This window comes from Neofelis nebulosa, chromosome 11 (genome assembly GCF_028018385.1).
Source record: "Neofelis nebulosa isolate mNeoNeb1 chromosome 11, mNeoNeb1.pri, whole genome shotgun sequence".
NCBI classification, from domain to species: Eukaryota; Metazoa; Chordata; class Mammalia; order Carnivora; family Felidae; genus Neofelis; species Neofelis nebulosa.
In genome coordinates, this window is record NC_080792.1 from 239,578 (window position 1) to 499,706 (window position 260,129).

General features: G+C 53.3%; 6 protein-coding genes, 2 long non-coding RNA genes, 1 other non-coding gene and 1 pseudogene across 29 annotated transcripts; 3 read left to right on the top strand and 7 right to left on the bottom strand.

Moving 5' to 3' along the window:
* Positions 1–22,867: 22,867 nt before the first annotated feature.
* On the bottom strand, positions 22,868–38,242 carry RBFA (ribosome binding factor A). Of its 2 annotated transcripts, none has more exons than XM_058691733.1 (7): positions 38,044–38,242; positions 35,072–35,114; positions 34,285–34,461; positions 33,593–33,705; positions 30,971–31,055; positions 26,823–26,896; positions 22,868–25,766 (listed from the first exon to the last, which is right to left on the bottom strand). In XM_058691733.1, the coding sequence occupies exons 1-7, from the start codon at positions 38,202–38,204 to the stop codon at positions 25,430–25,432; spliced, it is 990 nt and encodes a 329-aa protein (XP_058547716.1). In that variant the 5' UTR covers positions 38,205–38,242; the 3' UTR covers positions 22,868–25,429. The 2 variants fall into 2 exon arrangements, with proteins under 2 accessions (XP_058547716.1, XP_058547717.1); XM_058691734.1 differs by having other exon boundaries at positions 38,024–38,123.
* Positions 38,243–39,109: 867 nt separating this feature from the next.
* On the bottom strand, positions 39,110–64,109 carry LOC131489850 (probable 2-ketogluconate reductase). 10 transcript variants are annotated; one of them, XM_058691730.1, is made up of 8 exons: positions 50,823–50,936; positions 49,982–50,056; positions 48,779–48,882; positions 47,590–47,974; positions 46,563–46,734; positions 44,962–45,140; positions 42,165–42,261; positions 39,110–39,482 (listed from the first exon to the last, which is right to left on the bottom strand). In XM_058691730.1, the coding sequence occupies exons 4-8, from the start codon at positions 47,969–47,971 to the stop codon at positions 39,308–39,310; spliced, it is 1,005 nt and encodes a 334-aa protein (XP_058547713.1). In that variant the 5' UTR covers positions 47,972–47,974; positions 48,779–48,882; positions 49,982–50,056; positions 50,823–50,936; the 3' UTR covers positions 39,110–39,307. The 10 variants fall into 10 exon arrangements, with proteins under 10 accessions (XP_058547713.1, XP_058547711.1, XP_058547709.1 ...); XM_058691728.1 differs by having other exon boundaries at positions 50,446–50,823; XM_058691726.1 differs by lacking the exons at positions 48,779–48,882; positions 50,823–50,936 and adding an exon at positions 64,016–64,109.
* Positions 64,093–77,013, top strand: TXNL4A (thioredoxin like 4A). 2 transcript variants are annotated; one of them, XM_058691735.1, is made up of 4 exons: positions 64,093–64,195; positions 64,466–64,638; positions 73,561–73,664; positions 76,629–77,013. In XM_058691735.1, the coding sequence occupies exons 2-4, from the start codon at positions 64,486–64,488 to the stop codon at positions 76,798–76,800; spliced, it is 429 nt and encodes a 142-aa protein (XP_058547718.1). In that variant the 5' UTR covers positions 64,093–64,195; positions 64,466–64,485; the 3' UTR covers positions 76,801–77,013. The 2 variants fall into 2 exon arrangements, with proteins under 2 accessions (XP_058547718.1, XP_058547719.1); XM_058691736.1 differs by lacking the exon at positions 64,093–64,195 and adding an exon at positions 67,067–67,136 and having other exon boundaries at positions 64,502–64,638.
* Positions 77,014–77,991: 978 nt separating this feature from the next.
* On the bottom strand, positions 77,992–89,201 carry HSBP1L1 (heat shock factor binding protein 1 like 1). Its single transcript, XM_058691737.1, has 4 exons — positions 89,069–89,201; positions 88,012–88,071; positions 86,916–87,017; positions 77,992–78,537 (listed from the first exon to the last, which is right to left on the bottom strand). The coding sequence occupies exons 1-4, from the start codon at positions 89,117–89,119 to the stop codon at positions 78,517–78,519; spliced, it is 234 nt and encodes a 77-aa protein (XP_058547720.1). The 5' UTR covers positions 89,120–89,201; the 3' UTR covers positions 77,992–78,516.
* A 14,609-nt stretch (positions 89,202–103,810) lies between these two features.
* On the bottom strand, positions 103,811–105,228 carry LOC131489860 (uncharacterized). The gene is made up of 2 exons (XR_009250777.1): positions 105,078–105,228; positions 103,811–104,467 (listed from the first exon to the last, which is right to left on the bottom strand). It is a non-coding gene; the product is annotated as an uncharacterized LOC131489860 (long non-coding RNA).
* A 653-nt stretch (positions 105,229–105,881) lies between these two features.
* On the top strand, positions 105,882–158,755 carry SLC66A2 (solute carrier family 66 member 2). Of its 9 annotated transcripts, none has more exons than XM_058691738.1 (6): positions 105,882–105,964; positions 106,633–106,950; positions 114,672–114,805; positions 122,665–122,718; positions 148,910–149,126; positions 157,130–158,755. In XM_058691738.1, the coding sequence occupies exons 2-6, from the start codon at positions 106,748–106,750 to the stop codon at positions 157,335–157,337; spliced, it is 816 nt and encodes a 271-aa protein (XP_058547721.1). In that variant the 5' UTR covers positions 105,882–105,964; positions 106,633–106,747; the 3' UTR covers positions 157,338–158,755. The 9 variants fall into 9 exon arrangements, with proteins under 9 accessions (XP_058547721.1, XP_058547723.1, XP_058547722.1 ...); XM_058691740.1 differs by having other exon boundaries at positions 105,890–105,908; XM_058691739.1 differs by lacking the exon at positions 105,882–105,964 and adding an exon at positions 106,208–106,533.
* Positions 141,810–143,458, bottom strand: LOC131489859 (probable mitochondrial glutathione transporter SLC25A40; annotated as a pseudogene).
* A 2,098-nt stretch (positions 158,756–160,853) lies between the features above and the next one.
* LOC131489862 (uncharacterized) lies at positions 160,854–174,612 on the top strand. The gene is made up of 2 exons (XR_009250778.1): positions 160,854–161,773; positions 172,210–174,612. It is a non-coding gene; the product is annotated as an uncharacterized LOC131489862 (long non-coding RNA).
* KCNG2 (potassium voltage-gated channel modifier subfamily G member 2) lies at positions 162,272–234,904 on the bottom strand. Of its 2 annotated transcripts, none has more exons than XM_058691748.1 (4): positions 234,704–234,904; positions 206,892–206,984; positions 190,741–191,331; positions 162,272–164,119 (listed from the first exon to the last, which is right to left on the bottom strand). In XM_058691748.1, exons 3-4 carry the CDS (start codon positions 191,293–191,295, stop codon positions 163,310–163,312), a joined length of 1,365 nt encoding a protein of 454 aa, XP_058547731.1. In that variant the 5' UTR covers positions 191,296–191,331; positions 206,892–206,984; positions 234,704–234,904; the 3' UTR covers positions 162,272–163,309. The 2 variants fall into 2 exon arrangements, with proteins under 2 accessions (XP_058547731.1, XP_058547730.1); XM_058691747.1 differs by lacking the exon at positions 234,704–234,904 and adding an exon at positions 232,129–232,407.
* On the bottom strand, positions 174,040–174,124 carry TRNAP-UGG (transfer RNA proline (anticodon UGG)). The gene has a single exon. It is a non-coding gene; the product is annotated as a tRNA-Pro (tRNA).
* Positions 234,905–260,129: the final 25,225 nt, after the last annotated feature.

The following is a 260,129-nucleotide window of genomic DNA, read 5'->3' on the forward strand; positions in this document are numbered from 1 at the left end:
GTATGTATTTAACTTAACTTAAAACAACAATACAATACCCAAGGCCAAGCACCCATATCCCATTGGCTTTTTAATCCCTCAAAGGGAACTCTTTTACATCATAAAAACTTTCTTGAAAACTTTAATCTCTCAGCATCCAGAACTTGAACCTCCCCTGCCCCACACCCTCCACGACCTCCTCCTCCAGAAACAGGCCCCCGGGGCTTCCTGTGTCTCCCTCCGGACCACGGGACCCCGTGTCTCTAGGGGAAAGAGCTGGGGCTCAGTGGGCCTGTCTGAGGCAGCCCCTCCCTCTGACCTTCCTGCAGCCCCGCGAGCAGACACCCACTTTCCAGGCCAACGGCGCCGACTGACTGCAGAGAAGCCGCTCCTGCACCTCCCGCTGCGGAAGGAAACACACAGGCCGCTGTGCTTGCTCTGCGGCAAACCTAGGTTTCTCATTCCCAGATCCTAGGCTACACAACGACAAAATAGGTTTCAAATAAACAATAAAAGAGAAGGAAAAAGGAACTATTTCCCATCTTAAGAGGATTATGTAAAAAATCAGTCTTTAAAATGTTGACTTTCAGAACTTCAGCCACAGCAAAACTGGAAACCAAACACATCCTGTTTCCACACAGTCCCCAAGCCTGACGGTGCCACCTGCAAGAGAGGGGCTGCCTGACTCCACGGGTCAGAAGCCGCGGAGGTCCCTGGGTGTGCGCCTGCGGGGGGAGGGGGGGGGCCGCCACCCCCACCCGCCCCACCCCCACCCCTCTAGTTGGCCCCGACCGCCCAGAATTCCAGGTCTTCCCCCTGCCCAACACCTGGGAAACCCTTCAGGTTCCGCATGGCCTTCAGGGCCCGGCACTCGGCGCTGGCATCCTGGTCAGGGCGGCCTCGGCTGGGCTGACCCCCGCCTGCACCCCCGAGGCCCCGTGGGCCTGTGTCCTCGGGGGCAGGAGCGCAGGTCGGTCTCACAGTTCGTCCTTCCTGCCCAGCCCCCCGGGGCACCCCCTTCACGGCCCAGTCCTCACGGCCTACCCTCCACCACTTTCTCCCCTTTCCAAAGTAATGGAGAATCATCACCGAAGACAGAAAAACAAGAGAAAACAGAATCGCCTGAGCCTACCTCCCAACCCTGCGGTGTGTGATTTGTACTCCTGCCCGTGAGTTCTGCACGGACCGGAACTTTCTGTGGCTCCCACGTGCCTGCGCGAGCGTCTGCCCTCGGGATTCCGGCTGGTGAAGTTCGTCCCTTCAAAGCCGTGCCCGTCCAGGTTCCAACTTTGACCAGTTCTTGGGAGCTGCAGACACCGGTGAATTCATGAACAGCGAGGCCCATGTGGCTGCTGGCCTGCTGTCCCCGCACAAAAGGCACAAACGCCCTTCTGCCTCTTGTCTCATGGGCCCTCACCATGTCTGAGGCATTTTAAAATCCAGTTCTATCATCAGAGTGATTCAGTACACCCACACTACAGAAGGCACTAACTCGGCAGGCAGCCTTGGCCACGGGGGGGGGGGGGGGGGGGGGCCCTCCCGGCTTGGGGTCGGTCAGAGCTGATGGAGGCCCCGGGTCAGGGCCCAGCTGAATGAGAGGCACTGAGCAGATCATGTTCACAGACCCGCAGCAACTCAAGGTGTGGGGACAGGAAGGACTGCAGAGAAACACGGCCTTTTCTGACCCACAGAGGCCAGCTGGCCGGGAGATCACCTGCAGACGGGCCTCCAAAGTCACCAGTTACAAGAACGAAGCTCGTAGGTGATCATCAGGGATGGGGGCTAGAGGGACCCCTGAGAGACTCACGGGTCCGGAAGACACTGCCAGGCTGCCATGTCCCTTGGAAAAACACGTCCCCCCACGCTGGCCAGGACCGCCACAGGGAAGCTGTGTGAGCCGGGGGTGGGGAGACTCTGGCTCCTGGGAAGACCTGGTGAGGCTGATAGCTGCAAAAGCACACCGACCCTCGCCTCACACAGGAGCCAGGCATAGAGAAGGAGCACCCCGGCAGCACATGCCCCGGCCCCCCCTCAGCAACACGGCTCCCCCGGGCCCAGAGCAGTGTCCTGCCCCCGCTTGGCAGCCAGGGTGTCCCCTTAGTTTAGTCACCTCTCCAATAACTTTCTGCACAAAGTCCCACACTGTCAATGCTTCACTGAAGATTTAGATAATTGTATTTTTTAGTTTTATTTATTTATTTTTTTTTTGAGAAAGAGAGAGAGAACAAGGAGGGGAGGGGCAGAGAGAGAAAGAGAAAGAGAGAGAGAGAGAGAGAGAAAGAACCCCAAGCAGGTTCCGCACTGTCCGCGCAGAGCCCGATGCGGGCTCCATCCGAGGAACCATGAGATCATGACCTGAGCCAAAATCAAGAGTCAGGCACTCAACCGACCTAGCCACCCAGGCGTCCCTAAGATTTAGATAATTCTAAAAGCATCACATACTAGAAGCATCATCCTGGGTAAAGGACAAATGTAAAACGTCACTCCCAAAGTGCAATAACCTCCCTCAAAATCAGCATCCCCTGGAGAGGATTCCCGACGAGTGTAACTCAGGTCTGAGGCTCCCTGTCTGCTCTGTGGCCGAAGGGCTGGAGGTCACGGTGGTGGCGCTCCTGGTGCTAGGGGAAGGGGGGAGGGGGCTCACCGCACCCGGGGGCCCGCTCTGACAGCATGAACGCAGGCAATAGGGACAGCCCCTCCGCAGCTGGGGCCACCCAGGCGCCCCGTGCACACTCACACCCAAGCTCCCCGTGCACACTCACACCTGTCTGCACTCTGCCGGGGATGCGCCAGCTCCAGCGGCCAACGTGTCTGGAACCCACCACCTCCACACCAGGCGGCTGCCGGTTGGCCAGGCGGCTCTTGCACTTCCGATAACCTATTCTCCACGGGGCAACGAAACTGCCACGTCAACCACCACCAGGGAGCCACGGCTCCCACCACCAGGGCCCGGGTCCTGGCAAGGCCGACAAGACCCCGCCCGCACCACGACTGCCTTGAACAGAGGCTCTTCTCCCAGCAGGTGCACCGTGGGCAGCCGGGCAGGAACACGATGCAGGGGTGAAGTCCCGGGTCTGAGCTCGCCACAAGGGGGCAGGGGATCCGTGGGGGAGGAGTGTCCCGTGGGGACCCCCACGCTGCAACCCTACGGGGTTAGGAACCTGAGAGCCTGGGACTAAGGGCCTTGTGCACCTGCTGCGCAGACCCACCCACGGCTTCCCGAAGCTGCTCTCCCTCCCTGGATGTTCTGCAGTGGGGAAGAGGGAGAAAAAGCCGACTGAGTTCTAAGAGCTGGGTGGCCAAGGGAGGGCTAGGGAGGGGCCGCGGGGACACGCACATGACCTACAAGTGGGGGTCCCGGTGTCAGCGCAATGTGGGCTGGCCAGACACAGGAAGAAACAGCTTTGGGAAGATGACTTCTTGCAAGCCCCCACCCCCCTCTGCCTTCTGCATTCCTCCTGCCGGGCTTGGACTCCTGCAACCCCAGAACGACCCACCTGGCTTCACCCTAGCCCCTTGGCCTGGTGCTCTGGGTCCAGGAACCCTGAAGCTGGGTGTTTATGGGTCTTTTGGGAGAAGCGGACCCCAGCTCACAAGGCATTCCCAAGGGCCTGACCAAAGACAGACTCAGAACTCTGCAGCTGTACCCAGCCTGGCTCTGGCAGACGCCGTGGTCCAGAACCCTCGGGTGGGGCACCTCCTCCCACAAGTCTGCCCCCAACTTCAAACCATCCCCTTCCTCCTCCTTTACACAATGGACCCCGCCTGGCCCTAGCCCAGAGCTTCGGCTTCTTTTTTTTTGTTTTTTTTTTTTTAATTTTTTTTTTTTAACGTTTATTTATTTTTGAGACAGAGAGAGACAGAGCATGAATGGGGGAGGGGCAGAGAGAGGGAGACACAGAATCTGAAACAGGCTCCAGGCTCTGAGCTGTCAGCACAGAGCCCGATGCGGGGCTCGAACTCACGAACCGTGAGATCATGACCTGAGCCGAAGTCAGATGCTTAACCGATTGAGCCACCCAGGCACCCCAAGCTTCGGCTTCTTTATGGGGCTGGTCACCAGAGCCCAGCCAGAGCAGACGCCTGGGGCCTGCAGCCCCACACTCGTCCTCAGGGAGGGGAGGGGGCTGGAGACTGAGTTCATGACCCATCACGCCTCCTCCACAAAGATCCCCAAAGTGCAGGGTGCGGGGAGCTCCTGGGTTGGCGAACGCACCCATGTCCCGGCAGGGTGGCCCGCTCCCAACTCCACGGGGACAGAAGATCCTACGCTCAGGACCCGCTGGGACCTCACCCCGTATGGCTCTTCATCTGGCCGTTCCCCTGTGTCCTGTCACATCCTGTATGACACGGTAAGCCACTCAACGTAAGCAAGAGTGTCCCTGCCCTAGCAAATGATGGAACCCCAATTCGCAGCCGGTCGGTCACAAGTACGGGGGACAACCTGGGACCCCCCCCTTGTGCCTGAGGGTCTGTGTGTGGGGTCTGCACAAATCCCAAATGGTCAGTGTGAGTTCCGAAGTGAACTGAAAGACTCCCGGCTGGTCAGAGAGCTGCAGGATTGGTTGGTGGGGTGCGTCCCACACATCTGATGTCGGCAGAGCTGTGAGTGGCTTTTGCTTTAAGTGCTGGGGTCCACAACTCTGCCCTCCGTCACTGCCGCCCCTGAGTGCATGGGGCTGGTCCCGTGTCTACTTCTCCTCAGCTCAGGCTGGGAGCCTTACCACCCTCCTGCCCTCCTGCACCCCTCTGTGTCCCCCGCAAGGCCGGGGGCCTGCATCCACCAACACCACCTGCCGCACCCGAGGCCAGAGCTGACCGCATCACCTGCACTGCCCAGCAGGTGGCTGTCCCAGCTCAGCTCCAGGCTTCAGGGGGCTCCAGGGCCCCTACCTCCCAAGCCCCTCAGACTCAGAACTGGAGCCTCCGCGGCACTTGCAGGAGGCCTTGCGCCTCCCCACCGGGTCCTGGGCAGACAGATGCCTAGTGGGGCCCCTCCCTGGCCTCCCCGGTCTCAACCAAGGGCCCCTCTGCCCTCCCAGGCACAGGAAACCTGCTGTGTCATCTGTTCTGTCACACCCGGCACCCAATCTAGCCACAGGTCCTGCTTCAAAGTTCATCCTGGATGGCCAGCTGCAGAATCTAGGGCACGAGAACCCCCAGAGTTGCGCTGTCCGATGAGGCAGGCTGCTTTACCAGTGCTGTTTGAGTTCCAGTTAACTCAATAGGATACAACTTAAAGTTCAGTTCCTCAGGGACAGTAGCCATATTCCAAGTGTCCAGAGACAACATACAGCCAGGGGCTGCCTGGCTGGACACAGAACATTCCTGTGGTGCAGAAAGTCTACAATGGACGGGGTGTTCCAGAAGTCACATCTCCAGCCTTTTCAAAGTAAATTTCAATTCAAAAAATAGGGAACCTAGGGGCACCTGGAGGGCTCAGTTGGCTAAGCATCAGACTCTTGATTTTGGCTCAGATCATGATCTCATGGTTCATGGATCTGGCCCAACGTCATTCTCTGTGCTGACAGTGTGGAGCCTGCTTGGGATTGTCTCTCTCTCCCTCTGCCCCTCCCCTGCTCTCTCTCAAAATTTAAAAAAAAAAAAAAAAAAAAAAAGCATTAAAAAAAATAGGAACCGGGGTGCCTGGGTGGCTCAGTCGGTTGAGCATCCGACTTCAGCTCAGGTCATGATTTCGTGGTTTGTGGGTTCCAGCCCCGCGTCGGGCTCTGTGCTGACAGCTCAGAGCCTGGAGCCTGCTTCAGATTCTGTGTCTCCTTCTCTCTCTGCCCATCCCCCACTTGTGCTCTGTCTCTCTCTGCCTCTCAAAAATAAATAAATGTAAAAAAAAAAAATTAAAAAAAATAGGAACCTGGGAACTAACAGATTTAAGAAGCATCAACTAATTGCAATATCTGAACCTTTTTTGGATCTCATTCTGGTAAACAAACTTCTTAAAAAGCCTCATGGGCATCCCTGTTCATGTTCCTGACCTTATGGGGTAAGCTCTTGGGTTTTCCTGAGAAATGGATGAGGTCAGCTGGGGGTCTTTCAGATATGACCTTTATGACGTTGAGGTATGTCCCATCTATCCCTGCTTTGTTGAGGGTTTTTATCAAGAAAGGATGATGTATTTTGCCAAATGCTTTTTTCTGCATCTATTGACAGGATCAGATGGTTCTTACCCTTTCTTTTTTTTTTTTTTTTTTTAATTTTTTTTTTCAACGTTTTTTATTTATTTTTTGGGACAGAGAGAGACAGAGCATGAACGGGGGAGGGGCAGAGAGAGAGGGAGACACAGAATCGGAAACAGGCTCCAGGCTCCGAGCCATCAGCCCAGAGCCTGACGCGGGGCTCGAACTCACGGACCGTGAGATCGTGACCTGGCTGAAGTCGGACGCTCAACCGACTGCGCCATCCAGGCGCCCCTACCCTTTCTTGTATTAATGTGGTGTATCACATTGATTGATTTGTGAATAGTGAACCAGCCCTGAAGCCCAGGAATAAATCCCACTTAACATGGAGAATTGTTATTTTAATGTGTTCAATTCGATTTGCTCCAATCTCGTTGAGAAATTTTGCATCCATGTCCAGGGGTATTGGCCTACAGTTCTCCTTTTGAGTGGGGTATTTGTCTGGTTTTGGAATCACGATAATGCTGGCCTCATAGAATGAGTTTGGAAGTTTTCCTTCCATTTCTTTTTTTGGGACAGTTTGAGAAGAATAGGTATTAACTCTTCTTTAAATGTTTGGTAGAATTCCCCTGGGAAGCGGTCTGGCCCAGGACTCCTGTTTTTTGGGAGATTTTTGATAACTGATTCCATTTCTTTGCTGTTTACGGGCCTGTTCAAATTTTCTATTTCTTCCTGCTTCAATTCTGGTTGTTTATATGTTTCTAGGAATTTGTCCATTTCTTCCAGATTGCCCAGTTTGTTGGCACATAATTTTTCATAGTATTCTCTTATACTACTATGAATATAATACTATGAATAGGGAATTGGAGTATTTCTGTGGTGTTGGTTGTGATCTCTCCTCTTTAATTTGTAATTTTATCTATTGTGGTCCTCTGTCTTTTCTCTTTGTTAAGTCTAGCCAGCAAATCTAGAATTTTCTTTATTCTTTCAAAGAGCCAGCATTAGTTTAGTTGACTTGTTATGTTTTTTGTTGTTGTTGTTTCTGTATCATTTGTTTCTGCTCTAATCTTTATTATTTCCCTTCTTCTGCTGGCTTAGGCTTTCTTTGCTGCTCCTTTTCTAGTTCCTTTAGGTAGGAACTAGAAAGGGTAGTTGTGTATTTGGGATCTTTCTTGCTTCTTGAGATCGGCCGGCATTGCAATGTATTTTCCTCTTAGGGCTGCCTTTGCTGCATCCAAAGTGTTTGCACTGTCATGTTCTCACTTTCATTTGTTTCCATGTATTCTTTTATTTCTTCTTTAATTTCCTGGTTAACCTATTCATTCTTTAGTAGGATGTTCTTTAACCTCCATGTATTTGAGGGCTTTCCAGTAATATATAATGAAACCTTATTCAGCAATCTAAAGGAATGACATCGTGCCATTTACAACAATGTGGATGGAACTGGAGTGTATTATGCTAAGCAAAATTAGTCAGAGAAAGACAAGTATCATGATTTCACTCATATGTGGAATTTGAGAAACACAACAGATGAACATAGGGGAAGGGAAGGAAAAATAAGATAAAAAAGAGAGGGAGGAAAACCACAAGAGACTCTTAACCACAGAGAACGAACGGAGGGTGGCTGGCGGGGAGGCGGGTGCGGGAGGGGCCGGATGGGCGACGGGCACTGAGGAGGGCGAGGCTGGGATGAGCGCCGGGTGTGGCACGTAAGTGACGAATCACCGGAGTCTACTCCTGAGACCAATACCGCACTGTGTGTTTACTGACTTGAATTTAAATAAATAACGCAGTCTTAAAAAAAAAAAGCCTCCTAGGAAGTAACCACGTGTGGAGATTTCACATTAATTAGCTTGACTGCGGTAATCATTTCACTGTGAAAGTCGCAGGCGAAATGTTATGATGTCTGGGGTTCGCTTCAGAGCAGGTCAGGGTGAGGGAGGGACACGGGAGTGGGGAGGTGGTGGGTACCAGTGACCAGGAGTCGTTAACAGTTAAAGCTGCTGGCGGGAAGGTGCGGACCCACTGAACTATTCTACTTATCCGAGTGTCAGATGACAAACAGCAATGGACGGTAAAATATACAGAGCTAAGTAAACACAGCGGGAACCCTGTGCAACCGCTTCTCGTTCCCTCCATGCCCCACCCCTCCCCACCTGGGTCCCTGTAACAAGCGCATCACCCACCTCTGCACCCCTTGGCCCTCCCCATTTTCCAATTACAAAGAAAGATTGTTCCAAATAAAAATGTGCATCGACACAGTGCTGTCCTTCTGAGAGTTCTACGAACACCTCCCTTCTGTCAGAGCCAGTGCAGAAACTCCTCCACACCCCAGCCGGTGGCTTCTAGACATGGCCTTTGGAGGGCCCCTCTGGGGGGCCAGAAGCTTTAAGTACTTCACCGGTGAGGGAAGGGAAAGGACAGTCCCTGCCGGGAGTTAGCATCCCTACAATGCTGGAAGAGGACACATTGGGGGGAGCCCTTCCTGCCAGGCGTGTCTGGTCTTATGTAGGTCCCTACACCTGCTGTGGGTGACCCTGAGCCTCAAGCCCAGGAAGGGACCACAGAAATCGCAGGGCTGTGCAGAAGGTACGGATCTCGAACAGAAAGGCTGCACTTGGGGAAGCTGAGGAGACGCACTCCAGGGCGTCCCCGCAAACCTTTTTATATAGCTGCAAGAGGCACTGAAGGGGCAAAACAGAGGGGCCACGGGCTCTTGAGGCCAGACTCGAGGTGCGTCCCAAGCCCTAGAGCTGATTCGGATCCAGCAGGACGGGGGGCCCCACCTCACCAGTGCCACGGAGCAGAGCAGGACGCCTCGCTTTGAGACCCACTGGTTGGATGGGCTCTCTTGGGACGGAGAGACCGGATGAGGAAAAGGAAGGCAGACTCTTAGAAGGGCGGCGAGTTGACAGTGTTACCCAGGCCCAACGAGAAAACCTGGGGAGTTTTAAAAAGGATGCACTGGGGAGAAACCGTTCAAGTTGAGAACTGTGTCACCCCCCACTTTGTCATTTCATTAGGGGATGGTTTCATGGGGACTTTAATGGACTTTAATGGACTTCCCAACACAGCAGTGGCCACCAGTGGAGCTGGTGCCCTGTCAGCTCCGGACGACCAGGGTCCCAAGGCCTGGAAGAGAGCTGCCCAGGGTGGGGGCCAAGTTCACTCTTCTTGGCCCGAAGGGTGTTCATCTGATGCGCTTACCTTGGTGTCTGTGGGTGGAGACACAATTATATGTTAAAATGTTGCCGAGCTAACATGGTTTCCCTTCAAGGGAAACAGCTGATGAGTCCCAGCTGCCTCTCAGACTCCATGTTCCTAAAACAAGGTGCGCAATTCTCATCCCCTCATCCCATTAGAAAACCACAAAACTAAAACATACACAGATGCCAATACCATGATTTTCCCAACTAAAAAAATAAGGATTGAGTTTAGGAAGCTTGGAGCCCTCTCATGTATGCGTCCCTCCCATGCCAGTTCAAGTGCAACAGGGTCCACGGAACCCAGATCATGCCTGCGGTCTGTGCTGACCAGCAGGGAGAAGAAAGGACCGCACCGCGTGCAAGGTGACGCCTATGAGGACAGTGGCCGGCTTGCTCCCGTCAGCGTCACAGTGCTGATGATGGACACGGACGAGCTGGCTCCGGCTTGCTCCCACACAGGGATCGCAGCCAGTTTACTCAAAGACTTGGTGCTGTTGGTAGAATGCTAACAGGCAAGCTCGGGGAGGGGAGGGGGGGGTCTCCATTTTCTCCAACAGGCTGTCAGAACTGCAGACCAGCAACCAGTTCTGTGCCAATTCACCAGAACCCCAGGGCCTGGAGGCCCCACACAGGAATCACCAAAGGTGACCAAGGTCCAGAGGGTGTTGAGGAAGAACGGTTAGCAGGAGAGGGCCAGGAAGAGGTTTGACTGCCTGCCAGTACTGAGGAGTTGGCAGAAAGACATGAAACTGAAGGAGAAGTTCCAGAACACAGGGACGGCCACCATCTTTTCCAAGGATCAGAAATACGGATGTGAGTGAGGCTCATGTTCGGGACCTACTTGTCCAAGGCAAATCTGGAAACTAGAAATGGAAGCATTCAGCAAACACTTGAAGCTCCTCTATTTAAGGGAATGCACTGATGCGTTCAGGGTCTCTAATCCACAAATCCAAACTGCAGAAAGCTCTGGAAACCGCAAGTCCTTAACTGACAGCAAGACACGCCCCAGCGAGAAAACAGTGTTATTATTTATACGTTCAAGAGTCTTGTATCACGTTTGATAACGGGTTCGCCTGGAGCCTGCTACATAATGTCCAGTCTATGTGCACATCCCTGTTTTAAAGTCCAAAACATTCCAAAGTCTAAAATGCACCTGGGTCTGGGCTCCAGGCAAGGGAGGATGGGTCTTCATGATATCTAGGGGGTGAGAATTGCACAAATCCACTAATGCATCAGGAGGCCATGAAAGTTGGTGGTAAGGGAGTATGTGACCACTATTTCCCTCCTAATCCCAACAAGCACCCAGACATAAACACGGCCTGAGGAATCCCCTTAAAACATCCCGGAAGCACTCATGAGGGGCTAAGATCAGGGGGCCCGCCCACCTTTAGGGCTCACACACAGCCGCGTGATGCATGACGTTTTCCCCAAGAAAGGAACTGCCACTTACCCCGGGGGAGGAGCTGTGAGGTAATCTGGGGTACGCTGGTGTTGAGGTGCCTATTCCTACCCTGGGGAGAGGTCCTCCTGGAGCATTAGGGAAGCATCTTTCAACCATCGGCTAAAATTTTAATAAAAGCTACAGTGAGATCATTGTGTAGTTGGAAGAGGCTTTATGTTGAGTTAGTGAAACCAATTATTTATTATCCTTGATGGTGTTTTTTTTTTGTTTTTTTTTAGTTTTAGTTTTCTTAGTTTTTTAGTTTTTTTAATGTTTATTTATTTTTTTTTAGGTTTTTTAATGTTTATTTATTATTGAGAGACTGAGAGAGAGCACGAGCAGGGGAAAGGCAGACACAGAATCTGAAGGAGGCTCCAGGCACAGAGCCCGACGCGGGGCTCGAACTCACAAACCACGAGATCACGCCCCAGCCGAAGTCGGACGCTCAACCGACTGAGCCACCCAGATGAAGACATTTTTCTATAAAAGTGTCTTCTATATAATTTAGAAGATATTTTCTGGAAGTTTCTATCTCAATTTAAATTCCTAACCGGGAATTCTCCAGGTGGATTTTAATCCCCAATGCAGGGTGGGAGGGCGCATAGCAGAAGGAAGAAGGAAAAAGCCTTAGTCTACTCGGTCCCGCCCTGGCCTGGGGGGGTGGGGGGGGGGTGGCCTCACCGGGAGTCCAGGCACCGGCATCAGGGAGCTGGAAGGTGAGGCCCTCTGAGGAATGGCCCCCACACCGCGGGGTAAGAACCCTGAGACCCAACAGAGATCAGCCACCCACGCACAAAGCTGGCGCGAGCAGAGGTACCGCCCCCCCCACCCCTCGCAGGGTCCAGCGTGGACGCGCGCACGGTGGGCGACCCAGACGCCCCCGCAGGGCCTCTGCCAAGGGACCGAGCGGCACCCGCGATCTGGACAGGTAGGCTCAGGGCTCGCTGACCTGACCTGGGGCGAGCCCCTTACCCTATGGAACCTCCAGCTCTGGCTGGTGTCGCGGGGACTAGTCCGGGCCCGCACGGACCCGCACGGCCGAGGCTGCGGGACCGCGGGAACCCCTCAGCGTCTTCCAGGACTCGCGGTGTGGCCGGAACAACCAGCCACGGGAGAGCGCTGCCCTGCGCCCAAGCCTGCACCTCCGCCTCTCCGGCCACCGCCACTGACCCCGGCCCTTCCCCCGCTTCCCAAGCCTCTGCCCCGCATCCCCCGCCCCTCAGGTCCCCCCACCGACCACGCCTGTTCCCCGCCCCTTCCGCGCCCTGGGCCCGCATCCCACCCCCCCCCCCCACGCCCCTCGGCCACCCCCAGCGACCCCGCCCCTTCCTGGCCCTGTCCGCGCCCACACCCGCACCACCCCCCTCCGTCCGCCCCCTCACGACCCCACCCCTTTCGCGCCCCGGGCCCTCATCCCCCGCCCCCCCCCGCCCCTCCGGCCACCCCCAGCCCCCACCGACCCCGCCCCTTCCCCGCCCCTCTCGCGCCCCGGGCCCGCATTTCACCCCTCCGCCCCTCGGCTACCCCCAGCGACCCCGCCCCTTCCCCGCCCCGTCCACGCCCACACCCCTACCCCCCCCCCTCCGTCCGCCCCCTTTCACGACCCCGCCCCTTTCACGTCCCGGGCCCGCACCCCCGCCCCTCGGGCCGCCCCCACCGACCCTGCCCCTTCCCCGCCCTTTTCGCGCCCCGGGCCCGCATTTCCCCCTCCCCCGCCCCTCCGGCCACCCCCCACCGACCCCGCCCCTCCCCCGCCCCGTCCGTGTCCCGGGCTCACATCTCCCGCCCCTCCGGCCGCCCCAGCTACCGACCCCGGCTCACCTCCCCCTCCCGCGCCCCGGGCTGGGGTCGCTCTGCAATTTTGAAACAAACGGCTGGAACCCCAAAGCCACACCTGCTCCCGAGTGGACTGGGGGGTCCCAAGCAGCCGAGCCGAGCGGACGACCTTCACCTCAGCCCCTGGGCGCCCGCAGCGCCCGCCCGAAGCTCAAGCGGGCCGGGGCGGCGTGGGAGGGGGGCGTTGCCCCGAGGTTCCAGCTTTTCGCAGCCGGTGCGCGGACTTGAGTGCCTGGGGTCGGATGGAGTCTTCTCGGACCCGAGGGCAGCGAGGGCGGCCGGAGAGGACCCTGGTCCGGAATGTCCCGACCCCGGGGTTGCAGGCGCCGCGCACGCACGCCCGGCTCCGGGGGCTCCAGGTACGAAAACGTCAGTAAACGTCCTTCTGCAGCTCGTGGGGCACAACGTGGGCGTGAGGGTGATGGAAACACAGGAGTTTCTTGCTACTGAATCGTTTTCTCCTGCCTTTTGTAAACGTCAGCAAAGGGGGTGGGACTGGAAGCCGCTGCGGGACAACCTCGTTCTGGGGGCGCCTGGGTGGCTCAGGTCGTGATCTCAAGATTCCTGAGCTGAAGCCTTGCATCGGGCTCTGCGCTGACAGCTCGGAGCCTGCTAGGGTTCTCCGTCTCAGAATAAAATAAATATTAGGAAGGAAAGGAGGGAGGAGGGAAGGGGAGGAAGAGAGGCAGGAGGGGAGGAGAGGGAAGAGGGGAGGAGAGAGAGGGAGGGAGGAGAGGGAGGGAGGGAGGAAGGACGGGAGGGAGGGTGGGAACTTCGTTTTGGTTCTCTGACCTGATTCCTGAAGAAGCCCTTTAAAGGGGCTGGTATCACAAGCAAGGAAGGCAGGCCTCAGAGGACCAGCCAGGGTGGGCTTTTCTGAACTGGCGATTGTGAATCCAAACCATCCACTGTATCCTCTGGTCTGAGCTGTAAAAGTCAGGAGCCCTTTGCTTGGCTTTACTCCCATATCCCTTGAAACGGTGAGGCCGCGTATCCAGGTGAAAACTGTGTGTTGCGAGGAATGCCTCATGTGGATCTTTGCCGTGAGCTGAAGCCCGGTGAGAGTAACATCCGATGGGTGTAGACATCAGTCCTCACAGGCTCGAGTTTTGCCTGACGCCAGGGGCTGCGATCTGGGGCTGGGAAGGGTCAGGGCGCCCTTCCTTTTAGGTTGGGTCTGAAGGGGAGGGGAGGGTGGGTGAGCCCACCCACAACAAGAACCCTGAAGAAGGCAGGAGAGAGAAAGGGGCTGTCTTCCACACTCTCGAGGAAAACAGATATGGAACCAGATTACAAGACTCTCAGGACTTTACAGTTTTCTAATTCCTCACATTTACAAGTATTAATTCCTTGTTTTCCCATAATAATTAGCAGTAAACCCCTTATACTGGAGGATCTTGGGAGGAGGAGGGACCTGTTTTGTGTCTCAGGAGCTAAATCCCCAGAGGGCAGGCTGTGCGGGAGATGGTCCAGCCCCAGGCCCCCAGGACCACAGCTGAGAAACAGTGAGTTACCAGATCCAGAAAAATCCACGAGAAACTGGCATCTGTGGTCTGGATGCCATTTTAACAGGCCATGAACAGGGGGAAAGGGGTTTGTGGATGCAAAATGAACAAGCCCCTTTTAAAATTAAAAAAAAAAGTTTTATTGGAGCCCAGGTGAGGACAGCTCCCGGGGACACACAATCTCCACAGAGAAGCCAGTGAGTGCTCCAGGGAAGGAACGTTTGCTGCAGGGTCATATGTGTGTGTTACATAAAGAGTTCCAAATCATCAGGAAGAAGGACATTCCAGAAAGTTACAGACAGGTTTTTAACTATGTGCACTATGTGCGGGGCTGTGTGATTGTAATCTCAAGGGAACCAAGGAGGTTTTTTTTTTTCCTCTTACTTACTTTATGTCAGATTCTATTTTGATAACGAAGCACGCGTGCAGTGTGTGCCCAGGGCAGAAATACAGCCACAAATCTGAGGTTTTGCCAAGTCTTTCTGACCTTGGTAAATGTTACAGTGTAGCTTTTCTGGGAGCCCAGGAGCAGGTCCCACAAATAGGAAAACTTGGAAACTTCCTTGATCAGGTCTGAGGTGGGAGTGCCACGGGCAGGGCCGCAGGATCTCAAGGCCCCCTCATGCTTTGAACCAGCCCTGGGAGGCCTCTGCTCCCTTACCTGGACCTGTGTGGGCATCTGTGCCTTCCTCCTCAAACCCCTCCTCCTGATCCTGTATTTCTGTCCCTTCTTCTTACCCCTTGTCCCAGGTAAGTGCCCCTCATTCATCGATGTAAATACACCTGTGCCCCCTCCCTTTCAAGGCAGCGGACAGCTTTAAAAGGACCTGTGATTTTTTTTTTTTTTTTTTTTTTTTTTGTCTTTGAGAGAGAGAGCACACACGTAGGGGAGGGGAAGAGAGAGAGGGAGACCCAGAATCCGAAGCAGGCTCCAGGCTCTGCGCTGTCAGCATAGAGCCCGACCCCGGGGCTTGAACCCATGAACCGGGAGATCATGACCTGAGCCGAAGTTGGACACTTAACTGACTGAGCCACCCAGGCGCCCAAGGACCTGTGATTTCTCATCTAACACCTAGACTTTCCTTCCTGGACATGAGAGTAAGCTACAAAGCTAGACTTCTGTTCCTTCGAGGGGGTCCGGGTCCTTGGAGGAGCCAGCGACTGTACCACACGGGACACTGGAAGACTTGGCCAAGGGAAGTCACCCACAGAGCAGGGACTCTCCACGCCAGCCTCTCACTCGAGCCACTAGGACCCTTGCCCAGGCAGGACCTGGCCCCACCCTGCAGATGCACTGGTGTGGGAGGGGCCCGGGACAGGGGTCTTCGGCAAGCACCCTGGGGGCTTGGGTGTGCGGCTGAGGTTGAAAGTCGCTGTTGGCCGTGGCTTCCCTTCTTGTGGGCGCGTCCCGAGGACAGCGAAGCTCCCCTCCTCTCCCTCGAGGTGCCCTCGTGGTTTGCACAGCGTGCTTCCTGAGCTGGCAGCGTGGGCACCACCAGGTCAACGGAAAGGCAGCCGCGCAGCTCGCGGCCGCTGAATCGGGAAGGCCGGGGCGGGCCAGGGTCTGGTTTAGAAGCCCCCCCAGAGACGTGCACTGAAGCTGGACAACCTGCCCTGCCCCAACAAAGTCACGGGGGCGAGACAGGCGAGTCCGTCGGATTGCAGTGAGCAAAGCGAGCGCCCACAGAGCGGCAGCCTCACACCCAAAGGCAGCTGTAGGAAGTCAGAATGCGGACGGGCTCATTAGCCTGCTCACGAGGCTGGTGTGAGGGTTTCGCTGGGTCCGTGCTTCCCAGCCTCCTCGTGCGGGACGTGCGCGTGAGGCATCTGTGGAGCCTGGAAGACCCCCGGGTGTGGACTCGCCCTGGGAATGGGGCTCTAGCTCCCGCGCTTCTACTGGGGCCACCCTGTGAGCAGCGAGGGTCTAGGGAAACTTTCTCTGAAACGTGCCCGTGCGTTGTCTTTTTGGAGGCACCGGCATCCACTGTTACGGGCACGGGCTCTGACCTGGGCGCCCGGCGAGCTCACCTCTGCCTGGGCCTCAGTTTCCGTGTTCGTAAGACGAGCACTGGTCTTGCAAGCCCACACCCCGGCATGGCGAGTGGCCTGGGGCTCGCCGGCCAGGGCGCCTTTCTGCCTCCCCCCATCTCCCCCCCCCCCCTTTTATCTTTTCCCCGATTTTCTCTGGTGTCCCCACTACCCCAGACACACTGAGCTTGTCACATACTGGAGGGGACCTCCAAGAAAACACGAGGGCGATGACCTCTTTCGGCAACCAGAAAATTGCCAGAATGTAGTAACCGGCTGGCCTGTGGGCTAAGTGCATATCGGATGCAAGGTTGCACAGTTCCGGCCACGGCCTGGGCTCGTCCCCTTGCCGGGAGCCCTCGCCCCATCCCAGTGGGGCTGGCCCGGTGGCCAAGCTCTCTCTACCCTGGCAGGAGGCGGGTGTGGGAGCCGCGGCCTCTCGCGCTGAGGGGCTCCCCTGCCCACAAATAAGGGGGGCAGCAGAGAAGCGCAGCTGCAGGCTGACTCTGGCTCTGTGATGGGTTACGTCGCCTCTGCCTCCCAGAATCAAATGAATACAAAGGGCTTCCAGTCATGCCAGAAGAACACAGGGAACGTTAGACTTTGTCGTTGCCAATCCTCTGGCGCCATAGGCTCATCTTTGCTCTTCAAGATGGCAGGTGGTTGCCCAAGTGACTCATTAGCACTGAGGTGTTAATGGCTAATAATAGGCTGGCCCACACTCCTTCCCCCCCCCCCGCCCCCCCCCCCCCCCCGCCATTTCAGTTGGGGAATCAGGATGCTTTTAAGCGCAATTAACAGGACTAAGTGAATTTGTTTTAACAACGCAGATACTTCTTCTCATTTTGCCCAAGAGGAGGACAGAGACAGGACAGTGAAGAAGTCCATCTGTGGCTCAGACAAGCCCAGGCCATGGTTTCCTATGCTGTCACGTCTGCCCGGCACATCTCCGATCAGGTGTCCAGAGGCAGGCAAAGGGGCCTTTCCTCTTGCCCCCTCGCCTCTCACTGGCCAAGTGCCCATTTCTAAACCTGGTGCTGGCGAGGACGGGGCCGCCTCGATGCCTTGGCTTTGAGGAGGTCCACGTGTTGCCTCAGCCGGATTCTGGCTGCCTGGACAGAAGGTAGGGGACCCCATCATCGCCTTGCTGTAATGCCTCAACCCCAAGGAAGGCATCGGGACCAGTGGAGCCTCAGTTGAGCTGGAGGACGATCCCAGAGCCGCTCGGAACCTCCGCATCTTCATCTGTACCACGGGCTGCCGGCACCCGCAGGCGGCTGTGAGGGGTACGCGGCTGTGTCCACACAAAGCACAGTTTGCACCATTCGAGCCTTCAGTCAGCGTGTGGTGAATGTCAACTATCACGATCATCATTACCTCCTTTTTCCCCAAAGTCCTTCCTCCGGTGAAGCTACTCAATGTGAACGTTTAAACGTTTAACAATGTTTTTGATACAATGTGCTGCTTCAGACCCTAAGGATTTCAGGTAAGGGTTTGCAGACCTGTGTATGTTTTTCAGAAGTATTACAAATGTAAATAAGATAAAACTTTACCTCTTTCTTGAATCTTTGAGCGATATTTGTACTTTTTTTCCCATTTCATTTTCTTCTGATTTTTTAATCGTGGTAAAATACACACAACAGAAACTTCACTGTCTAAACCATGGAAACATACATTTCAGTGTAACGGACTGACGTGCAGCTGTGACCACCATCCATCCGCCCCTGTAATCGCTTCCGTCTTGGAAAACTGAACCTCTCTGCCCACTGACACTAGCTCCCGGCTCCCCCAGCCCCTGGCACCACCACAGGTATGACGGCGACTGCTCTAAACACCCAGTGTTAAGTGGAATTCTCTAGGATATGTGTTTTTGTGACTGGCTTATTTCACTTAACATGGCCGTATCCTTGCCAATACTTGGATTTATTTTCTAATTAAAAAAAAAAAAAACCTGTATTTTATCACATTTAGCAGAAACAATGGTTCCAAATGACCTGGTGCCATTTTAAAAAGTTTTTTTTATTACATTTATTTATTTTTGAGAGACAGAGTGAGACAGAGCACAAGCAGGGGAGAGGCGGAGAGCTTTGGGTTTTTTCTGCACGTCCTTAAATTGTAAAGTTAGGTGGTTGATTTTCTGCAATCTTGACTTTTTTAACGTCAGCATTTATACCTATAACCTTTAGCACTGCTTTTGCCGCATCCCGTAAGTTTTGATGTGTTGTTTTCATTTTCATTCATCTCAAAGTATTTTTTAATCTCCCTGTGATGACTTCTCTGTTGGTTAAGACTGTGTTGGTGTAATTTCCAATTTTATTTGTTACTGATTTTGAACTTCATCCCATTATGGTGATAGATTGCAGGACAGCCTTGTTTTTAAATTCTTGAAACTTAATCTGTGGCCTGACATACGGAAAATGTCCCATGTGCACCCGAGAGCAACGCACGTGCTCTTGTTGGCTGGTGTCTGGTACGTGTTCACTCTAGTTGGCTTATCGTGTTAAGTCCTCGATTTCCCTACTTCTGTCTGGTTTATGTGCCCACGGTTATGAGAGGAGTATGAAGGTCTCCGACTACTATTGTAGAACTGTTTCTCCATTCAGTTGTGTCAAGTTTTGCTTCACGCATTTCAGTGGCCTATCATTAGATGTGTAAATGTTTGTAATTGTTATGTATCGTTTCATTGAAATTTGTATTTATAGTGCCCTCCCTTATCTCTTGTAATTTTTGAAAATTTAAACACATTTTTATCTGATATTAGTGTAGCCACTCCTGCTATCATTGGTTATTATTTGCATGGAACATCTTTTCACATCCTCTCACTTTTTATTTATAGCTTTGCATCTAGAGTCTCTTGGAGACAGCATGTTATTTGGATGATGGCTTTTTATCCATTCTGGCAATCTCTGTCTTTACATTGAAGAGTTTAATTCACTTGTAATCCACATGTAAGATAACTACAGAGAAGGACTTTTGTCATTTTTCTATTTGTTATGTGCCTTCAGCTTCTTTTTGTCCCTCATTCCCTCCATTACTGTCTTCTTTTGTGTTGTTTGTTATTGCCGTTGTTTAGTAGTGAAACATTTAAATTCCTTTCCCATTTCCTTTTGTATATATACACTACAGCTGTCTCCTTTGTGGTTACCGTGAGGATTACATTTGACACCCTGTATTTATGCCAGCTTAATTTCGGTAACACACACACACTCTCCTTTAACGTCTCTGGCCCCAGCCCTCTCAGTTGTTGTCACAAAACATAAATTAACAAGTATTCTGAACGCACTAGTCTCTTAAATTACATAGAAATCAAAATGTGGAGTTACAAACTGTCCTAAAAATACTAGTTTTTATAATTGGCCATGAATTTTTCTTTACTGAGATCTTTATTTCTCCATACAGCTTTAAGTTACACTCCACTGTCTTTCATTTCACATGCAGGACTTAAGCATCGCTTCAAGGGCAGGTCTAATAGTAATGGCACTCCCTCAGCTTTTATTTACCTAAAAATGTCTTAATTTCTCCCTCACCTTTGAAAGACATTTGCTGAATATAGAATTCCTGGTTGAAAGTTTTTCTTTTCAGGGGCACCTGGGTGGCGCAGTCGGTTGAGCGTCCGACTTCAGCTCAGGTCACGATCTCACGTTCCGTGAGTTCGAGCCCCGCGTCGGGCTCTGGGCTGATGCCTCAGAGCCTGGAGCCTGCTTCCAATTCTGTGTCTCCCTCTCTCTCTGCCCCTCCCCCGTTCATGCTCTGTCTCTCTCTGTCTCAAAAATAAATAAACGTTAAAAAAAAAAAAAAAAAGTTTTTCTTTTCAGCATTCTGCGTATATCAACCCACTGCCTCCTGACCTCTGGTTTCTGATGGAAATCTGTTAATCTTATCTGGGATTCCGTTATATGTATTGATTTACTTCTCTCTTGCTGCTTCAAGATGTTTTGTTTGGCTTTTCGCATGTTTATGTATCTGGGGCGCCTGGGGGACTCAGTCGGTTAAGTATCTGACTCTTGATTTCTGCTCAGGTCGTGATCTCACGGTTCGCATGAGTTCCGCACCGGGCTCTGGGCTGGCAGCACAGCACCTGCTTGGGACTCTCTCTCCCCTTCTCTGACTGCCCCTTCCCCACTAATGCTGTCTGCCTCTCTCAAATAAACTTAAAAAAAAGGCGGGGGGGAACTCCTGGGTGGCTCAGTCGGTTAAGCATCCGACTTCAGCTCAGGTCATGATCTCACAGTCTGTGGGTTTGAGCCCCACGTCAGGCTCTGTGCTGACAGCTCGGAGCCTGCTTCGGATTGTGTCTCCCTCTCTCTCTCTGCCCCTCCCTCACTCACACTCTGTCTCTCTCCAAAATAAACATTTTAAAAAAATTAAAAAACAAAAAGTCTATGTGTTTTAGTGTGGACCTCTGAGTTCATCTTGAGAGTTCACTGAGCTTCCTGGGTGTTTCCTCAAACTTGGGAAACGTTCAGCCATTGTTTCTTCCAATACTTGCTTTCTCGCTCTCTCTCTCTCTCTCTCTCTCGCCTCCTTCTGGGACGCCCACAATGCATACGTTGGTCTGCTTGGTGGGATCCCACAGGTCCCTTAGGTCCCATTAACTTTAACTTTTTTTTTCTTTCTGTTCCTCAAACTCAAATTTCTAGAGCTGTACAGTATTCAAATTAATGCTAACAAGTCGCACAGGCGCGTGCTCACATTCTTCAAGATAAACCTGAGGCCGGAACGCTGAGCCTCTGTTCTCATAACAGGATTTTAGGGTCCTAGAGGGACATCTTCACCTATGAAGCTCTGTGTTTGTTGCTGGCAGACACGTGTGACTTCCAATAGGACACTTTGCTCTCCTATCATCTTGGCGTGTCACCAAGACGTGAAAACCTAGCCATGTCTGTGGGGCCACACTGCAGAGGGCTGCCGGGCCTCCAGTGCGAGCACGTGTACACGGTGCTCCGCGCGTCCTCGTGACGTAGGCCGTGCACACCCTCCACCAGACACTGAATGAACGCTTCCCCTCGATCCCTTTGCTCATCAATAAAACCAAGATCCTAAGCAGAAGGGGAATACAAAGCACGTGCCAGCCTCCGCTAAGTCGGCGTTCACGCGTTTCAGTATACCCTCGCTGACCTTTGAAGCGGATGCCGTTCTCCCCACGGACACCGAGGGTGCTGAGCACGGAGGTCGCTGCTGGTGGATCCGAGGTGTTGAGCACGGAGGTCGCTGCTGGCGGACTGGGTACTGAGCCCAGAGCGGAGGCTTCAGAGCCAAGCGGACGGAAAGTCCTTCCCTGCAGCACGAGGCCAGCACCTGTGTTCTCCCTGAATATACAAAAGCTGCACCTTGCCTTCTTCGTTTCTTTTAACCCGAAGCCCTGGTTTTCTGCTGCAATCTGGTCACAGGTGGCTCTTTCTCAGTCTTCCTTTTGGCCGTATGTTCTGCTTTGCCTCAGCTTTTCTCAGGCCCAGGGTGAAAAAGGGCCTCAGGCCACGCCTGCATCTACTGCCCACGTTCTCCTCTGAGCCAGCGCTAACACCTACCCCTGACTCGGAGCAGACCCCGCCGGCCCATTAGTCGATCAACACGTACTATACTCTGGCCTGGGAAACCTCATGCAAGAGGCAGACAAGACGCTGACTTGCACAGCAATCAGTGCAGTGAGGTCGTGGCTATGGGAATTTAGGGCACCGCAACCAAAATTGGGCGTTCACAGAAGGCTCCCCAAAGGTGGCCCGCTCCCCAAGGTGAGGCAGAAAGGGGGGAAGAGCACGTGCAAACATGACATCACAGGAAGGGGGGCAGGTGACGGGTGGCGCCAAGTGAGGCTCTGTTACAAGTGATGCCACCAGGGTCCTGAGAGAAGTGAGCCCAGAGGCTGGTGTGGGTGGGGGCTGCACCCCCTCATGACTGCAGGGGAAAAGGGCTTAAGTGTGAAAGTGGAAGGATGCTTGGCAAGAACCTCTGACTCCCAAGGCAAACCTACAGACGCAAGGCCCACTCTGACTTGGGGGGGGGCGGGGGGGGCGCGGGTGGTGTCCAGGCTGGGAGTTCAGGGTTGAGGGCACTTTGAATCTGCCTCGTACTTAGTGTCTGCTGTCGGGTCCCGGCCAGGGTGCCCCGCTGCTACGGGATCACCGCACCACTTCTGGAGGCTGCCTCCCCCTCCCCCTCCCCCCTGGCCCTTCCCACTATGGAAGTCCTAGGTTCCAGGAACTGAACGTTAGGCGACAGCTGTGTAGACAAGTACAAGGCAGGGCTACCCTCCCTCCATGGCCTCCTGCCACCACCTCGCCCCTGCCTCCACAGCCACACCGGCCACAGACTGGTTAGGACACATGCTGCAACCACCAGACTGCTTTCACTGACGGTACAATGCTGCGGTTGAATAATTAAGATTTTAAATCTTAATCACAAGAATTTACATATAGCCTATCAAGCTTCACTTGATTAACTTTGGTTCTACATCTCAACCTATCGAAAGGCAATTTTGAGTTCTATTTTGTCACGTGACACATTCTTCCCAGTTCTGCACTTTATGTAATTTCGATAGCCTTTAAGTAAGAACTGAGCGGATCCTGGGACACGGGATTTCAGAAACAGGTCTCCACACCTCAACAGGAGGGCGCGGAACACAAGGGAAGTAAGGGCCGGAGTAGCACAGGCTTTTCTCCCTCCCACGGGGTGATAGGGAGCAAATGGATCATTTATTTCACTCTAGAGCTTACATGTGTCATAGATTTAACTCGGGCGCGTTGAATATGCTTTATTCTAAGCACTTTTCAGTTTCAAAAAATGCACGTATCAGAAACTCTTGAACAGAAAAGGTGCCGTAAAAAAGTTGGAGATATCCTTGGGGAGCCTGGGTGGCTCAGTCGGTTGAGCATCTGACTTCAGCTCAGGTCATGATCTTGCCATTCGTGGGTTCAAGCGCCACGTCGGGCTCTGTGCTGACGGCTCGGAGCCTGGAGCCTGCTTCCAATTCTGCGTCTCCCTCTCTCTCTGCCCCTCCCCTGCTCATGCTCATGCTCTGTCTCTCTCAAAAGTAAATAAACATTAAAAAAATTTTTTTAAAAAAGTTGGAGATATCCTGAACTTTACTGATAGGACCTAAAAGGCCAAGATGTCAGAGGGAAGACTCGAGGGAGGAACCCCTTCTGAACATGAAGTGAGCGTTCAAAGACTGAAAACGATGGTCTTCCGGGCAGTCTTCCCATGGAAGCCTGTCAAATTTTCTGTCCTGTTCGGTGTTTCAGCTGCTTGATATGTGGTTATTTTCAGTTCTGTTCTCAGGCTACTCAGTCCTTTCCAGGGTGGGACTGCTGGCTGCCAGCTGAAGCTCCCCCGTAGACGCCCGGCTTGTACGAGAGGGAGTGGCCTGGGACGAGGCAGAAGAAGGCGCCAGGAAGGCACAGAGCTGCCAGGCCCACCCGCAAACCTCCACACACACAACCCAGAAGCTCCGTGAACACGCTGTACCTGAAGTTCCAAGTCCTTCTAACAAACGCTAAGGTGAAGTAGGAAGCACTCTCTGCACTCAGAGGTCCTGTGCTTAGTGAGGGTTCTTTCCACCCCAAAGAGAAGACGAACCCTTACAAAGGTGCAGAGTACCAAATGCCAGCAGCTAACAGAGATGCTGTTAGAGTGACCTTTAACTCTGTAAAACCAGTCCACACCACCAGGCAGCCCCTCGGTCTCCGCTCTAGTCTTGGCCCCGTTTCTGGTCTCCAACTGTACTTACAGGGAGAACCTAAGACAATCGGTAGGAGTACGGAGCACAGAATTTCCCGGTCTAAAAACACATCTTTTTCCTGCCATTTGTTGACTTTTGGAAGCACAGGTGGAAAAGAGGAAAGAAAAGAGCAGGCCAGCACCCTGCACCGGCCTCTCCCAGTGCCCGTTACTTGACACACAACACAGACGGGCACGTCCCCGTCCACGGCACACTGAGCTCACAATCCAGGAATCCAGGCTTGTTCCCGCTGCTCCGCACGGACGTCTGGACACCTTCGGCAGTGGAGACCAGATCTACGGTCAGCAGAACGGGCTGCCTGGTGCTGCAGGGTCCTGTATCAGTCAGGGTTTTTATACCGTGTATTTGTGATGTTATAACATCTTGGGGGCCTTGCTGGCTGCGGAGACACTGCCCCTCCCAGGGCTGATTCCTAAAGACAGTGAACCATTCCCCTGTAAACTCACATTTTATGTACAGACCCACAGATCCAGAGCACACACTCCCAACCACCTCCTTTATCTCGCTCTTGCACACCAGCCAGTATTTCCTCTGCCACACATCCCCCAGGGCCAGGACTCAACACGCAGAAAGCACTCCTATAGCCCAGAGCCTGCTGAAACTACTCACACTATCCAGCCTCGGCCATTCATTCCTGCAGAAGCCACACCTTGTCCTCTCCCTCAGCCTCCTGACCGACCCTGGAGCTTCCCCGAGTGGCCCTGCACGGCATGTCCCCACCTCCCGGGAATGTGGTGAATGAACTCCCCTTTCCGGACAGCAGGCTCAAGGTGTGTCTTCCCGCTCCTGGTTAGAGCAAAGCATGTACATTTTCACAAGCTGACAGTGTGCACGCCAGCAACCGCACTCCCGGGTGAAATGCTCCACACGCGCGGCTACGAGCACCTTCCAGGGCAGACGGGATCACCCGAGTGCCACCTGGGCAGCTACGTGCCTAGAGCTTCCCAGTGGTCCGCCCGCGTCCCGTGACAGGTCCCTTCAACAGGGGCTGCTGTGCCCACAAAGGCAGCGTTGCCGGTGCCGCCTGCCTACTGGGCACCGGCCCTGTTACCAGACGCCAGAAGGTGCCCAGGGGACAGCAGTGCTTCCTTCCTGACACTGTTTACAAAAGCAAGTCCCGAGCCTCCTTGCTCCACCTCACTAGCGCCCGTCTCATCATCCAAGCCGCGCTGATGCCGTCCTCAGCATCTCGACACCGATGGCACTCGGGAAACGGAGGTGCCCCTCGCCCGGGAGCAGCTGCTCTAGGTCACACGTGGAGCAGGGTTTCTTTCACTTCCTTCCAACAGTGCTGTGACGCCCCTGACCCACACTCCCTGCATGGCAGCTGTCCTGCCCGGGGGAAAACTAGACGTGGGGCCATTCCAAGTCCACCAGGAGGACAGAGCTTAGGGAATGAGCGGGATCACACACAAGGCGACGCTCTGCCTTGCTTGCTGGGAGCGCGCGAGGGGTGAAAAGCGGGACAAAGAGGCCTGACTGTCCCCACAGGCCCCCTTCCTTCTCAGGCTAAGTCACAAGGCTGCCCGGGCGGTGGGACCGTGGTTCCGCCCAGCAGAGCCTCACACCCCACCCCCTCTCCGCCCCTCAGTCACCTCCGCCCTTCCTGCCGCCCCTCGCGAGCCATCCAGGTCAGGGTCCGGGTAGCCACTCGCTGCCCTCGACAGGTGGTTCTCGCGGGAGAGGTCGCCATCTGCGCAGGGTGTGGCTGCCACGTTTCCCTCTCGTGTGTGTGTCAGTGGAGACTCTGCGGGGCTCTCGCTCCTGCATCCTTGCTCTTTTCTCCTCTTATATTCCGTGATCTGTTTGTTGAGCGCCTCGTGATCAATCCCACACAGACTTGAGCAGGCGGCAGGGCCCTGGGTGCTGCGTGAAGGGGCGTCCAGGGCCCCACAGCCCCTGGAGGGGAGAAGAGACGTCAGGTGAAGTGTGGGTGAAGCCGGGCGGTGTGGGGGCTCCTGGCCACCTCCTGGTGGACCCACTGACGTCCGAGGGAGGCTGGGGGATACGGCACGAGGAAGGGGCTCCGCTCCCGTGTATGGTGAGGCCCAGGACAGCTTGGACACAGCCCTCCTGTCAGATGCCCTCTCAGTTGCTTTTCCCCAAATACAGCCAGCGTGCTAGGCCCGTCAGGCAGAATTATGGGTACGGTCCTTTACATGTGCCACTCAGGGTACTTGTCAAAACCCAAACATGGCCGTGTCCTGCCTCTGACCCCCCTCCTGCTCAGCTCCGGAAGGCTCAACTCCCTGCTGGTCCGGGATGCGGGCACTCACTGCTGCCTGGGGCCCTCGGGGCGCAGCGTCCCCTCCCCTGGGAAGCAGGTCGCTGGGGGCCCCACCCAAGTCCTGACAGTGCTGCCCCTGACGCGCCCGCTCTGAGAACACAGGCTCAGGACCTGCTGAAGCTCTTCCGGAACCCGGAACGGGGCCCCTCCACATACAGCTCACGTCTCTTTCTCAGCTGCAGCACCGCCCCCACCTCCTGACCCCTCCCCAACGGAAGGGGTGTCCTACATGCCCTTCTTGACACACAATCATCTGTGGATTCACTGCTCCCTGTGGGTCTCCGCCAGCAAAATGCAAGCTCCAAAGACCCCAATGTCTGTTCTATTCACATACGTATTGTACATGCTAGAACAGAGCCACAGGACATGCTCAGTAAAAATGTGCCGAGTGGAAAAACAGGACGAGGGAGAGACACCTGTCCCCTCTCCAGGAGTCACCATAGCGATGGCAGATGCCACGGGCTCCAGCACTGTCGGGTAGACCACCGAGGCACTCCGAGCAGCCTTGCTGAGTACTAAGAACCACTGCAGACTGCCCCCGGGACCCGCCACAGGTCACTGCCAGGCTGCCGGGGCAGAGCACGGCCAGGGGTGCAGAACTGGGCAGCTGCCGTGGGAATCGCACCAGGGCGTTTGCCCAGGACAATCAAAACCATGTCCACGTGTACCTGGCATCACTTTGCACACGGTCTTCTCTTTCCTCTGGGGGCCCAAAATCAGCATTTGCCAGTAACCAATCAACCTGGAAAGGGGCATAGAGAGCAATTCAGTAAGCCACACCTCTGTGCCACCTGCACCACGGCCCAGCTCAGACACAGGCCTTCCAACTGTCCTCCGTGCCCCTCCGGTGACATCCCCCGGGATGAGGCCATTCACCAGTCTGTGCTTTCAAACACCTGTTACTTAGCAATCACATTTTCTCTAATAACGAACCGAGGCTTTCCTAAAACTACACTTAAAACTTGTAAACTTCAGTCAAATTTATGAAGAAACCAGTTAACTATTAGCTCAATTAAGTAACGTTTCCTGATTCCGAATGAAGTTGTATAAAACACTTAAACTGAACTTTGCCACAGAACTTGTGTGTTTGGGAAAAGAAAGCCTCCTGGCATAGCAACAAAGCCACAGTCAGGGGCGCGGCATGCGAATCCAGCTCCAAGGTGTCTGAGGGGCCCAATCTGGAAACAAGAGCTCCCCTCGGTGGGGGCACGCACACCACTGCTGAGCCCAGGGCGCTACACAGGCCCCTGCTCCCTGGATACCGCGGGTGGCTCCCACCTCTACCTGCGTGCCCAGGACACACACCTGGACCCTACCTGGCCACAGTGCCGGCCCGGGATGGCCCAGATCTGGGACCAGGGCCCGGCGTTCTGCAGCAACAGACTGCATCATCACAAACCAACGGCAGAACCGAGGGAAAAGTCTGTCCACAGAAAATGCCAGAAACAGCACTAACGATGCCACAACACGAGGACCAAGCGTGGGTCTCCCAAGCTGGCTGGGAGAACGTGTGCTCGCACCCGACAAGGACAGGACGTGTGGCCATCTTGCGAAGGTCCACCCTGAGCGCACCTCACACGACTGGGCAAAAGACCTGGTGAGACCTGACAAAACAAGGAAAGGCCACCAGGCACAGGGGAAGGTGCTCGACTAGTCATCGAGAAGACACACGTGAGCCACGCCACGGCGCCCCGCTCACCTGCAACCGGCGGCTTCCTCACAATTACAGACACTTGCCACTCCTACGTGCTGCCCTAAGAGACACAGAAACGTCCATCCACACAAAAACGTGTACACACACGTTCACAACAGCTTCACTCAGAGCAACCGAGAATTAGAAAGACAGACAAACGTCCATGAGAAGGTGAACAAATGAAACGTAGCGTGTTCATATAATGACCCCACTTACCAAGAAAAAAGGAACCACTCACACCGAAACAACGTGAATCTCGAAAACAGTGCTGAGCAAAAGCAGCCAGGTGCCAAGACAACGTCCTAGGTGTGAAATTGCAGAAATCTAACAAGGAAAACTTGGGGCACCCGGTAGGCTGGGTCGGAAGAGCATCTGACTCCTGACCTCAGGGTCACGATTTCAAGTCCCACGTTGGGTGTAGAGATATAGAACTTAAAAAAAAAAAAGATGGGTGGTGGGAAGGGTGAGGACGGGGCGGGCCTCTGGGTAAATCCTGCCGCAGCAAAGCTTTCGTTAAAAGTCTTAACAAAGAACCAACGCAGACACCACCAAACCCTAACACGTCACCACAGGCTGCAGGGCTGAGTCCCAGCTGAACTCCGCATGCACAGAACCTCGGGAGAGGACGGAAGCGGCTCAGTGCCCACCCCAAGGAGAAGTCCAGGCTCTAGCATGAGGCCCGTGGGGCGAGGTGAGCACGGCCCACCCACGCCTGCTCTCAGAAGCGGGGAGACCAGCAAATGTGTAATAAATCCCAACGCTGGGAACACAGTTTATGTATTTTCTTTAAAAATCTACTTTTCGTCCTTTCTAATTATGACAAAATCGACATTGTACAAACCCTTTGACTGAAATGTAATACACGGGAAAAGCGCAAGGACATCAAGGCATACGGCTCAATGACATGTCACAAAGGGACTGTGCCTGTGGACATCCCCCTGACGTTTAAGGAGACAAACCCCAGGAAACTTCGAGCCCCTCCTGCCCACTCCCTGCCCAAAGACAGGCACTAGTTTGACTTCCGTCACCACAGACCGGTCGCACGTGTCCCTGCACGTCCCACAGACAGAATCACAGGGACCACGGCCTCGCCTGGGGCTCCACGTTCACCCCTCCACGGCTGAACCAGAGCTAGGCACCTACAAGAAAGCCCAACACCAGCACCCGCACACCTCTGGCGGACACGCGTTTCCGTGGGCCCCCCCGCGGGAGCTCTGGGTCACAGGATATGCGTGCGCAGCTTCCACGCGGCTTCCACGGGACCACAGGGTGGCGGGGCCGCAGCCCCGTGATTCCTCCACGCGCGATGTGGTCACCGTTTAGTGTCATCCGCTGCGGGGGAAGGGCACGCGCTGCACCTCCCTGTGGTTTCCGTTCCCGCTTTCTTCCCGACACCAGGGACATCGGGGCCTACCGGCAGTGACGGCAGCGAAGCCAAGTGCCCCTCGGGGCTCGGCCTGGACGGAGCTGGTGCCGCTCTGCTTCCTGACACCGCGAAGTACGCGCTGCGACCACCGCCGGCCGCTACCACTTCCCACCACCCGCGACGCCTCCACGTGTGCAGCCCACACGACACACACGTGCGCTGAGGGTACGAGACTCCAAGTTTCACCCACAAACCCCAACTTCAAATCTGCGTGTCTATCCAGATTACTTTGCCACTGGCTGACTTCAACTCTCTCACAAACGGACACAAGGGTCTCAAAACCACCGCACTGACTTCTGCAAGAGCCAGCCAACAATGACCGTGATGACTGTGCACTCGGCTAGCCACCTGCCCCCATCAGAGACCCCTCGGTCGGGTCCCTGCTTGCTTCTGACTACAGTGACAGCGAGCCAGGCAGAAGCCTAACTCTGCCCCCGGCACAGGAAGGGCACAGAGGACAGACGCGGGGCCTCCACCGCGAATACCCAGCAGCAGCATCTCTGGAGAAAGAACCGCTCCAGGATGCTTTGAGCACTGTCTGCGCCTCCCTCCTTCCAATCACTTTTTCTAGAAAGGAGCCCACGGAGCCAGGCAGGACCTCGCTGGCGAGAGAGGGACAAGCCTGGGATGGTGAGAGCAGAGGTACTTCCTTCCACCAACTCAACCGGACATGCACGCGTGAGCTCCCTGCTGCACTCTCCCCGGCACACGCCTAACCTATGCTCTCCTGGGTTCTCTAAAGCTGGCACTGGTCACTTCACTCCTCCGTCTCCTTTTGTCGCTAGGAAAAGCCCCTACCTGTCAAGGTTATTGTTTGTATAAGGTTTTCAGTGTTGCTTGTATAATGAATAACAAAGATAAAAATGTGCGATTAGACTTGTTTTCCTCTGTGCCTCTAAAAACTACCTAGTCCTGGGGCGCCTGGGTGGCGCAGTCGGTTAATCGTCCAACTTCAGCCAGGTCACGATCTCGCAGTCCGTGAGTTCGAGCCCCGCGTCAGGCTCTGGGCTGATGGCTCGGAGCCTGGAGCCTGTTTCTGATTCTGTGTCTCCCTCTCTCTCTCTGCCCCTCCCCCGTTCATGCTCTGTCTCTCTCTGTCCCAAAAATAAATAAAAAACGTTGAAAAAAAAATTAAAAAAAATAAAAATAAAAATAAAAACTACCTAGTCCTGCAGTGGATAACAGCTACCTAACTATAATCATAAGTGCTACTTACTGGGGGTTTTGTAAACTTTTTAAAAGTGTGACGTATCTTAATGACCACCAGGTAACACCACACAGATACAAATATATACACACATATATTTACACACAGGTTTTAGACCTCATAATTAACAGTATTTAAAGTAAGGGAAATTATACAAAACGGTTACAGAAGTAACCTCTGGTGTGAAGTAACTGTAGACGGTCAGATCCAGGGAGGGAGGCGGCTTTGCCTGCATCAACTTTGTAAGACAAGAAACAGAGACTTGGTGTCCTGGTGAGAGATACAGTGGTAAGCAGTTAAAATTTAAAGCCTGAAGAGTGGTTCCTTCTGGGGAGTCTGGCCGGGACAGAGGCATGGGAGCCTCACTTTTCATTTGTACCCACCAAGGGTTGCTTCCTTTAACTGTACACATCATCATCTGAATCTCTCAAAATTAAATATAAAATCTTACTCATATAAAAGCTCATTATGGAAGGTCCCTTAGCCTTACCTCAGCTAGAGCCGCGTTTCCTTTGTCCTGAAGAAACACTATCGGCGGCACGTTCCTCAGGATCTGCTGGGACATCAAAATGTGCCTGGAGAGAGACAAAGCACACTGTGCGCTGCAGGTGACACTTAGCGGACAGAAAAATATACAGTAACCTCACGGAGAGGTAAGACAGAAGATCTGCTTATCACATTACTCAAAACACCAACACGTCAGCCCAGGAAAGTCTTCCGCAGGCAACCGCCACATCACAAAAGGGATACAAAACACATCATCACAACTATTTTTAGCTGCCTAAATGCAACTCTTGAGATCCTAACGAATAACCTGATCTTTGCTTAGACGCCTCCCGGGCAGCACCGTGGCAGTGGGCTGCGTGGTCTGGGCACCGACAACCCGCCTCAGCTTCGTTCCAGTGGACATCCACTGGCACCAAGGCCACACAAGTGCACCGAGGTCCTCAGCCATTCTCAGGCACATGTCATTCTCTGCATCGGTCACTGATACAAGCAGACTAAGGTGAACTGGCTGTAGCCAGTCCACGGCGAAAACACTGGTGAGCACAGCCTCTGCACACAGCGACGGCAGGTCCTGGCCCGTGATTACAGGAGAGCCTCTACACCAAACCTCAGGTGAGCAGAAGAGCTGGGGAAAGGGACGGTCTGTTCGGTTGGATTTTCTGATTACCCAAAAACTCATCAGAAAGCAATGCTGTTAGTACAACACTTGTCAGAAATCTTTTTCTTGTTTCTGTTAACAAGAGAAAAATGAAATTAACTGAGTACTCCTTGATACACAATTAATCCTCTCCTCTAAAGAGACTCCTAGGGCCTCCTGGGAATGATGTCAGCTGAGCTGAAGCAGACAGTATGTGCAAACCGTAGTTCCACATAGGATTCCATCCCCCTCTCCTGAAAGTGAAGTGTGAGGTACAAGGGAGAGGCGAGAGGAACAGAGAGAGGAAGGAAGCGGGAAGGAGGGAATCCAGTTCTGAGTGCTGCTTGGTTAGGTTTCTGCATTTCTTAAGACTGGGGAGAAAACACAGTAACTCCTTTCCTAGCACCCACCTCGGTAGTTCTCAACTTTTTAGTCTCAAGACCTCTTTATACTCTTAAAACTTACTGAGGACACCCAAGAGCTTTCGTTGATGAGTGTTGTATCTGTCTGTATCTACCACACTATAAATAAAAGTGAGAATTTGAAAAACAGACATTCGTTCATTCAAGATAACAAACCTATTAAATGTTTACGTGGGATTTTTAATGAAAATAACTAAACCACTGGAGATAATTATTCCCAAAAAAATGACTGAGAAACGTGGCCTTGTTTACATAGTCACAAATCTCTCTAATGCCCAGCTTAATGGGAGACGTTCTCCCCGCTGCACCCAAGCTGCTTTGTTATTCTGGCTGGACTAGAAGAAGATCCGGCCTCACACTGCCCTGTAACTGGAAAAGGAGCAAATGAACACCACTCCAGAAAAGAATGGATCTTCTCCGACACTCCACAAAAACTCAACAAAGGATACTGTTAGAGTTAGTTGCAGCGTGGAATCTGAAACCAGATCAATGAGTGTCACTGTCATATTAAAATCCACTGGTGTATCTTGACCTCGAATGGCTCTTTCCCTATGCTTGAGTTTGTAACTTCAGGCGTTAGTCATTTGGAAAACACTGGCTCACCAAATTACCCAGATTTGCAGAATGTTGACACACTGACCAGTATGACACTGCATTTGTCAACATGACCAACGTTCTCATCGAGAGTCTTTAAGTATCAGAAAGCTACCAAAATCACGATGGTGGATACAGGTTTTCTAAAATCAATTTTCACTTGAAAGCTTGAATTTTATCACTGGCAACAAGTATAGTCAGTTGTTTTCCCTGAAGGGACAGGTTCACTTTGCTCATTTTAGAGAAAATGTGTCAAATACCCAAATCTGAAAAAACCACAGCTTGTGGTTCACTTGTCATTTCCAGTGAACAGTGTCTATTTCAGCTCACGATCAACTGTGTGTTTCCCAGACAACCACATCAGCACGGGTTATTTTAGGCTTCCTTCCCACCACACAGAACATTACAACGACAGGTACCCAAGAGTTAGGATTTAATACAATTAGTAACTTTTGCTTATTCATCATGGATAGTCTTTTTTTTTTTTTTTTAATGTTTATCTATTTTTCAGACAGAGAGAGACAGAGCATGAACAGGGAAGGGAGAGAGAGAGGGAGACACAGAATCCGAAGCAGGCTCCAGGCTGTCAGCACAGAGCCTGACGCTCACAGACCGTGAGATCATGACCTGAGCCGAAGTCAGAGGCTCAACCGAACGAGCCACCCAGGCGCCCCATCACAGGTATCCTTAAACCGAAGTGGCATTGTGTTTTACTGGGAGCACATGGCATGAAGCTACAATGACCACAGGGACACCTGGGTGTCAGCAGTCCCCAGAAGTCTGGGGCCACACTGAGAACCGCTGTCCAAGATGACGTCTCACGTGCAGATGTAAACTACATCTTGAAATTTAAGAAAATGCGTCCAAAATTTTCCTTCAAAGCAAAAAAACCTAATGCAACAAGAGGGAAACACAAGGTGCGTGCGGAAGCAGACACGAAGAGTGCGGTCACCTCATGTGCGCGGCGCTCCTCCGCAGGACGGCCTCTGTGTGCGCGTTCTGTTCGGCCGAGACGGTTGTCCTCCAGTACACACGGCAGGCCGAGAAATCTGAAGTCAGAGACACCTGAGTCCCACCCACCCCAGCCTCAAGTCACTGTCCGCTTCCGTGGGCTTCTGCGGACCACAGGCCGCGGCTGAAGACCAGCTCATCGGCAATCTTCAGCTCCAGGCACCCACCACCCAGAAGCAGGCGCTCCCGCAGGCACCGCGACAGGCCACCATCTCCGGCCACACACTCACAAGGGGTGAAGCTGCGCCCGGAATCCAAACCCTCATCGTCCCTGACCCCAAGCCCACAGCGCACATCAGAACCGCTGGAACTACCACTTATTTTCCCATTTCCCTCCAGCTCAGCTCGCTCTAGGGACAGGGAGACTGCAGCGAGGCACCTCCTGTCTTCTCACCAAGACAAACGCACACGCGTCCACCCATGATGCTTCCTGGGCATCTGACAACGCCCTCAGTGCTTGCACACCACACACACATGTGCACACGTACCCTCCGTCTTCACAACTCGAATGGTCCCACTTAGCATCACTAGTGAACTTCAAAGACCCTGAGTCTAGCATGGCGCCTTCTTTCTAACCACTAGACGCAGGCCTGCGGGCCTCACCCCGATTCCTCCCACCCGGGCCCAGTCTACCTTGGAGAGCTGCACATTCAGGTCACAGATCTCCTGGCTCACTTCAGGGGTGCACAGCAGATCAGTCAGCGCTTTGTAGAGGAGGCCGTTCAGGGCTCTCAGGCGCACCTGGTCGTCCTTCCTGGTTTTCTTTGAGGTGGTCTTCGTTAGGAATCCCAACTGGGACGGCTTGTACATCTCCATCAAGAAGGACAGACAGAAAGGCCAACGTTACAACTGTACGTTAAACTTGTCCTAATCTACAAAAAGGGAGCTGGGAAGGACTTAGCACCTTGAAAAACAAAAACCAACGTTACCCTCAACCATCTCAGCTTGATTCATTAAGATACAATTTACAGACCTGGATCCTTCCTAGATTTTACCTAGCGCCCCTCCAAAATTAAAAGTACTGTCAGTATGTATTTTTTCCTCCCCAAAATCTCACTGAAACATAATCCACATACCATAAAATTCTCCCTTTCTAAAGATACACAATTCAGTGGTTTTTAACACACAATGTAATTTTTCTAACAAGAACCATTTATTATATAAACTTTTACAGCACATCTACACGTGTCATGCACACAAAAAACCACTGTTAGTATTTGATAACAGAGACAACATTCCAGAAAACTTTAGTATGACTTTTTTTTTTAAGTCAAAATTCACTCTACCAGTGTATCTAGTCCCAGCCTGCAGACCTTGTGCATTCAAACTTGGAAATGGAAGGACGGCCAGGCTGGAGTTTTGCCGACTTCTGGAACCTCACGCCCACCAGAGTCTACAGCAGCTGCTACTCTGGACTTACCAAGTGAGAGCCCAAGGAAGGACCTTCATACCAAAACTTCTTTCTGTGGGGAGAAAGTAAGAACTATAACACTGAAGGCAAATGAAAGAAAAAAATATTATAGACACCAACTCAATACTATAATACAAAAATTCTTTTTTTATATTTTTTTAATGTTTATATATTTTTGAGAGAGAGAAAGAGACAGAGCATGAGCGGAGGAGGGGCAGAGAAAGAGGGAGACACAGAATCAGAAGCAGCTCCAGGCTCTGAGCTGTCAGCACAGCACCCGACGTGGGGCTCAAACCCACGAACCGTGAGATCATGACCTGAGCTGAAGTCAGATGCTTAATCGACCGAGCCACCCAGGTGCCCCAATACCAAAGTTCTTTTTAAGGGGCTAAACTTGGGCACAGAAATTATGTCACTGGGATGCTAAGGAATTTAGAATCTAATCAACAAGGGTCGTAGGGGAGACAAGACAGTTTTCATTCAACCTTCTGATGTTTACTTAAGGTCTACTTCCAATCCCGAAGGTGCAGAAAGAGAATCTTAAAAGAACGCCTACCAAGCTGCACCGAGCCCCGTACCACACCTGGGAAAGCAGTTTCCCAGGGCTGCGCGGCCATGCACGTGCTGGGGTTGGATGAGTAACAGGGTGGTGGCGGGGAGGCCGGCCACCTGCTGCAGGGGGAGGTTACAGATAAGCGAGGAAAGGGCGCCGGATGAGCCACGTGGACATCAGTATGGGGCTCGTCTCTCTGTGTACCAACACGGCGGTCCGTATAGAAACGTTTACAGGCAAGCGTATATGCAGAGTTAAAGTTAACGTACGTTCTCCTTTGTCAGCTGAAAAGGCCTAACAGACAGGCCAGCTCTCAAACCATCGTTTCTGATGGCGTTCTGCAATAACAGCAACCAGAGCCCCTTGGAGCAACGGCCGATTCTTGGGCCCAGAAAGGATGTGCCAGGAAAAAAGTGCACAAAAGAAAACTATTTTTTTTTTTTTAATTTTTTTTTCAACATTTTTTATTTATTTTTGGGACAGAGAGAGACAGAGCATGAACGGGGGAGGGGCAGAGAGAGAGGGAGACACAGAATCGGAAACAGGCTCCAGGCTCCGAGCCATCGGCCCAGAGCCCGACGCGGGGCTCGAACTCACGGGCCGCGAGATCGTGACCTGGCTGAAGTCGGACGCCTAACCGACTGCGCCACCCAGGCGCCCCGAAAACTATTTTTTTTAAACCCACCACAAAACCCACAATGATGAGTGTGTCTAAATGAAAGAGCTAAAACAATCTGAGCAAAATAAAGTAGTATTAGTTAACACCTGTTAAGTCCACACTGACATAAATTAGTAAATGCAGGACAAGAAACGCATCTCTCACAGAATTCCAAACAATTCAAGAGCATGACTCCCCCTCCTGAGGTGTGGGTTGCACACGGTGAGGTCCCCCTAAAGAAAATAATATGGGGGGGACACCTGGGTGACTCGGTTGAATGACTTCAGCTCAGGTCATGATCTCACGGTTTGTGAGTTCGAGCCCCATGTCGGGTTCTGCTCTCAGCCTGGAGCCTGCTTTGGATCCTCTGCCTGGCCCCCTCAGAAATGAACAAACACTGAAAAAAACAATAGTATGGAATGGGGAGTAGGTAACTTATAAACTTGACAGACGTGACCTCAAATCGTAATCAAGGTCAATGCCAACAGAGACAAGCCATATTGATGGTATGTACCTAGACATGATGGAAACAGCACTTTCCTTCTACGGTCTTCCGCCCAAGAACCCACAATGCCAACATAATCGTTAGAAGAAAAAAAATCACACAAATCCAAAGAGAGGAGCAGAAAATATCTAGAAATATCTAGAAAATATCTAACCGTAACTCCTTGAACCCATCAAGGTCACCAAACAGTCAAGAGCAGTGGCTAAATGTAATGGGGTCCTTGGATAGGGTCCTGGGACAGAAAAAGGGTGTTTTTACTAAGGAAACTGAGGGGCACCCAGGTGGCTCAGTCGGTTCAGCACCCAACTTTGGCTCAGGTCACGATCTCGCGGTTCGTGGGTTCGAGCCCCGCGTCGGGCTCTGCGCTGACGGCTCGGAGCCTGGAGCCTGCTTCCGATTCTGTGTCTCCCCCTCTCTCTGACCCTCCCCCGCTCATGCTCTCTCTCTCTCTCAAACATAAATAAACATTACAAAATTAAAAAAAAAAAAGGAAACTGGAACAAGGCATATGCTTCAGTTAATAATCACGTATCAGTACTGGCTCCTTAAGGTGACAAATGTGCCCCGCTAACATGTTAACGTAAGAGACGTGGGGTGTGGTTACGCGGGAACTAACTGTACTCTGCCAAGTTTTCTGCAAATGTTTTTAAAAATTAATCTATTAAAATAAAACAAGCACACAACCCTATCTACCATAGTCAGAACTGAAAGTGTGCGACGAAAACCAACACACTGTATTCTACTTCTGTCACGGTAAGAAAACTATCCTCAAATTAGGCCAACAAAGGAAGCAGTAACATGGGAAGAAAACGCGCGCGCTTTCTTCCTTCCCTCTGATGAATCTACAAGAACCACCAGAAATGTCCGCACCACTTTGCTTCGTACGTTCCTGACGTACCGTCAGGTTATGACCTCCACTACGGAAGCGGGCTGAGTGGGGACACGAGCAAATGCTAACCAGTGAGTGCGACTGCCTGCGAAGTTTTCCGTAAGCATCGGTCTAACGGGCAGACCGCAGCGAGGGCCCCAGGGCAAGGCCTGTGCGTGAAGCTCCGCCCCGTGGACCCAGCTCCGTGGCACCGCCCCCGCCCCACTGACCCGTCCCCGTGGGCACCGACTCCGCCCCGTCGGACCCCCCCCCCGCCCCCTACCCACCCCAGGGACTCCCCCCCGTAGACACTGCCCCCTGCCTCGAGAGCGTCGCCTCCGCTGCATGGGCACCGCCCCCACCCCGGAGGCCCTCACCCAGACTCGGTGCGCATTACTTGGTTTTCGAAGCAAACTTCTTGAGTAGGTTCTTGCCACATGGGACTGGCGAGCTGTGCACGCCTCGGGCACCGCCCGGAAGGAGAGCCACTTGCCGTCCGCCGAGCGGCATCCGAAACCTCTCGCGAAGCCCCCACACTCGAACGGCCGAAGCCCACATGGCTGCCGGGAGAGCGCCGGGGCGGAGCGACGTGGGGCGGGGCGACGTGGGGCGGGGCGACGTGGGGCGGGGCGACGCGGGGCGGGGCGACGCGGGGCGAGGTGTGGCGCGCTTGGGTCTGAGCGGAAGCGAGCGGAGTGTGGCGAGTTTGGGAACGCGGTGTCACCTGGAGGGGGCGACCCGCTTGTAGAGCGACATTGGGCGGGGCGACGCGCCTCCGGGGACACTAGGGGAGCGTGGTCTGCGTGCATAGCGGGGCGGGGTCTAGAGGCCGGGGAGAGGCGCTGCGAGGCGACGCCCTGCCCCCCAGCGCGGCTGGCGGCGTTAGTGGTGGTGAGCGCCGGGGCGGGCCGGGAGCGCGGTTCTCGCTCCCTCACGGAGCTGGGGAGGGCGCATCGCCAGGCCTGTGTCCCTTCCCCGCCCCATCGCGTGAGGAAGGCGGGGGGGCGGCTTGAGCGGCCTCGGGCGCCGGCAGTGGAGCCCCTGCCGCCTCGCCGGTCTCCCCTCCGCTCCAGAAAGGAGGCGCGCCCATCCCGGGGCCTGTCCGCAGACCCCGGCTCGGTGCCCCGCGCTCCTGTCGCCCCCCCCCCCCCAGCGGACCAGCCCCCCATTACGGGACGCCGTTCCCGCGGAAGCCCCGGAGCTTCGAACAGCACGCGCGCGCGGCACGCAGACGGTGCTCAAAAACCGCCGGTGGAATAACGGAAAGAAACGAGTGGTTCGGGCTCCAAGTGTCACGGGTACTGGGGTCCGAGGAGCTACGAGAGTTTAACGGGACGGAAGGCAGCGTGGCCCACTGGGAAACGCGCAGACCGGGCCCAGGGTTTTCATCCAAGACCGAGTATTTGCAGGCTGCCGGGACCTCAGACAGGGAATTCTCTGTGCTTCATTATGAAAACGGGGGGGGGGGGGGGGGGGGGACTTCGCTCAGAGAGGCCTGGAGGCTGCGGCGGGAATGGAAGAGAAGCGCCTGCCAAGTTCTCAACAAATGTTACCGCTGTTCTTAAGGCTTTTCGCCCAAAAGAGTATTAATCTGCATGATGGGCTTTAATGTAGATACACAAAACAAGATTTTTTTTTTTTTTCATTTAATCTGCCACGTGTCATGCCACGGAATTATCCCAGTTAAGTCGCACTTCATTAGGAATGGGAAGGCCATGGAGAGAAGCCAGGATGCTTGCAACCAAATTTTCCATCATCTGTCGCCTGGCTTGATGAGTAGCACTCCCAGCGTGAGGTGTCAAAGTGACGTTCTCCAACTTCAATAAAGGATGATCTCTGAAATGCAGATTAATTGATGAAAACTATTCCACATTGTCTGCTCTAATTCCATACTCTGGGTTTCTAGCCCCACGCTGAGAAGGGGAAGACTATGAGTGGCCTTATGGCATATTCTAAATTATACCTAGGTATGACCACCACTCATCTAACCCCACTATGGGGGGCCCAGCATTTTTTGGGTGCAAAACATGTATCCTAATGGCACCCCGGCCATTAGCACACAATAGCACAACATACGTGGTGGTTTAGACAACACTGGTCCACAAAAATGAAAAGGCTCCTGGGGATATGGGTGCTAGTCTAGGCATCATGCGATAAGCTGAATGTGCCTTTAGTGAGTGGTGGCATTCAGAGGGAAAATATTTATGACCTAGAATTAGATGAGAGGGAGTTCTCTCCCAGGAAGAAGGGAGAGGATGGGAGTCAGCCTGGGAAAATAAGGAAGTGTTAGTGAAGTGATCCAGCAGACTGAAACGGTGGAAAACGCTAGAAACCAGCATGATGAAAAGGCAGTCACCTGCCCAAACAGGACCTCTTGACTTTTAATACAAAGGCCAAAGCAGACAGGCAGCAGTAACCCTTAATCCTACCTGAGGCTCAAGGAGCACACCTCTGGGACTTACCCCCAAACCTGTGGAAGTTCTTTGGGGCACTTGTAATTTATACCAACACTCTGTCCTTGCCCCCGGAATTGATTGAAATTAAGATACAGCCTATAACACAGCAAGGAGAGGAGCTCTTCTGAAAAAAAAAAAAAACACTTCTGTCCTCCTAATAGGAAGGAGGTGGGCCCTACTATAACAGCACATATTGGAAACCAGTCTCAGTATGACAGTGAATTGAGACAGGTGACTGGTTTTGTCTCTCCACTGACTTGGAACTCAGAAATAACTGAATCATGGCCAATTGTAGCAACACCTGTCCATAATATGAGGTGTCTAGGCAAGAGCCAACTCTGTTGAGAAGGCGTAGCAAATACCTCTGTAACTGTCACTGGTTTGTTATATAATAAAACTGAAAACTAGTGAATGAAGCTAATAAAAATCTCATCTTGGCAGACTAGCCAACAGGTGAGCATTAGACTTCTAGGTTTCTAAGTTGACAACTGTCTAAAATGCTCGTTTCTTAATTTACATTGAAAAAATTTTCTATTCTACGCTAGTGGTTCCCAAACATTTGGTCTTAGGACCTCTTTACACTCTTAAAATTGAGAACCACAAAGAACATTTGTTTATGTGGGTTGTATCTATCAATATTCACTATGTTAGAGATTAAAACTAAAAAAATTTTAATACAATAACCTTGAAGCACACATTTCATTAGTTGTCATAGTGATAATCACATGTCATTAGTCTCTGGAAAACTCCACTGTACGATGTACCGAAACATGAGTGAAAAGGTAAATAACATCTTACAATATTGTGAAAATAATTTTGACTTCACATAATAATAATTTTGACCCCTTGAAAGGGTCTCCAGACCATGTTTTGAGAAAGGCTGTTCTAGATAAACTATTGTTTTTCTCAGAAATGTAAGTTCTACCGTCAATCTCGATAAACTTAGATACTAAATTTGGTTGTAATGGCAAACATTCAGACAGTAATTTGTTTACCAGACAAATCAAAGCTGGAGGAATCAAACCTGGGAATCGCTAGCTTAACGAATGACAGAATCAAGACTGTAGTCCTAATGGGCTGGATCAATGGGTCAAAACACACAAGCAAATGGCATTAAATGCACAGAAGTGTAAAGCTCCACACATGTACTTAAAGAACAATTGCAAGAATAATTTAAGTTCTTGCTGACTAAAAACGTAATGAACTAAGGGTGCAATGAGGCTGCTGATACAACTTCTGAGCAAGGTTTCTGCGTGGTCAGGCCACAATGTGGACACTATGCTCCATCCCTGAGAGCACATTTTCAAAGGCCCTTTAAAACAGCAGTGCCAGAAGGCAACAATAATGACCAGGTGTCTGGTCATTACTTACTTAAGTAAGTCTTACTTACATAAAAGTAAGAAGAAACAGGGGCGCCAGGGTGGCTCAGTCAGTTAGCCATCTGACTTCAGCTCAGCTCATGATCTCACGATTCATGGGTATGAGCCCCGTGCTGGGCTCTGTGCTGACAGCCTGGAGTCTGCTGCATATTTTGGGTCTCCCTCTCTCTCTGCCCCTTCCCTGCTCACAGTCTGTTTCTCTCTCTCAAAAATAAAGAAACGTTAAAAAAAATTGTTTTTAAAGTAAGATGAAACACAGTGGTTGTCTTAAAACATAAGGTTTGTAAGAGGAGAATGATCAGGGGCAAACTGGAGTCAGTGGGTAAGGGAAGGACTATTTTGGTTTGATCTGAGCAAGAATATTCTGTACAGTCTCCATCCGTAGGGACTGCTGCCTGCGGGCCTGGAGCTCCCTGTCCATGGAGGTGTTGAAACAGACATCCGATGATCTGTAGGACTGGACAGGCCACCAGAGGCCTTCTCAGGCCCCTGCATGGCCAAGACTCGACTACAGGTCTGTGACAACACATCTGAAAAAGCCCAAAGCAGTGACTATTTGAGGACACCCTACGTGGACCAGGAGGAATGACCGTTGGGGACTGCCCTGCGTGGACCAGGAGGAATGACCACTGAGGACAGCGCTACATGGACCAGAGGATGTAGATTCTGTCCAGCTTTCTTACCTGGGCAGGGGCTCCGGGTGCGTCACGTCCAGTGCTGCTCCTTTAATAACCCCAGTCTGAAGAGCCTGCACCAGGGCGTCCTGGTCGACTAACAGACCTGCGTCAACAAGACAGTTCCTCTGCAGTCGCTACCATTAAGAGTACATGGGATAGATGCTTTGGTCACATTAGCCGCTATTCCAAACACATCCTGGTCTTGTCAAAGGTCTGACAAAGAGCACGTGAGTGTCATTCTGCCAGTTCATCATCAGACATTGTGAGCCCACCACATACTAGGCAGCGCACTCAGGCCTTCACCGAATCCTCCACTAACCTGGCAAAGTCAATATTCATTTTATACTTGAGGAAACTGAGGCCCTTAGGTTACAAACACCCAAAGTCACACAGCTTCTAACATATAGACTCAGATCTGAGCCCAGGTTTGTTTGACCTCAAGCCGGGGCCCGTCTCATTTTATTACACCACCTCCCAGCACCACCTAGGAGTTCAGGCTGAGGACACAGCCCCCAGATAGCTGTATATGCACACGAAAAAACTAAGCCACAAGCTTAGTAACTGTAACTGTCATTTCAAATACAGAAAAGCAGGGCATGTTTGAGTAGAAGCTGAGAAGAAAGCCCTTTCCTTCCAGCAGAGCCCTGCAAGGGGCCCAAAGACTGAGGGTGCCTCCTCTCTGCTGACGGGCTGGGAGCGGCCGGCCCGCTGGTTGGGACACAGCCCTGGTATGCTGGTGCTGCTGGGGGAGAAGCCCAGTCCCAGAGGCTTTCCTGGGGCGTTTGCTTCTCCAGAATCTTTAGTGTGCTCGCCAGCCTCTGACATTCCTGAAGGTACCTAATACGCACTGATCCTTCCTGCTCACCTAGACGGTCCGAATTTTCAGAGAACTCTGAAGCATATTATCTCGGTCCCATGAGGGTTTTTGGTCTTTCAACAATTGTTTCAGAGTTCTTGGACCCGGTTCCAACGTGGGCTAGGGAGGGTCCCACACACACAAGCCCAGGCAGTTCTCGGGACACCTGCAGGGTGCCTGTGGATTCTGACACTGTCCACCCGGAGGCAGCATCAGATCCTGCGCAGTAAGGGCTCAGTCCTGTAAGATGTCCCCACCCCGACTTCGGACACCGGTCGGAAGTCCCAGGCTGTTTGTTACTCGTGCTTCTGACCAACTGGCAATTTGCTGCCACGGCTCACAGAACTCAGGGGAACACTGCCGCTCACCTGGTGGCTCAAGGAGGTGACAAAGGCTAAGAATCAACCACCAGAGGAAGAGAACATAGGGACAGGTCTGGGGAAAGGCTGTGGGGCTTCCATCCCTCCCCGCACAGCACTCTTCCCAATCTCCAGAAGCTTCTGAACCCGGTCCTTTGGCATTTTTATCGAGGCTTCTTTGTATAGCCACAGTTGATTAGATCTTTGGCCATTGGCTGATTCAGCCTCCAGCCCCTCCCCTCTCCACAGAGGTCGGGGGTGGGGCCGGAAGTTCCCATTGGCTGATTCAGGTTCCAGCCCCTCCCTCCCCGGGGGTGTGACCGGAAGTTTCCATTGGCTGATTCAGCCTCCAGCCCCTCCCCTCTCCACTGAGGTCGGGGGTGGGGCTGGAAGGGCCAACCTTCTGATCACATGGTTGGTCGTCCTGGCAACAGCCCCGCCCTTGAGTGGGGTACAGCCGTCTCCATTAACAAAAGACACCTTTATCACTCTCAACACTTAGTCAATTTGGTGAGGAAAGAGCTAGCAATTATGGATGAAAACCACAACTGAATGACCAAGTATGTATTTCTTACAAATTACACTATCTCATGTGGCAAGCATTGTCTTCCTTGTTTTACAGATGATACACGGGTGGCTGTTGTCATATGTACTCTGGCCCCCCACCCCACAAAGGTGAGTGGCCCGAATGTCTGATGTCAGCACTGATCCTCTACTCTTTATAAATGTCACACCAGCCCACAATATTTGGTATCAGCACAGGGCCAACTCCCTGTTGTCTGTAAACACAAGGCACTACATAAATGCCAAATAACCAAACTAACACTGTTATTTATTTTTTAAAGTAAAGTATCAGAGGGGCGCCTGAGTGAATCAGTTGGTTAAGCGTCCAACTCTTGATTTCAGCTCAGGTCATGATTTCTCAGTTCCTGAGTTCCAGCCCCAAGTTGGGCTCTGTGCTTGTGCTAACAGTGTGGAGCCATTTGGGTTTCTCTCTCTCCCTCTCTCTCTCTCCCTGTCCCTCCACTGCTTATGTGTTCTCGCTCTCTCTCTCTCTCTCTCTCTCTCAATAAATAAACTTAAAAACAAAAGTGAAGGGGTACCTGGGTGACTCAGTTGGTTAAGCATCTGACTATTGGTTTTGGCTCAGGCCACACTGGGCTTCACGCTGACAGTGCAAAGCCTGCTTGGGGTTTTCTCTCTCCCTCTTTCTGCCCCTCCCCGCCTCGTTCTCACACTTAAAAGAAATTTTTTTTAAAGTGAAGGCTCAGAAAATGTATCCCCATAAATTTTGCTTAATCACACCTAGGAGACCAAACTGTGATGCCCCAAAGTAGATGCCCTAATTGGGATGTGAAAACCCCATATTGTACTATTCTCATCCTTTTTGTTACTAATTTGAGGCTCGAAATGATGTGAAAACAAAAATCAGAAATATTTCTAAATAGAAACTCCCTTGAGCTCATCACCCGCCAGTGCGCACGGACTCTCTGGACCCACAGCTGTCCAGGAGAAAGTCGAGCTGGGCCGACTTTGCAGACTTTGCAGCCCCGCGGGCCTCCACACAGACCGTGGCGCAGGCAAGTACCTCTGCCGATGTTGACGAGAATGGCAGTGGGCTTCATCATATTCAGCTCCCTCTTCCCAATCAGCCTCTGGGTCTGGGGTGTCAGGCTCACGGCCAACAGCACAAAGTCCGATCGCTGAAGCAGGTCATCCAGACTCTCACAGTAAGTGGCTCCAACAGCCTCCTCCTCCTCTAGTTTCCTATGAAGGGGACAAGGAAGAAACACCATGTTCTCCAGTCAGGAATTCATCACGGCACCTCAGGAAGGAGTTTCTGAGGGGAGCCAAAGACTGGGCCTGTTGCTGCTGGGTCCAGGATCCTCCCCCACCATGGAAACACTGGGGGCCCCTCGGGACCTCTGAGGCGAGGCCTCTGGGTCTGCAGAATTGCACCCCACATTGAAGCTCCTTGCAGCCAGGAGCTTCTTCTCATTTGAGCCCCCAGAGACAGGTGTGAGCCTGACTGTGCATCGGACATGCACTCAGCAATGACAGAACATTACTGGCAGGAAGTGGGTCCCACTCCCAAGTAAGAGCAGGAGTGTGTACTTCTGTGACCACACAGCATTGCTGAATGCAGCAAACACATCACAGCCTCTAGAAAACAAACAAAACAGGAGAGGGCCTTGGAACGTTGCCTATGAAACGGAAAGCAAAGACCCAAGGGTCCGATGCAGGCAGGATTTGTTTAACTCCTGCTCTGGCCATCCCAAACAACTGATTATTCAACAGAAATTCCAAGATCCCGGAGGCCACAGCATGCCGGGTAACCTCCACTGCTATGCAAATATGGAATACATATATGGAATACAAAACACATGTTTGGGTCAGGGGACAGCCCAAAGGAAAGATGAATACATTGCCCACACCACACACCTTGTCCTGGGAGAACTCTGGCCTCTGTGCCTGCGTGTTCATCACAAGGAAAGTCGTCACATCTACCTAAGTCCCTCCACTGCCCATGGTGCAAACAGTGACTGAAAAACGGGCACAGTTCTAATGCACAATCTCTCAGCTCCCCATACATCCACAAACTGCTCACCAGCCGGAAATGTGTTCCATGTGCAGTGGGAAGCCAGTAAAGGTTGTAAACAATGGCCATCATCTGGCTGGTTTGCAAGGAGAGTGGGAGGTTCAAGAGCAGATGTGAGCAGACTGTTAGGAGAATATGTATTTCAGGTGAGAAAGGACGGGGCCTGAGCCCAGTGGCATCGATGAGGTGAGAGAGAACAGGCAGGTCTGAAGGCTGTTTGGAGACAGAATCAGTAAGACCGGGTGTCAGGCTAAGGGAGGAAGTGCACATAAAGGAACCAGTCAAATTGCTCAGTGGGTATGGAAAGCTTCCTTGAAAAAAAACACTTTAGAAATTAAAAAAACAAAAAACAAAGCTGTGAGTTAAAATCTCTTTTTTGGTGGAATTTTTCAATAAAAAAGTCACAGCCACATTCCTAGGTAATTATAAAAATATCACAATCCCTTTCTTGACAATCAGTCCTATTTTTTGGAGAGAAAGAGTAGGAGAGTCTTATGAAAAACCGAGGGCTCCTATATCCAAGCCACTTTAAGGCAGTGATGGTATACGTTCTGCTCAGTTAATTTCAAGTCCATTTTCCGAATGTTTACCTGCGTTTCCTATTGTGATACAGAATCTTCATGTCGAATGCTTTGGCCCTCTGAGCAATCTTATAGCCAATGCTGCCCATGCCGATGATTCCCAGAGTGGCCCCTGTAACTTCTTGACCCATCCAGTTTGTAGAAAAGTTCTCTGTATCCGGTGCAATAGCCAACCTATGACCTAAAATACACAAGGGACAGAGTGGTCAGAGCGGATGTCACCAGACACAGAAATCCACAACCTTACTGGGGCAGAGTAGTGAGTTAGAGGATGCCTGTGGCAGACACTCATGCATCTCTTGACAGGAGACAAGGGTTTCTGCAAGGGGTGAAGGAAAGGGACAAAGACAGTTTCCTCATAACAACACCAGAGCGTCCTGGTGCAAAGCTTTGAAATACCAACTTCTTTTACATTGCGGCAGCATTTCTGGTTAAAACTTGCTGGTGTCGGTATGTTGGTGTGGGTGTGTGTGCGTGTGCGTGACCCTGCAACCAGAATGGGAACCAGAGCCTGATTCCTGTCTCCTCTTTCCTCAAGCCTCTTCGCCAAAGCTTCATCTTCCTCTTTGCTCAGAGCTCCATCAGGAGGATTGGGGACTGAGGGGTGTCGAACTGCTGCCCTGCCTTTCCTGGGGATATTCCCAGAGATGTCCCCTGTGTGGAGCGCTCAGATTCTGCCTATTCGCTCGTGGGTCTCTAACCAAGAGTAGCATGCTGACTGACCAAAGAATCACCCCAAGGGCATTTCCATAGTAATTTTGGTGTTGAAATCACTCCACACACACGTTTACTGCCTGTGAATGAGAGGAATCTGGTGGGGGAGAAAACGGCCGATATGTGCTGGGAAGCTGGGCTCAGGCACTAAGTACGCTGCAAAAGACTGAAAGTGACTCCAATTCTCAAGTGCAACAAAGTCCCGGGAGAAATCAGGGCCCAGGAAAGACCTGTAGTTTGAAGATAACATTATGTAATCATCTGCGTTAAGTATCTGTCATCTGCTCTCTTTGGAAAACCAGCATCTCCAAGGACTGGGTACCTTCCACGACTCTGCGAGCTGCGGCCAGCAGTAAGGCCATCCCCATGTCTGCTGTGGGACTGGAAACCGCCTGCGGTGTGTTGGCCACCTTCACACCACAGCTGGCAATGAGCTTCAGGTCCAGGTGATCTAGACCTGCTCCTGCACTGGCAATTATCTTCAAGGCGGGCAGACTCTGCAGGAGCTCCTGGGTAACGGCTGGCTTTCCGCCCCAGATGTATACAGCTTGGACCTTTGGACCGAATCGTGTGTTATTTTCCAAAAATTCTTGCAGAGTAACGAGAGTAAAGTGTTTCTGCAGATCTCCAATGTGATCCTCACATATACCATGAGGTCCTTCCAATCCAGACACCAAAACGCCAGGTAAGTCCTGATCCCCCATGGCCTGCAGGAAGAGAAGCACAATTTCTGCTGTCAAAGACAGTCTTTAAGAGACAATCAATATGCTCCTCTGTTGCTCTTTTAAGGTTCTGAGCACCCAATTTCCAAGTCCCCCACCCACAACTCCAAGCAGTTCTCAGGATCCCAGCAGCGTGTCCCAGAATTCAATTCAATTCTGACACTATCTACCAGAGACACCATCACATCCTACGGGTTAAGGACTCTGTCCTATAAGATGCCCCCTCCCAGCCCCCACCTTCAGACTCTAGTCACAGGTACCACGTACCTGTGCCTCTGACCAACCGGCAGCCGGTTCTGCAGACTCCTTCGATTCTGCTAACTTGTCGAGAGTCTCACAGAGCTCAGGGGAAGGCTGACCTGTGCTTACCGGTTCCTTAAAGATACAAAGAGTGTTTAGCAACACGCAGATGGGAGAGATCCACAGAGCGAGGTGCCCAACTCGAGTTTCTGTCCTCATGGAGCCTGGGGCCCGGCCCACCGGCACACGGAAGAGTTCGGGTGCCGAAGTGTGGGCCGTCTCCATCAAAGGCTTTTATAGAGGCTTCTTTGTATACCCACCATTTATTAAATCATTGGCCATTGGCCGATTCAGCCTCTAGCCCCTCCCCTCTCCAGGAGGTCGGGGGTGGGGCCGGAAGTTTCCATTGGTTGATTCAGCCTCCAGCCCCTCCCCTCTATGCAGGCGTCAGGGGTGGGTCTGGAAGTTCCCATTGGCCAATTCAGCCTCCAGCCCCTCCCCTCTCCGCAGGGGTTGGGGGCGTGCCGGAAGTTCCAACCCTCTGATCACCTGCTTGGTCTTCCTGGCAATAGCCCCGCCCTTGAGTGGGGTCCAGAAGTCTCCTTCATTAAGACATCCTTGTCACCTTTCTGGCTCTGAAGTGTTCCCAGGAACTATGGATGAAGACCAAATATATCTGAGAAGTAGTTTGGTCCTCTGAACGATGAAATATGTATTTCTCATAAATCATTACATTGCAGTTACTCTAGATTTTCTAAATTACATCAACACTGGGATTCATTTTATTTCCTGGACAAGTCCCTAAAAAACCTGAAGGACAATAGACCCACCCCTCTGAAGTTACCAATGTCTCCATCACACCCACTTTCCTCCCTATTCTGCCTGAGTCTTTATTTCTGCCCTTCAGCTGTGATGGCAGCCTCTCAGGTGGCCTCCAAAGTGCTCCTCCTGTTAATCACACCTTTGTGGGACCCCAACCCTGGTGCTTCTAGTGAAGAGAATACGGCAGAAGCCACGGGAGGTCACAGCTTGGGCTCTCTTCCTCCCTCTCCAGGGGGGAGCCAGGGCCAGGCCGGAGGTGTCCCTGTGCAGAGGCCCACATGAATGAGCTGGGAAGCTGATCTGAAGAGGCCTGACACCAGCCTGGCGAGCCCTGAGGTGACCACAGCCCTGGCCAACCCTCAATTAAAGTTTCATAAGATCCTGGGCAGAACCACCTGGGCAAGCTACTCCTGGATTCCTGACCCAAAAACCTGGGAGGTCATAGAGTTTGTTTTTACAGCCACTGGAATTTAGGAAAATGTGTTACGTATGCAGCAATAACTACCAAGATTGGCCATTTTTTACTGTGAAAGTAAAAGATACATGTTATTGTCTGCAAAAGGGACTAAAGGTTTTATTTATTTTTATTAAGATGACTATTTATTTTATTTTTATTAGTTTTCTTTAGTTTTGAGAGGCAGAGAGAGACAGAGCGTGTGTGGGGGAGGGGCAGAGAGGGAGACACAGAATTTGAAGCGGGCTCCAGGCTCTGAGCTGTCAGCACAGAGCCCGACACGGGGATCAAACTCACGAACCATGAGATCATGACCTGAACTGAAGTCAAATGCTTAACTGACTAAGCCACACAGATGCCCTAAGTTTCACTACTTCTACCTCAAGAGCATAAAAAAGCTCTTAATCACTGACTTGGAAAAAGTATTACCAGTAGTCACAAAAGATTATTTTAAGTTTTATTACTGTCCAACCTACCCAGGGTGCGCTATCAAATTCAGCCCAGCAAGAATCCAAATTGCCAGAATCCCTGCTGTATTCAGTTGGAAGTTACTGTATTAAAAAAATAAGAATTTGATAAAACTGGATTTAATTTTTAATTAAATTTATAACACATTTAAGTTATAAATATGTTATTTAATTGTTTATAACACATGTAAGTTATAAAAATAGTAATAAAATGAGCCCATTAAGTGCCGCCAAGCTTAATAAATGTACCACTACCATTACCACTCCCTGCTGCTCAAGAGGTATCCCCTACTTGGAATTTAATGATCTCCAAGCACACCTTGGAGATATTGCAGGTCTGGTTCCAATAAAGTGAATATCGCAATACAGCAACTCAAGTGATTTTTATTTCCCAGTGCATATAAAAATTATGTTTACACTATACTGTAGCCTATTAAGTACGCAAGAGCATTATGTCTAAAAAAAGTTCATACCTCAATTTGAAAAGCTTATTGCTAAAAAATGTTAACCATCACTGAGCTTTCTGTGAGTCATCATCTTTTTACTGGTGGAGGGTCTTGCCTCAGTGTTGACGGCTGCTGACTGATCAGGGTGGTGGTTGCTGAAGACTGAGACAACCACGACAATTTCTTGAAACGAGACAGCAGTGAAGTTTGCCACACCACCTGACTCTTCCTTTCACAAACGATTTCTTTGTAGCCTACAATGCTATTTGATAGCATTTTACCCACCGTAGAACTTCTTTCAAAATTGGAGCTAATCCTCTCAAATCCTGCTACTGCCCTATCAACTAAAGGTATGTCATCATATTCTAAATCCTTTGCTGTCATTTCAACAATTTTCACAGCACCTTCACCAGCAGTAGATTCCATCTTGAAAAACCAACGTCTTTGCCCATCTGTAAGAAGCAACTCTCCACTGGTTCAACTTTTACCACGAGATGGCAGTAGTCCTGTCTTCAGGCTCTACTTCTCGTTCTAATGCTATTTCCACCACATCTGCCGTTACTTCCTCCACTGAAGTCCTGGACCTCTCAGTGTCATCCATGAGAGCTGGAGTCAACGGCTTCCAAACCCCTGTTAATGTTGCTATTTTGACCTCTTTCATGAATTATGGATTTTTTAAAAATGCTAATTCCAGTGTAGTTAACATACGGTGGTCTATCAGTTTCAGGCAGGTGTACAATATAGTGATCCAACGGTTCCATACAGTACTCAGTGCTCATCAAGTGTTCTTGTCCCCTTCACCTATTTCACCCATCACCCCATCCAACTCCTCTCTGGTCACCACCAGCATGTTCTCTATAGTTAAGAGTGTTTGGGGCACCTGGCTGGTTCAGTTGAAAGAGCATGTGACTCTTGGTATCGGGGTTCTGAGTTTGAGCTCCATGTTGGGTGTAGAGACTACTTAAACAGACAAACTTTTTCTAACTTTTTTTTAAAAAGGAGTATTTTGGGGGCGCCTGGGTGGCTCAGTCGGTTAAGCGCCCGACTTTGGCTCAGGTCACGATCTCGCGGTCCGTGAGTTCGAGCCCCGCGTCAGGCTCTGGGCTGATGGCTCAGAGCCTGGAGCCTGTTTCCGATTCTGTGTCTCCCTCTCTCTCTGCCCCTCCCCCGTTCATGCTCTGTCTCTCTCTGTCTCAAAAATAAATAAACGTTAAAAAAAAAAAAATTAAAAAAAAAAAAAAGGAGTATTTTGGTTTGTCTTGTTTTCCCTTTGTTCATTTGTTTTGTTTCTTAAGTTCCACATTTGAGTGAAATTATTATATGGTATTTGTGTTTCTCTGACTTGTTGATTTCACTTAGCATTATACTTTCTAGATCCATCCATGTTGTTGCAAATGGCAACATTTTGTTCTTCTTAATGGCTGAAAAATATTCATATATATATGAATATGTGATATATCATATATATATATATCATATCTTCTTTATCCATTCACTTATCAATGGACACTTGGACACTTGGGTTGCTTTCATAGTTTGGCTATTGTACATAATGTTGCAATAAACATAGGACAAATCCCTTTGAATGAGTGTTTTTGTATTTGGGCAAATACCCACTAGAGCAATTCCTGAATCATAAGGTTTCAGTAATTAATTTTTTGAGGAACCTCCATACTGTCTTCCATAGTGGCTGCACCAGTTTGCATTCTCACCAACAGTGCACGAGGGTTCCTTTTTCTCCACCTCCTCACCAATACCTGTTGTTAAGTCTTGTTTTTGATCTAGTCATTCTGACAGGTATGAGGTGATACCTCATTGTGGTTCTGATTTGCATTTCCCTAATAATGAGTGATGTTGAGCCTCTTTTCATGTGTGTGTTGGCCATCTGGATATCTTCTTTGGAGAAATGTCTGTTTATGTCTTCTCATTTTTGAATTGGATTGTTTTTTGGGTGTTGAGTTTTGTGTGAGTTCTTTATATATTTTGGATACTAACCCTTTATTGGATATGTCGTTTGCAAATATCTTCTCCCATTCAGTAGGTTGTCTTTTAGTTTTGTTGGTTGTTTCCTTTGTTGTGCAGAAGCTTTTTGTTTTGATGTAATCCCAACAGTTTATTTTTGCTTTTGTTTCCCTCGCCTCCGGAAACGTATCTAGAAAGATGTTGCTATGACCAATATTGGAGAAATTACTGCCTGTGTTCTCTTCTACGATTCTTATAGTTTCAGGTCTCACATTTAGGTCTTTAATCCATAATGAGTTTATATTCGTGTATGGTGTAAGAAAGTGGTCCAGTTTTCCCAGCACCATTTCCCAACACCAAAAAAGAGACTGTCTTTTTTCCCATTGCATATTCTTTCCTCCTTTGTTGAAGATTAACTGACCATATAAATGTGGGCTTACTTCTGGACTTTCTATTCTGTTCCATTGATCTATGTGTCTATTTTTGTGTTGGTAACATGCTGTTTTGATTACTACAGCTTTGTCATATAACTTGAAGCCTGGAGTTTTGATACCTCCAGTTTTCTTTTTCTTTTTCAAGATTGCTTTGGCTATCTATTCAGAGTCTTTTGTGGTTCCATACAAATTTTAGGATTGTTTGTTCTAGTTCTGTGAAACATGCTGTTGGTATTTTGGTAGGGATTGATTTAGATTTGTAGATTGCTTTAGGCAGTGTAGACATTTAACAATATTTGTTCTTCCAATCCACAAGCACAAAATGTCTATTTCTTATGCATCATCTTCAATGTCTTGTATCAATAGTTTTCAGAGTACAGGTCTTTGACCTCTCAGGGTAAGTTTATTCCTAGGTATTTTATTTGGGGGGGGGGACACAAATTTTTTTTAATTTTTTATTCAGTTTTGAGAGAGTGCAAGCAGGAGAGGGGCAGAGAGAGGGAGACAGAGGATTTGAGGTGGGCTCTTTGCTGACAGCAGCAAGACCAATGTGACGCTTGAACTCATCATCTGTGAGATGATGACCTAAGCCGGAGTTGGAAGTTCAATGGACTAAGCCACCCAGGTGCCCCAAATCATAAATGTTCTCAATGGCATATAGAATATTAAATCCTTTCCAGAAGGTTTTCTATTTACTTTGCCCACATCCATCAGAAGAATCACTATCTATGGCAGGTATAGCCATACAAAATGTATTTCTTTTTTTTTTTTAAACATTTATTTATTTTTGAGACAGAGAGAGACAGAGCATGAGCAGGGGAGGGTCAGAGAGAGAGGGAGACACAGAATCCGAAACAGGCTCCAGGCTCCGAGCTGTCAGCACAGAGCCCGACGCGAGGCTCAAACTCACGGACCACGAGATCATGACCTGAGCCGAAGTCGGACACCCAACTGACTGAGCCACCCAGGCGCCCCAAAATGTATTTCTTAAAAAGATCTGAAAGTTGAAATTATCCTTGATCCGTGGTCTACAGAATGGATGTTGTGTTCGCAGTCAGGAAAACAACACTAATCTCATTGCACATAGCCATCAGGGCTCTTGGGTGACCAGGTGCATTGTCAATGAGCAGCAATGTTTTAGAAGGAATCTTTTTTTTCTGAGTGGTAGGTCTCAACAGTGGATTTAAACTATTTAGTGAACCATGTTGTAAACAGGTGTGCTGTCATCCAGGCTTTGTTGTTGCATTTCTAGAGCAGGCAGAGTACATATAGCATAATACTTAATGATTTTCAGAAAGGACAATGAGCACTGGCTTCAACTTAAAAGTCACCGGGGACTTTAGCCCCTAACAAGACAGCGAGTCTGCCTTTTGAAGTGTGAAGCCAGGCATTGACTTCTCCTCTCCAGCTTCAAGTCCTAGATGGCATGTTCTTCCAACAGACGACTGCTTCATCTACATTGAAAATCTGTTGGTTAGTAGCCACCTTTGTAAATTATCTTCGCTAGATCTTCTGGAGAATTTTCTGCAGCTTCTACATCAGCACTCACCGCTTCACCTTATACTTGTATGTTATCGAGATGACTTCTTTCCTTAAGCCTCAGAGCTAGCCTCTGCTAGCTCCAAATTTTTCTTCCGCAGCTTCCTCACCTCTCTCAGCCTCCATAGAACTGACAAGAGTTACGACCTTGCTCTGGATTAGGCTTTGGCTTAAGGGAATGTCATGGCTGGTTTCACTTCTATCCAGACCAAGCTTTCTCTGTATCGGCAATAAGGCTGTTTTGCTTTCTTAACATTTGTGAGTTCACTGGAGCAGAACTTTTTAACTTCCTTCAAAAACTTTCCTTTGCATTCACAACTGGACTGTTTGGCACAAAGACGCCTAACTTTTGGTCTATCTCAGCTTTCGAAACGCCTTCCTCACTAACCTTAGTCATCTCTAACTTTTGATTTAAAGTGAGAGTCGTGCAACTCTTCCTTTCACTTGAACACTGAGAGGCCAGAGTGTTATTAACGGGCCTAAGCTCAATATTGTGGTGTCTCGGGGAATAGGGAGGCCGGTCGAGAGGGACAGAAATGGGGAATGGCCACAGGGCGGAAGAGTCAGGGTACACGCTTTCGCCAACGAAGTTCACCACCTTATACTGTAATGGAACCCACGTGTCTGCCCAGCACACAGCAGACACAAACACTGAGACACCAAGTATGCAGCCAGGAAAGAGTTTGCCGGAGGGGCAGCCAAACAAAGACGTGGAGGACAACCTGCCCGTCCGTCTCCCCAAAGGAGGGGTCGGAGACATGTAAAGGCACACAAAAAGGTCTGGGCGCAAAGTTGCCGCTGTGCGGATTATCCACAGTCTCCCTTTGGTTACTGGTTTCAATACGGGCACAGATCACGGTGCTCCAAAACATTACAAAAGTAACATCAAAGATCACTAATCACAGATCACCGCGACAAATACAATAATGAAACAATCTGGACTATTGCGAGAATCACCAAAACATGAAAGACTGGAAGTGAGCAAACGCTGTTGGAAAAGTGGCACCGACAGACCTGCCACAGACCTTCCATGTGTACAAAATGCAGTATCTGTGAAGTGCAGTAAAACGAGTGTGCCTACAGATAGATAAGAGAGAGAGGGAAAATTAGCCTAAACAACATGTGGTTTGGTTTGGCTTATTTTTGCATTTTATGTTCACGGAATTACACCTTGTGTAGTCTTTGGCGATCTGCTTCTTCTAAGTTTATTAGTCTGTGAGATTCATGCCTGTTTATATGTGGAGGTACACTCATTCCTCTTTACAGCTATATGTGCCAATAAGTACACCTCAGTTTATCCATTTTCCTGCAATGGGATAATTGCATTTCTCTTAGTATAAGGTTGAGCATTGGCCACTTTCATAGAGAACATACTCTATAAATTGGAGAGTTTCTCTCAAGAGTTCAACTCGGGTCCCTTCAGCAGGTCTGGACATAGAGATTTCTACAGCTAAGCAAACTTTCACTACTAGGTGACAGGTTCTTTCCCTCCTGACCATCTCCTACCCAAAGTGAGGAGGTCTTGGGGCACCTGCATGGCTCAGTAGGTTAAGCGTCTGCCTTCAGGTCGGGTCATGACCTCACAGTTCCTGAGTTCGAGCCCTGCGTTGGGCTCTCTGCTGTAGCACAGAGCCCGCTTCAGATCCTCTGTCTCCCTCTCTCTCTCTCTGTCCCTCCCCAATTCTCTCTTTCTCTCAAAAATAAGTAAATAAAAGCTTTAGAGGGGCACCTGGGTGGCTCAGTTGGTTGAGCGTCTGACTTCAGCTCAGGTCATAATCTTGCTATTCATGAGTTTGAACCCCGCGTCAAGGCTCTGTGCTGACAGCTCAGAGCCTGGAGCCTGCTTTGGATTCTGTGTGTCTCTCTCTCTGCCCCTCCCCTGCTCCTTCCCTCTCTCAAGAAAAATAAACATTAAAAATTTTTTTTAAAGTGAGGGATTCTTTTGGAGTTCCTTTTCTTGGCTTGAGGTGGGGTGGAATACCCCTTTCTTTTCCAAAGGGAAGAGAATGCACATGGAAATACACATGTACACAGCTTCCTCCAAAGAAATGATGGCACACTGTTCCCCAAAACATTTTTGCACTTCCTCTTATATATCCTAAGGAGTGATGGACAAACAATATGCAAATTCTTCTTTCCTCTGCAAGATCTGGAGAAAGCCAGTGTGGCCTCTTGCTCTGAAACATGTAAGCGTTTTATTTTATTTAAAAAAATTTTTAAGTTTATTTATTTTGAGAGAGAAAGCACAAGGGGGGAGTGGCAGAGAGAACCCCAACCAGGCTCCACGCTGTCAGTGAAGAGCCTGATGTGGGGCTGGAACCCACAGACTGTAGGATCATGACCTGAGCCGAAATCAAGAGTCAGATGCTCAGCCGACTGAGACACCAAGGCGCCCCTGAAACGTGTAAGCATTTTAAATCATTTATTTTCAGTTTGGGGCCTCTGCTGAAATTTGAGAGAGAGGAAAGTCTCACTTTAACATTGTCTTACATCTGACTTAAAACATTTTTTCTTTTAAAAATGCAAATTCCTCTGGAAGGGTTATAAGGCTCTCCAGTCACTTTTCATCAGTAACAATTAGTTCAGTCAAATTGCTCTCTTCCTCAACTTAACTCAGGCCAGTTGCTCTGAAGGAAGGGGCACTCTGTTTAGACACATGCATCCTTTCACAATTCGACATACAGGGACACCTGCTCCTTCCAAATATCTGTCTTGCTCTTGAGAATTCCAGAAAGCAATACTTAATGCTTATGTTTAGTCATTTTTTAAATGAAGAATTCAATTTCTAACGATAAAATGTAATTCAAGCAGTCTGATTCACTCAGAATGATTTAACCTACTTATTTCCATTTTCTAGATGATCGGATATGTTGTGAATGAATGGAAGGAAGATGAGCAGCTTTGGCCAAATAACCAATTTTTCTTGCCTATATTGTTGGCTTTTCAATTCAGTCTATGGGGCCACTATCAGCAAAATCAAACAAAGACAACAAGAAAACTACACACTGATATGTCTTATGAATTAGACACAAAATCTTCAAAAAACACTAGCAAACTTATTACAGCAATATATTGTTAAAAGTTAATGTGACCTAATAGGATTTTTCCCAGGAATGCAAATTTGATTTAACATACAAAAGTCAATGGAATACTCCATATTAAGGGAATAAAAGACAAAACCCACATGATCATCTCAACAGAGGCATAAAAAGCATTTCACAAAACCTAACAACTTTTCATAAGAAACAAAACAAAAAACTCTCAACAAAATAAGAACAGAATTTCTTCAACCTCATAAATGGCATTTGTGAAAAACCCATAGCAAACCTCATACTCAATAGTGAAAGTCTCAATGCTTTCCCCCTAAAATCAGGAACAAGAGAAGATGCTTGCTGTCGCCACTTCTATTCAACATTGTACTGCACGTCCCAGCCAGGGCAGTTAGGCAAGGGAAAAAAAAAACGTCCAGATTGACAAACAAGAAGTAAAACTGTGCTTATCTCCAGATGGCAAGATCTTATATAGGGAAACTCCTAAGGAATGCAAATAAAGAACTTTTCCAAGTAATGAATGGTTCGCCAAGATTGCAGAATGCAAGATCAGTATACAAAAACCAATCATATTTCTGGGGCGCCTGGGTGGTTCAGTTGGTTAAGCCCCCGACTTCAGCTCAGGTCATGACCTCACGATTCTTGAGTTCCAGCCCCACATCGGGCTCTCTGCTTTCAGCACAGAGCCCACTTTGGATCCTCTGTACCCCTCTCTCTGCCCCTTCCCTGCTCTCAAGCACATGCGAGCTCTTTCTCAAAAATAAACAGGAGAAAATAATAATAATCAATTGTATTTCTATACACTAGTCATGAATAATCTGAAAATATTTAAAATAACAATTCCATTTAAATATCATCAAAAAAGAATACTTAGGGATAAATTTTACCTCCTCCTAAAAAAAAGTGCAAGATGTGAACACTGGAAAATATTAAAGTTATAGAAATAAAGAAGACCTACATAAATGGAAAGACATCCTATAACCATGGAAGACTTAACATCGTTAGGATGGTCATATGGTATTCTCTAAATGGTGTACAGAGTTAGCACAATCCCTATCAAAATCCTAGGTACTTTTTTTTTTTTGCAGAAATTGACAAGCTAATCCTAAAGTTCATATGGAAATGCAAGGGACCCAGAACAGCCAAACCAATCATGAAAAGGAATAAAGTTGGAGGACTCACATGTCCTAATTTCAAGACTTACTACAAAGCTACACTAATCAAGGCAGTGTGGTGCTGACATAAGGCTAGACATATAAACCAATGGAATAGAACTGAGAATCCAGAAATATATCCTTACATTTAAAGTCAATTGATATTCCGGAACGGAACAAAAAACCCAGAAATGGACCCGCAACAGTATGGTCAATCAATCTTTGACAAAGCAGGAGAGTATCTAATGGAAAAAAGACGTCTCTTCAGCAAATGTAAATGGGAAAACTGGACAGCAACATGCAGAAGAATGAAACTGTACTGATAGGGAGAAGTCTGTTATAAGATGGCTGACAGGACAGGGGGATTCCAGTCCCTGCCTAAAGACTCCCCTTCCGGGTTTTTCTTCCCATCCCACTTGCCACACTCCAACAGACTATAAATCATCCGGCTGCTGATGCTCTGGGCTCAGACCTCTGGAGAATGATCTCCTCTGAGCCCACCGGTGTAAACTAAACCTCCTGCCTTCCAAGATCTCCGAGTGCTGCTTGGTTCTTCTGCCGGGTGATCCAGACCAGTTTCCATAACAGTACCACTTTCTTACACCATACACGAAAGTAAATTCAAAATGGAAGAAAGACCTAAATGTGAGACAGGAAACCATCAAAATCCTAGAGAAGAAAACAGGAAAAAATCTTTTTGACCTCAGCCAGAGCAACTTCTTTCTAGACAAATCGACAGAGGCAAGGGAAACCAAAGCAAAAATGAACTATTGGGACCTCATCAAGATAAAAAGCTTTTGCACAGCAAAGGAAACAACAAAACTAAAAGGCAGCCTATGGAATGAGAGAAGATATTTGCAAATGACATATCTGATAAAGGGTTAGTATCCAAAATATATAAAGAACTTATCAAACTCAGGGCGCCTGGGTGGCTCAGTTGGTTAGGTGTCCCACTTCAGCTCAGGTCATGATCTCAAGGCTTGTGAGTTCGAGCCCCACGTCAGGCTCTGTGCTGACAGCTCAGAACCTGCAGCCTGCTTTGGATTCTGTGTCTCCCTCCCTCTCTACCCCACCCCTGCTCATGCTGTCTCTCTTTCTCAAAAATAAATAAGCATTAAAAAAAATACCAAAAAAAAAAAAAACAACCAAACCATATCAAACTTAAAACCCAAAAAACAAACAATCCAGTTAAGAAATGAGCAGGAGACACAAATAGACTTTTTTTCCAAAGAAGACATCCAGATGGCTAACAGACACATGAAAAGATGCTCACATCACACCTGTCAGAATGGCTAAAATTAACAACACAAGGCACAACAGATGTTGGTAGGGATGCAGAGAAAGAGGAACCCTCTTGCACTGTTGGTGGGAATGCAAACTGGTGCAGCCGCTCTGGAGAACAGTACGGAGGGTCCTCAAAAAGTTAAAAATAGAACTACCCCATGACCCAGCAATTGCACTACTAGGTATTTACCCAAAGGATACAAAAATGATGATTCAAAGAAGACACATGCACCTCAATGTTTATAGCAGCATTATTAACAATAGCCAAACTATGGAAGGAGCCCAAATGTCTATCAACTGATGAATGGATAAAGATGTGGTGGCATGCATCTCAAGGTTCATGAGACCGAACCCCACGTTGGGCTCCATGTTGACAGTGTGGAGCCTCCTTGGGATTCTCTCTCCCCCTCTCTCTGCCCTTCCTCCTTCCTCCAGTCATACATATGCATGTGTGTGCATGCTCTAAGTGAAATAAAAAAAAAAAAAAGACGTGATGTATGTATATACAGTAGAATATTACTCAGCTGTCAAAAGGAATGAAATCTTGCCATTTGCAATGATGTGGATGGAGCTAGAGTGTATTATGCTAAGTGAAATAAGTCAGAGAAACACTAATACCATGATTTAACTCATATGTGGAATTTAAGAAACAAAACAGATGAACATATGGGAAGGGGGAAGAAAAGAGAAGGAAACAAACCATAAGAGACTCTTAAATAGAACAAACAGGATTGCTGGAGGGACATGGGTGGGGGATGGGTGAGATGGGTGATTGGCAGTAAGGAGGGCACTTGTCATGTTGAGCAGTGGGTGTTACATGTAAGTGACAAATCACTAAATTATACTCCTGAAAACAGTATTACACCATATGTTAACCAGAATTTAAGTAAAAATTTGAAGAAAAAATATAATATTTAAAACTATTTTCAATTACGGCCACCCACTGGTAGTGGCAAATGAAAATTTTGATGATCAAGCTTAAAACCTATGAACATGGTTCATACTCAAATAAAAAAAACGATGGAAATTTTTAAAACAGCATAGAGGTTCAAACCTGCTTTGCCATTTACTAGCTGGTTATCTTGAAAAAGATACAGAAACACTTGGGGTTTGGTTTCTCCATCCAGTCATTTCATCTGGGGATGATAACCATAGCACAATTATCTTATAGGGCTGTTGTGTGGGTTCCATGTTCCCACACAGAGTTCCCCTATAGAGTACTGTGAAGAGTGCCTGACACATCACATTGTATTTGTTAGCATGGAAAATAAAAATATTTAAAAATTTAAAAATAATATAAAACAATAAAGTCAATTGATTTTCAATAAGGGTGCCAAGGCAATTTCATAGGGAAAGAATAATCTTTCCAAAAAATGGTACCAGAACAACTGGATGGCCACATGCAAAAGAATGAAGTTGGACACCTTATACATAAAAGTTAACTCAAAGTGATCACAGACCTAAATGTAAAAGTTAACGGGGGCAGCTGGCTGGCTCAGTCTGTGGAGCATACAACCCTTGATCTCCAGGTCTCGAGTTCAAGTTCCACATTGGCCTAGAGCTTACTTAAAAAAAAAAGTTAAAATTATAAAACTCTCAGAAGAATGCAGGAGGAAATGTTCACAACCTTAAGTGAGGCAATGGTTTCTTAGATGATACCAAATGCACAAACAACTAAATAGATGAATTGGACCTCATGAAAATTTAAAACTTTTGTGCTGCAAATGATAGCAATAAAAAGTGAAGTCAATCAACAGAATGGGAAGAAATATTTTTAAATCATATACCTAATGAAACTCTTAAAACTCAATAATAAGGGAGGCTCAGTCTGTTAAGCATGCGACTCTTGGTTTCAACTCAGGTCATGATCTCATAGTTCATGAGAGGTGGAGTCCCTTGTTGGGATCTGCACTGAGTGTACACAGCCTCCCTGGGATTCTCTCTGTGTGCCCGTCTCCCCCCTCTCTCTCACAAAATAAATAAATAAACTTTAAAAAACTCAATAATAAACATAAGTAATCCATATTTTTTATTGGGCAAAGGATATGAACAGACATTTCTCCAAATGGAGAAAAAGTACATGAAAAATGCTCTCTATATTGCTAACCATCAGGGAAATGCAAGTCAAACAACAGTATCACTTCATATCTACCAGGATGTCATAATAAAAAATACACAAATAACAAGTGTAGGTAAAGATGTGGAGACATCAAACCCCTCACACATTGCTGTTGGAAATGTTAAAAGGTGCAGCCACTTTTGAAAACAACTTGCGGGGCGCCTGGGTGGCGCAGTCGGTTAAGCGTCCGACTTCAGCCAGGTCACGATCTCGCGGTCTGTGAGTTCGAGCCCCGCGTCAGGCTCTGGGGTGATGGCTCGGAGCCTGGAGCCTGTTTCCGATTCTGTGTCTCCCTCTCTCTCTGCCCCTCCCCCGTTCATGCTCTGTCTCTCTCTGTCCCAAAAATAAATAAAAAACGTTGAAAAAAAAATTAAAAAAAAAAAAAGAAAACAACTTGCAATGCCACAAAATGTTAAACGTACTTACTATAAGACAAAATGATTCCACTCATATATAGTCAAATAAAACTTATATCCATACAAAAATTTATATACATTGTTCATAGCAGCATTATTCATAATAGCCAAGAAATGGAAATAACCCAAATGTTAATTAGCTGATAAATAAAATGCAGTGTATCCATACAATGGAATGTTAACCATCAATAAAAAGGAACTAAGTCCTGACGCCTGCTACAATATGAACCTTAAGATCATTATGCTAAATGAAAGCAGTCACGGGGGCGCCTGGGTGGCTCAGTTAATCACCCCACTTCGGTTCAGGTCATGATCTCATGGTTCCTGGGTTCGAGTGCTCAGGGGTTCAGCTGTGCTGACATCTTGGGGCCTGGAGCCTGCTTCCGATTCTGTGTCTCCCTCTCTCCGCCCCTCCCCTGCTTGTGCTCCGTCTCCCTCTCAAAAACAAACATTAAAAAAATTATTTAAGTTAAAGACTACATACATTTCCATTTAATCCCTTGAGATGTCTAGAATAGGCAAATCTGCAGAGATGGAAACAGGTTAGTGGTCAGGAGGGAAATGGCAATGATGCCAAATGGGTACAAGATTTTTTTCAGGATGATGAAAAAGTTCTAAAAATAGATCATAATGTTGGTCCCACACTTTTTTATTTTTTGAGAGAGAGACAGAGACACAGAATGAGAATCCCAAGCAGGCTCCATGCTCAGCAGGGAGCCCCCACACAGGGCTGAATCCCATGATCTGGGGTCATGACCTAAGCCAAAATCAAGAGTCCAAGGTTCCAGGTTCCACGTTCCACCGGCTGAGCCACCCAGGCCTCAAGGTTCCACAACTCTCGAGAAAAACCACCTTAACTTGAATGAATGAAATCTTGTAGCATGCAAATGAGATTGCAGCAGAATTTGTTAACAAAGAATTGTTATCTGGAGGTGGATGTTGCACCACAACACGAAGGGGCTTAGTGCCGCCGAGCTACAAGCTCAGGTGGTGCAGTCCGAAGGGTAACTTCCACGTTGGCTCTATCTCACTGCAGGATCTGACCCTCCGCGGGGAATGCTCTTCTGAACACATGGGTTTCACACGTCAATCAACTGCATTTATGTCCAGAAAGCAGGATCGCCCTGATTAATTTGGGGACCTGGTGTGGGAGTGAACAGGACAAGCCTTTCTCCCGATGTCATCCTCTGTGTCCAGCGGTCCTCCAACCCCCAGTCACGGGGGTCCTCTCTGTCCACCCCGTTCCCCCTCCCCCCGAGTCACGGGGGTCCTCAGTCCAGCTCCCATTCCCACACCTCAGGTCAAGTGGTCCTCTCTGCCCAGTCCCCCCCACCCCCGGCCTAGTCACGGGGGTCCTCTCTGTCCAGTCCCTCCCCCGCAATCACGGGGATCCTCAGTTCAGTCCCCCCCCCCCGCCCCCGCCCAGCGTAGCGGGCGTCCTCTCCGTCCAGACCCGAACCCTTCTCGTTGGTCCGGTCGGCCCCTCCCACCCCCGGGGTCACCGTGGCGGCGCGGTGAAGTTGGGTCTCTGACGGGCCCGACTGGGACCGACAGCAGGTCTGGTAAAGACAGGCTCCTCTCGACCGCGGCGGCTCCCCGCAAAAACCCCGCTCGCGCAGCCCACGCGGAGACCACCTACCCGCCCGCGCACCGCCAGCGCGCAGACTCCAGCCCCCCGGCTCCGGACGTCGCGCTCAGCTGCGCCGGACGCGCGCCGCACGTCGGCGGGCACGCGCACGCTCACGTCGGCGCGCACGCACTGTCCGGCGCGGGTCCACGCCCGGAAGGACCGCAGCGCGGGACTCTCTAGGTGTAAGAGGTGCGTGCGGTTGGAGCGGGAGTGGACGGGGGTCTGGGGAGGTAGGGGGTGGGGAACTGAGGTGGGGGGAGACCCCCTCGGGGCCCCGCTCCCGGGCAGTGGCCCGCCGGGCGTCCCCTCGGTCCAGGCCCCCTTCCGAGGGTCTCGTGCTGGCCCTTGCGCCCTCCCCGCGGCGGGACCGAGGGGTGAGGGCGGGGGCGACGCGTGGCCCCCCTGCCGGCAGTGCGGTCTGGCCGGAAGGAGCGGGTGCGTGGAATTCCTGTCCCGCAGGTACCCGAGCGGCCCTGAAGATGTCGTACATGCTCCCGCACTTGCACAACGGCTGGCAGGTGGACCAGGCCATCCTTTCGGAGGAAGACCGGGTGGTCGTCATCCGGTTTGGACACGACTGGGACCCCACTTGCATGAAGATGGACGAGGTCCTGTATAGTATAGCCGAAAAGGTAACGCAGCTCCGCCGCTTCGTGTTGCGTTCCGTGATCAGCTTGCTCATTTCACCGGCATTGCTTTTGCTTGTCTGTTTGGCGGTAGATTTTAAAAGTGAGGTTAGAATCCGTCCAGTGCTCCTTCCTCGTGCCTTTATTCCTGGCGTGCAGCACATTCGCTAGATTAGCACACGGATTCTTACCTTGTGGTGGGAGGCTGTGGTCCTGAAACTGTGCAGGATAGGTCCTGTGGTTTTTCTGGGAGAAGTTTCCGCAGATTTTCAAATTTTAAAAATGATTCACGATTCCTTCTCTATAGTGCCATGAACAAACGCCTACAGGTTTTGGCAAGAACGATCGAGTTTACTTAAATAGTTTAGTTTAAAGGGTTGTCCATTTTTGCTACTTTGCTTATTGTACTCGTAAAGCAGAGCTTTCATGTTAATCTGGTTTTCTTCTAGTCTTTTTTCCCCTTTACTCCACGATGCTCTTTGTAAGTCACTTGATTTATAGCTTAGAGTGATTCATTTGCAGGAGATGTTAGGAGAGAATAGAATTGTGCTTTGTGGTACTAGTTTTCCTGATGTTTAGTGTTAGTCCCCTGGCTAGTCAGTCTTGCTTGACAACAGAAGTGCAGTCATTGGCAACTATTGTATAACGGGGGACTGAGCGCTTTTCTAAATTTCCGCATGGCGATTTTTTTTTAAATGTATGTTTATTTTTGAGAGAGAGAGAGAGAGAGAGAGAGGAAGAGACCGAGTGTGAGCGGGGGAGGAGCAGAGAGAGAGGGAGACAGAATCCGAAGCAGTTCCAGGCTCTGAGCTGTCAGCACAGAGCCCATCGTGGGGCTCCCCGCCAACTGCCAACTGAGAGTAAAAGTAATGGAAGGGTTGAAGCCATCTTTTCTTAGGGATAAGGGGTTAAAACAACACCTTTTAGTAGGTAGCAAAGATGTGAGGATGTATTTTGTATTGAGGAAAGGAAAAACTATCTGATAACCTTCAGAACGCCTGGCTGGCTCAGTAGAGCATGCGACTCTTGATCTTGGGGTCATTAGTTCGAGCTCAACATTGGGTATAGTTTACTTAAAAAAAAAAAAACAACAACTATCTGGGGGCACCTGGGTGGTTTAGTGGTTTGAGCGGCTGACTTTGGCTCAGGTAATGTCTTGCAGTCTGTGGGTTCGAGCCCTGCGTTGGGCTCTGTGCTGACAGCTCAGAGCCTGGAGCTGCTTCGGATTCTGTGTCTCCCTCTCTCTCTGCCCCTCCCCCACTCACACTCTGTCTTTCTCTCTCTCTCAAAAATAAATAAACATTAAAAAAAAACTATCTGATCTTCTATTGCTAATTTTTACTGTTTCCTATTTGGTAAGAGAGGCAAAGTGAGATGGGGTGATGGCATTGGGGACATTAGGGACCATTCGTGTGTGTCAGTCATCATGAGTGTCACTTGGGATACTTCCCCAAGTGCACCTCAGATATTCTGATTCTTTTGATCTGGGGTGAGGTCCAGAAACAGGCCCAGCTCCCCTGGGAATTCTGATGTGACTTTCAAAAACCCCTCAACAGAGGTCAGGATCAGAATGTGGGTGCTGTGATTAGCAGTCATTCCCCTCCTCTTCCCCAAGGAGCTTGAGGAGGTGCCTGGGGAACTCAGGAGAGCGGCAGTTTTCTGACGCTGGGGGTCCTCCCATTTGGGGTCAGAGGGCATAAATGAGGTGGTGCCAGGAGGTCACGCCTCGCTTAGGCTATGGTGGTCAGGGGCAGATACTAGCCAGTTGAGTCAAGAATTGCCTAAGGGCACTTTTCTGAGAAGCAAATTGTCGCTCTGTTGACTTTGAAATGACTTCGGGTGTGTGCCCCGAATTCTGTGTTGCAGGCGACCGTGTGAACACCAGGCGACGTCCAGCTCTCGCTGCCCTCAGTGCGAGGGTACGGTAATTAGAGATGTGAGGCTCGTTTGGCTTCTCATATCTGAGCAAAACCCAGCAAAATGCTTTTAGCTAGGAGACAGATTTTGTGTGTGAATGTAAGTTTTCAGGGACTTTTACCAGAGCTGTTCTTTTCTCATCCGTTTCTGTCAGTTACAGACGCTGTCGCTGGTGGACGTACTCTTTCTGGTATTGAACCTGTTGATAAGAATGGCTTAATTGGGCTCATTTTGAGTATTTTTCTTTGTTTTTTTTTTAAGGTATTTTTTCTTTTGTCCCAAAATTTGGATTTCTGTCCTAATAAACTTTTAATATAATGTTATAGTATAGTTATTAAAAATGCAAACTTGAAATGCATCACGAGATTATGGTTTTATTTTTTTCTTGGTATAAAGGCAAAATATGAGTTTATAATTCTGGAAGCCCTTTTTGGGGAATCTCAACAGGAATATTTGAAATTTAAAGTTTTAGTGTAAAGAACAACTTAACTCTCTATTTAAAAATCTCCCTCTGCAGAAATGGCAGATAGTGGGGGATCTTCCTCATCTTGTTACGAGCCCTGTTTGGATACCCCAGCTGTTTTAAAGTGAGTAAAAGTTGCGCCGTTTAGGCTGGACTTGATTAGATTGTTCTCCTGGAATGTAGTGTGTTGACTTGATGCTTTGACGTTGCCGACCTCCCGACCCCACCTCATGCTGGAGTAGTTTGGAGCTGCTCTGAAGACGTAAGAGATGTGCTGAACGATTTTACAGATGTCTGGAGTTTGCTGGAGTGGTAATAAGCAAAGCTTCCTGATTAACAGCTGATTTTATACACAGCTTCAAAGAGAGACGGTTTGGTGTATCTCTGAGCTGTCTTGAGGTGTCTTGCCGTTTTGTAGGAGGTTCGTGACAGCTCACTGTTCCCGAAATCCCATAACGGGGAAGAATAAACAGGACATTTAATTTTTGTGTGTTAAAAGCCCAAATAAGTAGTTTAAAATATGCAAAACTTCAATGACATCATTGACTCATGAGCATACATTCTCATTAAATTGTATCTAAGACAAATATATGTATGGAACATTTTAGAAATGATTTTAGAGAAGAGCATTTTTTTTTTTTAATGTTTATTTTTGAGAGAGAGCATGAGTGGGGGAGGGGCAGAGAGCAAGGAAGACACAGAATCCGAAGCGGGCTCCAGGCTCCGAGCTGGCAGCACAGAGCCCGACGCGGTGCTCGAACCCACGAACCGCGAGGTCAAGACCCGAGCCAAAGTCAGCTACTCAACCAACTGAGCCCCCCAGGCGCCCTTAGGGGGATCATTCTTAAACCTCGCATAAAGTCAGTTGAACTCTACTGGGAGTTGATGTTCTCGCAAGAGCCAACAAAATGTGTATGTTTGCTCTGGATTTGTGTTTCTGGGAATAACAGCCTTGGAGCTAGGAGCAAGCTATGAGGGGCAGTAGGGTAGAGACCAAGCTTGTTTCTGCTGCTTGCTACCTGTATGACCTTAAATAGCTTGTCTGTGTGCCTCATTCTACTCATCTGTGGGAAAGGGACGGTAGTGCCTAACCCAGAGGGCAGTCACGAGGGTAGAATGAATACAAAAGACTTCCAGAACACTTCTTGTCTCATGTAAGCAGCATGTTCCATAATTCTTAGCCACTGTTGTTGGTATCATTACCACTCACATCGCAGAGTCTTCGAGTTATTGTTGAGCTAATCGGGCAAATAGTAGTTGGGGAAAATAAAGTTATCGTGCAGTTTGTTGATGGCTTTGACATGAATTATCTAAAAATCGACTGTTATAAATAAAATACATAGCGCCAGTTGGCAGTCCATAAGATTTTTTCCAGCATTTTAGGTGGGTTCTCAGCCAGAGGAGGAGTCCCATACAAGAGGGTGGAGTGGTGGTCGGGGTCATGTGCCAGCCTCAGTCTCAGTGATGTGCAGGAGTTACTCTTTGGAGGCAAGTTGAGTGGCTTGTAGAAGGACTACCGAACAGTTTAATCAGTGACTTGGTGACGAAGAAGGAGGGGTGCTTATAAAACGTGTAGGCGGTAGGGTTGGAAATCATAGTTACTGTTGTAGACAATCAAAAGAATATGTACATTAAGAAACAACTTGATAATAGAAATGAAATCTGTACATAGAGTCGTTGGTTTTTAAAAGATCCTGTCCAAAAAAAAAAAAAAAAAAAAAAAAAAAAAAAAAGGGGCGCCTGGGTGGCGCAGTCGGTTAAGCGTCCGACTTCAGCCAGGTCACGATCTCGCGGTCCGTGAGTTCGAGCCCCGCGTCAGGCTCTGGGCTGACGGCTCGGAGCCTGGAGCCTGTTTCCGATTCTGTGTCTCCCTCTCTCTCTCTGCCCCTCCCCCGTTCGTGCTCTGTCTCTCTCTGTCCCAAAAATAAATAAAAAACGTTGAAAAAAAAAAAATTTTAAAAAAAAAAATAATAAAATAAAAGATCCTGTCGGACAGCAATTAAAATTACTGCAAATATAGCAGGCAAAATACTATTTTAGACATAGTAGACTTAGGCAAACAAGTTTAAAGTGCCATTTAAAAAGATGACTCCTAAAAATGAAATAAATAAATCAATCCTGTGGGTAGAGAGGCAAGGAACCTAAAAAAGAGGAAATTCTCACGGTTAAGTAAACTTCAGAGACACACACATTAAAATAGTGTGCTATCGTTTCTTAGATATAGCAGAGCTAAAAAGGTGAAAGTTAATATTGAGGTACCTATAGAACGGATCTCCTTTCAGGAGGCAGTTTGGCATCGTATAGAAAGCCTTGAGAATAGTCAGACCTTATGCCTAGTAACCCCGCGTCTTCAATAGACGAAGTTTTATGCTCCACAAGACCTTTGCTATAACTTCTGTCATAACTGGAAACAACAGCAGTGTCTCATGATAGGAGAACATGGTGATGACCGTGAGCTCTAGCGTTTGAACCCTTAGACGCATCCTGTTGCCAGGTGGGAAACAGACCTGTCCTGTGGTCCTCGCGATGGCTCCCAGGGGTAGGTGCTGGCACGTAGTTTGTCCAGGCTCAGAAACAGATGGTTGGGATTTAAACTGGGAATGTCCTGTTCACGGGATGGAATGTTATTTGGCTGTTAGAAGTTATCTTCTAACAGCTTCTTCAATGACATGGGCATCAGTTAATGATGTCAGCTGGAGAAAGCAGAATGTATATGATTTCCTCACAAGTGAGCTTGTGGGTCTGGGGAAAGGGAAACACTTTTTGCTTTAAGACACCCATACTATTGATTTTATTTGACTGTCCTATATTTTTAAGTTTTGGGTTTTTTTTTCCTTTTAGGTAGCCTGTATACCCCACATGGGCCTGAACTCCCACCCTCAAGATTAAGAGTTGCACGCTGTTCTGACTGAGCCAGCCATGTGCTCCAGCCCAGTGGTTTTTAAACAAGTTGTATAACTTAAGGGCATCTGGCTGGCTCAGTCCGAAGAGAATGCAACTGTTGATCTCAGGGTTATGAGTTCAAGGCCCACATTTGGGGTAGAGTTTGCTCAAAAATACGGGGCTGGACACATAGTAGTGGTTTTTCTTTCTTTTTTCTTTTTTTTTTTTTTTAATGTTTATTTTTGAGAGGAAGAGAGACAGGGTGTGGGCAGGGGAGGGGCAGAAAGAGAGAGGGAGACACAGAATCCAAAGCGGGCTCCAGGCTCTGAGCCGTCAGCACAGAGCCCGACGCGGGGCTCGAACCCACGGACCGTGAGATCGTGACCTGAGCCGAAGTCGGACGCCCAACCGACTGAGCCACCCGGGCGCCCCAGTAGTGGTTTTTCCATTCCATTTCTATATTTTCAAAATGCACATTATTTGTTTATGTGTATTTTATTTTTGAGAGAGTGGGAGTGAGGGAGGAGCAGAGAGAGAGGGAGACAGAGGATCTGAAGCAGGCTCAGTGCTGAGAGCGTAGGGCCCGACGCGGGTCTCCAACCCACAAACCCCAAGACCACCACCTCAGCCAAAGTCGGACACTTAACCTGCTGAAGCACCCAGGCACCCCAAAATGAACATTTTTAAAAAATTTTTTTTTTAACGTTTTATTTATTTTTGAGACAGAGAGACAGAGCATGAACGGGGGAGGGGCAGAGAGAGAGGGAGACACAGAATCGGAAGCAGGCACCGGGCTCTGAGCCGTCAGCCCAGAGCCCGACGCGGGGCTCGAACCCACGGAACGTGAGATCGTGACCTGAGCTGAAGTCGGACGCTTAACCGACTGAGCCACCCGGGCGCCCCTGAACGTTTTTTTAAATGGAGAAAATACAGTAGACTCCTAGCTTCATTTCACTTTTATAAAACATACACAGAGTTTTAGTTAACTGTGGGTTCGTCAGTGGGGGTGAAACGTTCAGACCATGTGGAAAGCATCACGACAATTCATGTAACCCGCATTAGAAGCAGCTTGGATAAATGGTAGCTTTTCCAGGGGGAAGACTGGGTAGGTTGCACAGGTTTCTAGGAAGGCCCCTTGGTGCCGCGTGCGGTTCTCATCTGGCCGCCCAGATGGGTGAGCAGCCCCTTGCCTTCTGCAGGTGTTTGAGCTGCAGGAGCTTGAGAGCCTCCCGTCAGACGGAAGTGGCACCCCACCAACCCTGCGGGCAGGTCTGTTTGAACTCAGCGTTACGTGATTAAGCTCACACTGTCCAAAAACACATTTTTAGTGACATTAATGTGTTTCTTGTATTTCAGAATGCAAGCTTATTGTTCAAGTTCACTCGATAAGCATTTACTGGTCCCGTGTATGAGTCAGGTACAGCTTGGCTCTGAGGACACATCAGTAAAGAGAACAGACGTGCTTCCTAGCCTCGGGAAGCCTTAGATTTATCTGGAGAACCATAGTGTACTTTACATAGAGGGGAAGAAAAGAACTAAGTACTGTGCTGTCGTTAGTTGTTTTACTTCTGAACGAGCTACCGTTTTCTTCCTCCTCATTGAAGGCGAAGGGAAGTAGGGCCTGCTCTCAAAGTCTCGCTGTAAAAACCAACGTTTATGGTGAAGATTGTATCGTTGAGTTTGGGTAATTGAATATCTTCATGTATGAAACAGGTGGTATATTTTGATCACTTTAAGAGGACGTGGTTTCTTGTGTCAGTTTCTGCTTTAACTTGGGAGATGTGGAGGTTCTAGGAACTGGAGCCAACTGGCTAAATAATTCACATTGAATCCGAATGGCATCTTGGGCTTTCACTGCATTGGCAGTTTACGCTTTAGGGGACAAGTGGACGTGTTTGTTTGGTTTTACTATAAGGTTAACATCTGTCAGTGTAAGTTGTGATAGCTCTGTTGTATTACACAGAAAGTAATAACGGAATAATGATGAAGTGAAACGTAGGGGTAGGCAGCACCTACGGATGCACAGGGTCCCTTTTGCCGGAAAGCTCTGCAGAGGCGTGTGCTGTACTCCGGCCCTGCTGTCTGAGGGCCGCGGCAGTATGAAAAGAACACTTGCCACAGAGGCCATCTGGACACGCGGTGTGTGGCACACTCGATTCCACAGCTGCCTTGTCTTCTGTCACCAGGAAAGAGGGAATTGGGGGGTGGCCAGGAGGGGCCCCAGCTCCATGCCTGGGTCCCTCAGTAACTTCCCTCCTTTTGCAGCCAGTTGTGGGACATGTCCATATTTAATGCCTTCTGTTGGTCAGACCTCAGCCCTGCACCGTCTTGCACTGTTTATTTTGAGAGAGAGAGAGAGAGAGAGAGAGAATGAATCTTAAGCAGGCTCCACACCGTCACCCTAAACACATGAACCATGAGCTCATGACCTGAGCTGAAAGCAAGAGTCGGACCCTCAACCAACTGAGCCACCCAGGCGCCCCTATAGGGGCCATTAAAATGTCATGTATTTTGTCGGAGAGATTCTATTTTGGGAGTTTGTTCTTTGGAAATAATGAAATATGTACATAGATTTAAAGGTAAGAATGTTCACAGGTGAATAATTGGTACTAATGAAAAATTTGAATTATTTATTTTCAGGAAAAATCAGAAAATAATGGAGGAATGATAAACTAATGACATAGCTGTTTGATGAAGTATTATGTAGCCCTGAAAATTGTGCTTTGGGAAAGTATGTAATTTGTATAAGAGAATGCTCATAATTAAAGCAGGATATAAAATACTGTGGCATGGAATGATCATATTTTGTTAAAGCAGTATAAACAGATTAATATGTGTGTGTGTATGCCAGAAAAAATGGGAAAGAGTTTACCAAAAATATATCTGTAGCAGGGCGCCTGGGTGGCTCAGTGCGTTGAGTGTCTGACTTAACTCAGGTCATAATCGCATGGTTCATGGGTTCACACCCCACATTGGGCTTTGTGGTGACAGCTCAGAGCCTGGAGCCTGCTTCAGATTTCTGTCTGCCTCTCTCTGCCGGTCCCCCACTTGCACACACACACTTTCTCTCAATAATAAACATTAAAAAAAAAATACATTTGTAGCAATTCTGGTGGTTGGGACTGGAGGTGATTCTGTCTTATTTACAGTTTTCTGAGTTTTCTAAATCTGCTATGATGAATCTGCAATTAGAGAAAAAAATGAAAGAAAATTTGTTGTGTATAGTATTATTTGGAGTAGTAGTCTTAGTATCTGCATGTGTGCACCCCTGGATCAAAAAGGCAGGTGTGCAGCAGATTCTAGCAGTGGGTTTTAAAATAGTGGTTTCCTGTGTGCAATTAAGTATTTGTAGAAGTACAAATCTGGAAAAGTTTGAGATAGGTTATTACTGGATCAGCATGAATGACATACCTGTGGACATTTTCTGTGGGACTCTCATAACTTGCTGTTGTGAAAATGGTAAAGCGAGGTGTAAGCAGCCAGTTGCCAGGAGCCCGAACGTGCTGAATCATCTCCCTGTGTATTAGCTCTGCTGGGAAAGAATGTTGGGGACTTGGTTTGAAAATTGTCCACTTATATACAAATTCTTGTGTTTGTTTTTAACGTGCTTTTGTAGAATAAAAAAATGGTGTGTTACTGTACAGGGTTGTTTCAATCTCTCCTAGGTGAAAAATTTTGCAGTTATCTATCTTGTGGATATTACAGAAGTGCCTGACTTCAACAAAATGTATGAGTTATATGATCCATGCACCGTCATGTTTTTCTTCAGGTATGTTCTCTTAAACTTGTCAGTTCAGTTGAATACTGTTGGTCTGGAAGTTTGATGTAATCAGGAGGTCTTTATATATGATGGTATTTAGGTAGTAAAGTCAAGTAACGTCGTGAATTTTAAAAAAGTTCTGTCGTGGAGATTTAATTTAGAAAGGAATCACCATTTGATGTTTGGTCAAAATTTCTTACTGTTTATTGTTAATACAGAAGTTGGTAAATAGCAGTGTTAAGCCTTAGACCATACTCCGAAAGTAGAGCTCCCTGGCCGGCAAGGAGTGTTTGGGTGGATTGTATAGGGTGTGGATTAGCTTTATATTCTGTGTCACAAATGAGCACAAGTTGAGTAGCTAACACAGCACCGCTTATGAGCTCAGTGCTGTGTCAGAGTTCGGTCAGGCTCAGTGGGTTCCTGCTCAGGGTCTCACCACGTCAGAATCAGGGGCTGGGCCCTTACCTGGACCGTCAGCCTGGGAAGAAGCCACTCGGTTCACTTGGGCTGTTGGCTGAATGCAGTTCCTGGTGCTCACGGGTCCGAGGTCTCTGACTCCTTGCTGGCTCTATGCTGGGACCCCTCCCTGCTCCTGGAGGCCCTTCCGCCTTTGAAGTCTGCACAGTCTCTGAGATTTCCTGTTCTGCTTTTAAGGGCTGTGATCGGAATAGACTCATCCAGATAATCCAGGATTATCTCCTTATTTTAAAGTCGATTGATCAGAAACTTTTGGGACATCTGTCAGAGTCTTTATGCCCCATCATATCACAGTCCCAGGGAATCGGGCAGGAAATTCACAGGGTTTAATGTAGGATTTTGCCTACCAGTCTGCCCTCTGGCTCCGAAAACTCACATCCTTCTCATATGCAAAATCAGGTATGGACAAGGCTTCTTAGGCTCCTGGACACCACTTGTCTGTGGCCCCAGCTCTCCCAGCACACAGTGTGGGACAGCATAGGAAACAGGTCTGGTTTCCCAAGGGGACGTGAGGAGGAAGGGGGTCGACGCCCCAGCCCTGGGAGGGTGCTTGCCTGGATTTTCCTCCCTTTTTCATGAAAGGCATTCGCAGCTGGGCCATTTTCCAGCCTCCTTCAGCCAGCAGCACATTGGGTTCTGTCATCTCCTTTCACTGTACCCTCTGTCCCTTGCAGCCGAGTCCCTGGCCTGGGCATCGGGGAAGATCCGTGAGGCACACCTCCCTCTCTTGTGACTGAACGTTTTGGCCTTTAGGGCTTTCCTGGGCTTCAGCAGTAGGTCGTGTGGCTTCCTTTTCCCTGTACCCCCCATCCTGCAGCCGTTGCTGGATTTCAGCACCTTCTGCCATCTGGAGAAGCTGAGAATTGAGTCTTTGTTCGCAGTTCTCACACTAGGTTGTCTCTCTCGTTTTGCTGTGAGCACCAGGGAGAAACCAGACAGCACCTTCAAGACTTTGCTTGGCTTTCCTTCAGTTGAATATCCAAGGGCATCAGTCATTACAAGTCCTTCCCACAGAACCGCAGGATGCCATCGCGATGTCCTGCCAAGTAACAGGGTCCCTTTCCTCCACCCCTAGCAACGCGAGGTCCTCCCTTCCTTTGGAGCCGGCACCAGCTGTGCTCTCCAAGTCCGTGTTTCTTCTCACGGGCTCTTGGAGGCAGTCTAGGCCTTTTCTGTCGTGCTCTTCAAAATTCTCCCCTAGCCCTTCAGGTGGGAGTGAGGCTGAAAAAAAGAAGCCCCCCGCCGTCTGTGCACATGGGTGTTTTAGGACAGAGGCTGCACCAGAGAGAGACAGAACGTCTCTTTCTGCCACCCAGAGTTCTAAGACGAGGCGTGGTGGCACTTCAGTTAATGTTTTCACTAAATGTATATATATTGAGTCCTGCCAGATTTTGTGGTCTAGTGCTGGGACGCGGATCCTGCCATCAGGGAACTTTGTAGGTTGGGAACAGCTGAGTAAATTAGCAGAGGGAAACAGGTGCCAGAGGGCGGGTATTTATAGGCACACAAATACTGAGTCAGGGTGGCGGGAGCTAAGTGGCAGCTGGGATAGGTTTGGGATGAGCTCCAGCCTTCTGGGGGGCGGGCACACGGCATGAGCTTCATGCTATGTTTGGGAGCCTGAGAGGACACAGAGTGGCTGGTGGGTGATGGTGGGAGACTGGTGGGGGAGGGGGTGGGAGGGAAGGGTCCAGACACCCAGATCCCCCCTGCCAGGGAGGGGGAGGGGCAGGGTCCAGACCCCCCCAGATTCCTGGGCCAGAGTGAGGATGTGGAATGTTATCCTAGAAGTGAAATTTTGTGGCAGAAAAGGAACATCGGATTTGCCTTTTGGAGGCTCACTCCGGTTAAAAGGTGGCCAGACCAAAGACTGCAGGGCGGATGGAGCACTTCATTCTTAGGAAAGTGAGAAAGTAATTAAAACTAATCAGTCTTCAGCAAACCTGGAAAAATTAGTGCATCAGGGACAACCAGGGTTAATATCTTCTATAAAGTGCACATATAAATCATTGTTAAAAGTAGCCTCTTAAGAAATACATTTGTAAAGAATTGTCTATGTCTCTAATCATAAAAATCCAAAACATTATTAATTTCACAGTTAGTAGGATTTTTAATGAAATGTACACTAGGTGCTCACAAGAGTACCATGAAAACTCATCCATTGTGTTTCCTGAGTAAATTAGTACAACCCTCTGGGTCCAAGTGACAAAAACTGTGTCCTTTGAGCTTTCGACTACCCTGTAGGGTATTTGTCCTAAGGAGACAGAGAAGAGTACAGAAAGAGCTTGCTCCCCACGCAAGCTGTGTGTTTTTAAGTAGCATTTAGGTTGTTTTCATCTTCTCCTGAATCATGGTGGATCCTCTTGACTGTGTGTTCTTCTTTTAAATGATGTTTAACGAGAGTTTGTAAAGGTGCAAAACAGAAAAGCCTTCTTCATGGAACTCTTTTTTAGAAGGATTTTTGTGAGCATTGACCCCCCTGTTTCCTCTTTGCAGGAACAAGCACATCATGATTGACCTGGGTACTGGGAACAACAACAAGATCAACTGGGCCATGGAAGACAAGCAGGAAATGATAGACATAATCGAGACTGTGTACCGAGGTGCCCGGAAGGGTCGGGGCCTGGTGGTGTCTCCAAAGGACTACTCCACAAAATACAGATACTGAGCTCTCAGCCCATTCTCTGTGCATATAAATATTGTGGAGTCCTTTTCATGTGGAAATACCTTGAACTATTTAAAGCCTTAGAGCATTTGGACACGAAGAAGTAAGGGTTGCATGGCCTCAACTTTCCGGCCGCCGGGCCATTGTATTTTTATATTAGCAAATATCTGTAAATACCTAGCTGAGGTAAATAAAATACGCAGTGATGGAAAGCCATGATTGCTTATTTCTTGAGAAACTTGACATACAGATCACTGATCTTGGTAGTCAGAAATTAATCGTAATCTTTACCATTGGGAGTGGAATTCAGGCCCATGTCCTATGGGGCCGCTGTGTTTTATACGCCTGGCCGTGGGCGTCTCTGAGACCTGCCGTAACAAAGTACGCAGACGGGGTGACAACGGAAGCGAGGGGGCTCACACATCCTGCCGGCTAGGACTCCAGATCCAGGTGTGCTCGGGCTGGGGTCTTTGGGACTGTGATGGAGAATCTGTTCCCTGCCCCTCCCCCAGATTCTGCTAGTTTCTGGCAATCTTTGGCTTGACGCTTCACCCAGATCTTCACAGGGCCTCCTTCCTGTGTGCGGGTCTGTGTCCAGATTTCCCCTTCTTTTTTTTTTTTTTTTTTTTTTAACATTTATTTATTTTTGAGACAGAGAGAGACAGAGCATGAACGGGGGAGGGTCAGAGAGAGGGAGACACAGAATCTGAAACAGGCTCCAGGCTCCGAGCCGTCAGCACAGAGCCTGACGCGGGGCTTGAACTCACTGACCGCGAGATCATGACCTGAGCCGAAGTCGGCCGCCCAACCGACTGAGCCACCCAGGCGCCCCTAGATTTCCCCTTCTTACAGGGACACTGGTCATTGGATGAGGGCCACCCTTCCCCAGCATGACCTCATTTTAACTAATTACACCTGTGATGACCCCATCTCCAACTAAGGGCACATTGTACTGGGGGTAGAACTCATAGGAATTTATGGGGATCACAATTCAACCCACAACAGAGTCCAAAGGCTTGAGTTCAGAAAGAATATACACTTGGGGGAAAAAGTATTTTTTAGTCTTCTGGCTGTAAAAACAGTGCAATAAAATAATGAGTCTTATTTTCCTTTTAAACATAAAGAGTAAGAAGTCGTTTCTTTTTTTTTTTTTAATTTTTTTTTTAACGTTTGTATTTATTTTTGAGACAGAGAGAGACAGAGCATGAACAGGGGAGGGGCAGAGAGAGAGGGAGACACAGAATCTGAAACGGGCTCCAGGCTCTGAGCTGTCAGCACAGAGCTCGACGCGGGGCTTGAACTCGTGGATCGTGAGATCATGACCTGAGCCGAAGTCGGACGCTCAACCGACTGAGCCACCCAGGCGCCCCAAGAAGTCGTTTCTTATTCCTCCAAACATCGTATCTAACGAACTTAAGTAGGCTGTATTTTCTGTAGAAACCACAGCTCTTCAGTACATACAGCTGGTTTCCTTATCACAGTGTTGAGTGTCTCTCACCCCAGCAGCATGTTGATGGGTGGGTGGTTAGGATCTTCCCACGAACATCTTGTGGGGAGCCGGGGCCACACCCTGCAGCCCTGTCTGGTTTCACCGCCAGGCTCTGCCGCTTACTGTGGCAAGTGGCCTCCTGGAGCTCCGTTGTCTCTGGAGTGTGGGGGTGGTAGTGTCTGCTGTCCCATGTCTTGGAATAGTGTCTTTGGATGGTGCCTGCTGGGCCCTCACTGCTGTGACCAGATTGACTGTGGTTGGAACACAAGTACAAAGGAGGTGTGCTTTAAATGGATTTAAAACTCAAATGCAAATCCTCAGCTTCATTCCTCCAGCCTAAACTCGCCCATTTGCAGAATAGGGTGTATGATCCCATATCAAACGAGGGGCTAGTGGGAACATCAGCACGACCCCAAGTACCTGACATAATAGACAGTATTCTACTTTGGACGTGTATCCAAGATAGAACAGCCAACAATCCTAGGAAGAGCTCGCTGTCATTACTCATCAAGGAAATGCAAATCAAAGCCAGGAGATGCCACTTCACGCCCACTAGGATGGCTGTGAGTAGATTCAAAGGGTCAGATTACTACATGTGTGGTCAAGGACGAGTAGATTCAAGGTCAAGGACATGGAGGCGTTGGAGCCCTCGTGCACTGCTGGTGGAGAGGTGGAACGCTGCAGCCACTTTGGAAACCAGTTTGACAGTTCCCCAATAAAATCGGGAATTACCATTTGACCCAGAAATATCAGTCTTGCCTATATGCCCAAGAGAACGAACACGTGTGTCCACACAGGACCTTGGACAGAACATTGGTGGCAGCGTTACTCATGACCGCCAAAATGGGGAAACAACTTGTGTGGCCATCAACTGAAGAATGGATAGACAAAATATGGCACGGCCATGCAATGGAGTATTAGTTGGTCACAAGTAACTACTGATGTGGGCTACAACATGGTGAACCCTGAAAACATCAGGGTAAGGGAAAGAGGCTAGACGCTACGTATCGTGTGATTCCATTCATAGGAAATATCCAGACTAGGCGTAGGGACAGAAAGTAGATTAGTGGTTGCTTGAGACTAGGAGGAGGGGAAGGGGTGCGGTGGTAGCTAATGGGAATGGGGTTTCTTCTTGAGATGATGAAAGCGTTCTGAAACTGTGATGGTTGTACACATCTGTGAATATACCAAAACCAATGAAGTGTGTGTGTTGACTGGGTGAATTGTATAACGTGAATTATATCTTATTGATAAAACTTTATTGCTATTAACAAAAAAATAAGCAAAAAAATTACACTCCACATTTGTAAACTTACTCTGTACTTGCTGTAAACTTGTATTTATAAGTTGTAATAAGTTCATTCACATAACTATCTTTTTCACTGGAAGTGCTTTGTGACTGCAATATAGTTGAATTTATAATAGTTTGGTCTCTTCATTCCAAGTTTATATCTTATCATTATGTACCTACTGTTTACCTTGCCCAGAGCTAAGTGATTTGCAAACCATTTGCAAACCACCTGCGAGGTAGATAGTTTGTAGAGAAGGAAATTAAAGCTTAGGTTGCCCGAAGTTACAACTCCTTACACAGGGCATGAATTCAAACCTAGATCTGCATGGCTACCGAAACGTGCCTCATCACTGCACCAGGTTGTTTTATTCAAGTTGAAATTAGCTAGTGCAGAAAGTATACCAGTACCCTTGGTTCTCTGAATCTGAATGATTTCTGTTTCCCATCCTCCCCAGGATGGTTTTTGTGCAAAGTCCAGGAATTAGTCGTGGCAGCTGACACAGAGGCAACAAGCCTAGAAGGTATCGAATATATTCAGGGACCCAGTAAGTAATCAAGTACCCCAGGGAAACTGACACAGAGGAGATACGTAAGAGTGTTTATTGCAGTATAATTCGGAAACAGTATTAGTCCAGTGCAAAACAATTCAGAAGGCTATTACACAGCAGTTAGTGACTCAAGCAGAGCTACATACATCAACATAGATGAATTTGAAACTACTGACTGGAGAAGCTGGGCGCAGGATACTATGGTATGATGTCATTTACATACAGTCCTCAGACATTCAAAACAAAGATCCGAAACATGAAAACAACCAGCAACCTTGTGTGTTTGCAGTAGATTGTTACGTGTGGGTCCCTAGACTGCCTTTTTCTAACTTCTGATCCTATGCAGAGGAGAGAGGAGTTGCTCAGAGCACTGACAAAATCAAAGCTACAACTACTCTAAAACCACACCACTGGTATTTCTAAAATCTGCACCCTAAATGTCGTTTCTCAAGCTGCTCAGTTAAAATATAGGATGTGTTCGTGGCCTCACCAGGTTTCTTTTCTTTTTTTTTTTAATTTTTTAATGTTTATTTTTGAGAGAGACAGAGCCTTTTTCAGATCCTCTGAGTCCCTCTCTCTCCCCCCCTTCTGTGCTCTCTCTCAAATATAAACATTTTTAAAAATATTTAGGGGCGCCTGGGTAGCTCAGTCGGTTAAGCGTCCAACTTCAGCTCAGGTCATGATCTCACAGTTTGTGGGGTCAGGCCCCGCATCCGGCTCTGTGCTGACAGCTCAGAGCCTGGAGCCTGCTTCAGATTCTGTGTTTCCCTCTCTCTGCCCCTCCCCGACTCTGCTCTATCTCTCAAAAATAAATATTTTAAAAATATATTTTAAAAAAGTCTATGGTGATAGGTCAGGCAAGAGACCATAGTTGTCAAGAAAGGAAATTAGGGGCGCCTGGGTGGCTCGGTGAGTTCAGCTTCTGACTTTGGTTCAGGTCATGATCCCATGGTTTGTGTGTTTGAGCCCTGAATCCACCTCAGTGCTGACAGCAGAGAGCCTGCTTGGGATGGTCTCTCTTCCTCCCTCTCTGCCCCTCCCCCACTCGTGCTTTCTCGCTCTCAAAAATAAATAAATAAACTTTAAAAAACAAAAAGGAAATTAAATGTGAGAATTAAACCTTCAGACAATTGCATCCGGAAATGCTGCCTTACAAAGTTAGCCCTTTGTTATTAAGCTTGGTGTTCTCATAAGTTCAAAAATTTTGTGTGAAGGGGCGCCTGGGTGGCGCAGTCGGTTAAGCGTCCGACTTCAGCCAGGTCACGATCTCGCGGTCTGTGAGTTCGAGCCCCGCGTCAGGCTCTGGGCTGATGGCTCGGAGCCTGGAGCCTGTTTCCGATTCTGTGTCTCCCTCTCTCTCTGCCCCTCCCCCGTTCATGCTCTGTCTCTCTCTGTCCCAAAAATAAATAAAAAACGTTGAAAAAAAAAATTTTTTTTAATTTTGTGTGAAATGAGTTTTAAATTGCAAGTATATGAATATAGCATTTGATACTGAATTCGCAACATTTCACTTAAGTATTCTATGAATAAACTGGTTGCTACTGAAGTTCCGTATCAGTCAAGTTTAGATTGGAATAAGCATGGTTAAGCACGTGTAAACCCATGTGCTACGTCCCCCTTTTTCCTTATGGAAGCATTTGATTTCTTTTAAATATATGTAACAGGGTGCTGGAGAATAGCAATCCTTTATAAAAATGTTAGGAACATGTTGAAACAGGTATGATATTCTAAAATGTCAAATAATCTCTCTAAAGGTTTGAATGAATCATCGAGATGTTTAATGTCAGACTGTTAAAGAGGATCCACAAAGAAGTTAGTACTTTTTGGACAGTATTACTGTTTTTATTTTATTTTTTAAGTAGGCTCCATGCCCAATGTAGAGCTTGAACTCACAACCTCGAGGTCAAGAGTCACACGCTTTACCAACTGAGCCAGTCAGGTGACCCTAGTGTTTTTATTTAGTGAATAACTAATAGAAGTTTTCTTTTCTACCTACTTTAATCTCTTAAAAATCCTGGATTTTGAATTGTGATCTATGTTATTAATGAGGACTCAAATCTGTTTGGTTTACTTCAATTCAAATATCTACTTTAGTTTCTGCTAAAATTATAATAGCAGCTAAAATGCTTTGAGATTTTTCACCTAATCCAATAGAACTATCATGATTTTAAGTCCCCAAGAATACTCAATTAAAAAATTTTTTTAAATGTTTATTTATTTTTGAGACAGAGGGAGACAGAGCGCGAGTGGGGAGGGGCAGAGAGAGAAGGAGACAGAGAATCTGAAACGGGCTCCAGGCTCTGAGCTGTCAGCACAGAGCCCGACGTGGGGCTCAAACCCACGAACCGTGAGACCATGACCTGAGCTGAAGTCGGACGCTTAACCGACAGCCACCCAGGCACCCCAGAATACTGAATTTAAATGATGCCATTTTAAAACTTGGATTAAAAAAGGAAAGACATACACCACTGTTGGGAGTATAAAATGATGCTTCATTTCTTTTTTTTTTTTTTTTTTTTTTTTTTTTTTTTTTTTTTTATTTATTTTTTTGGGACAGAGAGAGACAGCATGAATGGGGGAGGGGCAGAGAGAGAGGGAGACACAGAATCGGAAACAGGCTCCAGGCTCCGAGCCATCGGCCCAGAGCCTGACGCGGGGCTCGAACTCACGGACCGCGAGATCGTGACCTGGCTGAAGTCGGACGCTTAACCGACTGCGCCACCCAGGCGCCCCGATGCTTCATTTCTTAAATGCATTTGACTAATGTACCCGGTCTTCAGTCACACTTTTGACCCTAATGAAACATGCAGAGAATTCATGGTAACAGTGTTCCTTACAGCATTATTTATAGTAGCAAGATGGTGGGAAATATCGTCAATGTCCAAGGAACAGTCAAGGAAATGGTTAAATTATTACATCCATATGATAGAATAGTAGTCAGCCATAAAAAAATATATAAGAAGTGTGTGAAATTTTCAGATGGAAAAATGTTTATGATATGAAGAGAACAGGATATGAGATTATAAACAACATCATCAACCATATATAGAATTGTATGTACAGAAAAATGTTTACAGTGGCTAATTCAATTTAAATTGTAGAATTATGGGTGGTTTTGACTTTTGTATGAAGAATAAAATTTATCTCATATGAAGGAATCATGTTATTTTTACAATGAGAGCCTATTACCGACCCTGTTCTGCTTTACTTTGGCTCAGAGAGGCAAATTGGATAATTATTTGAAAACGTCTCTATATAACCTACAAAATAAGCTGAACTGTGATCTTTGTGCTTCTTCTTGGTAACCACCTCCTTAGGAGCAGAGTGGGCAAGGGTGACCTGGGACGAGGCGGGCTGTTTTCCTGGGTTTTGTTTGGTTTGGAGAACACTGCTATCAGAATGTGTTTGGACTAGACAGAGAACCATATGACTGGAAAAGCTGAGTTGGAATGCAGGTATTGAAAAAGAAATCTCAATCACAAAACAGCTTATGATTTTTTTTTAAAAAGATCTATCTAGAACACAATTCAGGAAAAAAAGCTGACCTGATATAGCTTATGCTTTCCTCCCCTGACTTGTAAATACTAGGTATGCGTTGAAAGATGTTCTGCCATTTTAGAACCATCTTGGTCAAGTGGTTAATCGCCTTCTAAACTATGTTCTTATTGCACTGTTCTTTTAATCTTTCACTTCATTAAAATGAATTTTTAAATTAAATAGTAAAAACCAGAACACATACTATGCAAATTGTCATTCAAAAAGTACAACTTTGACTTTATCATATTTTCAAGTCTTCAGGTCTGTAAGAAAAAATTTGAAAGAGGTAATGGTTGATTTATATACCAATTAATGCACAGTTAAATAACCTGGAATCCAAAGCTGTCAATAAAATACCTTAATTTCCTGTAATTTAAAAAAAAAATTTTAACGTTTATTTATTTTTGAGAGAGAGAAACAGAGAGAGAGACAGAGAGAGCACAAGTAGGGGAGAGGCAGAGAGGGAGGGAGACACAGAATCCGAAGCAGGCTCCAGGCTCTGAGCTGTCAGCACAGAGACCCGCATGGGGCTCAAACTAACAAACTGTGAGATCATGACCTGAGCCGAAGTCAGGGGCTCAACTGACTGAGCCACCCAGGTGCCCCAATTTCCCTTAATTATTAAAACATTTTGTGGATAGGAAAAATTGAGTGTATAGAAAACCACAAATTTTTTTTTTTAATTTTTTTAACGTTTATTTATTTTTGAGGCAGAGAGAGACAGAGCATGAACGGGGGAGGGGCAGAGAGAGGGAGACACAGAATCGGAAGCAGGCTCCAGGCTCGGAGCCATCAGCCCAGAGCCCGACGCGGGGCTCGAACTCATGGACCGTGAGATCGTGACCTGAGTAGAAGTCGGACGCCTAACCGACTGAGCCACCCAGGCGCCCCCACAAATTTTTCATGTTTGACAGATGGAGTCAGTGTGGATTCACAACTGCAGGTGAATAAACTGCGCGTTCTCTTACCGAAATGTGACTCCCGCATCAGTATTCCACCGCGGTGACTGAGCACACAGTACCCCAGAGGGAAGCGCCCTGCTCCTTCCACCCACACACTCACTGCCTATCTGTGCCTAAGTAATTGCGGGAAAGGTGTTACAACGTCATTTAATGGGAGACTGACAAAGTACCAGATCTATCGAATATAGAACAGCAGTTTTTAACATCTTGGGTTCCCCACAACTGGAACACAGGTTTGAGGGGTGTGCACAATCCCCTGAGATTTACAGCACAAGCCAGCCCTGTGTTAACCCTGACCTAGTGCGACCAAGCACAACCAACAAGTACAGATTTGTGCAAACATCTCAGTTTGTTTAGGTCTTTTCATTTAGAAGGCAGTACCACTTTTATTTATTTATTTTTTTATTTAAAAAAATTTTTTTTAACGTTTATTTTTTTTTTTCAACGTTTTTTTTTTTTTTTTTTTTTTTTAATTTTTGGGACAGAGAGAGACAGAGCATGAACGGGGGAGGGGCAGAGAGAGAGGGAGACACAGAATTGGAAACAGGCTCCAGGCTCCGAGCCATCAGCCCAGAGCCTGACGCGGGGCTCGAACTCACGGACCGCGAGATCGTGACCTGGCTGAAGTCGGATGCTTAACCGACTGCGCCACCCAGGCGCCCCAACGTTTATTTATTTTTGAGACAGAGAGAGACAGAGCATGAACGGGGGAGGGTCAGAGAGAGGGAGACACAGAATCTGAAGCAGGCTCCAGGCTCTGAGCTGTCAGCACAGAGCCCGACGCGGGGCTCGAACTCACGGACCGTGAGATCATGACCTGAGCCGAAGTCGGCTGCTTAACCGACTGAGCCACCCAGGCGCCCTGGCAGTACCACTTTTAAACACACTTGGAGATCTGACCTTCTCTCAGGCTGCGTGCACATCACGTAGTGAGGTTTCCACACCTACTTGATCGTTTAACTTGGTGCCTAATATTTAGTGGTTTTGACCAAATTGAAAACAGCAGCTAGATCTGAGTGATGGAGGTTAGGGACCTGGTTACCTGGCTGCCATCCCATGCCTGCAGTGTGCCAGATCTCTTCTGGGCACAGGGCTTCCTGCCCTGAGGCTCTCCTCTTCTCACACAGTCAGTCCTGCAGGGGGGCGGGGGAGGGCTTGCTCGCCCCGCCTCAGGACTGGTGGGCCCCGTCGAGGGAGCCTGATTGAAGCTATGTCTTCCACCTCAGAGACAGAGCGTCCTCTGCAGCGTTTTATGGTGGCAGCAGGATGCAGGTTACGATTACCTTTGTTACCAGGATACCAGATGTAGGTATTTGTAAGTCGCTGATAGGTGAACTGGCCCTGATTTAGCAGGATTAAGTGGGGATAATTTGCCAGCTGACTTAGGATAATTATAAAAGAGACAGTAAAACAAGGGAAACAAAGACACCTAATCGTTCGATGAGAATAATCTATTATTCTTATCTATCAGAATAAAATAGACATAAGTATCTTAATGAAGTTGTGAAACTCCACATATAGCACATGGACACAGATCCAGTCTGAGACCTGAAGCCAAGCATTTACTTGCATCTTCAAGATTAAATGCAACATTCCACTGGAAAGGTTTGAATTGTGGGGGATGGACGGCTCTTGAACCACTGAGAAACGGGTTGAGGGCTTAATGCCCATATGTCTTCTTCAAATGGTTATATAAATATATTGTCTGAAACAGAAACTACGTTATAATCCCCAGTCTCCAATTCATCATGATTTGTGTTTTGATAGAAGACTAATTTGAGGGGTGGTTGTGAAAAGCACTTTAATAACATCCATTTTTTAAATAGTAGAGCTTGTCATTTAAACTACACTTTTTGGGGCGTCTGGGTGACTCAGTCAGTTGGGTGTCCGACTTCGGCTCAGGTCATGATCTTGCAGTCTGTGGGTTCGAGCCCTGCGTTGGGCTCTGTGCTGATGGCTCCGAGCCTGGAGCCTGCTTCAGGTTCTGTGTCTTTCTTTGCCCTTCCCCTGCTTGTGCTCTGTCTCTATCTCTCAAGAATAGATAAACATTAAAAAAAGTTTTTTAAATAAATAAACTGTACACTTTTTAAGGAACTATGACAAGGAGTGTTTCTCTTAGTCTATTTAGAAAAGAGCATTTGTAAATGTCTTATTATTCCTGAAGATTTTCCACGTAGTACAGAGGCAATAATCCCCACAGTGAACAAATATGGGATTGTATTTTTCAAGATGAAAGCAATCAAAAGATATGCAAAAGACAAACATATTTAGTTTCCTAATAATGGCCTTACCATTTGTTCTTTAATAGAATTTTCAATCCCAGCTTGCACCATTAAGTCATTCACATTCTTCTGTAAATCTTCGATGCGATTTCCCATTTCTTCCAGTACAATGTTAAGGAGAATTTTACACAGGGCACAGAGCACCAGCCAGAAAGTCCTGAGAGATCCTTCAGATTGCAGCTACTCATCGAGCCTATCGATAAAATGCCCCGGCAGTGCAACACTTAAAACGAGGGACTCAAAGACTACGCGTACTAACACCTTAAGGTCAGTGCAAATTAACTATTCCCCTGAGGTTTTTGGAGCGTGTCTTTAACCTTTGAATTGTAAGCTCAGTTCTTTTTTCTTTTTTAATTTTTTAAAATGTTTATTTTTGAGAGAGAGAGAGGGAGATACTGAATCCGAGGCAGGCTCCAGGCTCTGACGTGTCAGCACAGAGCCCCACAGGGGGCTTGAACCTACAGACGTGAGATCATGACCTGAGCCGCAAGCGGATGCTGAACCGACTGAGCCACCCAGGCGCCCCTTTTTTTAAGCAATTTCTATGGAATGAATTCAATTAGTAAAGTGAGCTCTAGCGCTCTAAGTCTTAGGACCGATATTACAGCTTATCTGGATTTGCTCAAACTGGAAACAAACATTTTACTCTAATTCTGTTTGAATTCATGTCTTAAAACAGCTGCTGAAGTTGCAAAACCAAACAAAACAAAGGTCAGGAGAGCCATACATAGTATCCTCGGTTGAAGACATTCCATGTGATGTTTGCAAGTTTCTGATTCCGTGGAAGTGCACAGATGTTATTCAGCAGACTACTCAGATTTAGTAGTCTGTAGGCTCAGAAAGCCCCACTGGGTAGTATTGCGCTTGCGTCCTTGTATCGTGTTGCTCTCATACAAAATGCCCTGTATGGCTGGCCAAGCAGGAAGTAATTACCTGTGAGTGGTAGTTAATACACCAGGGTATCATGGAAAGGCACAATGTAAACACCAGGACATCGTAGGTCAACAATTATCCACTAATAGCAGACAAAAGATATTCCTTGATAATATTGCAGTTCAAAAGCATTGTATAGTATTTGTTATAAGGTAGAAAGGATATTTCTGAGGTTCAGAGTTGCAGTTAGAGCTTGAAAATGTTCTTGAAGTTCCTGAAATAGGTTTTCTGCCTGAAAAAAAATGAACCATAAGACAATTGAATATAATATTTACTCTTGATGTAGGGCATTTTAGCATCATGGAATAGAACCTCCATATAAATATATAGTTAGTTAGTTAGTTAGTTAGTTAGATTTTGGACAAGGTGTCCAGAGCTTTCTATTCAAAGGCGAAGGAAAATCTTCTGAAAACAGTGCTGGGACAATGAGAGCCAAATACATAACTAACTAACTAAGCAGAGGTGCTTCACACCATACCCCGAAATTAACTCCAAATCATCATACACCTGAATGTAAGCGCTGAAACTATCAAATGTCCAAGAGAAAGTATAGGAGAATGCCTTAATAACCTTGAGTCCCCCAAAGAATTCCTGAGCAGAGCTGAACCAGCCATCCAGAGCACACGTGGGCCTCGCGTCTCCCCTGCACTCTGGGGTAGTTACCAGCTGGGGTGGGATGGCAGGATTTGTTGACCAGGCCATAGGCGAGTATCGGTATTGTTGGTGACGGCAAGCCATATTTGCATATTGCCTCCTTGTGGCTTACCAAGTGAAATCTGGAACCAGGGATAATTGCCTCCCCGCACCTGTCTCTGTCCCCATTTTGGAGATGAGAATACAGAGATGGGTATCAGTGTGCAACCCGCACGTGCGTATGAAGGTGCTGCGGCTTCTATCGGGAGCAGTTTCCCTTCAGACGGTTTGGTGTTTCTGTTTCACTTTTGTCAAGAAAATGTAGCCTCAAGTATATATAACGTCTAACAAATTCTTTTCAAGAAGACAGACTAGCGTTTGAAGTCGCTTCCTGACCCGCAGCCTGGCGCTCCTGCTCCGGGAGCTCCTCCCGGCGAACCGGAAGCGGGAGCCCCCCTCCCCCCCCCCCCCCCCCCCGCGAAGGGTTTGCGCCCCATGGCGGGGTGGGGGACGCACAGTCCGGGAGGAGGTGCGGCGCCCAGACGGTGAGGAGGGTGAGGAGGGACGCGGAAGAGGGGAGGGGGGCCCCCACTCACCGCGTCCCGCAGCGCGTCCCCGCCCCGGGCTTTGGGGCTCCGCGCGTCCATGTCGGATGATCCGGGTGGTCCAGGTGGGTCGGCGTCCCTGTGGTCCAGGTGGGTCGTGGGGGGGAGGGGGGCAGGTGGTCCAGGTGGGTCGTGGGGGGGAGGGGGGCAGGTGGTCCAGGTGGGTCTGGGTGGGGGCAGGTGGTCCAGGTGGGTGGGGGGTGGCAGGTGGTCCAGGTGGGTGGGGGGTGGCAGGTGGTCCAGGTGGGACGGGGGGGGGGGGGGCGGGGGGGGGGGGAAGGTGGCTGTGGCGGATGGGCCGGGCCGCACCTCACCCACACAGATCCCTGCAGCGATGACGGCGGCGGCTGCAGAGATGCTCAGGCTTCGGAGGCAAATACTGGAAGAGCCTGGATGTTCGTACTCCTGACCCCCCGGACGCTGGAAAAGGGCCCAGAAGGGAATCCCTGGACAGGGCGTGGCTGTCCGCGCCGGGCACCCTGGGCACCGGCGTCAGGTCCTGGGAGGAGGCCCGGGGAGGTGAGGGCTTGGGGAGGTGGCCGCTCCAGCCCGGCAGTCAGCCCCCACCCCCGGGGGAGGGAGGGGAGACCCTGTGCAGGGAAAAGGTAGCTCGTCCAGTTTGACGGCTTCCCCTGCGCAGGACTGGTTTGCTTTGTTTTCATTGCGTCAGAGACGGAAGAGGGTAGCTAGAGAGTGAGCATCGTCTTTTTACTCTTATGACAAAGTATACACAGTATAAAATTTACCATCTTTTAATTTTTTACTTTGAGAGAGAGAGTGCGAGCAGGGGAGGGGAAGAGAGAGAATCCCCAGCAGACTCCCCTCTGTCAACAGAGCCCCACGAGGGGCCAAACCCACAAACCGCGTGAGATCATGACCTGAGCTGAAATCGAGTCTGACGCTTCACCAACTGAGCCCCCCAAGCGCCCCTGACATTAACCATCTTAGCCCGTAACCATGTGCAGGGTGCAGGGGCAGGGGTTGTGTCACCAGCGCGCACCTGCACAGCCCCTCCCCGGCCCCTGGCACCCATTGTCCTGCCTTCTGCCTTTAGGTTTCCTCCGTTTTTATGCAATGTGGTCACTTCTCTAGTGAGATCACGGAGACCCTGGGTGACTTAGCTGCAGCCTGCACGTGGCCTCTTGTGCACCCCCGTCCTGGGCCCATAACCACCCACCCACCAGACAGCCAGCTCTTTAAATCTCCGCCATTTCTACGGTCAACTTTACACCTAAGGACGTGACCAAGTCCTGGCACACCGCCAACACTTGCGTCCTGTTCTGATTTTACTGAAGCCCTGGAAGGAAGGTCTCATAACCCATTTCTCTCCTGGCACCCTTCAGGCCTGTCTGGATTGTGGCTCGTGGGTCACTTCCTGGTGACCCCCAGGACCCTGTTTTTTAGCAGGTACCTGTTTTGGTTACGTGTCTGTACCCTTCTGGACTCAGAGCTCTGTGGGGCGGGGCTGTGTCTGTCTGGGTCACCCCCGTGTCCCAGGGCCCAGCCTCATCAGGAGAATGCACATCAAAACCACAATGAGATCCTACCTCACACCCACTATGATGGCTAGAATCAAAAGACAGACAATGAGAGTGTTGGCAAGGGTGTGGCAAAGTTAGAGCTCTTACACACTGCTGGTGGGATGTAACATGGCCCAGCCAGTATGGAGAACCTTCTGGCAACTCCACGGAAAGCTACACATAAAGTCGCCATATAGCCTTAGTTCTACCTCCGGACATAGACACGAGAGAAGTGACAGCATACATGTGACACAGATGTTCACGGCAGCACCGTTAACAATAGCTAAGGGGTGGAAACAGCCCAGGAGGCCACCAATAGACAAATGCAAAGAAAATGTGGTCCATCCATCCGGTGGAACGTTACTCAGCCATAAGGAAGGAAGGAAGCACTGAGGGGCGCTATGACGTGGGTGAACTTGGGAACTTCATGCTAAGAGAGGGAAGCCAGTCACAAAACTCCACATATTGTGACTGGCTTCCAGTTACATGAAATGTCCAGAATTGGCGAATCCATAGAGGAGGAAAGCAGGGTGGTGGTTGCTGGGTGTTGTGGGAGGAAGGGTATAGGGAGAGACTGCTCAACAGTTAAGGGGTTTCTTTGGGGGGGGCAAAATAGTCAAAAATTAGGTTATGACGATGGGTGCATGACCCTGTGAATAAAGTAAAAATCACTGAATTGTATGCTTTAAAGGGCGGATTTGTGGTATGTGAATTATATCTCAATAAAGCTGTTAAAATACCTTTTTAAGGGTGCCTGTGGCTCAGTCGGTTAAACGTCCGGCTCAGGTGTGACCTCACGGTTTGTGGGTTGGAGCCACGTCTGGCTCTGCGGTGCTGAGGGTCCCCAGCAGGGATGCTCTCCCTCTCCCTCTCTCTGCCCCTTCCCCCACTTAAACACGGGTGTGCGCGTTCTCTCTCTCTCTCTCTCAAAATAAATAAACTTAATAGCTTTTTTAAAGCATGGCTGTGTTGCCACTTTTCGTGTCTTTCTAAGGATCTTTCAGGGACTGAGGAGGAAGCCTTGCAGTAGGGACCTTGGCCCAGGGAGAGGGGGGTGGCAGGAGGCGCACTGGCTAAGCCCTGAGCTTCAGCCTCCTCTCCAAGGATGGTTCCCAGGTGAGGAATCCTGTCCTACGGCTTCTGGTTTCTCTTTGAAGGATGTGGAGGTGGAGAGGCCTCATGCTGGGTGATCTCCGGGTTCTCCCTCAGCCACTAAGGACTCAGGGAAAACCTGCTGGACGAGAGGGCCCAGCCCGGATTCTCTCACGACAGGACCCACCTTGTCTGCAAGGGCAGGTTCCCTTGTGGAAGCAAACGGCTCCCCAGACGCTCCTTCACACAGGGCAGGGCTGCGTGGTGCTGGACACTTCTGACGTTCTGTGCAGAGCTAGGCTGGGGTGGGCCTTGGGAGCACCCTGGGAAGCACGGATTCCCGGGAGGACTCCCGGCGCTGACGGCTGGTCCTAGCCGTGGGTCCGCGTTACTGCGCACGCTCACACCCCACGCAGGCTCTGCCTTCCTTGCTTTTAATTACAGACAGTAGACAGCAGGCAGGGAGCACGGCCTGGCCCACGGGAGCCTGGGACTAGACACACACAAGAGCAGGGGCTCTCGTCTCTGAGGCCACGGGCCTCTCTTCTGCCTGTGTTTCTCTCCTCCAAGGAGCCTCTGTGAGGCTGCCCAGCCTGGCCTTGAGTGGTCTTCAGCCCAAGCTTCCAGAACAGCTCGACCAAGGCAAGCAGAACCTGCTGCGCCCAGCAGGCCACTGGGACACGAGCCTGAGCAAACAAAGACAGGCCCCCAGCTCGGAGGGTGGCTGGAGGTCCGGGTGGGCTGTGGGGTTCTCTCCAGGTACTTCTGGTAGAGCTGGCCCAGCACCGCCCTTGAGGGGACGGAGCCTCTGAAACTCCCACCAGAATCTGAGGCCTGGGGGCTCCCTAAGAAGGAAGGGGGCTCAGACCCAGTTCCCTCGCTCAGTCGGGAATGGTAAGAAAGCAGAGGCAGGGTGATGTGAGGGCTCATGCCGTCACCAAGAAAGAGAACCTGTAAGGTATGTAGGAAGATTCTAGAAGTCCAGCTGTTAGGGGAGCAGGTGGCAAAGACCTTGATGTGGTCATGGAAATAGGTGGTTGTCCTGGAACAGAGGCAGAAGTCACCGGAGGTGGGATGTTCAGGGCCTGGGTGGTTAAAACCGCACATCCTAGCGTGGTTCTCAAGCCACAGCATCCACGTCGCCCGGTGGCCTTCCTGAGCCCAAGAATCTACTTTTTTTTTTTCAGTTTGAGACAGAGAGAGAAAGAGGGAACCCATGTTCAGGTGAGGGGGGCAGAGGGAGAGAGAATCTTGAGCAGCCTGTTGTAGGGCTCAATCCCATGACCCTGGGATCATGGCCTGAGGCAAAATCAAGAGTCGGATGTTCAACCGACTGAGCCACCCCAAGAATCTGCATTTGGACAAGCACATCATGTAATACCTTTGCACACCCATGATGCTTGATAGTGTTGGGCCAGAGTGAAAGTGAGCTCGATGACTTTAGGGGAGAGGAAAAGAAAGGCTTAGTCCCGCGTTTGGGGTTGCAAGCACTTCCAAGTTCCCAGGTACGCTAGGGGTACAGAACTGGGAGACAGACGAGGTGTGTCAGCTGACTGGGAAGGGTAGGAAAAGTGTTACAGAAAGGGGAATACCCAAATGCTGTTTCTGGAAGAGGGGCTAATACTTTTTATTTCCACTTTCTCGTTCATCTCCACAATAACACATGCAAGGCAAATGTTATTGCCTTGCCACTTCACACATGGGGCCCTAAACTTCACTAAGTTGTTTGAGAATATAGTACAGGGCCAGGAGTGGGGTATAGCACCGAGAAAGTCCATCAAAGGATACTATCAACAGAATGAAAAGGCAACCTTCAGAATGGGCGAAAATATTTCCAAGTCATATATCAGATAAGGAATTGATACCAGAATATATAGAGAATTCCTAAAACTCAACAACAACAAAAAATAAACAACCTGATTAAAAATGGGCAAAGGACTTGAACAGACATCTCTCCAAAGAAGACGTACAAGTGGCCAACAAGCACATGAAAGGATACTCAACATCACTGGTCACCAGCGACATGCAAATCCAAACCACAGTGAGATACGCTTTCACATTAATGATGATGGTTATTCTCAGAAACACAGAAACAACAGGTGTGGGTGAGGCTGTGGAGAGACTGGAACTCGGGTGTATTGCTGGCCAGAACTTAAAATGGAGCAGTTGTTGTGGACGGTGAGGCAGCGGGTCCTCAAAAAATTACAAATAGAATCACCATATGAATCAGCGACTCCACTTCTGGGCATATGCCCCCAAAAGTGAAAACGGGGTGTGGGGGGATGCCTGGGGGCTCAGTGGGTTAAGCATCTGACTTTTTAAAAAAAAATTTTTTAACGCTTATTTATTTTTGAGACAGAGAGAGACAGAGCATGAACAGGGGAGGGTCAGAGAGAGGGAGACACAGAATCTGAAACAGGCTCCAGGCTCTGAGCTGTCAGCACAGAGCCCGATGCGGGGCTCAAACTCCCAGACCACGAGATCATGACCTGAGCCAAGGTCGGCTGCTTAACCAATTGAGCCACTCAGGCAGCCCAGCATCTGACTTTTGATTTCAGCTTAGATCATGATCTCAGTGTCATGGGATCGAGCCCTGCATCGGCTTTGTGCTGATTGTAGAGCCTGCGTGGGATTCTCTCTCTCTCTCTCTCTCTCTCTGCCCCTCCCCTGCTTGTATGCGAGCTCTCTCTCTCACTCTCTCTCTGCCCCTCCCCTGCTCTCTCTCTCAAAAAAAGTTTAATAAAAAAAAAGTTGTTTAAAGTACATTTTTTCCAGCTTCAAACTCTAGGCTAACAATTCCAGGACCAAAATGAACAAACAAAAAAACATACAGTTTCAACTTAAAAAAAAAAAAAAAAAAAAGAATTGCAGGACCTGGGAAACCTGTGATTCTCTTTCGCCTTTGTGTTTTTAAAAACACGTTTTATGTTTCTGAAGTGTAATCTCTCTCGTCCAGTGAGAACCTACTCGGAAAGTCTCTGAGAACCACCCCCCTCCCGCCGGAGATATAGGATCTGTCCTTCTACATCTAGCACCTGGGTGGTGTTCACCTATACCGGTTAGTTAGGGAGCAAAGTCTTAATCCTGCATCCATGTGAGACAAATTCATTAATATGGAAGCAAGCATCACTTAATAGAAACCCACCTTAGGAATATTACATTTAAGGAACTAGGTTTGGGGAGAAGAATCCTCTAATGTAGCTGAGGTGGGGCATCCACAACATGAGAGCACTGAAGTGTGCCAGGAAAATGCAGACATCAGATGCTGTGGGTGACGTCTCGCTGGTCCAAGGCTAGATGGATCGGAAAAGAAAAGAGGCAGCAGAACATATTTATGAAACCAAGGACGTGGGCCACCAGAGCACAAGCTAAAAAAGAAGCAAAGCTTTATCTCAGTTGGAAACTCACATTTTGAGGGATGAGAGCGTCACTGTCTGACCAAATGTGAGAGGCAGTTCTGTGCCCAAAGCGTCAACGCCAGGGAGGGCTCAGGTGCCCCCGGCTCCGTGTGGGGCCTTCGCCGCAGGGCCTCACCTGTGCACGCTGCGGACCCAGGCGCCTGCAGCTGCTGTGTCAGGACAGGTCAGAGTGCTCTCTTTCGTCTTTGTCTCATGCTCGTTAAAAGGGCTCTTGTATAGGTACCGATGCAGAATGCGGGATATGGGCTCCCAGGCTCCAGTCTCTACCTTTGATACGTTTGCAGATTCTCATTTACAAAATCTGTTAGAAGAGGGGTTCTTTTGGGGTACAGATTTGGATACACAGATTTGAGTAGAAGGTTTCTTGCTTTTTATTCGAAAATAGTGGCAACATTTTCCTAATCTTGAATAATGTTTATAATTATTTTAGTTTCATAACTTTTTCAGGTTTTAATGCAACATTATCCACTATTTTGTAATCCACTAATTATTTACCGTGCCATCTGGCCCCCTTTGTTTAAGTGTCCTCTCCTGGAAGCAATTCTCCTAAGCCATGAGGACTTCCTGCACTGGGTGTGAATTTGAAAAGAGTGGCTCTCAAACCTGGCTCCACGGTGACCAGACTCAGCACTATCCTATTTGTCAGTGCTCTGGGGTGGCTTTAAATGTTTTTTGTTTTTTGGTTTTTTTTGAGAGAGAGATCGAGCACGCGCGTGAGCAGGGGAGGGGCAGAGAGAGAGGGAGAGAGAGAGTCCTAAGCAGGCTCCGCACCGTCAGCCCAGAGCCTGACACGGGGCTCCATCCCACAACGTTGAGATCATGACCTGGGTGGAAACCAAGAGTCGATGCTTAACAGACTAAGCCCCCGGGTGCCCCTGGGGTGGCTGTAAAGCCTCCAGGGTTTCAGTGTGTGACCAAGCGTGCGAAAGCTGTGAGTGAGCAAAGACCTGGGGAAACAGGAGAGAAGGAATTGAGTTTAAGCCCTGCCCCTGCCCCCCCCCCCCCCCAAGCAAAAAGACCTTCACTGTCTCTGATTTGGATACAGACTAATGAGCCACTGTGAGTTGTCTACAATTTGAAACAGGACAGATTTTCGAAATATTGTTTCCTTTGCGTGCTCAAATCCGCCTCCGATTTATCTGGTGCATTTTTCATTTCAGTTGCTCTAATTTCAGCTCCAGAATTTCTTTTGGTCTTAGGTTTTCTTTCTTGTCGGTAGTTCACACACTGTCTTCTTGACTTTGTCACTCTCCAGCTCTTTGAGCATCTTTTTTTTTTTTTTTTAATTTTTTTTAATGTTTATTTATTTTTGAGACAGAGAGAGACAGAGCATGAACAGGGGAGGGTCAGAGAGAGGGAGACACAGAATCGGAAACAGGCTCCAGGCTCCGAGCCATCAGCCCAGAGCCTGACGCGGGGCTCGAACTCACGGACCGCGAGATCGTGACCTGAGCCGAAGTCGGACGCTTAACCGACTGAGCCACCCAGGTGCCCCATCTTTGAGCATCTTTAAGACAGTTGCTTGAAAGTCTCTCCAGTAGATCTGACACCGGGTCCTTTTTAGGGACAGATTCTGTTGAATTATCTTTTTCCTTTCAATGGGCCAAAGTCCCCTGTTTCTTTGTGTGCCTTGTGATTTGCTGAGCGCTGGACATTCGAATCTCATGATGCGGTTACTCTGGAAATCAGATTCTCCCCCTTCCCCAGGGTTTGCTGTTTTGTTGTCGTCGCTCTTTTCATGGTTGCAGGCTCTGTGCCGGGGGTCAGCCTGAGGTGTCCATTTAATGTCTTCCTCGGCCTTTTCTGAGCCTTTCCTTGGACATGTGCCGTCACTTCCTAATTTCCCCCAAATAGGCAGCTGTTTTTCAATGTCCTAGTCTTTAACGTGTGGCTCCCGAAAGGGGAAAAGTGGAAAACAAAAGGGGGATAAGAGGGCACTTATCCCCTTGAAGTCACTCGAGCTGGAGCCGGAGGGGTGACAGCAATGGCCGCCAGCCTCTGAGTCCGCACCTGTGTGGTCAGAGCATGGCCTCCTGGCGTTTGGGGGACGGGGTCCTTTTCGTCCACCTGGCTTCTGCGGGCTGCTCCAGAAACACGTGCCCGGCTGCCTGCCACGTGGCTGGGGCGCGGGACGGGCAGGTGCTGCTGTGCTGCGAGCTGGAGTGGACCAAAATTGACGACTTCTCCCGGACACGTGGCAGGCCTCGGGCAGAGTCCACAGTTCCAAAGCAGTCCCATCACACAGGTTCCGCCCCTGCTGTTGTCATCTGGGGGGGAGAGATTCCCGGGGCCCCTGCTCTGCCGTCTTCCCAGAATCCTCTCCAAGGTTATAAGCACCTTAAAAAGAGTGTGATACATAATTCCAAATGGCCCCGACGAAGGCTTCCTCATTTCGCACCTTGACCAGCCTTGTGTCTGGTTTTTATTCTGGACTGGGCACCACCAGTGTGGCTGCAGTCTCCTCTCAAAAGCCACCCCGAGGAGAATACAGTAAAAAAGTAGCACTCTTCTTTTTTTTGTAATGTTTATTTATTTTTGAGAGAGAGAGACAGAGCGTGAGTGGGGGCGGGGCAGAGAGAGAGGGAGACACAGAATCCGAAGCAGGCTTCAGACCCTCAGCTGTCAGCACGGAGCTGGATGCGGGGCCTGAACCCACGAACCGTGAGATCATGACCTGGGCTGAAGTCGGACGCTTAACCGGCTGAGCCACCCAGGCGCCCCTAAAAAGTTGCATTCTGTGCAGAGTAGAAATAAAATCAGTTCTGCTGTTTCTGTGGATCAAACACGGTGACACGGTGGTCAGGAAACTCAGCATCTCGGGGTGCCTGGGGGCTTAGTCGAAGCACCTGGAGACTTAGTCGGTTAAGCGTCCAACTCTTGGTTTCGGTTCAGGTCATGATCTCGGAGTTTCGTGGGTTTGAGCCCTGCATTGGGCTCTGCTCTGACAGCGTGGAGCCTGCTCGGGATATTCTCTCTCTCTCTCTCTCTCTCTCTCTCTCTCTCTCTCTCCTTCTCTTTCTGCTCCCCCCTTGCTTACTCTCTGTATCTCTCAAAATAAATAAGCTTAAGAAAGAAAAACCAGTGTCTTCCCATCAGTCTCTTTAGGTGGAAACTCTGGAGCTTTGGCCTGGCTCTTGGCCATCAGTCCCTCTCCCCTTAAGTACCTCCTCCCTGTCCGTGGGCCACAAGTGTCTTGGGAACAAAACCCCAAACCTGAGGAAAACAGTTCTTTTCTTTCAGATGAACAATTCATCAAGTCACAGTCTTAGTGAGGAGAGCCAAGGAAGCAATCACACAGGCTGGGGCCGGAGGGCACGTGTTCAGCTCCCAGGAGGCTGGGGTGCCAGTTCCAGGCAGAGCACGGGGACCCCAGGAACGGCTCTAGCACACCGAGTGGGAGGGAGGGAGAGAAACCTGTAAGAAGGAAGAGTCTCAGGGACTTGGTAGCCAGTCGATGTGCATTTGTATTAAAATATTCTCTTCAGTTCAATTTATTTTCCTTTCCTGAATGGTTTTGCAAACGTAAGAATTGTGCTACTTTTTGTCACTGCTCAGACCAAGATCATAGGATTTAAAATACTTTAAGGCGTGTGGATAAAAACAGAAAACTAAAGCTGCCTGAAGCTTTTCTGGAGCCCACCCAGGAAGGCAAGTAGGAGGGAGGCTCTCAGGGGGCTGGAGCCGGGCTTCCCTGGGCAGCGGGGGGCGGGCGGGCGGCAGACCGACAGCCTCCTGCTCCCGCAGGTTTCAGCGGTCACATGACCCCCATGCGAGAAGCCACATACCAAAGGTCACATGTTGTATGATTCCGTTCATAGGAAAGAGCCAGAAAAGGTAAATCCCCAGAAACAGAGAGCAGATTGGTGGTTTCCAGGGGCTGGAGGGAGGGGCTTGGGGAGGAGTGAGGTTTTACTTTGTGGTGATGAAATGTGTGGGAACTGGACAGAAATGTGCGGGCAGAGCAGCGTGACTGCGCTGACTGCCACCGAACTGTGTGCTTTAACAGTGCCGATTCCGTGTCGCGTGAATTGCGCCTCAATTTAAAAAGAAAAGGGGAAGGTTCATAAGCAAAACCGCGTGCTTCTAGAGCTAGAAAGCCCCTTGTGCGTGGTGTGCATTCGTGCGTGTGCACGCGTGCGCATGTACTTGGCTTGGACAGGCACTGGCTTCCTCGGTTCGCTCTGGTCGTGTCTCCCCCCGGGCGTGCTGCTTCTCCCCAGCAGGGGCTCTTCCGGCCCAGGGAGCTTCCCTTGGTCACGGTCACACGGAGTCTGCACAGACCGGTTGGTCGGCTTCCGCACACCTTCCTCCCTTTCTTGACTGCTCCGTGACTTCTCCTTTCCTTTGCTACTAATTGCCTTCGGCTCATTCTGTTGTCATCCCTACTGTCCCGAAACAGCTCCCTTTGGAGAGTCAATATTTCTGCTAAATAAGCTCATGGGACATCTTTTTTTTTTTTTTGGTACAAGATCTCACATTCATTTTCCAGTGGATTCTTAGCCAAAGACCGTAAATGAGAATCATGTTACAATTTCTTTATTTGTTCGTCTCATGTGCGGCTGCCATCTTATTACCCAGTTTTTGTTTGAAATGGTCTCTATTCCAGTTATTAACGAAGAGTTTTGCTCGTGAGACAGCCTGGTATATCTTCTCCTCTCTCTTATCCTTCCTGCTGATGACCCTCCAGCCAGGCAGCAGGACAAGCCAATGACGCGGAATTTCCATTTCACTTTTTGAAAAGTAAGTAAAGCCCTTTCTAGGTCTTTGAGAATTTTTTTTAAAGTAATCTCTACACCTCACATGGGGCGCAAACTTACGACCCCAGTATCCAGAGTCACATACCCCCACTGACTGAGCCAGCTGGGCACCCCAGTCTTGGGACTCCTGATATGAGCTCACCGGTTCTTTGAGCTCTGCACGTCCCGTGTCTGGACTCAGCTTCTGCGGGTAACTGTACCCGCTCATTCTGGTCTTTTTAGATTCGGTCAAATTCTGACTGTCTTCTCTCAGTTTAATTTCATAATGGGTTATTTTTCTCTCTGAATGTTTCATAAAATAATTCCTTGAAAAAATTTATAATCATTCCGTAGACCTCTCTCGAGCTTTTCTCTAGCAGATTGCCCACCCGCGTAGGTTTAGTTTCTTCAAACTGCAGTTACACCCTTGAGCCCAGCCTCTTTCTCAGAGAGTACCTTGTTGGGTAGACAGTTCCCGTGTCCTTCACCCAGCCTCCCCTAAAAACATCTTCCACAACCACAGGGCGCTGTCACCACCAGGGACCCGGGACATCAGGACATGGGGCACTGCTGTCAGCTACACTGCACGCCTCATCCAGACTTCCCTCCCTCCCTCCTTCCCTTCCACTTAATACTATCATCATCTGACACATTTTAAGAATTGCATGTGTTTCTCTGAAATATTTCATTTATTTTAGTGTTTATTTATTTTTGAGAGAGACAGGGAATGAGCAGGAGAGGGGCAGAGGGAGAGGGAGACACCGAATCCGAAGCAGGCTCCAGGCTTCCACTGTCAGCACAGAGCCTGATGTGGGGCTCAAACCCATGGACCGGGAGATCGTGACCTGATCCAAAGTCGGAGGCTTAACCGAGGGAGCCCCCCAGGCGCCCCTGAAGATATTTTAAAACAACACACACCCTCTGCTGCTCGGTCACTGATCTGTCACACTCTCGGGACAGTTAGGTTTGCATAAGAAAGGTGGCGAGGCGCTTGGGCTCGGGTCCCAACAAGGCGGTGGTGGCTGTTAAGCTCCCAGGTGCTTCATGAAAACCAGGCTCTGGCCTGAGCCCCGTGGGGCGTCACCGGGCACCTCTGCTCTCCTCCCCGGTGAGGCTCACAGATGCTTCCGAAGTAGGATTCACGAAGATCTCCTACACTGTTTTGGGCTGTTGTTTTCTATTTTCTCTTTGTTGACTAGTTCTGGAATGTTCCTGGCAGCAGCCTGTCAACCTTGTTCCCCTGCTGCAAGTTAGGGGTTTCATTTTTGCAGCTCAGATGCCCCGCAGCTGGTGTTCCCCTGGCTCTCTCTGGACCTGGGTCCTCACTTCCTCCTCTCTATGGCCCGTGCAGGTGGCCTGTCTCCACACCCCAGCAGCTCGGAGCTCCCGCTTTCTCCTGGTCTCACTGCAGGAGGACTTTCCATTTCTGCTACTGTTCTCACGGGTTTGGGGAAAGGGGAAATACTTGTCATGGGCTGGTGGCTCTGCCTGGACTGGGTTAGTGCCTTCTCACCAGGAAAAGCCATGCAGCTTCATGAGCAGGAGCTGGTGGGGGCACCTCTTAGGGCCCACCCCTTTTCTTTCCTGTGTTTCTGAATATTTCCTCCCTTTTGTTGTCCTTTTATCTGTTTTCATGATTTTGTTGTTCAAAACTAAAGCGGTAACAATGTTCCTGTGTGGGGTCTCCGCAATCTGTCAGCCACATGGGCATTCCTGTCCCGATGGCTGAGCAGGTCCTTGCAAACTCAGGGCTCTCAAAGGCAGAAGTACAGCTGAGAAAGGTGGTGAAACCCTTGACCTCTGGATGCCGGGGCCTTTCCTGAGTCCAGAGAGGCCAGAGAAGGCCTGGAAGGTCGGACCACCGTTCCCATGGCCCAGGAAAACGGGAGAGGCAGTAGGTCTGTGGTGCTGGAGTGTGGTTCTGTCCTCCCCGTAGGCGATCTGCATTTTAAAAGCCATCTTTTAGGGGTGCCTGGAGGGCTTGGTCCATTAGGCGAAACTCTGGGTTTCAGCTCAGGTCATGACCTCGCAGTTTGGTGGCTTTGAGCCCTGCATCGGGCTCTGCTCTGGCAGGTGTGGAGCCTGCTTGGGATTCTCTGTCTGCCCCTCCCCCACTCATGCTGTCTTTCTCAAAAATAAACAAACTTAAAAAAAAAAGAGCCATCGTTTATGAAATTTAAAACAGTCGCAGAGCTGCTCTGCTGGTGGAGTCTTAGTGGGAGGTGCCAACCAGGCGGGAGCTGCGTTTGGTCCGCGTCGGGCTGGGCAGACACTGCAGGGCTCATAGTGGCTCCTTTACGTAACAATATGGGTGTCGGTTTGAAAGATTAGAAGTGGGCTCAACTGGGTTTTTAGGAGTCCTCAGTCTGGGGCTTTGTGCAGTGTGTGTGAGTGTGGTTAAATGCCATTTGGGAAGTGGTAAGGTGGTGGACATTTCAGAATTCGATTGTATGTTACAGGAAGTAATGCTCATCTGTAATGAACAATCCCAGATTCCAGTGGTTGAGCCCAGTGAAACTCATCGGTGTCACAGTCCGACATGGGGGCTCTGCCTCATGTTGTCAGTCAAGCGTCATGTCCCATCTAGCCGGGAGCCACATCCTAGGCTACATCCCAGTGGATTCTCCACTGTCTTGTTTGCACCTGGTCAGCAGGCGAAGGCAAGCAAGGAGGGTCCGGTGGAGGCCCAAGGGGGCCAGGCCTGCAGGTGGGGTGAGTCAGTGTCCCCTCCCCTCATTGGCTAGAGCTCGGCCACTCGGCACCAGTGCAGGGTGAGGACACAGAGGCCGGTGGTGGGCCCAGCCTCGGCCACGGGTGGTGAGCTGCCCGAAGGAAAGGCTGAGCTCAGGGTACGGGGCACACAGACGTTCTTTGCCCCACTCCACCAGGCGAGGGCTACGGCTGGGTCGACGAAGAAAGCCGGGGTGGGGGTGAGAGTCATCAGGGGACCAGCACCAAGTGCTCTGGGGCTGGCGCTGGAAGTCCGTGTTCCGGAACTTTACAACCCAAGTTCCTTGAGTGAAGCCTCCTATCTGTCTCCTTGCAGGTTTCCTGGACACGGGGGCAGGCACAGCAGCGGAGGGGGGCGGCCCCGCCTCTTCTCTGCCCGTGACGCTGACCGTCTTGTTAGTCACTCCCTGGGGACTTCTAGATTCGCTTCCGGTCGTGGCTGTCACCATACACTGGCTGGCGGAAAAAGCAGAAATGTGTTCTCTCGCAGTTTTGAAGGCTAGAAGTCCAAAATCAGTTTTACAGGCCCAGGTCAGGGTCCTGGCAGGGCTGTGCTCCTTCCGGAGGCTCCTGGGGACAGTCCCTCCGGTGCCTCCAGCCTCTGTGAGCTGCCTGTGTTCCTTGGCCTGTGGTGGCCTCTGCTCCTTTGTCGTCTCCCGCCTTCTTCTTGTAGAGACACAGGAGATGGCATTTAGAGCCCACCTGGGTAATCTAGGGGGATCTCCCTCCCTCAAGATCCTTTTTGCAAAAAAAAAAAAAAAAAAAATTATTTATTTTGAGAGAGAGAGAGAGAGAGAGCCTGAGTGGGGAGGGGCAGAGAGAGAGGGAGAGAGAGAATCCCAGGCAGGCTCCGTGCTGTCAGCACAGAGCCCAACACCATGCTTGATGTCACGGACCATGACACCGTGACCTGAGCTGAAATCGAGAGTCAGATGCTTAACCAACTGAGCCATGCAGGTGCCCTGCTGTCTCAAGATCCTTAATGTAATCACATCTGTATTTTTAAAAAATATTTTATTTTGGGATGCCTGGGTGGCTCAGTCGTTTAAGTGTCCAACTTCAGCTCAGGTCATGATCTCGAGATTCTTGAGAATCGGGCTCTGTGCTGACAGGTGGGAGCCTGAAACCTGCTTCCGATTCTGTGTCTCCCTCTCTCTCTGCCCCTCCCCTGCTCATGATCTGTGTGTGTGTGTGTGTGTGTGTGTGTGTGTGTGTCAAAAATGAATAAATGTTAAAAAATATTCAAAAAATTTTATTTATTTTTATTTTTTAAAAGGTTTCATTTTTAAGTAATCTCTACACCCAACATGGGGCTCAGACTCCTCAACCCTGAGATCAAGAGTCACACACTCCACCAACTGAGCCAGCCAATGCCCTGCATTTCTTCTCCTTCTCCTTCTTCTTCTTCTTCTTCTTCTTTTTTAATAAGGTAACATTCACAGGTTTCTGGGGATTAGGATGATATACTTGGGGGCCATTTTCTGGCCTAGCACAATTTGACTTTTTTTGTTTGTGGGAAGTCATGTAACACATTCACCATCTCAGATGAGCTGTCCTCCCTTCTCCTGACTGACCGATGGTTCTAGACCAGAGAGTGCCACTCGGATTCCAGATAGTTGGTGTTTAAAACGATTACAAGCCCACTCTCAGTCATCAGCTCACTTTCGGGGTGAAGTCCTGGGCCAAGAACGCAGGATTGTATCCACTTAGCAGGCTCTGAGATGTGCCCTGATAGATCCAGGGGAGTAGGCGGCTGGGGGCCGGTGAGCAATCTGCCCGCCTTTGCCAGCATGAACAGGACCAGTGGACATGACTCCACGTGATCCAGTGAGAGTAGGCGGGGAGCCTGTCCCTCCACCCCAGGCTCCAGGACAGAGTGGAACGCTCCCGGGCCTGCAGAGTTCAGGAGAGGCGGTTAAGTAGGAACACCTACTTCTTTTCTCCCAGTCTTGCCGCCACTTCCCTCTCTGTGTGTGTATTTTCATTTCCCTGTACATTCCTGCTGCTGTGTTCTCAGTTGTTCCCTGTGGATCCTCTGAGTAGCTGTGACTCAGAAAACCTAACAACAGCCTGGGACACTGGGGGGAAGTAAGCATGACCCTGTGCTTTAAGGAGGCCCTTCTCATCACACCAGGCTTGTTTGGGACTTAGTCTCAGTGAGGTCCGTGCTGTTCCCATGATTTCTCACAAAATCTTCCCGGTAGGAAGCAGGAGACCAGGTCAGACCTGCGGGCGGGGAAGCTGGCCGGCCACCTGCTCTCATCCACCAGGCCTTCCCTTTTGGGGTGTTTCAGGTCCCACCGCACTGAGATGGGAGCAGAACCCTGGGGCCCTGCAGTTCTCTGCCTTGAGTCCCTCCTGCAAGAGGCCTGGGCACACAGGGCTCTCTGGCTTCTCACAAGGGTCCTCACGGCTCACCATCCCACCGGGCATAGGGCTCCATGCACACCCAGACCGCCAGCATGCAGGCGCGGTGCACCTGCTAGGGCCCCTGGGGGCTCACCTCGGTCGGGGAAGAGCTCTGTGAATGGGCCGAGGCTGGGAAGCACTTGGCAAGTCAGGGAGCGGCATGTCCAGCACGTCCTTCGGTCCTTCGGTCACGATGTGTCTGAGAGACTGCGCCCCGACCAGCAGTCCCGGCTGCCGCCCTGGGCCTGGGGGCAGTCCCGGCTGCCGCCCTGGGCCTGGGGTACCTGCGGTGGGAGCGGAAGGCGGGCCTGCGGAGGCTTCGGGCACACGGTGGGCCTGTTTCCGCCTCACCGGAGACCAGGTGAGGTTCCTGACACGGCTCACTTCTGCACCCTGCTCCTCAGGGCCCCGCTCGCATCGGGACGGGCAGCCCCCACCACCCCCCAACCCCCCGACTCCCCAGGTCGTCGGAAACGAAGGTGCGGAGGGACCGCCGGCATCACCGGGGGCGGGGGAGGGCAGACCCAACCCGGGCCCCCACGAGGGGGGCCCCCAGGCCTCGCGCAGACCTCGGCCGTGGACGGCACCCTGTCCTCTGCCTTCCGTGGCGGCGCACCGCGTCCACACGGCCCCTCGCCCAGGCACAGGTCGGGGGACGCGTCTGGTGCGTCCCTGGCTCTCGAGGCGCGGTCTCGCCACGCAAGTGTTTCCTAATCGGGGAGGGGCGGGCCGGGCCGGCGGAGCAGCATCGCCGCGGCGACCCCCAACCCACGACTTCGGTCTCGGTCTAGCTCCGACCCCTCCCTGACAGGCCGGTGCGCTCTAGGACCCAGCGCCTCTCGGCCTGCCGCCTGGGTGGGCGGGTCCCCTGCATTGTGACGTCACTCGGAGGCGGGGCTGCGGCACTGGGACGGACAGACGGAAGGTGCACGCAGAACAGACCGGGCGGGGCCGGCGCGGGCGCGGGTGCGGGCGCGGAGGGTAAGGGCCGGGCCCCGGATCCGCAGGCCGCGTGTGGACGCGGGCGCGGCGCGGGGACCGCCCTCCCCTGGCTCGGGGCTCGGGGCTCGGGGCGGGCGGTGGGTCCCAGGACTGAGTGTGCGTCCCCACCCCCGGGCCGTGCGTCCCACCCCAGACCGAGCCAACCCCCTCTCCTGCTGAGCGCGCCCCCCGGGCCTGAGCGCGCCCCCGGGGCCGAGCGCGACCGCAGGGCTGAGCGCGCCCCCGGGCCGAGCGCGTCCCCAGGGCTGAGCGCGCCCCCGGGGCCGAGCGCCCCACCAGGGCTGAGCGCGTCCCCAGGACTGAGCGCGCCCCCAGGACTGAGCGCCCCACCGGGGCTGAGCGCGCCCCCGGGACTGAGCGCGCTCCGCCCCACCCCGGCCGCGTGTTCCCGCTGGGACGCAGCCATCGCCCGCCCCCGGACTGAGCGTGCTTCCCAGGCCCGCGTCCACCGCCGTGCGCCCCGCGCCTCTTTCCCCCCGCGGGTGCCGGTTCGCGTGCGCAGGGCTCCCTGAGGCGCCGGTGTCTGAGGAGGGGGTCGTGCCGCCGCCGTGAGCCTCCGCGGGCTTCCGGGAGCGCCCTGGGAGCGCGACCCTCACTTTGCCTCCAGGGCCCTGCGCCGGAGTTCACCTCCTTTCCTCTCTCGCCAGGCCCCGATGGTGGAGGACTGCACAAGGTAGCGGCGGCGATGTGGGGGTGACCGTCAGCGCGCGTTCCAGGACCGTGAGAGCGGAGGGCCCCCGGGCCAGGTGGACGTCAGTCGGGATGGAAGCAGAAGGCTTGGATTGGCTTTTGGTCCCCTTGCACCAGCTGGTGTCCTGGGGGGCAGCCGGGGCCATGGTGTTCGGAGGGGTCGTGCCCTATATCCCACAGTACAGGGACATCCGGAGGACTCAGAATGCTGAGGGCTTCTCTACCTACGTGTGTCTGGTGCTCCTGGTGGCTAACATTTTACGGATCCTTTTCTGGTAAGTTGGGAGCTTTCTGTGGGGGTACTTCCAGGGTGATGGCTTTCTCTTTTTGGGGTTTCGGAGTGGGGTGGTGGTGCAGGCGGCTGTACTTCCTAGGAGGGAGCTGGTGAAGTGGGCGGGACTGTTCCCCGGGGAAAATGGTGGGATTGGAGTGGAGAAACTTACTGTAGTCTCATGTCCGCGTCTTCATTTTCTGTCCTTCTTACGTTGTCAAATATTTTCCCACGGACTTCTGTGTGCTGGATAAGGTCCTAGAACTGGGTCCCTGTCCTTAGAATTTGCATGGCAGTGGGAAAGAGAAAACAAGGAATGAGTAAGTGATTAAGATGAAGAAAAAGGGATGAGCTGTAGGAAGGGGACATCACAGCCTGACCACTGAGCCCCTTGGGAGGGCACATCACAGCCTGACAGGAAAGAGCATTCAGGGGTCATGTACAGGGACGGTGGTCCCCTCAGCCTTCCTGTTGTGTGTACGGTTTTGTTTTGTTTTGTTTTAATAGGAAAGTCAACTTTCTGGATAATACTTGAGACTATTTTTTCTTGCCACTCCCAGCCCAGCTTCCTCTTATTATCATTTGCATTCGGGTAAGGAACTGGAAATTAATTTTAACAGTTGCTAAAGCAAGACATGTTTGGGAGGGGGAGTTTTTAGAGGAAATGAAATGAGATCTTGGAGCCTCATTCTAAGACTAAAAAGGTCTGGAACTTTCCTTTCTACTTGGTGGCGCCCGGACCTTCTGTGAGCACAGATAGTGAGGAAAGTTGCTCCGGAGGGTGGGTGGGTGTGGAGGCCGGATAAGGGCGCCAGGCGGGGGTGTCCAGAGCTCTGCTTCTGGCCCTTCTGACTTGTTCGTTACTGAGTAATCACGTTTTTTGCTAGTTCTTTTTCTTAAGTTTATTATTTATTTTGAGAGAGAGAGAAAGAGAGCGATCAGGGGAGAGGCAGAGAGAGGGAGAGAGAGAGAGTCCTAAGCAGGTTCCACACTGTCGGCTCAGAGCCTGATGCGGGGCTTGAACTCACAAACTGTGAGGTCATGACCTGAGCTGAAATCAAAAGTCAGACTCTTAACCGACTGAGCCACCCTGGTTCCCCAGCTAATTCATGTCTGAGTCCACCTTACGGAGGTACGATTTACGTGGAATAAAAGCATCCATTGTAAGTGAACAGTTGGATGAGTTTTGACAACGCCCCCTTCCTGTCACCATCACAACCGAGAGATGACTGTTCTGAGTCCCGAAGTTCTCTCCTCTGTGTTCCATCCAGCCGTGGCCCCATGCCTTTGATTTGTGTCCACTGTGTGTTAGTTTTGCCCTGGTCCGGGGCTTTTAAAAGGTGAGCTGGTAAGTTGGCTCCTCCCCGGAGAATGTGTCACACCGCCAGGTTTGTCTCTGGGCCAGGCTACTTTGAAAGGAGGGCCAGTGGGTGCTTAGTTTTTTCTTTGGCACAAGTTGAAGAACCCCATTTTGAAGATTCCTCTTTTTCCTTTGGGGACAGAGCTCACTCCCTTCAGGGTGACCCGTGGCTTCCCTTTTCTAAAATGGCCTTAATCCAGTCTAAGGTTGAACGGAAGCAGGTCCCAAAATGCAGTTGCCTCTGACACAGTTGTTAACCCTGAGCGCACTGGAGGGCGCTCAGGGAGCCCCTGGCCTGCCACCTGCCTGGTGTCACAGCGTTGGCCAGGAAGGGCACTTCATTAGGCGCTGGAGTGGGTTTTCTCTGGCAGCGGAAGGGAAGTGCCCGAGACTGGCTTCCCTTATGGGGAGGGGGGGCGGGACGGAGAGCAGGTGAGACGTCTTTTCCTTAAGAATACTCATCCTTCAGGGCGCCTGGGTGGCTCAGTTGGTTGAGGGACCGACTTCGGCTCAGGCCGTGATCTCGCGGTCTGTGAGTTCGAGCCCTGTGTCGGGCTCTGTGTTGACAGTTCAGAGCCTGGAACCTGCTTCGGATTCCGTGTCTCCCTCTCTCTCTGCCCCTGCCCCATTCATACTCTCTCTCTGTCTCAGAAATACATTAACATAAAAAAAAAAAGAGTACTTTTCCTTTATGATTGCAAAGAAGAGAATAGGGTATCTAATCTATGTCCAAATACCTGGTTTGGAGAAGTCAGAAGTTAAACTAATTTCTTGAAAGCCAAGTCACCAGGGCCTCTGATTTAACTGGCATTTAATGTGTTTGGACTAGAAGTTCTCCCTTCACTGCCGGGCCTGGGACTTTGAGAACGAGTGTGTGCTCTCTCCTAATTCAGCACAGGGGGCCTTTAGTGATTCTCAGTTTTGTCCACGGGCCAGCGTATTTCTGTGCATCCGATTGGTCCTTCCCCGGAGTCTGCACCCTGAACCGTTCTGGGTCACTTTAGGGGTCCTGTGGCTACCGTGTGAACCCCAGCGCTGCCTTCAGGCAGCATTCTGGGATGGAGGGGGGCTGGCAGAGGGCACTGGTCCCTCCTCAGGAGTCTCTCTGGCCTGGGCATGTGCTTCTCACATAGGGCAGTACTTGGATTTCACGGGGTGAACCCCAGCAGGCAGGCTGGGCTCCGCCTGTGACTTGTGACTAACATGTACCTCTCTGCCCACCTAGTCCTAAGACCCCACTCCTGGGCCTCCTCCAGGCTTCATGGGTTAGTGGCCCACATGATTTAATAGGTTTTAGAGGGTTTCCTGTGTTCCAGACACTGCAGATGCCGCAGGGTTTACGCTTCAGCAGAAGCATTGTGTGGAACGTACCATTTACACACATACGGGTCATGGCGGGTGCCCCCTGAAGGGGAAGCAGGGTCTACACTGGAACAGTGGTGAAGTTAGAACTGAAGAGTGTGTTTCCTAGAGCTGGCTGAGAGCGTGGTCCTCAGAGCTCCAGGCTGGGAAGCCCCCTGCAGACTCGTGGAATGAGCTCGTGGGTGGCCCTGCCGCCCAGGGAGGCCAGCGGAGCTTGTAAACCCCAGGTTCCTGAAACTCGTGAGACCCTGGCACTTTATTTCTTACAATTCTTTTTTTTTTTTTTTTTTTTAATGTTTATTTGTTTTTGAGAAGAGAGAGTGAGCAGGGGAAGGGCAGAGAGAGGGGTACAGAGTTTCTGAAGCCAGCTCTGTGCTGACAGCAGAGAGCCCAACGCGGGGCTCGAACTCATGAACCGTGAGATCATGACCTGAGCTGAAGTCGGACGCTCAGCGGACTGAGCCACGCAGGCGCCCTGATTTCTTGCGATTCTTACCATCCTTTTGCAAAACTAGCATTCAGCAGATTATATTCTATAAAATGCTGATGTATAGGATTTTGTCTCTGTGGTGTCAGGAGAAGCCAAGAGAAAGGCTAAATGATGCCTCGTAGCTCATATTTGCAGGCTTGTGATTTTGTAGAAGGGATGAGGAGGGAGGGGCCACGGTGCATGGATGATGTTGCAAGGCCCCCCCAGAACTTTGGGCCTTGGTAGAGGTAGTTCTCAAGCTCCATTTGTATTGGATGAACACACTGCATCAGAGATACGGTAATGTTGGATCGGATGCGCTATAACATCGTGTTGGCTGCAGTGACGTTGTATCGGGAACGTGGGCACACTTCAGCCATGTAGTGACACCGTATCCGATGTGGTGACGTAGCATCATCTACCAGAGACTAGTAGGGCTGTACTGGAGATGTATTAACACTGTGTCAGACGTGCAGTAACCAAAGTAACTGAGATGCGATAACACCGCACTGGAGACCTGCCTTAGCGCTGCACTGGATACGGCAACATTGTGTCAGCGACGCCGTATGCTGTTTCCGAGGTGCGGTAGCACTGTATTTGGACATGCAGCATGACACTGGGTGGGAGCTACAGGAACACTGCCAGAGATACCACACTGTTGAGGACGTAGTAACATTTTGCTAAGGGTGTAGCAGTTGGCGTGACACGGGGAAGTGGATACGCAACTTCTTTCCGCTTGAGCTTTATTCTGTAACTTTGAAGACCCAGAGAAGGTGATCTCTGTGGAAACTTTGGGTGAAATGTTGCCTGTCCCCTCTTCGGTGTGTACCTTCCTGGGGGGTGAGACCTAGGGACACTGCAGTTAAGGGAGAACTTTTTTTATTTTACTGAATTTTTTTTTTTTTTTAGTTAAAAATTTTTTTTTGATGTTTTTATTTGCTTTTGAGACGTGAGCTGGGGAGGGGCAGAGAGAGAGGGCGACAGGAACTGAAGTGGGCTCCGTGCTGACAGCAGAGAGCCTGACATGGGGCTCGAACTCCAGCCGTGAGATCATGACCTGAGCCGAAGTCGGATGCCTCGCTGACTGAGGCTCCCAGGCTCCCAGGCGCCCCGAACCCTTTCAGAGTGGCTGTGTGAGCGACAGGCCCTTCACCTGTCTGGTAGGCTGTCCCATCATTTGTCCTCAGAAGAAGTTGTGCCAACCCATATTGTCAGGGACAGGAGAGGGAAAAGTGCTCTCACGACATCCCCGTCAGTACAGATTATTAGCATCAAAGGAAGAAAAGCTTAACTAATTTGACAAGTAAAAAATGGTATCTTTGTATTTTAATTAGTTTATGAAGTTACTAATGACATTGAACCTTGTTTCATATTTATCTTGTCTCTTGTATATCTTTTGTGGAAAGTTGTGCTTTTTGAAATTTTGTGTCTCAGCCTGTCTTCACCCTAAGTACTCACCTCTGCTCCCTCTCACTTCACTTTAAATGGTCTTGTTTTTACTATAAACATTGAGTTCATCTGGATTCGATTTTTGGTGGGGTTTTTTGTTTTTTGTTTTTTTTTTTTTTTTTTAATTTTTTTTTCAATGTTTTTTATTTATTTTTGGGACAGAGAGAGACAGAGCATGAACGGGGGAGGGGCAGAGAGAGAGGGAGACACAGAATCGGAAACAGGCTCCAGGCTCTGAGCCATCAGCCCAGAGCCTGACGCGGGGCTCGAACTCACGGACCGCGAGATCGTGACCTGGCTGAAGTCGGACGCTTAACCGACTGCGCCACCCAGGCGCCCCGTTGTTTTGTTTTTTTGATGTTTGTTTACTTTTGAGAGAGAGAGAGAGAGAGCGAGCATGTGCGATGGGGGAGGGGCAGCGAGAGGGGGACAGAGGATCCCAAGCAGGCCTGTGCTGACAGCAGCAAGCCTGACGTGGGGCTTGAACTCTCAAACCATGAGATCATGACCTGAGCCCAAGTCGGACGTTTAACCCACTGAGGCACCCAGGCGCCTCTTTGGGTGTGTGGTTTAAGGAGAAGTGCAAACCTTGATTTCTTTGCCCAGCTTTTCCAGTCATTGTTTCTGTTGAGTATTTAAAACATGAAAGTGGCCTTTCTCGCATGATGAGCTTGGTGTGAGGGGCCCCAGAGCAGCTTATTTATTGTGGTTCTTCCCGGCCTGCTTGGGAAGGAAGCATCTCCAGTCTTAGTAGGCTGACATCTAGCTTCTGCTGGCCCCTTGTCTGACCTTCACCTATAGATGAGTTGACCCCTGGGGTCAGCTGGGTGACCGTGGGATCCAGTTCCTAGAAATGACTAGAAACGTCCTTAGATAGTCCCCGGTGTTATAGTCGCCCTCTACAGCAGAGATGAGGTGCAGGGGCAGTGGCTCACGGGTGCCAGGGGCCTGGAGCCCATGTGAGCCTACGGAAGCGCCCCCAGCCTGTGCCTCTGACCTAGAAAGCCCCAGGGCACTGTCACCTCTTTCTTCTCGTACCTTCTCTTCACCCAGGCCTGGCTCATCAACCCTTTCTTGCTCCAGTCACTTAGCATTTCCTTTGCAATTCCTGAGGCACCTCAGGAGAGGCCTGACGAAGCAGCCGAAGTGACGTTTCCTGGGGAGGCAGGAAGAAGCTGGTGGTCATGGAGCCGTCTGCTGTGTCCTGGCCCCTCTGCCCTTCCTGGACCCAGGTGGCCTGGGCCTGAGCCTCTGTGACCTCAGGCCTGCTCTGTCCTTTGCTCAGAGGACGTGGGCCTTGGCGCCAGGAACCAGTGCAGAATGCCGGTCCTGGAACCGGTGTCTGTGGAACCCCCGCTCCGCAGGGAGTGTCTGTCTTTTCCGGGTCGCTTGACGTCCTGTGGGAGCCTCAGCTGGTGTGGCTCCCCTCCAGGTGGCACATTCTCACCTGCTGGGCCGGCTCACCGTGGCTGTGGCCGTGGCAGATCCTCATCGGAGGTGCTGTCTGCTCTCTCCTGAGAGGCAGGTGATCCGAGCTTGGCGGTGAGGTGCTCACAGACGTGGGCTTGAAGACGCCGAGTCGGCCCTGGAGCAGGTGCGGGGGTCAGTGTCTCTACCTTGGGGACATCGCTGTTTCTTTACCTTGTAGGTAAGACTTGTTAGCATAGGCACAGCTTCCAAAGACATGCCCTGGCCGGCGGGGAGGGGCTGCCTCTGGTCTCGTCCTTTACCACGAGCCCGGCCGCTGAGTTTCTGTCCCGATTTCTCATTGATTTGGTGCAGTCCCAGGGGTGGCCCCTCAGGGAGCTCTGCCCCAGCTCTGTGTTGTGGGTGTGGTCGGCCCCCGGTGAGCCCTCTCTGCAGGGGGAGCTGGGTGTAGGCTCAGGCCCGAGGGAGTGAGAGGGCGTGGGGGGTGGGGCCCAGTGGTGGTCTCTGTGTTTTCTTGTTTTCGGGAGCAGCTGGGAAATCAGACTGCAGGCTCTCCTGACTTAGAGGTGCTGACCGCCAGCCCCAGTTTTGGGAATACCCTTCAGGCCATGTTGTAGGCAGACCTAGCGGAGTTCCTTCTCCAGAGCAGCTGGGCTAGAATTGGGGCTGGGCCTTGAAAGAGCACGGTGCTGTGCCCTGGCCTCGTCGATGGTAGTCCCGCAGGCCTGCGTGGCCCGACCAACAGGTCACGGCTCTGGTGGTTCTGGTGGCTGTGGCGGAGACCCCGAGCTGCCCCCGGAAGGGCCAGGCTGTTCTCAGCCCCTGGGGTTTGGGTTCTGCCGACAGGCCCAGTCTGTGCTAGTCACTCACTAGATTGCGGTCTCACCTCCTCGAGCTTGTGGCCGAGTTGGTGAGAAGTTCTGCCCCTGGAGGGAAAACCAGTAGGGAGGATGTGAGAGCCGGGCGGGGTTGGGGCCCGGAGAAGAGCGGGAGCCACTAGGCCTCGGCTGGGGGTCAGCGAGACCTGGGTGGGGAGGGAGATTGGGCAGAGAGGCCTGGGTCGGGGGGTCAGGGCCTCAGGTCGGGAGGGGGGTTGTGCCCTCAGCTGCCTTCTCCTCTCTGGGGTGGCGGGTGGGGGGTTCCCTGGCCCCCTTCACTGGTCTGCTCACAGCGTGGGCTGCTCTGGCCTGCTGACCCCACTCGTCTTCGTCAGGGGGCAGGGCTTCCTGTCATTCCTGGACTCCGGAATGCATCTTCCCAGGGCATCAGGTGGTCTAGGTGCCTCTGCAGGTGCCTCTGCAGGTGGGGTGTTGGGCACCTGGCTGTGCGGCGAGGGAACGGGGAGTCCCGTCCACACCCTCATCAGCGGCTCCTGGGGAGGTGAGTGTGGCTTTTGAGGAGCCGTGCACATGATTCTGAGAGGTGTCCCCGCGCCCAGCCGTCCAGGAGTGTCCCTGCTCACCCAGCTCTGTGCACCGTGGATGGAGCCTGAGGCCGAGGCAGTCGGTGCCAGAGGCTGTGACGGATGTGAGAGACCCTCTGGGGGCTGCTCAGGATGTGGCCGTGGGGGCCTTGGTCGGGACCTGGGCAGGGAGAGGCGGTGAGGCCCCTGGTGTGCGGGGGCCCTCCTGATGCCGTGGTCTCTTTACCTCCCCAGGTTTGGAAGGCATTTTGAGTCGCCGCTCCTCTGGCAAAGCATAGTCATGATCTTGACCATGTTACTGATGTTGAAACTCTGCACCGAAGTCCGCGTGACAAATGAGCTGAACGTAAAACGCCGTTTCTTTGCAGGTTGGTGATCTGCAACTTTGGGAATAAAGCACTAAATCAACAAGCAAAATCATCCTGTGCTCGTGGGTGACGTAGGGAGCCGTGTTAGTGTTACCTGAGCAGCTTTGATTTCACCAAATGCTCGGTTGTGTGTAACCGATGTCAGTGTTTTCAGCACGTTAAATGTTTACTAACTAATCTCAGTGTGTCAGCACCCTCTGTGATGATTACGAGGGGATTTTGAATTGGGACAGGATCAGGTCACAGAAAGATGCTGTCTGAGGAGGCAGTTTTATCTCTGTGTGTGGCTTGTGCATGAGACATACCCTTCGCTTGTACCATTTACCTGTGGCTGGGGTAGCGGGGATCTTCTCACACACCTTACTGAACATTCGCCCAGAGTCATGCTGCTGTGGGGCCAGGTGGGTTGTCCCCTGGAGCGTGGGCAGGACGGGTTACATGCTCGGCCCGCGCTGCCCCGTGACTGTTTGTGGCTCAGCAAAGAGAAAATTCTTCTCGTTTTTGCCTTTTCCTTTGAAAAAGCTCTTTCTCAGCTGATGTTCTGTGTTTGAACACGCAGGAGGGTTAATGCCTTACTTCTGGTTTTCTTCTAGTTACTAAATTGAAGACAGCTCTCGCTTTGATTTTGTCTGAAATAGTGTGTGCTTATCTCCACTGTTGCTCAGAGAAACGTTTTTGCTAGTTTGTTTACTTTGGGGACTCCTGTGGACTCGAGGTCTTGCCCCTGAATTTTATTCCTGACGGTGATTTTCTTTCCGTTTGAGCGGACCCTTTCCCCCTGTAGCTTCTGTCTTTAGAGACGAAGGTATGCTAATTTCAGTCTTTGTAGAAAATAGGTCAGCCTCCAGCTCTGACGGGTGGCCTGGATCGATTAGGGTCACGTCAGCTGTAGAGACCAGCACGGTGTGCTTCTGTTGTGTGTTTGTTCTTTCTCGTCTCTCCCTCTTGTGACCTGGGAAATCACACCGGAGGCGGGGCTGCTTGTATCGCTGGTCCTTCCTTGAGAGCGGGCTTGTCCGGCCCGGTCCCTTAAGAGGCGAGGGGCTGGGCCCTTTACTTGCTCTTACCTAGCAGTTTTCTCTGCTGGCACAGCTCCTGCCCGCTTCTGTCTGTGATCTGGGAACCCCACCTTTCGTGTGCGCAGGGTCTCAAGGCTGGCTGCAGAGCGCCGGTGTGGGGGGGCGTCAGTAATGGTCCTCCTGCCCCAGGGACAGAGGAGCGCCGGGAGCGGGCACGCGGTGCCCACAGTTGCTTGGTGTCCTGAGCCTCAGGGTTTGAATCATGAGCCTGGGTTTTGTGATCTTGTGTGAAATGGGGTGTAAGCTCGGATGAAGTAGGGTGCCAGATATCCTGCAGGTGTGCGAGCGTCCGGGCCCTGGACAGTCCTGGAGTTTAACATTTATGTGACCTTGCTGAAATACGGGAACGTAGGTACAGTGAGGGTGAGGCGGGGGCTGACCTTGTCAGCGGGAAGCCAGGCCTCTCCTCTCCTGTCCCGGGGGTTCATTCTGTCTTGACTTCCAGTGCTCTATGTAGATTCTTCCAAAAGCAGCATTTCTGTTCTGGTTAACTAGAATGGATTGGGTTAAGACTGTGAATCCCAGTTTCCAGGGATAGGGCTGCCATCTGAATTTTGGCAAGTAACCCTCTCTGTGATGAGCCAATTAATGGAGCCTGCTTCGTCCACAGTTGGCAACCGTGGTGCCACCTCGCGGGGCACAGGGGCTGCAGGCAAGGTGAGTGTGAGGCCTCGGAGGCAGGGGGAGGTTGGCCTGGACTGTCTGGGTGGACCCAGTGTCCGCTGGGCCCGTGGAGTGGAAGAGGAGAGCCCATCAGGGATGGACGTCAAGAGGATGTGGTTCTGGCTTCGGACGTGGGAGAAGGGCTAGGAGCCAAAAGCACAGCAGGCCTTTGAGCCTGGAACAGCCTTCATCTTCCAGCCAGCAGGGACATGGGGGCCTCAGCCTCCAGGATCCAAATTCTGCCAACAGGTTGGATGCATGGGAGGACCTGGGTTCTTGCCTGGAAACTTCAGAAGGAATATGCCCTGACTTTAGCCCAGTGAGACCCATGTCAGACTTCTGGTCTCCCAAATAGTGAGGTGATACATCTGTGTTGTCGGCCGCCGAGTTTGGGGTAACCTGTTATGGCAGCTGTGAGGTCTGCAGCGTCTGGCGGGTGTCTGTTGGTGGGCGTTGGCAGCTGGCCAAAGGGCTGGCTGGAAATCCGCAGACGTACAGGTGGGCGGGGCTGCAGAGGCTTTGACCTTGCAGCGGGGAGCAGCTGTCTGCTGGTGACGGCCAGGACTGTGGGGGCAGTTGGCTTGCCCTGCCGGTCTCCGCTTTGCCGGGGCTCTGGTGGGGTACGGAGGACCAGGCCTCCTGACCCCTGGGCTCCCTGCTGGGCCCCAGACGGCCTCAGGGGGAGAATCTACCCTAAACTCCGCATCCTGGGATCGTATCCTGGGATCCGGGATACAGTGTTTGAGAGATCTTGAGATTCATACTTAATTGTGTTTTTTTTTTTTTGATTTTTTTTAATGTTTATTTATTTTTGAGACAGAGAGAGACAGAGCATGAGTGGGGGAGGGTCAGAGAGAGAGGGAGACACAGAATCTGAAACAGGCTCCAGGCTCTGAGCTGTCAGCACAGAGCCAGACGCGGGGCTCGAACTCACAGACCGGGAGATCTTGACCTGAGCTGAAGTCGGAAGCTCAACCGACTGAGCCACCCAGGCGCCCCTACTTAATTCTTGAATGGAATTGGGGTTACATATATTTGCATCTACCATGTGTAAGGTACACAGCACACTCATCAGGAAGCTTTTAAGAAACCTGTGGGTTTATTTCGTCTCCTCTGCCAGAAGTGGGAGGGTAGGGTTTGAAAACACCAACCAGTTCGGGCTGGAGAGCTCTGAGATCGCAGGAGCGGCTGCGCCCTGTGCCTTGCTGGGGAGGCCTGCGGTCCCCGTTTCCTGGAGGCTGTCAGTGGGGCGTTGGGGAGGGTGCTGGAGGCACACCGAGCAGGCACATTCAAGTAACTTACGAAGACACGTTCAACAGCCATATTTCAGGGTTTCCATAGGACAGTCAGTCTAAAAAATAAAATAAAAGCTTAAATGTTTTACAGCTGTCTGTTATAAAGGTTTTTAATTTTGAAGGTCATCAGTTCAGCTCAGAAGTTAAGGTTAAAGAAACAACTGAAATTAAAGGAGAAAAAGCTGGTTGCTTATCAAATTAACACGTGATCTGTTATCTGATTATGAAGAGCAGTACATGGTCATTGTCGACATTTTGGGGACGAGAGGAACGTGAAGTAAAAGCAAAGAGCTTTCCACCCAGCGTCCAGAGGTGACATCGGGGGTTCCTTCCGTGCCCTCGCTCATACCCGGGGGAGGTCAGACTGGGCTGTGGGTCCGAGGGGGCCGGGCCCACAGGCTTCAGGGGGAGATCTCCAGAAGCTGCTGTGGACTCTCCGTGTGGCCGCACAGAGGGCGTGAGGTCCAAAGTGGTTTGCGTGTGCTGTATGTTTCCTTTTCGTCCCTCTTGTTTTTTCGTGGAGAACCTGGAACACACATGGAGTCGGGGAGAGCGTGTCCGAGCCCCCCCCCCCCCCCCCCCCCGCTGCAGTAATCACACCCGCCTCCAGCTGTCCCAAGACCCTGTTCACATTGCCTGCCTGCAGTTTTTGAAGCAAATTCCAGACATAGTCTGTATATAGTTCATAACGGATCTCTAATAGATACGGACTTGAAAAAGTATCCATAATACCATTTTCACCCGTAAAAAAGTAATCCCTTAATTGTCAAAGACCCAGTATTTGTGTAAGTGTGCGGCTTCCTCCTCACTTCCCGATTCAGGGCTGGTTTCTGTCCGCGGGCCGCAGTCGAGGCGGCACGCCAAGGTCAGCTGCAGGTTCTCCCTGACGTCCCTTGTTCCTCGAAACGTGTCTGCTGTGTCTGCCCTGCACGTGGTGCTTGCTGTGCCCCAGCCCTCCGTCTGTGGCCTGAGCGGTACACGCGGGGAGTGTGGGGATGCGGAATTGAGACCCCGGCCCTGCCGCCAAGCCACGCCTGCGTGTGGACCAGACTCCAGCGGCTGCACGGAGGTGGCCCCGCCTGGCTTCTGCCACACCCCGTGGTGGTGCGTCGAGGCTTCCTGTCTCCGGGACGCCCTGTGAAACATGTTTTGAGAAGCCAATTGGATCCAGAGGTCTGGTCAGATCTAGGTCTGGCTCCTTTTTGCCGGACCGTTGTTTCTTCCACAAGGGGCACATCCCGTCACCTTGACTGACTTTGGATGTGGGTGGTGGAGGGTGCCCCGTGCCTAAACCCATCAGTCGTGGGGCTGCAGAACACCGATGCCCCGTCAGCCTTCGCTCGGCTGTCAGCCACGGGGCTTCTCCGAAGAGGAACTTCCCTAGAAATGCTGTTGTAGCGGTGCAGTTATCCAGGGTGTAATTTATAAGTTAAAGGCAGGTAATTGCTTCCTTCTCTTTATCTGCCAGTTCTCAGAATTGGTCCCTCACATCCTGCAGCTGTGTTCACGTTTGTTTTTCCACGCTTCCGAGTGTGTGGATGTGAACATACTTGATGTGTTCTCCTGATTGCCATTGTTGTGTCCCTTCAAGGCCCCGTGGACCCACCCGTCTGCCAGCGGGAGCCTCTCCGGTCAGCTCTTGACTTTTCGGCAGAGACGAGTGGTCCCTCGGAGCCATGTCCCTGGTGTGACAGGGTGCTCTGGGCGTGTCATCTTCTGTTCCTGCCCCAGACCTGGAGTTGGCCGTTTCTCCCAGGAGCGCTTGTGGCACTGGGCTGTGGCATGTGGAGACCACGGTCTGGCCCCTGGGACAGCTGTGGATTGGGGGTGAGTTTTGGCTTTTTCAGTGGGTGGAGCTGGGAGATTCGTGGCAGACGAAATAGTTCAGGTGTGCGTGCTGACGCGTCCTGTGACCCTTCACCGAGCTCTTTGGTTGTGGCTCTGATCTTCCACGGGCCCAGAATGAAAGAGCCACTTGCTTTGTCCCTGCTTGCAGGGGTCTCGGTGAGGAGGCTCCTGGAACGCTGTTTTGTCGGGGGTCCCGGGATGACATGTTCTTAACGCCAGATGACGTGGCTTATCGGCTCTGGGAACGGTACCACCAGCGGCACACGGGCTCACTTGTTCCTTCTTCAAGAGAGAGAAATTGTCTGCGACTCAGTCACATTCACTCGACGTTTGCCCCAAGTCTCAACAGTCCGCTTCCAGAATGGAGTTGGCTGGGGAGGCGGGTGGGGGCATGGGGGCTGCTGCTCACGGAGACGGGGCTCTGTTGTGGGGGACGGAAGTGTTCTAAGACTGCGGTGGTGGTCGTACAGGTCCGAACATGCTAAAAACCACTTGATTGTACACGTTCAACGAGTGAATCCTTCATGATATGTGGTTATGTCTGCATTAAACTAAAAACTTGGGCGGGGAGGGTCACATTCCATTCCGACAATGAAAGCTGAGGACTCCCACTCCCACTCAGTACAATGTTTGTCTGTAAACCATTCTGTATTTTCGAGGGCTTATTGATGTCCTTGGACGTGAGGCTACAAATCCTGACCTGCCCTGTCCACAGCCACGACCCTGATGTAGGTCTTGTCTCTCCTTGCCTGGACCTCCGCCTGGTCCCCTGGTCTCTAGGGCATCGTGTGAGCCACCTGTGGCCATCGCCCCCCCCAACCCTCGCGCACTGCAGCGGCTCTCACGCTGTGACAAAGCCCAGAAGCCCCTGGGAGCAGTCGATGGTCTGGCCTCTGGTCAGCTCACCGGCCCTCCCTCCTGCTGTCCTGTGGCATCCAGGACGACCACTTCTCCTGTCTGAGCTCGTCCCAGACTTCTGTCCCGTCAGGTTCTGTTCCAGTCTCTGTGGCTGCTCCACAAGTAACCCCAGGCTTGGTGATTTGCAAGGACACAGTGATGCTCACGAGTCTGGCTGGACAGCAACAGTATGGCTGGCCATTTGCCGGGGCCCTGCCTCCCTTCCTCTTTCGGTGTCTTTCACCCTCTAGGTCCCTCCCTTTCTCTCAGTTGCTCCCGTGTTGGGGGGTCTGCTGGGAGATCTTCACGTGGCCTTCTCGTGTGGCCTAAGCTTCCTAGCTTCCTCGTGGCATGGCAACCAGGTCGCAAGGGGAGCTTGAGAGGGAACCAGGTGGAAGCCGTGTCTGTGCTCTGGTCTTGGGGAGCATGCGTCGCTTCTGCACAATGGAGTGGTCACAGGCCCCCCGTAATCAAGGGGCGAGGACATGCACGCCGCCTCCGATGGGAACGATGTGGACATGTTGCTGAGGCTGTTTCTGGGCCTCGGTGCCTGGAGTGGGTGTTCACAGATGCCTGAAAGTATGTGATTGTGGACGATGCCCCCTGGTCTCTCAGCCTCGGGACTGGCCCTCCTCCCGTCTGTCCTGCGCAAAGATGATTCTCTAAGGTGTAGGCCTGATCTCACTACTTTCTAGCCGAGAAGCCTTAGGTGGCTTGACTCTGTCCTCCGGAAAGTCTGACACAGGGCAGACTTCCCACCCTGACCCACACCCCCTACCAGCTGCTGCCTTTCCTTCCCCCATCATTGTGACCCGAGAGGCCCCCGGCCACACTCTCCCGCTCCGGGCCTCCACCCTGGCCTTGCCCTGCTGCCTGGCATGTTTCCAGCTTGTGTGCCGGGCACGATCAGGCCCGAGGCGAGAGGGGAGACGGCATGGGTGTGTCTGAACTGCACCGGAGCCACGGTGAGCAGTCCCTCCCGCGTCCCCTTCCTTCCCTCCCCTTCCACTTTGGGACCCTGATCTTTAGAGGAAGTGTCGGTGAGCAGTAAACTTGGCCTCAATGAAGAAACAGATGCAGGAAGCTGAGGAAGTCCGGCTGAGTCTGGCTATTCAGAGCCCAGCGGTTCCCGGAGGTGGTGCTGCTGGGTCAAGAAACCCTCAGGTGGGAGGGGCAGCGACTCCTGGTCCGCAGGGTCTGTGGGCATGTGCCGTCCCCAAGCCCACATAGCCAGTCTGGCATTTTCTTTTAGCCATTTACTTGCAAAATGTCCATTTGTAGGCGGAGCCTGCCTCGCCTGGGGTGGATGACACACACCTGCCCCCCGTTCTGTGGCCAGGTCCAGTGCCTGCCTGAGTCTCACTCTTCCCACCGTGGAGGGACTCTGGCCGAGTCTTCAAGGGCCGCGGGCTGCGTCCTGGGCAGTGCGGAGCGGGGAGGACTCGGGTGGGGCTGGGCTCCCTCCCAACGGAGGCCTCGCGTGCTTGTCTTGGGTGCTGCAGCGGGGCTCAGGGAGCGGTCAGGGTACCGCGGTACCCCCGATGTAACGGGCCGTCGCCTATTAGCCGCACGCTTGGCCAGTTCGCATGCTGCACTAGCTCCCTGTTCCCAGAGGGCATTTTGTTGAGTGTCCTCTGAAAACGGCTTTATCAGGCAGCCTTCTGAAGAGCTTTGACCTGGGACAGCTGTCTTGCAGTCAGAGCTTGTGTGTGGACGAGCTTTTAGGGGACATGGGGGTACCGCCTGCTGTCTCTGTCAGCAGAGCAGGCAAGCCATGGGCTTTATGCCATCTCTGACCTTAGAAATTCAGTGAAAATGTGGTGACTTTTCGTTTTGGCCCGAGATTTCCTCCTCCTTCCCCAGGGACTTACATTGGAAGAGGGTAGGTTTGGAGGAAAATCATTCAGAAAGTAAACTTCCTCAAACTCAGACACCAAGATCTTGTCCTTCTTTTCCGGTGTTTCTTAAAAAAGGAAATGCAAAATGGACTGGGAGACACAGCCGCTTGCCCGTGTTAAAATCGGTCTGTTTTTCTTTTCTCTTCCTCCTTTCTGTTTTTCTCTCTTTTTAAATGTAGCTGCGGATACCCAGGATGAAGCAATCAAGCCCCCGCCCCGGCGGTCATATCTGGGTACGTACCACACCGCACGAGGCTGCCCGCCCGCTGGAGCCCCTGCTTCGTTCATTCTGTGCGGCTCTGTCCCCGCTCAGCCCCCACGGCCATGCTTGCCCCGCGCGTGCGCCTCATGGTACCAGTGCGCCCACGTCCCCAGCAAACTAACCAACACATAGCCTGCTACTGTTAAGCATGAACCAGTTCGTAGAAACCTGCCCATTGTGTGAGTGTGAGAGAAAGAGGGAGGAAGGGTAGGAGAGAGGCGGGGACAAGGAGGTGCTCGGAGTTCAGGTTTCCGAACGCTTTTAAGTCTTCTTTTTGCTGCCGTGGCGAACGGAATTGTTTTCTTGATTTTATTTCGCATTGCATGTGGCTATCTCCTAGAAATAAAATAGATTTTCATACGTCGATCTCGTTTCCTGCAGCTTCGTGCGTCTCGTTTATTGGTGCTGTTAGCTTTTTAGTGGATTCTTTAGGACTTCTGTATGTAAGATTGCATCATCCGCAAATAGAGATACGCTTACTTGTTCCTTCCCAGTCTGGATACTTTTTCTTTTTCTTGCCTAATTACCCTAGAGTCCGAAATGGCTTCAACGGTGAGCCTGGCCGAGCTGGTCTTGCTCCCGAGTTGAGTGAGACGGCATCCCTTCGCCACTACGTGTGATGTCAGCCGTGGGTTCTCACAGATGCCTCAGATTAGCGGAAGCAAGAACCTTTCTGTTCTGAGTTTGTTGTTTGTTTGTTGTAGTCCTGAAACAACGTTGAAGTTTGTCTACTGCTTTTCTGTGTCTGTTGAGATGGTCATGTGTTTTTTGTCCTTTATTCTACATTGACTGATTTTTGTGTGTTGAACCAACATTGCATTCTTGGTATACGTCCCACCTGACCATGATGTGTAACCCTTTTTATAAGATGCTGGATTCTGTTTGCTAGTATTGTGTTAAAGATTTTTGTGTCCGTGTTCACAAGAGATATTGGTGTGCGTGTGTGTGTGTGTGTGTGTGTGTGTGTGTGTGTGATGACTGTGGTTTTAATATCAGGACAGTACTGGCCTCGTAAGGCAGGTTGGGGATGGGAAGTGTTCCCTCCTCTTCCATTTTCAGTTGTGAAAAATTGGTATCAATTCTTTATTAATTAAAATTTTTTGAGGTGTAATCGATATATGACATCACTTTCAGGTGTATGTTATTGGACGTTCGTATGTACTGTATATGTGGTGAAGTACATTGTGAAATGCATGTGTTGTACATAGTCTAGTTGACGTCAGTCATCTGACATGGTTACAAGATATTTTCTTCTTAGGATGAGGACTTTTAAGATCTACTCTCACTAAGCCACTTTCAAATGTGCAACACAGTATTGTTTTTTTTAATGTTTATTTATTTTTGAGACAGAGAGAGACAGAGCATGAACGGGGGAGGGTCAGAGAGAGGGAGACACAGAATCTGAAACAGGATCCAGGCTCTGAGCTGTCAGCACAGAGCCCGACGTGGGGCTCGAACTCACGGACCGCGAGATCACGACCTGAACCGAAGTCGGATGCTTAACCGACTGAGCCACCCAGGCGCCCCCACAGTATTGTTAACTGTAGGCACCATCCTGTAAATTACATCCCCATGGCGTACTTATTTTGTAACTGGAAGCTTGTACCTTTTGACCACCTTCGCCCATTTTACCCATCCTGAATCCCCCACCTCTGGCAACCACCAATCTGTTCTCTGCGTCCACGGGCTTATTGTGGCTTTGTTTTTTTTTTTGTTGTTGTTGTTGTTAGATTTCCACATATAAATAAGCTCATATGGTATTTTTGTCTTTTTCTGTCTGACTTATTTCACTGACAATGCCCTCAAGGTCCATCCTTGTTGCCAATGGCAGAACGTCCTTCTTTTTTCTGGCCGAACAGTATTCCACTGTACATATTTACATCACATCTTCTTAACCGACTGAGCCACCCAGGCGCCCCCACACCACATCTTCTTTATCCATTCACCTGTTGGTAGACACTTGGGCTGCACCCACATCTAGGCTACTGTAAATAATGCTGCTGTAAACACAGGGGTGCACACATCATTTTGAATTATTGTTCTTGTTTTCTTTGGATAAATACCTAGTAGTGGAATTGCTGGGTCATGTGGAGTTCTAGTTTTAATTTTTTTAAGTTTATTTATTTATTTGGTGGGGGGGGGGGCGTGCAGAGAGACAGAGAGAGACAGAGAGAGAGAGAGAGAGAGAGAGAGAGAGAATCCCAAGAAGGTTCCTCACTGTCAGCACAGAGCCCGACATGGGGCTGAATCCCATGAACTGTGAGATCATGACCTGAGCTGAAATCAAGAGTTGGACGCTCAACTGACCTAGCCACCCAGGCACCCCTGCCCTCCTTTATCCTTTATGATTGGTTTCCTTTAGTTCTTTAAACATATTCATAATAACCGTTTTGAAGTCATTTCTGCTAAGTCTGGTAGCTGTTCCCTTTCAAAAGCAATTTTGTTTTTTATTTTATTTTTCTTTTTCTTCTGTGTGCGGGCCACTTTCCATTTCTTTGCATTTCTCAATATTTTGCTGAAAACTGTATTGCAAAATACTGGAGCAACTCTAGTCACTGATCCCTGACCCTGGCTGCGGGGAGGCTTGTTTGCTTATTTGTTTAGTGACCTGGCTGGATGAGCGCTGTCTCTGCACCTCTCCTCCCCCAGGTGAGGCTGTGGTTGGTTGAGGTACTTGGTCCCCTCCAAGCCCCTGGGTGATCTGCCTCCACTGCTGTCACACTCACCTGTTAGCCTCCTCTAATGGCTAGCTGATTGCTCTGTTGGTTTTGATAACACGCCGGGGCGTGCACAGGTCTGGTCCAGTTGAGGCCAGGCAGGGGGCCAGGGGGTGTCTTGAGGGCAGTCTTCGAGAACTGCTGTGTCCCCAGGACGACTCTCCTTGGCTGTTTGTGTCTGGTAAACGTCGACCGGGTCTCTGTTTCCCTTGTTGCCATAGTGGAGCTTCCAGCTTCCTGTAATTGCTCAGGTACCAGATTCCTCACTGTTCTGTCAGCACCCCTAGGCTTGAACTTGTTCATACTGTGTTCTAAGCAGAGGTTGTCCCTTTCGGGAGAGCTGCAGAACTGGCTGTTCTCACACCCCCCACTTCCGGGACAGAACCTCTGAACCCCTGCTCTGGCACCCGTGCTGGGGCGGCGTGCTGCTCCTCCCACCGTGGGACCCGTAAACCCCGTGAGCTGGGTCAGGACGGTGCTCTCTGCTGGCTGTGCCCGGTGTGGAGTGTCTGTCCCGGTGGGCAGGGAGCCCTGACTTGTCTGCCCTTCTTGCCAGGAGGAGAGCGGGAGCCCAGCCAGAGGTGAGAAGTGTCTGTGCCCGCACTGGGAGCTCTGGCCGCCCCACCCGGGGCGGAGCTTTTGTCACGCGGGGTCATGTCTCAAACCCTCTTTTCTTAAGTAGATGTTTCTTCGTTGCTGTACGGCCATAGGACACTTTCCAGAGATTGTCAACGGTGGTGTTTTAGAGTTCACAGCGGTTCTCTTATTCTGCCGGGGAGAACGTCTGCAGAGACCCTCACGTCGCCACTCTGTCCCATTCACTGGGTTACCCTACTGGAGCCCTGGCAGCCGGGGTTACACGGGATGTTTCGGGCCAGGAGAGCACGGTCTGTTTTTATTTGGAGCTTCCCTGAAGGCTGGACTCGGGGCCTGGCCGCTTCTTGGTTGGTTTTGTGTTCATGTGAATAGGACATGTCCTCCGTTAAGTTTTTAGAGGTAGCCTTCAAACTGCAGTTGTAAGTGAGGGTGCTGTTTTGACTTGGGGTAAAACTACGTCCCCGTCCCTCTGTGTCAAGGCCTCCCTTGCTCTTTCTGCCGAGTCCAGGGTGCTTGTGTGGAGAGTCACTGCTCAAGCACTTGTCTGCGGGGCTGTTGGCCGGGGTGACCGGCCTCCTGCTGGACTGTTGGTGCAGGGCACGGGGCCTCAGCCTGTGGCCTCTTGTCCAGTGTAGGATGCCCACTAACCAGAAATTAGCAGCAAAAGAAAGAGCCAGAAATGCAGTAGGATAAAAGGAAGAGGCTGCTGCAGTTGAGGGATGCCAGAAAGGCCAGCCCGTCACAGAACCCAAGACGGGCTCACCTCTGCTGGGGGGTTAGCCACGAGGACGTGATGGGCTTACTCTCTGAGAGCGTTTTTCAGTGAGGGCCAGTGCTCCGGCTCACTGCTCAGTCGTGCTCAGCTCCCTCGGGTGGGTTGGGGCATCTGGATCCCTGGATCTGTGTCTCACAGCAGCGGCCCGCTGGTCCCCTGGCCCGCCTGGTGGGGGTGGGTGTGGGCGGATGGGGCAAAGGTGGCTCAGTACAGTGAACTCCGGCTCTGAAGGCTGACGAGGGCGTTTGCAGTCCTACAGCCAGATGGCGCTGTTGTCTTTGCTAACCCTGTTTCCCTGTCCAGGCAGAGTGGTTGCAAGCCACCTCCTCCCCTGCCCTGTGGCTTCCCTCCCGCACAGCAGGAGCCCCACAGGCCCCTGTCCTGAGCTTTCTCTGGTGGCCCCACAGGCGCCACATGCCCCCCCTCCCCCCCAGAGCGTGGCGTCCCCCTATTCCTTGTTGGAGTGTGAGCTCGGGACGTGGGGTCGTAGGTCAGGGCTGTGTCCCTGTGTCCCTGGATTGAGCGGGCACTCGGCAGGGTCACAGAGACAAGCACAGGTGCTTGGGCAGGGGCGGGGGACGGGGAGCTTCCAGGAGAACAGTGTGGTGAGAGCTGAGTGTCACTTTGACCCGGGGTGGTTTTGTTTTCACGGAGAGTTGATTTTTAAATATTTAAAAATTTTTCGAGAGACCATAGAGTTAAGGTGGGAATCCGGTAGTGTTTTTTCGAGCTGTTGGAGAACAAGTTGCTGAGTCGGTGTTTGGTGACACCCACGTCCTCCAGTGTTCCCTCTGGAAGGCAGGACCTGTGCCTCCACGGCCACAGCGCGGCCTGGTCCCACGAGCCTGGTGCCTGCGGTCTCACCACGCCAGAGCTGCCCTCGCCTTTGGCCGTCCACTCCCAGGGCTCAGTTCCGGACCTTTGTCCTGGGGGTCCTGGGGCAGCTTGGCTGAAGGTCCCCCGTGCTTCCAGTGCTGGGGGCCACACGGCGCTGTTCCACCGGCCCCCACGCCTCTGCGGGTGGTTTGTACCTGTTGGGGACACTTTGAAAGGATGTAAAGAGCCCATTCCCCCTCAGTCTTTCATCCTGTTCCCGTGTGTGATGGCCACGACAGGGACGCATGGCCTTGTGCCTCATTCACTGACCAAACCCTGTGTCTGGTTGGCCTGCTGCTGGGTCCCCACGTCCCGTCACCTCAGGGTGCCGCGGGTATGTCCGGTGATCTGGACTCTGCCAGTGGGGAGCCGGCTGGGAGGCGGCGCTGAGGGAGCCGGACCTGAGTGCAGGGAGAGGCCTGGGCTGGCCCCCCGAGCCCCACCAATTTCTGTTCTCTTCCTCAGAAACTGCTGATGGGCAGGTCCCCTGCTGGGCTCGGTGGTGGTGGGGGGGGTTGGTGAGCTTTTAATCTCAGGAAGCAGCACAGCACGACTGCCATTGGATGGAGCTATGAGGGGTGAAGGCCACCTGCCGCCTGGGAAGTGGCCCCTGGCCGCGAGGGGATTTTGTTTGGTAGACTTTGTTTTTAAAGGTAGCTGATTTTCAGTGCTCAGTAGGTGCCAGACGCTGTTTTAAGTCTTTTACCGGAAATCGGTCATTTAATTTTCATGCTGGCCTATGCACAGTGTGCTGTGATTCCCCCATTTTACAGGCACAGAGAGGTTGGATCACTAGCCAGGAAGGCACACAGCAGTCAGAGGCCGGCTGGGGCCCCAGAGCCATGTTCACAGCAGGACCACGTGTCCCCCCATCTTCGCTGGCAGCCTTGTGTGTGTTTGCTCCTGGATCACCCTGGGGCCCTGCACTCTCCGATGGGTGGGCTCTCACCACAGGTGCCGCCCCCCCCCCCCCCCCCCGGTCTGCATGTTACTTCTGCCCTCGGTGGTTCTCCTGCCGGCTGTGCCCCCTTCCCGCTCCCGCGGGGACCCCAGCCTGTGCCGCACACACCGGGGCAGAAGCCGTTCAGTGTGGAGCCACAGCCTGTCTGCGGGATGGGGGCGGGGGGTTGTGTGCCCAGGCGCGGGGGACACCAATGGACCAGGCAGTGTGAGGGCCCACAGAGTGACCGCGACAATGGGGCGCTCGGCTCTGTTCCTGGCGCCCACCGCGTGCAGCGTGTTGTCTCTGTGGCTGCTGTACGAGGCCCTCTGGGAACCTGCCTTCCCCCCCCTTGGGCAATGGCCCTGCTCGCTCTGTAGCCGCCTGCCACGCGGGATCAGGGCATCCTGTCCTGTAGGACAGAGCTAGCAGCCCCGGCCCGCCCAGCAGCTCAGCCCTGGCTGGCCCGCTTTGCTTTGTCACCGTGTGTGTCGCGGACCCTGGGAGCGCCCCTGTCCCCTGGAGGGCAGCCCTCCTTTCACAGCCTCCCCTTGGTTTGTGGGCATCTGGGGGCAGGGGCCGGGGGGGCCGGGAGCTGGGGTCCGGGACCAGCCACGGTGGCCAGAGCCCCCAGCACTGCTCATGCCGCTCGGGGCACATGGGGGTCTTTTGAACGTGGCTCGTGTGGAGAGCCCGTGGCTGTGTGGTTCACACGACTTTCTCCAGCAGCTTCTGGTTGTGGTTGTGGCTGTGGCCTCTGGTGCTGGGCCTCCCTCCACCTGCGGCGCCCAAGCCTGAACCCTGGGCCCCCGTGATCTCTTGCAGTGTTTTTCCAGCAGGAAGGACTTTGCCTGCACCGGCGGGTCAGGCCACACGGGGGTGCTGGCGGGCTGGAGGTCTGGGAGGCGCAGGGACGCTCCAGGTTACGTAACTGTTCCGTCATTAATGGGGTCTGCGATGGAGCCCTAAGAGGCGACCCGAGAGGGCAGGGGTCTCCTCCTCAGGGAAGGCTGGGTCTCTGCTGCTCTCGTTCCCTGGGGTGGAATGAGACAGCTGACGAGGCACCGGTTCTCTCAGCAGACTGACCACCAGCTGCCTCCCTGGGGTCAGGCCACAAGCTGCGGGGCTGCACTTGGCCTTGGCCCCTGCCTGGCCAGGCCCTCTGTGACCCCACGAGGCCCGGGGCTGTGTGGAGGGGCACCCGGCCCCCTCGGCGGCACGCTGGCTTTCCTCAGCCCTTGGCTGAGAGACAGGAGGTGAAGCTGCATTGGCAGGATCCCGTGACAGCACGTGGTCTCTGGGCCACCATGGAGTCCCTCAGCCATGCAAAGGCTGGTGGCTGCCCTGCCCTGCCGGGGCACAGAGGAGGGGCCCCATGCCCTGGTGGGGATGCAGAGGAGGGTCCCCTGCCCCAGTGGGGGTGCAGAGGAGGGTCCCCTGCCCCAGTGGGGGTGCAGAGGAGGGGCCCCATGCCCCAGTGGGGATGCAGAGGAGGGTCCCCTGCCCCAGTGGGGGTGCAGAGGAGGGTCCCCTGCCCCAGTGGGGGTGCAGAGGAGGGTCCCCTGCCCCAGTGGGGGTGCAGAGGAGGGGTCCCCTGCCCTGACAGGGACGCAGAGGAGGGTCCCCTGCCCCAGTGGGGATGCAGAGGAGGGTCCCCTGCCCCAGTGGGGGTGCAGAGGAGGGGTCCCCTGCCCTGACGGGGACGCAGAGGAGGGGCCCCCTGCCCTGGTGGGGACGCAGAGGAGCCCCCCCCCCTCGCAGTTTGTTCAGTGGGAACTCCCCACGCAGCTGTGGGAAGCTTCCTTTTCTCTGTGAAATGTGTCTTCATGATCTGAGAGTGGAGTTAGTGCATGGAGGTTGAAGAAGGGGGTCTGTTTTTAAAAAACGTCTCCATGTATAGTTTACATACAAGAAAATGCCCCCTTCTAGGTGTGCATGCCCATCAGGGTAGTCACTGGGGGCACTGGAAGGGGGTTTTGTTTGGTCGGTGGGGGTGGTCCCTGGCACCTGCCTCTCCCGTGTGCCGTGAGCCGTGTCTGCCCCTGGGGAGTGTAGACCGTGGGAGCCAGATGCTGTTCCTGGTTTCTCGTCGTTGGAGGAGCATCGGGGCAACTCCTGCTTCTATCGGCCAGTGAAGTGTTGGGATTCGAGGTTCTTGGGGTCCCATCCAGCTTGAGGGACTGTAATTCCCATGTGGTGGGTCAGAGGGCCCAGGGCTAGAAGGACACTGACCGGCCTCCACGTCCTTGTGCTGGGCCCACTGGACCCTGTGGTGAGGGAGATGAGGTGCCATACCGCACACACACCTGTGCCGGTGCCCAGGGCCCCCTGGGTCCCTCTGAGACCGCGGCCTCCTGGCCGAGCACCTGGGTGCGTGTCTCGGGAAGAAGGCGTGTGGGTGGCTTCACCACGAGGGCTGCCGAGGGTGGGCCGAGCTCGTTCTGTGTCCGTGGGTCTTAATTACCAGACGGCGTGACCTCATGGGGCGGCGTGGCATCCTGAGGCGCTGTGAGGTTAGGCCCTTGTCTCAAGGTCACACAGCTGGGGTGTGTGCATGCCCGATGCTGGCGTGGTGTCAGTGCTTGTGAGGGACTGGCTGTGACCCCAGCAGCAGGGGCTCCTCCCCGGAACACCTTTTCACTGGAGCTGGCTCTGCATGACCTTGGCTGTCCCCTGGGGACGTGGCCAGGTCTGTAGGCCTGCCGGGGGGCTGTGGCGAGGAGAGGGCACCCGTGTAAAGGACTTGCCTGGTGAGGAAGAGGAAGGGGTCGGTAGAAAGGACTAGAGTTTGCTCTTTGGAAAACTTCACGGGTTCAGGGTCAGCAGAGGGGAAAAGGAGCTGGGGGATTCCTTCCACCTCTCGTACCGTCTGCAGCTCGTGTGGCCACTGCACGGGGCAGGCTCCTGCCGTGACTCTGGGCCAGCTGTGGCCACCTCGGCCAAGGCGATGCTTCCATCATCAGGGTGACCGTCCGGGCTGCGGAGGGAGTCCACTCCCGCAGTCAGAACAGAACTGACTCTAATTCTGGAGCCCTTGGCTGTAAAAAATAGCTTCTGTGCCTTCTCACACCACACTTGATGGATGGTGGTTAGAGTCAGTCCCTGGGAAACCTTCTCTAACCTGATCTCCTGCTTCAGAGAGGGGAGGCCAGTAGAGACGGGGTTGGGGACAGAGGGGGTACTAGGAGACAGGGAGGCTGGGGACAGAGAGGGGCTGGGGACAAAGAGGGGGCTGGGGGACAGAGGACTGGGGTCAGGGGGGAAAGTGAAGACAGATGTGGTGAGGCTGGTGATGGGGGGGCTTGGGTCTGTCTGAGCTGGCCTTGGGGGAGGGGCTGCCTGGGTGAGGGTAGGGAGGTGGTCTGGTGTGGCTGAAGCATGTAGTGTGTGGAGCATGTGGGGTGGGGGTGTGACAGTTGAGGGAAGGCTTTACCACTCAGCCTGTCTTCTGGGGGGGGGGGTCCGCTGGGGGCTTGTGTGGCAGTTAGTGTCACCACGGCCCCTTCGGGCTCCGGTGGGAAACAGCTTCCGGGTACAGCTGTCTGTTCGCATCTGGAGCCAGCATTGCGGTGTTTTTCCTGCACTTTCCTCCTGACTCATGAGCTTCCTCAAAGTGCCTGCTCTTTTCACCTGCGGCTTGCTCAGCATCCTCTTAGACAGACCAGATCTCTTTCGTCGCCTTTGGAGCATCAGAACGCCAGCGGGTGAGAAATCGGGTCCCTGTGCCCATCAGGACGCCGTCTCCTGGTGCAGATTCCCTGTCCGCGTTCTCCAGACGGTGAACCTGGAGGGGGTGAGGCTGAATGGGAACCCTCATGGGCTGTGGGCAAGGAAGCGGTCAGTCTGCCAACTCAGGGAAGCCACTGCCCTGACAGGTAGGGACTTCCAGACGTTTAAGTAACGAGGACTCCCTCGTGGCTATCAGCCGTTCTCTGAGCAGCAGTTAAGGGGCAGCGAGGGCTGACCGTGGCTGGGAGGAGGCTGGCCTGTCCCTCGCCCTGCACACATCTGTTCAGCGCTAAACCCTTGCTTTCAAGTCTTGTCTAGAAAACACCCTGTGGGACCTAACACATCCCATCTTGGTCGGTGTGCAGGTTGTGAAAATGCTGAGGGGGTGTGACTCGGGTTGGCCCTCCCGTGTCCTGTCCCGCTGCCTGGAGCGTGGGCTCCTTACCCGCACCTCTCCTGGGACACTCACTGCAGGTGCAGGGGTCACCTCGGGGGCTCCTTTTGAAGAGTGGGGTGCCTTCCCCTGTGCCCGGGTACAGCACCCGTTTTTCCTGAGAGGGAAGCCAGAACTCTCTTTAAGTTTATTTTAAAATTTATTTTAGTATTTATTAATGAAATTGTGTGGACATAGGAATCTCTCAGAAGTGTAGAAAAAGTTTGGTTCTATCTGATACAGATCAGGAATCTGTACTTTTTAAAAAGCATCTTCTGTGTTCCTCATTGCAAATCTCATTTCATGCTTTCTGTATTTACCCAGTATTATCCTCGGCTGACATTTTTGCTTATCTAGTTCCCACTTTTCTTTTTTTTTTTTTTTTTTTTTTTTTTTTTTAAATTTTTTTTTCAACGTTTTTTATTTATTTTTGGGACAGAGAGAGACAGAGCATGAACGGGGGAGGGGCAGAGAGAGAGGGAGACACAGAATCGGAAACAGGCTCCAGGCTCCGAGCCATCAGCCCAGAGCCTGACGCGGGGCTCGAACTCACGGACCGCGAGATCGTGACCTGGCTGAAGTCGGACGCTTAACCGACTGCGCCACCCAGGCGCCCCTAGTTCCCACTTTTCTCTCCCTACCGCTTGGTTTAATTCACTGCAATGTATCAGTCACACCTGATGGGTGCATGGGTTGCTGAATTTATTTTAAATGATCCAGGATACAAAGGACAGCACCTTATACTTGAAGTTTAAAAGAAGTATTTTAACTCCAGCATTAGAAAATATACTTACTAACGTGGCTGTTTATATCTGTATTTTTCTGTATAAAATATCATATACGTTAAAACTATTTTGTTCATTAAAATTTGTCTTTTGAGGTATAATTCACATACCATAAAATTTACCCTTGAAATTTTCTTGAGATAAAATTCACAGCAAATTCACCATTTTAATCACCTTAAAGTACACGATTCAGTGGTTTTTAGTACCTTCACAATGTTGTATTATCATCGCCACTATCTAATTACAGAACATTTCTTGGGGGCACCTGGTTGGTTCGTTCAGAAGAGCATGTGACTTTGGAGTTTGAGTTCAAGCCCCATGTTGGGTGTAGAAATCACTTAAAAAAAAAAAAAGGTTTGATTATGGAATGTTTCCATCACCCCAAAAAGAAACCCTATCCCTCCCAATTTCCCCCTGACCCCAACCTTGGGAAACCACTCCTCTGTTTTCTGTCTCTGGATTTGCCTGTTCTGGATATTTCACACAAGAGAGTCATAGCAGATGCAGTCTTTTGTGACTGGCTTCTCTCACTCAGCACCCTGTTTTCCAGATTCATCCATGCGGTAGCGGGCCTCAGGGCTTCGTTCCTTCCCAAGGCCAAGCCAGATCCGTTATATGGATAGACTGCGTTTTGCTTATCCATTCATCCATCGAAAGACATTTGGATTCTTTCTACCTTCAGGGATAATGCAGCTGTGAATACTCTGCATTATCTGTGTACGAGTGTACATTAACTGTGTACGCATTATCTCTGCATTATCTGTGTACTCTGCATTATCTGTGTATGAGTGTACATTAACTGTGTACGAGTCTGTATACGATGCATGTTTCAGTTCTTTGGGCACGCACCTGGGAGTGTTGCTGGCCACAGGTAGCTCCGTGTTCAGTCATTTGAGGAACTTCCAGAACGTTTTCCAATATTCTCACCAGCTGCACGTTACATTCCCAGTTTCTCCATGTCCTCACCAAAAGTTTTTCTTGTCTTGTTTCGTTCCCGTCATAGACGCTGTGATTGCACTTCCCTGACGACCTGTGATGCTGAGCATCTTTCCACGAGCTTCTTGGTCATTTGTGCGTTGTCCTTGGAAAAATGTCTATTTAGGTCCCTTGCCGTTTTCTAAATTGTGTTGTCATTTTATTGTAAATCATGTATATTCAGAAGGAATATTTCTTCTTCAACTGTCCTGGGAATGCTGAATGATGTTTATTTTATAGATCGTTAAAAGTGTTCAGTTTTTATTGGTGCTGCTGTCTTAGGAGATAAACCTGGGATGTGTGCGTTTTCCCCGGCAGCAGCCCTCAGTCTTCCCCGGGGTCTCAGGATAACTGCCTTGGGACCGGCTCGGTGCCACGAGGGGTCAGGTGGTGGAGACTGAGCTGCTCTCTGGGGTCCCCTGGTGACGGCCGTCACACTGAGGAGTGCTGAGGACACGCCCAAAGGAGGCTTTGCTAACTTCTGGAATCCAGAAGGCAGAGGCAGTGGACGAGGCCCCTCTGGCCTCAGGTCCCTCATTGGGGAGTCGGGCCCAGGGGCCTGATGAGCCCCAGAGCTTGGCGCTCTGTGCACACCCCACTCCCCTTGCCCTTTGCGGGAGCTTTGGCCCGGGAGGGGCTGACACACGTGGCCATCGGGCTGGCCCTGCTGGGCCTTGCCGTGTGCCCGTGATTGAGGCTCTGCGGCAGAGCCCTTTGCCACCGAGCGGTTCGTGTGTTTGCAGGTGGGTGACGCTGTGGCGAGAGCACTAGGGCGCTACCAGACCTCCAGGTCGGCTTGTGTGCACTGTGCACACGATGCTGGGTGTACTAGTGCCCGGGGCCGCTGCCCTCATCGCGGCTTCCGTGGGTGCTATTTTTATGTTCCTTCAAGCTTCGGCTGTTTTGTTTTGTTTCCTTAATGACATTCAAAAGCGTGTTTGTCACACACTCTTGGGTAAAATTACTGGTTGGGTTTAGAAACGGTCCTTCTCAGGTCGCTTCTGCTGCAGATGGAAATTAGATCCCTCTGCCTTCATCTGGTGGTACAGGTGCAGGCAAAGTAAGCCAATCCTGCCGGGGGGCTGCTAACCTGCAAAGTTTAGCGCAGGCAAGCTGGTCTGCACATGGGCTGAGATCTGTGGAAACCTTCAGAGCTGCAGTTCTGTTGAAAAGGAGGCTTTATGGAAAATCCGGCCTTAATCTAAGAAGAGACCGCTGTGTCCTTCAAGTGTCGTTTTCCTTGTTAAAAACGTTTGTGCGCAGAAGGATCTGGGACAGCCCTTGGTAATCGGGGTTCTGCGCTGAAGTACCTCCTGGGTGCTGTTGGCAGACTTGTCACTGGTGAGGATTGTCATGCAGGGTCCCCAGGTCCGTGTGGGGCAGTCCCCTCCTGCACTGTGTGTGGGGAAGGACGCCGGGCTCTAGGGGTGCAGGCACCCTCTCCAGAATTTCTTGTTGGGGAAGAATCAGGAAGGATGGTGCTACTGGGGGCCGGGCGCGCAGAGGGGGTGTGGTGATGGGAGCGGCGTCAGGGGCGGTGTCCTCGGGGCCAGGGGCCACCCTGGGCTGCTTCTCATGTGTCCCTGTTATGTGCTCCGTGGACACGCTTTTTGAGTGCTCTGCCCGTGAGCACAGAGGCCGGAGTCAGGGAAAACCGGGAAGCCCTCCGTGTCCTCGGCTGTCCCTGCAGATGTCCGAGTTGCTTGGAGGACCCGCTGCCTTACCAGAGGGGACGTGTGCCTGGGCCATGGTGCTGCCCCGTGTAACTCCAGGTTAGGAAATGGTCCCACAGAAAAGGCGAGGTCCCCCATGTGTGAGGGACAAGGAATGTGAGCCCAGAGGCTCTGATGGCTGTTTCCCAGAGAGGTGAACGTGTGTCCTGTGGTCTGGGGAACGTGGCTCCTAAGAGCCCCATGGCGGCAGGAGAGCAGCAAACTTGAAAGTCCTAGGCTGTGGAGGTGATGCTGCTGGGCTCCCTCGGGTGGCTGTGTGGCCTGGGGTGGGTGTCACCATCACCATCACGTCACTGTCGCTGTGGGAACGACATGCGCCCCCACACAGCGCTCCAGCCCGCAGGCGCTCGCCGCGGGGAGCAGAGGGGGCGGGCTCGCATGGCAGGGTGCATGCGAGGGGCGCCTGTGGGCTCGGGTCCCCCGCGGGCTGGAGCGTGTCCCTCCAGCCACCCAAGGAAAGTGCCGTGACCTGGGGAGGTAAGGCCTGGGACCCGGCAGTAGCCTGGGTCTCATCTCGGAGGGGGGATAAAGCTTCGGCAAAGCTTCGGGGAAAACTGCCGTCATATTCGGTTGACCATGGGCAGGGCTCAGGAGGCTTGGGGCTGCTGTCACGGACGGACGGCGCCCCGCCGCGGTGCCTGAGGACTGGGGGGCCCTGTTGTCTTGGTTGTGTGGCTCTGGTGCGCCCCCGGCCCCTGGAACCTTCTCCCTGAGCTTCGGGCAGCTCAGCTGGCTTTTCGCAGCTTTTCTGCGGTGTGATCAGTGCAAGGTGAACACGTCTTTAAAGTGTGCGGTTTGGGTAGGTTTAGACACGTGTTCACCATGAAACCTTCACCCGTGATCTGAGACAACGTGCTTCTCACCCCCCAAAATTTCCTCTTTGTAACCCCCACCCCCCCCCAAGCAGGCAGCTCCCGTCTGCTCTCCATCACTACACATTCGTCGCCTTTACTAGAATTGGGCGTAAATGAAATCACGTGGTGTGTACTCTGTTTTGTCTGCCTTCTTTCACGCGGCAGAATTATCCTGAAATTTGTCCACATTGCAGCGCGCGTCAGTGGGTCCTTCCTCTTTAGTCCATCTTGATTGTACTGCCGTTTTTCTGCTTATTCACTGGGGGTGGACATTTAGGTCACTTCCAGTTTTTGGCTGTTACATATGAAGCTGCCGTGGCCATGTGGGTACAGGTCTCTATGTGAACGTATGCTTTCTTTTCTCGGGTGTGTACCTAGGAGTGCACGGGCTGGATCCTGTGGTAAGTGCATGTTTAACTTTTTAAGAAACCATCCGCTGTCTCCCCAGCAGTGTGTGGGTTCCTGCTGCCCCACCCCCTCGTCTACACCGTGTGAACCTGTCTTTGGTTTCAGTCGTCTGTGGTGGGTAGTGGCAATCTCATTGTGGTCTTCGTCTCACGAAGGATGTTGAGCATCTTGTCCTGTGCTTGTCTGTCATCCTGTGTCTTCACGGTGAAGTGTCCACGTCTGCCAACTCAAAAATCGTTCGTCCTGAGTTTTGAGTTTCGTTAGTTTGCACGTAGGTCCTCTGTCAGACATGTGGTCGGCAGTATTTTCGGTCGGTGCTCTTTTTGTTCCCTTAACATTACCTTTGGCGAGCAGAAGTCTTTCAGCTTTTAAGAAGTCTGCTTTATCAGTCTGCTCTTTTGGTGTCCTAGCGGAGATGTTTGTACGACTGTAGTTTCAGGTTTTACATTCAGATCTGTGATCCACTTTGGGTTAATTTTGTTTATGATGTGGGCACAGGCCCAGCTTTGTTCTTGCGTATGGTTGTCCAAAGACTGTCTTTTCTCCACCAAGTTGCCTTTGTGTGCTTGTCGAGGATGAGCTTCTGTGGTGGGGGGAACTCTGTTCTGTTGCACTGATTTGCTTCTCTAGCCCTGGGCACTGCCACATGTCTTGATTACTGTCGCCTGGTGATAAGTCTTCGGATCGGGCAGCGTTAGTCTTCCAACTTTGCTCTAGACGCTGTGCGTTTCTGTATGGCTTTTAGAATCAATCTGTCAATTTCTACAAAAAACATGCTAGGATTTTGATTAGGATTATCTTGGATCTTAGATTAGTTTGGGTAAAATTACGATTATGCAGAAACTGTTAACACAGCAGGCTCGTAACGGTGGTCTCTGGAGAGGCCTGCTTGCAAAGCTGGCCCCTGGCTGGTTTCCGGGAACTTGCATTGTAGGAGACTTTGCTTCATTCCCAGAACCGGTGGAGTGGCTCTCTGTGCCGGGACTGTTGGCCCGACATGGTAGACACTGAACACCTGCTTCCCTTCTGGAAGTCTGGGATTTTGGTATGTGCCAGGCAGAGAGCGTCTACATGGCCAGCGCCCAATGAAAACTCCGGGCCTTGAGTCTCTAATGAGCTTCCTTGGTCGACAACGTTTCACACGTTGTCGATAGTTCTTTGCTGGAGGAATTAAGCTCATCCTGGGTGAGTCCTTCTAGAACAATCGTCAGACCTGGGGATGCTCTGGGAACTCTTACACATACAACATTGAGACTTCTGGACGTGAGCACTGTGTGTGTCTCCGTTTATTTACGTTTTTTAAAATGTCACCACTGCTTCCCTCCCAGTCTTCACGTACTGGTATTGCACATTGTCAGGTTTATCCCTAAGTATTTCATACTTTTTGAGGGTATCATATATGGTATTGTTTTCTAAATTTCTGTCTCTTTTCTCTTGCTTACTCGCCACAGTGAGGCGGGTGTGGCGTCGGGCAGAAGGTGGTGCATGCACTTGCCCTGTGTCTGATCTTAGGGAAGGGCATTCGCTGCTCCCCACGAGGACGATTGTTGCCTGCAGGTTCTGTGTGGGGTTGTTTTTTTCACAGGTTGGGGATGTTCCCTTTTATTCTTCAGTTGTTGAGGATTTTTATCAGGACCGAATGTTGAATTTTGTCAGATGCTTTTTTTCTACATCTGCTGATGTGATCCTGTGTTTTTCTTTTTTAGTTTAGTATGATATAGTGCATTCCATTGGTTGATTTATGGACATTGGCACAGCCTTGCATTCCTGGGATAAACCCTACTTGGTCATGATATACTAATCCTCTTATATATTGTTAGATTTTATTTGCTGAAGTCTGTTCAGAGTTTTTACATCTATGATCATGAGTGATATTGGTCTATAGTTTTCTTGTAGCACCTTTATCTGGTTTTTGTGTCAGAGCAGTGCTGGCTTCATGGAATGAGTTGGGAATTATCCCATACTTTTCAATTTACTAGATGAGTTTTTGGAGAATTGTTATTTTTTCTTCTTCAAATATTTGATAAAATTCCCTAGGAAAGCCCTCTGTGCCTGACGTTATCTTTGTGGGAAGTTTTTAATTCAAATTCAGCGTCTTAATGGATAGAGGGTCATTTGTATTACCTTTTTCATTGGGAGCACATTCACACCTTTTCTGTTTTTCCTAATCATTCTGGCTGGAGGTTGATCCATTTTATTGATCTTTTCCAAGCACCAGCTTTGGTTTCATTGATTTTCTCTATTTTTCTGTTTTCTGTATATTGGTTTCTGTTATCCTTCTTATTTCCCTTTATCTGTTTCCTCTGGGTTTACTTTGTTCTCTGCTCAGCCCCCAGTGTGCTTGCCCTCCAGTGTGGGCATCGAGGGCCATGCGTGCGGCCGCGAGTCTTTCCCAGCACTGCATTCAACTTGGATGTAGCTTTTTTGTTTCAGTCGGTTCAAAATATATTCTAATTTCCCTTTCCTAATTTCTTTTTGAATTCTCCTTCTAACACATTTATCTATCTATCTGTCTACTATCTACCTATCTATCTATTATTTGAGAGACCATGCAAGTGGGGGAGAGGGGTGGAGGGAGAGAGAGAATCTTAAGCAGGCTCTCTGCTCAGTGTGGAGCCTGATGGGGCTTGATCCCATGACCCTGAGATCATGACCTAAGCCAAAATCAAGAGTCAGATGCTCGACTGACTGAACCACCCAGGTGCCCCCTAATTTTTGAAAACATTATTTATTTAGAGAGTGATCAGGCACGAGTGGGAGAGAGGCAGAGAGATTGGGAGAGAGAAAATCCTAAGCAGGCTTCACAGTGTCAGCTCCGAGCCCAGTGTGGTGCTTGATCTCACGAACCGTGACATCATGACCTGAGCTGAAATCAAGAGTCAGACGCTCGACTGACTGAGCCACCCAGGTGCCCCTCTCTTTCCTAATTTTAAGTTTTCGTTCTTTATTCACGTGTTGATGGGCATTTGCTGTGGGTTTATGGTCCACCTTTACCTTTGTCTGCCTCAAGTGACGTCCTGCCACCTGCACATGCTGCTGAGAACCTCACCTGCAGGGCGTCACTGACCCCTCCTGTCCCTGTGATTGTTTGGCATACTTAGCTTTATATATGCTAAAACGCTACTGTTTCTTAAATTTGTTTGATAGTCAATTGTGTATCAAAGAGATTTAAGTTATAAGAAGAAAAATCAAATACATTTACCCATTTAGTTACCATCTCTTAAAAAAAGTTTTTTTTTTTTAATGTTTATTTATTTTTGAGAGAGAGAGGAACAGAATGTGAGCAGGGGAGTGGGGGGAGAGAGAGAGAGAGAGACAGCCAGCCAGACAGACAGAATCTGAAGCAGGCTCCAGGCTCTGAACTGTTAGCACAGAACCCAGCACGGGGCTCGAACTCATGAACTGTGAGATCATGACCTGAGCTGAAGTCAGATGCTTAACTGACTGAGCCACCCAGGTGCCCCAATCCATTTAGTTACCATATCTAAACTGAAGATGTTAGATCTGTATTTCCATCTGGTGTCGCTTTCCTTCTGTCCAAAGGACTTCGTTTAACATTATACAGAGTCTTTAATTATCAAAAATATCTATATCATGTAAACAGTTAATTTTGGTTCATAAAGATATAAAATAGCCATACCTTTGAGTGAAGAAATCCTAACTCTGGTGAAGCCTTAAAATAGCAACAGGAAGTTAAAAAAAACAAAACAAAACAAAAAAACTAATGCATTTGAATTAAAGAAGGTATCTAATAGGTATTATTTGGTAAATGCGAATAATGTTATTTAAAGCCTGCTATCTATTATGTACTTTGCTGAAATACTTAAATATCTATGTATATGATTTAAGTGTGCATAAAAGACTTGGGCATTTTTCTTCCAGACTCTCTACATCATTCAGCACACAATTCAAAGTATTATGATATATCCGAAACATTCTCAGTTATAAAACTCTCAGATTATTGCTTTCAGCGCTAAGGAATAATTTTTCTTTTCTTTACGAGAACATTTAATGGTTGTGATTTCTGGAATACTGTTCTCAATATCTCAAAAATTAGAGTAACAAAATTTATTTTTAAATTAGGATTATGATTTAGAGGCAAAGTAGAAATTACTACTTATTTAAATTATAAAATAGAAAATAATAAAATCATGTCAAGATAATGGTGAAAGAGTTCTTGCCTAAGAGTCTCCAACTTATTATTTGGCTTTGGTTGTTATTTCAGGTTGAAACAGCATCACTAGTATTGCTGTCTTAGAGCATTTTGCTTCTGGGAAAAGCCTTCCCAGATTCATAGGTGTTGATCATAATGGCCCAGGCAGGAAGAGTTTTAATTAAACGGGGAATGAGTCCTGTAAATAATCCTGCAAACCCATTCTTAGCAACAGTGTTCTTCATGATAGTTCACGTTGACATATGCAGAGGCAGAGAAATTTTATGACATTCACATATCCAAAGTTGTGTCTGCTTTTGTGTTTTTGCCACGTCAAAGGGCAAAGCTGCGATAGCTGCAGAAAAACCAGACGATGCCCCAGAAGTATAACCAGACGATGCCCTGGAAGTATAACCAAGACTACCCCAGAAGTAAAGTGGATCATAAATGTTGGTTCATATAAACTAGATTTCACACACAGCGGCTTCTTTAAGACTTCATAATTATACCAGTACAGTGATCTGGCAACAATTCCAGCAACAGTTGGTATATGACTTTTATTTTCTCCTAATTTTGATTTCGGAAAATTAGTTAATTGATCATAGCAGGTAAACTAAATGACTGTGGCAGGAACTGCCATCACTAAAGTAGGGGGAAAGCCACTCCACAGGGATTTAATGCCCTCATTTCGAATGGTTTTCAAAAAGGCATCCAATGGGAACGTCCTGGCTTCTTATACCATGCTTTGTTGCCTTCCGCTTCACAAACACATAAGTGATCCATAAGTCCATTACTCTACACAAAACATTTTCCTTTGGAGAATGGGTTGCATTGGGCTTGGAGTTGAAACTTCACAACATCCAGAGGAATTACCATTAGTGATGTCAGGATAGCTCCAGCACGAGAGGCAAACATTTGTTGAAGAGGTGTCACTTTGATAATCTGTGGTCCCTGTGATTGAGGATCCATATTTTTTAACTGATTGAAGAGAAATCTGGTTTAAGTCTTTTCCTCAACTCTATGCTCCATTATTTTATTGTTTGTAACATCAGTAGCTGAAAATCTGGTGAAGGAGGGCAAGAGGTCCCGGCAACCCTAGTAGGTGGGAATGACCCTTGTAGCGGGTTGGGCTAGCCTCCTGGGCTAACTGCATTCACTATGTTAGGTCAACAAGGAGCCACAAGGACTCTTCATGGTAGTGGAGGGACCCGAAGCCACCGGCCTTTTTAAGCTGTTAAATGTGAAAAAAAAAATCTTCATTATCTGCCTTCATGTTGAACAATAGTTTCATTAGGTATAAAATTCCAAGCTGACACGTTTTTTTTTCAGTCTGTTCAAGACGTTGCTCCCTTGCTGTCTTGTCTTCTACTGATGAGCAACTGATGAGCAACTTGACATTATTCTTCTTTGTTCCTCTGTATGTAATATATCCTTTTTTCTTGCTGCCTTTATAATTTTCTTCTTATTACTGGTTTTGGTGAGAAGTCTGATTATGTTGTGCCCTGGTGTGGTTTTCTTTATGTTTCTTGTGCTTGGGATCCGTTGCACTTCTTAGATTTATGACTTAACGTTTCCATAAAATTTGGGAAGATTTTGGCCCTTTTTTTCCTCCAGCAATTTTTTTCTGCCTTCCCCCAAACCTGAAATTCAGGGACTCTAATCACACAAATATTATGTGCTTTGAAGTTGTTCCACAGCTTACTAATGCTCGGTTGATTTAAAAAATTCTTTTCTCTTTTTTTTTAAATTTATTTTTATTTTTAAAAATTATTTATTTATTTATTTATTTTTATTTTTTTTAATTTTAATTTTTTTATTTTTAAAAAAAATTCTCTTTTCTCTTATATTTTGCAGTTTCTCTTCCTGTGTCTTCAAGTTTCCTAATCTTTTCTTCTTCATCTAATCTGATATTAACTCCATCCATATATTCATTTTTCATCTCAGATGTTGTGATTTTTATGCCTAGATGGTTTTTTTGAGAGGGAGTAGAGTCTAAAAATATGTATATAATTTTCTGTATCCCAACCTAACTTTTGAACAAATGGAATATAGTTATAATAACTGTTTTGAGGCCCTTGTCAGTTCTAACATTCATGTTGGTTCCAATTTTTTTTTGTTTTTTTTTCCGGTTGGTCTATTTGTCTCTTCATTATCGATCACATTTTCCTGTTTCTTTACATGCTTGGTAATTTTTGAGTGGATGTCAGACATTGTGAGTTTTACCTTGCTATCTGCTGAATATTTTTAAGTTTCTATAAATATTTGTGAGCTTTGTTCTGGGGATGTGGTTAAGTAACTTGTAATCAGTGTGATCTTTTTAGATCTTGCTTTTAAGATGAGTTAGGTGGGAGCATTGCTCAGCCTGGGCTAGTTACTCCCCACTGCTGAAGCAATGTTCTACCTAAAGCCCTGTGAATTTCGAGGTTTCCCATTCTGGCTGAAAGGAAGACACTGCTCCTGGCCCTTTGGGAATGCTGCACCCTGTGAATGCTTACCTTTTTCGGTGGTTCTTTGCCCGGTCTTGTGATCGGTGCTTGCTTTGTCCTGCAAACTCCAGCCGCCTCGTGTCCTAGACCCAGCTCTGTCTTCCCCACTGTGGGTTTCTGGGGGCTTGGCCTGGTTCTCACTTCATTTTCTGCACCCTGGAAACTCCAGGCCGAACCTGGGACAGTTTGGGGCTCACTTCACCTGTATTGCATCTCCTAGAGATCCCTGTCCTTTACTGCCTCGTGTCCAGTGTTTTGCAGACATCTGTTTTGCCCAGTTTGTGGCTATTTGGACAGTAAGTCTGGTCTCTGTTGTTCCATCTTGACTGGAAAAAGAGTGGCAGCTCAGTTTTCATTTTCCTGGCTTTTGTATTCCCTTAACCGCTCCTAGCTGCTTATATGTGTGACTACCCATCTGATGTGGGTTTTTCTTCCTCCTCTCGACACTGGACTTTGCCAGAGTGGAAGGATGCCTCACCCTTCCTTTGGGAAGCAGTGGTGACTGATTGGCTGTTCCTTTTGCCACCTTTGCTTTGTTGGAATCGCTGTCCTGGGCAGCAGTAGGGGTCTGCTTTCCCTTCTTTCTTGTACCTGTCTTATTTCACTCAGTATCATGCTCTCACTTCATCCATGTTTTAGCACATTGCAGAATTTTCTTCCATTTTAAGGCTGAATAATTCTCCGCTGTATGTACAGACCACATTTCGCTTATGCATTTACCTGTTGGTGGACCCTGAATTGCTTCTGTGTTTCAGCTATTGCCAATAATGCTGCTGTGAACATGGTTGTACGAATATCTGTTTGAGTCCCTGCTTTCAGTTCTTTTGGGTGTATCCCCAGAAGTGGAATTGCGGGGTCATGTGATTCTGTGTTGAATTTTGTGAGGACCCTCTATACTGTTTTCCACAGCGGCTGCACCATTTCACATACCCGCCAACAGTGCACAGGGTTCCAGTTTCTCCCTGTCCTTGCCAACAATTGTTTCTGTTTTTTTGTTTTTAATTTATTTTGAGAGAGAGCGAGTACACGAGCACGAGCTGGGGAGGGGCAGAGAGAGAGGGAGAGAGAGAATCCCAAGCAGGCTCCAGGCTCAGTGCAGAGCCCGACGTGGGGCTCGATCTCACAAACTGGGAGAGCACGACCTGGCCGAAATCAAGAGTCGGATGCTCAAGTGACTGAGCTGCCCAGGTGCCCTGTGTTGTTTTGTTTTGTTTTTAAAAGCAGCTGTCCTAATGGTTGTGAAGTTGTATCTCATTTTGGTTTTGATTTTCATTTCCCTAATGATTAATAACATTGAATATCTTTTCATGTGCTTATTGGGCATCTATAGATGTCCTTTGGAGAGATGTCTGTTCAATTACGTTGCCCCTTAAAAAAAAATTTTTTTTTGAGTTGTAAGCATTCTTTATATATTCTGGATACAAGTTCCTTATTGGATATCTGATTCACAAATATTTTCTCCCATTGCATGGGTTACCTTCTTACTCTGTTGATTATGTTATTTGAAACAGAACTATTTAAAAAATTTCAATTTTTCAGCTTTATTGAGGTATTATTGACATATAACCTATTTAAGATGTACAATGTGATGACTTAACACACTTATATATTGTGATATAAGTACCACAGTAAGGTTCATTAATACTTCCATCCCTTCACATTATTTATTTATTTATTTTTTTGGTGGAGGTAACATTTAAGATCTGATTTTTTTTTTTAATGTTTATTTATTTTTGAGGGAGAGGGAGAGCATGAGTAGGGGAGGGGGAGAGAGAGAGGAGGTCAGAGGATCCGAAGCAGGCTCTGTGCTGACAGCAGCGAGCCTGTGGGGCTCGAACTCACGAATCGTGAGATCATGACCTGAGCTGAAATCAGGTGGTCAGCTGACTGAGCCACCCGGGCACCCCAGGATCTACTCTCTTAACACCTTTCTTTTTTTCCTTTTTTCTTTTTGAAGTAAACTCTGCACCCAACATGGGGCTTAAACTCATGACCCCGAGATCAAGAGTCGCACACTCCACCGACTGAGCCAGCCAGGTGCCTCAGCCACGTTCAAGTGTGTAATACAGTATTGTTGATTATAGTTACCATTCTGTACATTAGATGCCAGAACTTATTCATCTTACAGCTGGAAGTCTGTGCCCTTTGACCAACATCTCCCTCCGTCACCCACCCCCAGTGCTGGCAACCGCCATTCTGCTCTGTTTCTACAAGGTTGGCTTTTTGGGATTCTACATATGAGTGAGAATACACAGTGTTTGTCTTTCTCTGACTGATTTTACTTAGCATTATGCTCAAGGTTCTCAAGGTCTATGTATATCGCCACAAAAGCAAGATTTCCCTTTTTTATGGCTAAATAATAGTCTATTATATATATACTCCAGTCGTCTTTCTCCATTCATCTCTTGGTGTGGACGCTTAGGTTGTTTCCATGTTTTGGCTATTGTAAATAGCGCTGCTGTGAACGTGGGGTGCAGATGTCTCTTCAAGATAGTGATTTCATTTCCTTTGGATAAATGCCCAAAGGGGAATTGCTGGATCATGTGGTGTTTCTATTTTTAATTTTTTGAGGAACCTCCATGTTGTTGTGCACAGTGGCCGCCCCAGTTAGCGTTGCCTTTTCTCCACATCCTCACCAACGCTGATCCCTTTTTTTTTTTTTTTTTTTTTTTTTATTCTAGCCATTCTGACAGGTGTGAGATCGTATCTCATTGTGGTTTTGATTTGCATTTCCCTGATGAGTGATGTGGAGCATCTTTTCATGTGTCTGTTGGCCATTTGTATGTCTTCTTTGGAAAAATACATGTTCTAGTCCTCTAGTTTTTAATTGGGTTGTTTTGTTTCGTTTTTGTTTTTTGTTTCGGCTACTGAGTTGTATGAGTTTTGCATATATTTTGGGTATAAACCCCTTATAACATGACAGTCTGCAAACATTTTCTCCCATTCTGTTGGTCTCCTTTTCATTTTGCTGGTCGTTTCTTTTGTTCTGCAGAAGCCTTTCAGTTTGATGCAGTTCTGCTTGTTTATTTTTGCTTTGCATTTTTGGTGTCCTATCCAAAAATCGTTGCCAAGACCAATAATTTCAAAGAGTTTTTTTTTCCTAGAAACACAGAAGTTTATAATTTTGATACAGTCGAATTGGTCTATTTTCTCTTCTGTTGCTGTGTTTTTGTTCTCATATCTAAGGAGCTGTTGACAAATCCACTGTCCTGATGCTCTCCCTCTGTGTTCTCTGCTGAGAGTCTTACCGTTTTCTCTCTCATGTTTAGGTCTTTTTGAGATAATTTTTGTGTCTGCTAAGGTAAGGGTCCGGTCTCAGTGTTTTCTCAGAAATTTTGTAATAAAGGTATTCTGTTAGTCATTTGCCAGTTGACCTGCTCCTTGAGAACCTAAAAGAGAAAGACTTGTGACCGATTGACCTCAGACCCTGTTTCCTGAAGCCCCCTGGACCTCACCTGGTGTCCTCAGCTCGCCTGTTCGTAGTCCATCCCTGTCCTGGCCCAGGTTCTCGGTTCTGACCCTGTTTTTTCCACTCCTTGGGCACAAAGTCAGGAACTTCATCCGGGTCTGAGATGCGCCCCCTTGTCACATCCTCTCATGACTTCATATTCTCTGTAGGGAACACCTCAGTGTTTGCCCCCAGCTCCCCTGCACGCTCAGGCCACCCCCGTGTTACAGCTGGGGTTTGTTCCTGAAGCAAGCCTGGCTCATACCCTGCCCTGCTCTAGGAGGTGACCCCCACTCTGGTGTGACGTCACACCTGCAAACCATGCCCCGCCTCCTGCCTGCGCCCCCCCTTTCTAGCTCAGACTCTGGGCAGTGTTCTCGCACAGAGTGAGGGAATGGAGCCGGAAGGGGTGGGGGGACGGGGCCGGCAGGACAGGCACATGTGTGCAGGTTGAATATTTCCCTGCCGACACTTCCCAGGCCCTGGAGGGCCGGACCCGCCGCCCCGTACTGGCGCCCATGCCTGCAGCCCTTGCTGGGTCATTTTCCTGGCAGGGCGCCCTGGCTCCAGATCCTGCCATTCTAAGGGCTGGGCCAGGATCGGGTGCATCCTGCACCCTCAAGCTCTCTTTCTATTTATCCCCATTTCCCTGACCTGCCCTGACGCCGCTTCTGTCCCCAGGACTTCCTGTGTTTATCTGCCAAAGCCCAAGAACTTCACGTAGTTTGCTGATTTGTGAGTGCTTATGGATTTGGTTTCTGCAGGACACATCTATCTGTCAGGCGAACGATAACATTCGATCAACTGTGTAGTGATGATAAGTACATACCTTTATTGGCCCTTATTATGGGCTGGGCACTTCATTGGGTTTGTAAGATTAACTCACGTAACCGTTAGAATAACCATAGGAGGTAGGTTACCTTATTCCTTTTTCACACCTGAAGACACCAAGACACCTGGTTAACTGATCCACTTGTGGAGGAAGGGGTGAGGATTCTAACCCAGGGAAGAGACTTCAGAGGCTCCGGTACAACCCCTGCACTATACTATCACAGGATTTAAGGATTTTAACGTCTTTACGGTGACTGATATCAAAGCTCCCTCACAAGGGCCCTGCCAAGAGCACACGGAGCCCCACAGCCCACGTCCATCTCACGTCCATTGACTTTGACCTCCTCGCTCCGCTCACGTCCTCTCCTCACGGTGCCCTGGCCCGTACGCCTGGCTTACATTTGTCTCGCCTCTCGCCCTAGACTTTGACCCTCGCCACTTCTGGCACTGGAGCAGCTTCGGGGACTACGTGCAGTGTGTTGTGGCCTTCACGGGCGTGGCGGGCTACATCACGTACCTGTCCATCGACTCGGCCCTGTTTGTGGAGACCCTGGGCTTCCTGGCCGTGCTGACCGAGGCCATGCTGGGTGTCCCACAGCTCTACCGCAACTATCGCCACCAGTCCACTGAGGGAATGAGGTAGGCGGCCCCTGCGGCTCTCGCTGGACCCAGTGGTGCCAGTGCCTCCAAGTTGGTAAGAACGGAATGTGCACGAACACGGCTGCCGTGTTTTCGGTCACGCTTGTGAAACCGCCGGGTAAGGAGCAGTTTAGGTGTGAACACGTTGGCCCTTTGATGTCTGGGTGTGTGAGCAGAGACGTGAGTGTGGGACGGGTTGGGGGAGGCCACGGCCCTCTCGCGAGGCAGGTGTGCGGTGCAGGATCTGAGCGCCACTCTTTCAGGCTGGACCTGAAGCATGACGGGGGGAGGGACGTGCCGAGTGCAGAAGGGGGGGGCGAGGGGACAGCACTCTGGCTGCGGAGCACAGAGGTGCACTCAGCGGTGGGGGCCCTGTGTCAGGGGATTCACTCTTGTCACGGCGGAGCAGGTGTGCCGATGCCACCCGTGACTTCAGATGTCCTCCGAGTAACGGGAGGCCGGTGGGGCGCCAGTCTTGAAGGCGTTGGTTAGGGCCCTCCCCTGGCCTGGCCTGATGAGAGTCACCTGTGCCATTGGAACGGGGTGTCCGTTGGAATCCCAGGGGCCCCCCGGGTTGGCCGGTTCAGAATCTTCGCCATTCCTACTGGTTGTTCCTCTGGCACTTGCTCGCTTCCTGCGATGGGGAGCTCCCTCCCCGTGCAGCACTTACAGCTGTGCAGGGCTCTCTTCGAGGGCTGTAGTAGTACCTGAACCTCTCATGCCTTCTTGCCTAGATCCATGCAGAGCCTCAGCCCCTCCCAGGGCGGTCGTGTGCGCGTGAAAGCAGCATCGTGGCCCTACCTCCCTGGGGGCCTCTTCTCACCCTCCTCAGGTGCATTGGCTTCCTCTCCCGTGATATGGCTTACAGGCCCTTCCCTACCCAGTTCTCCCTGGATGGGTGTCTGTTCCACTGAAGCAAGACAGGAGACGACGGGTGTGCACTTTCAGATACGAATGTGCGGCGGGAGGCCTGTCCAGTGGCTGGGGCGTGGTGTCCCCTCCCTGGGGACCCTCGGCACCTGCGGACTCACTGAGGCTGACCACCTGATTTGTGGCCACAGCGTGCTCAAAGTGGGCTCGTGTTGATCCCACACCTGCTGCTTCCAAGTCCACCTGCCTGTACCTGTGTGCTTGCTTGCACCTGCACCGTCACTGTTTACTCGTTAGATCCTGTAGGCAACTTACTGTATCTGGCATGTAGGGGATACCCGGGCAGCTGAATCCAACATTGTCTCAATTTTCCAAGTTCAACTTCTGTGATGGGAAAGAACTCTCCGTGGGTCAGAGGCAGGCCAGAGCGGAGGCTGCCAGCGCCCAAGGTTGGAGGCCGTGATCCACGGAGAGGAAGCTGAGTCCACAGACATCGCCAGAGGCAGGAGATTCAAGCTTCTTAATGTGGGAAATGACACAACAGCTTAATTCCCCCAGTGCCACTAAGAGCAGCTTGCAGGACGCTCGGGAAATTACAAAAACAATTCTAGTTATGGTAATATTAAGAGTGTGAAATGCTTAGAAATTAACTTAACCAAGGAGGGGCGCCTGGGTGGCTCAGTCGGTTGAGTGTACGACTTGGGCTCAGGTCATGATCTCACGGTGCGTGAGCTCGAGCCCCACGTCGGGCTCTGTGCTGACGGCTCAGAGCCTAGAGCCTGCTTCAGATTCTGTGTCCCCCCACCTCTCTCCGTCCCACCCCTGCTTGTGCTCCGTCTCTCCCTGTCTTTCAAAAATGAGTAAACCTAAAAAAATTTTTTTTTCTGAAAAAAAAACTTAACCAAGGAGCTAAAAGACTTGTACAATGAAAACTACAAAACAGTCTGCTGAAAGAAATTCAAGGCATAAGTAAATGGAAAGACATCCCATGTTCATGGACTGGAAGACTCAATATTGTTATAATGTCAGTACTACCCAAAGCAATCTCAGATTTAATGGAATCCCTGTCGAAATCCCAGTGATTTTTTTTTTTTTTTCAGAAATAGAAAAACCAGGCCTAAAATTCATATGGAATATTAAGGGACCCCCAAATAGTCAAAACAATCTCGAGCAAAACTAGAAGACTCATACTTTCAGATTTCAAAAATAACTAAAAAGTACAATAATCAAGACAGTGTGTTATTGGCATAAAGACAAATAGACCAGGGGACTAGAGAGTCCCGAAATGACATTTACATATATGGTTAAGTGACTTTCGGAAAGGGTGCCAAGACCATTCAGTGGAGAAAGGACAGTCTTTTCAACAAATGGTTCTGAGAAATGGGATATCCACATGCAAAAGAATGACATTAGACTCTTACCTGGCACCATATACCAAAATTAACTCAAAATTGATCAAAGGCCTGAATGTAAGACCTAAAGCAATGGAATTCTTAGAAGAAAACAGGAGAAAAGCATCATGACATTGGATTTGGCAGTGATTTCTTGGATGTGACACCAAAGGCACAGGAAACAACATAAAAACTACATGTTGGGCTTTATAAAATCTAAAAATTTGGGGGCACTTGGGTGGCTCAGTTGGTCGAGCGTCTGACTTTGGCTCAGGTCATGATCTCACAGTTCGTGAATTTGAGTCCCACATCGGGCTCGCTGCTGTCAGCCTGTCAATGCAGAGCCTGCTTTGGATCCTCTGTCCCTCTCTCTCTGCCCCTCCCCTGCTTGCGCTCTCCCCCACGTCCCCACTATCCTGGTGGGTGTCACGTGGGATCTTGTTGTGGTTTTGATTTGCATTTCCCTAATGACTAATGATGTTGAACATCCTTTCGTGTGCTTCTTGACCATTTATATGTCTATGGAGAGATAGCTGTTCAGACCTTTTGTCTATTTTTAAATTTGGTTGTTTGTCTTTTTATTACTGAGTTGTAGATTTCTTTATCTACACTGGATACTGGAACTCTGTCAGGTATATGATTTGCAAGTTTTTTCTCCCATCCTGTGGATTGTCTTCACTTTCCTGATATTTTCCTTTTCAGCACAAAAGATTTTTAAATTGAATGAAGTCCAGCATATTTGTGTGTGTGTGTGTGTGTGTGTGTGTGTGTGTGTGTGTGTGTGTTGCTTATGCTTTAGTTGTCATGCCCAAGAAACCATTGTCTGACCTAAGGTCACAAAAACCTACTCTTTTGGGATGTGTTTTGGGTGGAGTTTGATGGGTGGGAGGAGGGCAAGGTCTGGGCCTGGGCTCCTGAGGGGAGGGCTGGGGAGGCCACAGGGCTTGGCCTGCCTGACCTGTGTGCTGTGGGGAAGGCTTTCTGGACTGCGGGGCAGGGCAAGGATGAGGTGAGAGGTATTTTAGGAGTAGTCTGAGAGGAAAAAATGCAGGAGCCAAGAATGAGGTAATGGGAGCTGGGATTAAAATAGTGGGAGGGGGTAGGGATGGCCAGGTGTGGGAGGAGCTGGTGGCCTGACCAGGACTCCAGCTCCCAGGCTACCAGCCTGAGCAGGAAGGACATGGCCTGGGGCCTGGGAGGCGACCAACTGGGCTTCCTGCGTTGTGGAAACCCTGGGCTCCGTGTCCCTGGGCTCCGTGTAGGAGGAGGAGTCGGGGTCTCCCTTGGGTGGCACTCCAGACACCCCAGACATACTGAAGAGTGATAGCCCGACCTCTGCGGCTCGCTCCTCTGTCCCATAGCTGCTGCAAGTGATGGGAATTCACAGCTCACTGAAGGTCCTGGGAGTCTTGGGGGCAGGGCACCACACAGTCTTGGGGTGACAACGTGAGCTTGTACATCAGAGTCCTTGCTGTCTGCACAGGGGCGTTCCTTCCTGATAAGCAGATTGCTCAGGGTGTTGGTTTTCTCCTGCACCAGACGGGGCGGGAACAACTTGGTTAATATTTGACCTAGGCGGCTGGTCGTGGGACCTCAGCGAGGCTGTCACATTCCTGACCCCGAGCCATAGCTGACTCAAGGGCCGAGGCTGGGTGAGGCGTCTGGTCTGGTCTGTGCGGCTAAAAATGTTCTTTACATCAGGTGACTTCACGTCTGAGCAGTGACCGCACGTCTGCACGTGCACCTGTGCACTCAGGACGCAGAGGGGCTCTGACAGGGCGCCAGGGGAGGGGTGGCCTCGGGTACTGGGACTGACCTCAGCTGCATTTTCTGCCTGCCCCATAGGGAGTGCCGCTGTGTGGAGTCCTGTCTCTCTCCGAGCCACCAGTGGAGGGAGGGGCCAGCTTCTGGCCAGGGGGCCATCAAAGGACCGGCACCCTCACCCCAGGAATGGCCTGGCCCTGAGGGGCTGGGGACACAGGGCTTTTCCAGGCTGGTGTCACTCCGGCTCTGGCTGCAACCCCAAAGCCCCACTTGAGAAGGCTCCAGCCCGGCCGTCTGCCCGACCCTGCTGCCTGAGCTGGAACTGTCTCTGGGGCTCGTTAGGCTTTCCTTGTGTTTTGAGGAGGGTCTTTCAGTCCCCTCCTAAACTTGGGTATCTCTGGGGGAGACCGTGCCTTGAGCTCTTAGTCCGTAGAATGGAACGAGCCTCTTCCTCTGAGCGCCCGTTGCTTCCCTCCTGTCTTCATGGCAGAAACCTCGCTTGCCTTCGGAGCTTCTCCTTGAGGTGCTTGCTTTGTGGCTGTGGGTTTTCCTCGGAAAGTGTGGTGTTGTGAGTGTGGGGGCTGTGAGCAGCTTGGACAGGCCGGCCCTCCGCGGTGCAGTTCACTCCGTGCACCAGTCTGCCAGGTGCCTGCGGCCTCCTGGTGGCCCAGCCCAGGCCTGGAGGGGACCGCGTGCTGTCAGCTCTGTCCCCCGTTCACACCGCTTCCCTCACTCAGCTCGTCTCCGTGCTGTGCCCCCCATCTCCACGGTTCCCCCAGTTCTAAGGGTGCCATTAGCCCAAGTCCCTGCCCTGCAGCCCCACTGAGGCCCTGAGCCATGATGCCGAGTCACCCACAGGCAGACATCCCCAGCTGGTGCTCCAGACCAGGACAGTTCAGACCGAGAGAGAGGCACGGGGTGGGAAGTGGAGGGTTTTGATTACCGCAGGTGACAAATCCCCATGGGAAATGTCACAGCAGCCAGCACCGTCCCTCCTGCTCCTCAGCCATGCTGCCCAGGGTGGACTAGGTCCGATGTCCACAGGGACCAGTTGGAGAAGGTGGCCAGTGGCAGAATGCAGACCCAAACTTCCAATCTCGGATCTTTCCCACGAGGCTGCACGGGCCAAGCCCGTCTCTCCCCCTGAGCACAACTGCAGGCCTGGACAGAAGGCACGGAGCAGCTGTGGGGACTCCAAGAAGTCAGCCGGCGCGGGCAGGTCACGGGAAGGAGACCACAACTTGACACATGGATGACTGACCTGAGTTCCGTTTTCCCGTCCATCTCTGCCAGCCTGGAACTCAGCACTGTGCCCTGGGTAGGGTGGAAAGAGCTCCACGAGGGGCCTCCTCCACTGGTCCCAGCCTGGGGCAGGGCCCCCTCCAGGGCAGAGAGTGAGGAGACGCCCGAGGTTGTTGTCGTTGATGTTTTGGCCTTGCTCTTATGTCCTGGCTCTAGGCAAGTCCCAATCCTGAAGGGCTGTCTGCCGAGCTGGGGCCGTGTGAGCGGTGGCTGGACAGACACCTGCCCCTGAGAGTAAAGGGGAATCCTGTGGCTCTTTCCGTCCACCCTGCCACCACGTGGACCTGGACACTAAAGCCCTGGCTTTCCAGCCAGAGGACCTGGGAAAGGAGTGTCCCCGAGGCACAGAGTCAGGGAGATGGACAGGAACATCTTGGGACAGGGATCCTGTAAAGTTGCGTGTGACTCCTGGGCTCACGCCAAGCTATGCATGCATGGACTTGGCCCTAACCTACATCCCAAAGGTGTTGAAAACTGAATGTTGGGGAGGACCACCACCCACATCCCAGCCCGGCCACTGAGTGCTGCCTGCACAGTCCGGACCCAGGTGGTTCTGCCGAGGCCTTGAAAACTGAGCTGAATTGACCTGCAGCCCACATCAGCTGCTGTTGGAACACAAGACCCGACATTCTCCATAGGGTTTAATAAGGCATCCAGTCTCATTATATGTTAACAATGTCCAGGATACAAACCAAAATTACTCAACATATGAAGGAACCGGGAAGATCTCAGCAGCTGTCAAAGGACACGGGAACCAGCTGACAACAAGGACCGTGAACCAGGTGACAGAGCCACTGCGGTCACTGGAAACCACTCTAGAGAGCGAGAGCGGACACTCTGGAGATGAATGAAAAACAGAACATCTCCGCAAAGACGTGGAAGCTATAAGAAAGAACCAAATAGAAGATCTTAAATTTAAAAATACAGAAAACCAAATAAAAATGTACTTCGTGAGTTCAGTAGCGGAATGAAGGTAACAGGAGAAAGAGTCTGAACCTGAAGACAGATCGATAAAAATCGTACATTCTCAACAACAGAGAAAAACTGGGGGTAAAAGTGGACGTAGGGACAGCACCAAAAGATCTAACATTGATGTCGTCTGAGTTTAGGAGAGGAGTGTGGAGCAGACAAAAATAGTTAAGGAGATAATGGCTGAACATTTTCCAAATTTGATGTTAGGTAAACACAGATTTCAGAGACGTTTGGCAGATCCCAAACATGTATCACATCACAACCTGCTAAAAACCAACGTTAAATGTGGAAAGCAGCCAGAAAAAGATCTGTTATATATAATAAATCTGGATTTTCAAAATGCAGAATTAGTTATCAGCTAACTCAGAACAAACATTTTGAAATACTACGTGAGCCAACACTCCAGGCCAAGTGAGATGTATCCGTGGGCTGTTTGGATGTGGATGCCTGCCCACAGACAAGCTGGGTGGAGCTCGGCCTTAGGCCATTTCCCCAGCGACCTCCCCGAGAACCTCAGGCTGTTTTCTCCGCTTCCGTCGGTTCTGCATGGCCAGTGTGACACTTCAGCGGGCGGAGGATGGGACCAAGAGCAGTGTTTGAGCGCCTGCTGCCTCCATGCGCTGGGGTTCAGGAGACGGGGCTCCTCACCCCGGTTCTGTCAGAACCAGCCTGGGGCTTGAGGTTGTCCGAACGCCAGGGCTCCGGGGTGGAGGAGTGCCCACTTCCAAGAGCCCAGCGCCTGCCTCGCCCTCGACGTAAGTTCTTCTCGGTCTGGTGCTTGCGGCTCTGACGGGCACCCTGTCTGCTTGGGGAACTTCACCGTCCTTCCTGCTGCCTGGTGGCACCACCCCCAAACTCTGTGGCCTGGTTTCATTAGTTGGAGAAGGTTCGGCCTGCTGGCGGAGGTGGTCAGATTTAAACATAGCGTACGCGGGAAGGCACAGCGGTGCTCCGCTCGTCACTCGGGGAGCCAGGGCTCGGTGGTGTGCATGTGGGCTGTGGGCAGTGACGTGAGTGACAGTTCCCTCTTTACTCACCAAGGGTCCCTGTCCCCCTACAGACGGGTCTGAGGTGTCTGAGGGGGGTCGGCGTCCGTGACCAGGAAGGGAATCACCCTCCAGTGAGCTTTCACGTGGGGGGGGGGGGGGGGGTCTGGCCGGGCAGGGATTTCCGAGAGTGGCCGGCTTTGCTCTGCTTCTCCTGGCAGCCCCTGCTTTTGTCCCCTGGGTGCAGACCGGGGGTTCCGCGGCCAGGAGGGGAAAGCTGAGGCTGAGGGGGCCACCACCTGTCCTGGGCAAGGCTCCTGTGGCTGAGTGCGGCCGTCCTGAGGTCCTGTGGCTGTGGCTGCTGCCCCTGCCTGGTCGACTCCCTGGGATGCAGCATGGGGAGGGGTGGTCTCCCCTGTGCTAAGGCCACGGCGAGTCTCCTGAGGGGCACGTGACAGACGTGCCCGCAGCCGCGAGGGGCAGAGCACCTGTGAGGCCGTGGGGGCCCCACCGCTGTGTCGGCCTTTTCCTGCCCCGCACAGCTGAGGCCCCTCCGGCCGAAGGGCCTCCCTGTCCCCGTGGCGGGGCATGCAGGGCCCTCGTGGCGAGGATGGGAGGGATGGGAGGGACGGGTTGGGGCCGGGTGTCCCCCGACTGCCCCGTCTGCTGAGCCCCCAGCCCCGTTTTGTTTCCTGACCCCTGGCTGGTGTCTCTGCAGCATCAAGATGGTGTTCATGTGGACCAGCGGGGACGCCTTCAAGACCGCCTACTTCCTGCTGAACGGCGCGCCCCTGCAGTTCTCCGTGTGTGGCCTGTTGCAGGTGCTGGTGGACCTGGCCATCCTGGGACAGGCCTACGCGTTCGCCCGCCATCCCCCGAAGCCCGCCCCCCACGCGGCGCACCCCGCCAGTGCCAAGGCCCTCTGAGGCAGCCGGGGAGGAGGACAAGGACGCGTGGCGGTCTCCAGCCGCAGGCGCCGCCTGGCCGCCCGGCCTCCCCGTCGGGGCGGGCAGGCACCGTGGCCCCAGAGGGGTCTCAGCCGTCGGGATCTCTGTCAGCCTCTGTGGGTCGGGGGTGGGCCGGTGGGGGGGCCTGGGTGCCGGCCTTTGTGCCCGCCCGCCCCGAGGACGGGCGCCAGTGGGGTTCACAGCGAGGGCTGGGCTGCAGCTGCTTTCGGGCGATGGAAAAGCGAGTGTTCTCTTCCTTCCTCTCACAAGACGCCTGTCTGCAGCCTGGAACGTGCTCACAAACCCATGAAGCCCCTCCGGAGTGCAGAGCCCGGTCTCAGAAGGGCCCGGGCGCAGAGCCCACCTGATACATGTGGAAAGGAGGCCGTGAGGACGCGCGTCATGAGCATTCTTGATTATCCGGCCAGAGTTGGCCTTTCCGGGGCCACCTGCAGTCAGCTGCCTCATGGGACTCAGGACTCGGCCGTCAGCTCGGCAGTGGGGCCCAGGGCTGTCCTGTGGGCCCCCTGGGCCTCACTGCTACGCTGGCTTCTTCCTGGCAGGCACCGGTGTGGACCCTGCTGGGGCTCAGGGGTGTGGTGGGGTGCCGGCGGCCCGCGTGTGCTCCCAGGAAAGCCAGGGGCCCGCGACCGGGTCCCCCAAGGAGGGCTGCCTTGCGGGGCGTTTTCCCTGTATCCTGGGGAATGCACGTGTCTGCAGCACACAGCCTTCCATCTTCAGGACAGGGGGCCGGTCTGCGGGCCAGGAGTGGGGACACGTGTGGCCCGTGTCCCTGCTGCCGAGCCAGTCCCACACCCCACACTCTGGGCCCTCAGGCCTGGGGTGACCTTCCGGGGTAGGGGGCCGGGCCCCGGCATCTCTGCCCGCCGAACCCCTGGTCCTCCACATCCCCTGCATCTGGCTGCGGTGGGGGCTGCTGGCTGACTCTGGTCGCCCCATATTTCCCCCCTTCACTGTCACGTGAGCATCTCAGCCGTGCCCAGCAGCCCTGGGCAAGCTCCCAGGCCCCCAGAGCCTGTGTTCTGGATGCTTCCACGTGGCTTCCCTTCTGCTGGGCAGAGGGGCAGCTCTCGGGGGGGTTGACCGGGGTGCCACAGCCCTAGTGGTGTCTGCTGTGCACAGCCGTTCCCTCCTCCAGAGTTTTCCTCAAAAACTCCTGCGTGTTTGAGCGAGGATCCTGCCGAGTTAATGGCCTGTGAGATGACCTGGAAATGCTTAGTTAATAAAAATGAAGGGACGTGTCTGCAGCAGTAATTGCCTCCGAATTAAAACGTCAGCGATTGCAGTGGTGACCGGCCGCGCCCAGGTGGGGGGTGGGGGGGCGCTCCGTTCTGTCAGTGTGGTGACTGTGAATCAATAAACCGCTCTCGGATCCAGTGTGGCCTCGTGAATGGACTCGGGAGCGAGGGCCCAGGACAGAGGGAGGAACCGGTTCCCGCCCTTACTTCACCTCAGGGTCTCCAGGGAAGGGTGGACGCCCCTTCCGTGGGGTGCAGCTGTCCTTGTGAGACCCGGGCTGCTCGCTCAGGTGCCCCCTCCCCAGGCAGGCCAGCCCCGGACCGGTGACGGCCCTGTGCCGGCAGGGCCCCGACCGTGGAATGCTTTGGAAGGGCGGGAAGTGCCTTGTTTTAGGCCAAGAGCTGTGTCTCAAGAATAATCGACCGTTCTGTATGGCAAGTACGGACGAAGCTGTTTGCACTGAGCCATTTTCTTTTTTTTCTTGGAGACCATTTACACTGGGGGGGCAAGATACAAAAAATGTCAAAACCATACACAAAGTGAAGGTACGTGGAAGTGATAGTTTAAGTTTTGGGATGCCTCACCCCCCAGCCCTGGATTCTAGTCTGAGAGTGAGTCTGGTCTGGGGCCGATCCAAGGTGGTGACACAGGTGTGGCCCTCGTTCCGGCAGCAGACATCCCCGGCGTGGGCCCTGGGGGCCGCTTACTGCCGCAGGACAACAGTCCTGCCTGGTGGTGGTTTTTTATTTGCTTTCTGATCATGTGTTACCTAAATCAACTTAATTAAGTTAATGCATGCAGTGAAAACTTCCATAGTAAGATGAAAGGCGGTAAAATATACAAAGGTGTCTTTTTTGTGACCCTATCTGTGTTCCTGAAAACTCACCTGCGGCCTCTTCCTGCGGCTCCACTGACGAGCCACTGAGGGCAGTGGCACGGAGACAGTGCCGTGTCCCTCTGAGGAGTCTCCGAGCAGAGAGCCTCTCAGAGCGGAGAGCCACGGGGCCACTGTCGCCCTGGCCGGGACAGCACGTGCCCTGAGCCCTGGACACAGCTGTCTGTCGGGGGGAGGGCACAGGTTTTAACGGCCCCAATTAAAAACAGGTGAAGGCCGCCCTCCGCAGCCTTAGGCCTCCTGTTTGTTTTCACGGCCCTTCCTCTGACAGGACCGCATTTGGGAGGTGGGAGCAGTGCGGAGACGCTGTCACGCCTTCCGGGGTGAGCGCCACGGTCTAGCTCATCCTGCTGGGCCTCGGAGAACTTACACACATGGAGGCTTGTGAATGTGCTGTGGCCCTGCCCACGGCTCTGGGGCCACTTCTGCTGTCCCGGTCTCCAGCTGGCCAAGGGCTGGAGAGAGAGAGAGAGAGAGAGGGAGAGAGAGAGAGAGTGTGTGTGTGTGTGTGTGTGTGTGTGTGTGTGTGGTGCGGTTTTCCCAAAAGCAAAGTGTGTAGGGATTTTTTGGGCAGCAAGTATGGGGGAGGGTTTCAAACTCCCCAACACCGATGCTGGAGCTGGTTCCGTCCTGGGGCTGCCGTGCTCGGCCCGCACGGTTCTCCAGGTTGTCCAGAAGCACACAGTTCAGCCAGGGTGGGTGTGGGGGGAGCGGGTGGGTGTGATGGGCGTAGGTGGGGGGACGAGGCAGGGCTCAGGTACAAGACGGAAAGCACTGTATATACACAAAGCGGCCCCGAGGGCAAGGGGGGTGGTTTCTGGAACGTCACGGCCCCAAATCACACCCCTTATACACTCAGGACGGTTTCTGGTGAGCCAGAGGCCTCTGGCTGGCTTGCTGGTTTGGAACAAGTCACTGACCAGTGATCATAACCTGGTGTCAGAGCCTGCCTCCCGAGTCAGTGATACTCCGGGAGCTGGACAGTGCTCTCCGCATAATTCTGGAGGTGATAACGGCCACATTTCCAAACTGCCCCCCTTCATTGCCTTTGCGCATTTCGAACAGATTGGCAATGTCAGCGTCACGGTGTAGGGCTCGCACAATTCTATCCCCCAGCAGATGTTTCAGTACAGGTTTTGTCAGAGTGTGTGAGGGGGCAGTTGGTGGGGACCTGGTGAGTTCCCGGTCCCTGACCCAGAGGGGGAAAGTGAGGCCACAGGCAGCAGAGGCCTGCCCGGCGCCCAGCGGCAGGAGCTCGGACTGTGTGGAAGGGACGGCGATGGGGCTGGGGGGTGGGGAGGCGGGGTGGCTGGTACCGTGGGGGAGGGGAAAGCAACCTGGGGCCCGCTGGGAAAAGTGCACCCCACGCAGAACGGCTGACAGGTGCCCCTCCTTCCTGGGACCTGTGGTGTTCCACGGGCTCTCCTAGTCTTGGGCGGGGGGACTCCTGGGCACCCACAGAACCACTGAGGCCCCGGGCTAGGAGGACAGGGGACAGGTCCCTCAGGCCATCCACCACCTCTGACCTGGTCCTGGAGAGACAACTCGGGTAATTTCTGGAGGTCTTCGTGGTGATGCTGAGCAAGCCCCACGGCACAGGAAAAAGCAGTTTGCCCCTGGGGCTCATCAGCCGAGCCAAATGAGGAGCAGAGGGGTGGGCATCCTGAGTGTGGCCTCCACGCGTGGGAACCCCACGGGCACCAGCTACGGCACCCGGGTTGAGCAAGACCCAATGCTGTCACTGCAAGAGCGCGGGCACCCTTGGTGTGTTTGTGGGTTCCCGAGCCCCATCCTCTGGGGGTTCAGCTAACCTGAAACATCAGGAAGAGGCAGGGCTAGGCTTCCGGGTTCAGTCTGCCGAGAGCCTGCACTCAGGGGGGCTCCCCTGGCCCCCAGTTCCCTGCCCTCTCTCCTGGCAGAGCCCTGCTGGCCTCTGCTTGAGTACGTGGACCCAGGAAGGAAGGAGCAGGGGAGCCTGCCCCAGGGAGTGCGGGTTCCAGGGCAGGAGCCCAGCCTCCCACCTGCCAGGAGCCTGCCCCAGGGAGAAGCTTGGGCTGGGGGGGCAGGTGTCAGGCCGGGTGCTAATGGCCTGGTCTACTGTGGACAGAGCGTGTCCCCATCTGATACAAGGGGACCCTTTCTGCCTCAGGGAGCTGATGTGAGCATCCATGCGAGAGCAGACGGTGGGAGACAGCCTTCACCTGCATGTGGTTTGGGGACCCTCAGCTCATTCTGATCCCAGAACGTTTCTTGGCTGCTGGTAAGACCATTATTTCAGCCTCCCTACTCCTCACTGCCCTTGCCCACTTGGCACTGACCTATAGACTCCAGCGGTGGAGCCCAGGTACTTGTGTGTTTGTGAGTGTGTGAAAGTGAGGCTGGGAGTGAGGAGGAAGCAGATACAGGGGAAACTTGTCTGCCGAGAGGCAGTCCACCCCGCCCCAGAGCTGGGGTTTGTTGTGTAAACCCTGCAGTTCCAGCCCCCGGTTCTATTCCAGCCTAGTTCCCAGAGAATGACCAGCCCCCCGGGGGGGGTGTGTGTCACAGTGTGGTTGCAGATTTAGGGACAGGGCTCTTTGCGGTAGGACTCAGAGGGGTACAACCTGGCTTCGCATGCAAGGGCTTTGTCCAGGCAGAGGTGCCCCGCCGTCTGCACACACGGACTTCCCTGCGATGGCAGGAAACCCCTTCCTGGCCTGGGAGCCCCTGTGCCTGGGGCAGACGCCGGTGCTGCCCACAGGAGCTCAGCAGAGGTATGTGCAGGAGAGGTGGCACTTTTTATTGGTTGCAGTAGCATCTTAGGAAATGTCCCCAGAGCAAGGGTCCCACCCCAGCCCCACCCCAGCCTGTCCTGGCTCTGGCCTCGCACCAGGGCCCCTGCCAAAGCTGTGATGGTGGCAGGGTGGGTGCGGGTGTCAGCGGGTCCCAGGGTGGCGGGGGGGGGGGGGGAAGGGGGGGATGCTGCGGGTGATCCTCCCAGGGGCCTGTGGCAGCAATGTCTCCCATGTCATGGCCCGACTCATTAACATGAAAAAGTACAAAGTAACATGATTCGGAAAGTTCCATTCCTTCATGCCCGCAGCAGAAACAGGCTCATGCTTTGGTGAGGACGGGGTTCCAGCGGCTGCACACCCAGCCCCTCCCCCACGGCCCTTGGAGAACCAGGGGGTGTTCCTGAGGCACCCCGGAGGGTAAGCACGTCCGAGGCCAGCACAAGGGCCGGGAAGCATGCAGGCCTTGAGCTTTGCAGAGTCTTTTTCAGGGAGAGCCTGTGGGGGGAAGGGGGGTCCAGGAAGCCCCCACGGAGCTGGCCTGCGGGAGGGAGGTCAGAGGTCTGGGCGTGGGTGGCCGTGTGGATGTGACACCTCTGCCCCTGTCCCTGTCGGGGGTGTGGGCTTCAGCAGCACGCCATGTGCAGGCAGAGGCTCCCTCGCGGTGGGGCACGGCCCCTAGACCCCCTGTGGGCGGCTGCTCCTCAGGGAACTCCCCTACCCGCCCCCCGCCCGCCCTGGGCCAGCCGCAGAGCCTTCTGGCATTTGCTGCAAGCTCGGAGTTTCTGGGCCAGAGGCCGAGCTCCAAAGGGAAGGCGGAAAGCGGATGAGGGAACGACCGGGCTGGAAGCGCTGTTCGCCCGCACCTCGCTGGCTCGAGCGACATGCAGTGGACGGCCCGCGGGGGGGGGGGGGGGGGGGCGCGGGGCGGCCATACGGGGTGGGCCCTCCCCTCCCCTCCCCCGTACCCCCCCCCCCCCCCCCCGCGCCGGGTCGCGCGGCGGGCGGGAGGAGAGGCGAAGGCTCTACTTCTGCAGAGGCTCTTCGGGAGCGGCCCCCGGGCCCGGGCGGCAGCCGTGGCCGCCCCCGGGCCCCTGCGCGCCGTCCTCGGTGGCGGGGGCCGAGCGCGTGCTGTCCGAGCGCGTGCTGTCGTCGCGCGGGGCCCGCTCGGGGCCCACGGCGCGCCGCTGCTGCTCCTTGAGCTCCGAGTAGGAGCGCGAGAAGGTGTGGAAGATGGACGTGGCCGGGAAGGCCATGAGCAGGATGCCGCTGAGGATGCTGCTGAGCGCCACCACCTGGCCGGGCAGGCTGCGGGGCACCATGTCGCCGTAGCCCACGGTGGTCATGGAGATGACGGCCCACCAGTAGCTGGCCGGCACGCTGGAGAAGTCGCGGCGCGCGCCCAGCTCGCGCTCGGCCAGGTGCACGAGCGGCGCGAACAGGGCCAGGGCCACGCACAGGAACAGCAGCAGCAGCCCGAACTCGCGCGCGCAGCGGCGCACCGTGAGGCCGAGCGAGCGCAGCCCGAGCGAGTGGCGCGCCAGACGCATGACGTAGAGCACGCGCAGCGCCCGCAGCAGGCGCAGCGCCAGCCCCGCGCGCTCCAGCAGCGCCGCGCCGCCCGCGCCCGCGCCCGCGCCGCCCGCCGCCAGCCCCGCGAGCAGCGACACGTAGAAGGGCAGGATGGCCAGGATGTCGATGATGTTGAGCGGCGTCCGCAGGAAGGCGCACTTGCTCTCGGCGCGCAGCGAGCGCAGCAGGAACTCGAAGGAGAACCAGGCCACGCACACCGTCTCCAGCACGAACAGGCTGCGGCACTTGGGGGAGCACTCGCCCTGCGGAGGAGAGAGGGCGGGGGGTCACGCCCGGGCCGCCCTTCCCGGCGGGACCCCGACCCTCGCCGGAGCGCCGCCGATGGGGGCGGGCGGTTCCTGTGCCGGACGGTCCCGATCCCGCCGGAGGAGGCTGGCTTCCAGATCGGGGGCGGGGCGAGGAGCTCGGCCCACGGCCCCCCCCCCCCCCCCCCCCCCCCCGGCGCCGCTGGGAAACGTCACTGAAGCCTCTGCAAACGGGCCCCGGGGCAAACTGCAAATGGAACATCTCTTCAAGAAAATGGAGGAAGTTTCGCTTAAAAAGCAGAGAGGAGGAGCCCCTCCCCACCCCCACCCCGGGCTCAGGGAGGACACCCCACTGCCCAGCGCCACGGGGCTCCCCCTGGGGGAGTGCGCTTGAGGAGAGGGGCGCCCTGTCCCTGGGCTTGCGGGGTCGCTCCGTGCCCCGCCCTCAGCTCAGAGAACGGGAGTCACCAAAGCCCCCATTCCCAACTCCCCAGCCCCTGCGCGGAGGTTTTGCCTGGGGGCAGAAGCCGGCTCCCAAAGCAGCTCATTTCTTGCACAGGCTTCATTTGTAACACGGCAGGGAGAAGTTCCACTTTGGAGGGGTTCTCCGGAACCGTGCGGGTGGTAGTGAAGGAAAATGGGAGGACATTCAGACCGTGGGCGTCCCCAAACTGTGCCTCCCGAGGGGCAGCGTCAGGGGCTCAGCTCTGTGTGTGTCTGGGTGTGTGGGGAGGGCAAGGATATACTCCACCAAAACAATCCGGCCAATCACTAAACAAATGGGCAAATAACAGTAGCCCTGAAAAAAAGGGGGGGGGGGGTGTATTACCCAGGGCTCCTACAGTGTACTATGTAAAATGCCCAGTTTCCAATGAAAAAGTCATGTCAGGCAAAGACACAGTAAAGTATGATCCACACAGCAGAAAAAAATCAGGCAACAGAAACTGCGTTTGAGAGGCCCCAGTGTCGGATTTTTCAAAGGAGCGTCACCGATGTGCTCACGGAACCAGAGGCAGATGGAAGAGGTGAAAGGTGCGATGACAAATCCATTGCCTCGAATGGAGAATATCAACAAGGAGAAACTTTTTAAAACAACCACATGGAGATTTTGGAGTTGAAAAGTACAAGTAGATATCACGGGAGGAGCTCCACAGTAAGATGTGAACCGTCAGAAGAACGAACTGGTGAACTAGAAGATTATGCCGAGAAGAGAGAAGGGGGACCTAGGAGAGTGTGAAAAGTGTGGGGCGAGTTTGTAAAACGCCAGTGCGGAAGGAGCGGGGAGGGGGAGGGGGAGGAGGAGACACACGCTTTTAGAAAGAAATAAGGGCTGAAAAGTCACCAAATCTATGGAAACACAGTGACCTGCACATCCCGGGAGCTCCACGGATCGCAAGCAGGCGAAATGCAGAGCCGCCCCACCCCCTACCCCAACCCCGGGCAGGCAGAAGCGGCGTGTCCTCGCAAAGTGACCCGGATCAGGCTAACATCTCAGCAGAAGCAGCGCAGGCCAGAATGCCGTGGGGGAAACGTGTTCAAAGTGCTCGGGAAAGGTGGCGATCGAGGATCCTGTACCCAAGCAAAGCCGTCATTCGAGGGTGAGGGTGAAATACAGACTTTCCCAGAGAAGCAAAAACTGAAAGAATCTGCTTCTAGCGCAGCTGCCCTGCAAAAATTCAGAAGGAAGCTCTTTAGGCTGAAGATCCCAGCATCTTCATGACCTTGGATTTGGCAAAACATTCTTAGAGATGACGCCAAACACACGAGCAAGCAAGACAAAATAGATGCATTTAATCAAGATTTAAGACTTCTGGCTTCAAAGGACACTGTACGGCCTGAATTGTTTCTCTTCAAAATCCGTATGTTCAAGCCTTGACCCAGAGCACCTAGAAAGGGGACTGTATTGGGACACAGGATCTTTTTTTCTTTTTAAAATGTTTTACCTATTTTTGAGAAAGAGAGAGAGAGAGGAGAGAGAGAGAAAGCATGCGTGAGTGGGGGAGGGGCAGAGAGGGCGACAGAGGATCGGAAACAGGATTTGCACTGATAGCAGTGAGACCCATACGGGGCTCGAACTCACGAGACCATGACCTGAGCCAAAGTCGGACGCTCAACCGACTGAGCCGCCCCAGGTGCCCCTGGACATAGAGTCTTGATTAAGGAGGTGACTCAAGTTCCATGAGGTCACGAGGGTGGCCCTAATGCAACATGACTGACGTGTCTATAAAAAGAGGAGATCAGGGCACAGTCTCACACGGAGGTCATGGGAAAGAGAGTGTCTACAGGCCACAGAGAGAGGCTTCAGGAGAACCCGGCCCTGCCGACACCTTGACCTCAGACTTCCAGCCTCCAGACCTGTGAGAAAATAGGTTTCCATCATTTCAGCCACACGGTCTGTGGTCCTTTGTTGCAGCGGCTGGAGCAACTATTCCAGACACCATCTGAAAGCAAAGGACCCAGAGGGCGGGAGAAGATATTTGCAAGCGATACATCTGATGAGGGAGTTGTGTCTAGAATATATAAAGGATTCCTACAACTCAACAATTAAAAGCCCCAATTAAGAGATGGGCAAAGGAATAGACATTTTGAGAAAGATACACGAACAGCCAAGAAGCCCGTGAAAAGATGCTCAACATCATTAATCATCAGGGAAATGCAAATTGAAACCACCAAGAGATACCGTTTCCCTCCCCCCGGGACGGCTGGAATGAGCCCAGCGAGTGTAGTGGGGCGTGGAGGAAATGGGGCTCTCACGCACAGCTGGCGCGGCATGACACAGTCCAGCCACTTTGGAAGAGAGTCTGGCACTCCTCACGCAGCTAAACGTGGCATTCCCACATGCCCCAGCGATTCCACTCCTGGGTGTGCGCCCAAGAGAGGTGAGCACACGTGCACACAAAAGCGTGCACCGGTGTTCGCCAGGGGGAGCCGCACGAGCCAACCCGAATGTCCACCGGCGGAGTGAAGGGTAAACACAACTTGCTGAATCCATACAGTGGGTACCACTGGGCCATCAAAAGGGACGAGTACTGATTCGTGTGCAACACGGGCAGATCTTCACAGATGTGACCTGAAGGATGCCAGCCACGGAGGGCCTGCTGTCTGATGCTGCTCCCGCCGGAGCCCAGGACACGGAACGCGTGAAGACAGATTAGTGGTTGTGCAGGGCTGGGGGGGAGGGGGGGAAGGGGGCTGAGTGCTAGAGGCACCGGTCTCCCTTGGGGTGATAGACACGTTCAAAAATTAGATTGTGGTGATGGGCGCACAGCGCTGTGAATGTACTAAAGACCACTGAACCGCTCACTCTAAACGGCTGAATTGTATGGCATGTGAATTATAGATCGGTAAAGCTGTTTTGAAAGAACACTTAGTCTCTAGGCAAACCTGAGTGTGGGGGGGTCCCAGTGCCGGGGCCTTCCCGGACATCTGCTGATGCAGCGGAAGGCAGAACGTGCGGACCTTTGCAAGCCCCCAGCTGCTGGCGGGCCCTGGTCTGGCCCCGTCTCACCTCTGACCCTGAACCCCCACCTGGAGTGAACCCCCTCCCCGGGGGCTGGAGAGAACACGCCAGACTCAGCCGATGCCCGCGTGCTCTCGTGGACCCACCCCATGCTGGAGGAGAGAGGGACCGGGGGCCTTGCGCTGTCCCCCACTGGCTCACGTCCCTCACACTTGACACTTGCCCAGCTCCTGAGCCCTCTCCGGGGGGCCAGTCCTGGCGAGTTTCTGTCACCCACAGACAGCTGCTGCTGCTTCAAATGGGGGCAGGTGGTGGCTTGCGATCAGTTTTTACGCACTGCAAACATTTACCGTAGCGTTGAGCTCGGCACTCTGAAGGCCAGCGGTGAGTAGGAACCCATAGGGCTTCTCCCCGAGTCCTGTCTCGTACGTCCAGGGCCAGGCGCCGATTCGTCGTGGGTGTTCAAGGAACCCGAGGCAAACTGGGCTCCCGCAAACCTGTCTCCCATCTGTACTCCCAGCCAGAGGCTCACTGCCTCAGGCGGTGTGTGTGCACCCAGCAGAGCTCAGCCCTTCCATTAACGAGCTGTCAGAGCCCGATGCCTCAGCCGCCTCATTACTCATCGTCTCTGGCGACTGGAAATAATGGCCACGCGCTTGCTGCTTCTGACTTCCACATGCCTGACTGCAGGTGCACAGCTTAGGTGTAAGTCCCCTGAACACCACTTGGCAGGTCTGTCCCGAACAGAGGCCGTGGCGCCTCAGCCCAGATGAAGGGGTTTTCGGACCCTCTCCCGGGGTGTGCAGGCCACCGGTTGGGGATCCTCGACGGCCCATCTTTCCAAGAGGCTTTTTCCTCCCGGGAAGGTGGTGTCTCGGCCAGTCCAGAGGCTTCCCAGGGGTCACCTGGCCCATCCTGGCTCGGGAGTGGACAGCTAGCTCACTGCAGCCGCCAACGGTGCTGCGCCTGTCCCAGAAACTCCTGTGGCGTCTCTGCTGCCCTTGATTTAAAGACACGCGGGGGCTGCGGCCTGACTGGAGGGGCCCAGCTTCTTTGTGGACAGGTCTGCAGCACAGTCCAGTCTGTGGCGTCGTGTCAGCCCCTGTGCCTGTGTCCCTCAGTCGCATGGAGAGAGCAGAGCTGGGATCGGGGGCTGCTGTATGTGGAGCGCCCCAGGGCTGCTGCCCCAGCCATGCTCTGGGGGTGCCCTGGCCTCTCCACCTGCTCCCATCTGTCAACCTCAGCCCTGCAGATCCCGGGTCCCTGGAGAACACCAGTGAGGTGGGGATATCACCCGCTGGGCTCCCGGGGAGGGGTGCCAGCTGCTCTCCCCCCGCAGACGGTGTTGCAGGCTGGCTCTGCTCATGCTCACCCGGTGGCGGCTGGCGAGGCACAGGTCCTGGCAGGAGGGCACTCGAGGGGCGAGGCCTGGTGGGAGGACAGTCCACAGCGACTGGGGGCACGGACACAGCGAGGGCGTCTGCCGTTCATCCTTCCGGAAAGTTCCTTAGGACCAGGGCCAGCTCCCATTTATTTTCTGCAGGACTCCTGTCCCAGGTGTGCAGAATTTGGCATCACCAGCAGCCGACCGTGGCCGCTGTTATCCCATGGGCTCGGTCAGGCCTCCCCAGCGCTGCTCCGTGCCAGCTGGCGCTCGGGGCACGGAGGACCCCTGCTCCCGGAGCCACCCTGCCCCCAGGTTCGGTGGGAGTTTTGTCCCAGCTCTCTGTGATGCTTATTTATCCCGATGGCAGACAAGTCGAGGCTGGTTGTGCTGGGCGATGGCGGAAGGGTTCTGAGTGCTGAACCCCAGGGGGCAGGCGAGCCTGGGGAACATACCCTCCCCAGGATGGGGTCCCGCTGTCACACCCCCGGTGTGGAATCAGGCTCAAGCTAGCTCAGGCTCAGGGAGGTCACAGGACTTCCCCAGGGCAACACCTCAGCACCCGGGCTGGTCAGAGAGCCTGGGGCCTCAGGAGTGGGAAAACTGGATCCAAGGGGGAACCCGACTGACAAGTTTTCAGGAAAGAGACGGCCCACGGGGGCCAGTATGGTTAGAAAAGTCCCAGCTTGTGGAAGGACCCGGGACGGGGCGGAGGAGGGTGGCTGAAGTCCGGCCCAGAGCCAGGTCTGGAAGGTGAAGGCAGGAGTCTGAGCACCACGGCACAGGGACGCTCGGTGTCCTGGGGCCCCAGCCCCACCCGCACCCCCATGAGGCCCCTCATCCGTCTGGGCCGACTGTGGCCCAGCCCCCGCCACCCCGGCCGGCCGAGTGCAGCTGTGTGAGTCCCCGTCCGGGGCGTGACCTCCATGCTCAGAAGGAGCAGATGTAGAGACCCTGGGCCCCTCGGGGGGGGGGGGTGGTGGCCGGGGAAGGCTGTCTCCCAACCCCGCGCATGCACAGTGACCCCAGTATGCTCGCCTGAAGCCAGCCCGACCCCGGTGGGTTCGAGATGACACAGCTTGTCAGAGCCCACCAGAGCCCTGCCCCCGGCTGCCCTGTGCTTAAGGACCAGCCGTGGAGGTTAATTGGAAGTTGCTATTTCTGGAACTTTAGCCCAGAAAACAGACCCTGATTTATCATAATTTGGCACATCTGGCCTGTCTGGGCGAAATCGGGTCAGAAATAAACCCACGTTCGGCATGGCTCACCGAATTCTGAAGGGCTCCCTCTCATTATCTGCCCTTGTCCGGCCTCTGCTTCTGTTTTCATGGGCGTGTGGAGCTGTGCCCAGGTCACAAACCGCACCCGAATGGATATAACACGTTTGTCTGTGCACCGGCCCTGCTGAGCGGCACAGGCATGCAGGCTGTCCCCGCCTGCCCCGGTGGGGTGGGGTCCCCAGACGCCTCTCTCTGCCGGACCTGGGCCGATGCCTTTTTGACCTCTGCCTGCTTGGCTCTAGGCTGCAAAACACCGTCTGTCTCTTTGTGGTGGTCACTCCCCGCTCCCACTCGGGAACTGGCCTCTGGGAACCGGATGGGGTGTCCAGCCGACGGCTTCTGACCGTCTGCTCACTGTCGGGGGCAAGAGGAGGGGGCTGTGGCCCTGGGGTCTTGGAGACGACGCAGGGACTCTGGTACAGACACTTGTGGACGGACAGAAAGCGGACCCCAAACCCTGAGATGGGTCTGGGCAGCGCCGGTCTTGCAGACCCCCGGGGAGTGTGGGGGCCGCTTCCCCCCCACACCCCCTCCACATGCGCATGTGGGACACATCGCCTCCCATGTGCCAGGAGGTGCCAGGGAGCCCCACATATGCGCAGACCCCCTCCCCGCCCCCCCGGGCGCAGGTAAAGCGGCTCCGGAACCCATAGGTGCTTCACCTCCCAGCCCCGCAGGAATATAAAGTGATAATAAGGGGATCCCAGGAATCAGAGCTCTCTTGCTCTGGCCACACGGCTGCCGCGCTGGGGCCCCGGCCCCACGGCAGCCGCAGCGGAGGACGAAGCCTCAGTGAGGTCCCTTTGCCGACACATGCCGGCCGGTGCCGTGGGGCCGGTGGATGCCAAGAGGGACAGTGACAGGTGCAGGGGCTTCTCATCAGGGGTGCAAGCGTTAAGCTGGGGTGTGTCGGGAAGGAGGGGCCCCTTCAGGCGTGTGGAGGCCCTGGGAGACAGGTGGAAAAAGCAGGGGATGTCTGGGCCACGTGGGGCCAGGCCTCAGCTCCTGTGGATGGAGGCAGGGACATGGTCGGGGAGGCGAGAGCCAAGCCGTGAAGCAGCGTGAGTTGAGAGGAAATGGCAGGAGGGCTGGGGTCCAGAGATGGAGACGTTAATGGAAGGAGGGCTGGGGTCCGGAGATGGAGACGTTAGGGTTGGGGGGACGGTCCCAGCCCAGACGGGGGTGGTAACAGGGCGGCTGGAGCAGCGTGGAGTGGACACCCCTGCAGGAACGGCCAGGAGCTGTGGGTTATGCTGCACTCAGGAGGGTCAAGGCTGGTGCGGGCCTCCGCTGCCAGGACTGGCCCCAGGCAACGACAGGGAGCAGGTGGCATCCAGGCTGTGGGGGAGGGACTGAGGACCAGGAGAGCAAAGGCAGAGGAGACCTGGCCTCAAGGCCCAGACAACATGAGGCCGGGGCCAGAGGTCACAGCCCCAGCACTGGACCCACCGCCAGGAAGCCTGGGGGGCATTAGGTGGGGGTGGTGGTGCTGGAGAAGGCGAGGCCCAAGGGTCTCTAAAGCCTGTGGAAAGGGTCCATGACGTGGGGATAGGCCCGTGGTTGGGGGAAAGAAAGAGCCCCAGTGCAGGGTCATCCTCGGGGACAGCAGGTTGGGAGCCACAGCTGAGTCGGCACACAGGCCTGCTCCCAGCAGGGGCTGAAGGTAACAGAAGGGCCCTAACTCTCTGAGCTCCGGGACGCAGAGCCCTCCTGCCGGGAGCCCCCACGGTCATCCCGACCCCTCCTCCGGAGACGGGCTTGGACACCCTCACTGGGATCCTCCCTGGCAAACTTCCCTTCTCGGTGAAAGGCCACAAGACACTGTGTGCCCTTCTCCAGCGGCCGCCCGGGTCTGGGTATCAACCTTCAAAGTTGGCACGTGGCAGGGAACAAAGTCACCCCAGCTGGCACCTGAGCCCTTGGGCCGTGAGTCCGTCCTATTTTCCTTTTGTTTTCTTTCTAGGATAGGAACTGGCACCCTTCAATGACTTGTGGCTCAAGAATCAAAGGTCAGCTGCCTACAAGGGAGCCGGCTCAGCTAGCACGTTCCGCTCCTTCCGTGTCCCTGTACGTCCAGGCACTACTAAGCCGAACATCAGACTGTGAACATGTGTTTACACCTTAGGTGGATGTTACCACTCGCCATCACCGAAACAAAACGCACAGCAGCAACAACAACCAAACCCGACACAGGCAGACGCAACTGGGAGTATTCTCGTGTGCACCTGCTAGAGCTTGTCCAGGGCTTTCCTGCTTTGTCGGGTGGGACACTTTCACGTTTGTCAGCACTTGCTGAATTGTTCCCCTAAGTAGCTCCACACATCGAACTCTCTCCCCCAGGCCAAGGGTCTGGAGGCCCTGGGTGGTTCCAGGTAGATCCCCGGTCACTGGGCAGAGAATAAATTTGTACAAATTCTCACAATTATATTTTAAAAGCCTTCCAAGTGTGTGTGCATTTGGCCTGGAAATCCTGGCCTGGGAAATGGGTTCTCAAGAAACAGCGGACACGTGCCCATGGATTTACGTGGGAGGATGTGTGCTCCTTCCGGACACGCGTCGAGGCCCGCGAGCACCACCGTGGCCCCCGCCATCTCTGCGCCACCTCTTTGTAGCCAGACCGTCCCCACCCCAACGTGGCAATCACTGACGCCCTTTGCCCCTTCCAGAACGTCCCAGAAAGGGAATTATGCCAGATCTTTGCATCTGGTTTTTCCCACTCAGTGTAATCGGAGACTCAGTCATGTTGTTTGGGAATCAGCGGTTTGTTCTTGGTCTCTGACTAGCACACGTACGCACGTACGTTTGTCACATCTGCTGGTGTGCGTTGTGTGGCTTCCAGTTTGGGGCTGTTTCAAATCAGCCGTACGCACCTTCCTGTACAGGTCTACGGATGGGTGCACGAGTCACTGCTCCTGGGTGAAGACCCAGAGTGGGCTGCTGGCTGGCAGGTGAGCGTGCTCACGTCCTTGTTCTTCAAGCTTTTTCATGCATTTAAAAATCTACAGTTCTCTTTCTTTCCAATCATTTACCTATTATTTCTTTTTCTTGCTTCATTGCACTGGCTAGGACTTCTAGCACAAGACTGCCAGGCTTTGTTCCCGACCTCGGGGGGGAGGGTTCCATCTTTCATTACTGCGTATGTCATCAGCTGCAGGTGTTCTCGATCACGTGAAGGAAATTCCCTTCCATTTCTATATTGTTGAAAGTTTTTGTTTTAACCGTTAATGGATATTGAATTTTTTCAAATGCTTTTCCTACATCTATTGAGATGATCACGTGACTTTTCTTCTTCAGTGCGTTAATGTTATAAATTATACTGATTGATTTTCAAATGTTGAACCCGGATTGCTTTCCTGGGAAAACTCATCCTGGTCATGATGTGGTATCCTTTTTATACGTTGCAGTTGATTTGCTAATATTTGTTGAGGAGTTTTGCATCTATGTTCATGAGATGTTGGTCTGTATTTTCTCTTTTCTTGCAACGTCTTTGTCCGGTTTGGCCCGGATAATACTGGTCTCACAGAGTGAGTTGGGAAGTACTCTGTCTTCTTCTATTTTCTGGAAGGTAGTGTGCAGAACGGATATTATTTCAATTTCCTTACATTTTTGGGTAGAATTCACCAGCGAAACCACTAAGACTGGAGTCTTCTTTTTCAAAGATTTTAAACTGTGAATTGAATTAAAAAATTTTTTTTTACATGTATTCATTTTTGAGAGACAGAGAGAGAGCACGAGCAAGGGAGGGGCAGAGACAGAGGAAGACACAGGATCCGAAGCAGGCTCATCTCCGAGCTGTCCGACGCGGGGCTTGAACCCACGAACCGTGAGATCACGACCTGAGCCCAAGTCAGATGCTCAACTGACTGAGCCACCCGGGCGCCCCTATCCACTTCTTCTTGAGTGAGTTTTGGTGATTGAACATGTTTTTAATTTTAATTGTTTTACAAAATGAACACATGCGTATAATTAAAAAAAAAAAACTCGGTAAATACTAAAAGGCTTATTGGAAGAAAAGAGTACTCTCACCCCAACTCTTATCTCCCGGAGGCAATAGTTTTCTATTTTACTCGGTTTTTCTGACAGTTATTTCCGTATTTTTTTTTCATAATATGTGTATCTGGCTCCTTACAGGCATACGAACTTCATGCATTTGTGCTGACTTTGTGTTCAGGATCTGGTTCCCTTACCTCCCCCACCTCACCACCCCCGCCACACCCATGACCCTTTTCCTTCAAAAATAGTTTTGTCACATTCTGGGGTAAAATCGGTAATTATTAAGATAATGTAAATCTTGTTCACTGCTGGCCCCAGGTAGTGGTGTACGATTATGGCTTTTTCCCTCATAAAGTGTTTTCCTTTTCTTAAAGTTTTATGGCCTCATTCTAAAATTGCTTAGCTTGCTATTTTGAAGCACCGTGTATTTTTTCCAAATGCCCAAACACATCAAGTTGTTAACGGGTTCTGTTTGCTTTCCGAGCCCCGCCTGCCCTGCGGGGACCCCGGCCCTCTTGCTGAACGCTGTGTCTGGAGTTTCTCCGCCGCCGATGGGAGCTGCTTAAACGCTGTGCCCCCCACCCCCACTGTTTGGTTTATCCCATTACTCTGTTGAGGTGTAGCCTTCACTTTTCATGAGAAACGGTCGTGGGGGGTAACTTTTTGAGCCTCTGCACATCTGGGAAGCCTTCGTTCTTCCCCCGGCCTGGATTGCTATGACAGTCTGATGTCGCACGATGGGTAGAAATTAATCCCACGCAGGATTTTGAAGGCGCTCCCCGTTATGTCCGAGCTTTCCATGTAGCTCCAGAAGTTTAACATTCACTCGGAAAAGCACATAAACCGTGTCAGTGCAGTTCCAAACGGAGCCCAGACGGGAGGCAGAGGCCCCGGCCGCTCGCGGTCCAAGGCCACCGCGCGACCTTCACCCCGCACCTGCGGCCCGGTCCTCTCCCTCTCTCCACGAGGCAAACAGAGGCCGTGGGGCCCTCGGCACACGGAGTTCGGGTGAGGCCACGCCGCACAGCCTTCCATCTCTGCCCTGTTGTCGTTTCAGAGCACCGAGCAGCGAGCTCTGCGGGCTCCACCACACTCTGTGCCGTAACTCGCGTGGGTTCAACCGGAGAGTAAGGGCGTGGGGCGGGGGCCAGGGGGGCGGGTTTCTCCCTGTAAGCCACACAGCAAGGGCACCTCGGGGCTCCCGGCCCGAAGGCCCATCACCCCGGCGTGAGGGGTCTGAACGCAGTGAGGGTCTCAGCAGAGACCCCGAGGCCTGCAGACTTTCCCTGTGTTTGCCTGGCGTGTAATTAAACTCTTAAATGGTCACGTGCCTTTGCCGCCTGTGTATTTTCTGGACACCGATGCCCATCTCGCTGTTCATGGGCCCGGTGTAGGCGGCAAAGCAGTCCAGGAGAGCTGGTGTCCTCAGCTGCAGGGCTGGGTCAAGAGTCCACCTCCGTCCCCACGCCGGACACCGTGAAGGACACACCCTATAAAAAGGACAAACCCTTATTGACTTATCTACTCATTCGTGAATGACTCTGTGTGCGGATTTTATCTTCAGCCTCCCATAAGTGCCTAAAAGAAAATATCTATTAACTCATTTCATTGTGAATTTATAATAATTTGACTTTGAACTGAATTGGGATTTATTCTCTCCGATTATCTATGGAAAAAGGTTCTTGTAGTGCAACTAGAAAAGTGGGAGAATATTAAATCTACTTCAGAGAACAGATTGTTTAAAAATAGCGAACATTTACATAGAGATAATGAATGTATTCATTTCAAATTGTCTCCACTGAGGCAGGGTGTCAATTCACGTTCCTGCTATCGCTCCGTTGACTAGTTTCGTGCCGTCTTTCGAAAAGAAATGGTTCCAGCTTCACTGTAAAGTGTTCCATACTCTGCCCGCCCCTACTTGGAACTGGCCTGGTCTTCCAAGGGGCCCCAGTCTGGCGTCTGTTGGTTTCTCCTGTGAGCAGCGTCCTGGACTAAAATGCCACGAAGGGTCTCTCCACAAACGAGGAAGGGCCCACGGTTTGGTGCCCTGAGCAGGGACGGACACTGTGCGGTGCCACAGCCTCGAACACACGTGTACCGAGGAGTGTCGTTCGTTCAGCGCATAATTCGCAGCCACTGTCCTTCATGTGGGGCCTTAGCTTCCCAGACACGCAGCACCAGTGACCCAGGCGCACTGCGTGGGTTCAGTGGCGAGCACACTTAGGTGTCTCCAGTGGCCTTCCCTTGTGGGAGTCCCTCCCACCGGACGCGAGGGTCGCGCGGAGCTCGCAAACGCTGGGTGCGGCCGATGACCTCCTTGCGTCTCTGCCGGTAGGAAATGTGCTTCTCTGTTTTTTTTTGAAAGAAACTAGACTATTTTTAATTATTTATTGATTTCAATTCTTGTTTTAATAACTTTTAAAGTTTATTTGTTAATTTTGAGAGAGCTAGAGAGAGAACCAGCAGGGGAGGGGCAGAGGAGGGGGACAGAGGATCCAAAGCAGGCCCTGCGCTGACAGCAGAGAGCCTGACTCAGGGCTTGAACTCATGAACCGTGAGACCACCACCTGAGCGGAAACCAAGACTCAGCCCTTAACCCACCGAGCCACCCAGGCGCCCCGGGGGAGTGATTTTCTCATTCGAGAACGTGATGTGCCTGCCTCTCCTCATTCAGCCATTTTGTGTCACACAGTAGAGTTACTGTTTTTTCTGTTATAAATATCCAACTTTTCTCGCTAAGATTGTTCCTGGGCATTTCGTGTGGTTTTTATTAGTGACCAGGATAGTTTTTGCATTAAATTTTCTATTACTGATAATATATTGAAAAGCGGCTGACATTCACATGTTTATTTGGAAGCCAGCTACGTTGACAAATTCATTTACTTACAACAACTTCTCAGCTAGTCCTCTCGGGTTTCATTTGATGTGCAAATAACGCAGCAAATTAGCTCTCAGTACAGAACACGGACAAAAGCCTTCCACCTGGTGATGCAGTCACTCAGCTGTGCGGCCTGAAGGGGTGAACGGTGTGTGTGCGAAATAGGGCTCGACACAGGTGTCTGCAACGGGTCCGCTGATGCTCGCGCTCGTGTCCTTGTCTCCCTCGGCTCCTGGACGTCACGGCTGATGGCAGTGTGTTCACAGATCTAGATCCGTCTTCTTCGTCACTTAGAATTTCATGTGTGAAAGGAACATTTACGCTTACTTTACCGTTCATATTTTATACTTCCTAAGAACTTGCTTATGCCAACTGTACTAATCGCTTATTAGAAATAAACGCGTCTGTGGTCTGTCTTCTGTCACCTGCTAACCAGATGCGGTGTGTGCACGGAATCGCCACCCCTCAGCCTGGTGCCGGGAGGAGCACTCAGGTCAGAGGCAAGGTTCTGGGGAGCCAGGCGACCACAGGGAGCTTGCAAAGCCGCACCGGACGACGGGCAGCGGGAGGTGGGCACTCAGAGCCGGGGCCTCGCCCCAAGTGCCTGCCCCGCCCTCGGATGCGGCAGCCTCCCCCTGCAGGTGTGACCTCGGGTGCCCTTGGGGCGCTGGGACCTCTGAGCGCATTCTGAGGCCGTGTCTGTGCCCGCCTGTGCCAAGGCCACGTGCTTTCGTCCGCTGGGGGCACAGGCTGCGTCTTTCCCTGGGCTAAATCCCTCCTTCTGGATTCCCAGGGTGTCTCCTGGGCCAGGGTAGTGGCACCCTCACCTCCCAGCCGTCACTCACATCTTTCCCGTGAGGACCCGCCGTGCGTCTCTTCACCGGGGGCTCCTGGGCGTGAGGGAGGCACAGCCAGATACATTTCAGGAGGGTCCCAGTGCCTACTGTCAGTAAAACAGGTGCAGAGGACGATGGGGGGGCAGCGCGGGAAGGCTTATACAGAGGTGGCCTTGGAGGGGACGGCCGCAGGAGCCCCACAGAGAGGCCACCTTGGGCGTGGAGCAGAGGACAGAGGGGCCCACGAGGGCCAGCAGGGGAGGACGCCGCAGGCAGCGTGAGGCCCCTGGGGACCCAGAATGTGGCGGAGGCTGGAGGCCATCCTCCCCGACCCCAGTGGCGGGTGCGGGGCCGCTGGGAAAACAGCCGCTGTGCACACAGAGCGAGAAGCAAAGCCACAAGCCAGCGAAGCAGAAGAAAAGACACCCTCACAGTGTGAGTGGTGAGGAAACATGCGGCGGGGCGTTGGCCTCCGGCCGATCGAGTGCGCGTCCCACCGGGAGCCGGCTTTCTTTAAGACGCAGGCGAACTGTTCCGAGGACGCGGCCCAGCGTTCGGGGACACGACCCGTGAGGTGCTCACGTGACCGCACGGGGCCCTTTGGGGCAGAAGTGGGGCCTGCAGCGTGACGGATGAGAATACCCAGGAAACAGCGAGCAGACGGTGCAAGGTCTGTGAGCGAGAACATTCATCCCAATGTGGCCTTACGTCCGCAAAGAACTACAACCAAAAGCGGTGAGGAGGGATACTCAAGAGTTACAGAACGACACGACTGTTCCATGCTGCACTGTCCGCGGACTGCATGCTGCTTTGCGACGGCATAAAGAGGCTCTGAGAGGCAGGGCAGGAAGGTGCGTGAGGCTCTGGACCTTTCTCTAGGCAGCAAGTGGTATGCTTAGCCAGGAAGGCACTTGTGAGGAGCTGCAAATTCCCCAGGCTGGTGGCAGGGGTGGGGGGCGGGCAGAGGGACAGGCCGCCCGGGGACCCCTAGGGCTGCAGTGACAGCGCAGGAGGCAGGTGGGAGGCACCTAACGCACCTGTCCCGGGACAGGACCCCAGGCTCGGCGGCTGTGTTCCCCCAGCTCCGCGGCACCCTGAGCCCACAAAACTGCTCTCGGGGAGGAGCCCGGCTCTGTCTCGAGATGGACATTTCCAGGCCAACTCAGAAAACATCCACCCCTGTGAGTCCCGCCTGGAAACGCAGCTCCGACAGAGCCCGGGCAGCACGGGACCCCGACTGCTCCCCCCAGAGGGCCCAAGAGCCCCCAGTTTACAAATTTCACAAATGTATTTCCTGCCGGTGTCCCAACTCCGAACCTTTAGCAAACTACATGTGTTGATAAATTAATATTTTTGGTAAAATAAACAGCAGAAGCTCCTCATTTGGGAATAGCCATTTTGCTGAATTAGAATAATGTATTATTATTAAAAATATCCCTTCATGGGGCGCCTGGGTGGCTCAATCGTTTGTGTCTGACTCTTGGTTGCGGCTTAGGTCATGATCTCAAGGTTTGTGAGTTTGAGTCCTGCTTGGGATTTTCTCTCTCCTTCTCTCTCTGCCCCTCCCCTGCCCATCCCCTCTCTCTCTCCCAAAAATAAATAAACATTAAAAAAATTAAAAAAAACCCCAACCCTGATGTCATACTTAATATTTCAGGCTTAGGTGGAGCCTAAAATCATCTGAATTCTCAGGTCTGTTCTCCTGGGTGGCGATGCCTGATGAATTTAGGTCCCTTAAAAATGCAGCTTCTGGGGCGCCTGGGTGGCGCAGTCGGTTAAGCGTCCGACTTCAGCCAGGTCACGATCTCGCGGTCCGTGAGTTCGAGCCCCGCGTCAGGCTCTGGGCCGATGGCTCGGGGCCTGGAGCCTGTTTCCGATTCTGTGTCTCCCTCTCTCTCTGCCCCTCCCCCGTTCATGCTCTGTCTCTCTCTGTCCCAAAAATAAATAAAAAACGTTGAAAAAAAAATGCAGCTTCTAAGTCAAAATAGTTCAATCCTATGAGGGAAACGCTGGGAGGCAATGAGATTATACACACTTGGAGAGATCTATTTCCACTTATTTCCGATAAGCATTTTTTTTTTTTTTTTAAATTTTTTTTTTTCAACGTTTTTTATTTATTTTTGGGACAGAGAGAGACAGAGCATGAACGGGGGAGGGGCAGAGAGAGGGAGACACAGAATCAGAAACAGGCTCCAGGCTCCGAGCCATCAGCCCAGAGCCTGACGCGGGGCTCGAACTCACGGACCGCGAGATCGTGACCTGGCTGAAGTCGGACGCTTAACCGACTGCGCCACCCAGGCGCCCCCGATAAGCATTTAATATTCTCATAGCAGCAGGGAAAGAAGGGACAGAAAGACTCCTTCACTGTGCAGTAACAGTAAAGCCCACCTTCTCCCTCTTGGGCTGTGGGCAGTGGGGGAGGGGGTCTTGTCTGCCGGCCGGTGGGAGTCCTGCTCGAACTCGGGCTGCAGGCAGTCCCGGGGCTCCCGAAGGGGCCAGGAGGGAGGGTGCGGACCTGGCCAGGTGCTCTGAACCCCACTGAGCACCCGGAGGGGAGGCAGAGGTGAGAGCGCTGGCCACATCTGGGTCACATCCTAGGCGTGACAAAGCACCTGCTGATCTCCATGCAAGATCGGGCGTCTGGTTTGCTGATGTCTTTGGATTGGCTTTCTCTGCTGTTCCACAGACCATTTACAGAAACCAGCTCTGGGAGAAGAAGGCTCTCCTGGGCACTGCCCAACCCCCCCCCCCCCCCCCCCCCCGCCCACCACTGCCATATCCTGCACACAGTTTAGTACCCTCGTTCGCGGAAAGGCAAAGAGAGTGGCCACATATTCAATTCTGTGTGCAAAGCACCATCCAAAGTAATTTACATGAATTATTCAGTTTAATCTCACTAGCTCTGAAGCGTCTGCATCTACAAGATGAGGTGGCCACGGCTCTGGAAGGAGGCAGCGGTGTTGCAAGGTCTTGCAGCTGTCGGGCAGGAAGTGGGAAGGGCCCTGCTCTGTGTGTAGAGCCTGAGAATTGAACAGGCACCCAGTGTTGCCTCTGACGGTGACAGGGAAGGAGAGCCTTGGACAGGTTCTGGCAAAAAGAGCCTGGGAGCTTGTCTCCAGTTCTGCACCAAAGGGCTTCGTCCTACCAATTAAAAGCTGAACAGATGGAAAGAGCGGCGGCTCGTTTGGAATCCGGGAGAAGGGAGAATGTGGCCCCAAGACCGGAGAGACAGCAGATAGGCGGAGGCAGACGCTCCAAACCGCCGCGGGAGCCAGCGCCGGGCAGGAGAACCCAAACTGTGATCGCCAGACGGCTGGACACTCAGCGTGGGCAAGTGTGAGAGGCTCCAGCCACGGGGTGGCCCCACCACGTGCTCAGACCTGCCTCCAGGAGCTTGACCACGTTCTCACAGACGATACACGGATGGCAAGTAAGCGCAGGAAAGCACGTTTCACGTCGACGTCATCAGGGAAATGCAGATTAAAACGACGACCAGATGCCACACGCACCTGTCAGAATGACCAAAATCCAAAATACCGACACCGAATCCTGGAGAGGACGCGCAACACCAGAAACTGTTATCCAGCGTAGTGGGAATGCAAAATGGTGCGGCCGCTTTGGAGGACAGGTTGCTGGTTTTTGTAAAGCTGAGTGTTCTCTTAGGTTCGATCGCACAATCGCACTCATCAGCTATCCAGATGAATTGAAAACCTGTATCTGTGCAAAAGCCTGCACACAATAAACACAGCAGCTTTATTCATAATCTGTCTATTCCTAACTGCCAAAACTTGGAAGCAACCACGATATCCTTCAGTAGATGATGGATAAATTGTGGTCCATCCAGACAATGGAATACTATCAGCAATAAAAGGAGACACGTTATCAAGCCACGAGAAGCCACGGGAGACCCTTAAATGCCTATTGCTGAGTGGAAAAAGCCAGTCTGAAAGGCGACATCCTGTGTGACTCCAAGTATAGGACACTCTGGGAAAGACAGAACTGTGGAGACAGGAAGACCAGTGGCTGTGGGGGGCGGTGGCGGGGAGGGACAAACACGCCGAACACAGTTTGTAGGGCAGTGAGACCGCTCTGCGTGATGCCATAACCGTGAACACGTGACCTTCTACTTTGGTCCCAACCCGCAGAATATACACCAAGAGTGACCCCTAATGTCCACCGCGGACTTTGGTTGATAATGACGCATCAGTGTTGCTTCATCAACAGGGACAAATGCACCACTCTGGGAGGATGCTGGTGATGATGGAGGCCGTGCGTGTCAGGGCAGGGGTCTAGCGGAAATCTCTGTGCCTTCCTCTCAATTTTTCTCTGAACCTGAAACTGCTCTAAAAATGGTTTTGAAAAAAAAGAGGGGCGCCTGAGTGGCTCAGTCGATTAAGTGCCCAACTCCTGATTTCCACCCAAGTCATGATCTCACCGTCGTGGGGCCAAACCCTGCATCCGGCTCCACTCAGGAGAGAGAGCCCGCTTGAGATTCTCTCTCCTCTCCCTTCTGCCCCTCCCCTGCTCATGCTCTCAACAACAACAACAACAACAGCAACAACAACAGGAATCTTGAAGCCTCTATTCTAGGCATTTGAGTGCAAGGCTTTTTTTTTTTTTAATGTGTATTTATTTTTGAGAGAGGCCGAGCGTGAGTGGGGGAGGAGCAGAGAGAGAGGGAGACACAGAATCCGAAGCTGCTCCAGGCTCTGAGCTGTCAGCAGAGCCTGACGCGGGGCTCAGACTCACAAATGGTGACACATGACCTGAGCCGAAGTCAGACGCTCAACGGACTGAGCCACCCAGGTGCCCTGAGTCTTTTTTCCAGACTGAAGCACAAATCCCGCATTTTTCCTGCCAGATGTGTCAGAGGCGGAGCAAAGTCCTCACATTTATCTCCAGGCACTCCTGGCTGTTTCCAGCCTGTAAGACTGTCGCCAAAGGGTCTCCTGCGAAAGCAGGCAATGGTCTCTCCAAAGCGGCGTGGACGATGGCCTGCGGCCTTGGACCGGAGTTGTGGGCAGGCTGGTGGGGCCGCTGGTGCCCAAGACAGCAGCCCCGGAGGAACAATCACCTAATTTTATCGAGAGGAAGGTGAACCAGGGCCCACACCAGGCATGTCTGTCCCCCAGAACAGGCGTGGTTCGCTGCACAAAATTTGCCACTGGAGTTCGCGGATCATCGGATCAGATCTTTGCAAACGGGAAAATAAACCAACCAAACTCATTCTCTGTTTCTGGGGGGTCCTGGAAGCCTCTTCTCCTGGCAGTGGTCCTGTGGCTTCCTTGGCCACCAGGGGCAGGGACTCCCTATGCTGTTCTCCACCGTCCGTATCCCTCAGCCGTGGGGAATCCCGCGACGGTCTGACAGGCCCGGCTGTGGTGGCACAGGCTGCTGACCCGTCTGTCTTTCCTTCCTCCCGTCAGCAAAGAGCAAGCTGAGTGTCACCTGGGCCTGTGGCCGCCCGGTCAGGACAGCGATCCCAGCCCCTCCACGTGTGTGCACCAATGGCACGTAGGACACAGGCTGCTCCCTGTGCGGCTACATTTCCTTGTGGAAGCCACCTGTCCCCTGCTGGGGGGGGGCCAGAGCCTCTCTGGACGAGGGAGGCATTGCACGCTGAGCACTCACAGCTGCCCGTGGCCCCCACTCACTGCCCCTGGATACGGAAGGGAGACGCCCGTCGTCTGGCCCTCTGGCAGTGGCCCCGGCCAGCATAGCTCTCTTGTGCTGGACAGAAAACTCTGGTGAGAGCTCGAGAGGAAAGCCCGGTCCCTGCGCTGTGCTCAGAGCCCGGGGTTCCTCCGCCTACTGGCTTTGTCTGTTAGCAGTGTAACAACCATAGGGCGGGGGCCGGGTGGCAGACATTTGTTCCTCAGGGTTCTGGAGGCTGGATGTCCAAGATCAGGGCGCCTGCAGATTCAGTGAGGGTCTGCCTCCTGGTTTGTAGACGGTGTCTTCTCACTGTGTCCTCTTGTGGCAGGAGAGGGGAGGGGGGCTCTGGGCCTCTTTTTTAAGGACACTAATGGGGGCTTAATCGCCCCCGTGACCTAATCGCCTCTCAAGGCCTGACCCCCTAAAACCATCCCCTTGGGGTTGGGTTTCAGTATGTGAGTTTGGCGAGACAACCGCAGTTCCTGTCCTTCCCACAGGCAAGACTCCTCCATTCTTTTTTTTAAATATATTTTTAACATTTATTTAGTTTTGAGGGAGAGAGAGAATGTGAGTGGGGGAGGGGCAGAGAGAGAGGGAGACACAGAATCCAAACAGGCTCCAGGCTCGGAGCTGTCAGCACAGAGCCCTACACGGGGCTCGAACCCACGAACCGTGAGATCATGACCTGAGCCAAAGTCAGTTGCTTAACCGACGGAGCCACCCAGGCGCCCCAAGACTCATTCATTCTATCCAACAGCCCCACAGTCTCACGTCATTGCAACGTCAGCTCCAAAGTCCAAGGCCAAAGCTTAGCTGACCCTTGTCTAAGGCAAGCGATACTCCAGATGTGATCCATCAGGGCAAAGTGCCCCACCTCCCCCGCCCCCCCGGCTGTGAACTGTGAACTGGGCCAGGTGTGTGCTCCCAAAATGCAACAGTCGGCCAGGGACAGGACAGACATTTCTGTCCAACAGGATGAAAGAAGGAGGACAGATAGGTCCCCTTTCGTTGGTTCTGATTCTGTTTCTCTGGAAAACCCTAACAAAGCTCACAAACAGCGAGGCTCTTACTCAGAGCACCTGGCAGAGCTCCGTGTGTGTGTCACGGCCACATGCAGTGGGAGCTTGGCCACCAGCTTTTCGATGCTGTTGCCAAAATGTTCCTGGTGAATTCAGGCTGCAATCACAGTCATGAAATCTGTAACTAATACGCGGGTCTTGTTTGGATCATGTGGGCTTTAAGGACAAAACCTGACTTAGCCCAAGACCAGCACCACCTCAGAGCGAGTGATGGCTTTGACACGCACCGCCTCCCCGAGCGCCTTTCCCGAAGACACCCTGTTCTCCGACAGTCTGCTGTGCGTGGCCCGTGCCCACGGCCAGCCGCGGGGTGGGCACTCAGCACCGTCTCCCAGCAACACCCCAGCTGCCGCCGCACAAAAGGAACCCAGGAGCCATTTGCTGGAATTAAACTTCCTGTGGCCCGTCCTCCAAACAGTTCTGAGGCCTCCGCTCCGAGCACGGAGTCGCCAGAACCGAGGTCTCCCTGCCAAGTCTGGCTACAGCCCACACTCAGCACGGCCTTGGCCTCTCCCGGCCACTGGAGTGAGCTGGGCCTCGGTGACCTTGCTCACTCCTGATGGAAGGTCGACACAGTAATTCAAGCGCGTGCTCACGGGCGCCCCCAAGTGGGTGTGTGGGCACCACAGCAGAGGGGACGAGGGAGACAGGAGAGCCTCCACCCTGCAGGTGCAGACCACAGATGCCACGGGGACTTGCTGAGCCTTCTAGGGAGAGGGAGCTTGGAGACGGCCCTCAGACTGGGGCCTGGGGTCTCCTTGTAAACAGCGGCGACAGCACCACTCCGGCTCTGTCCCCCCCCCCCCCCTCACCCCACGCTCCCTGTGAGCTCCTGGCATCAGAACGTGGACTCATCTGCCGAGTGGAGACCCTCCCACGTGGTCACAAAGGACACCTCTGGATTCTCACTACTGTGCTGTGTGTTCTGGGAACCGTGGGAAAGAGAGGGTATGCACTGGGCATGTTCTGGTTTAGTGAGTATTTTTTGGCGATCAGAGAATTCAGCGTCACTTTCTTTGGCCACGGATGTTTATGTTACCGATGTCGGTCTCTGTGCACAAGGTGGAACCACCGGGCAGATTGCCCCAAGACCTGGCCACGAGTTTTGAATTCAGGATGCCACCAAGCCTTTCGTCCTGGGACTCCACAGCTGCCCGTGGACCAGGTGCTGGGGAGTGAGCCCCGCTGTCGGTGGGAGCCACGGGAGGGAGGGCCAGCTCTGAGCTGCAGACCTTCTGGGGCCTGGCAGGGTAGGTCCTGCAGGTGGGGGCCAAGAAGCCGGCAGCCGTGGCCCTGGGGGCTGCTATTTGGCCGGGGGATGCGGGGTGCAGTGGGGAAGGGGCAGGGTGTGCTCGGAGAGGCCCCCGAAGCGAGGAAGCGTGCCTCAAAGAGCTGTCGGTGACACATGGCGACCGGCCCACGGATGAGTTAGGGTTGGGGTGTGCTCCACAGTGCTTAGGCGGCTGACTTCCTGTTACAGACACACGTGCCCGACGGTGAGGTCTTCTTCCCTCAGTATAGGGTCACCCTCGCCTCCCCCTTGCAGACTCTGCAGGGTACAGGTCCGACGCCGCAGGCCCAGCTACCACTTTTCACGGTTTTCAGGCCCAGACGCCCTCCCAGGAGGGGGGTTCGTTACTGGAGGAGGAGCTCTCGCCCATCTGCTCGGCGGAGACTGTGAACACAGCACAAACAAGCAGCCTGAGGACAGCAGCAGCTCACAGCAGTGTTTACCGTCCCCTGGGCACAGTCCTGGATTAGGGGCCCGATGTCATCCAGGGTCCTCATGAGATGGAGGCCTGAGGAAGGAGAACACGAAGGGGGCAGAGGCCACCGACCGGGAGCACACCTGCCCTGCAAGCTGCAGGGGGAGGCCGCGGCCGTCCTGGAGCCCCCGGGGGCTGGCCCAACCCACCCCAGCGGTCTGAGCCCAGCGGGCTGGGGGCCAGGACTGGGGGCAGCCACGTGGGCGTTGCCACCAGGCAGTCTGTGGCACTTTGTTTCAGGGCACAGGGAGCACACGCAGTGACCCGCGATGGAGTCAGAGTCAGATACGAGGTGCTCTCCATGAGCAGCACCTGCTAACTGGGCCTGACCTGGGCCTGACCACACACACTGTCACCCTCGGAATGGCAGGGTTTGGCGGCTTGGGCTAAGCCCTGAGGGTGACTCCAGCCATAGGAGGGGCCCTAGGGTCCCCTGGCTGCACGCCTCGCCCTGGGGTCATGTGGGGCCAGCACTGTGGCCTGGCCCAGTCCCCGCCTGCTGCTCGGCCTGACCTGGGGTCCTCTGGGCACCGGGGTGCTGGTGCTTCTATGTCAGCATCTGGACGGTCACGGGCCACCGAGTTGGGGGAGTAGTTCTGTGCCCCCCTGGCCCTCCTCATCTTAGAGGGAAGGAGCAGGAGGCAGGGATGAGCTGGGAGGGGGCTGTGCGTCTTCTCCGGCCTTTTGGGAGCAGCCCTGAGGGGCTGCCTGCTGGGGAAGTCCCTCTAAGCTCACGAAGGCCCCCAGAACTCACTGTCACTGCTGTGGGAGAGCTGAGTGGGGGAGGGACGCTTCCCGGCCCGGGTCCTTGGTGTGTGAGGAAGTGGGGCCCGTGGCTCTGGGCAGAAGAGCCTGGCTTCTGTGTTGCCCCAGGCCCCACCCACCCAATGGCAGCAGCTAGTTCCAGAACATCGTGTGCCCCAGGGTGAGTGAAGGGACTCCAGAAGGGACCGGAGAGCAGGAGACCGGGACCTCTGCTGAGCCAGGGCAGCTGTGGCACCAGGTGACCCCAGCCATCGTGGAGCTCCAGTCTCCAGGTGCTTGGCTTTCCCCAGCGTGTGGGGAGGCACCTCTACGCCCTCAGCCTCACGCCAAGCTGACGAGCACCCCCAGCACAGGGGTGGACGCGGGGACGGGTGGACAGACAACCGGGGCAAAGGGCGAGCCCTGGCCAAGGCCCCGGGGTCTCTGCTACGGTCTCCCACCCACACAGGCGAGCAGATGTGTGTGTATGCGTAAAATATGCCAGGCGTAACATTTACTACCTCAGGCCTTTTAAGTGCACGGCTCAGGGGCGTCAAGTACAGGCACAGGTTCGGCCAGCTGCCCGCCCCCCGCCCCCTCCGGGCTGCAGAGCCCCGCCCCACCTCAGCAGTCACCCCATCGTGGGGCCCCAGAGCCCCGCCCCTCCCCGGCAGCTGGGTCACTCCGCCGGCCGCAGAGCCCCAGCCCGCCGCAGGGAAGGGGTTTCTGTGTGGCAGTTAGCGATCCCGTGATGTCCACAGGAGGATCCCGTGTGGGGCCGAGACAGACGTGGACGGAGACGGCCTCCCCGAACCTGAGGGCTGGGACCCCCGGCAAGGGCACTCGCTCAGTCACAGAGGCATTTTAGGGACCAGCCCTGGGAACCACACAGCTGTTCTGCAAGCCCTTTAATCCCGGGGAACGATGTTTTCTCTCCTCCGTGCTTCTCTGGGCCAACACGTGAAAACGACCGCTGATGCTGGCACTGCCGGAGAGGAGACAGCTGATGGGGAGCACTTGCACTCACCTCTGCTTCTCCAGGTCACGCCCTGCTCCCCCAGCGCGGTTTTCCAGAAGACACTGGGTGCCTGTGGTCAGATCGTCCACTGGAATGTGGTTCAGGAGAAGCAGTTCTGTGGCCCACGCACATCAGAGCCGGTGGCCCACGGGCCTGCCCACCCGGCCTCGGAGGGCTCACTGGGAGCTTCAGAACAGTGCTTCCACTTTAGAAAGAAGTCTCTTAGCCGCTTGTTTAGAACCAGAGATCACACATGGAATATTTTAGCCCTGTAACTTTCAAGTTAAATTCTACTGGAAAAGACCAACAAAAAAATAATCAAAGGCTCCCAAGTTTCTCTCTTCCTCTCCGCCCTCCACCCCGTCCGCCTTGTGCCTGCAAAGAGTCGGTGGTGCAGCCACGGCAGAAAACAGTCTGGAGGCTCCCCGAAAAAGTACACGTAGAATGACCGCATGATCCAGCGGTTGTACTCCTGGGCGTCTACCCAAAATGACCGAGAGCAAGGACTCGGGCAGATGTTTTTACGTGAACGTCCACGGCAGTATAATGCGCCGTGGCCCAAAGGTGGAACCAACCCACGTGTCCAATGATAGACGAGCAAATAAGCAGAAGTGGTAGACGCGTACCACTGAAACGTTATTCAGCCTTAAAAAGGAAGAAAGCATAGACACCTGCTACGACACGGAATAACCTTAAGGACAATACGTTCAGTGAGATGTCAGTCCCCAAAACATAAATGCCGTCGGATTCCGCTTATGTGAGGCTCTCAGAGGAGTCGCAGTCATAGAGACATGGCAGATGGAGGATTCCAGGAGCTGGGGGAGGGCGCCCGGTGGGGAGCTCATGTTTAAGTGGACAGAGTTGCGGTTTGGAAAGGAGAAAAAGTCCTGGATATGGGTGGTGGTGACAACCACACAATGTGAATGTATTTAATACCACCGGGCAGCATACTTTAAAATGGTTAAGATATTGATACGTTTTGTGTATATTTCATCACACCTAGAAAGGTGACGAGTGACAGCACCTGCTGTTTATTCAGCACCTGCCACGTGCAGCGGGCCAGATGCTCCATCGGCGTCCCTCACGAGGCAACGGGGAGCGCACAGACATACGTCACCACGTGCTCACCGACACTGGATTATTACCCCGCAGTCCGATAACTGATTTGGTAAAACAGGACCTGGGCGGTATGAAGTGACGTTTCAGGAAATGGGGAGGGGGGCTGGCGACTATGAACAGTGGGTAACATGGAGGCCAGTGGATGCTCTGAGAGGGCCAGCTCGACTCCTGGGATGATGTCACGAACTGAGGCACCTCCAACTTCTCTTGTGTCCTGACTCTCACGTAAATGGCTCCCCTCCTATGTGCTGTATGGCGTTACTGCCATTTAGAAAAACCTAAGCACAACCGGGAGCCACGGCTCAGGAATCGGACGCCCAAACAGCCACGGGAGCCAAACCAATTTCCCGACAGTTACATTTACACGCGATCTGTGGTCAGGGTCGCCCTGCTCTCGGTCCAGCCGGCTAATGCCTAATGTTTCAGCTCTCCACTGTGTCTCTCGGTAAGGAGCTGACCCCACCAGGCACGACCTCCTGACCTCTGAAGGGCTCTAAGCTTTCACGGTGAGCTCTCTGCCCAAGAAAGGGGTTCATTCAGTCAGAGCCTCTGTGCCGCCCCTGGAGGGCGGGGCAGGGGGACTGCTGAGGGGTCATCCCCACCCCCCAGGAGGAAAGGCGGCGCTGGGCTCTGTCCTGCAAACACTGCGGTGTCCTCCCGCCTTCCATCCCTCTCGCCCCAGACAGCACACTCCAGGCTTTCCCCGAACGTTCCCTGAACCTTCCACGGTGCACTCAGTGCACAAACGCTGGTGAGCGTGGTGACATCCTAACCCGGAGCAACATTTCTGGCCACATGAGCTGGGTGCTGACATTGTCACAGACCAAAGAGGGGCGGGAAGTCTACCATTTGCTGGGAGACAGCCCCGGCACCTCAACAGACCGGCCCCGGGTCTGCCTCAGCAGACGCCCGTCCCTGGCTCCCGTGACCCGCAAGGATGTGGCGGTCACATCCCCTTGCTTCGAGATGACGGGACTTGAGATCAGAGCACACAACTCCCTAGACCTTCAGGACACTGAACGTTTTAGCTCCAAGTTGTCCAGGCTTTGAAGGCCCGACTGTTGGAGAGGTTCAGGGAAGGCCTGCTGACCAGAGAGAGGCCTCTCACTGGGTTCTCGAAACTGTCTAGTCAGTCAGGGCACGGCAGCCGGTCCGATGTGGGGGCCTCCTGGAGAAGGCCCACTCGGGGTGCCCTTAACCGGAGCAGGGGGGCGTCTGGCACCTGCAGGCGCCAACCACCCAGCGGGGGAGGGGGTGTCACGGACCATGGCTCGGCTGGCTCTCCCTCGGCCCGGCTGCCTCCGGCCCCCTCCCCCACCCCGGCTGGCCCCAACCTCCCCCGCCGCCACCACCGCCACCGGGTCCCCCGCCCTCAGGCCGTCCCCCGCGCCCCCGCCCGCGCTCACCCGCTCCTCCTCCGCGCGGATGTCCGGCATGGTGCTCAGGCACAGGCCGACGGCCGTGGCGGCGACGAAGGCGACGGACACGCAGGCGAAGAGCTTGCCGGCCGGCCCCGGGCGCGGGTCGTCCAGCAGGTCCCGAAGGCGGCGGCCCGGGCTCCGCGGCGGCCCCGCGCGCGCCTGGGCCGCCTCCTCCTCGCGGCGGCGCAGGCGGCGCAGGCAGCAGCGCTCCAGGCGCGCCTCGTCGATGCCCCAGTAGGCCAGCTCGTCGCGGAAGGCCAGCGCGCACGGGCCGCGCAGCAGCCGCAGCTTCCCGGCGCGCAGCAGCGCCACGATGGCGCGGAAGGCGCACGGGCTGCGGTCGAAGAAGAACTCGTCGCGGACCGCGTCGTAGTCGTCGCACACGCGCAGCAGCTCGTCGCGGCCGCGGCAGGCCCGCAGGCGCTCGAGGCGCGCGAGGGGACAGCGCGCCAGCGCCGCCCAGGCCAGGCGCACCCTGCAGCCGCCCACGTTGATGGTGACGACGCGCCGGCCGCCCGCGGGCTCGGGGCGCAGCGCCATGGCCCCGGGAGCCCGGCCGCGCTCAGGACGCAGCGCCTGCGAAGGAAAGGAGGCGTCAGGCGGCGCCGGGCGGGGGGGACCCCGCCAGGGAAAGGGGCCCTGCTGCCCCCACGTCCGTCCGCGGGGGGCCCGCGGAGCAGACCCGCTGCGTCTCCTGGTGACCGGCACCAAGGGCGGCCGCCCCGGAGGTGCCCCGCCCCCAGGGGATCCAGGCCGGGGCTCACCGGATCCTCAAACGAGGTCGAGGGAGGAGGACCACCTGTGGAACAAGGCGTAGGTGGACTCTGGAAAGCCAAGCTGGGTGCTGGATGTGACAGAGGGTGACCAGAACTGAATCTTGTGGGTACCTGTGCCTGCATTCCGGAGACCATGAACACCTGGGGGTAGCCTCCCGGCACCAAGGACATGGCTCCTTGGAGTCACAGTTTGGGGTAGGGACAGCCCGGCACCCCCAACTGCAAGGTGAGCTCTGTGTGAGAAACGGTGGGGGGGGGGGTGCTCTGGAGGGCACCAGCGAGGTCCGGGGCAGCCAGGAGGGCTTCCCAGAGGCAGATGACTGGGCAGCAAGTTGGGGGAAATGTGGAAGAAGTTGTACTGGAAGAGACAGACCTGGGTTACTTAAAATCCAGTGTTTGGGTGGTGGACACTGGGTGCCACGATTTCCCGAGCTGCTTCCTCAAATCGGAGACCCCGAGGGGCTTCAACTCACACCAACTCCAGGGCTCACAGACTGAACTTCTTAATGAGGCAACAGGACATCTGAACACACGCACTTGAAACTGCGGGGACTCAGCGGCGGCAGCACTGTGCCCGGGAGGCCTCTTGGGGGTGGCCCGTGGCCCTCCTGGGAGACTCTGTCCAGTCTCTGGAGCCACAGAGGCCGGCTGGTTGCAGTTCCGGGACAGGCTCAGGAGGTGCCGCGCCCTCCTGTGAGCTAAGGCAGAGGTGTGCCTTTGTGTGGATCAAGAGCCCCAGGGGGCGAAGCCCACACGCCCTCTCCTGGGGCTGCTGATGTCGCAGGTGGGACGACAGTTTCTGCCTGGAATACAAGTCCGGCTTCACCACGAGGGCCAGGATAACCCGGCTTCTATAACACACATGCTGGAAAGCCTGCTTGGGCTGCACGTGGCCTTGATCCCTCCCCCTTTCCAGGCTCCCTGCGGTCAGTCACACATGAAATTTGTGGAACAGGAGGGAGGATTCCTTTTGTGGCTAAATCAAATGTGTGCTCCGAATTCTCTTAGGCAAATGGATAATCAGTAAGAGGACTAGAACCTGGAACTCCTGTTAACAGTTTTCTTCCCCCGAATATACACTTAGAAATATAACTACAGGCCTCCTGGGTGGCTCAGTCGGTTAAGTGTCCGGCTCTTGATTTTGGCTCAGCTGATGACCTCACAGTGGAGAGACCTAGCCTCGAGGTGGGTTCCAGCTGGGTGTGGAGCCTCCTTGGGCTTCTCTCTCTCTCCCTCTGCCCCTCCCCCAATTTGTGCACGTGCTCCCTCTCTCTCTCGTCTTCAAAAAAAGAAAAAAAAGCAATACAATCATAAATCATATGTGAGTCCAAAAGTGTTTTAAGTCAACTTCCTGCTGACCTAAGAGGCTGCACAGTCACTTCCAAGCAGCCTGCACACACACCCTGTTCCCAATGTGCAGCGTGTAATGAGGAGGTCTGAGCACTCTGTTGTCAAGGGTGTGGGCTTGTCAGACACACCCACCTCTGGTAAGTGGGTTCAGCCATTAGGACAGCTGAGGGCGTGAACTAACCGGGCCTCTGTTGGGCTACGTCCTCAGGGAAGAGAAAAACTGGAAAACACGCAGCTGTCAGTAGAGGAAGATCGCGAGAGTTCTCTGCCTGGCTCTAGGTGAAAAACGACAGCATGGACCTAAAAGCCCACCTGCCGGGAACGCAAACTGGTGCAGCCGCTCTGGAAAACTGTGTGGAGGGTCCTTAAAAAGTTAAAAATAAAGCTACCCTCTGACCCAGCAATTGCACTACTATTTATCCAAGAGATAAAAAAAGGCTCGGTCGAAGGGGCACACGCAGTGCTATCGGCAGTAGCCGAAGTAGGGAAAGAGCCCAAATGTCCATCGACCGACGAATGGATAAAGGAGGTGTGGTAAATATATATATAATGGAATATCACTTGGAAATCAAAAAGAATGACATCTTGCCATTTGCAACAACGCGGATGGAACTGGAGGGTATTATGCTAAGCAAAATAAGTCAGTCAGAGAAAGACAAATATCATGTGTTTTCACTCATATGTGGAATTTAAGAAATAGAACAGATGAACCTGGGGAAGGGAAGGAAAATAAGATAAAAACAGAGAGGGAGGCAAACCATAGGAGACTCTTAAACACAGAGAACAGACTGAGGGTTGACGGAGGGAGGTGGCAGGGGGATGGGCTAGATAGGTGACGGGCGTTAAGGAGGGCACGTGTTGGGATGAGCACTGGGTGTTGTATGTGAGTGCTGAATTACTAACTCCTATTCCTGACACCATTATGTTAACGAACTTGGATGTAAATTAAAAAAAAAAGTCCACCTGCACAATGGTTTTGAGGTTGGAATTTTGGTTTGTGAAACTCAAAGCCAGGAAATGACCCCTCATGGTGGGCAGTCTCAGGAAGTCACCCCCCTGCAGCCTGTGTTAGAGCCACACACTGGTCTAGAGCAGTCGCTCACAGCCTGCCCCAGGGGGCATGTGGCAAGGCCTGAAGACATTTTTCATTGTTGTGACCGAGTGTGACCGACAACGGTAGGCAGGGACCATGGGTGCCACTAAGCCCTCCAATGCACGGGACACCACCAGAACCAAGAGCCGGAAACCAGCCCCAGTGTCAACAGAGCCACTGGTCTAGAGGGACAAACTCTCACCTTCAGTCTCAGGGATTCCCACAGATGAAGCCCCAGCTAAGATGAATTTACAAAACAAAATTATAAAACACCCAGGGCAATAACCCACATGAGCCACACGAAGAAGAAAATTGGGTTCCTGGGAACTTTAGATAACACAATTTTAAAAGATATATAAAGATGTGAAAGAAGGAATTAAAACACCAGAGAAAAAGGACATCTTCAAAGAGACCAGGAGGACCTGAACAAGAAACCGAGTCTCCCTGGGCCCCACATCCCCTGGCTTCAGGCCCCTTGGCCCCCAAGTCTCCCTGAGCTGCACATTCCCCTGAACCCATGTTCCTCTCCCTCCACAATCTCCCTAGACCCACATCCTCTGGTCCCATGTCCCCTGGCTCCAGTCTCCCTGGGTCCCATGTCTTCCTGGTCAAGTCCCCCTGGGCCCCACGTCCCCCTGGACCCATGTCCTTTAGCCCCCAAATCTCCTTGGGCCACACGTCCCCCTAGCTCCCCGTCCCCCTGGGCCTGTGGGCACACTGGGTGAACCCCCAGCTGCAGCACCCGTGTCTCTTTGCCTGGGCTTCTCTGGCTACCAGGCCTGCCCCGCCTGCCCCGCACAGACCAGGGATACTTGAGACTCAGTGTCCCCAGGGACAACTCTCACCAGGACTGAGAAGCCGGGGTGAGAGACCTCTGGAGCCCTCTGGTCCTGGGAGGGGCCTCTCAGGCTGACCTGCTCTGCATTCCCTTCCTGGTCACTCCTGACTCCCAGACTGGCATTCCTGGGGTTGCTTCCCGAGTAAGCTGCCTGCTTCTGCACCCCTGCCCTAGGGTCTGCCCTGGACAAACTGAGCTCAGACATCTGGGAAGTGTGAGGCCAGCTCTGGGTTTGGAGTGCACAGTTGCTGGAACTTTCAAGAAACAGGAACATGCAGGGAAAAGGGTCTAAGAGAGAACGTTATCAGTGGTTTCGTTCAAGCATGCATCTGTCCCTCTAACTAATGATTATTCAGAGCCTCCTCTGTGTCACACTCTTTGATTCAAGAATGGAACCTTCTAGACCCAATGCTAATATCATCCTCAATGGGGAAAAACTGAGAGCTTTCCCCCTAAGGTCAGAAACAAGACAGGGATGTCCACTCTCGCCACTGTTATTCAACATAGTATTGGAAATCTTAGCCTCAGCAGTCAGACAACACAAAGAAATAAAAGGCATCCAAATCGGCCAGGAGGAAGTCAAACTTTCACTCTACACAGATGACATGATACTCTATATGGAAAACCCAAAAGATTCCACCAAAAAACTGCTAGAACTGATTCATGAATTCAGCAAAGTTGAAGGATATAAAATCAATGCACAGAAATCGGTTGCATTCCTATACACCAACAATGAAGCAACAGAAAGAGAAATCAAGGAATCGATCCCATTTAAAATTGCATCAAAAACCATAAAATACCTAGGAATAAATCTAACCAAAGAGATGAAAAATCTATACACTGAAAACTATAGAAAGCTTATGAAAGAAATTAAAGAAGACACACAAAAAAAGGAAAAATATTCCATGCTCCTGGAGAGGAAGAACAAATATTGTTAAAATGTCAATTCCACCCAAAGGAATCTACATATTCAATGCAATCCCTATCAAAGTAATACCAGCATGCTTCACAGAGCTAGAACAAATAATCCTAAAATTTGTATGGAACCAGAAAAGACCTCGGATAGCCAAAGCAATCTTGACAAAGAAAACCAAAGAAGGAGGCATCACAATCCTGGACTTCAAGCTGTATTACAAAGCTGTAATCATCAAGACGGTGTGGTACTGGCACAAGAACAGACACTCAGATCAATGGAACAGAATAGAGAACCCAGAAATGGACCCACAAGCGTTTGGCCAACTAATCTTTGACAAAGCAGGAAAGAATATCCAATGGAATAAAGACAGTCTGTCTCTTCAGCAAGTGGTGCTGGGAAAACTGGACAGCAGCCTGCAGAAAAATGAGCCTGGACCACTTTCTTATGCCAAACACAAATATAACCTCAAAATGGATGAAAGACCAAAACCTAAGACAGAAAGCCATCAAAATCCTTGAGGAGAAAGCAGCCAAAAACCTCCTTGATCTTGGCTACAGGCAACTTCTTACTCAACACGTCTCCGGAGGCAAGGGAAACAAAAGCAAAAATGAACTATTGGGACCTCATCAAAATAAAAATCTTCTGCACAGCGAAGGAAACAATCAGCAAAACTAAAAGGCAACCGACAGAATGGGAGAAGATATTTGCAAATGACATATCAGATAAAGGGTTAGTATCCAAAATCTATAAAGAACTTACCAAATTCAACACCCAAAAAACAAATAATCCAGTGAAGAAATGGGCAAAAGACATGAATAGACACTCTCCAAAGAAGACATCCATTTGGCCAACTGACACATGAAAAAATGCTCAACGTCACTCATCGTCAGGGAAATACAAGTCAAAACCACAATGAGATACCACCTCACACCTGTCCGAATGGCTAACATTAACAACTCAGGAAACAACAGATGTTGGCAAGGATGCAGAGAAAGGGGAACCCTCTTGCATTGTTGGTGGGAATGCAAACTGGTGCAGCCACTCTGGAGAACAGTATGGAGGTTCCTCAAAAAACTAAAAATAGAACTACCCTACGACCCAGCAATTGCACTACTAGGCATTTATCCAAGGGATACAAGAGTGCTGTTTCGAAGGGACACATGCACCCCAATGTTTATAGCAGCACTATCGACAATAGCCAAAGTATGGAAAGAGCCCAAGTAGCCATCGCTGGATGAATGGATAAAGAAGATGCTATACACACACACACATACGCACACAATGGAGTATTACCCGACAATCAAAAAGAATGAAATCTTGCCATTTGCAACTATGTGGATGGAACTAGAGGGTATTATGCTAAGCGAAATTAGTCAGAGAAAGACAAATATCATATGACTTCACTCATATGAGAACTTTAAGATATAAAACAGATGAACAGAAGGGAAGGGAAGCAAAAACGATATAAAAACAGGGCGGGGGACAAAACAGAAGAGACTCTTAAATATGGAAAACAAACAGAGGGTTATGGAGGGGTTGTGGGAGGGGGGATGGGCTAAATGGGGGAGGGGCATTAAGGAATCTACTTCTGAAATCATGGTTGCACTCTATGCTAACTAACTTGAATGTAAATTGAAGAAAAAAAAAGAAGGAACCTTCTGCTTTTTGTAGAAAGAAAGGGGATTTAATGCCATCACCTTGGCTGGTTTACCGGGTCTCTTATAGGAGCTGCTGCTGTTTATGATACTGTTTCTGCGAACCTCGCAGTGCCAACTTCTGCCCATTACCTTCCTCCCCCGTGCCACGTAGCCTATCCTCCAAACTGGGGCACTCTTCAGAAGGCAAGGGTGCTGTTAACAATGACAAGGGACAACAGAGTCAACTGAGAGGGATGTTACCCTGCCCCAGGGGAGCAGAAGGGACCCGGGCAAAGCTCTTGGTGCCCTGCGGAGGGTCCCCTGGGAGAGGCTGGTGCATCGGATGGAGTTCATGCCCTGGCGGTCTGTTTCCCACCCGATCTCGAGACGGCCGGCTTGGTAGCTTGTGCAGAGGGGACGCAGCCCCTAGAGAATCCTGAGCTCGTTTACTGGCGAAAGCAACAGAACCCAGGCCCAGAGGAGAAGCACGGGGTGGAGGAGGGAGAGGAAGCCCAGCCAGGGAGGCACTCCTCACCCTCGGGAGCAGGGCAGACATCAGGAGCTGGGGGGTGGGCACGGTCCAAGGGCAGCGCCAGCTGCTCGGGGGACTATCTAAGGGCTCGTGAGGTGGGAAGACTTCCGTGAATACCGTGTCATTTCTGTGCACCGGGACCCCAAGAGGCAGGTTCTGTCGGCCGCGTCTTGCAGGCTGCAAACCGAGTATCACGGAGGCTGAGTAGTGTCCTCACTGTGGAGTGACAGAGCTGGGGCTCTGGTCCTGGTCTGCGCTGGCCGCTGGCCACCCCCACACTCACCTTGCCCTGCTGATTCATCAGTAACGGGTCCTGTTAACCTGTCTGCCTTCACCTTTCTGCCAGATCAATTAACATGTGGTGCTGTTTGCTTAGCCGCCTGCTCTTTCGGCGGTAAGTGGGGGCCCACAGAGCTGTGAACAAAGGCCACACCAAGCGGGGCCGGGTCTGCAGGCCGAGCTGTGCTGCCTCGCGGCGTCCTCCGGATGGAAGGACGTCCACGTATTTTACCCGTTCTTTGTGACTTGGCATCTCTGTGGCGTTTACTGCTGGCGGCGTCTGGCACGCCGCTGGTGGCTGGGCACCGTCCACGTCCTGACGGCGGCCCGGACAGCAGTGAGGCCGGGCCGCGTGTCCCGCTCTGCCTCCTCAGGGTGGGACCCTCGGGGTGCGTTGGCTCCTGGACGCCTCCTGGGCCCCTTCTGGTGCCGGAAGGCCTGTTCACCCCCAAGTCTCTCACTGGTATTCTTTGACTCCTCCTCAAAATTTGAGAAGACTATAGTTTTGAGACTCGACAGCATTTTCAGGACGTTTTATGTGTGTTGTGGAACGTGTAAGAAGGCCTTTGCTTCCTCGCTTTAAAATCCAAGCATACTTAGAAAAGCTCACAGAAAACAAACAGGAAACAGCTCCCAGCCAGCCCGCTGGGGGTCATGGGACGATGGGGGCCGTGCTCCAAGACGATCCCAACCACTCGGGAGCAGGTGTGGACGCTCAGTGGCCGCACTCAGGAGGTGCCTGGCCTGGGGCGTTTCACCACACAGTGCCTGACGCCTGAAGCCGTGCTCTGTGGTTGTGACACGGGGCCCCCAGCCCACGTCTGTAACGCACACACACTCCCAAGGCCGGCTGCAGAAGCGGACATCGAAGCTGGCCTTGCAGCTCACGCACTCGCGTCCAGCTCAGATTCAGGGGAATGAGGTCTGTGCTCCTGCCCTTACAGCATTTTATAGGCCTAGACCCGCAAGGCCGCGCACTGGATGAAGAGGGCCCAGACCCCCATGTGCCAGGAGGCTCACGGTGAGGACAGGCCAGCTTCCCCTTGAGTGGCGTCAGCCCGCGGGAAGGAGGCCACGTCGATGCCCAGCAGGCAACGCACCCCGACCTCCTTGCCGGCCCGCACAGCGCTGGCGGCAGCCTCCGAGCCGTCCTGTGGTCCCAGCCGCGCCAGCTTCCGCAAGAATCCGTCCAGCCTGGTCACGGCGGCGGGCTGCTGACACCACGGGCCTGACCCCGGGGGGATTTCCTGACTTGTGTGGACGAGCGGCGGAGGCCAGCCACCGCACGGCTCTGAGCCACCACCCCCTCCTGCCAGGACTGCTGGTGGCCGCCCCGACGGGTTTCCTTGCCAGCCCCCCCCCCTTTGCTGCCTGTGCCCAGCACCACAGCCGCGGGGGCTCCCGAAGCCCGCCCGCCCACCATCCCTCCGACCAACCTCCACGCTCCGGGTCTGTTCCTGCGGACAAGGCTGCTCTCCACACGGTGCTGGCAGGGTCGGTGCCGTGCCCTCCCCCTCGCCTCCCGGCACGCTCCAGCTAGGGGTCCCTGTGCTGGCTGTCCCCCTGCCCCGAGCACCTGCCCAGATGCTGCAGCCACAGCCTTCGTTCACACTGTACCTCTTGTTGGGGCCTCCCTCACTCAGTTTACACCACCACCCACACCCACGTCCTTCCCCAGCCGAGTACTTTCCTGTCTCCATAGCACTTTTCTCCTCCTGAAGGAGCAGGTAGTTCGTTGTTTCACCAATCGCTTATTTTTTTTTTTACTCCTGCGAGAATATGAGCCCCGTGAGGGAATGGCTGTCATTCTTCTGTTTTGCCCAGGACGTATCACACACCCCAACACCGTCCCTGGAGCATAGCGGGTAGTCAGGAAATATTTGCTGAAGGGACAAGCCAGTGGATGAATGAGCCTCAGACTTGCCCCAGATGTCCCTAGCACATATGGCCCCGACACGTCACCTGCCCCTTGAACGGTGGCAAGAGCGGGTGTGAGTGTGGCTGTCCAGTCCACGGCACATAGGAGGCTTCTGTTGAACCGCTTTGAACCGACGCAGGGTTGCCCACGAACGGAGCCCACGTAATTTCCCTGGAAGAAGCCACAAAGGTTGTACTAGGGCGGGAGCCGGGGTCCTCACCTGTGGCACAGAAAGAACACCGAGCGGGGTCAGGGGCCCGGGGTTGACCTGTGGCTCTGCTGCGAGCGGCTGGGGTCCCACCGAGGAGCTCTGGTCTCCTCACCAGTGAGACGAACACCCGGCTCTGACAGGCCACAGCCCACCCTGGCTGGGGGAGCCCTGAGGGGCGTGAAGGGTGTGACCGTCATCGGTGTGGGGAGACCCAAGGTGGCCAGGGCACAGGCAGGGACGCCAGCAGCCTGCAAACAGGGCTCCACATTCTCCTCCCGTGACGCTGCTGCGTAGTGCCACATTATCCGGGAACACGTCCTCTCCATTAACTAACGTCTGAACCTCTTGGGTGATTCAACACGTCCTGACAGTACGCGGGCTCCCGGACATGATTTAATATTGCAGACATAGAGCGAGGATTAAGTTAATACGAGATGTTCCTCAGGGAATGAAGAGTTCAGACCAGCATCTCTCTGAGGGGTAGGAGATTCGTGGCGCCTTACTGGAAGTACCAATCGTGGCCTCATCCCCGTGAGAAGGGAGAAAGCTTACTCCTTACGTAATGTCACCGAGGGAGTGGACAGTCGATTTGGTGGCAACCACGGCAACTTGTAATGCCCTCCGTTCCAGCCACCACGGGACAGGTGGAGCCCACGCTCAGGCCATGACGGTGGCCAGGTGGCTGGGCCGACACCAAGCTCCTGTCCTCAAGAGCCGTGCAGTCTCAGGAAGTCACTTGGTTCTGCTAGAGCCACAGATCCCACATGAATAAGCCGGAATAAATAATTGTACGACAGCACCTGCCTTGTGAGGAAGGCAAAGGCCACGTGAGCGTTTAGGACAGTCTTGGCATGGGAGTCCTCCGCACATGTTAACGCGTACGTGTGCCTATGCGCTGTTGAAAGGGCCTCCTGGCCAAGAGCAGCGTGGTATCTGTCCTCATCAGCTTCGTGCCGTAGCTGTCCTCTCTGGGGACGGCACCTCAGATCGGCTTTTGAGTAGGACACAGAGCAGGAGCCCACTCCGTCCAGTGATGCTCCTTCCGTGGTGGATGCCGAGCTCTGGGGTCTCTCGGGACAGGCTCCCACTCACCGTGGGGCCCAGGTGCCACATGCGAGGAAGCCTGGGTGACACAGGGAGGCCACACGCAGGCTTTCCAGTCGCCCGCTGAGGCCCCGGGTGTCGCGGATGCCGTGCCGCAGAGACGTGAGCGTGTGCTGGCATCATCTGTTCCACAGAAGGGGTGACCACACGCTGGCGAGGGAGGGCTTGGGGCGCCCCGGGCCTGTCACTGCCCCTGGGCCTCCACACCTGCACGTGCGGCCCCTGTCCCTGACCGAGCCCGGGCTCAGGCGGTGGGCGGCCAGGGAGGGACACGTATCTCAGAGCCAAGAGGGGGCTCCTGTCCACTCACAGGTCGGCCCTAGGCGGGCACGCTTGTGTCCGTGTTGCTGCTGTGTCTCGAATGCCCAGAACACCACCCGCACTTAGTAGGTGCTTGGAAAAAAAGTCTGAATTTGAATCAAGGCTAAGGGTGGACCAGAGCCGAGTAAGTACTTCCCAGGGCGTCCCTGGCGTTTCCCACACGCATATGTGTGTGAACAGAAGGGTGTGGTCACCCCAGTGTCACCGAGGCTTTTTAGGAGATGTAACAGATAAACAGCAGGTGCCGGGACAGCATGACATGTGCAGTTGTGAACCGGATGGCTCAGCCCCGTAAGAGCTCCTGTGGGGGCCTCGCGGTCACGAGGGATGCCTTCCCCCAGGGGGCGCCTGGCAGGCGTGCCTGTCCTACGGGTTAACACGCTTCAGAGGGCAGCCCCGGGGAAACAAGGTCATCGGTCCTGCAGCAAAGCCAGACCACGGGGCCCCCTGCGTGGTCCCAGGGCCACGGGGTGCCATCTGCTCACATTGCGGGTCATCACCACCGGCACCAGAGGTGGAGGTCAGGGCTCCACGGGGCACAGGACGTCCACGGCGAAGAGCTATTCACCCAAATGTCAGCGGTGCCCAGGGGGGACCCCGTTCAAACTAGCCCGTCTAACTCACGGAAGCAGCCGTGCAAGGAGAGGTGGTACCGCCCGGCTGAGGCTGGGGGCGTCCCGACGGGGGCGTCCCGGTGAGGAGGAAGCTCAGAGTGCTTTGGCCTCAAGCTTACAAGCCATTACTCTAGGATCTAACAATGTTCTCACACTACAGATGTTGCAAGATAATTAACGCAGCAATTCAAGCCTTTGGTTGTTGCTCTTGCCTCAGTTTTGGTTCCGGTGTCTTCACGGAGCCGACTCCCTCTCTGCTCCTCACCGGCCACCACGGCCCGCGCTGTCTGTCCATCGTGAGACCGTGACCTGAGCCACCAGCCGAGCCACCCAGGCACCCCTGATGTGGGGGAGTTGTAAGTCACTATTTCTGCAGGAACTTTCAGCCCCACAACTCTTCTCCCCTTCCGGGACTCCGACAGCACGAGTGTCGGATCTGGTTACGGTACCGCAGTCTCCGAGCCTCCGTCCATTTTATTTTCGGTCCGTGTCTTCGCTGCTTTTCAGGTTGGGCAAATGCGGTTGTTCTGCTCTGCGTCCACGACTCCTCTGTCCTTCCTGTTGGAGGCCGAATCCACCCACCGAGCTTCTCATATCACGTATCGTGTTTTTCTGTTCTAGAGTTTCCATTGCCTTCTTCTTTATGTCTTCTCTTCCTTCACTGAGACTTTCCATGTCTTTGCTGAGACTCTCTTTCCGGGTCTGCTTCAAGCATGTTTGTAACCACTTGTTGAAGCGTTTTTACAGCAGCTGCTCAAATAATTCTGTCATCTTGATGTTGGTGTCTGCTGATTGTCCCTCATTTGGTTTGCAATCTTCCCGGTTCTTGGTGTGATGACTGATTTTCCAGTGAAACCTGGAAACGTTGGGTTTTATGTTACAGGCTCTGGGTCTTATTATAACCTCCTGCTGTAGCCGTTCGGGAGAGTAGAGTGAACACTCCCCACGTAGCTCATAAGATCACACAGATAAATGCTAACAACGCACTTAGCCATCAGGGACCGGTCCTTCCCACCTGAGCCGTGTTGGCCAGAAGCGCCGATTCCTGAGGGGAGGCAGGCAGAGTCCGGGGTGGGATCTCGTGCTTTGTGTCCAGAAGCAGAGAGGCACTCCGGTGTGAACAGGCACACGGAAGGGACCTACCGCAGGTGCCAAGAGTCTAGACATGGAACGACTCAGCTTCTTGTAAAACATTAGCAAATAGAGGCCGCGAGTCTGTAGTGACGCAGGAATAAAAGAGAAATAGAGAGGAGGGAAAAAACCTTCGCCGCCATCGGAGGACGGGCGTCTGCTCTGCGCTGGCTACCCAGCCTCCGAGAGGGACGTGGCTTTACCATGAGTACGTTTGGGCTCACCCCTTAATCCAGTAGCACAACTCAGCACGGCCATCCTGACACTATGTGCCTCGAACGTGACGCAATGTGCAGAGTGACTGGCACCACGGGCAGCCGTCTGGCTCTGCCCTGAGTACACACTCCGATCAGACACGTAGACCCACATCCCAGGGTCCAGAGAATACGGGGCGAGAGAGAAACACCACACAGAGACGAGAGCAAAGGCCTTCCTGCAGAATGACTCCCGCATTCTTCACAGAGTCAGTGATGTGGGGGATCAGCCGGTGGGAGGAATGTTCTAGAATCAGGATGGCCTGATTCTCTTTGATGGAGTCAAAGTGATTGAGACATACCAAGCGATGAAGTTTATAAACCAGATTAATTTCATCCAAAAAAATCTATAAAAGACAGTGTTCGGACAATTGGGGAAATCTTCAGTGTTATGTGGTATTGTGGTTATGGAAAAGAGTGACCTTATTTTTTAGGAGATTCATACTTAATTATTCAGGGATAAATGTCTCGATTTCTGTAAGCTAGTTCCAGAATGGTTCATTATTTCATTTTATATGAACGCACACACGTTTCGTGTATGTACACACACATGCATAGGTTTCCATCACACTACTCTTTCTACTTTGTGTGTTTCAATCTCGGTTAAAAAAAACCTGGGGAAAAACAGCCAAAAGCAAAACAAAACAAAACACAAACTCCAAACCGACCAAACGTAATTCTCGTGATGTTACTTTCTGGGTTGGGCATTCATACCCTTGACCGTCTGCTGTGGGTCACGAGGGTTTTCCTTTCTCTCCCGATCCCGCTCAGTCTGATGGATCCAGCCGCCACCTGCAGCCTTTGGATGGAGCCTGGATCCCGGACACAGTGTAGCCCCAGGCCAAGGACCCAGCTGGGGTGTGCGCTCATCTGCTGTGTCGATGTCCGCTCCCGGGAACCCGTCAACGCACAACACTGGTCTTTGACCAGACAGGACAGGTTAATCTCGTGAAAAGACATTCACACTGATCTGTCCCTTTCATTCGTGCAGCACACGTTGACCTGCGCAGCCTCTGTCCATCCGTGGGTCTCGGTGAAAGTGCACTTCTGAAACTGTTGTAGCCAGATTTGGGTTTCGTTCTCTCAGGTCCTGCTTTCTCACTCCCCAAACGCCACGCGGATGTGGGCGTTAAATTAGAATCACACGTGACACTGTCCGCCACAGGACCGGTCACATCAAGGTGCCGCAAGAGACTCAGATGAGACGTCAAGAGACCTGAGCTAGGCCCGGAGCCTGAGGCCCGCAGAGACGCCATGGCAAAGGAAAGTCACAGGGTATCCTTCTCTGCCAAATTCTAAGGGCCACGAAGCTTCTACCTTCCCTGAGGAGGGGGAGTCCGGGCTCGCAGCAAGGGGGGGGGCCCAAGTCTATATTCCGGCTCATGACGACCTGCCTTCCACGGGGCCGTGGGGAAGGGATGTCCCCTTGAGACCACGCTGAAACGACACGTCCAAATGCTGGAGGTTCCCTGCCAGCTGGGCGCTGTGCCCAGCAGGACTCTTGCCGCCCAGGCGGGGAAGCCAGGGGATGAGTCAGAGGACAAGACTGGGAGACGCGTCCTGGCTGCGACGGCGGTGTATCTGGGGCCCGTCACCCGGATCCCTCAGGGTCTCAGAGTCCAGGTGGTAAACCCAGGGTCGAATGAAACTCTCTACCTCTCCTCCAGATTTAAGGTCTGTCAACACCAGGTAAGAGTGGACGGCAAGGGAGCCGTGGTGTTTTGGAAAATAGCAGACTGGGGAGGAGGAAAGTAGCAGCAAAGACTGAAGAGGGGAGGGGCTCAAGCCCTTGAGGAGAGCCTGGGGGTCAGGCAGTGCAGGTGAGGGGGGGTGTAGGTGAGGGACCCCCTGGGGGGCAGGTGAGGGAGGGGGTGTAGGTGAGGGACCCTGAGGGACAGGTGAGGGACCCTGGGGGTGTAGGTGAGGGACCCTGGGGGGGCAGGTGAGAGAGGGGGTGTAGGTGAGGGACCCTGGGGGTGCAGGTAAGGGAGGGGGTGTAGGTGAGGGACCCTGAGGGACAGGTGAGGGACCCTGGGGGTGTAGGTGAGGGACCCTGGGGGGGCAGGTGAGAGAGGGGGTGTAGGTGAGGGACCCCCTGGAGGGCAGGTGAGGGACCCTAGGGTATAGGTGAGGGACCCTGGGGGCGCAGGTGAGGGAGGGGGTGTAGGTGAGGGACTCTGGGGGGCAGGTGAGGGAGGGAGTGTAGGTGAGGGACCCCGGGGGGACAGGTGAGGGACCCTGGGGGTGTAGGTGAGGGACCCTAGGGGCGCAGGTGTGGGAGGGGGTGTAGGTGAGGGACCCTGGGGGGCAGGTGAGGGAGGGGGTGTAGGTGAGGGACCCCAGAGAGCAGGTGAGGGAGGGAGTGTAGGTGAGGGACCCCAGAGGCCAGGTGAGGGAGGGGGTGTAGGTGAGAGAGGGGGTGTAAGTGAGGGACCCCCTGGGGGGCAGGTGAGGGAGAGGGTGTAGGTGAGGGACCCTGGGGGGCAGGTGAGGGACGGGGTGTAGGTGAGGGACCCCAGAGGGCAGGTGAGGGAGGGGGTGTAGGTGAGAGAGGGGGTGTAGGTGAGGGACCCCCTGGAGGGCAGGTGAGGGACCCTGGGGGGGCAGGTGAGGGAGGGGGTGTAGGTGAGGGACCCCTGGGGGGCAGGTGAGGCAGGTTGGCACGGAGCTGGTTGTGAGCTATGACATCATCCCCCCTCCGGCTGGTGAGCACCCCAAATCCCCTTCAAGCCTTCAGTCTGGGATCTTGGGAGGGGCTGGAAGAATAACCAGTCCTGTGGGGGATGGGGGAGGCTGGAGCCTTGGGGACTCACAGGACAAAGGATGGGGCTGGGGGACAGCAGACACAGGCTCTCTGGGGGACCCCAGTCCATCCCGCTCTGCAGTTAAAACTCAAGCTGGCACCTTTGACCGCCTCCTGCCGGCCTTCCCGAGTAGCCCTGGGCTCCAGGGAGCCATCCTGAGGGGACAGGTGTGCAAAGTGGCCTAGCTCAGGACACAGGTCATGGGCTGGCTCCTTCCTATCCCTCACCTAACCTCTGAGGAAATCAGTGCGTTTGTGGCATCGTATGGTAAGGTTCTTTAAATGAGATGGTTTCACCGAAAAGATCAGCCTCCCAGTTTTCTCGGGAGTGGGACGCTGGGGACACGCACGCTTCTTACCTCCTGTCGGCTTCCCCGTGCGGGGGCTCATCCCAGGTGGCCCTTTGCAAATGCTGCCATGTCATCAGACCCCTGCCAGTGCTTCTCAGGTCCCTGAAACGACACGTCAAACCCCCCTTTAGGGCACGGCTTCTTGACCGTGGTTGGGTCATGAACTTGTCAGAGAAGGTGATGACCACAACCCCTCTCCTCGGATATAATCTACATCAGCACACACATAATCGTGGCTCGGCCTGGGTGCCCCCCCCGCCACCGCCCCCCGGCCCTGTGCGTTCCACCCAAGGTCATATGGACCGGCATGCGGTTGGGACAGAGAGGCCGGGTCCTGGCTCCTCACCTCTCTCTCTGCACCTGGTGGCTTCTGACCTCCTCCCGGACGTCTGGGCAACGCCAGTGCTCGCCACATCCTACGTGCCCAGAGCGTCTCCTTCCCTCCCCCCGAGAACCAGCCGCCCCTGTATCGATGAAGCTGCTGGAACATAAGTCGCTGTAACCGGGGCGCCTGCTCCCCCTGCCTCGGTGTCCCCGGTCCAGCCGACCCCAGGTGTGCACCACGTCCCCTCCGGGTCAGCCATACCGCGGGGCCCCACGAGACCCGTGAGGGGCAGCCTGGGCCCCCCACCCGCGGTCCCATTAGTCTGCAAAGATAGACACACACGCCCTCGTATGTGCCTAACACACCCCTCTCTGCCCGGGGCCTATTTTTGAGAAGACGAGCTGCTCCAGTCCAATTGTAACTGCTAAATCTGTTTCAGTGTATAGGTAAGAGGATTATAATTAGCACACTTGTATGCAAATGTACTGTCAACTTCATTTTTCCTCTGAAGCAGCTATTTATGGAAGTATTTGTGCTTGTGGAGTCCAGAGAAGAGAGACTTCCCTCCGCCCACCACACTCCAAGCGAGTGCTGTGAGCAGCGGGCAGCGGACGGGTGGGCAGGGGAGTCGCCCATCTGCTCGCCGGTGCTTTCCGGGCCCGAAGCTTGCAGGAAACGCAGTCCTGGAGGGAGTGGCTGACACTCCTTCTAGCATTTCCCAAGTCCGCCCTGAGCACCTCTCACCCGCGGTGAGAATCTGTGCAGCCCCTCATCCGGGCAGGGGCTGGAACCTTGGCCCGTCCAGGGCACGGCCCTCAGGGCGCTTCTGCCCGTCGGTTTCTAGCCTGGTGGTGGTGCTACACACGACCCACGTGAAAACCCAGCTCCTTGAAGGCCGCGGAGACGTGTGAGAGCTGCTACCCTCAGCCACTGAGTCCCCTGCCCTGTCCCGGCCGGAGCCCCCGCTCCATCCGGAAGCCACGGCCCCGGTGCGGCCTGGCCCTGGCTTGCGGGACAGAGCCACCAAAATAGCAGGGGAAATAAATGGGAGCTCAGTTTGAACTTCCCATGGGTTCCGGTAGTTTCCCTGTTCCCGCCCCCTGCCCACCAGCACCCCCGGCACCGGACAGGCCGGGGTGGGGGCTGCAATCCGAGGGCACAAGGTCTGTTTCGGACAAGCCGCCAGGCTCCACTCTGGCTGCACGACCCCGGGGAGTCTCTGCCGAGCCCTCAGTGAGGGGCCCCAGGCTGGTCCTCAGGCCTCTGTCGCGTCCCCATAAAGGACCAGCGGAGACCAAAGCTGGCCCCCCTCCCCACCCCAGTGACAGCAGACACAAACGACAGATCTTGCTGACCCCAACAGGAAGGGAGCAAATTTCCCAGATGATTTAATTTTACTTTTCAATCACGACAACTCTTAATTGGTAATTTCTTTTTCAAATCAATTTTATAAAACATGTGATTAATCACCGCCCTGCCCCTGAAACAGAACGTAGCGCACATAATTCAACTTTCCGTGAGAAGCCGTGTGCGCAGTTGTGAAGCTGCCTCGCCGTGGTGCCAACGGCACGTGTGCGGGTGAGGAGGGGGGGCACTGATGGCCCGATTTCTGAGTGGCCGTCATTTCCCCACAGAGGGGACAGCATGCCTCCACGGGGTCTGGAGCTGCCCACTTTTGCAAAAATAAGTCTTCACGTAAAGTCTGAAGCAGCAACCTTCACGTGGAGAACTCACCATCCAGGGTTCCCTCAGCCAGTTTGACGAGAACGCTGTCGCACTTGCCCCGACTTTCGTGCGCCGACACCGTGGGCCCCCCCTCGCTGCCAGGCTGGGGCGGGTGCGGATGCAGGGGGCACGTCCCACAACCTGAGCCCACAGACCCACAACGTCCCCTTCAGGGAGCTTCCTTTCTGCGTCGCTTTCAAGACAATCTTTTCAAGCCTGGGCAACGACAGGGGGACAGTCGCGTCCTACAGGTTTGTATGTGATGAGAGGGACACCCCATGAAATGGTGATGTGATACATCTGCCTTTGTGAGACGTCTGTATTGGCACGGAACACCCCGGTATTTGCTCTGGAAGCTGTGTGAGCCGGCAGCAGGGATGGTCAGAGCCTCCCCGTCTCTGGGCTCCCGTGATTCCCAAGCACTGAAACTACTTTCATGGTGGGCGGTTCTCCAACCGACAGCACGGAAGGGGCATTTCGTCAAACCACACGCTGGCTTATTCTCTGAAAACTGAGAGTGAACAGTAGTCTGTAACATGTTGCTTTGAAAATAATCATGCTTAAGATTCTAGGATGGCTGGGGCGCCTGGGCGGCTTGGTCGGTTGAGCGTCCGACTTCAGCTCAGGTCACGATCTCACAGTCTGTGAGTTCGAGCCCCGCGTCGGGCTCTGTGCTGACGGCTCGGAGCCTGGAGCCTGCTTCCGATTCTGTGTCTGCCTCTCTCTGCCCCTCTCCCGCTCATGCTCTGTCTCTCTCACTCTCAAAAATGAATAAATGTTAAAAAAAAATTTAAAAAAAAGATTCTAGGATGGCAGTCTTTTCTGGTCACTCAAACTTCTCCCCCGCCCCCCGCCTTTTTTAACCACATGACTATAGTCAAAAAAATTTAACTTTTGAAATAGAATATAAAAAATCATGAGACACTTTGAAGTCTTCTATGCAAATAAGTCTGGAAACCTAGAGGAAATACAGACCGTCAAAACTGATCCCACGAGGGAGATGTAAACATGCCAATCACCACTGAGGAAACAGAGAAAGTTATGAAGGAATTACCTAGCCTACAAAAAGTACCAAACCCAGATGAGTTCACTGGGAATTCGACCAAACCTCATAAGAGACCTGATAGTCCTGATGCTCTAGGAATTATTCCAGAGCATGGAAAACAAAGAAAACTTCTGAATCCCTTTTACAAAGCAGGTAAACATTGATACTTAAGCCAAACATGATTAGTGCAAAGAAAGAAAACAATAGTCCAGTATCGCTCATGAATATCAATGCAAAAAATCTAAGCAAATATTATAAACAGAAAAAAAAACCCAACGTGTCTCTAAAAAAAATACTAGAGGGGCGCCTGGGTGGCTCAGTCGGTTAAGCCTTGATCTCTTAATCTTGGCTCAGGTCATGATCTCATGGTTCGTGAGGTTGAGCCCCGAGTCGGGCTCCGTGCTGACAGCACGGAGCCTGCTTGGGATTCTCTCTCTCCCTCTCTCCCTGCCCCTCCCCACTCTTGTGCGCACGTGTTCCCTCTCTCTGAAAATAAATAAATGAACTTAAAAAATACTAGGAAAAGTGGAATTTATTCCGGGAATGCAGGACAGGTTCAATAGCATCATACACCATAAAAATAAATCTAAGGGGTAAAGAATCATCGGATTATCTCCATAGACACCAAGAAAGCCTCTTAACAACGTCGAGAAGCTGACGAATATTTCATTAACACGTAAACTACCATGTGAAAAGCCAGTCTGTGGTTCAGTATGAGAGGTGTTCCCAGAAAAAGCAAGGGAAGGACACCCGCTGTCTCTGAAATCACTCACCACCCTCCTTGAGGCACGAAATAGTGAAATGGCACAGCAACATGAATTAGAGGAGGGGGTAAACGAAGGAGGGAAAGCCGTGTCCGCTGGGAGACGACTGCACGCTCGGAAAATCGCAGGGAACCAATGGTAAAACTTTAATGACGGAACAAAAGAACTGAGTGAGGTGGCAGGCCACGAAGCCAACAGTTTTCTTCACACACACAAGAAACAGAGGATGTGACGATCGAGAAGTCCATTTACGGCAGCAACAGAAGAAAACCAAATACGTGGGAAAATGTTTCCCAAGGAAAGTGTACAGCTTTTACAAGGAGCAATTCAAACACACTCCAGAAACACAAAAGGAGAGCGGAACACAGGGAGGGCATCCCTTGTTCTCGGACAGGACAACCCAGCATTTTACACAAGGAAGTTTTCTCCTAACGTCGGTTTATACATTCAATTCAATCCTAGTAAAAGAGTAAGCCTTTTATGGAGTCAGTCACGTCACACTACGATTCAGATATGCACGCGTCGTCAGGAACACTCTGAAGAAGAAGAGGTTAGGAGAAAAGCCAACATATAAAGAACTCTTACAACTGAGGGACAAAGAACCACAAACCCCATAGAGAAACGAGGGAAAAAACACGAAAAGGCAATCCACAAAAAAGACAAAAATGGCTCTCAGGCGTGTGAACAAATGTTGACGTACACTCATCGTCAGAGAAACAACAGTGAGACATCATTTCTCGTCCGGGAGGCTTGAACGAGTTACAAAGCCAACCACATGGCACCGTGAGGCCGCCTTGCAGGTGCAGCCCCCAGAGCGGGTCTGCAGAGAACCTCAGAGCGCGCAGCGCGGGTTCCCCACAGCAGACACCGGAAACGCCTGTGCGGGGGAGGGACCGCACACACCTGGGGGTCCACACGTGGGGTGTTGCCGGGCGCAGAGAATGAGGAAGGTCCCTAGACCTGGTGTGCGCTCTGGGGCAGGCCGTGAGGCGAAACGCAAGGGGCAGAGGAAAACGCAGAGTGCGACATGCTTTGGGTGACACAGAGGTACGTGACAATACACACGTGTCTGACCACAGGAAGAAATTCGGGAGGGTGACCCCCTCCGAGCGCCCTCTGCACAGCTACGACCCTTAGAAACACGGTGGTCTCCACAGCCCCTCAGATGCCACGAACTAAATGAGACTTCAGCTCACGTGCCACATAAAGCACGACGTCACTGCGGCTGAGGAGGCGGGACCCGACCTGAGGAGCCGTGGGGACAATCCAGGGCAGTAAGAGCTGTGCACAGAGGGCCGGCTCAGGCCCGCACCTTCTCACGGGCTGACAACGGCCCTCTTCTCAGCCAAGGGGCAGGGGACAGGCTGAGAAGGCCACGCCGAGTGTGCTGTGGGGGCCTGGGCAGGGGCCTGGGACAGACGTCAGCGGGACGTGGGCACAGCTGAGGGAGGCTTCCAGCCCGGTCAGTGCACAGGACCAGCGTCCACGGCCTGGTTGGGTCACTGTGTTCTCGTCAGGTGAGACGTGACATTAAGGAGACGGGTGAGAAGGCCCTGTACTAATTTTGCAGCTTTTCTGTAAGCCTAAAATAGCTCAAATAAAGCCTTTTTGTTTTTGGTTTTTTTAAATCTAACTCTTCTGCTTCAACCCTGGGGCACTGGAATGAAATGTCATGAGTCTGCATTTGACCAGTTTTACTGGAAACCTCACACCCTCCCCCAAATATTAGTGCTGGGAGTTTCGCACAGGCCAAACCTACCAGGATGTTCAGCCCACTTCTAGGATGGCCTCTCAAAACCCCAACGGTGTTTTCTTTCCAGAAATAGAAAAAACCTATTCTAACATTCATGAGGAACATTGGGGACTCGGAATTGCCAAAATAACCTTGAAGAGAACAACAAAGTTAGAAGTCTTGCACTTCCCAACCTCCAAACATACCACAAAGCTACAGTAATCAAGAGTACGGCCCTGGCAGACGCACAGATACACTGATGAGTGTCACGTACCAGGAAGTCCAGAAATAAGTCCTCACATCCGTGTTCTGCTGATTTTAGACAAGGGTGCCAACACCACTCAATGTGGAAAAAACAGTCTTGTCCGCAAATGGCACTGGCAAAACTGGGTGTCCTCGTGCAAAAGGGTGAACTTAAATCCCTACCTCACACCATTGATAAAACTTAACTCAAAGTACATAAAAAATCTAAGTTTAAGAACTAAAACTATAAAACTCTTAGGGAAAAACACAGTGTGAAACCTTCACAGCTTTGGATTCGGCAGTGGTTTCTTAAATATGCCACAGAAGCACTGGCAACAAAAGGAAAAAATAGATCAATTGGGCTCTATTAACGACGTTTGTTCTCCCATGGACACTATCAGCAAAGTGAGAAGATAGCCCACGGAACGCAGAAAGTATTTCCCCGTCACATACTCAGTAAGGACTTAACATTGACAATGTGCAAGAGCCCCCACAACTCCACAACAACAAAACAGCCCAGTTAGAAAACGGGCAAAGGACTGGAAGAGACATTTCTTCAAAGAAGACATACGTATGGCCAATAAATGCCCAAAAAGATGCTCACTGTCATTAGCTATTGGGGAAACGCAGATCACAGCCGCAATGACATTTCACCTGCCACCTCAGGGATGGCTAGAATCACAAAGACAGAAAGCAACAGGTGTGGGTAAGGATGTGGAGAGACCAGAACCCCGTGCACGGCTGGTGGGATGTAATGGTGCAGCTGCTGTGGAAGAGTCTGGAGGGTCCTCAAAAATTAAACATAGAATTATAATATAACCATGCAATCCCACCCCTAAGTAATGCTTAAAATACTCGGAAGTAGGGACTCCAGCAGATACGTGTAAGCTAATGTTCACAGCGGCCTTATTCACACTCGCCAAAAGGTGGGAGCATCCTCCAACGGATGGATGGATAAAGACAATGGTATATTTGTACAATCTTCAGTGTTTTTTTCTTGAAGTTAAGAGAAGAAATGAAAAAAATAATTATAGGGTAATTTAAACTAAACTACGTATTTTTACCAAAAAAAAAAAAAAAAAAGAAAGAAAATGAGGTCTAAACATGCACTGGGATGTTTTCAGCCACAAGAAGGAGGGAGGTACTGATCCGTGCAGCGACACGGAGAGACCGCGAAAACGTTATGCTAAGTGAGTAAGCCAGACACAGGAAGGACAGATAGCGTGTGAAATGGCTAGAATAGGCAAAGTCATGGAGACAGGAAGTAGTTTAGAAGTTACCAGGGAGGCTGGGGGAGGGAGGGGGAGTTAGCGCTCTGTGGGTGCAGCGACACGTGCTGCCGACCGCTGTCACTGCCGCCACATAGGAAAGTTTGGAACGGTTGCAATGGCAGCGTCTGTGTTCCGCAGGGTGGACAGCGCTGGCTCTGACCCTGCCAGCCGACCCTGAGCCGCACCCTTACGTCCACCTGCAAGGTTGCGAGCGTCCGTGTGGCCACGTGACGTGACGCAGGGTGGAGGATGCGCCGTCCAGGGGCATCGGCCCGCCCAGGATCCCTCTGCAGACTTCTTCCACGGCCTGCGTCCTGTGGGCACGTGGTCTGCGCCCCTGCCTCCCGGCAAGGCCACTGCCCCTCCCCGGCCTCGGGGCGGGGGGGGCGCGGGTTAAGGGCTCAGTCCCACCCCAGGGCTGCAGGGCCAGCTTCCCCACCAGGGCCGCGTGCACCCAGCTGCTCCTTTCCTCTGTGTTTCGTTTCCTTCAGCTCCTTGCTGTCACAGGCGCCTTAGTTTGTCATCTGACACACAGGAGTGTCTACCCTGGCCAGGTGCCGGGCTGGGCCCTGGGCTCTGAGGGGCTGGAGCACATGTCCTCAGTGATGGCAGCCAGACCCCGGGGCCACGGTGGGCCACGGCTCGGTGCAGCCAACTGGGGGGCCGTTTTCAACGGCAAGGCTGCCAGAGGCCCACCTCGGGGTAACTGGGGAACGGCCCTCCCTGCAAAGCACCGGCAAGCTCGGCGCCTGCAAGGAAGGTGCCTTCCAGCTGCTTCTTCCAGGAGGCGTTTCCCCGTCCCTGACACAAGGGGCTCGGGGCGGGAGGAGCTGCTCCTTGGAGACACAGAGCTGATCTGGAGCCCGTCTCCCGGACGTAAGGCTACTTAACTGCTCCTGAAGGCACCCTGCACCCTCCGAGGCGCCATCAGGACGGCGAAGGGGCCTCCAGGCAATCCGCCTGTGGCTGCTGTGACTTTCAGGCCTCAGAAAACAACATTTTTAAAAGAAATTCTGCTTTCTGTCAGCAGAGCGAAGGCTCCCCCCACCTTCACGTTTGTCTCCAGCTGCTACAGTTAAAAACGAGTCAAACAAAGCCAACGTCCCAGTCCCGCAAAGTCATCAGGGCCCCGGCAGCCTGGAGTCGCGGGTGTGCCGTCCCAGCCCTTCTTCAACGGCGTGGCACCTCACCTGCCAGAGGCCGCGGGGGTCAGGGAGGGCCACGGGGTCGGTGACTACCGCCGCTTCTAACGACAGCGATATCTTCCTGGAAAATACCTGTGCCGCTTACGTCTTCTCCTCCAGGAAGTCAGTCCTATGGTGGCACCGGGGCGCTAGTGATAAGGAGCCGGGCAGAAGGTGTCCCGACTGCTGTCCTCAACTCACCGGAGAGGTCCAGGTTGGGGGGGGGGATCCGTCCGTGTTTGCAAAACTTGGGGGACCTCGTGGCAGAAGCACAGTGAGGGAAGCTGGACAGCAGAGGCCCCAGGAAGCAGGTATGTGTGGGGCGCGGCCCCGGACCCTGCAGAGCCCCAGCCGTTGTAAGTGAAAGACGACTGTACGTATGATCGTACCAAACAGGATAAAATACTTAGGAATACACCTGACCACGGAGGTGAGTTTTCTGTGAAAACTATCAAGGCTGCTGGATGAAATTAAAGATCACACAGCTACTAGGAAGTACACCCTGGGGTGCGTGGAGGGCTCTGTCGGTCAGGCGTCCGACTTCGGCTCAGGTCGTGATCTCACGGTTTGTGGGTTCGAGCCCCGTGTCGGGCTCTGTATTGACAGCTCAGAGCCTGGAGCTGCTTCGGATTCTGTGCCTTCCTGTCTCTCTGCCCCTCCCCTGCTCATTCTCTCTCTCTCTCTCTCTCTCTCTCTCCCTGTCTCAAAACATAAATAAATAAACATTAGAAAACAGTTAAAAAAAGAGGACGTACACCCCACGTTCCTGTACTGGAAGACTTACTGGACGAAGGTGTCTACACCACCCAGAACGACCTGGAGACCCAGTGCAGCCCTATCAAAGTCCCAACAACACGTGTTTGCAGAAACAGAAGAAATCTATGTGAGATCTCTGAACAGCCGAAACAGTCTTGAAAACAAACAACGTTGGATGTCTCACACTTCCTGATTTCAAAACCACTAAAAATAGAGTTCTGCTGGCATCGAGACAGACTTACGGACCAAAGGATTAGAGCAGAGAGCCCAGAATGAAGTCACCGTGCGTGGCCACGGATGCTGGTGAAGACACCGAGGCCATCCACTGGGGAGAGGACGGTCTTTGACAAATGGCGCTGGGAACGCTGGACGTCCACGTGCAAAAGAAAGGGGCTGGACCCTCGCTGCACGCCCGACTGAAGAATTGACTCAACACGGACCAATGGGCTGAATGTAAGAGCCAAACCTTAAACCTCCTAGAAGGAAACAGTGCCTTCATGACACTGCGTTTGGTGATGAGCTCTCGGAGAGGACACTAAAGGCACAAGTAACAAAAGAAAAAATCCACTAATTGGACTTCCTCAACCCTAAACCATTTTGTAAACACGCAACAGTATCAACAGTGAAAAGGCCCACAGATCAGATTGAAGGGAGAAAGCGTTTTCACTTTCACCATATATCTGATCAAGGATTAATATCCAGAATACTCCATGTAGCCAGAGAACACAGCAGCACCAACAAAACAATTGTAAATGGGCAAAGCATTTGAATAGACGTTTCACCAAGGAAGATACCCTGATAGCCGATAAGCATGCGAAAAGATGCTCTAACATCGTTAATCACTAGAGAAATGACGCCATCCACACCCGCTAGGAGGGCCGTTATAAGAAAACACACAGAACATAACAAGTGTTTGCAAGGAAGTGGAGGCCTGGGGCCCTGGGAGCGTAAACGGGTGAAGCTACTGGGCACACGGTGTGGAAATTCCTCTGAACGTTAAAAGTGGAACCACCACAGAGTCCAGTAAGTCCACCCCTGGGCATCCGCCCCAAGATGCAGTCAGACATTTGTACACCCACGTTCACAGCAGCATCACTCACAACAGCCGGAAGGTGGAAACAGCCCACGTGTCCGTCAGTGGGTGAATCGAGAGCACAGTGCGGTCTATTCATCCGCTGGAATATTATTCAGCCTCAAAGAGGAACGAGATTCTGATCCCTGCAGAAATTCACGAGCCTCGACGACGCCGTGCTGAGTACAACGAGCCGGTAACGAGAGGTGCACTGAGGTGCCGACACGCGGGCAGGGTCTGGGGCGGGGGCGGCGCGCTGCCGTTTAACGTGCTTGGATGAGAAAGGTCCAGAGACGGATGGTGATGGCCGGACGACAGCGTGAATGTATTCCCGCCCCCGAACCGCCACTTAGAGGCAGGTGGGCGGCACCTGTCACGTGATGTGTATTTTACCACAGTAACAACCCTCCAAAGCCGTGTAGTTGCTTGTGGTCTTGTCACCGAGTCGTTGTCCAGATTACAAGGATCACAAAGAAAGCGCCGTTTACATGTCCAACACACCCCACGCGGAGTCCTGAAGGCACCCTGGCTACACCTCATCACCCTCCTCTTGGCCACACTTGGCACGAGGAACCCCCCGAATTCTCAGGTGAAGCGCCCTCCTCAGGAGACTCGCTCAGAATTTCCCGAAAGACCACAGGCGGCCGACGCACACACGGGAGTCCCCGGAAACACCCCCTCTCTCCTCTGTGGCCAGGCGCCCTCCTAGAAGCTGGGTGCCCTCCCCGCCGAGACCCACTCCTCGGCCCGTGGTCTGTGGCAGCTGAGGGGCGTCAGGGGGCCACAGGCGGCCATGGGCCTCTCCCGGGAGGGGCTGGGAGCCCAGAGGCGGAGTCAGGGTTCAAGAAGATCCCGAGGCCGTAGGGGCCATCCGGGCACACCACTTCCAGCCTGGCCGTCTGCAGAGGACGTCAGCTTTGGGTCCCCGAGGCTCCCCTCACGGCCATCCGTCTCGCTGAGATGCTCTCCCTTCCTGCCCCAACTCTGTCCACACCCGGTCTTGCTCCTGCTCTGGGTGGAGCCACACTCAGAGGTAGGACACCTGCCCAGGAACCCGGGTTTTAACACGTGAACAACTTCTCCGCTGACTCCTCAGTGATCAGGTCACAACCAGCCGTGTTCCTTTCCGATTATTCGGGGTTCTCTTACTTCTCCTCAGTTCGGATGGTCTCCGAAGCTGGTGATGGCATTTGCTGTGGAGAGTCGGGGTGACGGGCTGCCGGGCCGGGAGGAGGAAGGAGCCCCGGCCCCTCCAGCTTCTCCGAGGCTCTGGAATACAGGAGCACCTGGCGTGGGCGGGCATCCCTCTGTGCTGGGGTCCTCGCCCCGTGCACGCCTTCTGGGGTGACGGGAGCTCTCGATCCGAGAGCTTCCTCTTCGTGGCCTCTTGCAGGGTGGCCGGCTTGTGGGTCCCGGGGTGGGGGGGTGGGCTGCCCCCCTTCAGGGTCAAGGATGAGGCCTCGAGAGAGATGGGAAAGGTGGTGGGGGTCCAGGAGCCCCAGGGCAGGGGAGGCTGTGGGCATGATGATGGGGAAGGGCAGAGGACGGGGCGTCCCAGAAAGCTCTGTGCCCACTCAGTACCTGCTGACCCTCGAGTATGTGACGGCCTGTGCGACACCTGTGCGGGACCCCTGGGCGTGACGGCCGTGGCTTCGGGGAGCCAAAGAGCCACTGGGGCTGGGCTACTGCCCACCTGCCCGCCCCCAGGCATCTGCTTGCTTCAGGAATAAAATCTGCAAATTCTGTATGTGTGACAGCTGTGTTTCTGCGGTCCTTGCTTTCTCTCCTCATGGTGGCCGGGCTGTCCCTCCGCTCGCTCACATGCTGGCCCTGCTGATGCGTGCATGGCCTTACTCAAGTCAGCAAACGTTCCTGTGGGAACGTCTCGCTCCCACACCGTCTACGTCTAGCTAACGCCCAGCATGGCGACTGACCCGGGGGCCACCCAGGGGTGGGGCCCCCCAGCAGATATGACACTCTTCTCTGTTCTTTTAGCCACAAGAAGGGTATGTTCTGGTTTTTCTTATTCTTCTCTACGTTCATTCGCCTAAATGAGTCTTAGACGTTCAACTTCATAAAAAATGTTCCGATGATAAAAGTAACCCATGGGAAAAATGGGAGATCACACAGTACAGTAAAATAGGAGGAAAAGAACACCTTTAACCCCAGCGCCCCAGACAGCCGTGGGAACTTGGGTCTTCTCCCTCGTGGCTGGCTGACTCCGTATACGGGCCACGGGGCTCCGGGTCAAGGGCAGAGAGGGGCAGGGCTGCACACTGGGAGGACGGGTCGCCACAGCAGGAAAGCCCCTGGGGCAGGAGTTCGAGCGTCCCCAGATTCGTGTCCAGGACTCTGCTCTTCCCTCCCTCCCCAGAAGAAGTCAACAGTCAAAAAGGTTGAGCAAGACCTGCGAGGACAAGTTTGGGGTCTGTGCCGTCTGGTCGGACGGGACGGACGGCCATGGAGTGTGATGATGTCCATGCTTCTGGTAAACGGTGGTTCTCTCACTGACACTGGGAATCCAGTATAAACATGGCACTGGGGCTTCTTCGACGCCGTTAGAAGCCACGCCGCCACGCTCGTCTACACCGCTGGCGAGCGTGTTTACGGAAAGCGTGCATACCGTCTCAACCCGAGGATGCGTCATGACTTACTTCGGCGAGTGGACAGTATTTCAATACTGACCTACAGTCAGACACTGTGAATGCTCTCGCGCTTCCCCTGAGACGCTTTCCTCATCCCAACTAAGTGTCTCTATATTAGCATTTACAACAGCCCCCGTGTCCACCGTCCCCTTCAAACTCAATCCAACACCCACAGGTGACTTTCAAGGTGACACATTTGCCCAGAGCTTTTACTAAACCTTTCTATGAAATATTTGCATACGCGTTCTGAAGATAAAACCTATTTTGAAATATCTGTGGCTTCATATGCAATTGAAGCACTAATACAAGGACATTCCGCGTGCCCCTTACCTAGTTCCCCCGTGTTAAAACCACCGGGATATTGACACTGATGCCCCATATGCGGGACGTGCATCCTGACACCCAGGCCCCTCCCTGTCCCCGCCTCCATAACCCCTGGCAACTGCTAATCTGTTTCCCATCTCTGTAATTTGTCATTTCGAGAGTACTATATAAATTGGAATCGTTAGATGATCATTTAGAGATTCACATATTTTATTCAGCATAATTCCCTGAAGATTCATCCAAGTTGTTGGGTGTGTTAATAGTTTACTCCTTGTGGCACCCGGGTGGCTCAGTTAGACCTGTCAGACCTGACTTTGGCTCAGGTCATGATCTCACAGTTCATGAGTGTGAGCCCCACACGGGGCTCACTGCTGTCAGCAGAGATCCCGTTTCAGATCCTCTGTCTCCCTCTCTCTCTGTCCCTCCCCCACTCACTCACTCTCTCTCTGTCTCTCAAAAACAAATAGACATTGAAAAAAAATTGTTTACTCCTTCTCACTGCTGAGTAGTGTGTCGTGTGAGGACGTCTGTGGTGTAAGCATTCACCCATAGAGGGACATCGGATTGCGTCTGGTTTTCGACTATTACAAACAGCACTACTATAAACAGTTGTGTACAGGTTTTTGTGTGAATAGAAGTTGTCATTTCTCTGGGATAAATGCCCAGGAGTGTAACCACGGGGTCATGTGGTAGTTCCGTGATTGATTAGAAATGGCCAAACTATTTTTAGAGTGATCATATCATTTTCCATTCCTATCAGCAGTGTATGAGAGATCATTTCTCTACATCCTCGTCAGTATTGGGGTTTATTTTTATTTCAGTCACTTTGATAAGTGTGTGATGATAACCTCTTTATGGTTTTAATTGCATTTCCCTAATAGCTAATGATGTTAGACACCTTTCCATGTGCTCAATTAACATCTGTATATCGTCTTCAGTGAAATATCTTTTCATATATTTTGTTCATTTAATTGCATATTTTGTTTGTGTTTTTTTGGGGGGGGGTGGATTGCTATTGAGTTTTGAGAGTTCTTTATATATTACAGATTTTGGTCCTTTATTGGATATGTGGTTTGCAAATATTTTCTCTCACTTTAGCTTTTCCTTTCATGCTCTTAAATGGTCCTTTGAAGGGCAGTTTTTAATTTTCATAAGGTCAGATTTATCAAGTCTACTTTTCATGGATCATGCATTTGGTGTCAAGTCTATCACTTATTTATTTTTGAGAGAGAGAGAGGCAGAGCGCGAGCAGGGGAGGGGCAGAGAGAGGAGACACAGAATCTGAAGCAGACTCCAGGCTCCGAGCTGCCAGCACAGAGCCTGACACGGGACTCGAACCCACGAACCGCGAGATCATGACCCGAGCCGAAGTCGGACGCTCAACCGACTGAGCCACCCAGGCGCCCTGGTGTGAAGTCTAAAAACTATTTGCCTAACCCTAGATCCAAATGGTTTTCTCTCATTGTTTTCTAAAAGTCTCATAGCTGTACGTTTTACATTTAAATTTATGATGCATTTTTAAAAATATTTATTTATTTATTTTGAAAGAGAGAGAGAGAGAGAGAGAGAGTGGGGGAGGGGCAGAGAGAGAGAATCCCAAGCAGGCTCCATGCTGTCAGTTGTGGAGCCCCACCTGGGGCTTGATCTCACAACTGTGAGCTCATGAGCCGCAATTAAGGGTCAGACACTTAACCGAGGTTAAGTATGAGGTTAGGTATGAGGTTCTTTTTTTCCCCACCTGTGGATGACCAGTTGCTTAACTGTCATTTGTTGTGACGACTCTGCTTCCTCCACTGACCTGGCTTTGCAGCTTTGTTACAAATCAGTTGGACATACTGGTGTGGGTCTGTATTCTGTTCCTTTGTTCTGTGCATCTCTCTGTCTCTCTGCCAGCACCACATGGTTCTGGCTCCTGGATCTATATAATGAACGTTAATACTGGGTAGTGAGAACTGGTTTTCAAGATTGTTTGAGCTATGTTGGAGCTCACGCCTTTCCATATGAATTTCAGAATAAGCTGCCTATGTGTACAAAAATTCTTGTTGTGATTTTGATAGAAACTTTATCAAATCCACAGATCAATTTGAGGAGAAGAGACAAGTAAACTATATAGGGTCTTCCAATCCATGAACATGGTATATCTTTTCATTTGTTTAGGTGGTTTGGGGGGTACATGCCTTGGAATTTTCTACACAGATAATCATACTACCTGCAAAGAGGAACAGTTCTATTTCTTCCTTTCCAACCTATACCATTTTTGTTTCCTTTTCCTGTTTTACCTGCCTTCCAGTACTAGGTTGAGTAACAGTGGTGAGGGTGGACAGTTTTGTCTTGCTCCTGATCTTAGGGGAAAACATTCAGCCTCTTGCCATGTGTATGCTGTTAGCTTTAGGCTTTTTGGAGATGCTCTTTATCTGGTTAAATATCTATTTCTAGTTTTCTGAGAGTTTTCATTACAGGTGAGTGTTGGATCTTATCAAATGCTTTTTCTGCACCAGTTGATCTGATTGTGTATCTCTCCTATGGATGTGGTGGATCACACTGGTTGATTTTTGAATACTGAGCCAGCCCTGCACACCTGGAGTAAATCTCACCTGGTCCAACAGCTTTATACATTGCTGGAGAAATCTGCTAATATTTTGGTTACAATTTTGTGTCTAAGTTCATGAAAACTACTGATCTGTAGTGGCTTTTCTGTGCTGTCTAGTGTGGTAATGCTCTAGGTAATGCTAGCCTCAGAAAGTGAGTTAGGAGTTCCCTCCTTTTTGTTGAATGTTTGATAGAATTAAGTCTTCTTCAAATGTTTGGTAGAATTTTCCAGTGAGACTACCTAGGCTTGAATATCTCCTTTCTTAGGAGTCTTAAAAGAATTTATTCCATTTTGTAAGTTGTATTAAGACTGGTGGGGGCCCGTTTCAGCCCAGGGACAGGGCAGCCATGCAAGGCTGACTGAGTGAGCGGTGCAGGACTCGCCTGGCCCAAATGCAGGTGCCTACCTGGGGCACAGACCCTGGCCATGCGCTCAGGATCCCCCACGACCCCTGCAGGCTGGGTGCCCACAGTGGTGGACGAGGAGTTTGAAGCCCAGAGCAGTGAAGGAGGCAGGGAGGAAGACTTTCGTGAAATCCCACAACCACGGTGGGCCAGGGCAGTTAGCGTCATTCTGAAGCTCTTGTATTTTCTAGAAGAGAGGAACAGCCTTCTGTTATAGGGCGGCATGCCACAGTGCACCGTATGAGATGATTCGGGGGACATGAGTGTCCTCCTTGCTGTGACTGAGGGTCAGGACAGAAGCCCCACAGAGCACTGGTACGCCCAGGCACCCGTGTGTGGCTGGAGGCAGATGGCACCAGGCTCTCAAGTGCAGACTCGGGATGGGATTTGGGGCATCACAACCGGGACCGGCTTTTCTGGCCGTGGTGTGATGGGGGCCAACCGCGTGAGTGGTTGTGGACCCATGTCCAAAGTGCTGCCAGGACCCAGATGATGGGAACAGTCAGGAGGGAAGGGGGCTGTCTGGGCCTGGGACAACAAGCTGGGAAAAGGGATTTTGAGTCAGAAATTGTCTTAGTCATTTGACTAGAAGATGTGTGCCCTTGAGCCCATCACTCAGTATGTCTCTCCTCTGTTGGAGCCAGCACACCTGCTTCAGGGTCTCTGTGAAGGTGAGTGCGTGATGTGTGCAGACGGAGTAAAGTTCGGGCGCCCACAATGCTCCCCTGGAGCCTGAACGTGCAGCTCAAGGGCTCACTCAGGTGACAACACGTGCAGGCAAACAGGGGTGCGGGGCAAGTTGTGAAGTGTCTCGCGGGATGCAAGGAAAGCCCCGCGTGCGAACAGCCCTTACACGATGCACCCTTCGGAGACCCCCCTTTGGGGGAAGAACAGAGAACGAGAGCCCGCAGCCCTGCCCCTGACGCACCTCTGCGTTGCCAGGCGTGGAGCCGTGGTGCAGGCCAGCACGTGGGCCCGAGCCCGCCGCGCCCTGGGTCGACCCCTCTGGCTTGAAGTGAGCGCTGGGGCAGCGTCCCCAGAGTTCTTCCCAGGCAGCCCCAGGTTGGAGGCTAATTCTATTAATGACCCTTAAAAGGATGAGGGAGTTCAGCCCTGATGGAAGCCTGACGCCTGACACAGAGCTGCGAGCCATGGGGAGGGACTGAAGAAGAGAAAATGATGCAAAACCCCCACTTATTGTCAATTTCTAATTCTGGCCCCAAACCAGTGCGCATTGGGAACGCAGGCCCCCCGGGAGGGAAGAAGCTGTTTTCCTCGGTGTTAACTTCACCTTCACCTGCCCCAGGAGGCTCCCGAGCGCTTATTCCTGGTCTCGGCCTGAAAGGGGGTCACCACCACGGTCTCGGGGCGAGTGCTGGCACCAGACAGCACAGCGAGGGGTCACTGCGGTGGTGAACGGAGACGCCGTGAGGAGCAGTCAGAGAAGCGTGTTCTGAAGCTTCCTCCCAGCGGGTGTTAATTGTGCCGACTTCTGAGAGGTAGCAGATGTCTGGTTCCGCGGGCTTTCTTCCCCAGGCCTGGCTAGGGTCAGAGAGCATGTCTGAAGAATCCCAGAATAATTCGCATTGCCGAGGGCCCCAGGCAATGCGCGAGCGGCTGGCCGAACACATCTTAGGAGACACCCATGTGATCCCGCCAAGCCCAACGGACCCCAAGCCCGGAGACGAGGTGAACAAAGCCCTTGCTGGCCAGACGGCCTGCAGGGCAGAGCCACCCCACGTGGGGTGAGAGGACAGGCGGACCAGCACGTCTGAGTGGCACGGAAGGCTCCTTCGTGCATGCTGCCCTTCGTCCCGGGAGATGACGAAACTCTCAGCGGCAGGTGTGCGTCCCGGGAGACAGGCTCCCCCCGCTCGGCGGGGACGAGGCTCGAAGTCGCCCGGGACACTTGCGTGTCATAGTACAGACATCAGGAAGACGGATGAGGGCGAGACACAACACGGACCACCCAGCTCAGCGTGTGCAGGTCAGACTCTCGTTGGGGACTTGAGCCCTGAGTCAGTTCTGGGTCAGCACCTGCTCGTCAGGACACGCTTGGCGACTTTTCCGAAGGTCACCCCTGCGCCCCAGGCTTGCGTATCCACGCGTGTGTGTGCACGTTCGTACACATGCATGTGTGTGCACTGGAGGCTTGTACATCTACCTGTATCTGCCTACGGCTCCTCCTGCCCCAGGGTTACACTTGAGATTTTAGAGGGTTGAGACACGTTTTCTAAGTCTGAGCAGACCCAGGTCACTCTAAATGCCCAGCCACGTCTCCTGACTCAGGAGGGCACATGGGCCCCCACGAGCGCAGACGGGCCCGAGGACAGCCGGCCAAGCGTGGGTGCTTGCGTGCTGGGCGACCCACCACAGGCTGGAGGCAAATGCAAACAATGTCGGGGAGGGGGGTGGGCACACAGCGTTCTGGGAACAAGTGCACGCCAAAACGGGGCACAGGAGAGCATCGCAGAGAAACTGAGGCCAGAGCAAGAGAAAGGTCAGCCTTCCCAACAGGTAAATACGACACTCAAGGCAGCAAGGGCTTCTGAGAACACACCCAGATAAGCCGGTATCTCCTGTGCACAGACACGCGTGTCCACGCATGTACTCACGTGGACACGAGTGTGCACACGCGACCCGAGGCCCAGAGGGACAGGGCCCGGACGGCAGCACGTACCCTACTTCACACGTTCTGCCCGTGAGGATGTCTCATAACGAGCATGTGTGACTCACAACCAAAAGGCATTCACTTTGGCATCTGAAGAGAGGAGTGGGGCGAGCAGGAGGGTGTGGGGGGTGCAGGCCCCCAAGGCCCCTGACGGACAACGTGACGTTAGGTATCACGTGCCTTAGGCATTGATGCCTTGTGACCCAATTCAAAGTTTTTCAAGCATTTGTGTACAAAGATGCGACGTCAGTGGTAATTAGAATATGGACAAGCTAGAAACAATCCACGGGACCAACCGCAGGACACACGGACAGGTTCCGAGAGATCCGTGCAAAACGTGCTCAATAGAACAAGTGTGCAGGTGACAGTGTGTGCCGCTGCTGGTAGGTGGGGTGATTGATTCTGCGCACAGACACCGAGCGACAGGGGAAACGTCCTTGTCAACCCGGAGCCACTGCCTGCGGAGAGCGGAAACCACACAGGGTTTTCAAACGTACGCTTCTCTTTACTCTCTGTCTCCGACGTGGGCTTGTTTGGAAAGGAGGGAAAAGCAGAAACAGGTATTTTAACATTGTATCCGTTGCATCCGGAAACACGACAAAAACAAACTGTACAAGTTCCTGGAGCCCAGTGCCGGCTCACTGCCTTTGCTGGGAAACGGTCCCCTCACAGTTCCCAGAAAAGAGCGTCAGCCCAGACATGACCCACGCGCCGGCCCCGCCGGGAAGGGCAGCCCTGTCCTTAGGCTCCTGCCAGATCCGGGGACGTGGCCTGTGCGGGACCAGGGTCCGTCCACAGCTCTGGGTCAGCCCGTAGCGCCCATGCCGCCCGAGACGGGTGCATCTCAGCCCCGACCCCAGCTGGCGGGAGGGCCCCTCGGGAGTCACCGACATCGCGGGCTGCTTGGAAAAACGTGTCACGACTACCAGAGGGAAAGAGTCACCTTGTGTCTCCTCAGCGCTGCCCACCGGCTCCTACATCTGCACTTCCTCCAGGCCCTAGAATTTTTCTATTTCCAAAGCGTTGACTCCTGAGGAAGCCAGCGAAACACGTTTCTTATCTTTCCTCATCTAAATGATATCTTTGTCTTCTTCGGTGGAAAATTTCAGGGGAATGTGTTCACAGTCAGAAACTGTCCTTTTCTTGAAGGAAACACGGAGCCGAGCGAGCACGAGCTCAGAGAGACGCCCAGAAGTCGGGGTGCTGCCTGTTCCTGACACCACGGTCGAGCCTCACAGACGCCAAGTTTCCCTCCTGTGACCGAACAGCCACGCGACAAAACAAGCACTGATTTTTCATGCATTTTATTTTACCAAACATTTCATGCCGTTGCATTAACTGCTATGATGTGAAATAAAACTCATCCTGCGGCTTACTTTCCCGTTAATGTGCACATGAAGACGCCTCCTCCACACCCCCCAAGAAGAGAGAGGGGGAACAGGAAGGGAACCCTTTTCCTGGCTTTACCAGACACGGGCTCGCCTGTCTGCTCTGGGGGGTGATCAGAAACCCCGCTGGGCTGCACCCGCGACTCCGCCCAGCGGGACCCCCGAGCCTGACCGCGAGCGGAGGAAGCAAGACTGTGTGGGGAGCCTGCCAGGCGCCCCTCAGCAAGGGCAGGGCCCGACCTCAGTGCTGGTCCCGGGCGCTTGTGCTCCGGGACCCATGCCAGCCTGGGCTACCCAACTGAGAGCTTTTGGAAATTTCTACAGCTAAGCGCAGAGACAGACTTGGGCGCCTCAAGGCACACACGGTCAGGGGACTGTCCTTATTTTGAACCCACAGTAAGAAATACATTGTATATTGTCCACACACACAAAACCGCACCTGTGAGATACCAAATTCTGATACCTTCTCTTCTCTATCTTGTTACAGAAATGCCAGTCACAACCCACAAACGAGCATTTCCAGCCTTCCACATGATGAGAATTACCCAGAATTCGTGTTGAGAATCTGAATCCCCGGGCCCCACCTGACCCACCAGACTGGACCCGAGAGAGGTGTCCTGGGGGCAGGCGTCGACCCAATGCACTGATTTCACGCCCCTCCAGGGCCCAGGGCGTGTGTGGGGACAGCCAGCCAGGGGCACCGAAGGTCCTGGAAGCCACACCAGCGGGCGGCAGACACTCTGTGCACCCAACCCTCCCGAGTACACTGGGGCCAGGCAGGTGCAGGTCGGAGCCCAGTCAGGAACGTGACCGCCGCACAGGCTCTCCCACGGGTGCTAAGCCTTTACAGAGATAAATCTGCCTCTTCAGGGTACATTGTGTAAAAAGTGCTGACATTCAGATTAGACTGAAGGTTTCTGAGGCTCTGCTGGGCCCGTAATTCTCGCCTTTGATTTTCGTGTGCCCAACACACTCAAGCCTAATCCGAGATTTAAATTTCATTGTTCAAATATCTGAGAAGGTTAAACATATCCAGGAATTTCATTAAATCCTGGGAACTGCCACCCAGGGCTCTGACCACGCCAGCTTGTCCACGGGAGGCCGAGCCGAGGGCTGGGACAGAGCCGCTGTGGCCTGTGGCGCGGTGCCTGGGGGCCGATGGGAGACACTGCTGGGTCTACAGGCGCCGGGAAGTCCCCGCCCCGTGCTGGGCAGGAGCGGCTGAGGGGCACTGAGCCTGGCCCCTCAGGGGCACCCCTGGGAGCTGGCACCCGCATTTCTGTGAATTCTTTCTCTCTCTGCCTTACCTTCCCTAATTGAACAGAGCAACGAAAAGGTCTTCTGTGCTATTTAAACATTATACTTCAATTAGCCTTTTCCTAAGCATGAAGTCAATAAAATACTGATGTTTCCATTTTGAGTGAGTATATTACTAACTTCCCTTTTCAGGATGCAAGTTTCCCCTCCAAACATCAGAAAGCTAAGACACGGCTCGTCCCAGCCGTGTCATCTGTTGCAGGAGGAATCAGAAAACACAAGCAGTCGACGACAGACTGGCTGACATCTCCCGTCCCACGAGGCCCAGGACCTTTGCGCTGGCCCTCCCAGGAACGTGCACCCTTAGCCGTTGGGGGTCTTAACAATAGGAGCCAGTAAGCAGTCTGTGTACTGCCGTAAGTCTGGCTTCACCTGTCGCAAGAAGAGGCCAAAGCAGCCCGTTCACAGGGTTCCTTCAGGAATTCTGTGACTGTGGGTCGACTCAACTCGGCCTTCCCCTGGTGATGTCTTTACACTTGGCATTCGGTCCGCTTGCTTCTCAAAGTGGTTTCCGACTTAAGTTTGCTCTTACGAACGAACCTGCCTGTTAAGTGGAGCCCAGCAAAGACTGCAGGTGCCCCTAGGTGAGACGCCGAGCCAGGAGCTGGCCTCAGAGCCCAGGGACAGGAAGTGCTGGATGGCTATCTCTTTAACCTCACGGTGGCCCTGTGTGCCTCTCAAGCTTGGAAGCGCCCACGAAGCTTACGAAAAGGCTGCGTGGGGTCCGGGAGCCTGGCCGCAGCCCTGACCAGTTCCAGGGCCATCCTCCACACGGTGGGAGAGCCAGGTGCCGGGAGCTGGCCCTCACCTGGCTCCCTTCACTGGGTCACTGTCCTCAGACACGGCCCGCCCAGGCTCCCTGGTGCCGCCCTTACTCGGTCGGACCGCGAGCGGGCCCTCGGGCAGCGGGGGCTCCCCGGCTTCGGCCCTAAAATATCCCTGTCCCTCACGCAATTGCCCGTCCGTGCACAGGTGCTCAGGTATTATGACACACATGGCCACGCGTCTTGGACCCCCCCACCTCCCGCACCCACCTCATCTGGAAAAGCCCACCTTCCCCATCTCTCAGATCCTCTGCGGCCTCCTGATCCCCCAGCACCCCCCCCCACGGTGCTGCCCCCCCCCCCCGGCTCCCACCCCCACACATCCGCACTTGCAGCAGAAGCGGAGAACTCCCTCCCACTGCAAACACTCCTCAGCTAGTCCTGCCCTCCTGGCGCCTGAATAAGAGGCTCTGCAGCCGGAACCGTGGGACAGGAGGAGGAAGAGGCTGCTGAGCCCTGGGCTGCCAAGTCCTCCCCAGACGCTCAGACCCCACCTGCTCGTGCCAGGGCAAACCCCAACGCCTCACCATTTCTCATCAGCCTGCGTGTTCCACACGACCTATTAATTACAGCACATACACCTGTAATTATGACAACGCAGCTCCCAGCCACACACGGGGTAGGAACTCTTAATTGCAACTCCAACAATTAATCAAGCAGCACATATTTTCTGAGCATCTGGCATGCGCAGGACTCGGTGCCAGGCATAGAAAAGGAACGCCTCACAGCCTCCCGCTTCTGAGCCAGCTAAGAACACACTTCCCTCCTTTTCTCCCCATGCCTACAGAAACACCCATTTTTTCTTGAATTATGGAAATCTCAAGGTATAAAAAAAACTCTTGCAAAGTGGAATATATAACTTATAAGAGGAAAGAGATCAGAACGCTATTTGGCACTGGCCTTGGAAAGAATCTCGAAGTTGATTTCTTAACCTGTCTCCAATTAAGATACAAATATGTCTTTTCTTAGCCACAGCGTGTGATTCTTAGTGTGTGTGTGGCCGGTGCACGCCAGGGAGCCACAGCTAAGTGGACGTCACCCCCCGGGCCGCAACGCGCCCTCCCCACAATTCACAGTTTAAGAGAACCCAGAGCAGGGCACCTGGCTGGCCCAATCGGTCAAGCACCTGACTCTTGGCTTCGGCTCAGGTCGCGATCGCCCGGTTTGTGAGTTCGAACCCCGTGTTGGGCTCTGTGCCGATGGCACAGAGCCTGCTTGGGTTCCCTCTCTGCCTAGTCTGCCCCTCCCCTGATAGTGCACGTGCTCTCCCAAAATAAATAAACAAACTTAAGTAAAAAAAAAAGAGAGAACCCAGAGCAGTCCCATCCCATTCACTAACTGGGACTGTCAGGGACAGGGAGCCTCGGGAGGACAGCAGCACCCACTGCACAACCCCAGAGACGGTACCGGCTGACGGGCCACGCTGCGGCTGAAGCGCGTCTGGGCTTTGCGGGCTCCATCCTGGCATCTCGGCAGAAACAGAACCATCTCATGACTCCCTCCACTGGGTTCTCCTTCCGGGTAGACAGGATGACCTGGGAACGCTCCCCTAACTGACCTCAGCAGCAGCCCCCTCCCCTCCCCGGACAGGGCTGGGAAGTGAACCAATGCTGAAACACGGAGGTCGGTCGTTCTGTGACGCTTCAACAGAGTCAAGTCCATTTTACAGCCACTACTTGGCCCAAACACCAACCTTGGGCACACACTTGAGGAAACCATGGGTCTTTGCAGCCCAGGGAAGAGGGAAGAGAAAGGGAGGCCTGAGACCGGGGAAAGGACTTTCAAGGGATTCTAAAGACCACGTAGAATTCACTGGAGTCCACCACGCGCCTGGGCTGGGGTTTCAGTCCGGGTGACAAAGGGAGTAACCGCCCGGGACCGTGGCCCTGTTCAGGGGCCGGAAACCTCTGGAACAGGGCAGGCTGGCAGAACTCCACCGTGACCCCCAAACCGCCGGGACACAAGCACACGCAGGCGCATGCAACCCCCTCAGCACCGCGCCCCTCGCCGCCCCCCCCCCCCCCAACCCCCGCCGACTGACCCAGGGCCGCTCCCGGCGCGCCCCCACGGACCCCGCGCCCCAGCCGCTGATCCGGGCTCCGCGGGCGAGTGCGGTCGCCCTCTCGGCCCGGCTCGGGCAACTGAGTTTGCAGAATTTTCGGCTGCCCGACCTGGGGCCCCCTGGGGACCCCCGTTCGGATTCGCGCCGGGGCTGCGGCTCGAGAAGGCAGGGCCGTGCGTGCGCGCGTGGAAGGTGTGTGAGTGTGAGGCGCGCGTGTGAGGCGCGCAGGGGTGGGTATGAGGGGCAGCAGGAAGGGGCGAGGAAGGGCCCCCACGAGCCCCGCGCTCGCCCGCGTCCCGACTCGGGCAGCGGGAGCCGGGGGCGCCCACCCAGCAGGCGGGGGCGGGCGCAGGGGGAGCCCCGGCCACCACCCCTCCGGGCGCCGCCTGCCCCCCCTCCCCGCCCCGGGCTCCCGCGGACCCGACGCGGGCTCTGGCCGCGGCCGCCCAGACCCCCGCGGAAGTGCCCAGGGCGCCCGGAGTCGGCCCGCCGGCCGGCGGGGGGAGGGAGGACTCGGGTCGCGGCCGGGGGCTGGGGGCGGCGCCCGGCACAGCCCCTCCCCGGCTTCGGGGGTCCCTGGGCGCGGGGAGGGCTCTCCAGACGCACCCCCCCTCCGGATCTCCGTCGCCCCCGACCACGCGGCGCAACCCAGTAGCAACTGCGCGCGCGGGACCAGCGCCTGCGCTCCCCCCCCCCCCCCCCCGCGTCCCCTCTGGCCGCTGACCCTCCGTGTGGACACCACCCCCGTCCCCACTCCGCCCCGAGAGGCTCCCGTGTGGACCTCTCCTCCGCGCCGCGCCCCCGCCCAGAACACTCCCGCGTAGACCCTCCGCGTCCCCACGACCCCCCGCCCCGGCTGTAGGTCCCCTGCGTGTTCCCGGCCCCGCCGCTCGCGCAACTTTACCTCGGGGCCGGGACCCCGCGGGCCGCCGCTCCGCTCGTCCGGCCGTGGCCTCCTCGGGGCGGAGCGCGGCGTCTCCGGAGCCCGCAGCCCGCGGAGTCCGGCACCGCCCCGCGCGCCGCCCCCGGCCCCGCTCGGCTCCGGCGATCCGCCCCGCGGCGGTGGCGCGGCGCCCCCTCGCGCCCGGCCGCAGGTCCCCAGGGCCGGGTCCGCTCTCAGCGGGCGCTCGGGGACACGCGAGGCCCGACCCCGCGCAGAGCGCCGCCCCACGCGCTCACACTCGCTCGCACACAGTCGCGCTCACACACACGCACACAACGTGGCGCCCCTCCAAACCACACCCGCAGCAGCCCTGTGGTAGAGGGGAGACCCGGGGCCGTCCTCGTGGGCGCGGCCCCGGGAACCCTCGGGAAGGCCGCTCGGGTCTGGAGACGGCGGGTCCCGCGCCAAGAGGGCCTGCCGTCTGGGCCAGCATCCCAGATGCGTCCTTGTCATGAACTTGGGTGACCCGCGCAGCCTAGGGTGAGGACACGTTTCGTGGTTTCCATTGCCGGAGAGGAAGGGCTCCCCTCAGCCGGAGCCTGAACACGGAGACCTTGGAAAGAGGGTTCTTCTCCGTAGAAACCCTGGTTGACTCTCAGAGCAGGAGAGGTCTGGCCAGCGGCCCTGGAAGGCCACCCTTCCCCCGGGACGCCATGACTTGTCACTTGCCATGGCTTGTCCTCGTCGCCTCTCCTAGCAGTCTTCCCCAGAGCCAGCAGAACTCTGCCTCTCCGGAGCAGGTACCCAGCTGCCCTGCAGAGGCCTCCGGGAACCATAGCACATAAGCCTCCACCTGAGAACACGCACTGAAGGGCCAGTAGGCAAACAGATAACTCGTGGAAAGTTCTCGTGCGCCTGGCACTCAGCTGGTAGTTTTATTTACACAGGTAAGGATGTGGGTGGGCTTGTATGGCTTCTCAGGCTGAACGTTATTCAGTCCCTTGCAGTTCCTCCCAGAGGAATTTTCCAGACCCAGCTGCACCCTGGCTGCCTCTCGCAGACCCTGCACCTTTTAGCGAGTGTCTGGGTTTCCGTGATTGTGCAGAGTGGGACTGGCCCATCACGTCCCTCTTCCAGACGCTAGACCCCTGTTCATCTGGGCTTTTCTGACACTGCATCACAGTTTTGGTCAACCTTGGCTATTTAGTCAACAAAAATCTCTATATCTAGTTGTTTTTTTATTTGTCCTGATCCATAATTTGCAGTCATCTGGTTCTTTGCAATGAAGAGTCTCAGAAAACCTAATCCTGTCGTGTAACGTCTTGCTCCTTCCTCACCTTGAGCCGTAGGCAAATCCACAAGTCCAGGGCACGGCTACAGTCACTGCTGTCGAAGGCAGGCCGTGCCGGAGGTCCTGGAGGGCTCACGGAGCTCTGCCTGGGAACTGGTGCTGACCGGCGATCAACTCACCGGGCCTGACCGCTGGGCCGGCCGCAATCTATCTCCCGTCTGGACTGTTCCAGCAACTCACATCTCCCATTTTGTTTGGCGTGCATCAGCGGAGACATTCTGGAAAGCCTTTCAGAAACGCGATGTGACTAACCAGGCATCCAGTGGGCTCAGGGCCGCTGTGCATGTACTTCCATTTAGTTCTCACTCCACATTCCCTTTGTTGTATGTCTTTTTCATGCCAGGCTGGTCTGTAATTTCCCTCCTATGTGTCTCCTTCTCTCCCATTATTTGTATTGCCTTGTTTCCCAACCCCCCAGTGTTTCATCTGTGTTTGGATTGTTGTCGAAGTCACAGTTGGGCAGCGTCAGTAAAGGGCTGACGCTGGGGGCACTGGACCCTCTGGCAGCCACGCGTCGGAGTGGGGGGTTGCTGTGTGGCTGGCTCACGAAGACAGAAGCCCGGGGCGGGGCTGCCGGAGAGGGTGTGCATCCCCCCAGTAGGCTCCCTGTTGCTCTTGCTAGGTAACATTACACTCCTGTCCTGGTTTACGCATTTGCACTTTTGTATAGCTTCGGTTTTCTGGAAGGAGCAAACATTTACAATAGGTAAATAACGTGCTCGTTGTAGAACATCAGTAAACTTTCTGTGAAAAATCCAAAGGAGAAAAGAAGAACCCCCCTGCTTTCCCGTCCCCATCGCTCAGAAATCATTACCGCCCCTCTTTTGGTCCCTAATTTTTGCACCAAAACATTTTGTCCTTTTTTAAAGTAACAATATATTTTTGGTTGTTTATATACAAAAATAGCACCATAATGTATGTCACATTTTCACCACTTAACGAGAAATGAACATCTTTGATGTTTTCCAGGCTCCAGCGTCATTCTGAATGATGGTGTAGGACTCCGTCCTGTGGCTGGCACCATGCTGTAAGTGAGACTCCGTTTTTTGGCTATTATATTGTCTTGAATTTTTCCCTATTATAAAATACTCTGCCATAAGCAGCTTTGGAGGCGTATCTTGACCCACTTGCCTACAGGAACACAGTGGTGAGTGACACTGGCCGCCGTGCTCTTAGGTCCTTGTGTGAGTGTAGCTGAAAATTCATTTCTCTGAACGAACAGAGTTAGTGTGTGCCTTCACTTACCTCTGTGAAGCCCGGAAGCCCGAGTGTGAGCTCAGCGGACGTCTCCCGAGTGTGCAGCTGAGGAGGCGAGTGCCACGTCTAATCCCTCGCTTCACTAATATTTTCCAAAGTAGTCGGTTTTTCTAGATATTTCTAAGTTTCATGAATTTTCATTCCTTGGCTGCTTTTCAAACCGAGAGATGATACATTCCTTCTTTTTTTTTTTTTGGTCACAGCTTCCTTGCGATAGAATTCAGACCCCAGACAATTCGTCCATTTAAAGTGTGCCATTCAGTGGTTTTTAGGATGTTCACAGAGGCGTGCGGCCACTGGCATGTTCGGTTCAGGACATTTTACTGCCTTGCCTCCCCGGCCCGGTGGCCCTTGGGACGCGGGCAGCGGGGGCTGGAGCTGGGCTGGGTTCCCGCGACGTCTGGTGCACCCCGGCACCCCTCGCCGGCAGACGCGTGTGTTCTCCCGCTGATCCGCTGGCTCTCGGTTCTTGTTTTGCGCTGTCACGACAGAGGGGACCGTCTCTGCCGCCCTCCCTCTCCGCAGCCGTCTCTGCGGCCAGGGCTCTTCCTCGAGCCACCACCTCCTCTACGGCGCCTCTCCCGGCTTCGCTCAGCTGCCACTGCCAGCGCTTCTCTTTCCGCATCTCTGCTCTCAGATCTTTCTCTCGAGTGTTCACAGCACTTATTCTGGTCGCGTTGCCGTTGCCCCAAATGCCTGGAGATCCGCGTCCCTCCCGCGGGCCTCTCTTAGCTCACACGGCTTTGTCGTCCCGCTTTTGATGGATCAAGCAGTCCCGTCAGTCACCGGGAGCGCCCCCTCCCTTTGAGCTCGCTCGGATTTCCTCCTTTGTCCGCTACTTTTGATCCCAATCCCCTAGCTCTGTTCCCGCACCTTAACTCGAGCTCCAACTGGGAAGCCGTCTACTGAGATGCGAGGTTCCCGACACAGCAGAGGCGCCCTGGGAATAGAGCGGTGCTCCAGGCGGAAGGCGTGTGCAGGCTTCCATTTTGTTCCTCAGTCCGCACGGGATCCGTCAGGGTGAGCTCGGATCAGAGGCACTCGGTGCCCCGTGAGAGCGAGTTCTTTCTCAGCTTTTGGGCGACGGAGGGGCTGCATGCGTCCACTTGGGTTTTTTTTATATGAGATGTACTGTCAACTTGGTTTCCATACAACACTCAGCGCCCCTCCCAACAGGTGCCCTCCTCAGTGCCCATCCCCCACCCTCCCCTCCCTCCCACCCCCCATCATCCACTCGGTTTTAGCGAGTTCTTCGGTGTCTGGACCCTTGCCTGTGTCTAAATGCTGGTAGTCACCATCCGCCTGAGCTGGTGTCCTGGGGGCGGGCCCAGACGCCAGACCCTTGTCGGCTCAGGTCAGAAGTCTCTCCTGGCCGCAGATCGCACACCCGGCCCCCTGCAGACGGCCCCCTGTTGTCCAGCTGTGCTGTCCTTCCCGTAGTTGTCTTTTTAAGGACGTGGTCCGTCTCCTCCGAATAAACAGCAAGATCGCGGTTTCTAAGAACGTGTAGTATTTCAGGTACGATTGGCCTTTTGTTAGAATTTTTCCCTGGATTCATTGTCAGCCTCACACCCTTGCTAAGGCTTCCCTTGCACAAACTCTTCCCCATCGCGTCTGGGGGCGGTGTGCCTGAGGTCTGTCCCTTACCACACCAGCGACGTGGCTCCAGGGCTCCCGCAAGGGACCTGAGTGGGTGTGAGCTTCGTGCTCTACACGCTTCTGGCTTCTGGGCTTTGCTAACGAATGACATGAACAACCCCTGAGGCCTGAGGCGCCCCCCAGTTCTGACCGGTCTTCAGTCTCTGGCCGGCCTGCTGACACCTGCTGGGAAGGGAGTCTAGCCGCTCCCAGTGGCGTCCCCGCAGGTCAGGCTAAACGTGGCCAGAGCAAGTGCAGTCCTTCCTGGGGTATAAAGGACACACCACACGCAGGTAGCTTAGGGTTTTCCACACGTCCCGTGGGACCAGAAGGAATATCCAGGACGAGACGAGGCCCCGGACACAACAGCATCGGAAGCGCCCTGCACCCCTGCAGACAGTGTGGTGACCTCAGAGACGCTGGGAACTCTGTTCCCGGGGCCTCTGTGGTGGTCGCGCCGTGTGGGTCAGGCCGGGGCTGGATGCTACCTGTCCTGAGCAAAGTGATGCCGTGTGGCAAGAGCCTGTCCCGGGCCCCACGGACACCCCTTCTGGGGTCCGGTCCCAGGAGCTCGGACAGGAGCAATCCGTGAGGGGTTGCTCTCGCCCTCGTGCCTACGCATGTGCGTGCACACGATCCGTGGCATTTATCAGTGTGAAACATCACTTTCTTGGTGGTGGGTTTTGGAAATTCCGAGGGCATTTTCCCATGAGACACTTGTGTTTGCTTCTGCAGTTGGAACAGTGACATCAGTCTGACCTGGGTCCAGGGAGGAAATAGGTGCACGGACGGGAGCCATCTGTCCCTGGAGGCTGGCAGACAACCATGGAGCAAGCATGTGCCCACATCTCGTTCCCAAGGCACAGCCTTCCCTGCTACGCTCGCTGGGACTTCCTGATCCCTTCACACGCGCCACCTGATGGGTTTTAACCTTGTGTTGTTCATGCGTGTTTGAGCGATGTGCGTGCACATGCCCGAGGTGTGTGTGCACGTGAGGTGTGTGTATGTGCATGTATGTGTAAGCACGCACGGACGTGCATGTGTGAAGTGTGTGTGTGCACACGTGAGCGTGACGTGTGTGTAGAGTGCACGTGTGTGCATGTGTGTGCCTGGCCCCCCAGCCCGCCCCCGTGTTGGAGGGGAGACGCCAGGTGTCCTCACAGAGGCTGGGAGGGAGTCCTGCGTGTGGCGGGTGCTGGGTTATACTTGTGGCATTAGTTCCGGCAGCAAAGCCTGGGGTCCGGTGGCTGTCAGGCTGCTTCCCCTGCTCCCCATACCTGGCTTCCGGCCCGGAGCCTCCAGCAACGAGGAGACGGGAATTCAGGGCGGCCACGCCCGGGGGTGGGTGAGGGTCTCCCCCATTCAAAGAGGTGAGGAACTGTCCAGGAGCGTGGCCCCAGGTAAAGCTGGGAAGGAGCGAAGGGCCAGAGGATCGATGCTGGAATCTCCTATTTCTGGGGCCACCGGAGACAGATGGTGTGGCCCCACTGCCGTGGCACGTGGACCATACTGAACAGGAGGGAACAATCCTGTTGGCTTGTCTCTCAGGCAGGAACCAGGACTCTGCTGTGTGTTATGGGCCACCATCCGTTGCCACGCTTATACAAGCTTTCTGAAGGAAAAGTAACTTCTTACATTTTGGTAGCAAATCAGTCACATTTCTTGCATTTGAAACAACTGATTGGAAAACATTTAAACTCAGTGCAGGGGAGGAGATCGTAGCCGGCTAGAGGTGGTCAGCTAAAACATTCTCTTCTGTTTAGGAACTGCCCTGTTGGAGGTCGCTTTGTATCCACTGGGGAGTCTGGTAGGTGGAAAATGAGGAACTCCTCTCTTCCCCCAACAGCACCTGAAGAGTCTCCGAGGTCTTGGCTGGTGGTCCTTTGTCATAATGGTGTCTCTGTGGTGGCGACAGGGCTGGTGGAGGCTGATAGATGTGATGGGTCGGCTTCGATGCCCAGGGAGGGACAACAGGTGTCCTCATGGGCCCGGGAGGGCTCTCCTCTCCCAGAAAAAAAGGCTTCAGCAGAAATACCACAAGTGAGATGAAAGCTGTCTGCCAGACCCAGACTGGAGCCTGGGGGCCTGGACCCTGTGGGGTGGGGGTGGGGGGTTAGGGGGGCCTGGGGCCTTGTGGGGTTGGGCGTGTGTGTGGGGCTTAGGGGGTCCGGGAGCTTGTGGGGTGGGGCGTTTGGGGGACTTAGGGGGCCCAGGACCTTGTGGGGTGGGGCATGTGAGGGGTTAGGGAAGCCCGGGGCCATGTGGGGTGGGGCGTGTGGGGGGTTGGGGGGCCCAGGGGCCTTGTGGGGTGGGGTGTCTGGGGAGCTAGGGGACCTGGACGCCTGTGGTGTGGGGGTGTGGTGGTTAGGGGGGCCCGGGGCCTTGTGGGGTCAGGCGTGTGTGGGGGGCTTAGGGGGCCCGGGGCCTTGTGAGGTGGGGTGTCTGGGGGGGTTAGGGGGCCTGGGGCCTTGTAGGGTGGGAGTGTGGGGTGTGAGGGGGTTAGGGAGGCCCGGGGCCCTGTGGGGTGGGGTGTGTGTGGGGTTAGGGGGGCCTGGGGGCTGTGGGATGGGATGTGATGGGGGTTGGGGGACGTGGGACTCCTGTGGGGTGGGGGGGCGTGGGGGGGGTTAGGGGGGCCTGGGCCCCTGTGGGGTGGGGTGGAGGTGTGGGGTTTGGGGACCTGGACCCTGGGGAGTGGGTGCATGTGGGGGTTAGGGGGGCCCGGGGGCCTTGTGTGGTGGGGGTGTATGGGGGTTGGGGGACCTGGAGTTCTTTGTGGGGTGGAGGGTGGGGTAGAGTGAAGCCTGGGGCTCCTTGTGAGGTGGGGTGTGTGTGGGGGGGACCCAGGCCTCCTTGTAGGGTGGGAGGGGTGGAGGGGGCCCGGGGCTCCTTGTAGGGTGGAGTGGAGGTGTGGGGTGGAGGGGGACCGGGGCTCCTTGGGCGGTGTGTGGCAGGGTGGGGTGGAGGGGGTCCTTGGGCTCCTTGGAGGGTGTGCGGAGGGGTGGGGTGGAGGGGGGCCCGGGTTCTTTGTGGGGTGGAAGGGTGGGGTGGAGGGGGACCCAGGGCTCCCTGGGGGGTGTTTTGAGGGGTGGAGTGGAGGGGAGGTCCTGGGGCTTCTTGTGGGATGAGGTGGGTGGTGGGGTGAAGGGGGACCCGGGGCTCCTTGGGGGGTGTGTGGAAGGGTGGGGTGGAGGGCGTCCTGGGGCTCCTTGGGGGGTGTGCAGAGGGGTGGGGTGGAGGGGGGCCCAGGTTCCTTGTGGGGTGGAGGGGTGGGGTGGAGGCGGAACCGGGGCTCCTTATGGAGTGGGGTGGAAGGGTGGGGTGGAAGGGGACCCGGGGCTCCTTGGGGGGTGTGTGGAGGGGTGGGGTGGAGGGGGGCCTGGGTTCTTTTTGGGCTGGAGGGGTGGGGTGGAGGGGGTCCTGGGGCTCCTTGGCAGGTGTGCAGAGGGGTGGGGTGGAAGGGGGCCCGGAGTTCTTTGTGGGATGGAGGGGTGGGGTGGAAGGGTGGGGTGGAGGGGGACTCGGGTTCCTTGGGGGGTGTGTGGACGGGTGGGGTGGAGGGGGAACTGGGGCTCCTTATGGGGTGGGGTGGAAGGGTGGGGTGGAAGGGGACCCGAGGCTCCTGGGGGGGTGTATGGAGGAGTGGGGTGGAGGGGGTCCTGGGGCTCCTTGGGGGGTGTGCAGAGGGGTGTGGTCGAGGGGGGCCTGGGTTCTTTGTGGGGTGGAGGGGTGGGGTGGAGGGGGGACTGGGGCTCCTTGGGGGGTGGGGGTCCAGGCACAAACACGGTCTGGGGCTCTGGTGCGACACCGGTGTGGTTGGGCACGGCCTCTGGGTGACTTTTGCTGGGGAAGAGTAGTTCCTGAACGGAGGGTCACTGGGCACCCAGGGAGTGTCTGAATTACAGGTGTCCCTTGACTGGGCCTCCCTGGCAGGTGCCCTATCTGTCCCCTCTGTGCCGTGTGTCCTGTGTGGCCGGGGGTCCGCACTCTCAAGTGTCTAATGGTTGGGTGGGGCCCTTGCCATCGTTTTCCGCTGAAAATCACTAAAATATCTGTCTGTCAGAGTAGCTGTGTTTTTGCCTCTCAGAGCAAACAGATCTTTAGTGCAGCTTTCTACAAGCGTCCCCAAAGGTCCTCCGCAGCAGGCCGCAGCCCTGCTGCGCTGTGAGGTGACCACGAGGCCAGCTGAGCTCCGTGGAGGAGAGAGGCGTCCGGCCCACTGGCCGGAGGCCACACCCAGCGGGCAGAGGCTCTGGCTTCTCCCCACTGGGCTTGGCGTCCTCCGCCCAGCTTTTAGTCTGTCGTCTCTCCGATGAGAACAGTCAAGGGCGGCTCCTTCCCAAGGGACTGAAATGGAAGTGACAGTGTAAAAATACCAACAAGCACTTGGAGACGCCGTTGAGGCTCCCTCCCTCTTCCTGTCAGATGCCATCTGCGCAGGTACCCTTCTCCGCTGTCCCAGGCGGGAAGGGGTTGGAACGGAGAGGTCTAGGTCCCAGGATGTTCACAGGAGCTGTATTCATAATATTGCAAAGTGGGAAAATGGGGAGCCACCGAGCTCGGCCTGGCCTCGTGGGTCGCGGTGGGGGACGTGGACAGAGATACTGCACAGAACACTACTGCCACAAACGCCTCGTGACGTTGCATGACCCTGACGCCACGACAGGTGCAGGGGGCGGTGTTACACTGCCTTTGGGTTAAAATCTGCCAAATGTGATGCGAACCAGACTCCGGTCAGGCCGCCTCGGGGGTCCTGCTTGCGGGGCAGGTGCCGGAGGATGCGGAGGTTCGGAGGACGGCGTCGCACAGAGCTCACCGTGCGCCTCGCCTGCAGATCTGAGCACTTCGTGCTTCTCTGTACTTCCCGTGTCTTCTGTAAAGAACCCGTGGGACTTTCATAACGGTAACAGGTGGGAAACGGACGGTATGTAAGGTCCCGTCCCCACCCCACGGCTTCACTCGCAGTCACAGGACAGTCACAATGCCCTGTCTGACCTGTAACCTGTAAACTCTATCAACTGATCGAGGAAGTCCTTGTGCTGGAAGGACTTAGTGTTTTGCAAACAATTTGGTAAAATACCGGGAATGTAAAGTGCTACTTAAAAAGATTTTTTTTAATGTTTATTTTTGAGACAGAGTGTGAATGGGGAGGAGCAGAGAGAGAGGGAGACACAGAATCCGAAGCAGGGTCCAGACTTCTAGCTGTCAGCAGAGCCTGACGCGGGGCTCGAACTCACGGACTGTGAGATCATGACCTGAGCTGAAGTCGGACGCTTAACTGACTGAGCCCCCCAAGCGCCCCTGCAAAGTGTTATTTTTAACCATAGAACATTGGAGCAAATGACAGTTATATAGGGAAAAAATCCTAATTTATTAAACTGCTTCACATTAAAAAAGGAAAGAAAGAAAGGTAATTCTGGTGTTTTCTCACATTTTCAACTTCAAATCAAAGGAAGAGTTGCAGGCTTTGCAAAAACGCTCCCCATTCCTCTAGTGTGCTATTAAAGAATGAAGGGTTTTATATTTTATTTATATAGTTGCCCCTTTACTAGAAACACTATGACATCAGTAAATGTATTAACCAGAACTTCGGTTGGACACGAGAAATGTTCTCAAGCTGGTTCAGCCTCCAGAGGACTCAGCCCTGCAACCCCCTTCTCAGGGCTAAGACCTCTGCCTCAGGCCATCCTGAATTTAGTGTTCAGATGATGTCATGGGGCCCGTGTTTCTTCTCCTGCTGGTCTGGGCCCTGCCGTCCTGTCCTGTCTGTTCTCAGCAGGTGCCACACGCGGGAGGAGGCCCCAACGCAGAAGGCTTTGTCTTCCAGCCTCCCGTGCAGAGACGTTCTGGCAGCATTCCCAGGAGGGGTCCCAATGGTCTAGCTCAGGTCTCGTTTCTGTCCCAGTGTGGTTATCTTGGTGTCCATGAACTCCCCGGCTGATCAGGTGGGAGGGTGGGGAAGGGAGGACCAGGGCCGCGGGTCCCCAGGGGGGGACAGCTCTGGGAGAGGGTGAGGAGAGGGACCGCGCAGAGCAGAGAAACACCGGACAGCCGGGCCTCTCCACCTTGGCTCCCTCGACTCTCCGGTGGATCACTATGGGGGGTCCTGTGTCTCACCAGATGTTTGGTGTCCCCAGCCCCTGCCCATAAGATGCCAGTGCCCCCCCATATGTAACCAAGACCATCCAGATGTTGCCGAATGTTCCCAGGGGTGGGGGCAGAGAACCCCACCGGAGAACTATTGTGTTATACGACGTCCACACCCCGAATTCTCTGTTAGGATAAAGAAGACCGCTGTATTTTAGAGCTGAAATGAGGTTTTGCCACTTGGACTTAATCTCAGAGGTCATCTGGTGCTGCTGCATTTGTGGGAGCGGAACCTTCAATAATGTCTCAGATCCAACCTGGAAGCACAGAGAGGCAAGCCCCTGGTTTACTGTACCTGTTTCAGGCCTGACTATTCATCGCACTGACGGAAGATGTGACCCCGCCCACAAACAGAGGAGGAAACGATGGCGGAGTGTGTGGCCGAGTCGGGAGCGGCCCCTCCCCACGTACAAGGCAGCCCCCTGGCCCCGGCCAGCCAATGCTCCCATGGGCCCCGAAGCCACAAGCCCCCAAAGTGGGAGTCGCAGGAGCTAAAGATAGACGTGTTATGGGTGATGGATTCGGCCTGTCTTCTTCCTTCTCCAGCTAAATAATTCCAGTTCCGTTAGCAGTTTTTCACGGGGGGAATCTGCCAGCACTTTACTCCTGCGCGTGGCTGTGGGCTGAGTCATCCCGAGTCCGCCCTCCCGTTGTGGGGTCCAGAGCTGAGCCAGCATTTAAAATTAGTTGGGGCGCCTGGGTGGCGCAGTCGGTTAAGCGTCCGACTTCAGCCAGGTCACGATCTCGCGGTCCGTGAGTTCGAGCCCCGCGTCGGGCTCTGGGCTGATGGCTCGGAGCCTGGAGCCTGTTTCCGATTCTGTGTCTCCCTCTCTCTCTGCCCCTCCCCCGTTCATGCTCTGTCTCTCTCTGTCCCAAAAATAAATAAAAAATGTTGGAAAAAAAAAATTAAAAAAAAAAAATTAGTATAGGATTAGCGCCGAGGCTCCTGTCAGAGAAAGAGCACACAGTACAATAGATTCCAACCAAGGTAGTCCCAAAGCAACTCGTTCCCCAGACAGCGTAGACGCTGTGTGAGGGGATCCGGCATCGTCCGCTCGTTTTGGCTTTCCTTGCACCGCCCGTATGACACCACGCCCTTTATCGATGCGGCACTCAGAACGTAGTCAACCAGCTTCCCTGGGCGCGTCCACATTTCATATCGAACTGACTGGTTGAAACCCGTATTGATGTACACGAACATAGGGTTGTCAGTTGAATTTCCTGTTACTGTAAAATAATGTCTCCCCATTCCAGAACTTTCCTTAATTACCCTCTCACTGCAAGGTATGGGCCAGGCGCTTGGGATGCAAAACTTCCCGCCACGGAGCAGCTTCTGATCTTAAGGGGAAAGAGACCCACAGACAGGTGTCAGGTGTGATATTCAGAAAGGCAGGTGCGATGGGGCAGATGGGGCTGTGCAGGCATTCACGCCGTCATGACGCACGTCCCTTTGCTACACGTTGGTGTTGGTTCAGTGTCTCTTTCCTCCACGTGGGCCTACGTCTGTCACCCCCAACCCCGGGGAGAGTGGCACTTGGCCGGGGCAGAAAGTTCTCTGGAGGAATGAAGTGATGGCACTGCGTTCCATAAGAAGTGACGGAGTGCCGGCCGCGTTCCAAATTCTTGTGTTTGGGTGACACCAAGGGAAGGGAGGGGAGGTCCATTTGCTGGAATCGTGGCTGTCCGCTCAGGACTCTCTTGCACCCGCCCCGGCCCTAGGCCTTCCTCTTTCCGGACCTCACTCTTACCCAGTTTGCCGACTCTGCTCTAACCTATTTGCAGACTTATCTGGCTCTGTATCTCCACATCTTTCTGACGCGCTGATGACTTCCAATGGTCTGGTCGGCCTTTTCTGTCATAACCTTACAAAGTTCTGTGCCATTGGGCACGTGCTGTGTCCCTTCTCCCATTGTGTGCCCCAGTTTACCGGTGACAAGCGGCCAAGGAGCCGAGACCTAGCTGGGAGCCGTTTCTGCGTCGGTTCCCTCTGGTGTCTGAGCCAGCGTGAGCAAGACAGACGATTTGATTTGGGGTTAGATGTTTCACTGTCTCGCTATCATTACCTCCTTATTGGACGCTGTGCTTCAGCCCAGGTGGGCTGCGAAAGCACATTCCACAGGGAACAAAGCAAAACGGAAACTATTGTTTTCATTACGCCAGCCCTCGAAAGCAGAATTTCTAGAATGTTCTTAGCTGGGAGCAGACACAGACTCAGCCCCCGGTGCTCAATCAGAATCAGGCAATCGGTAGTGCCTCTGGGACAGTGCCGCACAGAGCTGTGGGCACCGGGGCTGTGGGGGCTTCCCTGGGTGGAGGGCCCCACACTGCCACCACACAGGTGTGGGACAGTGACCCTGCCCAGATGCAGCGGCCCTGGGCTCCCCTCGGCGGTGGCTGTCCATCCTTCCCAGGATAAGCTGTAGTCCTGAGCGTGACAGCTTTCTGTGGACTCTCATCCCATCCAAGGGTGGTCTTCAGGGGTGTCAGAAGTGAGGACGGCCTTACGCAGAAGGTGCCCCCAGGTTCTCAGCTGGCCTCGGTCCTGCGTGCGTGGAGGCATGTCACTTAATGAAAAGGGCTCGTGGGGCTGTCCCCAGTCGTGGTGCTGGCACACTTACTTCATCCTTTCCCCATCTCGCCACCACCTTGCAGCCCTTCCTGTGCGGACGTCTGAGGGGCAGACCCAGGGGTGGACTCTGTATATGGATAGAAGTGAGAAGGGTCATTTCACAGCATGATGGGACAGAGCCAGCGGCCCGGAGGGCTGTGTCCAGCGGGGAGGCCACGTTTGCAGGACGGAGTGGTGGGGTGACCGTCTTAGGGCCGCTCTGGACCCTCACAGGTTGGACCGGGTGCCTCTCGGGTGCCGGGCCCGCATCTCCCCCTGCGCTGAGGACTCCTGGACCGGTGATCCCGGGGACGGGCTACGGCCCCCGTCCTGTGTGCCACCTGTCCCCTGTGACATCACGGGAGGACTCTCCCCCCACCTTCTGTTCCCCCTCCCCCAGGTGCGTGCCTTTCCCCCTGACTACAGAGGGCGGGACGTGATTACCAGGTGAGGGATCTTGAGTAAAACTCTTCCCCGGCCACTGGCAAGAGCCCTGGGCATAAACTTTTACTTGTTTGATAGTGAGACAGTGGTAAGTATAGACAGGATTTTTTGGTTTTTGTTTTTTTTTTAAGTAGTCTCCATGCCCAGCGTGGGGCTTGAACTCCCGACCCTGAGATCCAGAATCGCACACTCTACGGGTGAGCTGGCCGGGCGCCCCAGTTGTGAGCTCCGGACGGGGTGGCCGCGTGCTCCTCGCGACCTTGCTGTGAGCACGGGCACCGGAGAAGGGGCCGCGGGGGCCCCCTGCTGGGTTGGAAGTCTAGCTCCCAGAGTGACTCCAGGACATGACTGTGTTTTGAAAAGGGAGACTCTGGGGAAGCGTTTTGCTCAGAGTGGCCGTGAGAGCTTCATCTGTCTGCTCATTTCCTCTCCGGACGGGGGTTTCTGCAGGACCCATCCCGGGCCAGGCATCTGCTGGGCAGGTTTAGCCGCTGAAGGAGGGACTGTCCCACCTTTGGGGTCTGTGGAACCGGGGTGGGGTGGGGGGGCGACCCGCGGCACACAGGGAACGGGCTACTTCCTGGGTCAACACGCGGTTCTGGAAACGCTGTTTAGGGAACAGTCATGGTGTTGCAGAGGCCAGAAAGGCAGAGGCCCGTGTTTGAACGGTTTCCTGCTTACCTAGGTCCCTGTATGGAATGACTGGAAAATTCCCCTTCCCTCAACACCTACGAGCCAGAGATTACCAGGACCAAAAATGAAACGATGCCCCACAGCTCCTCCGGCTGGGCACAGCGCAGTGATGGGAGGCCCCCCGGGGCCCCCCCGGACCCCGCTCGCGGGAACTCTTAAGACAGCAGAGCCGTGAGAGAAACAGTTCCTGTTGGAAAAAAACCAAAAAAACAAAAAACGCCAAATCCTGCTAGCTTAAAATTTTTCTTTTCTCTTAAAAAAAAGCTGTTTTCTTTTTTCTCAAATTGAGCTCCGGCCAAGTTCTAAAACTGAAAATTTGGATTTTAGAAGGAAATGCACAGCCGTTCAAGAGTAATAAAATGCCAGGTCTCGGAAGAAAAACGTCGTCACGAAACAGGGCCAGAAGGGCAGTTTCCTCAGGGTGAGCTGGTGCCCTGCACTCCTTCCAGATACAATCACCGCACAATTTGACACTTCCCAGAGCCACGGTCTCCGTGACAACACGTGTGCCAGGGTCCACACCGCACGACGAGGCACAGAGCTCGGTGGTGGGGCAGGGGGCTGGTCCTCCGTGCACCAGGAGATCGGACGGTCCCTCGCTCTCAGGGATGAGAGTTCTGCTCATCCTTTAGCTAAAATATGGGAACCGGGAATCGCGGGTACTGGGTGCTGCTCTGCCCCCAGGAGACGGAAGGATGCGGGTACCGGGCTCCTCCCTGCTGACCGAGCACCTCTCACCTCGGCCACAGGGCAGCCCGTCACGAGCCGTGTGGCCCAAAAAGCTAAGTGTTCAGTCAGGCAGAGAGCCTGTGGGCCCCAGGGCCGCCCACCGGGGCAGCTCACTGAAGAGAAGCTTCCCCCGGGAGGTGACATTTGAGCTCCAGACCCAGGGCCCGTCATCAGTGCCGTAGAGCTGGGCCAGAGAAGGGTGTTTCCTTTGCAAAAGGAGTTTGAAGCAGTCCTAGTTTTCTCTTCTTTTTCTTTCCTTTCCTTTCCCTTTCCTTTCCTTTCCTTTCCTTTCCTTTCCTTTCCTTTCCTTTCCTTTCCTTTCCTCTTTATTTATTCTGAGAGAGAGGGAGACAGAATCCCAAGCAGGCTCCGCACTGTCTGTGCAGAGCCTGGCGTGGGGCTTGAACCCACGGACCACGAGATCACGACCCGAGCCGAGATCGAGAGTCGGACGCCTGACCGACTGAGCCGCCGGGTGACCCGAAGCAGTTCTAGTTCACGGCGTTGTGTCGTGTCGTGTTCTGAAAGCAGAGCTGTTGGCCAGTTTGATAACCCTCAGGCCACCCGCTTGCCTGGCAGTGGTGTTGTGAGAGCTGATTCCAGAAGGCCAGCAGGACTCAGGCCTATGTACTGCTGTCCCCAAGCTGTGCCCAGCAGCACAGGGGCATTTCTGTGCTTGCCGAGATCACAGCATTGACGACAGACCCCTGAGACAACAACAGTGTCTGAGGGCAGGCACACCAGGGTCTGTGTGGCTCACTGTGTGATATGCAGCTAAATGTCCTGTTTACACAGGGTCCCCATCATTCTTGTGGTTTGTTTAGTGTGGGTGCAGATGAGTGCACTGGAAACCGCTGGGAGTCTGCACTGGGCAGGGGGCAGGCCGTGCAGGCATGTGGATGAGATGGGCAGGGGGGAGGCTGTGAAGGCACAGTGATGAGATGGGCGGGGGGAGGCCGTACGGGCACAGTGATGAGATGGGCAGGGTGGAGGCCGTGTGGGCACAGTGATGAGATGGGCAGGGGGGAGGCCATGTGGGCACAGTGATGAGATGGGCAGGGGGGAGGCCATGTGGGCACAGTGATGAGATGGGCAGGGGGGAGGCCGTGTGGGCACAGTGATGAGATAGATGGGCAGGGGGGAGGCCGTGTGGGCACAGTGATGAGATGGGCAGGGGGGAGGCCGTGAAGGCACGTGGATGAGATGGGCTGGGGGAGGCCGTGTGGGCAGAGTGATGAGATGGGCAGGGGGAGGCCATGCGGGCACACCAGTGAGGGTGGATGAGAAAGGGGAGGGGCGGGCGGGGGAGCCTGTCTGACTAGCTAGGAAGAGAGCGGGGGCCGCTATGGGCCTCTGGGGCCTCCGGTGCGCGTCCAGAACAAAGGGCTGCTGCGGCTCGCAGGCTCTGAGCCGGGCACCTGCACCCTGAGCCTGCTGGACCTTCCAGAACCCAGACCCTGCCCCGGACCACAGACTGCAGGTCTGCACGTCCCAAGATCCCCAGGCGGCTCCTCAGCGGTCCCAGCTCCCGGTCTCTACAGTCTGCCCCCTGCATCACGTGTTCGCTTCTCTCGGAAGAAGGCAGGTTCGGAAGAGGCTGTGAAGAGGCCAGCCGCTCACAGAACGGGCAACGGGGCTATGTTGATGGAGAACCTTTGCTTATTAATATCTGTCTGGGGCGCGTGCAGGCGCCTTCGAGCAGCGGGGGCCCGGGGCTGCTGGGCCAGCATGGGAGCAAGGCGGTTGTTAAACAGCCGTTATTAAAAATTAACTTTCATAAACTTACTAGGACATAAATAGTAAAGAACAAGCCCGATCAATCCCTAACCGCTGTCCTACATTTTCTTGTAGAAACTGGACCCGGGCAGGATTGCTCACACCGCAGACGCACACATGCCCTTGCCTGCGATCGCGGGGCGCGTTCCAGCACCCAGAGGGCCCCCCCCCGGCCCCCAGCACCACCCGCTCCCAGGTGAAGTTTCCACGAGTGACTTGGTCACTTCCTAGAAAACGGTCGGAGCTCACAGGTTCACTGGTCAGCTCCTAGGCCCGAGTGGGGCAGCTCCGGGGCCACAGAGTCGGGACGAGCGGCCCTGAAAAGGTCACGGGTGGCAGCTGGCAGCCTGACCTTTGGTGCCATGAGGGGGGCCAGGCCTTCCTCCCTCAGGACCGGCGCACCCCCCCCCCCCCAGTGACAGGGAGTGGTCCCGGGGGGCTCTGCGCCCCAGACTCCAAGAGCTCCCGGAGGGAGGGACCATCCGTCCTGCCCTCCCTCCGTGCTAGAGAGGACGTGCCCCTCGGGTGCTCAGCCCCGACACACAGCGTGCCCCTCTTGTGGGCTTTGCTGAGCTCTTCCATCTGGGCGCTCAGGTCTAACATTCAAAACCAGACTCAAGATCAATTCTATCACAAAGTTCCACTTGAACATCTGGCCCCCCAGCCCCCCTCTGCCGCGCTGCTGGCCCACTGGGCTCACAGCCAAGGAGGGGATTTTGTCAGAATCCCGCGGAAGAAGCCCCGTGGTGCTGGGTGCACGCCTTGGGGTGTCTTTTCACCTGGACGCAGTCACGAGGACACAGTTCCCAGCAGAAGCCACCGAGGGGTGGGCCTGCCCCGCCGGAGGCCGGCTGCCAGGGGCCGGGACGCGGGATGCGGGGTCACTCCAGGACGCTGACACAGAAGCACGAGGTTGAGGCCAGCCGCCTCTGCACCCCGCCCTCCCCTGCTGTGTGGTAGGTGGCCTCTGGTCCCAACACGACACCTTCTGGGGACAAGTCCTCCTCACGCCCGGCCGTGTGTCCAGCGCCCATCGCCAGATAACCGTTCGTTAAATGTACGAACGAGTAAGAAGCAGCCCCGTTTCATTGCTGAAAGCGCTGGACGTACAGCGCTGCACGTCTGCGCTTAGCGCAGACGTAGACCCTCCCGTCACCGACGAATTTCTGACGCGGGAGGCGGGACTTGGCACGAGGCGGTCTTTCGAGACCAGAGTGGACGCAGCTGGCTGGCGGGCCCACCATTGTCCACGGGGCACTTCAATTTAGCAATTGGCTGGAAGTCGAAGCCAGAAGCTTCTAACGAGGGCACCCGTGTGCGGCGTGCAGCATCCCTGCCTGTTCGCGCCCCAGGCTGGATGCGGTGACCCTCCCAGCTCTCCAGCGTCCTTGTGTCCTGAGTGCAGACCCCCTCCCGCCGGCATCTGGAGGGTCCCAGAGTGGGTGACAGGCTGACCGCTGTTCTGACCTCCCCGTCCGGCCCCAGGCCTGGTGGAGTAACCATGGGTAGTTTTTCTTGCCCTAAACACCCCTTTCTCGCAGGACCAGCACCTGCCTCTGAGAACTGATTCTCCAGCAGACCGTGTTCCTCGCTGGGAGCTGCCACCACGACTTCCCCGGCCCGGGGACTCCCCACTGGGTCCTGGGCGGGTGGGCTGGAGGCAGAAGCCCGAACAGACGCAGGAGACAGACTGCTCCCCCGGCGGGCGGGGGCCTGGCGCAGGGAGGCCGGACAGCAGGCCCCGTGCGGGGGGAGGCGGCATGGCGCGCCTGCGTTCGGCTGCGGCTGCCACTCCCCCTGCCTCCCACCTCTGTGGTCCAAGGTTCCGGCAATTCCGCGACGGCAAGAGCCAGGTGATGGCCCTTTGCCCAGAGTGGACAAAGTTGGTTTTTGGTTGATGGCTCAGCGCCCCTCCTGCGGGCCTGCAGGTGGCCAAGCCCATGTGTAGTGTCAGCGCATGGCACTCAGACACCCTTCCTGTGTGGAGGGGATCTCTTTAAAGGCAGACATTGGCCTTTCTTTGTGTCTGTGGCTCCTGGCAGAGAGGCTGATTCCGAGCAGATATTCAATGAACATTTGTTGAGCTGAGCTGAACGTATAGAATTCTGTGTTGGCAGGTGGTTCCTGCCCGAGAGGGCTTTGCGAGCGCACGCGTGTGCGTGCACACACACACACACACACACACACATACACACACGTCTCGCTATAAATAGGACGGATCAATGTCCCAAGTGAGAGGTGCTGTTGGCAGCCACGACCGTAGGGTTCCCGGTTTCTGCCCGACTTAAATAACAGAAGGTCCAGGCCACTCAGATTTCCCCCCCCCCCAGCCCTGCCTGTGTGGCCCCCACCCTCCCAGATCTCGAGCCACCTTCCCACAGAGCAGCCACGGCAGGTGGACACCCTCCACGAGGGGCTCGCACGGGCTGCAGGGGACGACGCCAGAGCCGGTGGGCCCGTGTCTTAGCATCTCTCCCTCTGCTGTCAGCCATGCAAAGTCCTGGGGCCTTTCCAGGAGAGGGGGGATATGTGGGGTATCGGAGCCCCAGTAAGCCACATCCTTGCCGAGTGGTGGGGTCAGGTTGGCAGACCCCCGGGAGCTAGGCTTTACCTTTGAGTCCAAGGTACTGGACAGACCCCCATTTGCTCTCAGCGTCTGGGACAGATTGGCCTGTCGGGCTGTCCGCATCAGCTAGGCTCTGGCTAGTCCCCACCAGCCTGCTTCTGTTCCCCTAACATTTCCTCTGTGCGCATCTGTTTGAAGCGTCTTGTTCCTGCCCTGTGGACAGTGAGTCAAGGTCAGGGCTTGGAGCTGGAGCCATAGCCCGGATGACGGCACTGAACCCAGGCCTCCGTTGCTGGGCCATCACCTGTGTTCCTCAGGCAGCAAGATCGGTGCCTGTGAGAGCGAGGGGGTCCTTCAGAGGCGGTGAAGGCATTCCTGCTCCCTCTGGACCAGGGCCCTGCTCCACAGGCTCCCACCAGCCCGTAAAAGGCTTGCCCCTGGCGTTTTCCGGGGCTCTACGAGCGGGATCAGATTTCAGGATAGGACGCAACACAAAGCCCACTCCCCTGGTCTCCCCACCCATCACTCACGCAGACGATGGGACGGAGACAGTCTGGTCAGGATCCCTCAAACCCGGAGCAGGAGACCGATGTGGACAGTTAAGGAGGAGCTGCGTGCAGGCTGGGTCCAGGCATTCTGTCCCTCTTCAACATGAGCATATGTATTTATAGTGTAATATATGCAAACAAAATTTAAGTTCATATGCGTGTGGGTTTCATATTTATACCTTTTTCTGTTGCTGAAATGGAAAACCACTGCTAAATATATACACATACATATGTAAGTCATACATATATGATTTATGTTGTGTTCAGCGCACTTAACATTCCATCTCTTTAATATACTTCAAATAATATATTTTTAAGAACACTGAATAAAAAGCCTATGGTTATGTTCTGTGTACCATGTGCCATGGTCATCGAATTGTCTTTTCTCCTTGAATATTCTTTGCAAAGAAAGATCACTCCTGAGCAAGGCATCTGGGCCCAGTCTGTGTTTCTCAACAGCAGGTGGTTCTGGGACTAGGGCCAGTTCCCTCCTCCAGGACCTTCTCCCTCCTCCAGGACGGCCCCCCCAGGACCTTCTCCCTCCCACACGATGCCCCTCCCCCCCTAGGACCTTCTCCCTCCTTCAGAACCTCCTCAATCATCCAGGACGCCCCTCCCAGAACCTTCTCCCTCCTCCATGATGCGCCCCCCACCAGGACCTTCTCCCTCCTCCAGGATGGCCCCCCCAAGACCTTCTGCCTCCTCCAGGACCTTCTCCCTCCTCCAGGACGCCCCCCCCAGGACCTTCTCCCTCCTTCAGAACCTCCTCAATCATCCAGGACACCCCTCCCAGAACCTTCTCCCTCCTCCACGATGCCCCCCCCAGGACCTTCTCCCTCCTCCACGATGCCCCCTCCCCAGGACTTTCTTCCTCCTCCAGGACCTTCTTCTTCCTCCAAGACCTTCTCCCTCCTCCAGAATGGCCGGCTGTGGGTTGCCCCCTCTTCTCCGTGTCAGAGGTCTGACCTGGACCCTCCTGACTGCCCGCTAAGTAGCCACCACCATCATCACACAGGTTCCTTGTTGGTTTCTGGGACGTCCTTGACTTTCCAGATCTCTGTGACATTCCATGAGGTGCTCTTCCCACACCCGAAAGCCTGCCTCGGGGGGAGGCGGGGGGGAAATGTGAGTGCACTTTGTGCATCATTTTATCTTTAGCTTCTTCACAAAGAGCGGTCCTCACGGTCACCCGCCCACTCTTGCCAGCAGCCGGTGTGGGTGCTCATGCGGCCCTCCACCCAGCACAGAAACGCACCGGAGCCTGCTTTTGGCTCTGACGTCCTGGCCTGATGTCCTGGAGATCTTGCAAGATAGATACGCGTGGCTTTTCACGCAAGCTACTTTCCAATGTAGAACGGGCTGAAAAAGAAGAGTTGAAGAACCTTATCCGCGTAGCTCGGGCAGAGGCGGTCCAATGCTAGATTTCCACGTTCAGGGCAAATAAAACCAGGCGCTCATCCCCTCGGATGTTATTTCTGAGGCCCTCCCAGGTGTCCATCTAGCATGTGAGGTGCTGGGACAATGTGCCCCTAGATCCCTGCCACAGGGTCCAGGCACAGGGGACTGTGGGCCGTGACTGCGTGGCAGGGACCCCACGGAGGCCACTGCTGCGAACAGGCTCCTCTGGCAGGTGGCTGTGGCTACAGGGCCCCGCCATTTGGCGAGACCCGCAGTGGGAGGGGCTGCAGATAAACCTCGTCACTGGTGCTAAAATCAGCGGAAGTATGATGAGCAACACGGTTCACAGAGCCCCGGAGACCCTCCCCCAGGGCAACGCGACGCTCGCGGAGCCCCGGAGACCCTCCCCCAGGGCACTTCTGAAAAATGAGGAGAAACCTGGTGGACGCTGCCCTAACCCAGGGATCAAGGTCCACGTCATGGTAATGACACAGCTGCCACCTTGTCCCTGGGAAGGGGCTGTGGGAGGGCACCCCACTGTGGGGAGTCCTACAGCGGGGACAGAAATGACTCTGGCCATGAGGACACAGGAGAAAAGCCCAAACCGAGGAAACCGTTGACCAGTACTCCTCGCAAGGCCACGGGAGCTCCTGGGTTGGGTTCCGGAACAGAAAAAGGACGTCGTCAGTGGGTCGGCTGATACGGACGTCAACCATGTCTCCGAGCCCGCTCAGTCCACAGACGTTCATGTTTCAGCCAGGCGTTGTCTGCCCTCAGGACAAACATCCACAGGACGGACGGCACGGGCAGGTGCGAGTGACTGTGGACACCAGTCCCCCTCCCCCCTGGGACGGGAGAGAGAGGCCCCGCCAGGACAGCTGGCTTCTCCGGTGCCCCCACCCACCCTGGCTTTCCATTCTGGAATCCCGGCAAGATGGGCTCCCCGTGGGCCCGAGGTGAGAGTCTTCCTTTCCTTGCCACAGGACGTGGGTGCTGCCACAGCCGAGGGGCTGTTCTCTTTTCCACTCATTAGTGCGTGTCGTGACGTCCTGAGTGAATTACCAGGGACGCCTCCGAACGTTGCCGCGCGTCTCGGCAAGGCCGGCGCCCGCTGTCGGCTCTGGCCTGGGTTTGCACTTCCAGGTCCTCCCGGCAAAGGAGAAGACAAGGGCCGCGTCTCCCCGCGTGTGCTGCAAGGCCCCAGTGGGCTGTTCAGGCTGGTGAAGTTTCAAGCGTTACTCGTACCATTGTCATGGTCTCTGCTCTCTCTCTGAAAACTTTTGTTTCCGTTGCGCTCTAGTTAACATACGGCGAGGCACTGGTTTCGGGCGCACAACGCAGTGAGCCGGCAGTTCCATTGTTCTTACTTTATTTGGCGGGAGGCCCTGTCTTCAAACCGGGTCCTGTGTGGAGACCCAGCCTGCGCACAGACAGGAGAGGAGCGGGCCCTCTTGGGAAGGGGCGGTGGAGCTCGAGGAGGGCCCCGGGTGGGGCCCCGCCAGGGACTCCGGGAGCCCGGGACCACCTAGGGGCCCGCCTCCTCTCCCGCGCTCCCTCCTCCCCTCGGGAAGCCGGAGCTTGCACATCCTCGCACTGCTGCCCTTCACGCGCTCAGCAAACGGGCATTAGGCACCCAGTGGCGGTGGCGAGGCAGGGTCGGGGCACAGGGAGGCTGGGGGCCCCGAACTTTAGGAGGCGGTCAGAGAGCCACTGAGGGGCTGCAGGAAGGCCCCGGAAACATCAGAAGGAGAGCGGCTGATGCTGTTCTAACAAGTTGGCTTCCGGTAAACGCGCTGGGCCTGCAGCCCGAGCAAGCTCACTGAGCTCTTCCCGGGGACGTCGGGGCCGGGTGCCCAGGTGCGCACACCTGAGGGCCCAGGCCGCCGCCTCAAACACTCCAGGCCTCAGAACCGAGGCTCCCCTGTCACTCCTCCATCGAGGGAGCACAGAGTTGGGGTCACTTCGAACACAGAAGGGTCCGTTTTCTCCCCGAGGCCTGCTGCCTGTGCTGCTGACTTTGGCTGGGATCCATCTGGTGGGGTGTGAGGTTCTTTCCCTCCCCTCCCTAAGCTTTGAATAATTATTACCAAGTATCGGGAGAGGAGCCCAGACCAGGCAAGGGCTGGCCTAGAACAGTCTTAGGTCCCCGCTGTCTGTCGTGGGGGCAGCACCAATGGCCCCACCGGACCTGTGGGGCAGTGGGGAGTGCAGCCTGGGGAGAGTCTGCGGAAACAGCTTTGTAATGTGAACGGGACACTGTGCCCGACTGTCACAGGCAGGCAGCCCTGCAGAGTGGACACGGTTTGGGAGGGGGTTGCTCCACAGCCCTTAGTTCTTCATCTCTGGGACCCTCCAGAGGCTCAGAGGTCCTAGGGCGAAGCCGTCCTTATAGAATCGCCTGGAAGACGCTCCTGCGGAAGTGAGAAGCACTCTAGACGGCCTCCCTCCCTCCTGAGAGCCCCTCCTGAGGGGGGACCTGCTGGGTGTCCCCACTGCTTCCCAAAGGGCAAGGCCAGCTGGGCAGAGCCTGGGAAGCTCGGTCGGGGCGGCTCAGCAGTGGCCTGACTCCGGGTCTCAGGCCGGCTGCCCCAGGAGGATGGCCCCCCCAGGAGGACAGGAGGACGGTCCCCCCAGGAGGACAGCCTCCCCGAGGGGGACAGGAGGACAGGCCCCACCCCCACCCCCCACGAGGACAGGAAGGTGATCCCCCCCCCCCGGTGGGCGGTCCTGTCTGGCCTCTGTCCTCCAGGTTCCTTTCGGGCAGAGACAGTTCTCGGGAGGGCAGCGGGCGGGGCGGCAGGCAGGCTGAGCTCTCAGCTCTGCCCCCAGAAACGTACTTGAACACCACCTGCCTCTGAGCAGCGACCCAGGGCCTGGACAGAGCTCAGTGGGCATGGAACGTTGGTGGATTCGTCCCGTTAGACCATCTGCAGAGAAGGAGGGGACAGGCTGACGAGGGTCCCCCGGGCTCTGGGGCAGCAGTCGCTCCCACCTGGCTCCAGCAGGCTGAGTGGCAGGTGCGGGTCAGGGCCCCTGGGTCAGGGCCTTCCGGAGGGCTTGAACCCTCTAGCTGGTGGGAGCTCAGACTCCTCCCTGCAGGGCTGACTGGGCCCATCGGGGTGACCCAAGGGGTAGGGGCTTCCTCAAGCCCCTCGTCCCGCGTGGCTCAACGCTCTGTCAGTCCTGACCTTAAGCCCTGGGTTACACTCCCCGCAGCACAAGCAATAAACCAGGACGTCCCCTTTCTGAGCTCCCTGTCTGAAGTGCAGAGTGACTTTCCTGGAACACTGTCACCCCTGGGGAGAGGGGAGAGCCAGGAAACAGCTGTCCTGAAGGTGTCCTTCTACACGTCCCTCCCTCAAACTGACACGTCGTGTCCCAACCTTGCTGCACTTGGAGAATGTGCCTGGTCAACCCACGTGGTGGGGGAGCTCAGAAGTTAAGGCCGATCCCTTCCACACGATTGTTCCGTATCGGGTGCTGGGCTGCGGCGGGAGCTAATTCCCCCACCCGGCTCCGCCCAGGGCTGGCTCCGCTGTGCCCTGCACACCCTCCTCGCCGGCCCAAGACCGAGACCGTGGGCGTTCGGAGAGGACACAGACAGGCGTGCGGAGCACCCGAGGGCACGCGGGCAGGTGCGGACCCCCGGCAGCGGCGGCGGACTCTCCCGGGAGCAGTGGCCACGTGGGCACCTGTAGGTCACGGGCGGCAGGGCCCGGGATGGGAAAAGACCGGAAATTCAGAAAAGGCAAAACTGGCCTCTCACGGAGGCTGAGGAGCGGAGCCGAATACTTTGTATTTCTTCTTCTGCCACGAGGACAGCTGCATTCTACCTCATTTTATACGTTTTGACATCTCTCCTCACACGGCTTTCGTCAAGATGGAGAAGTAACTTGGTAAGTGCAAGTCACGTGCTGCCAGGCTGTCGGAAGGGCATCGGGCCACACGTGTCACAGCCAGAAAACCTGCAAGGTGTCGCAGGTGAGGTCAACAGCCTCGGCGGCCAGGACCGGGGAAGAAGCCACACCACCCGACCCAAAGGCGGCACGTTATCACCAAACACGCCAGGATCGTGCGGCTTGGGCAGCGTGACCCCACCCTGTGTCCTCAGGTCCGGGTCCCGACCTGTCAGACGTCCCCGGGTTGGCCCTCGCCCGCCTCCCTCCCAGGAATCCCGTCTGGTGGCCTCAGTTCCTTTCCGCTGAAAGTGCCAGAGCGTGTGCACCTGCCCACGGAGAGCGGGGCTCCGGGGGTGACTGCTTCCTGCCTGTCTGCTGAGCCACAGCGGGACTTACCAGCTTCCTGTGGACGAGCACACACTTCATGCTGAGGGCGGAGCTGCTGCAGGGACGCCCCCCCCCCCCACTGGGTGCGGGTGGGAGCGTGCATGTGCATGCATGTGCGTGTGAGGGCACGTGCAGGTGCGTGCACACGTGCGAGTGTGTGCACGTGCAGACGTGCGCCTGGCTGAGGACGGGGTGATGTCCCCCTGCCTTCTCTGCCGCCTTTGTCCCCGCAGGGCCGGGAGCAGAGCCCAGGGTGGCATCTGTCTCTTCTGCTCGGCAGCTGGTCCAGCAGACAGCAAACCCGTGGGAGGAAGGGCAGCTCCCCCCGCGAGCGGGTTCCAGAACCGGAGGCAAAGCGGATGTTGTGAGCAGGACTGGAAGTTGCCGTGCGCCCCGGGGGCCTTCTCCTTGGTCCCGTGTATCTTTGTGCACATCCGCGAACAGGGGCCCGGTGGCGAGGCCCGGGAGCCGGATGGGAACATGCAAACCCAGGGCCCACCCGGGCCCGCGGGGTCGGGGCTGTATTCCCATGAGCCCCTGGGGCTGCGTGCACACGGAGGCCGAAGAAGCTGGAGCGGCGGGGCCCGGGGGCAGCCTCTCCGTGCCTAGGACTGCGGCCCACAGGGACGGGAGGGGCTCTGGCTCTGAACGTTGACCCCCCACCACCGTGGTGCACAGCCCTCGCCCGTCTGGCCCAGCGCAGCGCGTGCCTTGGCGACACGGGCTTGCCCTCTGGGCCGGGCTTTGGGGGGCCCGGCCTTCCCGCCCACCGGCCCGTGGGAGCCCCATCACCCCCGTGTTCCCCATTTATGAGGTCCGTCAGTCCTGCTTCTGTAAACTCATCGGGTTCCCGGGACGGAGGTGCCCTGACGCACAGCGGCAGCGGCGGCTCGGCCCCGCGAGCAGGTCCGGGAGCAGCTGGTAAACAGAGGCACAGTGACGACGGCCACGCAGAGCTGGCTGACTTCCCCACACATCTGCCAACAGGAAGCCCTCGCGCAGAGGAGGCTGTGGGCCAATGCCAGGAGGTGACCGCCGGGGCAGCCGGCCCCGACTCTCCCCTGGGCCACAGTGTCCCCGACCCACAACCACGTTCTCACAGTTGGGCGAGGCCCTGCTGGGCCGCCTCGAGGTGGGGGCAAGCGAGAGGGCCGTCCTCCGGCGTGTCTGACAGGCAACGGCAAACAGGGGCCCCTGGAGCAGCTCCTCAGGAGGGCAGGGGGCAGCAAGGCCCAGGAAAGGCCGGGCCCCAGACGGCACGCAGGAGTCTCGACTTGGATGCACGAAAACCACGCTAGGCAAGGACAGTGGCTCACTTCCTAACTTGCATCTTCTTCAGCATTTATTGAGCCCCTGCTGTATGCACAAACTGTTCTAGGTCTGGAAAACGAAGAATGTGCCGGCCTGGCCTCTCAGCCTAACCGGAGTGATGTGGGTGTCGGGCACTGTGCACGCGGGGGCTCTGTACCCTGGGACGACCAAAGCGCATCTTCCCAGCAAGTGCCGGGAGGAAGGGCATCTCGATGGCATCGGAGCCGTGTCCAGAGTGTCTGTCGTGTGCTTCTTCCCGTCCTGGGACACAAGTCAGAGTTACTTTTGTCTTCTTCCTCCCTCTTGCAAAAGATCGGAGTTTTCAGAATCAAGCTTTTTAAAGAAAGTACCTACTAACGGCCTTGATGGAGCCACACCCCATCCCCAGTGCGGCGGCTCTGGCTGCGGCCGCAGGAAAGCGCTCAGCCTTCTGGCCTCCGGCGTTTCACACAAGGGCTTTGGACTCATTCTAAGGCTGTCGACGTCACTAGACGGCTCCTCACGAGCGCTGACGTCCTGCTTTCTTCACTGTCCAACGTAAACAACGAACTATTAGAAACTAGTCATAACAACTGCAACAAAAATAACCCTTGGGGCTAAAATCTCTACAAGGCCTGGTTTTCCCGCCCCAGCCCTTGGAGGCCTGCAAGGGAACGGCCACCTGCCCTCGGGTGCTGTGGGTCGAGCTGGTCACGTCCACTGCTGTCTCGACCATCTTACGGATTGCTGCTGTTTGTTCCGATTCTGACAGCCATGTGCACCCCTCCCACCACGTGCCTGGTGATGGGAGTCTGGCGTCCCGGACCACAGCCGCACCCTCAAACAGGGTGGCCATTAGGGGCTAAGCTGTCAGGGTGTCCCTCTGGGGACAGTGGCACTCCAAGTGCTGGCACCCCTGGTCACTTGGTGACCATTCGTGTTGCCAACAAGGGCTTGCCTTTGGAAAATGGGCCAATGTGGGGCACCTGGGTGGCTCAGTCGGTTGAGCGGCTCCCCAGGTACGGGACGACAAGGGACAGGTGACAGAGGACAAAGTTTCTCCAAGAAAACCCAGAATAACTAGGAAGCAACAAAAACAATTTAATCTAAAAAATATTCATGCATGCAGACTGGTTCCTAAACAAAAATCTCCAAAGAGGTACGATATCCAAAGAAATCCTCAAGTAAAACAAAATCGTATGGCTAACAATCCTAAAAGCACTCTGGACACAGCTGGGACAGTGGGGCCAGACTCCAGACGCCGGGACAAAGTCTGCGGGACTCTGACAGG

What these genes read in the sequence shown, in the direction of transcription:
- LOC131489850 (XM_058691723.1), bottom strand. Translation starts at nt 48,514, where the DNA reads ATGGAGACGGCCCACACTTCGGCACCCGAACTCTTCCGTGTGCCGGTG. An exon ending in AGCTCGCAGAGTCGTGGAAG is followed by an intron (nt 46,735 to 47,589) that starts GTACCCAGTCCT and finishes TGTGTATTTTAG; the next exon opens with GTCATAGGTTGGCTATTGCA. An exon ending in TCTCGTCAACATCGGCAGAG is followed by an intron (nt 42,262 to 44,961) that starts GTACTTGCCTGC and finishes TTGTTGACGCAG; the next exon opens with GTCTGTTAGTCGACCAGGAC.
- KCNG2 (XM_058691748.1), bottom strand. Translation starts at nt 191,295, where the DNA reads ATGGCGCTGCGCCCCGAGCCCGCGGGCGGCCGGCGCGTCGTCACCATC. An exon ending in TCCGCGCGGAGGAGGAGCGG is followed by an intron (nt 164,120 to 190,740) that starts GTGAGCGCGGGC and finishes TCTCCTCCGCAG; the next exon opens with GGCGAGTGCTCCCCCAAGTG.
- SLC66A2 (XM_058691738.1), top strand. Translation starts at nt 106,748, where the DNA reads ATGGAAGCAGAAGGCTTGGATTGGCTTTTGGTCCCCTTGCACCAGCTG. An exon ending in AAAACGCCGTTTCTTTGCAG is followed by an intron (nt 114,806 to 122,664) that starts GTTGGTGATCTG and finishes TTTTAAATGTAG; the next exon opens with CTGCGGATACCCAGGATGAA. An exon ending in GCCCCGGCGGTCATATCTGG is followed by an intron (nt 122,719 to 148,909) that starts GTACGTACCACA and finishes CTCTCGCCCTAG; the next exon opens with ACTTTGACCCTCGCCACTTC.
- HSBP1L1 (XM_058691737.1), bottom strand. Translation starts at nt 89,119, where the DNA reads ATGGACGCGCGGAGCCCCAAAGCCCGGGGCGGGGACGCGCTGCGGGAC. An exon ending in GGGACGCGCTGCGGGACGCG is followed by an intron (nt 88,072 to 89,068) that starts GTGAGTGGGGGC and finishes ATTTTTTTTCAG; the next exon opens with GCAGAAAACCTATTTCAGGA. An exon ending in ATTCTATTAAAGAACAAATG is followed by an intron (nt 78,538 to 86,915) that starts GTAAGGCCATTA and finishes TTCCAACCACAG; the next exon opens with TCAATCTGGTCACAGCAGTG.
- RBFA (XM_058691733.1), bottom strand. Translation starts at nt 38,204, where the DNA reads ATGTGGGCTTCGGCCGTTCGAGTGTGGGGGCTTCGCGAGAGGTTTCGG. An exon ending in AAGTTTGCTTCGAAAACCAA is followed by an intron (nt 35,115 to 38,043) that starts GTAATGCGCACC and finishes TTCTCCCCACAG; the next exon opens with AAAGAAGTTTTGGTATGAAG. An exon ending in CGTGTGCAAAGTGATGCCAG is followed by an intron (nt 25,767 to 26,822) that starts GTACACGTGGAC and finishes TCTCCCCTCCAG; the next exon opens with GGGCTGTGGGGCCCTGGACG.
- TXNL4A (XM_058691735.1), top strand. Translation starts at nt 64,486, where the DNA reads ATGTCGTACATGCTCCCGCACTTGCACAACGGCTGGCAGGTGGACCAG. An exon ending in TGTATAGTATAGCCGAAAAG is followed by an intron (nt 64,639 to 73,560) that starts GTAACGCAGCTC and finishes AATCTCTCCTAG; the next exon opens with GTGAAAAATTTTGCAGTTAT. An exon ending in ACCGTCATGTTTTTCTTCAG is followed by an intron (nt 73,665 to 76,628) that starts GTATGTTCTCTT and finishes TCCTCTTTGCAG; the next exon opens with GAACAAGCACATCATGATTG.